The sequence below is a fragment of the Schistocerca cancellata genome, chromosome 4 (genome assembly GCF_023864275.1).
Source record: "Schistocerca cancellata isolate TAMUIC-IGC-003103 chromosome 4, iqSchCanc2.1, whole genome shotgun sequence".
In the NCBI taxonomy this organism is placed as follows: domain Eukaryota; kingdom Metazoa; phylum Arthropoda; class Insecta; order Orthoptera; family Acrididae; genus Schistocerca; species Schistocerca cancellata.
Genome location: NC_064629.1, coordinates 690,186,532 through 690,474,889, shown reverse-complemented (window position 1 = coordinate 690,474,889; position 288,358 = coordinate 690,186,532). Strand labels below are relative to the sequence as shown.

General features: G+C 41.9%; 1 protein-coding gene across 2 annotated transcripts; it reads right to left on the bottom strand.

The window, feature by feature from the left end:
* Positions 1-72,577: 72,577 nt before the first annotated feature.
* LOC126183707 (PDZ domain-containing protein 8) lies at positions 72,578-287,625 on the bottom strand. 2 transcript variants are annotated; one of them, XM_049925893.1, is made up of 14 exons: positions 287,170-287,625; positions 206,737-206,934; positions 196,481-196,673; positions 182,398-182,555; positions 178,614-178,812; positions 169,469-169,791; positions 156,109-156,220; positions 153,444-153,586; positions 135,071-135,276; positions 125,784-126,012; positions 111,762-111,974; positions 79,749-79,940; positions 75,592-75,804; positions 72,578-75,144 (listed from the first exon to the last, which is right to left on the bottom strand). In XM_049925893.1, the coding sequence occupies exons 1-14, from the start codon at positions 287,326-287,328 to the stop codon at positions 75,136-75,138; spliced, it is 2,547 nt and encodes an 848-aa protein (XP_049781850.1). In that variant the 5' UTR covers positions 287,329-287,625; the 3' UTR covers positions 72,578-75,135. The 2 variants fall into 2 exon arrangements, with proteins under 2 accessions (XP_049781850.1, XP_049781851.1); XM_049925894.1 differs by lacking the exons at positions 72,578-75,144; positions 75,592-75,804; positions 79,749-79,940 and adding an exon at positions 95,410-95,460.
* Positions 287,626-288,358: the final 733 nt, after the last annotated feature.

The window sequence follows — 288,358 nt, the reverse complement described above, 5'->3', positions numbered from 1 at the left end:
ATGAAAATAATGACACTCTGGAAATAATTTCAGATGAGATGTATAAAACCATTCAGGATATCAAGAACGGAAAGGTGCCTGGAGATGACGTGTTTCGATAGGAATTACATAAAACGGAGGTTAAGTAATACATTAGGAACTTGAAAATATCTGCAAAATACGAAAATTCCCCAAAACTTTAACAAAACTGTAATTTTTTTTCGAAAGCTAGTGCTTCTCAGCTGCAACGTTTCATGAAAGAAGTATTTATATAACTACGCCAACAGCTGCTGATGGTGTAGGAAATACGTATGTTTTTCGTGAATCTGACATTAATTAATCATAGACATATTAGAAAAATGTGTCATTTGTAAGACATGAACGAAATTATATGAAGCAGCAAGGAGTCTGCAATATCACTTTGTCTGGAATACATACGTTATGAAAAAGGCTTTCACTAAATTTCAACAAACTCTGTGATAACAGCTCTTTAGATAAAGGCATTATTTCCCACACATTAGCATACTGAAGAACACACTTCTCAATGTTATAGCTTGCACGAGAGTACATTATGATAGTGAAAAATATAGAAATGAAAGAGAACTCAGGCAAGGACATTCCATAACTCCAAAACTTTGCTCAGAAGTCCCAGTGATAGTTTCCATGTTTCTATATTTAAAAAATGAAGAAAGAATACGTGTCAATGGAATATGTCCTGAAACGTTTCTTCTCATCCTGTTCGCCGAGCTTCTGTAGCGTCGGAGAAGTCCACGCACTCTTAATAAAATCGTACCGCATGATTGTCTGGGAGACCGTGAATGGCATGTTGAGCTGCCTGAAATGGAAACATATTTTCGATCCTTCGCACCCGAAGATATCTATCTTCGCGAAGTGTGAGTGTTGTGTGTTGTTGAAGTGTAACTGTTAAGTTTAGGTGACTGCAATGAATGTGTGTGTAGTGTAGTGTCGTGTAGGTGTTGGATGATGGTGAGCAAAGGGAGAGAGTGAAACCTGGTGCCAGCACATAACCTACTCCTCTCCAATAGCACCGAGGGGGCCACCGAGCTCAGAGTCCCCATCCGACGGACGGATCACCCTTCATCAGATCAACAGTGTCTCCTGCCCTCACTTCAGGAGACACCGTGGAGACGTTTGGAATGTGATCTACGAAATTGACGCGTAGACTGGTTATCAGGTGCTTTACCCCACCACTCCTCCTGTCCACCTGCTATAAAAGCAAAGGGAAAATTTTCCACAGCATGCCGTGCACGCAGATGGTCACCCACCCAAGTACTGCCCACGCCCGACGGAGCTTAACTTCGTTGACCTGACGGGAAGCGGTAGTTAGAGAGTTAGCTACTTCTTCCATACATCAAATCCACGACAAACGTTATGATGCGGGCAGTTCAGCGCGCAAGACAAATCAATTGAAGTACAGCTCCGTAGACATCCTCCGAAACGTTCGTTGGCGAACCCGTATTATTTCTATGCACTGCCGCACACATACTATCATGCTAAATAAGGGTCGCCATCCTCGGTATGACCCACGAGACAGGGCTAAAGTAGTCACTTCTAGTATACCATTAATACCCTGTTCCAATAGCAAAACTTGTGGACGAAATTAACTTTCGTATGATGTGTCACTGGCATGTAACATAGCTTGACGAAACTTGGACCTCACACAGAAGGAACTGCTACAGTAAAGCTTGGAAGTTTACTGAAAGAAACACGCAATGAGACTAACAGAAATGAGACTTTTATTCAAAGACAGTAGTTAAAAGGTGTACAACTTTTCTTCCGCCGTTTACCGATAGGTGGCAACAACGGCAAGTAGCTGTCGAAAGAAACAGATCGCAGACGTCAGGCAGTTAACTTGGACCACGGTCAACATAACCCCATTCAAACATTAGTCGATTTTTGTCTGCATCATAAAGTTGTTCTTGATTGAAAATGTCAGTTTACGAGCCTAATTCTCGTCATTTGCGGGAGGTGTTACTGTTTTGTTTCAATATGAAGAAAACAGCGGCTGAGTCTCATCGAATGCTCTCAAGTACGTATGGTAAGGACGCTATTAGTGAAAGAATGTGTCGTGAGTGGTTTAAACGCTTCAAGAACGGTGATTTTAACGTCGCAGACCGGCATAGTGGTGGAAGAGAGAATATTTTCGAGGATGCAGAATTGTAGACATTGCTGAGTGAAGACTCGCGTCAAGAAGAATTGGCACGATTAGTGCGAGTGGCACAGCAAGCCATTTCAAATCGTCTCAAGGCTATGGGCATGATTCAGAAAGAAGGAACTTGGGTCCCGTGTGAGCTGAAACCAAGAAACGTTCAACGGCGTTTGTGTATTTGTGTGCCGGGTTCTAGGCGCTACGGTCTGGAACGGCGCGACCGCTACGGTCGCAAGTTCGAATCCTGCCTCGGGCATGGATGTGTGTGATGTCCTTAGGTTAGTTAGGTTTAAGTAGTTCTAAGTTCTAGGGGACTGATGACCTCAAAAGTAAAGCCCCATAGTGCTCAGAGCCATTTGAACTATTTTTTGTATTTGTGTATTTGTGAATAGTTGCTTCAGAGGCAAAAAAAAAGGCTCTGAGCAATATGGGACTTAACATCTGAGGTCATCAGTCCCGTATAACTTAGAGCTACTTAAACCTAACTAACCTCAGGACATCACACACATCCATGCCTGAAGCAGGATTCGAACCTGCGACCGTAGCGGTCACGCGGTTCCAGACTGAAGCGCCTAGAACCGTTCGGCCACAACGGCCAGCCAGAGGCAAAAACAGAAGAGATTTCTGAATCGCATTGCGACCAGGGACGAAAAATGGGTTCATTACGATAACCCTAAACGCAAAAATCATGGGGATGTCCCGGCCATGCTTCCACGTCATCGACCAAACCGAATATTCACGGCTCCAAGATCATGCTCTGCATTTGGTGGGACCAGCTCGACATCGTGTACTGTGAGGTATTAAAACCAAGTGAAACAATCACGGTCGCTCGTTATCGAACGCAATTATTGCGTTTGAGCAGAGCATTAAAAGACAAACGGCCGCAATACAGCGAGAGGCACAATAAATTGATTTTTCAGCACTACAACTCTCGATCCCACGTTGCAAAAGAGGTCAAAACGTACTTGGAAACGTTAAAATGGGAAGTCCTACCCCACCTGCCGTATTCGCCAGACATCGCTCCCTCTATCACCTGTTTAGATCAATGGCGCATGGCCTGGCTGACCAACACTTCCGATCTCATGAGGAAGTCACAAATTACACTCCTGGAAATTGAAATAAGAACACCGTGAATTCATTGTCCCAGGAAGGGGAAACTTTATTGACACATTCCTGGGGTCAGATACATCACATGATCACACTGACAGAACCACAGGCACATAGTCACAGGCAACAGAGCATGCACAATGTCGGCACTAGTACAGTGTATATCCACCTTTCGCAGCAATGCAGGCTGCTATTCTCCCATGGAGACGATCGTAGAGCTGCTGGATGTAGTCCTGTGGAACGGCTTGCCATGCCATTTCCACCTGGCGCCTCAGTTGGACCAGCGTTCGTGCTGGACGTGCAGACCGCGTGAGACGACGCTTCATCCAGTCCCAAACATGCTCAATGGGGGACAGATCCGGAGATCTTGCTGGCCAGGGTAGTTGACTTACACCTTCTAGAGCACGTTGGGTGGCACGGGATACATGCGGACGTGCATTGTCCTGTTGGAACAGCAAGTTCCCTTGCCGGTCTAGGAATGGTAGAACGATGGGTTCGATGACGGTTTGGATGTACCGTGCACTATTCAGTGTCCCCTCGACGATCACCAGTGGTGTACGGCCAGTGTAGGAGATCGCTCCCCACACCATGATGCCGGGTGTTGGCCCTGTGTGCCTCGGTCGTATGCAGTCCTGATTGTGGCGCTCACCTGCACGGCGCCAAACACGCATACGACCATCATTGGCACCAAGGCAGAAGCGACTCTCGTCGCTGAAGACGACACGTCTCCATTCGTCCCTCCATTCACGCCTGTCGCGACACCACTGGAGGCGGGCTGCACGATGTTGGGGCGTGAGCGGAAGACGGCCTAACGGTGTGCGGGACCGTAGCCCAGCTTCATGGAGACGGTTGCGAATGGTCCTCGCCGATACCCCAGGAGCAACAGTGTCCCTAATTTGCTGGGAAGTGGCGGTGCGGTCCCCTACGGCACTGCGTAGGATCCTACGGTCTTGGCGTGCATCCGTGCGTCGCTGCGGTCCGGTCCCAGGTCGACGGGCACGTGCACCTTCCGCCGACCACTGGCGACAACATCGATGTACTGTGGAGACCTCACGCCCCACGTGTTGAGCAATTCGGCGGTACTTCCACCCGGCCTCCCGCATGCCCACTATACGCCCTCACTCAAAGTCCGTCAACTGCACATACGGTTCACGTCCACGCTGTCGCGGCATGCTACCAGTGTTAAAGACTGCGATGGAGCTCCGTATGCCACGGCAAACTGGCTGACACTGACGGCGGCGGTGCACAAATGCTGCGCAGCTAGCGCCATTCGACGGCCAACACCGCGGTTTCTGGTGTGTCCGCTGTGCCGTGCGTGTGATCATTGCTTGTACAGCCCTCTCGCAGAGTCCGGAGCAAGTATGGTGGGTCTGACACACCGGTGTCAATGTGTTCTTTTTTCCATTTCCAGGAGTGTAGATCGATTCGTGGATCGCTTCAAAAGATGAAAAATTTTTTCGACGCGGGATTCGTACACTGCCCAAAAGATGGGAGAAAGTAGTGGCCAGCGATGGAAAATACTTTGAATGATACATGTGTAACCAATTTTTTTCATTGAAGCCTCAAATGTTGGGGAAAAAGCGACGGAAGCAAAGCTGTACACCATGTACATTGAAGTCATAGTGACTCATGACGGTTCCCTGGACATTACGAAAGTCAAGAGATGGTGATCACCACGGAGGGCAATGCATGCTCTGCAACGTGCTACCATTTTGGCCACAAGGTTGGTAAGGAGTTCTTGTGAAAGTGCATTCTGTTAATCCGCCAGCGCGGTTGTTAACTGCTGGATGGTCATTGGTGCTTATGAACGTTCCGCAAGACGCTTCCCCACCGCACCCCATACGTGCTCGATGTGATTAAGGTGAGCGAACGGGCAGGCCAGTCCAGTTGCCGAATACCCTCTCGTTTCAAGACTTCCTCCATCGGCGCTGTTCGATGTGGTCGCTCACTGTCACCGATACAAATGAAGTCGTGTCTGATGCACACCTGAAAAGACGCGCACAATGAAAGAGTACAGTGTCACAACAAAGTTGACGGGTGACTGTTGCGTGTTCAAAGATTTGTGGGTTAGTACGCCTTTGCAACATTATTCCTTCCCCCAACGCAACACTTGGACCACCAAAGCGATCATGTTCGACAGTAATGTACTTACCTTCAATTGGCGAGAGATGGGAACACGTAATTCACCCAGGAACATTGTCGAACAATATCGTTTTGGTGGTCCAGGTGTTATGGTACAGGGAGGCATAGTATTGCGTAGGCCCACTGACCTCCAAATCTTTGAACATGTTTCGCTCATCGTTCAACATTAATGTGAAACTGTACTCCTTCTCTATGGGCGACCGGCCGTTGTGGCCGAACGGTTCAATGTGCTTCAATCTGGAACAGTGCGACCGCTAAGGTCGCAGGTTCGAATCCTGCCTCGGGCATGGATGTGTGTGATGTCCTTAGGTTAGTTAGGTTTAAGTAGTTCTAAGTTCTAGGGGACTGATGACCTCAGATGTTAAGCCCCATAGTGCTCAGAGCCATTTGATCCCTATGGGCGTCTTTTTAGGGGTACATTCGCCCCTGATTTCTTTCTCGACTTTTGTAATGTCCTGAGAGCATCACGAATCACTGCGTATTTCATTGTTACCTTCTGTACTATAATGCAGCAGTTCATTCTATGCATGATTCAAGTATCATCAAGTTACATTTCTTGGCAGTGACACATCATGTGAAATATACTTTCGTCCTTAAATTTTGCACACCAATGTACTTTCAAAAGACTCTCAGATCCTACCACAGGATTGAAAAAGGGCACCTCAGTCACTTTATCATCATCAACTGGTACCTACCATCTCTTCTATAAACAACACAGAATCAGTCTAAAGTCAAGAAATACACTACTGGCCATTAAAATTGCTACACCAAGGAGAAATGCAGATGATGAACGGGTATTCATTGGACAAATATATTATACTAGAACTGACATGTGATTACATTTTCACGCAATTTGGGTGCATAGATCCTGATAGATCAGTAGCCAGAACATCCACCTCTGGCCTTAATAACGGCCTTGGTACGGCTGGGCATAGAGTCAAACAGAGCTTGGATGGCGTGTACAGGTACAGCTGCCCATGGAGCTTCAACACGATACCACAGTTCATCAAGAGTAGTGACTGGTGTATTCTGAAGAGCCAGTTGCTCGGCCACCATTGACCAGACGTTTTCAGTTGGTGAGAAATCTGGGGAATGTGCTGGCCAGGGCAGCAGTCGAACATTTTCTGTATCCAGAAAGGCCCGTACACGACCAGCAACATGCGGCCGTGCATTATCCAGCTGAAATTTAGGGTTTCGCAGGGATCGAATGAAGGGTACAGCCACGGTTCATAACACATCTGAAATGTATCGTCCACTGTTCAAAGTGCCGTCAATGCGAACAAGAGGTGACCGAGACGTGTAACCAATGGCATCCCATACCATCACTTCGGGTGATAACGCCAGTATGGCGATGGCGATGACGAATACACGCTTCCAATGTGCGTTCACTGCGATGTCGCCAAACACGGATGCGAGCATCATGATGCTGTAAACAGGACCTTGATTCATCCGAAAAAATGACGTTTTGCCATTCGTGCACCCAGGTTCGTCGTTGAGTACACCATCACAGGCGCTCCTGTCTGTGATGCAGCGTCAAGGGTAACCGCAGCCATGGTCTCCGAGCTGATAGTCCATGCTGCTACAAATGCCGTAGAACTGTTCGTGCAGATGGTTGTTGTCTTGCAAATGTCCCCATCTGTTGACTCAGGGATCGAGACGTGGCTGCACGATCCGTTACAGCCACGCGGATAAGATGCCTGTCATCTCGACTGATAGTGATACGAGGCCGTTGGGATCCAGCACGGCGTTCCGTATTACCCTCCTGAACCCACCGATTCCATCTTCTGCTAACAGTCATTGGATCTCGACCAACGCGAGCAGCAATGCCGCGATACGATAAACCGCAATCGCGATAGGCTACAATCCGACCTGTATCAAAGTCGGAAACGTGATGGTACGCATTTCCCCCCCTTTCACGATACATCACAACAACGTTTTACCAGGCAACGCCGGTCAACTGCTGTTTGTCTATGAGAAATCGGTTGGAAACTTTCCTCATGTCAGCACTTTGTTTTGTTGCCACCGGCGCCAACCTTGTGTAAATGCTCTGAAAAAGTAATCATTTGCATATAACAGCATCTTCTTCGTGTCGGTTAAATTTCGCGTCTGTAGCACGTCATCTTCGTGGTGTAGCAATTTTAATGGCCAGTAGTGTATAAGGAGATACACAGGAAATCCACATGTCAAATTCCCATTGGAAACAAACGGAATTTATGATCAACTAGGAAACTTCTCCAAGTCCGCCTTGTTGTTACTAAACACTACCTACAGTAAGCTACTTGCTCCGGAGTCTGCTAGGCGGCTTCTTCCTAGAGTCTGGACACGCTCCCTGAACAGTAAGATCTGCCTTGAAAACGTATAATTGACTAAGCCGGTTCCCACAACTGCATTTAAAATCGCACTTCCCAACACTTTAGAAACTTTCGGAGAGGACAACTTTATCGATCACTGATTACTGACTTCCCAAATACACACCGCGGCACCTCTTATGCCCAAGAAAGCTCAAAACATACCTCCTGCAAGCCCACGAGTAGTTATTTTAACAAGCAGGAATTTGAAACAATTAGCCACCAGAGCAGAATATAGGCACTTCGATCGGGCATTTACTGTTAATGCTCATACATGGTCTAGTCACATTAATGTGACCACCACCTATATTTGTTGTCGTCGTTCAATAGTCACTCACAGACGGCAGGTGGCAGCAATAGCAATGAAGGGTATATATAGCTTGTCCAGGGGATGCAGGAAACAGTGCAGTTGCTGTCGTAATGTGGAAACAGTGATTTGACTCACATCCGAAGGCTCATGATTATTTCCTTTCGGGTCATGGATGGATTCATTTCCAAAACGACTAAGTTTGCGAACTGTTTGACTGTCGCCGTGGTTAGAGTATACTGTGGAGCTATCCAAAACAGATGCAGAAGCAGCTGAGGTGCACCACAGCCGTAAATGACAGGGGTGAACGACAGCTGCGGAGATGTTTACGGGCGAATAGACGTGGAACTGTTGAGCAACTGTCAGCCCAGATAAACCAAAGGGCTACCAACAGTGTCTCCTCAGCGATCGTTCAGCGAATGTTACTGCGAATGGGCCGCTGCAGCAGGTGCTTGGTTCATGCATCCAAGATGATTGCTGTTCACTGGCGACGAAAGTTGGAATTTGCACTCCGGTACCGCAACCGGGCGTCCACTGTGTGGCGACAGGTGGCATTTACAGATCAGTCAGGTTTTATACTCCATCGGACTGAATATCGTCTGAAAGCAAAAACCTTACAACAAACGTCGGAAGCGTCCAGACCAGAGGAGGGAGCGTTGTGGTCTGGGGAATGTTTTCGCGGCTTTCCCTGGGTAATCTCCTCATCCTTGAAGGCGCAACTGATCAACGCAAGTGCGCATCTACAGGGTGAAAAGTATATAAACCGACAAACTCTGGGAGGTTGTATGGGACATCAAAACAAATATTTTTCCCTAATGTCATTTTCTCCTATGAGGAGTATTTAAACCGGTAGAGGAAGATTTCTCTGGCGGCATATTAATTAAACCTACAAACACTTTTCCATATTTTTATGACCAAGACACAACACATTAACACAACCCAATTTCTATTACAATAGATTTTCAAAAATGCCTCCACTGACACGCAAACAAAGGTTACACCGTCGGATCATGTTCTGTCTGACACGGGCAAAAGCCCCAGGAGTATCCTGAATTGTTCCTGCTGCTGCTACTATCAGGTAAACCAGATCCTCTTCCGAAGCAACAGGAGTTACGTAAACAATGTTGCGCGTCTCTCCCCACACAAAAAAGGCCAGAGGGGACATATCTGGGGATCGAGCAGGCCATGATACAGGACCACCTCTGCCAATCCACTTTTCTGGGATCCGTCGGTCCAGGAATCGACGCACACGACGACTAAAATGTGCCGGGGCCCCGTCATGTTGGAACCATATGCGTTGTCTTGGAGGGAGCGTAACGTCTTCCAGCAATTCTGGCAATGCTCTGACGAGAAAATTGTAATATTGCCTGCCATTTAATGGCCTAGGTAGCAGATACGGCCCAATTAAACAGTCCCCAAACAACACCGACCCACGCATTAACGAAGAACCGCTCTTCATGAGCGCTAGTAACATGCGAATTGTGCATGTTAAAGACCCTATCACGCCCGAACGTTGCTCCATCGGTAAACAATACAGAGGATGGAAATGTAGGATGCATTTCACACTGTTCCAGGTACCACTGCGAAAACTGTGCTCTGGGTGGATAATCAATTGGTTCCAGGAGTGGACACGCTGTAAGTGAAATGGACGTAACAATTGCTCTCGAAGGACTGTTCTTACATTCGTCTGATTCGTCCCCATGTTACGTGCAATTGCACGAATGCTGATTGAAGGATCCCGCTCCACATGCTGCGAGACATCTTCCTCAAATTGCAGCGTTCTTACCGTGCGACGGCGTCCCTGTCCAGGTAATCTGCTAAATGACCCGGTCTCATGCAGACGTTGGTACACAGCAGCAAAGGTCGTATGATGCGGGATACGGCGATTAGGATATTGTTGTTGATAAACCCACTGAGCTACGTAGTACGCACCAACCATATCAGTGTACTCACTCCATGTGTATCGCTCCATTAGTAAACAGAGACAATGCACTACTATACTGGTGGACAGCAGTTGCCTACAACTGAAGAGCGTAATACGCCCTCTAACAACTGAAGATCGTAATTCGACCTACACCACTTTAAATAATCCTCATATGAAAAAATGACATAAGGAAAAAATATTTGTTTTGATGTCCCCTACAACCTCCCAGAGCTTGTCGGTTTACATACTTTTCACCCTGTATACTTGGGGACCATGTCCACCCCAACATGCAGTTTGTTATTCCTCGGCGTGTTGGCATCACCATCAACTCAATGCAACGTGCCACACAGCTCGCAGTGTACTTGCGTGGTTCGAAGAGGAGGATGAATTTACCGCACTCCCCTGGCGACCAAACTCTCCATATTTAAACCAAGTCGAGAATCTGTGGGAACATGGATCCTCAACCATGAAACATAGTACTGCTGGCCCTGTCGGTACCTTCCAGAACCTCAATGACTCTCTTGCTGCACGTCTCGCAGTAGTCCGTGCTGCAAAAAGTTATCCAGGCCTTGAACAGCTGATCACATTACGAGGTGCATTCAAGTTCTAAGACCACCGATTTTTTTTTCCGGACTGGAAAGAGATAGAAACATGCGCATTGTTTTAAAATGAGGCCGCGTTCATTGTCAATACGTCCCAGAGATGGCAGCACTGTACGGGAGATGCAATTTTACCGCCAGCGGTGAGAATGAGAACTGTTTTAAATACTTAAAATGGCGACGTTTTCCTTACTTGAACAGCGTGCAATCATTCGTTTTCTGAATTTGCGTGGTGTGAAACCAATTGAAATTCATCGACAGTTGAAGGAGACATGTGGTGATGGAGTTATGGATGTGTCGAAAGTGCGTTCGTGGGTGCGACAGTTTAATGAAGGCAGAACATCGTGTGACAATAAACTGAAACAACCTCGGGCTCGCACAAGCCGGTCTGACGACATGATCGAGAAAGTGGAGAGAATTGTTTTGGGGGATCGCCGAATGACTGTTGAACAGATCGCCTCCAGAGTTGGCATTTCTGTGGGTTCTGTGCACACAACCCTGCATGACGACCTGAAAATACGAAGTGTCATCCAGGTGGGTGCCACGAATGCTGACGGACGACCACATGGCTGCCCGTGTGGCATGTTGCCAAGCAATGTTGACGCGCAACGACAGCATGAATGGGACTTTCTTTTCGTCGGTTGTGACAATGGATGAGACGTGGATGCCATTTTTCAATCCAGAAACAAAGCGCCAGTCAGCTCAATGGAAGCACACAGATTCACCGCCACCAAAAAAATTTCAGGTAAGCGCCAGTGCTGAAAAAATGATGGTGTCCATGTTCTGGGACAGCGAGGGCGTAATCCTTACCCATTGCGTTCCAAAGGGCACTACAGTAACAGGTGCATCCTACGAAAATGTTTTGAAGAACAAATTCCTTCCTGCACTGCAACAAAAACGTCCGGGAAGGGCTGCGCGTGTGCTGTTTCACCAAGACAACGCACCCGCACATCGAGCTAACATTACGCAACAGTTTCTTCGTGATAACAACTTTAAAGTGATTCCTCATGCTCCCTACTCACCTGACCTGGCTCCTAGTGACTTTTGGCTTTTTCCAACAATGAAAGACACTCTCCATGGCCGCACATCCACCAGCCGTGCTGCTATTGCCTCAGCGATTTTCCAGTGGTCAAAACAGACTCCTAAAGATGCCTTCGCCGCTGCCATGGAATCATGGCGTCAGCGTTGTGAAAAATGTGTACGTCTGCAGGGCAATTACGTCGAGAAGTAACGCCAGTTTCATCGATTTCGGGTGAGTAGTTAACAGGAAAAAAATCGGAGGCCTTAGAACTTGAATGCACCTCGTAATGTGACAGGGCAGTGTAGTACCACTCTAACGTGCTGCTTCCTGCCTACAATTTCAGAAATTTGTTTCCCAAAGGCTATTAGGAAATTCTGTGGAAAACAGCCGATTCGGGCCAGACCATTACCGTTTAGCAGGATTGAGGGAAGACAAACCCACTACCCCCAGGATGAAGGGTATCCCGCGTCCCCAGAAAACCTGCACTGGCTGTCACAATAGCGACGAGCACTAGCTAACGGCGCGCGAGCTGGAAATGATATGTTACAATCTGATGGTTCGAATGGCTCTGAGCACTATGGGACTACTTAACACCTGAGGTCATAAGTCCCCTATAACTTAGAACTACTTAAACCTACCTAACCTAAGGACATCATACACACCCATGCCCGAGGCAGGATTCGAATCTGCGACCATAGAGGTCGCGCGGTTCCAGACTGAAGCGCCTGGAACCGCTCGGCCACAACGTGTTACAATCTGAACCACCTTTATTTTGTGGAGGGCACAGTACTGTTTATCCCTAGTGCAGATACATTTCTACACCTGCTGGAACAACTTTTCTAAGCAACATTTTTTTTTAAAAAAGGACTGAAAATCAACAACGTCAAGCTTAAATCACTAATTCAGATAAAAAGTGAACAAATTAACAAAGAACTTGATGCATTTAAATGTATATTGCAGCTGAAGACAGTGACTGAACGGACAGCAAGAGCACTAAACACATGAATAAATGTCACCTTGATGCTTTTGATAAACTGGAGTTTTTAAAACCATGATTCCAGTTGACTGAAATAGCAAGTTTACAATCAGATTTTATTACCAATTTTGCAGTAAGGCAGAGAGACATGTACATTCAGTGTGAAAAGTTTCAGAAAATCAGGTTTTCCCAGTCGGCAATGGCAAGGTGAGGAACGAGATTTACTGGGAGATACACAAAGAAAAGCAGTTGGGTCAGGGGACAAAGTGCAATTGAAGAGGAAATGATACTACATTTATTTTGTCAGGAAATTAAGTTATAAATTAAAATAGGAAACCTTGACTCCAGATTTTCTGTGTGTCCTTAAGGCGAGAGTGAGACGGAAATTAGTCTGTACAAGAGGAACTTTGGGTCAGGTTAATTTTAATGCAATGCCTTTCAAACTGAAATTCTTGGTTATTAGCAAGATGGCTGTGACCATTACTTAGACTCCTTGGTCTCAAGAAGGAAGCACGAAGCGAAGGGATACGTTCCTGGGAGGTAGTTAGGGGTTTGGTTAGGTTAGGTTATGACAGTCTAACAGATCTTAAGAGTTCTCTCAGAAGTCGGTAGTAGGATTGACATAGCTTTTTGTAGGACGCTGACACTTTCTGACGGCCCAGCATTGAAATCTGCAGCAATTTGCGGAAGGGTTGCTCTTCTGTCACGGTGAAGGATTCTCTTCAGTCGACGTTGGTCCCGTTCTTGCAGGATCTTTTTCCGGCCGCAGCAATGTCGGAGATTTCATGTTTTAGCGGGTTCCTAATTTTCACGGTACACTCGTCAGATGGTCTTACGGGAAAATCCTCACTTCATCGCTACCGCGGATGTGCTGTGTCCCGTGGCTAGCGCACCGACTATCACACCACGTTCAAACTCACTTAAATATTGATAACCTGCCATGGTAGCAGCAGTAACCGATCTGACAACTGCGCACTGCACTGCAGTGCACTAACGAACGGACTGGCATATAGTCCGAATATGTCGGAGGGTAAATAGCATGGCTGTTGTTCCTCCTTATCAACTGCGCCAGACACTTGTCTTATATAGGAGTTGCCGACGGCAGCGCCGAATTCTGCCCGTTTAAATATCCCTGTATTTGAATAAGCATGCCTATACCAGGTTCTTTCGCGCTTCAGTATATCTCTTAGCCGTACTTAATACATCTAAAAGACCCACTATGTTCATTGAACACTTTTCAAATGCTGTTTCAGCTGTGTCATTAATTTCTCTTGCTTGTACTTATTTCTTTGACAGGACTACAGTTCCGTACGTACTCGTCAACATCACGCTCCATTCGGCGCCACTGCTTATACGACTATATTCACTCGAAAGTCATATGCATTTCGCTGTGTTCCCAGTGGATTATCATGCATCTGTCTTAATATATTCTCCGTCCATTGTAGACTAATTACCAATCCGTTGTCTGTTTCCCGTTCTACTTCTGGAGTTACTTGGGCTTGTCGCACACTCACCACACTACTTCCCCCATTTGCTTCTGCTACAGAGCCCTCCTCTGTCTCTGCCTTGGTATTTTCGCTAGCCATCGACTTTGTCGTCTATTTCTTCGTGTTCTCTGGATCTTACTCTACTCAGAGCAACCGCAGTACTGCTTAACCTGCCTAGTTTGCAGATTGCCTCGTAACCGTACTGTTCAAGCTTCAGTCTATACATCTGGAGTCTCTAACTCGGATCCTTGCCACAAAAGATCCATGTTAACGGGTTTTTGGTCTGTTACTACTGTAAACTTTCGCTCGTATACATGTGTTCGGATCTGTCTGACTGCATATGCCATAGCCAGCAATTCTTGTTATATGGTCTGCAGTTTAATTCTGCCTTATTAAATGACCTGGATGCGTATACTGTGACAAGTCTTCGGTAACTTGCTTGACCTGTAACAAAACCGTGCCCATTGCTGCACTGCTGAAGTCTGTCGTCACTATGAATGACTTCTCAGAGTCTGGATACTGAATCAGTGGTGGATTAAACAGTTTCTCCTTCAGTTCCTCGAAAGCATTATTTTGTCTTTCGCCCCATTCATATTTTATTCCTTTCCTTAGTAGTTCGTGAAGTGGCTTCGCGATTTTGCGAAATTTGCGAATAAACCGGTGGTTGTATCTGATTAAGCTTAGAAACCGTTTTGGTTCTTTTCTTGTTCTTGGCTGAGGGAAGAACTTTACCTTTTCTGCTTCCACCATGACTGGTGAGATTCCCCTTGCCCGTAATACAATGGCCGAAGAAGGTCACTTCTTTCCTTAGGAAAGACACACTTATTCTGCTGCAGCTTTAAATTATGCTCTCACAACCTATCAAGGATTTCATGGAGCTCCCCATTACGCTCCTACAGGTTTCTTCCATAGTCCACTAAATCTTCTAGATAAAAAAAATATTTTATTCCTTGCAGACATGCCAAAACAGTGTTTATCAGCCGCTGAAAATACCCTGAGGCTTCTTTCAGTAATGTTGGCATTTGCTAATACTCATAATTCTGGTAGCTCGAACTGAACACAATTTTCTCTCTGTCCTTCTCATCCGTCAATACTTGATTGTATCCGCCTGTAAGATCAAATATAGAGAAGTTCTTTGTTTCTCCTAGTTGATCCAGGGTATCATAGACAATCGGTAGTGAAAATACATCGCCTACAACTGCTTATAGTTCACTACGACTCTCCACTTCTGTTTACCAATTGCATCTATCATTTTCGGACCCGACAATAACGGTGATATTCAGGAAACTTTGCATTCGACAATTTTGTCACCTATCAGTATTTTCTCACGTTGTTCTTTCTGCGCTTCTGGAATCCGGTATGGACTAGCATTCATAACTTCCCTCATGTCCCAGTGCTATCGGTATCCATGCTTTATTGCGGATGTGTATGACAATTTGTCACTTGGTAAGTGGAATATATATAACGTGCAAACCTCCACTAATGCACTCTTCTTTTCCGCAGGAGAGATGATCAGCTCTCATTTGTTCCCGTAAGGTTCTAACAAGACTTCCTGTGTTCTCTATAGCTTCCTTTCTGCCTTTTACTTCTCTTCTTCCGTCACCAATCTGACGTTCTTCAACTGAACTTGGTCCTCTGGCAAATTTATTACACTTACTATGCACCAGCCGTTTCGCACTCTCACTAATTCCTCTAGTACGTACATCCCGTGTCTAGTCTCCTGTTTCACGATAACCATTTCCCTTTCCCTAACTTGTGGTACATCATTGTCCACCTTCAATAACATTATCTTTTCCTCGCACGATCCTATTTCCTCGTCAGACTCCTGATCAGCCTCTAAAGCGTAATCTTTCTGTTCCTCTTCTGCTGGAATCTCACGCCCTTGTAGTCTTAACACTTTTCCCGCATAATCTAACTTAACCTTAGGCTGTGTAAGAAAATCTATAGCGATCGAGCCGTGATATGGAATATCTAACACTGACCTATATGTATGAAACTTCTCCCGAACCTTCCACTTAGATGTATTTACACATGACCTATCGTACTTACCGCTACGTAGGTGACACCTTTCGGCCGAAGCCTTTCTGCTTAATTTTTTCTAACAACGCTATTACCGGTAATAGTCATTTTCTTTAACTGGTACAACTGTGCTCTTGTGTCTATCAGTAGCTACACTACTGGCCATTAAAATTGCTACACCACGAAGATGACGTGCTACAGACGCGAAATTTAACCGACAGGAAGAAGATGCTGTGATATGCAAATGATTACCTTTTCAGAGCATTCACACAAGGTTGGCGCCGGTGGCGGCACCTACAACGTACTGACATGAGGAAAGTTTCCAACCGATTTCTCATACACAAACAGCAGTTGACCGGCGTTGCCTGATGAAACGTTATGATGCCTCGTGTAAGGAGGAGAAATGCGGACCATCACGTTTCCGACTTCGATAAAGGTCGGATTGTAGCCTATCGCGATTGCGGTTTATCGTATCGCGGCATTGCTGCTCGCGTTGGTCGAGATCCAATGACTCTTAGCACAATATGGAATCGGTGGGTTCAGGAGGGTAATGCGGAACGCTGTACTGGATCCCAACGGCCTCGTATCACTAGCAGTCAAGATGACAGGCATCTTATCCACATGGTTGTAACGGAACGTGCAGCCACGTCTCGATCCCTGAGTCAACAGATGGGGACATTTGCAAGACAACAACCATCTGCACGAACAGTTCTACGACATTTGCAGCAGCATGGACTATCAGCTCGGAGACCATGGCTGCGGTTACCCTTGACGCTGCATCACAGGTAGGAGCGCCTGTGATGGTGTACTCAACGACGAACCTGGGTGCACGAATGGCAAAACGTCATTTTTTCGGATGAATCAAGGTCCTGTTTACAGCATCATGATGGTCGCATCCGTGTTTGGCGACATCGCGGTGTACGCACATTGGAAGCGCGTATTCGTCATCGCCATACTGTCGTATCACCCGGCGTGATGGTATGGGGTGCCATTGGTTACACGTCTCGGTCACCTCTTGTTCGCATTGACGGCACTTTGAACAGTGGACGTTACATTTCAGATGTGTTATGACCCGTGGCTGTACCCTTCATTCGATCCCTGCGAAACCCTAAATTTCAGCAGGATAATGCACGGTCGCATGTTGCAGGTCCTGTACGGGCCTTTCTGGATACAGAAAATGTTCGACTGCTACCCTGGCCAGCACATTCTCCAGATCTCTCACCAATTGAAAACGTCTGGCTCGTCACAACCCGCCAGTCACTACTCTTGATGAACTTGGTATCGTGTTGAAGCTGCATGGGCAGCTGTACCTGTACACGCCATCCAAGCTCTGTTTGACTCAATGCCCAGGCGTATGAAGGCCGTTATTACTACCAGAGATGGTTGTTCTGGGTACTGATTTCTGAGGATCTATGCACCCAAATTGCTTGAAAATGTAATCACATGTCAGTTCTAGTATAATATATTTGTCCAATGAATACCCGTTTATCATCTGCATTTCTTCTTGGTGTAGCAATTTTAATGGCCAGTGGTGTATTTAAGAAGAAAACTGAAAAAACGTCTCATCAGTGTTTTAGTGTTACAGCGTGCTGGCGTTCAGAGAACAGTTTAATCACGAAGGGAAGAGCAGATACTGCAGCCTCTTCTGTTTTGCCCAAAGTTAGTAGCGCAACCCTTTCTCACGTGGTGTTAATCAGTCGAAGTGGGGCAAAACATCAAACAGTGATAAATGCTTCAGACTTGGAGAATCTTCCGCTGCAGCCTTCGGGCCAGATAGCAGAGTAAATGTGTTTCTTTTTAAACCAATTGACATGTCTCATATCATAAAATGCTATGGCCCGTGTTATCAGTGGGAAAAAAGTGCCAAGGCAAGAGCCAAGGGAAAAAAAATAACCTCTGCGATAGTTAGGTCGGGTGGTAAGAGCAGTAGCGGATGTCTTGCTGCCTGCGATAGGTCGTGCAATGGTAGGCTTTGTTAGCAGTGGGTATCATGCATGTCGATACCTTTGACGTTGGGCGGTGGTGTTGCTCGGCGGTTGCTGCTGGGTGCCGGTGTAGAGCTCTCGTTCAGCGTCAGCATCCTGCAACAGTTAGGTTTACTATCGTTTTTGTGTCAGATAGGTCATATATCGGATGCACAGTGTAGGGTGATGTTGGCGAATTGTTTGTGAATCAGTGGGCGAGCTCGTCGGTGTCCCTGCTGTGGCCTGATGGTCGGCTCTAATAGCAGCTGGTAGTTACCAGTCAGTGTTGCTGATATGCAGGGACTTGCCGACGTTTGTCGCTTGTTGGTGTATGCTAGTTTACCATAGGTGGCTATGCCCTAGCTAGTAGTGTCTTTGGCCGCTTGTGCTTCCACCTGTGGTTGTGATCGTAGTTTCCCAGAGTGAGGATGAAGGGATTGTTAGAGTGTCTCGAGTTCCTGTATAGTCGTGTGGCGTGTTTTTTGAATACTTCCTTGAGGGTTTCAAGTCGCATGTGGAAAGGTGAGGTAAATAAGGCCACGGTCATTCCTTCTCCCATCTTTTCCCAGCAGAGCTCCACCTTTTATGATCACAATATCGGCACAGTGTAAACTGTAACTTCCCTTTCCACTTTCCGCGATTATCAACAACTGCTGAAGCACTATACAGGCGCTCGGATAGCTTTTGTTATGCTGTACACTATGCCGCTTGTTGCCTCATTAGTATTCGCAGCACGTGCGACGTTCTCTTATCGGTACTCTGTATCCATTTAAACTGCATGTGTTTGCTCATAACATCGATTTTTGATGGAGCGTTGGTAGGTTTTTTCTAAATAAACTAATTATGAGGTCGTTCCCCTAGCAAGTAATTCACTCGATTAACTTAGATTATCACACATTTAGTGTACCGCTGCGTGATCTTCATTTGCTGTTTACAATACGCTTTTACACACACACACACACACACACACACACACACACTCACACTACATAGTGTACCACCTCCCTCGCCTATCCCCCAATCAGGGCCTTGTATTTTAGTCATAATTAAAATGAGAGATCCCATTTTGACTGTGCGCGAGAGTGTCCGAATGACCGGAATTATTTATCTAAAAATGCGTCACACTCCTGCAAAAATACGCTTGTAACACAAAAAGTGCAATGTTTACACCAAGTATCACAATGTTATTTTCCACATACGTCATAAGCCTCCAATCAGAGCCTAAAACATGACTGTCAGTTCTAATGTAAGTAGCCCACTACTATTTCCTTGCCTAATAGTTACAAATAACATGATGAACTAACAGCTGAATTTTTATAAATTAGACCTAAGCAGCATCATCATGCAGGAACAAACGTTGTACCACTGGATGGGCCTGATCAGCCAAAATTGTAACATAATCCTTGGCAGTAATGCGATATTGTAGAGTAACCATGGGGTCCGTGGGATACCACAATATGGTTGCCTAAATCTTCACTCGGCCAGAAGTTGGAAACAGTGTGAAATAAGACTCGTCCGAACAAATGACTTTTTCCATCCCTCCATAGTACAGGTTTTATGGCTGCGGCACCACGTCTTCCTGTTAAGATAATTTGCATCCCTGATGAGTGGTTTTGGAATTCCAGCTCATCCTAAAATTCCATGCTTATGAGGCTCCCTCCGTGTTGTTTTGGTGCTGGCAGGGTTCTCGAGTGTGACAGCCAGTTCTGCAGTTACTTTCGCACCCGTCGTCCTCTTATTTTTCGTCACATTCCACTTCAATGACCGTCTGTCACGATCAATCAAGACACACCTCTGTCCGCGTTGTGACCTAGCGGATGGTGTTTTTCTGCTTTTGCTGTATGCGGTATAAATCTTCAACACCGGGCGTCTTGAAACACCAAACATTTCGGCTAACTTGGTTGCTGAAGCACCCACCATACGAGTACCAACAATTTGCCCATTTTCGCCTTCACTTAGCCCCGACTTAATGCACTCACAACTACACAGAATACTATTCTGCCTACGAGTGACACTTGTGACATAATGAGAACATTGCACTGGTGCTGTTCGTTATCAGATACAACAGCTCCACCTACAAGCTTAGCTAGCATCCGCGTTTGCGTCAAGCATGCATTTCTTGCGGTGTTTCCATATATTTCCCCGTAGAACTAACACTGCCAGGAAGACATGCCTGGGAGGAGGAGGAGGAGGAGGCTATTAGTGTTTAACGTCCCGTCGACAACGAGGTCATTAGAGACGGAGCGCAAGCTCGGGTGAGGGAAGGATGGGGAAGGAAATTGGCCGTGCCCTTTCAAAGGAACCATCCCGGCATTTGCCTGAAGCGATTTAGGGAAATCACGGAAAACCTAAATCAGGATGGCCGGAGACGGGATTGAACCGTCGTCCTCCCGAAGGCGAGTCCAGTGTGCTAACCACTACGCCACCTCGCTCGGTGGACATGCCTGGGACGAACCGAGAAGTACTGAACGCAAGCTTAACTGCGAAGAATGCAGTGGGCATTACTGTTGTCAACAGCAAGTACTGAGAGAATAAATCGTACAAGTTTGTTTCAAAACAACCAACACTACACACAGCGTCGACGTTTGCACTGTTGTGCATATACACTGAAGAGCCAAAGAAACTGCTACACCTGCCTAATATCGAACAGGGCTCTCGCGAGCGTACAGAAGTGCCGCAACACGACGTGGCATGGTCGACTAATGTCTGAAGTAATGCTGGAGCCACTATGTAGCAATTCTGGACGTGTTGGGTGTCGCATTGTCTTGCTGGAATTGCCCAAGTTCGTCAGAATGCACAATGGACATGAATGGACGCAGGTGATCAGACAGAATGTTTATGTACGTGTCACCTGTCAGAATCGTATCTAGACGTATCAGGGGTCACATATCATTCCAACCATGGGCGGTTGCAAGGGGGGGGGGGGAGGCTGTGGGGGCTACAGCCCCCCCCACCCAATGGAGTATCATATTACACTGGATAAAATGACTTCGGAAATAAGCAAATATATTACTTCAACAGAGTCAATCATTTTTTTATAATTATGTAGCAATATAGCTTGCAATGTATTTCAAACACATTTTAACAAAAGAATAAGAGCGGAAAATAGCTTTCTATCTAAACCAATAAATATCATTTAACTTAAAATGGGCGTCTCATTATTTATTAATATACACTGGATGTGTATTAATGTACGAGTACCACTTACAATAATCAAGAAAGCTAAATATGCCGGGTATGCCTACCAACACTCAAATTGCTGACCCCAGACAAAAACTCGGAAATCGCCGGACATATGGGTCAAATCTTATTATTTTCCCGGGCACACACATTCTGTAGACACTTTTTTACTCTGAATTCCAAGACAGTTACCAAAAACTACTTTAAACAACACCAAATTTTACCAATTTGTCGGTGGAGGACCCCATCTCTCCTTTTGTTAAGCGACATTCCATTACCCCAAATCCCCTGCACTCCTCCCCCCCCCCTCCCCCGCCATTTGCCCTAGCCCCTTGACCGGCTTCTAGAATCGCCCCTGATTCCAACTGAACACGACCCACACCATTACAGAGCCTCCACCAGCTTGAACAGTCTCCTGCTGACATGCAGGGTCCATGGATTCATGACATTGTCTCCATACCTGTACACATCCACCCGCTTGATACAATTTGAAGCGAGACTCGTCCGACCAGGCAACATGTTTCCAGTCATCAACAGTCCAATATTGGTGTTGACGGGCCCAGGCGTGGCGTAAAGCCTTGTGTCGTGCAGTCATCAAGGATACACGAGTGGGTCCTCGGCTCCGAAAGCGCATATGGATGATATTTCGTTGACTGGTTCGCACGCTGACACTTGTTGATGGCCCAGCATTGAAATCTGCAGCAAATTGCGGAAGGGTTGCACTTCGGTCACTCTGAAAGATCGTCGTTGGTCCCGTTCTTGCAGGATCATTTTCCGGCCGCAGCGATGTTGGAGATGTGATGTTTTGCCGGATTCCTGATATTCACGGCACACTCGTGAAATGGTCGTACGGGAAAATCCCTACTACTTCATCGCTACCTCGGAGATGCTGTGTCCCATCGCTCGTGCGCCGACTGTAACACCACGTTCAAACTCACTTGATAAACTGCCATTGTTGCAGCAGTAACCGATCTAACAGCTGCGCCAGACACGTGTTGTCTTATATAGCCGTTGCCGACGGCAGTGCCATATTCTGCCTGTTTACATATCTCTGTATTTTAATATGCACCTCTGTACCAGTTTCTTTGGCGCTTCAGTGTATTTTGAGTGCGGTTCAGATGCGACTAAAAATAGATTAAACATTAAACAGATGTATGAAATCAGGCGACATACAGTTACTTACAGGGGAAACTCTCCATCGCCCCCCCCCCCCACCCCCACCCCCTCAGATTTAGTGTTAGTGGTAAGATGCCCCAACGGATAGCCCGTCAAAAACTAAAGATAGATCAAGCATGTAAACAGGAAGACGGCATACTGAACTGTGAAAAAAGAAGCAAAATACAAGCAGTGAACGGTCCAAGGTCAAGATATGCATATAAACATCCACACTGTTGTGGTTGTGTGTTCATGGTGTTGGACTGCAAAGGGGGAGATCCGTGTTCAAGTCTCACTGGTGCCCTTTTTTTTTCCACAAAATTATTTACTGTCCATCTGGTCATTGACGTGTCTGTTCGCTGTATGCAGATTTGTGTCTGTCAACTGGTGCAACGTCCGTTAGCAACCGTGAGGTGTAAGGATGGGACCTCCAGACGTAAGTACCTCCTAATTGTTCTACACAAATATCACATGTCATGACTCTTGAGTTCCGTTTTGGAAGGTTTGACTCTTGAATTCTTTTGTTGTAACATAGTTCACGACCGTTTATTTGTTGTTTTAATTTCTGTGAGATGTCTGTGCTGCATCTCGCCTGCTTTCACTCTTTTACTATTCACCACATTTACTTGCAACGGTAATTATGTAATTATTCTTACCACATGACTCATATGCTCTAAACAATGTATAGCACGACAATTGCCAAGACTACGGAAGGAGAACAGTCACATCAAAGACCAGACAGACAGTTCATAATTTTCTGAAAAAAAAAGGGAGATGACAGAGATTTGAACACGAATCTGCCGCTTTGCAGTCCAACACAGTGGGCAAACAATCACGAGGGGATGGTTCTTCCAAAGCGCTCGATGTTACACATCTTCACCTTAGACCGTTCACTGTTTCTATTTCGCTTCTTTTTCCACAGTTAAGTACAGCTTCTTCCTGTTTTTACGCTTGGTCTGTATTCTGTTGTTGGCAGGCCATCCACTGGGCCATTTTACCACTAAATCTGGGGGTGGTGGTGGGATGGGGAGTTTCCCTTGTTACTAACGAGCCACCTGAGACGACGGGCCTCTTATACCAAAATAGGCAGAAAATTTCCCTAAACAACCCACGAAGTTTCCTCAGTGGAATTCGGTTTCATCCTGTATACATTTACATTTTGGTGGGTCCTGTGACATTTCAATTTTGAATCGCAGCAGTGCAATCCCCATCCTCGAGCGGCTTAACAGTAACGTGTACTAAGATTACACAGCGTTTCTACATCGTTTCCTGGTTTAGCCTGCTAAGTATTACACAAGACAAAGTGCATGGTGTGTCTCAGACATAGTTAGAACGATTAAAGGTTAATCAGTCCACGAATCATGTAAACTCTGTTAGGCGTGAGTGCACGACCTGTGCGTCTATTGAGTTTACAAGACGTTCCAGACCAACGCTCATGAACGGAGCGCTCAGGTTTAATCCGTATCTAACTCTTCTCCGCAGCGCGAATGCTAGCGCTCGACACCTTCCATTAAACGAGCAGTTCACATCATGACAACATTGTATCAAATGAGAAATAACTGAAATAATTAAATATTAACCCCCTGCTCAACTGTGAATAACGTGTATAGACTCGACAACCCATTATAAGGGAGCACTTTTTGCAAAACTAGAAATTAACAATAGATCTGAAGGTTCTAGAGGAGAGTTTCTTACAATCAAAATTTAGTATTAAAATAAGGTAAATGATGATAAGGTTTTGTGGGTGCACAATATCAAGGTCCTTAGCGCCCGAAATAAGGTAGATGGTACATAAATATTAGTTTAGATTCTTAACGTAAATGTCTTGCAATTTCAGGTACACACTAATAATACGGAGGAATTTATCACTCTTCTGATGACAAGAACTTCTGTACGATTACATCCTTATCTAGATTATGTCCTTGTCAGCTCAAATCACATAGTTAAAAGTCGCTTTCATCTAAACAGCCGCACACCGGTATCGCAATTGATTCCTCGATAGTGATAATTTTAAAGTAATCAATGTCATTTTTTCATATAGTAAAACGTGTTCATCATGGAATCGTATCATATCAGATAGTATCTGATTTTTATGTACTTAAGTACTTTCCTCAAAAGCTTTGATATTTTGCTAGTTATATCATAAGAGCATGCTCTTCAGACATTGAAGACTCAGATATTGTGAGCCATTTCACTTAGCTCATAACGGTCATTGTGTAAACTATTACTGTACTGGCAAACCTGAAACGGATAGGTTGCGTGAGTACAGTTTTTCGTATCGCTCAGAAGCTGAAAATATCGACTTCAAATATTTCGGGTGATCAGCTCATTATTCATTAAGCCTTTTGCAAGTACTCTATGTATCGATAGCTACGACGCCATGGCGTTGGTGCAAGTTCTTAGGTTGGCACTACGAGACACCGACGATAGCGCCCTCTAGCCGGCGCTGTGGAGCTGTAAGAGCTTCGCTCCGGATTCAGCCCATTTCATGAAGAGCAGACGGCCTGGAAACATCGCTTCAACCTCAGAGGGTGTTGGCTTGCTATTGAGACTTTGTACTACTTACGACGGGAATACGGTTTCGCACCTACGTGCTGCTCATTGCAAAGTTATGTAACCATTTATTAGCTTGTTTTTGCCTATAGTAAATGGTTCAAATGGCTCTGAGCACTATGGGACTTAACATCTGAGGTCGGCAGTACCCTAGGACTTAGAACTACTTAAGCTTAACTAACCCAAGGACATCACACACGTCCATGCCCGAGGCAGGACTCGAACCTGCGACCGTAGCGGTCGTGCAGTTCCAGACTGTAGCGCCTAGAACCGCTCGGCCACCCCGGCCAGCTTTGCCTATAGTAAACATCTATCATTCACACTGCAGTACCGAGAGATTTTCACCTTTTCCTGCTCTTACTCGCTTTCGTCATTCGGCCAACCTTTTAGTTTTCAGGAGCAGACCCACGCGCCGCCTTCCAGGCGGAATACGAAACTCTATGGAAGTACCCACTTTGAGTTTCACGTCCTTCATTCTGCGAAATTTACTGCAGACAATCATTCTCGACCTCCTATCCGAGTACTCTTATGCACATTAGTGAGGAGTCGCAAGACTCTAAGTTGGTCCTGGTTCACAGTCACTCTTAAAACCATTCACGCGCTTTGTTGGTGCTCGAAGATTTCCATTATTTTGATTGTAATAAACCAGCGCAGCAGTGTTCGTCTGTGGCACTCTAGTGAAGAAAGTGTCACAAATTCAGCTATTTCAGGGGTGCTCAGCAAGTAATGCAAAACGTTTCTTTTTTTTTCAGGCTAGTGTAGAAAGTGTCACGAATTCAGCTTAGTACTAGGGGCGCTCAGTAAGTAATGCAAAACTTTTCTTTTTTTCAGAAGTAAGTTGATTTTATCCAGGATTCCAATACACGATATTATTTCCCACTCTTTGGGCTACAAAACTCTACTTTCCAACACAATATCCGTTCAATGTGATGGCCTTACGCCACCTTACTGGAAGAGCTTGTATGCCCGCCTGGTACCACTCCAGTGGTCATCGGAGCCAACGCCTTGCTGCATCAGTACCCTTCCCATCATCCACGCACTGTTTCCCGCGGGGTGCATCATTCATTGGGCCAAACACATACAAGTTGGAAGATGCGAGATCCGGATTGTAGGGCGGATGATGCGGAACAGTCGAATGAAATTTTGTGAGCTTCAAAAATGGTTCAAATGGCTCTGAGCACTATGGGACTTAACATCGGAGGTCATCAGTCCCCTAGAAATTAGAACTACTTTAAACCTAATTAACCTAAGGACATCACACACATCCATGCCCGAGGCAGGATTCGAACCTGCGACCGCAGCGGTTGCACGGTTCCAGACTGTAGCGCCTAGAACCGCTCGACCACTTCGGCCGGATTTTGTGAAATCCTCTCGGGTGCGAAGACTTGTGTGAAGTCTTGCATTATTGTGGAGAAGGAGCAGTTCGTTTGGACTATTGTGGCGACGAACACGCTGAGGTTGTTTCTTCAGTTTCCTGAGGGTAGCACAGCTGTGTGCGGCCGGCTGGCACGTGGACCTTGTTGCGATGATGACCGACACCTCGCCCAATGACTCACCGTGTTTTTGTTCACTGCCTGTTCTCCGTATACATTCCGCAAGAGCCTATGAATATCTGAGATGTTCACGTTTTCCACCAAAAGAAACTTAACGACAGCTTATTACCTGCATTTTTTCATCCGATATTAGTAGAGGAAAATAATGTATTTCATTACTTACTGAACGCCCCTTGTAAAAAATCCGTGCATTTTTCACATTTATCTTCATTTTATAACCGTAATATCGTGTTCCATTTAGTTCCCCACCTCAAAAGCAGTTACTGTTGTAGATATTTGGCATACATTAACACTGTGTTCGACATTGTTGCAGAAGTTTGTTAGCATAATCACGACAAAATTCGAGAAACAAAGCTATTTTCGAGAAATCTGTAAATTTTATCTGATTTTTCTTTCGTTGTTTACACAAGTCTCTTTCTTGCGTATTGTAGCTTCAGATCTTAAAGGAAACTTGCACTACTTTTAGAATAACATATTCCGAAATTAAAACAATACCAGGGAGTTAAATATCTTCAACATTTCGTGGACCTGTCAGCAACTGTATAAATATTAATTTTAATTTTAATAATGAACAGCCTCAGTTGCACCGTTTACCTAGAAATTTACCTAGGTTTCAGTCGGGATAACCCAACCTGTGTGAATGCCTGGAAACCCACAACTAGTGGGGTACAGCACTCGTGGCTGCCGCATCGCGGCCGTGAAGTGGGGCCGAGGCAGTGCGAGATAAGTTTTACATTCTGACGATAATTTATGGATTTGTAGTTTTAGCTTGACGATGTCCACTATGGACAAACGATAGATACTGTTATTCTGAAGAAGGTTGGGTTATCCCGACTGAAACCTAGGTAAATTTCTAAGTAAACGGTGCAACTGAGGCTGTTCATTATTAAAATTAAAATTAATACCAGGGAGGCTAATTTTAAGTTAATTGTTCAGTGTTCAGACATACATTGTACCAGTCGGAGTGCATCCCCCCTATAAATGTTGTTCTCGAGATGGAATGAGTTAGTTGTTCGTAAGCAGCTGGAAACTCCTCTGACTGATATCAACCGAGTGAAATCCGCTTCGAATGGGTGTGTTGGGCGAGTCATAAACCAGAGATACCTCAACCAGTTTTCTTTCCAATGGAAACTGTTTCTTCTGCAGCAGTTACCGCTTGTCCACTTGACTGTCAGTGGTAAGTCTAGGGGAGCTGTGCAGGAGAGGCAGGGGGGAAGGAGAACTCAGGGTATTACACCTACCTGTTCCCCTAACCAACAAATTCGACATGTGAGCCAATGAGACAATCTTAACCTTTTGAGAAACCCACTGTGTGCTCTCTCAAGAGGAGACAAATAGCAAAGGATAGGGTCTGTTAATCACTGGCAGTTCAAACGTACGGCCAATAATGGTACCCCTTAGGTAAATGGCAGCAAGGGTTGGGAGGTATCACATTGTGCGCTCTTTGTGAATGCCTGAAAACCCGCAAGTAGTGGGGTATAGTCAAAGAAATGGTGCACAGAGATGAAACGGTTAAACTCCGAATGATCATCTGCCGAATCATTCGTTAAAAAGTACCAGGATTTGAAGCAGTCCTAAAAAGCAGTGGAGCTCAAACAATCATAGGCACAGAAATTTGCCTAAAACCTGAAACTGAGTGCAGTGAGGTTTTTGGGGTAAATCTAAGTGTATACAGTGAGGATAGGCTAATGAAAAATGTGGGTGGTGTATTAGTCGCAGTAGACAAGAAACTCAAACCCACCAAGATATAAACTGAAGGTGTGTGTGAGACTGTATACATAAGACTCAGTATTATGGTTGGGCAGATAGTTGTATTAGGATACTTTTGTCGACCACCACTCTTATCCCCAGATATAGCCAAACACTTTAGAGAAAACCTCACTTCATAATACAAATGTAACCCAATCATACTATCCTCATATCTTCGTATATACATGACTGCTGGCAGTAGCGGTCACTAGGATGTACTGGCACAAGATAACTGATCTGCAGACGGCCACATGACACTACCGAGAGGGTATACCATCGTATTCGGCGTACGACTCTGGCGCATTGTACTGCATCAGCAGCAGCAATTTGAGCAGCAGTGTCAAAACGAACTGTTACAAACCGGTTGCTTTAAGGATAGCTCCGAACCAGACGCCCTGAAGTGCGCATTTCACTGACCTCAAACCACCGATATTTGCGACTTCAGTGGTGTCAAGTGAGAGCTATTTGAAGGGAATAGTGGAGGTCTGTTGTGTGTTCTGATGGAAGCTGGTTCTGTCTCGATACCAGTGATGGCCGTGTGTTGGTTAGTAGGAGGCCAGTTGAGGGCCTGCAGGCAATCTGTATGCGTACTAGACACACTGGGCCTTACCGGGAGTTGTGGTCTGGGGTGCGATTTCGTATGACAGCAGGAGCACTCTCGTGGTTATCCCACGCACCCTGGCTGACTGGTTATTCTACATGTTGTGCTGTCATTCAAGAGCAGTATTCCAGGGGGTATATTCCAACAGGATAACATTCGTCCACATACCGCTGTTGTAACCCAATGTGCTCTGCAGAGTGTCGACATACCGCCTTGGCCTGCTCGATAACATGAGTCTACAATCGAGCACATATGGGACATCATCGTACGACTGTGCGACATAATCCATGCAAGTTTGCATGCTTGCACTCAACAATCTGGCGGTTACAGTGATTATTAATGTACCAGCATTTCACATTTGCAATGGCTTATCTCAAACTTACATTAATATGTTACCTAGACAAATAAATTCCCGAAATTTCATTGCTCTACATTAATTACTCTCTGGTTTAGCGATTTTTTTTCTGTCAGTGTATTCTGTATATACACTACTGGCCATTAAAATTGCTACACCAAGAAGAAATGGAGGTGATAAACGGGTATTCATTGGACAAATACATTATACTAGAGCTGACATGTGATTACATTTTCACGCAATTTGGGTGCATAGATCCTGAGAAATCAGTACCCAGAACAACCACCTCTGGCCGTAATAACGGCCTTGATACGCCTGGGCATTGAGTCAAACATTTCCTGTATCCAGAAAGGCCCGTACAGGACCTGCAACATGCGGTCGTGCATTATCCTGCTGAAATTTAGGGTTTCGCAGGGATCGAATGAACGGTAGAGCCACGGGTCGTAACATATCGGAAATGTAACGTCCACTGTTCAAAGTGCCGTCAATGCGAACAAGAGGTGACCGAGACGTGCAACCAGTGGCACCCCATACCATCACGCTGGGTGATACGCCAGTACGGCGATGACGAATACACGCTTCCAATGTGCGTTCACCGCGATGTCGCCAAACACGGATGCGACCATCATGATGCTGTAAACAGAACCTGGATTCATCCGAAAAAATGACGTTTTGCCATTCGTGCACCCAGGTTCGTCGTTGAGTACATCATCGCAGGCGCTCCTGTCTGTGATGCAGCGTCAGGGGTAACCGCAGCCATGGTCTCCGAGCTGATAGTCCATGCTGCTGCAAACGTCGTCGAACTGTTCGTGCAGATGGTTGTTGTCTTGCAAACGTCCCGATCTCTTGACTCAGGGATCGAGACGTGGCTGCACGATCCGTTACGGCCATGCGGATAAGATGCCTGTCATCTCGACTGCTAGTGATACGAGACCGTTGGGATCCAGCACGGCGTTCCGTATTACCCTCCTGAACCCACCGACTCCATATTCTGCTAGCAGTCATTGTTTGTGTATGAGAAATCGGTTGGAAACTTTCCTCACGTCAGCACGTTGTAGGTGTCGGCACCGGCGCCAACCTTGTGTTAATGCTTTGAAAAGCTAATCATTTGCATATCACAGCATCTTCTTCCTGTCGGTTAAATTTTGCGTCTGTAGCACGTCATCATCGTGGTGTAGCAATTTTAATGGCCAATAGTGTATGTACAAATGAAAATTTGTACCAAGGCCGGGATTCAAACCCGCGTCTTCTGTTCATTAGGCAGATGCGCTAACCTGGCAAAGTGGCTTTGTATAATTGCATGAATTATCCTAACACCCCTCGCTCCTCATTCAAAATTCCCATTCATGCCTCTGGCATAGATTGAGGAGAGACGCATGCTAGAGTGGTCTCTCCAGTTGCGCAGTCACTGTGCCCGGATGACGTAGTGGGTAGCACATCTGCCTAGAGAGCAGGAGACATGAATTCGAATCCTGACCTTGGTACAAATTTCCATTTGTCGTTTCAGTCTGCATATATACATCATAGATGTTTGAGACTTGAAAAGGTCTCTGGAGCGATATAGTTTCATTTGTAAACATAGTAGACATGATGATAACAAACAGATATGACCTGTTTAAACATGTCCATACTGAAATTGGTATCAGTGACGGTGAGGCAGTTGTAGCAATAACGCTTACTAAAGTGAAAGGAAAGCTAAAACACGTAGTCAGATTTACATATTTAGCAAGTTAGATAGTGAGGTAGTCTTGTCATATAGAATAACTAAAAACATTTACTTCTGGCCAAGAGCATTCGTAGAAGAAATGTAGATCAAGTTAAAAAGAAAAGTAGACCATACATTAGACAGATATATGCCTAATAGAACTGATCACGGTGGGAAGGATGCTCCATTGTAGACACTCACTGTAAAGAAACTTCTGAAAAACAGCATCTTCTGCATAATAAGCTTAAAAAAGTATATGGCCTGCAGCGGCCTACACGTCAGCCGCCAAGCGCCAACGCGAAGTTCAGTGTTGGTAGTGCACGCAGTGTTCTTAGGCAAGTGAAATTACGGCTCTCTCAACAGTTCCGCAGCCAGCCGCAAGGGTCACTGTGTTTTTATACTTTGATACGTATCTATGTGTTATGTGTAATCTTTGTTGTTCATGAATTTGTTGGTAACGTACGCTCCTTGCCAACGTTCTGTTATCTGGTGTTACTTAGTTGTCGCCTGTAATCAACTCCTTTTCATGTCATCAATTAGAGTTCTGAATTATGGCATTTCTGTCCTGTCCATTTATAAGAGAGACGTCAGGCATACATTCCTAATAAAGTTTCAAAGATTCAGTCGTAGTGTCGTTCACGTAGTCGCTACGAACACGCCAAGCGAATATCTATTAGCCAAAAGTAGAGCTGAACCCGACAAGAGGTGATCCGGACATGATCGGCGGAATCTCACTCGAATTGAACGATGGACCAAGAACCATCAGTATCGAGAACAGCACTTTGCCTGACATTTTTCTGGCGGGATAATCCTGTCCTTTGGTTTGCGCAAACAGAAGCGAGTTGGTTTTTTTTTTTTCCCACACAGGGATAACAGCTGACGTGACTAAGTTCACAGTCACAGTAAGCCAGCTCTACAATGGATTTACAGCTGGGATGCAAGACACAATTACAGTGCCTCCAGAAATGCAAATGGTCTAGTGCTCAAAGTTTAAGTCAGAATTGATACGACCAGTGGCCACATTCCAAAAGAATCGCACACGGTAAGTTCCTACTCAACATGAGCTGGGTGATACAATGCCACCCCAGTACCTGCGACACCCATGTAGTAAGGTTCACATAGTCACTGTACCAGATAACTTGTTAGTCGTGATAAGGAGGAGTCGTTTGCTGCTGCAGTTTACTCGCAGGTTGACATGCCGCTGGATGCCATGGCGCAACTGGTCGATTTAATACAAGACACAATCACACCTGTACAGGTCAGTGCAGGACAACAGTGCAATCGCTGCAGCAGCAGTAACACAGGATGACCACGGCTTAGTTGCAGCGAAGGTCGAACTATTGTGAGACCAGGTCAGTGTGCTGTTGTCGCGGGACAGAACCAGCAATGGCAGAGGTTAATACAGGCAAAGTTCAAAGAGTAGATCTTCCATCAGTGTCACGAATCCGCAAGGCGACGCGCATATTTTCTGGTGCCATCACCGGTTCGGTGATCACGCGAAGAAGTGTTCATCACTGTGCTCTCACCCAAATGCAGCCGCTAGTCGGTAGTAGACATAACCGACTGCCAGACGTCCTCCAACCACCTGTTTTTCACCGACAGAGGTTCCGGCATGAAATTATTGGTAGAACCGGGTCGGGTCTGAGCATCCTGCCTCGATCTTCCGTGCTTCGTTGTCAGTTATCGTCTGCCTTCCGTCTGATGGCCAATAACAACTCCTCAATCACGGCGTACGGTAATTAACGGATGGAGTAATTGACGGATGGAGCTCAACCTTGGAATGTGCCGTCCATACTGAGATGATCGTCGGAGCGGACCTCCTGGCGCACTGCTGACTGCTTCTGGACGCTGCGAACGCAAACAACGGGTGGCAGGGACAAAGAATCCAGTGAAATTTTTTAAAGTGCTTTATCTGAAAACTACCTTGAGCAGTTAAACAAAGAACCGACTCGTGGCGATAACATATTAGACCTTCTGGTGACAAACAGACCCGAACTATTTGAAACAGTTAACGCAGAACAGGGAATCAGTGACCATAAAGCGGTTACTGCATCGATGATTTCAGCCGTAAATAGAAATATTAAAAAAGGTAGGAAGATTTTTCTGTTTAGCAAAAGTGACAAAAAGCAGATTACAAAGTACCTGACGGCTCAACACAAAATTTTTGTCTCAAGTACAGATAGTGTTGAGGATCAGTGGACAAAGTTCAAAACCATCGTACAATATGCGTTAGATGAGTATGTGCCAAGCAAGATTGTAAGAGATGGAAAAGAGCCACCTTGGTACAACAACCGAGTTAGAAAACTGCTGCGGAAGCAAAGGGAACCTCACAGTAAACATAAACATAGCCAAAGCCTTGCAGATAAACAAAAATTACGCGAAGCGAAATGTAGTGTGAGGAGGGCTATGCGAGAGGCGTTCAATGAATTCGAAAGTAAAGTTCTATGTACTGACTTGGCAGAAAATCCTAATAAATTTTGGTCTTATGTCAAAGCGGTAGGTGGATCAAAACAAAATGTCCAGACACTCTGTGACCAAAATGGTACTGAAACAGAGGATGACAGACTAAAGGCCTAAATACTAAATGTCTTTTTCCAAAGCTGTTTCACAGAGGAAGACTGCACTGTAGTTCCTCCTCTAGATTATCGCACAGATGACAAAATGGTAGATATCGAAATAGACGACAGAGGGATAGAGAAACAATTAAAATCGCTCAAAAGAGGAAAGGCCGCTGGACCTGATGGGATACCAGTTCGATTTTACACAGAGTACGCGAAGGAACTTGCCCCCCTTCTTGCAGCGGTGTGCCGTAGGTCGCTAGAAGAGCGTAGCGTTCCAAAGGATTGGAAAAGGGCATAGGTCACCCCCGGTTTCAAGAAGGGACGTCGAACAGATGTGCAGAACTATAGACCTATATCTCTAACGTCGATCAGTTGTAGAATTTTGGAACACGTATTGTGTTCGAGTATAATGACTTTTCTGGAGACTAGAAATCTACTCTGTAGGAATCAGCATGGGTTTCGAAAAAGACGGTCGTGTGAAACCCAGCTCGCGCTATTCGTCCACGAGACTCAGAGGGCCATAGACACGGGTTCACAGGTAGATGCCGTGTTTCTTGACTTCCGCAAGGCGTTCGATAAAGTTCCCCACAGTCGTTTAATGAACAAAGTAAGAGCATATGGACTATCAGACAAATTGTGTGATTGGATTGAAGAGTTCCTCGATAACAGAACGCAGCATGTCATTCTCAATGGAGAGAAGTCTTCCGAAGTAAGAGTGATTTCAGGTGTGCCGCAGGGGAGTGTCGTAGGACCGATGCTATTCACAATATACATAAATGACCCTGTGGATGACATCGGAAGTTCACTGAGGCATTTTTCGGATGATGCTGTGGTATATCGAGAGGTTGTAACAATGGAAAATTGTACTGAAATGCAGGAGGATCTGAAGCGAATTGACGCATGGTGCAGGGAATGGCAATTGAATCTCAATGTAGACAAGTGTAATGTTCTGCGAATACATAGAAAGATAGATCCCTTATCATTTAGCTACAAAATAGCAGGTCAGCAACTGAAAGCAGTTAATTCCATAAATTATCTGGGAGTACGCATTAGGATTGATTTAAAATGGAATGATCATATAAAGTTGGTCGTCGGTAAAGCAGATGCCACACTGAAATTAATTGGAAGAATCCTAAGGAAATGCAATCCGAAAACAAAGGAAGTTTAGATTAGATTAGATTAGATTAGATTTACTTTCATTCCAATTGATCCGTAGTGAGGAGGTCCTCCAGGATGTGGAACATGTCAGAAAAACAACAATACATGACAAATATTTACAACTAAAACAAATAAGCTAATGTACCATTCCACAAGTCCCAAGTGGAATGATCGTAATTTTTTAATGAACACCAAGAGTCATTCTACAAATACTAATGCACTGAATTTAAAATAAAAAAGTTTTTTATTTATTTATAAGGTAATAAACATGTAATACAACTACTCTAATACTTATTTACAATGAACACATTACTGCACTGAAATGGTGCAGAAGTTAGATTATACTTACACACACACACACACACACACACACACACACACACACACACAGACACACAAATTTTCAGTGAACACATTACTGCACTGAAATTGTGCAGAAGTTATGTTGTACTTATATGCAAATCAGTTGGTTTTACTAAGAAATTCATCAGTGGAGTAGAAGGAGTTGGCCACCAATAAATCCTTTAGGCTTCTCTTAAACTGAATTTCATTGGTTGTTAAGCTTTTTATGGCTGCTGGCAAGTTATTGAAAATGTGTGTTCCTGAATAATGCACACCTTTTTGTACAAGACTAAGTGACTTTAAATCCTTGTGAAGATTATTCTTATTTCTAAGTATTGATTCCATGAATTGAGCTGTTGGTTTGAAAAAGTGATATATTTTTAATGACAAATTTCATTAAGGAATAAATATATTGGGAAGCTGTAGTTAGTATCCCTAGTTCCCTAAACAGGCTTCTGCAGAATGTTCTTGAGTTCACACCACATATAATTCTTACTGCACGTTTTTGTGCCTGGAAAACTTTAGCTTGCCTTGATGAATTACCCCAAAAAATAATCCCATATGACATTATGGAATGAAAGTAAGCATAGTATGCCAGCTTTTTCATTTTTATATCCCCTATGTCTGACAAAATTCGCATTGCAAACAGAGATTTGTTAAGACGCTTCAGCAGTTCTGTGGTGTGCTCCTCCCAGTTGAATTTATTATCAAGCTGTAATCCCAAGAATTTAACACTGTCCACTTCTTCTATCTTCCTGTCATCGTATGTTAAACATATACTCTTGGGACACCCCTTACAAGTTCTGAACTGCATGTAGTGTGTTTTTCAAAGTTTAGTGACAAAGAATTGGCTAGGAACCAGTGATTAATGTCCACAAATATTTTATTGGCTGATCTTTCTAAGACCACACTTGATTTGCTATTTATTGCAATGTTTGTATCATCGGCAAACAAAACAAACTTGGCATCTGGTAATGTTACTGATGAAAGGTCATTGATATACACAAGGAAAAGTAAGGGCCCCAAAATGGAACCTTGTGGGACCCCACATGTAATTAGTTCCCAGTTGGATGATGCCTGATAGCTTGATACATGTCTCTTTCCTAATAACACCCTTTGTTTCCTGCCAGAGATATAAGATTTGAACCATTTTGCAGCATTTCCTGTTACACTATAATATTCTAGTTTACTTAAAAGGATATTGTGATTTACACAGTCAAATGCCTTTGACAGATCACAAAATATACCAGTTGCCTGCAATTTTTTGTCTAATGAATTAAGCACATTTTCACTGTAAGTGAAGATAGCCTTCTCAATATCAGAACCTTTTAGAAATCCAAACTGTGACTTTGACAGTATGTTATTTGAGATAAGATGGTTATAAAGACGACTGTACATTACTTTTTCGAAAATTTTTGAGAATGCTGGCAACAGTGAAATTGGACGGAAATTTGATGCTATTTCTTTATCTCCCTTCTTAAACAGTGGCTTAACTTCAGCATATTTCAGCCATTAAGGAAATATTCCACTGATAAACGACTGGTTACACAGATAGCTTAATATGTTACTTAGCTCAGAATCACATTCTTTAATTAACTTTGTTGATATTTCATCATACCCACTAGATGTTTTTGATTTTAAAGATTTTATGATGCACATTATTTCTGTTGGGGTAGTGAGGGTCAAATTCGTATTATGGAAGTTACTTGAAATGTCTGGTCTAAGGTAATCCATAGCAGCATCTACCGAACCTGACAACCCCATCTTTTCAGTAACTGTTATAAAATGTTTGTTAAAAAGTTCTGCAACACTATACACATCTGTCACCAATGTATCATTTACTCTTAATGCTATTTGTTCCTCTTCATGTCTGGTTCTACCGGTCTCCTCCTTTACTATATCCCATATTGTCTTTATTTTGTTATCTGATATGACTATCTTTTCCTTGTAATATATTTGCTTTGACATCCGTATTACAGTCTTTAATATTTTGCAGTATTTCTTATAATATGCTATAGCATCAACATTGGAAATGTTGCGGATTGACAGATACAGTTTTCTTTTTGTTTTACAAGATACCCCTATTCCTCGAGTAATCCATGGCTTCTTTGTAGACTTTGCTCTAACCTTGGTAAGTTTTGGGGGAAAGCAGTGTTCAAATAAGGTAAGCACTTTATTAGCAAAAATGTTATATTTTTCATTCATGCCATGAGCACTGTAAACATCAGTCCAGTGAATGTCTCTGAGGAGTGTCCTTAAATAATCAGTTTTTGGCTTACTGATTACCCTCTTGAGCTCAGATTTAACAGATTTTATATCCTGTTCAGTATTAACATTTAACAGAAGGAACTGCATGTCATGGTCTGAGAGGCCATTGACTATTGGTTTTGTAATATAATTTTGTTCATTGGACTTTTCTATAAAGATATTATCAATGGCTGTTTGTGAGCAAGTGGCTATCCTAGTGGGGAACTTTACTGTGGGAATTAAGTTGAATGATAGTGTTACTAACTCAAATAAGTTCTTATTGGGAGAGTCTTTAAGGAAATCTACATTGAAATCACCAGCAACCACTATTTCTTTGTTTTTGATTGTTAAATGGGCCAGTACAGCTTCAAGGTGGTTTACAAACAGATTAAAGTTACCTGCAGGTGTTCGATATACACTTAATATTATGAAAGATTTTTTGTGAAAATCTAATTCTGTTGCACATGCTTCCATATGCTGTTCTAGGCAAAATTTATGAATGTCTATGTTCTTAAATTTATGACAGTTCCTGGTGAATGTGGCAACTCCTCCTTTCTCCATTTCTGATCTACAAAAGTGAGATGCTAACCTAAACCCTGTAACACTTAAAAGTTCTATACCAGTGGTCACATGATGTTCAGAGAGGCAGATTATGTCAGCTGGGTTTGAAGACTCTAATTCATCTATGCAGATAGTTAATTCATTAATTTTATTTCTCAGTCCTCGAATATTTTGATGCAATAAAGATAGCTGACATTTCACATTGACTGAGTTAAAATTGGGTGGAATTAAAATATCTGCTGACAGTTGAAAATTCTTAACCAATTGCTGTTTATGATGATGTAATAAGCTGGAATTATGTTTTTTAATTTCTTTCTCAAACTGAAGGTTTGTCTCAGTTCTAACCTCTCTTAAAATTTGCTTTCTCTCTGTCCTCCCTACCCTAAAAAAGGGTCTTTTCTGAATCCTATAACCACTGGTATTTTACCACTCATGACAGTGCCTCCCCTCTTTAACTTTCCTGCTATTTCTCCAGCCAATTTACCCTTCCCCTTCCTGTTGAGGTGAAGGCCATGCCTAGTATAATCCCACCTACTGATAGAATTAGTTTACAGTAGGTTACAGTACGCTTGTTCGCCCGCTGCTTGAATACTGCTCAGCAGTGTGGGATCCGTAGGTTGGATATAGGGTTGATATAAGAGATAGAGAAGATCCAACGGAGAGCAGCGCGCTTCGTTACAGGATCATTTAGTAATCGCGAAAGCGTTACGGAGATGATAGATAAACTCCAGTGGAAGACTCTGTAGGAGAGACGCTCAGTAGCTCGGTACGGGCTTTTGTTGAAGTTTCGAGAACATACCTTCACCGAAGAGTCAAGCAGTATATTGCTCCCTCCTACGTATATCTCGCGAAGAGACCATGAGGATAAAATCAGAGAGATTAGAGCCCACACAGAAGCATACCGACAATGCTTCTTTCCATGAACAATACGAGACTGGAATAGAAGGGAGAACCGATAGAGCTACTCAAGGTACCCTCCGCCACACGCCGTCAGGAGGCTTGCGGAGTATGGATGTAGATGGAGAATGTGGACGGCATCATCAGCTTAGCAGATACCACTTTTCAGAACAGTGCAACAAATCACAGCACCAAGCTCATGCAGGCTTCTGGGGGAGGAGAGAGCGCAAAGTGGTTCACGGGCGACCTAAATTTGACCAAGCTGCCCGGTGTTCCTAAGTGGATACTGCATGACACAGTGCACCACATAAAGACGACAGATGGAATCCTCTGCGTGTCGGCCAAGACATTTGGCTCTGGACCACTTAGCAATATCGAAGGCCGAATTTGATTCTATGATATGGGAAGGCACAATGTGGCCCTCTAAAAGTTCATGGTCCTCAGCATTACAACTGATACCAAAGAAAGTTGGAGCCTGAAGCCCATGCGGCGACTCTCACACGCTTAACTCACGAACGTTACCTGAAAGACACCCTGTACCGCTTTTACACGCTACTTGGGCCATTGTATTCACTGTTCTGCACTGTGCGAGGGGCTATACTCAGATACTGGTAGTCATGAAAGACAGGCCCAAGACTGCCATAGTGACAACTTTTGGATTATTTGAAAGCATGTTCATGACTTTTGGGTTACTTATGATGATGAGGTCCCATACTCCGAGGAGCATAGGGGATGATGCGGGAGACCCAGACCGTCGACTAGACTCTGCTCTCCAAGGGCTACCATATTGATTTGCATACCTTGATGATGTCCTAGGGTTCTCTCCCAACCTGGGACAGCGTCGACAGCATCTGTGGGAGATATTTGAACGACTGTAACGATATGGAGTCGTCCTGAAAGTAGCGAAATTTGTATTTGGGCGGCCAGAGCTGTCGTTCGTCAGTCATAAGATCTCTGTTGCAGGCTCCCTTCCTTTGTCTGAGGAGGTGGACATGGTACTACAACTACCTTAGTTAACTACAGTGAAAGGGTTATGACGTTTCTTGGGTACGCTGTACTTCTAGAGACGACACCTTTCTCATGCTGTGGAGTTACAGGAACCTTAGACAGGGGCGTTATCGGACCCAAAAGTTAACGGCAAGTCTCTGGTGAAGTGAACAGATTATATGTGCCTTCTCGTTTGAGGTAGCAAAGAAGAACTTGGCTGAGGCGCACTTCTGGCACACCCGCAACTCGACGCACCACTATCCATAGTCGTTGATGCAAGCCAGAAGCCCATCGACGCAACGTTACAACTGTGGTTGTACAACACCTGGCAACCAATGGCGTACAACTCGCACAAACTGTCGCCTTCACACAAGAAGTGGAGTATATACGATCGGGTACCAGGCCATAAAATACTTTCTTCTACAAGTCGAAGCAAGAGCGTTCACAATTTATGTGGACCACAAGCTGTTGACATCTGCATTCAGGCAGAACAGCACCAAATGCACACCCAGACAGTTTAACCACTTGAAATTCGTGACCCAGTCACAATGGACATTAAGCACATATCTGGGATCAACAACGTCATCACAGATTGTCTATGGTGGGTCAACAGTGTCTCCAGTTCAATAGATTTTTTTGCAAAAGCGTAGCGAGGAAATGACGAACTCCTTATATATGTCACTGATGCCACTAATCATTGAAGCTACAGCTCACTGACGTTCCAGGATAACGAGCACGACTGTTCTGTGACGTCTCTCGCAGCCAGCCTCGTCCATTTTTTTCCGACAGCGTTCAGAAGACAAGCTTTTAACACTGTCTATGAGTTGTGTCATCCAGAGGGGTGTCCAACCTTCCATCTAGTGTCTCAGCATTTCGTGTGGACGGGTATGCAGAAAGGTTGTTGGGAATGGGTCAGATCGTGTCACCAGTGTCAATGCTGGCAGATAACTCGAGTTGTTCAAGCCCTGATTGGCAACTTCCCATATGCAACCATTCGCTTTGCCCATGTACAATTGGACACTGTTGGACCACTCCCCCATCAGACAGGCAGAGATACTTAATGACAATGACTGACCATCATACCCGTTGACCTGAAGCAGTAACAGTCGGTAATATCACAGCCAAGACATTAGCTTCTGCATTTGCTTCAATATGGTTAGCGAAATTTGGATGTCCTCTGCATATATCCACAGGCTGTGGACGTCAGTCTGAATCGGATCTGTTCGCTAACCTGGCCACGTTTTGTGGTTATATCCATCATAAGACCACTAGTTACTACCCAGTAAGCAACAGAATGATCGAATGCTGGCACCGTTGTTTGAAGGCAGCGCTAATGGGTCATGAAGGACCTGGTCATCGGCACTACCAGTGGTACTATTCTGCTTGTGAACAACAGTCCCACATGGGTTCGTCAGCAGCAGAATTTGTTTATTATGAGAAATTGCATCTGCCTGATGATTTTGTCAGTACAGACACAGTAGAGACAGCTGTGCAAGATCAGCCAAATTTTTTGCGTCATTTGAGAGAGCACGTTTCCAAGATCCTTCCTCCAAAAGTTTTGGAGCATAGTACACTGCCCTCCTTCGCGGACCGTGATCTCGAGCATTGTACGCATGTTATGCTTCACACGGTAGGCGTTAAACCACCACTGCAAGCCCCATATTCTGGACCATATAAAGTTCTCCGATGACATACACAAACAGGGGACATTCTGTTAAAATGCAAGGATACAACTGTCTCATTGAACTGCGTTAAGCCAGCGTATGTCTTCCATGACATACAACTGACAGCGACTCAACGGAAGCGTCCGCCATCCTCGGATTGAGATGCTATGTCACAAGTGCCGCCACTGCAGCATTCGCCTACCGACGCAGTTCCTTCTCCGAAGCAGACTACTCGCTCTACACATCCTGGTGTGATTCCTCGATGCTGATGCTCAGCTTCCACCTGGGGAGCTGATATTGTGGCCTACACATCAGCTGCTACACGTTAACATGAATTTCAGTGTTGATAGTATACGGTTCAGTGCAGTATTCTGGAAAGTGAATCGTGGTTATCTGAGCAATTCCGCGGTCAGCCACCAGAGGAACTGTGTTTTTATGCTTATATATGTTTTCCATATATTCTGTTTATTCTTTGTTTTTTATGAATTTGTTGGTAATGTTCGCTCCTTGTCAACGTTCTGTTATCTGGTGTTACTGACTTGTAGCCTGTAATCAACTCCTTTTTATATCAAGGATTATAGTTCCGAAGTACGACATTTCTGTTCTTTCCATTTATAAGAGAGACGTCAGACGTGCATTCCTAATAAAAGTTTCAAGGAGTCAGTACAAGTGTCGTTCACTTAGTCGCTACGAACACGTCAAGCAAAAGTTGGCTAGCCAAAAGTAGATCTGAACACGACAGGCCACAAATAGAGAGATGCCGAATGGTTGTCATAACAGCAACGCAGGAAGCTGCCTGTGACTACTGTAGTAGAATCGTCTCCAAATATCTCACACAAAACCCACAGAAATGATGGTTGCATGTAAAAGCTGTCAGTTGCACCAGAGTTAGTGTCCAAAGACTCGCGCATGACACAGGAACTAAATACTGAGGGTAGCAACGCAAAAGCTGAAAAAATATTGAACTCGTTTTTCAATTGTTCGTTTACTCGGGAAGATACAGATATAACGCCCCAGTTTACAGATGAGTGGTACAGATATTAGTGCCAGTAGTGTTGAGATACAACTAAAATCAATAAAATTAAATAAGGCTGTAGATCGCAGTAGGATCCCTGTCAGATTCTATATAAAATTTGCAACTGGTTCACCATCCATTTTAACCAGGATGTAGAGCAGATCCTTCGAACAAAATAAAACTTTGTCCAACGATTGGAATAAAGCACAGGTCATAATCGTCAACAAGAAGGGTAACAGACATGGAAATATATCATTTCCTGACCACATATGTGTGCTAGCCGTCGTTATTGTATTCGTATCAGCTGGTTTCCGATTGCAGGGAGAATGGGGTTTTTGCTAGGCCTGACGTTAATGGGCCAGACTCCCCTAATTCTCCTAAATGGGTGGTGCTCGAAGCTGACTAGGCTGATTTTAATGGTGAGTAATTTCCCCATAACAGTTGGTGTTTCCGACATCCGTTGCCGTAAAGGCTTTTAAAGTCAGAATGAAGAGACAGGAAAATGCCTGTGTTCTGCTCCTTATTCTGAACTGCTGAAAGGTAAATAATTTCATGGAGTGGTTTAGAGGTCGTGAAATTGAAGAATCAGCCATCAGCCCACATGGGGTTGAGGTGGCAAGTCGTAGGCAGTCTGAACTGGACATTGTGTTTTAAAGTGGTTATTACTCTGGAAATCTAAAGCAAGTTAGCCTTCGTAACCAACAAGGCTACCTATATTGTATGGAAAGTGTATTCTTGTGCAGAATGTGGACTTGCTCGGTGAAAAGATGCCTCAGAGCAGAGTGTGGAGTCATTAGCTAGCTGGAAAAAGTGTTGGATAAAAGTGATGGTCTCTGCTACAGTTAACTGACATCAAATAAATTTCATTTGTTTCCATGCAAATTTGAAAGTGATGTTTCAACGTGACTCTTTCCGTGTTTACTTATAACTGTATTACAGATATGTTGTATTGAGATTATTGATAGGAGCTGTTAGGGGTGACTTGGAGACAGTATATGACCTGTTAGTACTGAACTTATTATAGTCCAGTGATCAGACCACATAATCTTTCCTGAAAGTAGTAAGATAGCTACAGAGTGTTTTGTTGTTGGCTTTAGTATTCTTAATAACTGCACCCATTTTTCTCAGTTGCTAACTTCAAGCATTTTTTATCATGAAGATAGGAAAATTTCAGTCTTTTGCAACTGAAATTCATTCTTGAATACCAGACATGATTTACCTATTTATGTTAGGAATCTTCAGTGGTGATCATTTTTGTGTCCTGTTCATGTAGCCATTGGCTGTTCTATATGTGCTAAATGCATATAGTACAAGTTTCATGCAGCAAATATTTCTTTTCACATAACTTATACTGTAGCAAACCGCACATGCTTGCATTGCTCTCGGTCATGTGCTTTAAATCATGTGGCTTTCAACAGAGGCCGTGTACAATTTAAACATGTGCATGTGTCATGATATATTCTGTATTTTTGAAAATTTAGTGCAGTGAAAGCATAATTCATACTTTATCAGCAACTGTTTGTACCATTTGATTTGTGCTTTCAACAAATTCTGGCACTAGTGGCTTTGTTTAGACAATGATTCCCTCTAATTTCAGATTGTATCTATGTGAATAAAGGTATGTTTTCCAGGGCTTTGGGAGGTTTATGAGTGTTGTGCAAGACATATATCATAGTAAATCAATAGCTGCACATTCTACAAATTTGAGCAGTTGAAACTTATGGTGTACAATGGTACCTCTAAGGGAAGTAATACCAAGGGTTGGGAGGGAATACCAAATGCACTCAGTATGTTTGCCAGGGGGCCTCATTCAACATGTTCAAGAGGCTGTTCTGACAATCACCGATAGAGCAGGCTGCAACTAACTACAAACTGAGGCACATATTGGACAAAGTGATGCCTGTCCTACTGGGATTGTTCCATTGCCTGGCAGAGAATGGCGAAAACACCAGCCTTGCTCATGGGGTTTCAAATGGCTCTGAGCACTATGGGACTCAACATCTGAGGTCATCAGTCCCCTAGAACTTAGAACTACTTAAACCTAACTAACCTAAGGACATCACACACATCCATGCCCGAGGCAGGATTGGAACCTGTGACCATAGTGCTCCAAGGGGTTTCAACAAAGCTCATAATCTGATCATGTCCCTGGTGATGAGTGAAGCAGAAGGCTTGAACCAGAGACTTCATAGGTTCTGAGATAAGCTAGGCAGCAACTTCCTACACTTGCATTATAGGGCTGAGAAGTATAGGGTCACCCAAAATGGAACAGGTGTGCACTGCACATCAGAGACTGCTGCTCAAGTAAATAACTGTGCATGGGATGCACACAATGGTTTTTGTAATTTGGCAGCTTTCCATCAGGTAGAGATAATGATAGCATTAAGAAACACCTATGCATTAGTGTAAGATCCAAAGAACCACACACACACACACACACACACACACACACACACACACACACACACACACACACACATACACACACACACATCCATGTGTCTATTAAGATCCTACTGGTCAGTTGGCACATTCTCCACAAAGGCCCAGACTATGAAGCACTCCTAACACGCAATGGAATTCTCATAAGACTAGGTACGTAAAGTCAGATAAAAACCAAAATTCACAGCACTGGTTTTTTTTATGTAAACATAGTAGGCAAGATGGAAATTCTAGTTTTATATGACAGTGTTTGGGGAAGGCTCACTATCACGAGTGGGCACAGACTAATAATTAGGTCCTTCTATCAACATCCAGAGTCACAGAAGATGTAACTAATAACTGTAAAGAAAACCTCAGCTCACTAGTACATACACTGATAACCCAAAATCTTATGTTAATTCCCCTCCAAGATTTTGTATACTGTCTGATGGCATAGAAAGCGTGCAGAATGGTGAGGGAAGTATATACATAGAGTAGAGGTGACTGAGAAATCATTCAACTAATGATGTGGGTTCCAAATTCTAATTGGAGTGAATGGTTGACTTCAGTTTATTGGGAGAATTTTGGAAAAGTGTGGTTCCTGTATAAAGGAGACCACATACTGGATGCTAGTGAGACCTATTCTTGAGTACTGCTTGAATGTTTGGGATCCATACCAGGTTGAATTAAAGGAAGACATCAAAGCAATTTGGAGGTGAGCTTATAGATTTTTTACCAGCAGGTTCGAGCCACACACAAGTGTATGGAGATGCTTCGGGAACTCAATTGGGAATCCCTGGAAGGAAAGTGATGTTCTTTTTGAGGAACACTATTGAGAACTTTTAGAGAACCAGCAGTTAAAGCTTACGGTATATGCTTTTACTGCCATCAACATACATTTAATGTAAGGACCACTAACATGGGATACACGAAATTAAGCCTCATACAGAGGCATGTAGACAGTTGGTCTTTCCTTGCTCTGTTTGCAAGTGGAGCAGGAAAGGAAATGAGTAATATTGGTAATGGTACCCACCAACACACACCGTATGATGGCGTGCAGAGTACATATGTGGATGTAAACGTAGAAATAGAGAAATCCACTGTCATAAATGGGTTTGACAAAGTGCAGATTGTTATGGGAGTCTGAGAACAAGCATCTCAGAAATGGCAAAGATGGTCAGCTTTTTACAAGTTACTGTTGTGAGCATATATGGAAAGTGATTGAAGGACAGGGAAACCTTGTGTAGGCAACAAGGTGTTAGACGTACAGGTCTCATCATAGATGCTGGAGACTTGCCTGCTCTGTAAAGCTGGATAGGCAGCTGTCTGTGACAGATCTGATGACAGAGTACAGTGCTGGTGCAGGCACTAGTTATGTGGAGCACTATTTTCAGCACTAAACGTTGAACAGGGGGCTCTGTGTGTTCCAATGTTGAACTAATGACATCATCAATTAGTTGGACTAATGACATCATCAATTATGATTGCAATGGAAACACAATAATGAGATTCAACCATGGATCAAGGGAAACATGTTGCCTGGTCACACGAATCACATTCTTTGTTATACCAGTTGATGGTCTTGTCCATACATGGTATCAGGCAAATTGGTGCTCCAAATGTGCACCACACCATGGGTGCAAGCTGGTGGTGCGGGTATAATTCTATGGGAGACACTCACATAGTCTTCCATCGGACCTGTAGTAGTAATCAAAGGCACCACAACAGCTGTGGACTATATGAACGTTACCATGAACCAATGCATCCCTTCACAAACGCACCCATGATGGCAATGGCATCATCCTGCAGGATAAATGCCTGTGTCACAATGCCAGTCCCATGCTATAGTCCTCTGAGGAGTATGATAGCAAACTCACTTTGACATCTTGCCCTCCAATTCACCTGATCGGAACTCAACTGAACACATCTAGAACATAGTCAAGCACCAGCACTGCGCCCACAAACAACATGTGCATAATTTATGGAATTTCATCATCTATGCACAGGCATCTGGCGACCTACCAAGGACTTGTGAAATCCATGTCATGCGGAATTACTGCTGTATTACATTCCCAAAATGGACCAACATGCTTTTAAGCAGGTGATCATAATGTTTTGGCTCTCCAGTGTAAGTTTCTCAATCACCATTAGAGGTAATTTTATTCATCCAACAAACAACTGGAATACTTAAATTTTGTAAGTTGTGGGTTTGATGAGACATACAGCAAAACAATACTAAATGCTTTCTCTGACAAATTATTAGCACAGATAGTTCAGAAGCACATTTGTGACAGAAGTGTACTAGCTAACAAAAAAAAGTGAAGCACCTACAAGGGGAGGAGGAAATGAAATGAAAGTTCATGGGTTGAGAAGGTATGTGATGTTATTTCAGTGGTTACAAGGGGTACTCGGAAGGAGGCTTCCGAAGATTGCCTAACAGAACAAGAAAGAAATCAGGCATACCCTGGGTATAAGGCAGCCATGAATTGCCTGGTGGGCGATCCTTTCAAATGCACAGTCATCTGTAGTGATCAGGAAGTCAAATAAAATGAGTTACACCCACAGCATGGACATACTCCACCAAGACATAGGCTGAAGTCTAGAACGAGCTTTCTACTCGAAGCTTCTGCAGTAAACGCAGGGACCATGAACGCTAGAGAAACATTTTGGGCAACTAGAACAACTCATCTCCAAGCAGGGGTACAGCCAGCACAATGCTTAGCAGCACAACACAACTGAGACTGGACCACATGGAGATCATTGAACAGGTTATGAATGGGCACTGGCAAATCTAAAGACATCATAATAAAATGGGAATAAATACAAGGGCCAAAACTTTGTGATTGTTGAGAAGTTTTTAGGGAACAAAACATCTGTGGCAGTGTTCATGTTATCCTGATTCTTGCAATGAGGAGGAGTTGCTCAAGGCACAAGAAAATGCTGTAACAGTAGCTCATTTCTGGCTAAAGACAGTTTGATTTTAATTTTGTATGTATGTATATGTATAAATTCATTCTATTTTCTTTCCTGAAATTGTAAGTTTATAGAATACTACATATATGCATCTGACTCAAGTAAATAATAGTGCTTACAATATTGAGTCAAATTTACAAAGAACTTGGAAGTATGAGCTCACTTATTAGTATGACATTGTGGCTCCTATGGACTCCTATGTACTGACTCAGTCAGGAAGGCTGTCATAAAGCAGATGTATCCTCTCCTAAAGCATGCTGGCCCACAACTATTGCAGCTGGTGCTTTATATCCTGGATAATGGCACTAGGATGGAGTTGATGTCTGAGCTGGTCTGTCATATGTTCCATTTGGGAAAGATCTGAGGATCTTGCTATCCATAGGAGTATCTTAACATCATGCAGACAGTTCATAGAAACATATGTCATGTGTGAACGAGCAGAAAAATATTACAATACTGTCACACATGAGGTAATGCCTGAGGATGCAGGATGTCCATAAAATACTGTTGTGCCATTGGAGTTTCCTCATTCACTACCAGCTGTGACATGAAGTAATGTCCAATGGATCCCCACATCATGAGACCAGGAGTAACACTGGAAGAATGGGACTTCTCCCTAGGTCGCTGCCATACTTGCCAACAATGGTTATTGAGGGAAGTGCAGCGCTGAACACAATGCAAAGCCAAGTCCACACAAACCAGTCACAGCACCAGTACAAAAGTAGTCATTTGTGTTATGGTTTTTACGGCAGCTTAAGCATGGGACAGTAATTCCCTAGTCTGACTGTTGCTAGTCTCAGTGGTGCAAGATGATGCAGAATGTTAGACGAAATCCATTACTTGTTCTCAGATGGCAGGCACAAATGTGCTGTGGTTATGATGTGCTTGGTGCACAATGTGATGATCCGCCCTTGTGGTGTCGGACATGGTTGACCCTTGAGTAAACTGGATAAAGAGACAGTAGTCTTGTACCTGAAGCTGTAATCAAAATGTTTAGCTGAGGGCAGGAGCACGTAGAGGAATGGTGGATCCAGTATACAGCAATACATGACCAAGCACTGAACAGATACACTATCTGATCAAAAGTATCAGAACACCTATTAGTTAATATTAATATGGTGTGTATCTACACTTCATTTTTACAACAGCTTGAACTCTGGTGGGGACACTTTCAACGAAGTGTCTGTGGAGGAATGGCAGACCATTCTCCCTCAAGAGCCAAAACTAGAGAAGGTAGAAATACTCGACGTTGATGTCTGGAGTGAAGTCAGTGGTAAGACACATCCCAAAGGTGTTTCATTGGGTTCAGGTTGGGACTCTGGGCAGACCAGGCCATATCAGGAATGTTATTGTCCACAAACCATTGAATCACAGATGATGCTTTATGACAGGGTGCACTGTCATGCTGAAACAAACAATCATCGTCTTTGAACTGTTCCTCTACAGTCTGCAGCACACGATACTATAAAATGTATTCATATCCTCCTGCATTTGGTGCTTTCTTAAGTGCAATAAGGGAACCATACTCTAACCATGAAAAACGCTCCCATGCCATAACATCACTTACTCCATACTTCACTACAGGCACAACACATAATGGTAGGTAACATTCTCCAGGCATTCGCCAAACCCAAACCCTTCCATCAGATTGCCACAGTATATGATTCATCACTCCACATCACTTATTTCCAGTCATCCGCTGTTGAGTGGAGCTCCTCAGGTGTTGCTTAGCATTGACTACAGCAATGTGTGACTTATGTGGAACTGCTCAACCATAGTACCCCATTCTTTTTAAACAGTCACTGTGCTATCTGTAGAGCTGGGGAGACTGTACCGAGAGCATGGAAAGATAGGCCCCCACCGTAGATGCAGGCACAGTGGTGGTGCAAAATCTGACCAGTTAAAAATAATGTGGTTTAAAAATTAACAGGAGAAGCATGTGAGTTCTCCTACCCCTGGTGTTCCTACCTTATGCCTGCAAAAAGAGCCCTTCCCCTGAGCCTGTGACTGTAAATGCACCTTGTTGTCACAGTGTCATTTCTACTATGTAACTTTGTCCACACAGAAGGGTGAAGAGATGACTACTACCAAATAGGCATCTATTGGTAATGTGGTTTATGTGCCTACAGTACACTTGGCTCACGTAGATGCCACCTACACAACTCACTCATGTTCAGCAGCGGACCTCTCGCTGCAACTTCGATACAATAGTGTAGGATCTCAGATGTTGGTGAGCTAATACTGATGCAAATATACTATTTGACTGAAGGCATCTGATTTTTGTCAGTTGAGGAATGGAGTGAGACTGTTAAAGCTAGAGTGCTTTAAAGTATTTAACAGAACAATAAGTACAATGAAAAACATCTCACATATACCAAAAAATTTCATCTAACTTTAATTTCCTGTTAAGAAACATCTTAAATGAGAGCTCTGTGTCTTACCTTGAAAGATGTGCAGCTGACTTTGGTGTCAAATACAGCAATGATATTGATATGGCACAGCTAATTAAAATACCAGCTGATTTCAGGTTTTAACTGAAAGAGCAGATTACTGTGAGAGTATCAAAACGGATTTCAATAAGCATATTACGAAGGTTTTACAAAGTATGGGTTAAGAGACATTTATCCAAACCTTGAAATAGCTTTGCCAAGGACTGCAGTACCTTGGGTGTAAATAAACTTTGAATTCAATCATCTTGTTCATAAAATACAATACAGCTGCTAAACTTGACTTCAAATACTTAATCAATGAGCTTTCTGCATTTGAAACAAAGAAATGAAAAGTAAAATGATAACACAAACATAATTCTTGAAAGGGATATTGTCTCACTCTTAATTATACCCTTTTTCTTATAGTTATAATAAATAAGGTTTGAACTATTGACAATTTATTAAGACCAAATAAAATCTGCTATTTGTTATTGTTATTCTTATTATTTGTATCCCCCCCACCCATGAACCATGGACCTTGCCTTTGGTGGGGAGGCTTGCGTGCCTCAGCGATACAGATGGCCGTACCGTAGGTGCAACCACAACGGAGAGGTATCTGTTGAGAGGCCAGACAAACGTGTGGTTCCTGAAGAGGGGCAGCAGTCTTTTCAGTAGTTGCAGGGGCAACAGTCTGGATGATTGACTGATCTGGCCTTGTAACATTAACCAAAACGGCCTAGCTGTGCTGGTACTGCGAACGGCTGAAAGCAAGGGGAAACTACAGCCGTAATTTTTCCCTAGGGCATGCAGCTTTACTGTATGATTAAATGATGATGGCGTCCTCTTGGGTAAAATATTCCAGAGGTAAAATAGTCCCCCATTTGGATCTCCGGGCAGGGACTACTCAAGAGGACGTCGTTATCAGGAGAAAGAAAACTGGCGTTCTACGGTTCGGAGTGTGGAATGTCAGATCCCTTAATCGGGCAGGTAGGTTAGAAAATTTAAAAAGGGAAATGGATAGGTAAAAGTTAGATATAGTGGGAATTAGTGAAGTTCAGTGGAAGGAGGAACAAGACTTTTGGTCAGGTGAATACAGGGTTATAAATACAAAATCAAATAGGGGTAATGCAGGAGTAGGTTTAATAATGAATAAAAAAATAGGAGCACGGGTAAGCTACTACAAACAGCATAGTGTGGCCAAGATAGACACAAAGCCCATGCCTACTACAGTAGTACAAGTTCATATGCCAACTAGCTCTGCAGATAATGAAGAAATTGATGAAATGTATGATGAGATAAAAGAAATTATTCAGGTAGTGAAGGGAGACGAAAATTTAATAGTCATGGGTGACTGGAAGTGACAGTAGGAAAAGGAAGAGAAGGAAACATAGTAGGTGAATATGGATTGGGGCTAAGAAATGAAAGAGGAAGCCACCTGGTAGAATTTTGCACAGAGCATAACTTAATCATAGCTAACAGTTGGTTCAAGAATCAAGAAAGAAGGTTGTATACATGGAAGAGGCCTGGAGATACTGGAAGGTCTCAGACAGATTATATAATGGTAAGACGGAGATTCAGGAACCAGGTTTTAAATTGTAAGACATTTCCAGGGGCAGATGTGGACTCTGACCACAAGCTATTGGTTATGAATTGTAGATTAAAACTGAAGAAACTACAAAAAGGTGCTAATTTAAGGAGATGGGACCTGGATAAACTGACTAAACCAGAGGTTGTAGAGAGTTTCAGGGAGAGCATAAGGGAACAATTGACAGGAATGGGGGAAAGAAATACAGTAGAAGAAGAATGGGTAGCTTTGAGGGATGAAGTAGTGAAGGCAGGAGAGGATCAAGTAGGTAAAAAGACGAGGGCTAATAGAAATCCTTGGGTAACAGAAGAAATATTGAATTTAATTTATGAAAGGAGAAAATATAAAAATGCAGTAAATGAAGCAGGCAAAAAGGAATACAAACGTCTCAAAAATGAAATCGACAGGAAGTGCAAAATGGCTAAGCAGGGATGGCTAGAGGACAAATGTAAGGAAGTAGAAGCTTATCTCACTAGGGGTAAGATAGGTACAGCCTACAGGAAAATTAAAGAGACCTTTGAAGAGAAGAGAACCACTTGTATGAATATCAAAAGCTCAGATGGAAACCCAGTTCTAAGCAAAGAAGGGAAGGCAGAAAGGTGGAAGGAGTATATAGAGGGTTTATACAAGGGCAATGTACTTGAGGACAATATTATGGAAATGGAAGAGGATGTAGATGAAGACGAAATGGGAGATAAGATACTGCGTGAAGAGTTTGACAGAGCACTGAAAGACCTGAGTCGAAACAAGGCCCCGGGAGTAGACAACATTCCATTAGAACTACTGACGGCCTTGGGAGAGCCAGTCATGACAAAACTCTACCGTCTGGTGAGCAAGATGTATGAGACAGGCGAAATACCCTCAGACTTCAAGAAGAATATAATAATTCCAATCCCAAAGAAAGCAGGTGTTGACAGATGTGAAAATTACCGAACTATCAGTTTAATAAGTCACAGCTGCAAAATACTAGCACGAATTCTATACAGACGAATGGAAAAACTGGTAGAAGTGGACCTCGGGGAAGATCAGTGTTTGGATTCTGTAGAAATGTCGGAACACGTGAGACAGTACTAACCTTACAACTTATCTTAGAAGAAAGATTAAGAAAAGGCAAACCTATGTTTCTAGCATTTGTAGACTTAGAGAAAGCTTTTGACAATGTTGACTGGCATACTCTCTTTCAAACTCTGAAGGTGGCAGGAGTAAAATACAGGGAGTGAAAGGCTATTTACAATTTGTACAGAAACGAGATGGCAGTTATAAGAATCGAGGGGCATGAAAGGGAAGCAGTGGTTGGGAAGGGAGTGAGACAGGGTTGTAGCCTCTCCCCGATGTTATTCAATCTGTATATTGAGCAAGCAGTAAAGGAAACAAAAGAAAAATTCAAAGTAGGTATTAAAATCCACAGAGAAGAAATAAAAACTTTGAGGTTTGCCGATGACATTGTAATTCTGTCAGATACAGCAAAGGACTTGGAAGAGCAGCTGAACAGAATGGACAGTGTCTTGAAAGGAGGATATAAGATGAACATCAACAAAAGCAAAACGAGGATAATGCAATGTAGTCAAATTAAATCGGGTGATGCTGAGGGAATTAGATTAGGAAATGAGACACTTAAAGTAGTAAAGGAGTTTTGCTATTTGGGGAGCAAAATAAATGACGATGGTCGAAGTAGAGAGGATATAAAATGTAGACTGGCAATGGCAAGGAAAGCGTTTCTGAAGAAGAGAAATTTGTTAACATCGAGTATAGATTTAAGTGTCAGGAAGTCGTTTCTGAAAGTATTTGTATGGAGTGTAGCCATGTATGGAAGTGTGATGATGATGATGTTTGGTTTGTGGGGCGCTCAACTGCGTGGTTATCAGCGCCCGTACAATTATCCAATCTTTGCTCAGTCCAATTTCGCCACTTTCCTGGATGATGATGAAATGATGAGGACAACACAAACACCCAGTCATCTCGAGGCAGGTGAAAATCCCTGACCCCGCCGGGAATCGAACCCGGGACCCCGTGCTCGGGAAGCGAGAACGCTACCGCGAGACCACGAGCGGCGGACATATGTATGGAAGTGAAACATGGACGATAAATGGTTTGGACAAGAAGAGAATAGAAGCTTTCAAAATGTGGTGCTACAGAAGAATGCTGAAGATTAGATGGGTAGATCACATAACTAATGAGGAGGTATTAAATAGAATTGGGGAGAAGAGGAGTTTGTGGCACAACTTGACAAAAAGAAGGGACCAGTTGGTAGGACATGTTTTGAGGCATCAAGGGATCACAAATTTAGCATTGGAGGGCAGCGTGGAGGGTAAAAATCGTAGAGGGAGACCAAGAGATGAATACACTAAGCAGATTCAGAAGGATGTAGGTTGCAGTAGGTACTGGGAGATGAAGAAACTTGCACAGGATAGAGTAGCATGGAGAGCTGCATCAAACCAGTCTCAGGACTGAAGGCCACAACAACAATTATTTGTATGTGGGCCCTGTTGGATCACAGAGTGGTTTTAGATTCATTTTCCCAATCCTTCATATGGTTCTCATTCTTTCTTGATAGGCTACTTTTCTTTCTTCAGTTCACTTGGTTCCTGTTTTTTCTTTTCTTTCTTTCTTTTTTTTTCTTAAAAAAAAAAACGAAAAAGAAAAAAAAGAGAGAAAGCCTCATTCCACCTAACATTTATCTTTTGGCTGAACATATTCCTGTATACTACTTTCACTGCTTCTTTCTGGGCTTTTTACTCAAGGTCCTTTTTAACTTATTTGATCCATACTATATTCTTTAATTTTCCGACGTATGCCATAATCTGATGTGTACGGCTTGCCTTATTGTTGGCAGTCTTTGAACATGTCCAAAAAATTTAAATCCTTGTTTTTTAATGTCTGCTGCCAGGTTTGACCATTTCTCTATTGCTTTACAGGATTTCAGTCTCTACTGGCCATTTGTTTCGTCTAGATCACAAATTTTTCTTATAACTCTTCCTTCTTCCTTCAGATTGTTTCCTAGATCAACATTTCTGTTGAGAATTAATATTTTTTTTCATATACAGAGGAGCTTCAGGATTGATAACTCTGTTGTAATGTCTAATCTTTGTTTGTGTGTGTGTTTGCAGATGTCATGCACTCTCCCACAAGCTCTCTTGACATTTTTTAATCAAACTGTCAGTGCTTCCCTTACTAGCCCCATTTGTTCTACGATCTCACTGACATACTTAAAGTGTTTGACCCTTTTGATTTGCTCTACATTGTGTTTAATTTTTGAATGTTAAATTTGGTACAGATCAATACTTTAATCCTTTTTTAAACATGTTGTAGGTCAGTCTTTTCACCACATTCTTTGAGGGCTTCCGTCCTACTATTGTCTCCATTTTCCATTAGTAATGCTAAATCATCTGAAAAAGCTAAGCAGGGGATATTCTTATCTTTGTCCATCCAAGCAGGATATGTTTCCAGATATTTATTTATGGACTTTTATCTAATATGAGTCTGAAGTGAGTGGTTCTTATATTTTTCACATAAATTTTATTTTGAACATTGTGTCTGTGAGTGTATCTTTAAGGAGACTTACTGTCTTTTGGTCTAGTCCCTGCCCCTCTAGGATATCAAACAAAGACTGTCAGTCAGTGAAGTCATATCTTGTTGAAGTCGATGAAAGTGTAAATGATTGAGCTGTTTTAGTATTGTTTTTAAGCTGAAAATCTGTTCTACACAGGAGCACCCTACTAGAAATCTCTCTTGGTATTCACTGAACTTGTATTCACACTTTTCTTGTGTTCTTTGAAGTAAACATGCTGAGAATATCTCACATGTGGCTTTAAGGAAAGGGCTCCCTCTGTAGGTACTTACATCTGTCCTATCACTTTTTTTGTGGAAAGGGTGGACAACTGCATACTTCCATTCTTCTGGCAGTTCTTCTTTATGCCAAATATTCATGATGATTTGTGCAAAGTTCCTCAAGTGTGTATGTCCCTATGCACGTCAATAACTCTGCAATGATGTCATTATCTGCAGAAGTCCTGTTGTTTGTTAGTCTAAGGATATGATTGCAGAGGACCACAGAAGTATCGCAATTGCTCCCTGCAGTTGTCATGGTTTGTCAGAGTGAGTTTAGCATCCTGCTTTCTGAAACACAGATTCTGCATTGTCTATCCACAGACCTTCTCATGGAATGTACTGTAAAAAACGAGTCTGTTGTGTTCCTTAAAGTTATTTTCAACCTCTTCGTCTGTCTGATTAATGTTTCCAGCTGTCTTCTGATCTCAAAAATGTGTTCTTTAGTTTCAGGTGTTTTTTTTAATATAATTTTACATTTCTGGAAGGCTCTCTTTCATTTTTTCAAAGTGTTTTCACACATTTAGTCCCACCAAGATTGTTTTGTGTTCTTCTCTGGGTTAGCTTTATGGCTTTCTGTGTAGTCTTGGTTTGGAACTGTTCACAGGTAACTGCCTTTTCTTTCTCCCATACCTCTTGTTTATTAGTTTTTGTGTCAATTTACTGAGGGTGTACTCTTGCAGTGTGCTTTTTTGGAGTAAATTTATCTTTAATGTGGACAAGATAGTGATCTGAGTTCACATTTGCAACTATGCAGATTTTTACACTGTGAACTTTTTTCTGAGAATGGTATGTGATAGCAACATGATGGATACTCATCAAGCAGTTGTATGCGTTACCTCCAGGTCTTTTGGTTTTGGAAATTTTTCCTCCTTTCTCTGCCACACAGACTGAATGATGAATAGTCTAAATAAATTTTTCTTTTCAGTATTATATTTTTGACTGTTACTGTTATTTTAAAATTGCAACTGGTTACTGACAGCAAACTTCATAAGGTAGTAAATATTCTGTGAGGCTCCTGTGAGTAGGTTCTAGACTCTAGAGTGAACATCACACTATCCTTATCACACAGTTCTGTGCAGTAAACACTTTTTCTGAATGAAGGGTTTCCACAGAGTAACATCCTGTAAGACATTAGTGAATGAAAGTAGGATACGTAAGTCAACTTTTTGACATTTTCATCATCTCCAAAATATTATAGTATCCACAATGTAAAGGTTACAGAGCTTAGACTTTTGAGAAGACCTGTAACATATGACTTCCAGTTCAGTTCTTCTGAACATAAACACTTAAGAATTTTGAATACTGCTTTTAATTTATTTATTTATTCTCATGCATTGCAGAGCTACATGTACTGTGTTTTATCTAAGTTCAGTGACATTCCATTTGCAGAGAACCAGTTGTTACTTTTGTGGGTAAGCCTTGAACCTACCCAGCCATCAACCAACAACTAATCTGAGAGAGGTGATCACATAACTTCTTGGAGGCCAGCTTTCCTGAAGACAGACACAACTCGGCCAAGATCCGCCCGGCAACCAGGTGGCATCCCAGATGCCAATAGAGGTCACTGGTCCCACAGGCCTATTCTCCTCTGTGGGCCACGTGATTGAAAGTAGTGCCTACAGTAACCTGGTGCCTGGGCCATATTTAGGTCAGCACTCAAGCCACAATGAGCATTTTATTCCGCACGAGTTTCCTAGGCCAGATGCCGAATGTAGCTCACATTCCATCAGTCACGAACTCACTTTGGAGTTACCACAATGGCAGTGTTTAACTTCATGCCAGTGATCAGCTGGTAGACTTGTAAGATTTCTTGTCTTTCTTTGTACCCCAGACTTGACTGTTTTTCATCATACTTGAACTTTGAAAGTGAAGTGTTCTTCTGGGTCATTATCTCTTACCGTGACTAAGTATACAAAATTTTAATTTTGGACTGTCCCATCAAGACTTGCACTTTGGCTAGTGTAATGCACTGTGTATTTACTAGTTAGTGATATTTCTAGCAGTGTTCATTTTCTTCCTAAAAGCCTTTAGCATCCAGACAATGTTTATGTTTATTCTTTCTTCTGAGAAGTGACTGTTTTCATTCAGGCCTTTGGGCTCTGATTTTAACTATTAACTTTTAATAACAACTTTTCTTTCACTACTTGATAAGAGACTTTCTTTTAATACTTTTTATTCCTTGTTCAAGAAGTAACTGTCTTTGTCAAGTGATTAATTCTTACACTAATACAAACACATGTTGGATAGGACATGGTCTCTCTTTTTAAATAAAATTTGTTCTACCAAACTTAGTGAATACTTCTTGTCCATCAAATCAGATGGATGCAATAGGTACTTTTCAAAGAATTTCATTTACATTTTCAAGTGTTGCAGTTTCACCATTAGGCTTGCTTATAATATTAACATAGTCACCAAGGAGAATTATTTCTGCTTTTAGAACATACGACAGGTCATTTATATACACCATTGGCCATTAAAACTGAAACAGTAGGAAGGGTAGCAAATAATAAAATTTTACTTACTATACATACAAGCACAGTCAAAAGAAAATATGATATTTGTAACTAATTTTGAGGTATACATGGCGTGAAGTGTAGTATTCAGAGCTGCCTCCACTAGCAGCAACAGTAGCTCTAACTCTGGTGGGCACCAAGTCAAATTGAGCTCGCATGACAGATACGGGTACATAATTCCATGCTGTTTCAACTCTGTACCAGAGCTCAGAAATTGTAATGGCTTGTAAGAGGGAGTGCAACAGCCTCTCAGAAACCCATAACCAAGCGTTTTCAATGGGTGAGATATATGGAGAACATGTTTGCCTAGGCAACATTCACACACCCTCTTTATGAGGTAGGTAAGACAAGAAAGGGCAACACATGGTCTTATGTTATGTTGTTGAAATATCACTTCATGGAGACCTCAAAGATAGGGCACAGCCATTGACATGTCAGACGTGTAATGGTTGCTGTCCAAATTTCCAGCAATGCAAGCCAGAGGTGATCATGTTGTGCACCCAGTCTCACCTCATACTTCCATAGGAGGTGCTGGAGCTGTACACCAGTGACAAAAGCAATCTGGCAATATTCATTCTCCTTGGAGTCACCCCACATGAATTCTGGATACACAACTATTACTTGTGCAAACAGATGACTCAGTGCCACTCCTGTGACAAGGACTGTCATTGATGAACTTCTGTCAACATGCCTCTCTCTGCTGCTGCAACAACATATGCTGCAACAATGGTCAAGATGCTAACAGTATGTGATGCTCCAGATGCCATCACACCATCTGTTTGGATACTTATCTCACTGCAAACAAGCCCAGTTTATGACTGACAGTATGTAAATTGACTGTTTGATCCTGCACAGCTGAGTGAACAATATGTCTTTTTTTCTTGGACACTAGCTACATGGTGTCATTGAAATCCTGCATGGAACTGAGTATAGCCCTTGTAAATCCATGAATTCAATACACTGATGAGCCAAAATATTATGACCACCTGTTTAATAATGTGTCGTTCCACTTTTCAAACACAGTACAACAGAGTCTCTGCTTGGAATGGATTCTACAAGTCCTCGACAGGATTCCAGAATTATGTGGCATCAGATGTCTATGCAAAGGTTAAGCAATTCCCGAAAATTTCAGGATGGTGGTTTACGGGCACTCAGGTGGCACCTAATATGTGTTCCAATGGGTACAAATCAGGCACATTTACTGGCCAAAACATCAATTTGAGTTCACTATAATGCCTCTCAAACCACTGTAGCAGGATTCTAACCTTGCAAAATGGACAGTCATTTTGCTGGAATATGTCATTGCCATAGTGGGAGACTTCAAACATGAAGCGATGCAGGCAGTCAGCAATAATGTTTATGTTGTTCACTGCTGTCAGGATGCTTTTGATTACCATCATAGATCCCATGGAAACCAAACTCAATGTACCCCATAGCGTAAGCACAATTCTGTCCTCATTGGCCTGCATCTGTTGTGCAATGCTTGTTTTGTGGAGTCATTTGCCTGGATGACAGCATGTAAGAATCCAACCATCAACCAGGTGTACCAACAAAAGTGATTCATTTAATAGGTGACACATTTCTATTGATCCACAGTGAAAACTCAGGGACACGTAGGGGTCGTGTGATGTGGATCTCCAGGTTCAACAATGGCCTTTGAACGGTGTGCTCTGAAACAATTGTGCCTGCACGAGCGTAGTACTCCATCATCATATCTGCCACAGATTCCTATCTATCCTGGCTTACACAGTGGGGGATCCTCTGACCTCTACGTTTTGTGATCAGATGTGGTCATCCAATACCATATGGCCTACTCGTGGTTTCACTGTCCTTCAACTACTTTCCACAGGTGCTCACAACAGTAGTACACTAACAGGCGACTAGATTCACTGTTTCAGAGATTCTCATTTCCAGCTGTAGTGCCACATCAATGTGCCCTTTGTCAAAACTGCTTATATCAGTCGATTTCTGCATTTGTGGCCCTTCTCTTTGCTATAATGACTGTCCATTCGTCTCTGCCCACATACATTCTTTGCTTACTGCATCATGTGTCCACATCACCACCAGGAGGCATTCAACCTCACAGTGGGCAGTACTTGTGGTGTCACCGCCAGACACCACACTTGCTAGGTGGTAGCTTTTAAATCGGCCGCGGTCCGCTAGTATACGACGGACCCGCGTGTCGCCACTGTCAGTAATTGCAGACCGAGCGCCACCACACGGCAGGTCTAGTGAGACGTACTAGCACTCGCCCCAGTTGTACAGCCGACGTTGCTAGCCATGGTTCACTGATAATTACGCTCTCATCTGCTGAGACGATAGTTAGCATAGCCTTCAACTACTTTTGCTACAACCTAGCAAGGCGCCATTATCAATTGATATTGTGATTATAAAGTCTGTAAAGTAACAAGAGATGTTCTACAAATGTGGATTAAAGTTAAGTATTCCAGAAGCTACGTACTTTTCTTTATAGCATTCATTACGTATCCTGTTTCAGACCTCACACCAGCCTGCTTGAGTTTAACGTGTGCATTTCGGCCTTCTCTAGCTATACAACAAGTGGCGCCGAGGATTGGTGACGCGCTCACGTTGCATTCGTCTTGATATTGCTTTGCTCTGATTCATTTGTGTAATGGCTTCGCCACAATCTCCAGATGTACTGTCCGAATTTTATCGCTTGCAGAATCAGCAGACGCAGGCGTTATTGGATGCCCTTGGACAGCTCGTCCAGGGTCAACGTGCAATGCAAAACGATGCGGCGGCCGCCACTTCACCGCTACCGCCGCCACAACACGCAGTTGCACCACCATTCCGTAATTTTCAAGCAGAAGTGGAAACATGGACGGAGTGGTCACGCCAATTTGGATTCCATCTCGCCACCTACAGAATTCAAGGTAACGAGCGGCAGCCTCATCTCCTTTCTTGTATCGGTGTGTCCACCTACCGTGTGATAGTGAAATTGTTTCCCCGACGCGACGTAGCAACTCTGTCCTACGAAGAAATTTTGTCTGCTTTAGATGCCTATTTCAAAGAAACAGTCAATGTAGTTGCAAAAAGGTATACGTTCTTTCGTACAAAATGTACGGCCGGTCAGACTAATCGGGAGTGGGTTGCAACTTTGCAAGGCCTTACTAGGGATTGTGCTTTTGAGTGTGAATGTGGACTCCCTTATTCAGATACTATGGTGCGTGATGCAATTGCACAGAACGTTTCTGATGTTCGCATATGGGAACAGATTTTGAAACTCGTCAATCCCTCCCTTCAACAAGTGATAGGCATATTGGATCGGCAAGACACACTTGACTTTACTCAGGAATCATTTGAAACTTCACCAGCTGTGTGTCACATTAACGGGCCTGCCGGGCGAGCTGCACGGAACTGTAAACAGCCCTCGCGCCCTTCCGCGCAGCCACGTGTGCCGCGTAAGCAAGCAACTGCCGTGAAATCATGCCCGTGGTGTGCTACTAGACATTCGCGTGAGAATTGCCCGTCACGCCAAGCTATTTGTTTTTTCTGTAATAAGGAAGGTCACGTTCAAAGTGTTTGCCAGAAAAAGCTCCGAACGGACACTCACACCCATTCCAGGCCCTTTGCTTCACGCCGGAATCAAACCAAGGATACTCGGGCTCGTGAACCTTCACCCATGGAAATTCATGTAGTTAATGCCACTTCGTCCAGTGCCACTCTCTCAAACAGTGACTGTGTTCGTCCCACAAATAGTGTGCGTCGACGTCGCCGGAAATCGCGTCAAGTCGCGAGTGCTTCTGTACCAGAAACAGTTCCCATTGCACGAGACAGTCGCTCTTGTCGTCAGCAAGACAATAAACTTTTTGTAGACTTGGACATTAATGGCAACATGATCCCGTTCTAGCTCGATACCGGAGCTGCAGTTTCATTGCTCAATCACGACACGTACAAACAACTGGGCGCACCTCTGTTGCGTGCCGCAAATGTTAAGCTAACTACTTATTCAGGACAGCATATCCCTGTGTTCGGACAGTGCAGCCTTCTTGCAACATACAAGGGACAAACAAAACTTGTGTCATTTTACGTCCTTCGTTCTTCTTCTTCAGTGAACTTGTTTGGTTTAGATTTATTTCAGTTGTTTAACTTGTCTATAGTCAATCAGGGCCTATCAGTGAACCAGACTGTGCCTTCAGCCAGTGTTTCTCATCTATGTGAAGAATTTGCAGACATTTTTGTGCCGGGCCTTGGTTGCGCTAAGAACTATAAAGCACATTTGGAACTGAAAGTCAACGCGCAACCGAAATTTTTCAGAGCGCGCAATGTTCCCCACGCATTGCGTGATGAGGTCGCAAGAACATTAAACGATTTAGAATGACAAGGTGTAATTGAGCGTGTGCAGGCTTCTCTCTGGGCATCACCCTTGGTTATTTTGCAAAAACTTTCCGGAAAATTGAGACTTTGCGTGGACTTCAAGGCAACAGTGAATCCTCAACTAGTGACTGCAACTTTTCCTTTACCCCGCTCGGAAGATCATTTTGACAAACTGTGCCCGGATAAATATTTTTCGAAGTTGGACCTAGCAGATGCGTACTTGCAAATACCGGTGGACTCAGAATCCCAGCGCGTATTGGTGGTTAACACACATCTTGGTTTGCACAGATTCAAAAGACTGCCATTCGGGTGTGCATCTGCCCCTGCATTGTTTCAGCAATATTTACAAACTGTTTGTGCGTTGGTCCCTACTGCTGCAAACTATCTGGACGATATTGTGATCTCCGGAAAGACGGCCGACGAACATTTAGACAACCTCCGAACATTATTTCAGGTCTTGCGGCAAAATGGTCTTCGCTTGCGGAAGGACAAATGTGTGTTTTTTGCTCGTGACTTGCCATATCTGGGACATGTACTCAATGCGCAAGGCATACATCCCAGTCCCAAGCACCTCCGAGCCATACAAGACTTGCCTTTGCCGCAGAATTTGAAGCAGCTACAGAGTGTACTGGGTAAAATAAATTATTATCATCGCTACATCCCCCATGCCTCTTTCATTTCAGCTCCGCTTCATCGCTTACGCCGTAAAGGTGTTCCGTTCGTCCGGACGGCGGAATGCGAACGTGCCTTTCGCCAGCTGAAATCGGCGTTGCTTTCTAATTCTTGCCTTACGCCGTTCGATCCCCAGAAACCCCTTTTGTTGATGGTAGATGCATCAGATTTCGGGATTGGTGCTGTGCTTGCGCACAAAGATGGTTCGCATGATCGCCCTATTGCCTTTGCGTCCAAATTGCTGTCGTCTGCACAAAGAAATTATTCACAGATAGAGAAAGAAGCTTTGGCTCTCGTATTTGGTGTTACCAAGTTTCATGATTTCTTGTATGGTCGTCACTTTACCATCATCACAGACCACAAAACGTTGACATCGCTTTTTCATCCGAACAAGCCTGTACCTCCACGTACAGCGCAGAAATTCATTCGCTGGTCTATTTTCCTCTCGCAGTACCGCTACGATATCTTGTATCGGTCCACTGCTAAGCACGAAAACACCGATGCGTTGTCCCGTTTGCCTGTTGCTGTGGATAGAGCATTCGATTCTTCCGAACTTGCTTGCATGTTCATTGATGCGGAAACTGATGCCGTGGTCGAATCGTTTCCGATTGATTTTCGTCGTGTAGCTACAGCCACAGCTGCAGACCCTGTCCTTGCTACCGTTTTGCGTTTTGTTGCTATGCAATGGCCCTTGTCAAAGTCACGGATCGAGGATCCGTTGGTTCGCCAATTTTTTGCTCACAAGGAGAGACTTTTTGTTCGACGTGGTGTTTTGCTGTTGCGTTCTGATAATGATCAGTCTAGGGTCGTGGTCCCACGTTCGTTACAGTCCTCTGTCTTAACGCTTCTCCACCAAGGACATTGGGGTATAGTGCGTACGAAACAACTTGCCCGTCAGCACTGTACTTGGTTCGGAATCGATGCCGCGATTACGAATATGTGCTCTTCTTGCATGGCGTGTGCCGAACAACAATCCGCGCCACCGCAGAAATTCTTTGCATGACCGAAAGCCACTTCCCCTTGGCAACGCTTACACATCGATTTTGCTGGTCCATTCTGGAATGCTCGATGGTTGGTTGTGGTGGATTCCTTCAGTAATTTTCCTTTTGTTGTCCGGATGTCTTCCACGACGTCTTCTGCCACCATCCAAGCGTTGTCCGCTATCTTTTGCATTGAAGGTCTACCACAGACTATTGTTTCCGAAAATGGCCCACAATTCATGTCCGCAGAATTTCAGTCATTCTGCAAGGCCAATGGTATTCAACATCTGACATCCGCGCCGTTTTCGCCACAGTCAAACGGTGCCGCTGAAAGTTTGGCCCGGACTTTCAAGTCCCAGATGTTGAAATTGAAAGAGTCGCATTCTCGGGAGGGCGCGTTATTGCTCTTTTTGTCTTCGTATCGCTCTCAGCCCCGAGATGGTCGCTCACCGGCTGAGTTGCTCCACGGTCGCACTCATCGAACCTTGATGTCTTTGCTGCATCCGCCACATCAGGTTCCTGTGCAGCAGCAGACACCTGCTTTTGCTCCAGGCGACGTTGTCTATTATCGCCACTATCGCGGTTCACGGCGTTGGCTCGCAGGGCGCATTCTTCGCTGCCTCGGCCGCGCTATGTATCTGGTTTTGGGGGCTTCTGGTGAGGTGCGTTGGCATCTCAATCAGCTGCGCCTCTGTCGTCGCACGGGTTCTGCCGCTCCCCGTCTGCTTTCAGCGACGGTGCCATCCGGTCAGTGCCCTGGGGACCCATCTACTGGCTCGCCTCATCCCCAGGTGTTACCGACGATGCCTTCCATTTTGCCCCATGGCGTCGCGCCGCCACCGCAGCCAGCGCCACCCGCAGTGGACGCGTCGCTGCAACCGCCGGGCGCCTCCCTGGGTCATGCACCGCCGATCGCTTCCCGTGACCAGCTGTACTCCGCCATGGAACTCTTGCCCGCTCCGGACCAGCTGTCGTCTTCGCCAGTCGGGTGCTCCGACTCAATGGAGGTCGACCCTTCGGCCCCTCCTGGACTATCTACGGGCACATACACCTCATGTTGGCGTGCACCCTGGACTAGGTTTTTAGGCGTTTCCTAGCTCCCCTCGGACCGAATGGCCGGGTGCGGGTGGCACAGCCTCGCCTGTTGTTAGGCTCCCCACCTCGTCGCATACGTCAACATGGGGTCCTCCCCACGGCGGGCGGAAGCCTTATAACACTACCGTTCGCCGATTTGCGGGGGAGGAATGTGGTGTCACCGCCAGACACCACACTTGCTAGGTGGTAGCTTTTAAATCGGCCGCAGTCCGCTAGTATACGACGGACCCGCGTGTCGCCACTGTCAGTAATTGCAGACCGAGCGCCACCACACGGCAGGTCTAGTGAGACGTACTAGCACTCGCCCCAGTTGTACAGCCGACGTTGCTAGCCATGGTTCACTGATAATTACGCTCTCATCTGCCGAGACGATAGTTAGCATAGCCTTCAACTACTTTTGCTACAACCTAGCAAGGCGCCATTATCAATTGATATTGTGATTATAAAGTCTGTAAAGTAACAAGAGATGTTCTACAAATGTGGATTAAAGTTAAGTATTCCAGAAGCTACGTACTTTTCTTTATAGCATTCATTACGTATCCTGTTTCAGACCTCACGCCAGCCTGCTTGAGTTTAACGCGTGCATTTCGGCCTTCTCTAGCTATACAACAGTACTCATAATGTTTTGGTTCATAAGAGTATTCATCTAACTGCCATGAGATCCCGAGCATCGCAAGCAGCAACACTGTTGTATGATAAACTGCAGCCTCGATAGACCGCGATCCTGCTGTTGTCTTATTCTGACACATGCTGATAGATTGTTCCTCCTCCTTACACAGGACATAATATTATCATCTTAAAAATAATCAACATTCAAATGTGATTGCCGAATGAGAAACCCACCATGTAATCTTTCCTTATATACAGAATAGGGATGACATTAATCCTACCTACTCTCTGCATTTGCACTGAAATGCTATCATTTGCATTCCTAGCCAAGTAGTATACTTCATGCCAATTTGACATTTGTTGCACATCATCTTCACGGTGTTGCAATTGTAATGGCCTTTGGTGTACAACAAAAACAAGATTCGATCCAGTATCAGTCCTCATGGTATACCTGTAGGGTTTACTCCCTATTCTGAAGATGACTTCTGAATTTTGTAGGTTAATGGATGTGCTTAAAAACATCTTTTATATATTGTAGGGATGGAAAAATATTATCACTGTTCCAGTTGTAATTAAGCAGTGAGCAATGCTTTAGTGTTCTTCAACATAAACTGAAAAATTAAGTAAAAGATGTCTTGTTAGCAACATGGTAATTAATACATATGTATTTAATATCAAATTTTCCTCAAAGAAAAAATGTTTAGTTTTAATTTTGTTCTGTCTGAAAATCCGAAGTTAACTTTAAATATTCCAATGTTCCAGTTGCTTTCAGGTAACATATGGTTCCCTGTTCAGTTCATCATTGATGTAGCCCGAGACATATTTTTCTAAAAAAAAAAGAGAGAGAGAGAGCCTTTTCCATAGTTGCAGGGGCAACAGTCTGGATGATTGACTGGTCTTGCCCTGTAACATCAACCAACACAGCTTTGCTGTTCTGGTACTGTGAACGGCTGCAAGCAAGGGGAAACTACAGCCACAGTTTTTTCCGAGGGCATGCAGGTCTACTGTATGGTCAAATGAATGGAAGGCAGAAAGATGGAAGGAGTATATAGAGGGTCTATACAACAGAGGTGTACTCGAGGGCAATATGGAAATGGAAGAGGACATGAGATGAGAAGGGAGATGTGATACTGCATGACAAATATGACAAAGCATTGAAAGACTTATGTTGAAACAAGGCCCCGGGAGTAGACAATGTTCCGTTAGAGCTACTGATAGCCTTGGGAGAGACAGCCATGACAAAACTCTTCCATTGGGTGAGCAAGGTGTATGAGACAGGCAAAATACCCTCCGACTTCAAGAATATAGTAATTCCAATTCCAAAGAAAGCATGAGCTGACAGGTGTGAAAATTACTGAACTATAAGTTTAATAAGTCAGGGCTGTGAAATACTAACACAAATCCTTTACAGAAGAATGGAAAAACAGGCAGAAGCCAAACTTGGGGAAGTTCAGTTTGGATTCCAGAGAAATGTAGGAACATGCGAGGCAACACTGACCCTACAACTTCTCATAGAAGATAGGTTAAGGAAAGGCAAACCTATGTTTATAGCATTTGCAGACTTACGGAAAGCTTTTGATAGAGTTGACTGGAATACTCTCTTTCAAATTTTAAAGCTGGGGCAGGTGTAAAATACACAGAGAGGAAGGCTATTTACAATTTGCACAGAAACCAGATGGCAGTTATAAGAGTTGAGGGGCATGAAAGGGTGACAGTGATGGAGAAGGGAGTGAAACAGGGTTGTAGCCTATTCCTCATGTTATTCAATCTGTATATGGAGGAAGCAGTAAAGAAAACAAAAGAAAATTTGGAGTAGGAATTAAAGTCCAGGGAGAAGAAATAAAAGCATTGAGGTTTGCTGATGACATTGGAATTTTGTTAGACACACCAAAGGACTTGGAAGAGCAATAGAATGGAATGGACAGTGTCTTGAAAGGAGGATATAATATGAACATCAACAAGAGCAAAACAAGGATAATGGAATGTAGTTTAATTAAATCAGTTGTGTAGAGGGTGTTAGATTAGGAAATGTGACGCTGCAAGTAGTAGATGAGTTTTGCTATTTGGGAAGCAAAATAACTGATGGTTGAAGCAGAGAGAGGATATAAAATGTACACTGACAATGGCAAGAAAAGCATTTCTGAAGAAGATAAATTTATTAAATCAAGTGTAGAGTTACGTGTCAGGCAGTCCTTTCTGAAAGTATTTGTATGGAGTGTAGCCATATTTAGAAGTGAAACATGGAAGATAAACAGTTTAGACGAGAAGAGAGAATAGAAATTTGTGGCACAACCTGACTAGAATAAGGGGTCGGTTGGTAGGACACATTCTGAGGCATCAACGGATCACCAGTTTAGTACCAGAGGGAAGTGCGGGGGATGAAAATCATAGAGAAAGACCAAGACATGAATACAGTAAGCAGATTCAGAAGGATGTAGGTTGCAGTAATTACTAATGAAAGTAATGAAGCAGCTTGACAGGACAGAGTAGCATGGAGAGCTGCATCAAACCAGTCTTTGGACTGAAGACCACAAAAACAACATGACATTGATCTTTGGTTAGTAGTGGTCTAACAGTAAGAAAAGGAATAAAATAGTAAAGTTAGTTTCATAACAAAGTTCCAAATATTACATGAGCTCAAGAAAAGTCTTTTGGTTGAATGCTGTCAAATGTTACACTGGTTGCACTTCACTTCAGTAGATGCCTCCATGGAATATCTGGTCACAGAATAAAAAATCTGACTGTTAGAGCAACTGTCACACACAAATACAGTGATAAGGTTGTCTGTACAACTGTTGAGAAACTTTACTTCAGAAATGAATACAGCCTCGAACAACTAGGCTTGTAATGCAACAGATATTTCATCAGGACAACATAGCAAACATCAATATTCAGATAAAACTTTTATTTCTTTACATAGCAAATAGACAACTTAAAAAAAAGAGAATTAATGAAGTACAGGAAAACATCAAGAAAACTGACTTACTATATAGGAAACAGTAACATAATTTGGAAACAGCCAGTATTTTTGCGAGTACACTTTAAAAAAAAAAAAAAAAAAAAAAAAAAAAAAAAAAAAAAAATTAAGAATGTAACTGATGGATCCATCACAAAAACTGATTTACTATGTAGGAAACAGCAAGATAATTTGAAAACAATCAAATATTTTTGGGAGTGAACTTAAAAAAATGTCCAGAAGCTAAGAATGTAATTGACAGATATAGTAACCCCAGGGATAAGAAATCTTCAAAGTAGGATAAAACCACCTACACACAAGGTATATCTGGAAAGTAATTCCATTATTATTTTCAGATAATCGTATTGATTCCAACTTACTCAGAGAAATTGGTTTAGATAGGCGGGAGTCTTAGCTTTTCAACACTGTCTAGTTGTTCTTAACTTAATGAGCATTAGGACATCTTTTTCTGTGAGCCTCTTGATAATCCATTTGTTGTGACAATCAATGTGGTCCACACTTTAACAATGGTACTTCATCAAGTTCAGTGCTAAACTCAACAAATGTATTTCCAACACCTACCAAATGATTCAGCAGGCCTAAGAGGACTTTAATTTGTCATATTTAACATTTGTGAGTGACTCTTCATGGTCATCAAAGAGCAAAAGTGAAAAAGTATGTATTTTTTTATCATTATATTTTGAACATCAACCATTGAATTACTGGGAATGAAAGATAGAGATTCTGTACTATGAGTGTGTACTTGAGAGATTTTCAAGGGACTTCCAACCACAAAAGGAGATTGTTCAGACCTAGCACTTAGTGCTTCCAGCCACATCTGTTTCCACAACTAGGAGTTCTTGGCCAAACAGAAGTTGTCAACATTGGTCCAGTTGCCCTACCATCCCACATCTAGCTCCAAAAGACTTTTTCCTGTTACCAATAATCAAGATCAGTTTGAAAGTACTTCACTTCGGGGCCATCAAAGCAATCCAAAAAACAATGAAAAAGCCTCTAAATGTGATTCCCATCAATGGCTACCAGAATGAGTTTAGCACATAGCACATACACCTTTCCCTGGATATAACCGCATTATTTTTGGACACACCATATACAATACATTAATTTTGATTCCTGTTACCTCACCACAAAATTAGAAAAAAGCCTGGGCTTCAAAACTGACACAATTGCAAGTAATGATAGTTGTTGATTATGTTAAAGAAAATTTAATCTTGCATTGCTTTTCAAAAAGCCATCAGGAAGAGATGGCTCACTAGTGAGGTCATCTTCCTGAAAAAGAAATGTAAAGGGAATAAACAACAGACATTGACAATTTCAAACATGGTGACTAGTGGAAGTAGAACAAGCTACATCGAGTCACCCTTCTCCAACATTACCTTTTTTTAATACACCTAACCAATACTAGGTATACGATCGATTATTGCACAAGTTAAAATTATCTCAGCTGTTTCATTAAAAGAATTCATATGATTTTGTGTATAATGTATTATATTTCAGGCAAAAATGTATAAAAAAGAAATTAATGTTTTACAATCAATATATCAGTTAAAATTAATCTCTTTTTAAGGATAATTGAAATCACAAAATTTCTGGCATACTTAAAATTCATATTATTAATTAAACAATCTAATGCTAATTATTAAATTTGCTTCTGGATTTACTTATGAAATAATGATATAATTTGGTAAAGATTCTTCTCCTGTTGAGAAATTTTGTAATCTCTTTTGCTTTGTAAACTATTTGGAAAATGTGAGTAACACAGAATGTAAGATGTGGGCATGCCTCAGATGGAAATGCATGTATCTTGCTAAATTTTTCGACAACAATGTAAGTATTAAAGTCAGTGTGATTTAGAAGAAAGGGATAAAATAAAAAGATATTTATAGCAACAGGCAAATCTTCATCAGTTATTTAGTGCAACAAGAACCCGCAACATTAAATCAAATTTTCAGCTGCAAGATGGTTCCCCAGACAAGTCCTTGAACCACAGACAACACCAATGAGATAATGAAGATGAGTAAAAAGTTATTATCTTGCATATCTTACACCTCTTGAACCTTTTGAAAATAGTGAAGATAGATTTAATAGTGATGTGTGAGAGGGTACGATTACAAATCATAAATTCCTTACCTTCTTTGGTATTTCTGTGTTATTTCACCCTAATATCTCATCATTTCACTTTACTGAAGCTTTATTCTCCAACCTACCATCTGTCTTCACTCATCAGCTGTGGTGATTCGAATGATAACCACTGGAATGAATTATGAGGACCCGTGTTTCATTTCCATTACAGATATCCTACAATTATGTTGAGAAGTGCAACAGACTGAGGAGAATCAGATTGTGAACAGAGGAAAAGTAGGGTTTGAAAAAAAAAAAATGGCTCTGAGCACTATGCGACTTAACTTCTGAGGTCATCAGTCACCTAGAACTTAGAACTAATTAAACCTAAGGACATCACACACATCCATGCCCAAGGCAGGATTCGAACCTGCGACCATAGCGGTCGCTCGGTTCCAGACTGTAGCGCCTAGAACCGCACGGCCACTCCAGCCGGTAAAGTAGGGTTTGAAGACAGCATTAGCATGTACATAACAGGTTTGAAAGGAACCAGTATTGAGCTAGTGGTGTAACAGCACAGAGGGTGACAATGTGCTTAGCAGAATTCTGCTGTATTGCTGTGCATTCACTGCAAATTTTAGGAATGACAGAGTGCCACATTTATGCTAAGAATTCTCTGCACATCGTGTTTTCTCTGTGTACATGTGCAAACAGGTATTGCTTCCACAGGACCATTTTTGTTCTATTTTGGTCATATACAGTATATACACATGATTGTGATACCAGAAACTATGCTGATCTTGCTTCATTTTACACAATATAATTAAGATCCATTTTAGGACACTTGTATTTCTAGGTGTTCAATGTTTCTCTAAATAACTCAGATAGTTATTGGTTCAGTAGTGGCATTACATCCCACTTTTCCTGTCACAGTTGACACCTCTAATAATCTCCTTACCAAAGAAGTGTGAAATCTGAAGGTTATACTGCATCAGTCTTTGCAAAAATTCAGAAATCTACTTTTACAAATGACTTTTTAATTTATTGGGATCCCATGACATTTTATTTTAAATTGGACTTCAGGATAACTTCTCATCTGTTACTAATTTTATATGCTCCTGCATCCTGCATTTTCCCTTTCATTATCATTGGCTCCAGAATAATGAATTTCTAATTCTCAAATTTTCAAAATTTGGAAGCTTAATTTATAACTTGACACATGCCTAGTAGATTAATTTTTTAAGCTGTTTTACCTGTTATCCTGTTTCATCCTTGCTTAATAGAGATTAAAATAAATTTTAATAAAATAATGGAAGCTTCATCCTGTGTTTGGTAAAGACCATTCTATGTATAAACTTTCATAAATGTCAAATATGTCAGTAAAGTGCTTAAATAATTTACAAAATTTCTGCAATGTGTGCAGTGAAGGAATTTTAAAATCTGAGACGTACAGTTTTTTCACTTCTTGGAGAAATATAATTTCATTTATGGTACAACTGATGCCAGTACATAACTTAGCACAACACACATAACATGCATATTGTCAACTGGACAGGAAAAAGTAGTTTGTAGGAAGTACTGTTTAGAATTCCTGTAAATTTGAGGGACCTGAAAAACTGCTGTGATTTGACATTCCTCTTCAAATAATTTCACAGTACTAACATAGTTGCATTAAATTTTGGAAGTGGAATATTTTCAAGAAACCTCAGGTATATCTTACAAATTTTCACTATACAAAAAAGAAAATATCAAAGAAGGATATACACAAGATTTTTATGAAAGTGATTATGTTTATTGCGCACTCATTTCTTGGTGTTGTGTTAAAGTGTTGAGGTCACACGTTTACATTTTCCAAAATGAAATTACATGGAAAATTAATAATTAGCATGCTAATATTGACAACATGCCTTTCAGATGGATATAGAGAAAGACATTACTGCTACCTCTGCTGGTTCATTAAGTAACTACCAGTAAACATGTAATATATTTCTTTTCTAAATACATAAAGCAAAATATTGAAAGCATTAGAGAGATGTTCAGATGTAAATACACACAAATAAATAAAATGACAATTTGCTACATGAAATATTACCAGATCGAGATTTAGCAGAGTTTCTTGAAAAATTCATGACTGGTACCATCTATCTACAGAGTAATACTGAGTTCCCTTAGAGTAACTATGGAGGGAATTGTTTTACTAAAACTGACAGAATTTGACTAGCACCCTTAACTAAATACTAACACAGTATTATCTCTATTTATACTGCATTAGAAAGCAATACCTAAAACCTACATATGACCCCCATGGAAGACATCATATGCTTACATTTATGCCATACTATAAACAGTTGCAAGAACCATTTACCCCTTTCAGTGCACAAAAATTTGTTAATGAAGCCACATTACAAACTACAGAATTAACATTAAAAGCAGTTTTACTTCACAGTTGTAGTTAACCTTTAAAGATGAGGAACTTAAACTACTACAGCAAGTGTGTAGCGAGAGTAATCACTAACTATGGAAAACTAATGAGCATCCAGAACAATTGGTGTTTCTTGCTACATAACTGAGTGACTGTTGTGTTCTAATCCTGACTTTATTAATTTGTGTAGTAAATAAATATCCGGTGAAAAGAAACTCAAATTAATGCAGTTCCTTCTGTATATAAAAATCCTGAATATTCAGAAGTCTTTATGAACACCAAGTACTGGTTGATATCCAAAACATGCAGATTACACAAAGCACCTGATGCTACCTACTAGAATGGCTAATGAGATACTGACATTTCTTTCCCATTACCATGCATTGGATCTTACAAAAGCACAAACTTGTCTCCTATGGTAAATAAGTAATTTCCAAACAAAAAGACTATCAGCACCATACATAATAAATAATAAATAAGTACCTATACCACTGAATTTTAAAGTATAACTGTTCAAGAATGTATCAACTGGAAGATTAATTATATCTAACGAACTAATTTACACTTGCACTGTCACATCATGAAAAGTTAAATATCAATAATTTCTTAAGCTTTCTTGTACATTTTTCCCTTCATAAAGTATTCGCAAAAAGAAAGGATTTTTGAAAACTAAACAAAGAGAACAAAGTCATCACAAAAAAGAAATAACATGTCACTTTATAATCAAACATAGAAAACTAAACATCTTTCATTTCAGTACAAAAAGTGGCAGTACTTAAAAGAATACAAATTTATAGTTAAGCACAGAAGACCAATTTTCGAACATATTTTCATGAAAATTATCTAAAACTTCATTTTTAGGAATTTTAATGCTACAATTCTAAGATGAAATGGATCAATAAAGCAAAACTATCAAATAATTTACAAGTTGTCAAATTTTTGCAGTTCACAAATGGATAGGATGGCAATGGGTATTCTTTTAAATGTAAGCCTGTAGCAGGCAATCATTGCTTATATTTGTTTTATCTGTCAACTTAGTTGACTCACAGATTAAAAAACTGCTACACCCCATACAACAAGTGGTAAAAAAGCAAGTAATTACTGCCATGTGTAAATCTCATTCAGAATATTAAAATTACTAATATTATTTCTGACACTATTTCTCATTTCAATATCAGGAAATTTTACAGTTCTGGCACACAATACAAAATTATTGCTGGCATATGCAATGTTTATGGTTTTTTATACAAAGTCGGTTCCATATGAAAATAAATTACTTTATAGCAGCTTATACTCTTAATTAAGTTTAAATAAATAAAATATACTTAAATATTCATGAACATTTCATACATATGGACTGAAAATTTCTTCTATCTAAAATACTTCCACGCATTATATATGTGCAATAACAATGAAACTCCAAGTAGCCCAATAATCAACATTCCCACATTTTCACAAAAAAGTATGAAAAACAGTCAAGGCTACAAAAGTATGCTGAATGCTTTCCATTTACTCACACATACACATGTGAACAGTAAATTCTATCAATAATTACTCCATCATTATAAAATGGAATTAGTACAAAACTGGTGTGTAATAACATCAGAGCTACTTTTCTGGTTCAGCACAAATATTTTCAGTACAGTGGGAAGGAAGGAAGGTTGCTAGACATCTTATATATCTTCACAAACTGCAGAAGCTTTCCACAGTTCTTTCTGCTGAACAAAATTTAAAATCTGTTTACAAGTTTACTTGAGAATTCTGTGTCCCATGTCCTTCCCCACACACAAGAACATCTCTTCGTGCAAGTAAAACACACACACACACACACACACACACACACACACACACACACACAAACTGAAGTAATTCTGATCAGATGATAACCAGTAGTAATGATGTTAAACTAGCTGCTCTGTAAAAGAAAAAAAAGACCATGTTACCAATGCAATTTTAGTTCAAAAGGTGAAAACACTGTGTTTCAAATAAATACTGTATTGGAATATAAGTATTAGAGATAATAATAAATTTGAAAAACTGCAATAACTATCAAATTAAGACTATTAGGTACAGAAGAGGAGCCCTTGCTGAGTCAAAAATGAGCTGAGGAGGATATACATATATGAAATAAACAGATAATCAATAGTCCATGTTCCTACAGACAGGAGGAACAAATTTAAAGTTAGCCAGTTCTACATATAGCATTTGCTTGACAAATTCTATATCATCATTGTATTTTTCAAAAACACAGAAAGAAAATTTTGTAACACAATTTTCCCTGTAAATTCATTTCTTTACAGCATCAACCCATTACACTAACAAATATTTATTATTTTGATAATGGTTGCAAGAAACATCTCACCTTGGATGCTAAATCTTCCTGATCCTGTACATGCTGGAGGCCAGCACAACAGTGTAACATCAGGACTGCTAATTCTTGTACTTTTTCATCTGATTTGCTTATTAGGTATTCAGCTCTGGCTTGAGAGACAGGATCTTTAGATTCATTACTCTCCTTAGTCAGCAGTATACGCGATTGTGTTTCAGCATCTATCGCAGCTTTCAGCTTCCCAATCTTGAAAAGAATGAATTTAGAAAGATAAATACAAACATATATCCTACATAACTACACACTAGGTTGTGTGTTTTTATAGTTATTTGGTTAGGTGGTGATCTTTTCATTAATAAACGAACAAAGAAATTAGTTTTTTTGTTTGTTAGCATATGATCAAGTAACACTCGAGTTCTGTAGAACTCATCTGAGGCTATATTTTAAAGAAAACGCTATAAATAAGACAATAACTGTTTACAAAAAGAACTATAATTGTTGAGTGACAACCACAACAACAAACACAGTTTTTGTAATGATAAACAGAAGGCTGAAAGTTTAAATTAAGTACAAATGTGACAATACCCGATTGTAATAATATGTTATTGACATTTGTAACGGAGGAATTTAAAATATGCACTGAAAGTACGGTGTGTGCCTAAACCTGATTTGAATAATACTTTAATTTTTGACATACTATATTCTCTTCATGGATTTAACCAAAATGTTTTCACACATCAGATATGCCAGTGCTGATGCATCTTTGCCAATTACACCTCACGTGGTTGAAATGTACTCATTTCGATACATCTGTTCTCTTCCTGGAATCCACAGCCAGAAATAAAAATTATTTTGTGTTCCCTTCAGATTTAACCTCTTTCATGATTTGTTCTTTGATAGACCTGGATTCCATGGTATTTTGTGGTAACCACACTGTAATTGAAGAAATTAATGGCTGAAGATCAAAATGTAGTTACAGTAGTAGATGGTAAGTAGAGCATCCTCTTTGTATAATGCATAGTGAAACACTGTTGGCAGATCTAGTGTGATCTATATCTGAATTCTATTACTGTGCTAAAATATAGATCCCAGTGGCTGTTATATGGTCACTGTGCAACAGCTATGCCTAAACTTGCATGCAGTCATACTGTTTGCAAAACTGCCAATCTAGCTGACCCTAAACTTGCCGCTGGCATCATGTCCACGTGGCTCCTCTAACACCTCAGCCTCTGTATGTGACAATGTGGTGGCAGCTAGTTCATTATATCTTTGCCATGAGACATGAAGTAACTGAAGAACAAATCTTCCAGTTCTGCTGTTTGTGTATTCATTGGGGTGGGGGGTGGGGGGGGGGGGGGGGAAGGTCAAAATTACCTAAAACTTTATAGATGTCAATCTAAGTACATAACACTAATGGCACAATAAATAAATCAACAAATGCAGAAAATTCACACACTTTATGGCAGACTCTACTGCTCTATTTAGTCGATTCTGACAAATCTTCAACTAGATCTCTAAATTCTGTACACTAAGAGGCTACAGCAAATGGCATTTCAGGTGGATAAATTTATGCTCCATTGATTAGATGTTCATTAATCTGGTTGGACCAGTAAGTGTGATCATGTGTTGCAAACATTCCCATGACACACACATAGCGTGCAGTCCTACATTAATCTATTGGAGTAGGCCTTCAGCAGGCCTGTCATGAGCCCAACACATGTGGTCACAGAATGACCTTCATACAGTGGTGTGCTATCACAATTCCTAGTACCACCAACTGGGTGGTTGGGTATAATATACAATTGACGCCCTGATCATCATAGCAGTAGTGGGGGATTGGGTGCCATTCCATAGCAAATGCTGAAGTGAGGTGCTAATCCTTTAGATATACACACCGCTGTCATCAGTGCACATATGAAACCTGGATTTATTACTAAATACAATGTGGTGCGCAAATGCTGGATCCCAAAATATACCTTTTACCAGCCACTGGTGAGAAAATGCTGGATCACAAAATATCCCTTTTACCAATCACTTGGCTTGATTAATCAAGTGGATGTGTGTCTAGCAGTCTCATCTGAATTATTTGAGTCATAAGCAATACAGTAATATTCCCAGAATAAAATAAAAAAAATTATCCCCTCTCAAATTACATTTGTTCACTGATTACAACAAAATTCACATAATTGGTAAAAAATGAAACTAAATACATATCATACCACTTACAGAGGCTTAGCTGTTAGAAGAGCCATGTGGACATGAAGCCAGTGGCACGTTAAGAGTCAGCTAGGGTGACAGTTTTGTTGCAAAGGGTATGGCTGCATGTGAGTTTAGGCATCTCTCTCACACAGTCATCATATACAACCACTGCGGTCTCTATTTTATCACAGCAATAGAAGTCAGATAGCAGCACATTCATAACCTCAAACGAGACTGGGTAACTCCACATGGCAATGCACAAGACATGTGGCAACCTTCCTAGTAACTTGGCTGCAAACCAACTACTTGTCCTTGGGGCTTGTGTAATGTTACTGCCCCCCCCCCCCCCCCTTTTTTTTTTTTTTTTTTTTGCCACAAATTGATATTTACACATGATAGTTTACAGATTGCTGCTGCACAGACAGCTAAGCAGTGATGCTGTCAAGGTAATAATATGGAAATCACAGTAAATCAAATCTCTAACACTGATTTTATGTTGAAAATCCCATTCTTCCATATGCTGCAATATTCACAGATATCAATGTAGATAAACAGGCCAGCACAGGAATTAGGAAATTGAAATCATAATTAAAACCTCCAAATACATGTTCAGTAGGGATATTACACACAACTTGTTCCCAAGGTAAAAATTATATAGAAGCTCAATTAGATTTAAATGGAAAAGTCAAGTGATGCAACCAAAGTAATGGGTAGATATAAACATAGTGATATTGAGGCACAAAGAGGATGGGAAGATCAGAAGAAGAGACTGGAAGGATTATGGTAGGAACAGCAGAGGAAAGTTATAGAAAAGAAAAAGAAAACAAATGACTCCATGGATGAGCAAGTGACACTAGAGATAGCTATCAATAAGAGTTGTTGTTGGGTTGTTTTTGAGGAAGAAGACCAGACAGCGAGGTCATCGGTCTCATCGGATTAGGGAAGGACGGGGAAGGAAGTCGGCTGTGCCCTTTCAAAGGAACCATCCTGGCATTTGCCTGCGATTTAGGGAAATCATGGAAAACCTAAATCAAGATGGCCGGACACGGGATTGAACTGTCATCCTCCCGAATGCAAGTCCAGTGTCTAACCACTGTGCCACCTCGCTCAGTATCAATAAGAGAAGAAGTCACAGTAAAATGCTGGTGGGAATTAATTACACAGCAGGGCTAGAGAGGACTGAGAGGGAAGATACTACGAGTGTGACCTGTTCGAGTATTTTACAGCCTAGTAAAAAGGGAAGAATAACTTTCCTACAGGCTTTTATTTCAGTTTGTCATTGATAGTTTTACCTGATAGAGGTTACAACCATTCCACACTATAGCATCGTGTCCTAACTGCAGCTAAATTCAATGTTTCTCTAAAAAGTTAGTAGCAAATAGGGTTACAGCATATACATTTAACATAGGCTAATTCACCCTGTAAGGTTTGTTATGATATGATACGGTATATATCATTGTCTCATCTGCTGGATGTAGTTGACTCGTGTCCAAACAACTCGGAACTTATGGTGATCAGGAATGCTACAGTCTTACCGGCATAACCTATAATTACAATGTGGCCATTCTTTAGCTGTTCATGTTTTAGCAATGACATTTCCACTAATACATCTTACTGATTAACAGATTAACCAACAATATCAAGGAACAATTTTTGCAGATTTTCTAGAAGGGATGTTGACGGAATGTTTCATTTTTTTGAAGAACTGGCAACTTCAACCCATTGTTTGTTTCAATTTCATGTGATAAAAACTTCATTTTAATTTTTCTGAAGCACTGAGTAAAATCTGCTGGTTTTTTAAACAAATGGGGAGAACAGCAAATACACATTCTGAACTGTACAACATTCATCCAATAAGAAGAGCAATTCTGGAATTCAAAAATATATCTGCTTATTATTTACGAAATTAGACAGTCTATGAAAAGACTGACAAGAATGAAACAAGAAGTTTAGTAAATGGCAGCTGTTGTAAAAATATTAGATACTCTTACCAACTTGTTAATTTTTTCTTTGCGTTCTGCTATTGGTAAATCTGAGTACAAGTCTTTCCCGGTAGATTTTGCCACAGCCATAGGATCCTGATGACTAGGCTGCTGCAGGAGGTGACTGAATGTGGAGGAAACTTCATCACCACCATCCAGTAAAAGTTGTGGAAGACCAGATAAGCTGTCAGTCATGGAAACCTGTAGAAATAAGTTACACTGTAATAGTTTTATGTTGTGTAAAGTACAAACAAAACATGCAAATTATTCACATTTTTTATAGCAAAAATACGCCCCCAGATTATTGAACAATAACTTTCCTTTATGTAATGATTATGTTCACTATTAACATCCTAAAAGACAATTAAAATGACCTTAAATATTTGTATGGTTAATTTTTAATGAGTTATTTTCAAGCAATCTGTTTTAAGCCTGGTGGAAAAACAGAACAGACATAGTACTTTTCTGACTCACATCTTTCTTGTGTGATGGCCATTTTCGGCCTTTCAATTATACTAATATACAATGGAAATTGAGCAGAAACTGGTTCATTACAAAATTTTGTTTATTTAACATTTAGATATGTCCATTCTTTTTTACAAAACATTCATGTAGAGGTAACAGAAAATCATATCAGTCCAAGTGTAATAAAAAACTATTAGCTTATGCTCATTAATTGTTTTTCCAAATCTGTAGCAGCAGAAGGGATTTTCCATGTATATTATTAATTGAACTAGTCACTATCATACATAAATCTGATTTTCCACAAAGATAAAATTCCATTTAGCATGCATATCAAAACATTTAACACTTTCACATCATGCTAATCTCATTTAACAGCTGCGGCAAATTTTGTGTGTTTCTATAACTGGGTACAGGAGGCAAAGCCATGCCCACAATAATCTAGAAAAGGAAACCACAACAATGTTCCACAGGTCTACATAGCTGAGACAACACCACATTTAGCTAGGACAGGGTAACACATTTTACACAGTACAGTACACAAAATAACAAATAGTACAGAAAATAACACACATAATGGTAGTTGAAGATGGTGGGTATTTTATTATAGTATCCACTATGAGAGATGGACCTGTAATTTAGTCTAGCATGTGATATGTAGTACATATTCTCACCTGTTCAAGAAACATTATTTAATGACTGAACCCGGATGTGACAAGGTGGTGACTTAACTGTTAACTGAAGCTCAAAAATGGATGCTTGATGTCCAAAACCATTTACTTAATACATTGTACAGTGAAAGGGATACTGGAAGCTATATAGTATGTCCTGACCACTTGCTGTCACTGCATGCCACCATGTCAAATATTACCTATATCCTGACTGTTTAGTGCACAGATATATAATGCTTAAAGTCAGTGACATGGACTTCATTCTAAGTATAGAGCCACATTTCAATTGTGGTAAGTGTACAAAGTAATTCAATATATTTTAACAAAGTTTGGTTGTGTAACTGCATCTGATGTCTATAAAAATACCTTTTGCAGTGCAATTTATTATAAAAATTGTTAAAAATTGGAAAATGAATATACGTCATACACAGACATACTTAACAGATTTGGGTAAAGAAAATCTTATTGAGCTGTTAAATATGTCTAATCATTACTCATTTATTTTCCAGCTAAGTAGTGGCCTCCATATTACATAAATTTATGCTCCATTTTTCTAAATTTCCACTGTCGTATTTTCCTACATTTGCTTAACATCAATTAAAACACCTGTTTGAAGCTCCAATCATGATCGGTATCTTTGTTAAATTATAACGCAACCTATGATGGTAAGCATCATCCACTCAGTACAGAGTTGTCAATCCTGATATTTCACTTTTAATTGGCTTAATACAAAATGAGCAGCTCTGTTTTGACAAGGCTGAGACAGGAAATGTATATGACCTTGTTTAGGTATGATTTTCATATTCACTTGGAACCATTAATGGGAACTACAGCAAACATAAGCAGTGATGTTCGAAGACAAAGAGCAAGACAACTATTTCTTATTGAATGTTCAGCCTTTTACAGCTCTGAGTCCCAGCTCTGGACTTCACTGTTCACATTTATTTTGTCAGAAAAATATACAGTTAAAGTCCTCAGCTGTAAACAGTGGTAAGGGACACTTGATGAGAAACAGAGTTATTGCATGTAAAACATGGTACATTATGTGTTTTATTCACATTAGTTGATAGCTCCACAATAAACTGAGAAATGGCAGTTATTTCAGATTCTCACTAATGGAGACTTTGTCAGGATTTGTGGATGTAAACATGGCTGCTGGTAGTAGTAATGAGTGCAGTGTTTGTTTCTGAAAAATGATTTTCAGTGACAATCTATACAAATCTGATGATGATGATGATGATGATGATGATGATGATGATGATGTGGATAATAACAAATCAGATAAAGATCCTCAATATTTTCCTGAATGCAAGTGTTCTTCAAAATCTGTTGCTGATCAGAAAAATGTGAATAATCATTTAAGCACTCAAACAATGTTACCACTGTTTACCATTGTTTACATGAGTTTACATGGCAGTGTGTTGGCAAAAATGTTAAGGTGCTTAATCACAGATTAATTTTTAAGGCTGTTATACATCATTATTTAAAAAATTGGTAATGCAGATATTAGTATCATAAACTGTAACCAAACAGATCTTTATATTTTTGAGAGGTTTTCATTAATCCACCCAGCACATAAACAGTGATAAGTCAATACTAACTGATGTTAAGTGCACTCATTTTCCAAGTAAACAATGTAAAGTACCCATTGTCATATTTTTAAGCATAAAATTTGGGATAGAATTTACAATTTTAAAAATATGTTGTTACTCTATAAATGATTGAAAACAATGATTTATCTGTATAAAAAAATCACAACGGATGTACTTGAAGTATCTTAGTTATGAGAATTCCTCAAAACAACCAACTTGTCCCTTACCATTGTTTGCAGCCCACAACTTCATTTATTATCAATAAAGATCTTTATCATCAGACTGACAGTGAACATGAGCAAAACATGTTTAAATGTATTCAGATACTCAACACTTATATTCTATGACCATTGCTGCCAAAGCTTCTCTCTTTTGCAACAATGCGGTAGTGGCAGTATTTCTGGCAAATGGGACTCAAAAGTGAGGTCATCAATTCACCATTGCTTATGTCATAGGACAAATTTAATTAAATTGTTGAAAATTAACCATATGCACACAGAAAATTAACAAAAAATTCCATTCACACACAAATAGCACATACAAATTCACATGCTTACATACTTAAAATCTCAAAATGGTTACATTCAAAACAAATTAAAAGTTGGAATCTAAAAGACATTTAAGATAATAAGGCTGGTTGGTCACACAAACAATACAATGAACCAGTCACCATGAAATACATTAAAATCATCATCCAAGGGATTAAAATACTGAAACTAGATTTCATTCATACCACCGCCATTTAAAATACAGTGCACATTTTCTCAAAAGCCTACCCCCCCCCCCCCCCCCCCCCTTCCCCAACTCACTTCTTGTTCCATACAAAATACAGGATGTTAAAATGTTATATATTGAGAGTGGTAAAGAAATGTCCCATATTATTGGGTTTCCTTGTTGGCAGAGAAGCAAAGCACATGTCAGAAGCTGATGCCCAATTCAGAACTGGGTGAGGGCTATTATATTCCTCCTGTGCAGTTGGAAGAAAATGTGCCATTGTTGGCCTGCACACTTCAGTGGATGCAGTTGCTTCTTCTTCACTTTCAGATAACTATGACTCCATCTCACTGACAATTCCTGTCTCACTTAAAGGGTAATTACTGGAACAGGGTGTTACAGTACACTATAAGTTGTTCTTGACCAGCTGCTCTAACTGTTATATCAGATAAATCTTTTCCATCTACTCCCACATGCCATATCAAACAGAATATCACCTCTTTCTGATATTTCTGTTGGATGGACAAAGTTTTCTGAAATGTCTACACCAGTTTATCTATGGAGTCCACACGTTCAAGTGAAAGGAATATTAAACAATAAGATCTCAATTCCTGCTATGCCTTTAACATCATCCATAACTCTGCATTATACACTGAGCATTTGGTAGGTAGGTCAAAGATTATAAAGGGAAGACAACGGAGAATTCTTTGTTACCTTCTTTCTTAAACACATGTCAGTAATAGAAAGAAATATATGTATAAAATGATGTCAAATGCTTTCTTTAGCGAAAAACTCTAGGTAGTGTGTCAGCTTCCTGGACTCCTTACATCCAAAATTAGTCTCAGCCTTATAAACATTCACAGGTACTAGTTACAGCCCTAGTTCAGGATATTAATACTTGTCAAACTAAGCCCTTCTGAATGCACATTTGTTCAAACACAGGTGTTCTTGTTTTTCAAGAACAATGGTGGTACACATGATTTACACTTCAATGAACAGTAGTGGTAACAGTAGGTTGAGGAACAAACTTGATTCTGTGCACTTCTTGCACCATTAGAAGTTGCCATCATGTGACAAGCATTGGGTTCATCAGCCTCAACACACAGGTTAAATATAATAGCATTTCTATATGGTCCTGTGGCCATTTTTATATCTTAAAGGTGGACAGAATTAAGAAGCTATAAGTATGAATGGTGCATCAATCTGTACACAGGGCACCCATGTTCAGGACATAATCAGAAGAAGATGATAGTGCAGGAAGCAAGAACAATCTGTGTATATGTTCCTGCCATTAAGCCACATAAAAATATTTAGGGTCTTTGAGACACAGTATTCAGAATTTGGATGTATAGCAGCCATGTAGCCTTTTCTTTTCCAATGTGAGTCTCAGGAATTTCATGCTATGTTTAAAATTAAGGATAGTGTATTTCAGTCATATTTAGCAAACTGTACACATACAGTTTCGTCTACACAGAAAGAGCAACCTGATGTCTCTTCCCATTATTCAACCCTCCTTATCATTGAATGCAGTATACTGAATTTACAGTGTGATTATAATTAAAGTTTCAGTTTCAAAACACTGTAAAGAAAGAACTACTGCTCGGAATGACATAAAATTTGAACAGACTATTACGAAGAAGGGGGAACATTACAGGGAAATAATAATAATAATAATAATAATAATAATAATAATAATAATGCTATGTCTGGAATGGTAAGGAAAGAAGATAATAATAATGTACATTTTACCACTTGATGGCACTGAGCAGCAAAATATGCAAAATAAAAGATGTTTAGTACACAGCTGTTCCTCAGTTTGCATCTAAGACACCTGGCATGACTCTCTCAATGCAGGATCATGTGCTGCTTGTAAAGCTCTTTTACAATGGCGACTGTGCACCAGTAGCTCTGCAGAAGTTCCAGATACTTAAGGGTATGAAAAAGGGCTTTGGCCCTATTTCTGTCATGCATCTGGATAAAATATTATGAAATTCGAAAAGACAGGCTCTTTTGAAGTACAGTGTAGCAGAGGAAGGAAAACAATTGAATCAACATCAGTAGATGATGTGGCCACAGCATTGCAGGAAGGGTCGAGCAGTAGTGTGAAAACACACAGTGCATGGGGAATTGCCCACCTCTAGACATGCCTCTGAGCAAGGTGCATAAAATTCTATGAAACATCCTGCGTTGCTATCCATACAAAATTACCCATCTTCAGGAGTTGCTTCATGCTGACCTGCCAGTAAGACAAACACTGCTGTAGAATTTCTTGCACCCATGGGAGTGGACAGTCAGTGGCATGGAACATTCTATGGACAGAAAAAAGCCCATTTCTGTCTCCAAGGACATGCCAATACACAGAAATGCAGAATATGGGCAATGGAAAATCTGCTCGCACGTTAACTGGTACTGCTTGATTCTGAAAGGTAACTGTGTGGTGTGGGCTGACAGCACCATTTATCACAGGTCCATATGTTTTTGAGGAAATAGGTGCTGCGAGTCCTTTCACATGTACCATCAGTGGTAAATGCTATGAGAACCTTTCGCATACCAATGTCATTCCAAATCTTCAACAACATGGATGTGTGGGCAGAATCATTTTTATGCACGATGGCACTCCTCTGCATATTGCACAGCCAGTGAAGCAACTGCAGCAGAGGCATCTTGTAAATGCTAGAATTGTAAGTCATCGTTTCCCTACAGCCTGACCATCCAGATCACCTGATCTTAATCTTCTGTATGTGGGGTTATCTGAAAGATGCAGTGTTCAGTGCTCTGATTACAAACATAGCTGAACTGAAGACACACATTGTGTAACACACTCTGAACATGACCCAAGACACTCCAATCTGCTGTGGAACATGTTGATTCTCAATTTCAAATTGTGGCAGAAAATGGTGGGCACCATACTGAACATGTCTTGCGCTAATCTCAAGACATTTAAAAACCGTTTTTTCCCATCGAATGTGATATGACCTTGCACTGGCAGACGGGCTTGCCTAACTAACAATGCCAAAACTGCTGCATGCCGAACTTGTGTGGTCTTTGACACTGCACAGTACAGTTGGTTTAATGTGCAACTCACACCATAGCCATCATATTGTGATTCATCTGTCATTTGTAGCTGAACCCATTTACGTCAGTGGTAAAACTTTTGTTAATTTTTTTTATTTCCATAGTGTTTGCCTCTCATCTGATAATATTCCATTCAAATTTAATGTCATTCTCAGCAGTGATTCTTTTTTTACAGTATTTTGAAATGGGAATTTTAATTATAATCATCTTGCACATAAACTGAAAAACCACTGATAAATACAGAACACACGCAAGGTACTTTTGATACGGACATCAAGAGCTAGTAACAACAATGTGATGCTTAAAATATTTTGCTCTGGGCCACCATTTGCCTGAGCTATCAATGACCATATTCAACTATGTATCAACAGTATCACTCAGTTAAGGAGAATTGGACAAGACCTTGGAGGCATCCTCAAAAATCCTCACTGGTGTAGCTGTTGCTTGATATTGCACCAAATGGTATTGTATGTACCTCAAAGATAAACTATGTCCTTATATTAGGGTCAAGAGAAAATTTCTCTGCCTGGCACAGAGACTGTGTTGAGAAGAATGAACTTTTGTTTTTGTTACACTGATACAGGTTGTGCACTGATACAAGTCCTACATCAACTTTTCTGGCAGGCAGTTCATTTATTTATTTTAAAGTTATGTTACATGTGATCTGTTCACATGGTGGATAAACTATTGTGAACTTCTGCTTTGGCAGAGGTACATCTAACATCTAGCACTCAAGACACAATTACCTTCAAAGGTCCTTAATTGTGTGGTTTAATCTCTCACTATATAGATTACTGTGTGGATAGATTGACTGCACTGCCACCATCATAACTCTACCAATATGTTGCCCAGATGCAGTCTTCATAGCAGCTCAAGTGAAAGGGTTACTTCTAAAGGTGACCTGACAGTCTGGAAATGCCAGCCTCACCAGTGCATTGAATCACCATAGTGGTGTGCTGCACTCAGTCCTGGATGCTCTCCCTGTTCAAATATTGATCACAAGCAACATCATGTCTAGTCTTCCCTGCTGATTATACATGTTAGTGGCATTCTCCTCAAGACCACTGCACAATGAACTGTACGTCAGGACAGCACACAGAGTTCAGTAGTAGAAAGTGCATTAAAATGAATCATTCTATGTTGAGGAAGTATATATGCTTACATTACAATACCTGTTTCTAAGGCCATGAACAGTGGAGTTAAGCCTCTAGTGTGTTATTGGTTTTTTGGTGAACGAGGAAATCAAAAAAAGTGCAGTGCACTATCTATCGCTACTTCCATTGTAAACCTACTGTGGTCATGAATGCTGTTCAGGTGTTCAGGCTGCAGTCACAGCTGTGAAAGCAGCAGCAAATTTGGCAGTACAACTGCCACCTCGTGACATTGTTCTTGTTATTAAATGACACAGAGGAAGACTGGGACACATGCCTTCACCATTTTTATCAACAATGAAGGTAACGGACACTGAGCTCCATCTGTCTTAATCAACAACTAAAGGCAATGATGTGTAAGTTCCTTTGAAATTTCATCAGTAACAGAAGCTCTCAGTTCAGTCATATGTAGCACTCATTGCTTATCATCAAAGTCTTCGCCAAAAATGTAAATTTGCTAGTGATAATCCAATGTGCAAGAAATCATACATAGAATTATTTTTTGAGGACACAGAAATTTACTTCTTGCCAGAAGACCAGGTCCATTGTGAGGCTTAAATAGGTATGGAGACCTTATTGACATAAGTTGTCTATATTGCATAATCATTTAAAATCTCATACACTCAAAGCTACACACATGCTGGCTTCCTCATAAGGTCATCAGGTCAAATCATGGTAAGGACATTATTTTCCCCTTCAAATCATTTTCCTAACTAACAAATGGCAAGGCATCTGAACTCCAATGTTATTTGCTTGTATTTTGTAAAAACCAATTTCAATTACATTAGTCATTTAACTGTGCTCACTGTTATGTAATATCCCCTCAACAATGATGTCACTAGGCATGGAGCAAAGGTAGTGAAGTGAATTGGCCATGCCATTTCAAAGGACTCATGCTGGCATTTGCCTTATGCAATTTAGGGAAACCACTAAAAATCTAAATCTGGATGGCCGGGGATGGATTGGAACCACTGTTCTCCCAAATTCAAGTCCAGTGTCTTACCACAGCACTATCTTGTTTGGTAGGAATGTATTGATGTCAATAGCATTACACACTGCAAACAAAGTCAAATTTAAAGTGAACCCAGACACCAGTACCAAAATTTCAAAGGTCATTCAGGGTAAGTTACTGAGTATTTTGGTACAAGGGACCCACAATCTCCAGCAACTCATTACAGAATAATATGTTTTGTTCAGTTTTTACTCCAATTACCTTTTCTCCTGTGCAAGTACCTTCACAAGAGTGGAAAAACCTGCAATATGCAATCACCAACATATACAACAGAAAACACTTCCGTTGCATTCAGTCAACCCATACAAGAGACGAATAAGAACCACCTCTTCATGAATAAACCTATCTATACTGCTGTGTATCACTGTTAACAAACAACCAACAGCACTTTACAACAACAAAAAAAAAAACTGAGTCAGAACTGAGCAGTTCTGAGAGGAAGCTTGAGGGTGACAAGTAAAGTGGGTATTACTGTTGGGGACAGTAATTACTATGAGTGAATGGCACACGTTCGTTTCCAAACAAGACACACAGCACACACCCTCAGCAATTGTACTGCTGTGCTGATATAGTCAGTGTAATACACTTATAAACATAAATAGAGGTAAGAAATAAAGCTAGATGCAATTACCCTGTAATGAGCCAGTGGCAACCACAGGTCCCATATACCAAAATACTCATACTGTCAATGGAGTTAGGTTCAAATGGCTCTGAGCACTATGGGACTCAACATCTGAGGTCATCAGTCCCCTAATGGAGTTAGGGTTTACCCTGTAGCACCTTTCAACAACTGCTTCCAAATCTCCCCAACATTGTAGCAGTCCTTGTGGGATTAATTAAGGATAGAGAAATCACCAAATTTCCACAAATGGCTTAGCCACAGCCTAGGGGATTGTTTGCACAGTGAATTCTCATACAGACTGAAATGAGTTTCGCATAGACATTTGCCGCTATAGATGACCCACATAACAAACTTTTTTAAAGCATATTGGTCCCAAAAGGACACTGATGAAGAAATCTGAGCACACATATGGTTGCTGCATGGCCAACCTCTGTACAGCTTACAGAAGCAGGGACAACAATGTCAAGACCAATTCCTGTCACAACTCCAAAAGTACCTTTACAGTGACTGCTTCTTGGAGCAGCCACAACATCTATGACATCACAGAAGCAACAGTTCAATAATTTTGTTGTCTATACTTCATTAAGGTACATCACCATTGAACTAGCCGCTATAGCCTTTATGTCCCAGCCTCAGGGAAGAGATTTAGCAACCAGGTTGGAAGAACAGGATGTTTAGATTAGATTAGATTTACTTTCATTCCAATTGATCCGTAGTGAGGAGGTCCTCCAGGATGTGGAACATGTCAGACAAATAGATAGTATCTTAGCTGAGTGACCACAACAGAGATGCAATTGTAGAGATCATGGATTCTCCCTGGGTATGATGGCTTCACATGCCACAGTACTGTGTGAAATGGGCAGAACCCATTGCTCAAAACTTCACGTAACATGGCCTGGTGCGGTAACACCACAATTGGTCTTTGATTTGTTAAATCAACTTAGTAAACAAAGTATGCATTTTACTCTTGGCAGGATATGGAATTGGTGTATAGATGTGTATTGGAGTTCCTAGTTTACTTCTGTGGTTTACAGGGTTGACATTTCTTTCTGGTTACTCAAGGTTTTTTCTTGTTACTGTCAAATATCAAGCTTATTACTGCTGACTAAATGAAGGACTCCAAAGTGAATTCATTGTGATCATATCCTGTATTACTACTCTGAAGTCTAAATAGAAATGCTAGCTCAATTAGGAAAGGAGGAATCTTGTAGTGAGGTCTTTTCCTTACAACAATCTAGTTGCAAGGTATTTCCTTAACCCCCCCGCCCTCCCCATATCTCTCTCTCTCTCTCTCTCTCTCTCTCTCTCTCTCTCACTCACTCACTCACTCTCCGCTGTGATGAGCAGCCAAGGAAAGCTGGCAGTGAGCTGGAGGGACTTAATGTTTTCTTTGTACATATTTCACTTTTCATTTGTTGAGTCATTCCTGTCAGAACTCACATTTCTAGCGAGTTAACAAATCTTTGAGATACACGAAATACTGTACAGTAATGCATGAACTGAAAAGTAGCATAACACATGACACACAGATATCAAATAAAAGGCAGAGGGAAAATTATTCATGGTCTAAGGTTGGCACTCATTATCCATGGGCTCTCTTTACTGGTTGCATAAAGAAAATGCCAACACAAGGTGCAAGGACCTTGTATGATAATGCAGAACACAAGGATTATACACGGCTTATAATAACACCTGTCTTTGCTGGACAAGTGTCAACTTGACATCAGCAATTGCCTGTGGTGACAGTTAAGGTATTGCAATCTCTTGGCCTCAAGTGCCCTTGTAATTTCAAATGGGTTTAATTCTGTGGAGTAATATGATCACTCTAAAGACATGATGTACTTGTGTTGCATGCATTCATCCTCTAGTCAAGGCCTGTGTGGTCAAGCATTATTATCTATCAGATGGAATCCAGGACCATATGCACAATGATAATGACACAAATACTGTTGCTAGATATCATTCTTGTATACTAAAGCTATTACAGTAGCCCTAGGAAACATGTGTAGTGTACATGCTCCACATGAGTTACTGTCCCAGAATACTCTGGTGCTGCCAAGTCATTTTTTCCACAATATTGGGAGGGTTGTAATACATCCTAAAGGCACACCAGAAAAAACAGACAGTGAGAATCAAGGGTAGTGTGTTACTTATTCATTAAAAGGACACTAATACACAATTCCAAGCTACAATTATAGTGCACCACAAACATATTCACAAAGACATTAACACATATTCACAAAGACATGTGGCACCTTAGTCAAAGTGAATGCATCTGGTAGGTCACTAAGCTTACAAAACAACCTCTTGAAGCCAATAATGCAGTTTGATGGGAGATGTGTGAGCCAGAGGCCACTGCAATGTCTCGTCATGGCAGATGATCTGCTTGGACATCTCTGGGCACTTAACACTAGATAACAGTCCACTTGTTGGACTGTAGCGTGTACTCAATCTTTCCTGTATTGTTTGTGAATGTTCCCTCAGTCTTCTATGTAGCTTTGATGCTTTGGTCAATATTCAACTCCTGGAAACACTGCACTGACTGACTGGTCTCTAATCTCAATAATTATGCCATGAATAATGTCATCCAAAAGTGTTCACTGTGTTGTTCTGCTTTCCTAGGACTTAAATACTGTGTCTGAAACACACAGCTCACACAGTCAGAAGCACTAAATCGCAGACCTCTGCATACAGCTGATGCACAGTCACAGCCTCCTTGTAAGTAACACTTTTGTGGCCATACTTTTGATAGTTTAAACATCGTATTGGATTAGATATGGAGGTCTTACTTTTAGATCTACAAAACATGATCTGAGAAAGATGGATGTGTTGAAGTATGAAGACAGTTGTTTTTTCCAAGTTGTTGCTTATCTTTGTAATATCTGTATCTCAATAAGATCCTTGACTTGATTCAGATTAGAGTTCCTTATCGACAGCGACATCAAGACATCTTGAATTTTGGTTGTTTTGCACTTCTGCACTTTTAAATGGCTTGCAGCTTCGTGATCTTGGAGTTTACAATAAAGAGACAGCCATTACAGGGACAGAGTATTTTTTCCCTTCTTCTTGAAGTCAGTGTCTTTGTTGTCACACCAGAAGATAGGTAAGGGTCATCCACTCAGCTGCAGACCCATACATCCAGGTAAGCCTAATACAACTTGAGTGTGGCAGGCTGCATGCTAATGAGTGTTTCAGTTCAACACTCACTCACCTCCTTGTTTTGTTGTTCACCTTCAGGCTGAAGGCACCTTCCATGTGATCCACAATCCCTGTTCTCTGTAACACAGAATGTTCCACTGTCATGCACAACAGTGGTCATGAAGCACGCAAACAGCTTATGATTGTAGATGATTGATGCCGCAGCCCCTACATAGGGACACGGGTTTGCCAAAAACAAATCTAGTCAGGATGCCCCTTAAGTGCTTGCCACAGGGCATAAGAAATTTCTGGAATATAATATGTTATATGCATTACTCTCATAGTCATCAACGATTAGATGAAAAACCATGGCTGTGCTGTTAAGCATTCACCTACAGTAATTTTGCACAGTTTACCACATAAAACAAATTTACGATTAGATGAAAAAGCATGGCTGTGCTGTTAAGCATTCACCTACAGTAATTTTGCATAGTTTACCAGATAAAACAAATTTACCAAAGGTAGTTAAATTTGGCAGACAACTTTTTTGTAGGTGGTTGTTGCTTATAGCACTAACATTACAATTACTGACCACGTTCTATCAAGATTGTTATAGTGCTATATAACATTTGATGTCAGATACTGGAAAACACTCCATAATTCAGTGTGCTAGGAGACTGACTTGAGCAAGCACACAACATGTTGCAAACTTGAGAATATCAAACAACCAGGAGGTTTTTAAATGTATCACATCACAAGAGTCAAAGTGGTTCACTGCTTATTTTGACACACTGTCTGCAAATTAAGTCATTCTATTTACATTTTGAAACAGTAATAAGAATCTGATGGAATGCATAAACATAATTAATGCTTTGGAATACCTTGGCACATTGCAATAGGACAATATGAAAGGAACATATACACTATGTGATCAAAAGTATCCGGACACCCCCAAAAACATATGTTTTTCATATTAGGTGCACTGTGCTGCGACCTCCAGCCAGGTATTGCATAACAGCGACGGCAGTAGTCATTAGACACCATAAGAGAGCAGAATGGGGTGCTTCGTGGAACTCACGGACTTCGAACATGGTCAGGTGATTGGGTGTCACTTGTCATACGTCAGTACGCAATATTTCCACACTCCTCAATATCCCTAGGTCCACTGTTCCTGATATGACAGTGAAGTGGAAAAATGTGAAGGGACACATACAGCACAAAAGTGTACAGGCTGACCTTGTCTGTTGACTGACAGAGATCGGAAACAGCTGAACAGTGTCGTAATGTGTAACAGGCAGATATCTATCCAGACCATCACACAGGAATTCCAAACTGCAACAGGATCCACTGCAAGTACTGTGACAGTTAGGCAGGAGGTGAGAAAACTTGGATTTCATGGTCAAGTGGCTGCTCACAAGCCACACATCATGCTGGTAAATGCCAAATGAAGCCTGGCTTGATGTAAGGAGTGTAAACATTGGATGATTGAACAATGGAAAAACATTGTGTGGAGTGACTGATCACAGTACACAATGTGGCGATCCAATGGCAGGGTGTGGGTACAGCAAATGCCCAGTGAACGTCATCTGCTAGCGTGTGTAGTGCCAACAGTAAAATTCAGAGGTGGTGGTGTTGTGGTGTGCTATTGTTTTTCATGGAGCGGACTTGAACCCCTTGTTGTTTTGTGTGGCACTATCACAGCACATGCCTGCACTGATGTTTTCAGTACCCTCTTGCTTCCCACTGTTGAAGAACAATTCGGGGATGGTGATTGCATCTTTCAACAAAACTGAGCACCTGTTCATAATGCACGGCCAGTGGTGGAGTGGTTACATGACAATAACATCCCTGTGATGGACTGGCCTGCACAGAGTCCTGACCTGAATCCTACAGAACACCTTTGGGATGTTTTGGAACGGCGACTTCATGCCAGGCCTCACCAACCAACATCGATACCTCTCCTCAATGCAGCACTCCATAAGGAACGGGCTGCCATTCCCCAAGAAACCTTCCAGAAATTGATTGAACATATGCCTGTGAGAGTGGAAGCTGTCATCAAGGCTAAGGGTAGGCCAACACCATACTGAATTCCAGCGTTACAGATGGAGGTCACCACAAACTTGTAAGTCATTTTCAGCCAGGTGTCTCAATACTTTTGATCACATAATGTATAATTATTTCAGTACAAACTTATCCCACACCATTGCCGTGCTCCATTTGGAAGCAGGCTGCACGATTAAGAGTCTAGTCTTGTGTTGAACAATACAGGAAACATTCTTGCAGATTACAAAAAGTTTTCAAATCATATATTTCATGCCTTTAAAGATAACCACGGTGTTTTTTGTTGGCTATGTAAATAGTCTAATGGCGACTGATAATGACTATGCTGGTAGCATCTGTTTCTCCTTCTTTTCTTTGTTACTGCATGTTTAAGAGCTTATGCTCCACCAAAAAGTGAATAAGCTACAGGTGTTTTATGGCTCACCTGATTCTACTTCCACCAACATACCATAATTCCTGAGTTTTGCTTCAAATTAACAACTCAATAGTGTTAGAAATGTTGGAACTTCCGTGAATGGATGATACAAAAACTTGTATCACACTCTCAAAACAGGCAGTGTCTTGATCTGGTATGCTAACAAACATGATTGTTGATGCCCTGTAGTTAACACACTGAAAACACTAATGGTCGAAAAATATATCCAGGGCATTATATACCTATGAATCCATCTCTTAGTAAAAACAGTTCATGAACCTCTTATTTGAGCCAGCTGACATCTGCCTCCAAACAGTATTACTAAATCCTCCAGATGTCAACATGTCATCTTGTCTTGAGAGGTTCCAAGACTCAACAGCAATAAATCTTATTCAGGACCAGATGAGAACAATATTTCTCTCATCGTTTGATACGATTTAACTCTATGAGCAGATGCAGTAACTACAACAGGAATACATATGGTGTATATTTAATTCTGTAATCACCCATTTCTATTTTATACAAAACTGAGCTAGGAACAGGATTATAACGCATTAATCATATCTCAATTCTGTCAGATTTCCCAGAAACAGTATTGTTGCTGAAGTATGATACTGAACTGGCACCTTTATACTGCAGTATCCTGTCTGCTTTCGTAACATAATGACTGATTCATGGTACTCAAAAGTTCTCTTTTATCAGAAAATGATGCAGAACAGGCTATTAGACAGTCCACACGACACGACAGTTACTTTACAAACCTTTTTTATGGCTAGATCCTTGTCACCAACTGAGCACAGGAACGTCTCTGTAACAACATGTTGCAATGTTTTACAAGAGAAAACATTTGTACTTTTCCCATACAGACAGAATCCCACATACATACACAAACTTACAGTTTGTGAGTTAGCAATATCTAATGATAGTGTCCCTGAATAACATCATTTATAATTTCAATAATAATTTAATTCTGCACACTGCAAATATATTTTTATACAACAAAGGTATTATTGGGCGGAATGGAAATAGCATCAGAGTCTAATTTTCTGCTTGTTAATTTTTGTCAGCAACAAATGTACAACAGTACAATGGAGGTAGAAAATTTGGCAAATAATGTGCATAGGCTTCCATGGCTAAACTCAGTTTCCGTTACAGTCTGTATACATGGACAACGAAAAAAAATTCCTGGATTTTTCCTGTATTTCTGAGTTACAAATACACCTTTCCCATGTTAAGTGACAGTATACTTTCCCTCAAAACCATAAAAATTATCAATATTTTGAATGGTTAAGATTTTATATACTGGCATAAAGCTTCTCTGCACTTTAGAAAATGAACCCCTGGAGAGAAAAAAAAAATCGCATTTTGGAAAGACCTTTGATGTGCAGCAACATACATGCTGCATATTTTCATATTATGAAAAAATATATTCGAATTCCACCAAACACTGCACACAAGTTTCTGAAGCATTGAAATCAAGATTGCAATGCACTTTAGTAAGCCAATTGTAGATCATGTCACATGATCACACCAGCTGACAGTAGCAGATATTCAGAGCATGGGACACATGATGTAGTCAGCCAATACCAACATCACTGTTAAGGAGATTGAACACATAAATGTGTAAAGTTAATGGTTTAAATTAATATATATAGTGCAGCTACAAGAAAATGTAAGCTTTCACATGTAATGTTGGTCTTCTTTTTACGTGTGTTACACTTTAAGACAAATAACACAAATGTGCGAGTAACATTTTAAATAATGACATAAATGACTGGTCTTCTGGGCTTGAAATGCTTCTAAGTGGCTGGCCCTCAAAGTGTTAAGCTTTAAATGAGAATCAAATGCTCTATGGTAAGAAATTCAAAGCACATTTACACATGTAAGATAATTCATCTTGCATAAAATGAAATGTACTTCAAAAGTAATGCTTTTCAAACCATTATTCACAATACTTTCCCATGACCTGTTAGAATTCATTTCAGCTATTGCCAAAGAGCTCCAGAAAATGATGTTGCTGTGCATGCGTGCAGCTACAATGGTGTAGAAAGCCCATATATTTGTACCTGTATACAATTAAGAGTTCTTACATTACGTCATAACTGAAAAAGGGCATCAGAGGGAGCAATAGCATTGCAATTTTGTAAACCACACTAAAATGCATAATTCAGCTTAAAGTACACACTCTATGTCCAGATTCACAAAGAAGTAGGCCCCAGCCTGATATTAAGCTTTTCAGTGTGGTTTTCAGGATGTAAATTTTCTTGGAGTACCAGTACTGTATTAACTCACGTTTTGGTTCTTTATCATGGCATGATGGCATATGTGCCAGAAGTTCATTTCAAATAAATGACCACCTCTGTGGAAAAGATTAATGAAAGGCAAATTTCTTTATCAAATTGACAAAAATAACTTCATTGTTTTGTAAGACAATTAATGCTTGATTGCCAAAAACCTGGAAGTATAATAAAATCAGAAAACTTAAACTATCAATATATTTTAACCTTCTGTAATTATGTGAACGTATTTTAATTCACTTGATAGCTCCCAGCCACAAAAATCTGTTTTGTTTTCATGTGAGGGGAGAGCTATAAACAAAGAGGAAACAGCAAAATCCCTAAACATAAACATTGGACATGTGGAAACTATCTCCATCCCCACTACAACTCAGACAGCTCTGTGTATGCGCCAATCTGGCAGCTTGGGCACACCAGAAAAATTTTTCTGGGTAGCATTTGGATACTTGTTACTACTGCTGATGCAACTACCAGCCACACTTCATGCAGCCCCAAAACGGGAAAAGGTACTGTCCATACGCAACTGAACTGCACATGCACAAGAGTCTGCTTACAGTTGCTCAAATGAACCTAATGTACACTGTTGTGATGTCACACTCATTGGAACAAGGCCTACGAGAAAGACAGGCCACGACACATATGTCACGAGGGTACGCCTGAGCTAGCTAGCTCGCTCGCTCAGCTTAGCAGACAAAATGCGTTTCTAATCATGTTAACTCATAACTGGGTGTTTACACACTAACAAGCATAGCATATTCTACTGAAATCTGCTTTTATAAGGTGTTACTGATTACTAGTACTACAACAAAATACAAAACTGTGTGGTAGCTGTAGTTTAAGATCTATGCTCTGCATAAATTGTATAATAGCTCATTTATAGTATTTAGTCTCTAATATCACAGTCCTCATTTGATACAATATTTAGTGCCTCATCCAACCATTAAAATTTTATTGTACCCAGTACAACCATAAAAAATTATTAGTAGGCATGTGGACTTTTTATCATTGTAGGACTAATAAACAATAAGACTCCATAATAGCAGATTCCATAGAAGATGCAATTCTCATTTGTATGTCAACACGCAATTACAAGTTAACAGGTGCAGAAGCATAGTTTGTCTGCTGAGCTGAGCGAGTGAGTCAGTCAGGCCTACCTTCATGACAGATAAGCCGCGGCCTGTCTTTCTTGTGTGCTTTACATTGGAAGCAGTTTGTTGTTATGAAAGATTGCATAGTCTTTGTTCTTAAGCCTTTGACACACTTTGCTGTTGCCAGATGCTTGTGTGTGCACTGTGTTTTGTTGTTGTAAATGGTGCATTTCCTTTGCAATTTAAGTTTTATTTTTTCATTTTTTTTCACTCATTTATGTTTTATTGCTGCCATATTATTCTGCAGTATGAGACTAAAATAAAATTCTTTGTTAGAGTGTCAGTTCTTACTAGTCAAAATTACAAAAATTTAACTGCAAACTAAATCAATGAAAAATTCCTGGAATTCTAAAAAATTCCTCAGTTTTTCCCAGATGAAACAATTCTAGGGTTTTTCCTGGATTTCCTGGTTCTCCTGGGGTGTATACACCCTGTGTTAATTCTCCTGGGTTTAAGATCCTGTTGTGTTTCAAAACGCTTCAACATTTTATCCATTGTCACAAGCAGCCATCAGTTTTACAGTGTAGACTATTGACCAAAAATGTACAACTCTGTATTCATTACTGGACTGCTGTCCCTGTTATCATGTGTAAGGAAATAATTAAATATGTGTTGTGATTGGATGATGAATGGGAGAGAGAAGAGGGGTGAGATGCTTTTATTGAAGATAATTTTAGTTTGATTGAGCAATGTTGTTGAATCAGGTTGGAAAAATAGTTGTTCTGTAATACTGCTCCCATAATATCAAATGGTGACAGAGATATGTCAGAGTGCCTTTTGCGTACTTCTGCAGTGTTTACTGCCATGCCTGATGAGGCAGCCTTATAGGCACTCTCTGCCTCTAGAGCAGCATAACAATAATTTGCCTGTGTTATGAAAGTTCATATCACTTAGCCATTTAACTTTTTCCGTCACCTCTCACATCTTACTCTGTTAACTGATTGCTTGAGAAATATGAATTATTTTTTGTTGCTATACAGGCCTACGAAAATCATTTTGAATTTTGGTGTTTCGCAATTGCCAATTTATTGTGCTGTTCAACTGTATCTGACACAAAGGCACCTTTAAGTGTATGTTAATAGGGTGTTCCCTTTAAGCGGTGCATAATACTACTACTACTACTACTACTACTACTACCCCCCCCTCCTCCTCTCTCTCTGACTGACACACACACACACACACACACACACACACACACACACACACACACATTGTTGCTACTGCAATAGTTTGGCTCGATGCCCACTTAACATAACAATTCCCCCATGAAGTCAGAAATATCCTCCACATACCGTGTAAGGGCAGTGCACCATTCCACTTTGTCCTCTTGGGTGGCTTGTTTCATGTTTTCAAAACATTGTCAGCAGCTCCCACTCTATAACAATTGGCTCCAAAGTTGTAATGTATCTTTTATGGCTCTGTGTTCAAGTTCTCATTAAAATCATTCTATGTGTACTTCCACATAATCTTATTTCTCTTTTCAGATATGTTGTAACAGTCTTCGTGAAGCAACAGCCAAATTTAGCTGGGGAATGAATGTTTCAAATATTCTGTTTTGCTATCAGTGTTGTAAGACAATCTACGAAAAATCAGTGGCAAGGTGTGAGGAAAGTGTTTTCCTGCTTCATGTGCTGTTTGTTTAGCCAGTTGTTGCATTATCTAGTGAGGTAGCTGCCCTACAATGAAACATAGTCTATTGTACCAGGTTTTCTGGCAACTGGGAAGTTGAGAGCCTGTAGCCGTCATCTCTACTGATATTGTTAACCACTTCAGGATATCAATCGTCTTTCTTATTTTGTGTGTGCACCTCCCATGTACCTATGAAAGTTCATGGGCTGCCCACAATCACATTGGTGCTTCACTGGTGCCCATCTGTGCTTCCCTGAAGCATTATAACACTCATACTCTGCCATGCACATACTAACATGCTTTCCAGTTTCCCCAATGTAGGCAGCACCACACTCACAATGTTTCTTGTAGGCATTTGCACTACTGAGGACTCTTATTGCTTTCTCAATGGAGCCTACCAAATTCTGGAACCTGAGGCCACTCTGTAAAACTGATGCAATACCTCTTTGGCAAAGCACTTTGCCTACTTGTCGCTGACACCCTTGACATAAGGTAAGTGCACCACCGCAAACCTCACCTTTATTTCACTTTCAACGTGTAACTCCCAGTTGAGCTTTGTAGCTCTTATTATTATTATTATTATTATTATTATTATTATTATTATTTGGCTGTCATACTTGTTGGCTCAGAATGTGTTACGTAACTATTAGATCTTGCTTGTATTGCTACTGTGGTGGATTCATGATGTCAGCTTGTGTATGATGGAACATTTCTGACCTATATGAAGGTAGGATTTGGGATGCATGCAGCACTTGGTGTGTTTTAGTTTCTGGTAAACCTTGTGTCCCAGTTTGTCATGGGAGTCCTGTATATCTCTATGTCCAGGAACAGAACTGCAATGTTACTTTCTTGCTCTGCCATAAACTGAATGCTGTTTTGCAAACTGTTAATATGCTGATGGAACTACCGCAGTTCTGCTTCTACATGCAGCCAAATGACTAAAAGAGTCTTCCGTGTACTGCAGCCAACAGCCTGGGTAGAAATGTGTGAAGCTTAAAGCAGTTTGCTGAAAAATTTGTGTCCTGGTAACTGCTGCTATTCGAGAGAGGGAGGAACCTTCTACCACTCTACCTGTTTTTAATAACATTTACCACACCAGATGAAATAGGTTGATGTCAATCATAACTGCACCGAGTCATATACATCAGATGACATTCATTCCTGACAGATGCTAATAATCTATTCTGTTGACATGTTGCTGAAGAGAGGTTTCATGTCAATGCTGATCGTTATATCAGGCTCCTGTCTGTGCTCCTCCCATATAAGATGCATGATGCGAGTTGAATCCTTCACAAACAATTCTGCCTGTCCCACAAAGATACGATGTTTCTAGACAGATACTTCTTCATGTTATACGTGGGTGAGTGTTGGGGGGGGGGGGGGGGAGGAGGGTCCTTATGAATCTTAAGTCTCTGATAAATTGTATCACAAGACTTTGGTAAAGAGTCCCTTAATGTCATAATCAATTCTGAAGTCTTAAAAGGCTCAAGTCTTCACAATAATCTTAATTGTAGACCACTCCCAAGTTCTTCATAGATGTGATCACTCAATAAATGATTATTTTCCATTCATATTGCAACTGTGGCACTCCCTTTATCTTCATGGAAAATCAAAATGTTCTCATTTGCCGTAAGTTGTTCTACAATTCTTTCTTCCTGAGCGATGTTATGTTTGAGATGTCTTTAAGACTCCTGACGCTTTCCTGTCTTAACTTTTCAGTTTTGACTTGTGGGACCTGCGTGAGTGCCATTTCAACTTACTGAATAATTTTGTTCATAGATATCCCTGAAAGTGTTGCTGCCATGTTTAGCCCCTTAACAGTACTGTCTTACTGCTCCATGGATGAACAGTGATGATTGCTTGATGCTGGTTCAAGATACATCCATCTTATGCATATGCTGTGTGTCTGCTTTAGTAGTTCCTTCAATTTCTTCTTCTGGTGACTGCATGTCTACAACAGCCACATGTTATTGGTGAAATAATTACCAGCATCTATAACAACATGATATAAATGGTAAGAAACAGAGAAGAATGGCTACATCAACAACGCATTGGCTTTGGTATCCGATGATGATGGTACTTGTAGAACAATTCTTTATCCATGCAATCATATCTGTACATTACTCTTTTGATTTTGTTCTATTCTTTGGTGAGTGGGGCAACCACAGCTTAAAAAATCCATTTGAATAATATATAACTGCAACAGCTGCCGTGAGAAGATATATTGATCTCCTATTGATTCACAGCTAGTTTTGTGACTATAAAGTAACATCGTCAAATGCCAAACAATTGACTTTCTTAGGCATGAAAGCCATCCTACAATACAACATAGATGTTCCCTATCCCCATGCTGATCACAGCACAAAAACACAACCACCAAAAACTTGACAGTGAACTACACACACTATCTAACACAAATAACAATGAGAGGACTTTCATGGAGGAGCCTGGTCCACTGTATAGCATGTACTCATATTAGTACATGCCATGCTGTGGATGGGGCCATTATGCAAGTCCTCTCACTGTTGCTGATGTTAAATCCTACATGCAGTTTTTGGCAGTTGTGTTTCTATGCTATGATCAGCATGAGCATAGGGGACATCTACAAACATCAAAAAAAGGTTTTGCATCACCTCCGTTTCGAGAGTTCCAGAATTTGCAGAGAAAATTGGAATTGAGATCAACATAAACATCACTTCCGCCCTTTTTATTACTCATGAAAACCACACATTGCATGTTGTACCACCATATAGTGAGACCTTCAGAGGCGGTGGTCCAGATTGCTGTACACACCGGTACCTCTAATACCCAGTAGCACATGCTCTTGCATTGATGCATGCCTGTAATCATCATGGCATACTATCCACAAGTTGATCAAGGCATTGTTGGTCCAGATTGTCCCACTACTCAATGGCAATTTGGCGTAGAACCCTCAGAGTGGTTGATGGGTCACATGGTCCATAAACAGCCCTTTTCAATTTATCCCAGGCATGTTCGATAGGGTTCATGTCTGGAGAACATGCTGGCCACTCTAGTCGAGCGATGTTGTTATCCTGAAGGAAGTCATTCACAAGATGTGCATGATGAGGGTGCGAATTTTCATCCAGGAAAACGAATGCCTTGCCAATATGCTGCCGATATGGTTGCACTATTGGTCGGAGGACAGCATTCACATATCGTACAGCCATTACTTAGCCTTCCATGACCACCATCGGTGTACATCGGCCCCACATAATATCACCCCAAAACAGCAGGGAAACTCCACCTTGCTGCACTCACTGGACAGTGTGTCTAAGGCGTTCAGCCTGACCGGGTCGCCTCCAAACATGTCTCCAATGATTGTCTGGTTGAAGGCATACCGCGACACTTTTCAGTGAAGAGAACATGATGCCAATTCTGAGTAGTCCATTCGATATGTTGTTGGGCCCATCTGTACCGTGCTGCATGGTGTAGTGGTTCCAAAGATCAACCTCGTCATAGATGTCAAAAGTGAAGTTGCGCATCATGCAGCATATTGCGCACAGTTTGAGTCGTAACATGACATCCTGTGGCTGCACAAAAAGTATTATTCAACATGGTGGCATATCTGTCAGGGTTCCTTCAAGCCATTATCTGTAGGTATCAGTCATCCACTGCAGAAGTAGCCCTTGGGCGGCCTGAGCTAGGCATGTCATCGACAGTTCCTGTCTCTCTTTATCTCCTCCATGTCTGAACAACATCGCTTTCGTTCACTCCAAGACACCATGTTGAGAGCCCTTCCTGGCACAAAGTAATAATGTGAATGCAATCGAACTGTGGTATTGACCATCTGGGCATGGTTGAACTACAGACAATGACTGGAACTGATCGGCTGTCAGACCCCATCTGTCTAATAGGTGCTGCTCATGCATGGTTGTTTACATCTTTGGGCAGGTTTAGTGACATCTCTGAACATTCAAAGGGACTGTGTCTGTGATACAATATCCACAGTCAACGTTTATCTTCAGGAGTTATGGGAACCGGGGTGATGCAAAACTTATTTTGATGCATGTGTTGTACTGAGAGATGACCTTCATGTCTAAAAAGGTCAACTGGTCGCCATCTGAGGATGTGACTTTATAGTCACGAAACTAGTTGTGAATCAATAGGAGACCAATGTATCTTCTAATGATAGCTGTTCCAATTATTCATTATTCAAACTGTTCCATCCAATCACTGATAATTTAACAGTCTACAAAAGTAGCCACTCTCATTTTGCCGACCTCCTTGTCAAAGAGGGCGGAGGACCAGACAGGCTCAGAGCAGTATCTTGCCCTTGGGATGGGAAAGTGCCCCTAAAGGTGGAAGAATCAGCACTGATCAATGGCATGAGGATGCAGAAGGCAATGGAAACACTGCATTAAAGGCATATAACGTGGATCCACAGGACATGTAGCCTGTAACTGAAGTAGTGTTACGATAATCTCTCCATTGGCAAAAGATTTCAGAACAGACCTTCATTCGGATCTCTGGGAGAGGGCTGCCAAGGGGGAGGTGACCATGAGAAAAAGATTGAATAACCAAAGAAAGGGATAATATTCTATGAGTTGGGACATGGAGTATCAGAAGTCTGAACATGGTAGGGAAGCTAGAAAATCTGAAAAGGAAAATCTAAAGGCCCGATCTAGATATAGTTGGGGTCAGTGAAGTGAAATGGAAAGAAGACAAATATCTAGTCAGATGAGTATAGGGTAATATTGACAGCAGCAGAGAATGGTATAACGAAGTACGATTCATTATAAATAGGAAGGTAGAACAGGGAATGTGTTACTGTGAACAGTTCAGTGATAGGGTTGTTGTCATCAGAATTGACAGCAAACCAGCACCAACAGTAATAGTTCAGGTACACACACCAACATCGCAAGCTGAAGATGAAGAGAGAGAGAAAATACATGAGGATATCGAATGGGTAATTCAATATGTAAAGGGAGATGAAAATCTAATAGTCATGGGAGATTGGAATGCAGTTGTAGGGGAAGGAGTAGAAGAAAGTGTAATAGGAAAATATGGCCTTGGTGTTAGGAATGAGAGAAGAGAAAGACTAATTAAGTACTGCAATAAATATCAGCTAGTAATAGCGAATACTCTGTTCAAGGATCACAAGAGGTGGAGGCATACTTTGAAAAGGCTAGGAGATACAGGAAGATTTCAAATAGATTACATCATGGTCAGGCAGAGATTATGAAATCAGATACTTGATTGTATGGCGTACCTAGGAGCAGATATAGACTCAGTTGACAATTTAGTAGTGATGAAGAGTAAGCTGAAGTTTAAAAGACTAGTCAGGAAGAATCAATACATAAAGAAGTGGAATACAGAAGTATTAAGGAATGAAGAAGTATGCTTGAGGTTCTCTAAGGCTATAGATACTGTGATAAGGAATAGGGCAGTAAGCAGTTCAGCTGAAGAGCAGCAAACATCTCTAGAAAGCATAATCACAGAAGCTAGAAAGGAAAACATAGGTACAGAGAAGGTAACTGGGAAGAAACCAAAGGTAACAGAAGAAATACTTCAGTTGATCGATGAAAGAAGGAAGTACAAAAATGTTACGGAAATTCAGGAATACAGAAATAAAAGTCATTTAGGAATAAAATAAACAGGAAGTGCAAGGAAGCTAAGGCTATCTAGTGGATAGATGGAAAGAGCACACTGAAGGCCTGTGTGAGGTGGAACACTTGTCTGATGTGACTGAAGAAAAAATAGGAGTCAATAGGGAAGAGATAGGGGATCTTGTATTAGATTCAGAATTTAGAAGAGCATTGGAAGACTTGAGATCATATAAGGCAGAAGGGATAGATAAAATTCCACCAGAATTTATAAAATCACTGGGGTAAGCGGCAACAAAACAACTACTCACGTTTGTGTGTAGAATGTATGAGTCTGGCGATATACCATATGACTTTCGGAAAAATATCATCCACACAATTCTGAAGACTACAAGAGCTGACAAGTGCAAGAATTATCACACAATCAGCTTAACAGCTCAAGCATACAAGTTGCTGACAAGAACAATATACAGATGAATGGAAAAGAAAATTAATGATCTGTTAGATAACGATCAGTTTGGCTTTAGGAAAAATATAGACACCAGAGGGGCAGTTCTGACATTATGGCTGATAATGGAAGCAAGACTAAAGAAAAAGCAAGACATGTTCATAGAATTCGTCAACCTGGAAAAAGTGTTCGACAATATCAACTGGTGCAAGACAAAATTCTAAGGAAAATAGGGGTAAGCTACAGGGAGAGATGGGTAATAAACAACATGTACAAGAGCCAAGAGGGAATAATGGAGTGGAAGATCAAGAATGAAGTGCTTGGATTAAAATGGGTTTAAGACTTTCTTTTGCCTCTACTGTTCAATCTATACATCAAAGAATCAATTATGGAAATAAAAGAAATGTTCAAGAGTGGGGAACTAAAATTCAAGATGAAGAGATATCAATGATAAGATTTGCTGATGACATTGCAATCCTCAGTGAAAGTGAAGAAGAATTACAAAGTCTGCTGAATGGAATGAGTCTGCTGAGTACAGAATACAGATAGAGAGTAAATCGAAGAAAGACAGAAGTAATGAGATGTAACAGAAATGAGAACAGTGAGAAAATTAACATTAGGATTGATAGTCACAAAGAAGATATAGTTGAGGAATTCTGCCACCTAGGCAGTAAAATAACCCATGATGGATGGCGAAAACATTGGCAAAAACGGCATTCCTGGCCAAGAGAAGTCTACTAGTATCAAATATAGATCATAATTTTATAAAGAAATTTCTGAGAATGTACATTTGGAGCACAGCATTGCATGGTAGTGAAACATGGACTGTGGGAAAACCAGAAAAGAAGAGAATCGGAGCATTTGAGATGTGGTGCTACAGATGAATCTTGAATATTGGGTGGACTGATAAGGTAGGGAATGAGGAGGTTCTGCGCAGAATTGGAGAGGAAAGGAATATATGGAAAACACTGACAAGATGAAGGGACAGAAAGGCAGGACATCTGTTAAGACATCAGGGAATAACTTCCACGGTATTAGGGGGAACTGTAGAGGGTAAAAACTTTGTAGAAGACAGAGATTGGAATACATCCAGAAAATAATGGCTGACATGGGGTGTAGGTGCTATTCTGAGATGAAGAAGTTGACACAGGAGAGGAGGTCATGGTGGGCCACATCAAATCAGTCAGGAGACTGATGAATTGATGACAAAAAAGCTTCTGTATGAGCTCTAGTTTCTCTCTTCTTAGCTTTGTGGTCTTATGCAAGATGCACATTGGTGGCAGTAGAACTTTTCTGCAGTAAGCTTCAAATGCCATTTCTCTGAATGTTCTCAACAGTGCTCCTCGAAAGAATGTCCCATTCCTTCCTTGAGCTGCTGAAGCATTTCTGTACTTCTTGCATGTTTATCATACCTACTGGTAATAAATCTAGCAGCCTGTCTCTGAACTGCTTCAATGTCTTCCTTTAATCCAACCTTGAGGGGATCCCAAACACGTAAGCTGTACTCAAGGATGGGTCACTATAGTGTTCTATACATGGTCTCCTTTACAGATGAAACACGCTTTCCTAAAATTGTCCCAATAAACTGATGTCGACCATTAGCCTTCCATACTGCAATCCCTACATCCCCATTCCATTTAATATCACTTTGCAGCATTATGCCTACATACTTAATCAACGTGATTGTGTCAAGCAGCAAGCTACTAATGCTGTATTCGATCATTATGGTTCTGTTTTTCCTACTCATTTGCATTAACTTACATTGTTCTATATTTAGAGTTAGCTGCCATTCATTACACCAAAATAGAATTTTTTTTCCAAGTCGTCCTGTATCTTCCTGCAGTCATTCAATGCCAACACCTTCCATTACACCACAACATCATCAGCAAACAGCCACAGATTGCTGCTCACCCTCTTCATCAGATCATTTATGTATACAGACAATAACAACAGTCTTATCTCATTTTCCTGGTACACTCCTAATGATACTCTTGACACTGATGAACACTTGCCATTAGGACAACATATTGGATTCTTTTACCTAAGACGTCTTTAAGCCACTGATATACCTGGGAACTTGTTCTGTATGCTCATACCTTCATAAACATCTGCAGTCGCACATCGTGTCAAACACTTTTTGGAAATCTAGGAATATGGAATCTGCCTTTTGCCCTTTATCCATAGTTTACAGAATACCATATGAGAAAAGGACAAGGTGAGTTTTGCAAGAATGATGCTTTCTAAAACCATGCCGATGTGTGGACAGAAGCTTTTCTGTCTCATGGAAATTTATTGTGTTCAAACTGAGAATATACTGAAAAATTCTGAAGCAAATCAGTGTTAAGGATATTGGTCTGTAATTTTGTGGGTCTGTTCTTTTATCCTTCTTATATACAGGAGTCACCTGCACTTATTTTTAGTCACTTGGGACTTTGCACTGTGCGAGAGATTCACGATAAATGCAAGCTAAGTAAGGGGCCAATGCCGTAGAGTATTCTTCATAAAACCAAACTGGATGTCCAGCTGAACCTGGTGAGTTATTTGTTTTCAACTCTTTCTGTTGCTTCTTTATGTCAGAGATGTCTATTAGTAAGTTCTCCATAAAGGAGTCTGTATTATGGACGAATGATAGTATGTTTGTTTGATCCTCCTGCATTAATGATTTCTAAAATGTGAAATTTTGAAACTTCAGCTATCGTTTTGCTATCTTCTATTGTCACACCAGACTGGCCAACAAGCGACTGGACAGAAGTGTTCAACCTGCTTAGCAATTTTATGTAGGACTAGAATGCTCTCTGGTTCTTGATAAGATCTTTTGCTAAAAGTATGATGGTTTTAGTTGTTGTATGCTTCACACATTGATCGTTTTACAGACATAAGAATCTCTATTAACTTTTGCCAGTCATTAATTGCACATTCTCTTTTCAACAGACAGTGTAACAGTCTTTGCTTCCTCAGCATTTTCAGAATTTTGTTATTAAACCATAGCAGGTCTTTGCCATCCTTAATCCACTTACTCAGCACATACTTCTCCAGAGCGTGATTTACAATCCATTTAAACTTTGTTCACAAGTCCTCTATGCCCATCATATTGAAACTACACGATATTCATTCATTGTCTAAGTGGGATGCTAACAACTGCTTATCAGCTCTTTGTAACAAAAATATTCTTCTAACCTTCTTGATGGATTTATTAACTTTGGTAACCATCATGATCACTAATCCCTGTCCCTACACTGGCACAAGGTCTAAAATATTTCCATTGTGTGTAGGCTGTCAAACTAGCGGCTCAAGACAGTTTTCGGAAGACATGTTCAAAAGCACTTCACAAGACTGCCTGTCCATGCCCCCTGCAGTGAATCCATAAATGCCCCAGTCTATACTCATTAGGGTAAAGTCAACTGATTTGCATGATCTAGGTATTTGCATGCTACTGAGTGTAAACTTTATTTGAATGACTCTAAAAATGTCACAGCTGAATCAGGTGGCTGGCATAAGCTCCAACAATTAACTTGATTTCATCTACACTAGTTATATGCACCCAGAAAACTTCACAGTCACACTCAAATTTAACCTCAATACATACAATATTTTGTTGACTGCAATGAACACACTGATTCCAATGATTCTAACCTGTCTTTCTGATATGCTCACTAAATATATCGGAGCTTTCTACTATAGGTTTCAGCCAGCTCTTGGTCCCAAGAATAACATGAATGCAACAAATTTCCTGGAGGGCATCCGGAAGCAAGCTTGACCAATAGGGCAGCATTGGAATAGCTTACTATGAGCTCTGAGGAGAAATGATGAAAATCTGGTGCCCTAAACAATACCGAGATACGACAGCATATAGTGGTTTGTATTTTTTGCCCACTCTAAACTGCAGATTACCGACTGCTGTGCTGTTCACTGAGGTAATGGCAGCATTTGCATATCATCACATATGGCTTATACAGCACAACAAACTGGTAATGGTACAACACCAGACTATGGGAGGCCCACAGAGGTCTGAAAAGCATGTCTACTTGCCAAGCAATGACTTATTTTAAAGACAAGGCAACTGAAATAATTAAACAACATGTTAACCAGAACTTCAAGAAAAAAAGGTACTGTCTGCTTGTAACAGGTTATCTTCAGCCTGAAAGTTATAGTGAGACAGTCCCACTAAGTGTTGCTCTAATCAGTTCAGCAGTAGGCAAATGGCACATTGACAGAACTCTACTGCTACTCCAGATCACAGGAGCCATGACATACTTTTACTGTGGATATCATTCGAATTTCCAAATTTATCCAAAATGTATCAGTTTAAAACTGAGTGAGTATAAGCTGAAAGAAAATTTTAATTATTATATTTTCTTTATATAGTGTCTCATTACTTGTTCCAAGTGCATATGGCATGTAGAAATCTCTAGCAATAGGGGAATGCATAAATACACTTGCAAATTTTGCATACAGTCAAACAGTTAGTGAAGAAAGTACAAAAACTAATATTACTGTGAGCCATGGATGAAAACTGTGCTATTGAGATGGCTCTGGATGTGTCTTTCATGGTGCAACTTTGTAATGAAATGTATGGCTGTAGCCACACAACATACTAGGTCATGAAGGCAGAAGATATTTTTTGTCTGCACCTCACTGTATGACACATTTTTAAAAAGCAAGTAAAATTTTTGTTGTGTTTCCCTTTCTTTAAATCAACTGTAGGGAAACTAATTATTGTCTACAAAAGGTAGAAACTGGGGAGAATCTTACAATTCCATTGGCCATATTCCTTTGAAACAAAGAACTCTGAACTGAACAATTTCTTCATTGGAACACATTTTTTAATTCTGTTGCCAGGAAATTAATTCAGCATCATATTTATGTATTTCAAGGAAGATATATTTTCTGTACTTCAAGTACGCAGTTTGTTGTCTGATGGACTATCCTCCTATCTGAACAAATATCTAATCTTCAAATTTTGACCGAATGCAACCACAGCTTCGCATTTCAATGCTATCCCAGTCATGTGTATATTGTTATGTGATGTAGCCTAATTAGTCTTTCTTTCCCTCACACTTTCAGCACTGGCATCTTGTAAATTTCATTAACATATGTTCTTGAAATCATCTGTACTGATGCTAAGGAAATATACTATCATTTACAGTTTAATGTGTAGCCTGAAGTTGGTAATTAATATAATTCTACCCAAATTATAAACCAAAAAGCAATGTCCTGACAATATCTGAGTGGAAAGAATAAATTACCATAGCATATATATCAGGTCATATTAATGATGAAACTAATACAAAAGAGAACACACTAAAAGTTTCTTGGCAGTGTATTTACTGTTTCTCTTATCAATCGGGATTAATCTCCAAGGGGGATATGAACTTTAGTTTGGGGAATGTTGGTCTTACTGATGAACAGTTTTTTTCTCTTTTCTTGTGAACTGATTTCTGTGTGTTATTTTTTGATTCTCCCACATACATTAACTCTAACTCGCAGCAGCTGTACTAATGGAAACATGAGTATAATTCATTAGATACAAGTTAGTTGGATGCAAAATTCTTACACAAGTGCTTAAGTTGTAGACTGATGACTGAACAGGCACTTGCTAAGAGTAAAAATCTAAAGGTTTTATGGGCACTTGACTTTTTAATTTTCTTATTTTTTCCTGGTAGTTAATGTAGTCTGCACCTCCAAACCTCCATCAAACCTTTGCACATATAAAACAAACTGTGAAGCTGCAGTCTTTTATCAGCTACACTTTAAAATGGGTGACTCCAACTAAGTCACCAATAGTGTCATATGTCCAATATTCAAATCAGGTTTCAGGTTGACTACTGAATTACATTTCCTGAAACTGCTTTAAATAAAACAAAGAATTCCTCCCAACAACAATGACATCATAACAATAGATGCACTTTAAAGGTCTATATTAATCAGTATTTGACTCTACAGATAACAGAACTTTTAATCATTGTGAAGATAAATGAGAACAAAGCTTTCATTATAATAAAAAAGATGAAAATTAAAGGTACCTCACTGTTGTCACCATCAGCAACACTGGTAATGATCTCAGGCAGAACAGATGCTCGTCGTGGAGTTGGTGATGGGCTTCTTTGCAGGGATGTGTTCCCTGTAGGTGTTTTCTGAGAACCTTCACACAGAGTGCTCACCTGACATTTGACCACACATTTCTTGTGACACGTCATATCACAGCTACGACACTGAACTGCATCTTTCAACCATATCTGTAACAATAACAAACATATAGCTGCTGGATGATTATATAGCAACTGAATTAGAAATATGAAAATTCTGTAATTTAACAACTAGCAGTTTTTATTTTAGTTACTAGACCTAATGATCTAAAAGAACATATCAATTGAAATTTATGGTTGGAAAGAAGGTTGCATTTTGTTTACATTAAACAACAGTTCTGGTAAGAAAATGAGTAGAAAACACCTTTTTACACACACCTGCAAAGATGATTTTAGAAAATGAGGAAAAACAAAATAGAAAAGAATGTGAGATATTTTCTCCATAGTTTTAAAGAACTCGACAAATGTTGTAAGAAAATCACCAAAATGCTGCAGTATGAATAATACTCTTTACAGACAACTAATTTCAATCAAGTGATTATGTTCCAGTTGACCAGAAGGTAACTGCTTGACTTTAACTAGCTGCCAGTAAAGAAAATTATCCATACAACAGCATTTTGGTGGTTTCATGGGGCCATTTTCAAAGTGAGAGATATTCAGCTAAGAAAATGACGGCATCAGTTATTGGCCATGAAATTCACTATTAAATGATTTAAGATCCATGTTAAAGGTACCACTTGATGTACAGTGCACTAATGTTAATTCACATGGGCCAGTGTGCCACAGTTAATAAGCTTCTTTAGCTATGGGACACTAACTGAATGAGCATTATACCTCCAGAATGGCATATTTCTTCAAAGGTGGAGGCTTAACAGTACCGACACCTTGTCAGACTGACACAACACTTATTCACAGCACAACATAATATCAGAGTTGTGATATTGCATGCATTCAGTGTTGATTGTCAGGAATGCCATGTGATAAACATTTTTAACCACATGGGTTCTGAATATGTGATTTAATATAAAATAGTTTTGATCTTTAGTATAAAGAAAAAACAAAAAGTAACACAATGTTATAACAGAATTTTTAAATATTAGTTATAACTTAAAGAGAAAGCCTAGATTAAATTTAAGTTTCATAATTGGAGAAATGTTGTATTTACTCATAGATGCTTATTGTGTAGCAGCTGGCTCTTTAGATGTGGAATTTCACTCCGTCTATGAAAATTACACCAGGTGTGATGAGGCGAGACAAGTGCAGACTTTTGCATGTGCACCACAGCTGTGTGTAAGTCACTGCTGGTGTTAAGCAGTTGAGGAGGGTTACACTGTATACTTAACTTTTAAAAATATATGTTACATAACAATTTTTTATTGCACAGTTTGACTGACAGTATTTTGAAAGTAATTTAAATAAAATTTCATGGCACTTGGTTTACAATAACTAAAACTGATGATTTATCTTTTTTTTTTTTTTTTAGACACACTCAGTTTAAAGTTAATAATGTCACATTTTGCAGTTACAGTACCTTTTCTTAGAAAACTCTGCTATGGAAGCTAAATTCATCTGAAGTCAAATTCAAAGAAGTTATTACAAGTTCTATATGTTTTGAAGTGAAGATAGTAAATTAAATAGTAATGGTAACTGAGCTACCAATATATGTAGTACCATTATAGGTTAAGATTTGTAACAGATGCCTAATTTGTATTGCAAAGCTGAAACTATTACCACAGCAAATTATTTATGCATCCTTTCTGAACAGCCACCATTGTGGAAAAACAGTTTTTTTAAATATTTAGCTGTAGTTTTAAAGTCAGATTGATACATTTGGTCAACCTCACTGATGGGTGATCACCGCTTAAGAAATAATTATGACATGTTAGCAAATACTTACAATGGGTTTCTATGAGCAATGTAGTGTGTTCTGGAGAGGAATTTCAGTATTGCACCAAATGGGAAGAAAGAGAGTGAATTTAAAATTAATTATGTTGTAAAAGGACTGAGACAGAACCCATACTACCTGTGGAGTGGCTGCTTTTTTTTTTTTTTTTTTTTAAAAAAAAAAAAAAAGGGCATGGGAACGGGTAGGTAGGAGATCTCTGCTCACTTGTTCTTACCAATGCGTCACAGTGTCACATCTTCATTGTAAGGACCAGAGTGTGGGGACTCAACTTCACACTCAGCAAACTGGACATTTCACTCCAAGTGCTCCCCAAAAGATTGACAAATAAATTGTTACTGTTACTGGTGAGTTAAGGTACATTTTTGGGCACATCATCACGCTACTAATGACACTTGGTATGTCATTAGGTGATTGCTGCTCCACTCAAGGTAATACTTAACATTTTTTTGGCAGCCTTATAACTACTGCCTGCACTTTTCAGTAATTGGATAAGGGAGAGAGGAGTATCGCTTACTTGGGAGCACTTTCCAGTAGCTAACTTCAATGTCACCAGGAATAATCATTCATCAGAGAGCAATCCTTTGCAGAATATGCTCCTCCTGGAGGTCTACTCATTCTTGACATCTGCCCAGCAGAATAACTTGTTGCAGAATATAGAAAAACAAGAGAGATGAACGGCATATAAACAAGAATTATCAGACCCGTCCAAGGAACTAGGCCCAACTAAACAAATACCGAAGCATGAAATCACTCCCTTCGAAGGAAAGGGTAGACAACAAAGCTTAAGACATAAGTAAGTTCTAATGCTCCAGAAAGCCAACAGCTGGAACCAGTGCATTTTACAGCCATCAAAAAGACATTCCCACATAAGAATGAACATTCTTCAGGCTCTCAACAGCTGCAAATATATCCCTGAAAGTGATCTTCAGGAACTTTCAGCTCAAAATGGATGTAGACAACTTCAAGGCTATTTTGTTGGGCTAGGTTTCAAAATCAGTGCCTTAGTGGAAGTGCAGTGGTTAGGCAAAACCCAGACATTTATCTGGCAGTTTTGTGAAATACATCAAAAACAGAAAAATTTTGGATGTCAAAAAGATGCTATATTGGCAAGGTAACTAAGACAAAATGGAATGCCATATCACTGCTACAACTAAGGTCTGTCTCATGTTGCCGAGAACTGCACGCCCACCAGGTGCATTTGATGTTCTGGAGAACATGAATTAGCTGAATGCCCCTCCCCACCCCCCACCCCCACATCCACAAAAAAAACTGCACAAAGAGGACCTTACAAGACTGTGCAGAAAATATAAAACTTCAGCCCCCAACAGTAAAACTAAAACTAGGGACAAGTGGATGAACATCAGAAGCAGGATAGAGACAGGAAAGGGGAAACAAGAAATAAGTTACTACAAATGGTGGTAAAAAAAGGTTAGATAAATATGACAATTACATGCTAACCACATAAGCACCTATGGACAGGTTACTGGCTCTCCAATGCCACAACACACCACAGCATGCAATGGGCAAGAACAGCATTCGAAACCAAAGAATGCACAAGGTAAACAAACCTTTGAAATAAGAGCACAACAGAAGGCGGACCAGCTTGTGAAAGGTGAGCTTAGGGCATATTTTGATTTGGAACAAGATCTGCAGGCTGATTATCATCAAAATGGAGGTACAGTTTGAGAAATGATCTGCAATTATTAAATTACTCCCTGTGGTGACATACAGGTCCTAAACAATGTGCATTTTAACATAATCTGGATTCACAGCTACCACAATGGTTGACTGACACAGCAGATGTGATAGCTATCTCCATTAAATGAGCAATAACTCACCACCATGTACCTACACTGCCACCAAGACATTCCATTAAGGATGCATGAGATACCCCCCTCTGCATAGTAAGCACAGCCTTTTATTCATCATGATTTAAAAAAGTACCTTTGCAGACACCTTTGAAAGATAAGTCCAGTCTGTAAAGACCAATGACAGGGGCCACAAAACACATTACGTGGCAGCAGATGTCAATGAAAAGACACACTAATGCTCCAGACATCGTAAGATGTATCAAAAACAATGAAACTGCTAAAAGGAATACACTCCTTTAGACAGTACAGTCTAGCCACTGAGCACTTGGAAAACTCCCTGTCAATCATTTATATCATGAGAATATTCACTCATATTACTTCAGTACACTGCTTTCCTAAGTTACGGAAACATTCCAGTGAGGTCATGATAGTGAAACTTGATGAAGACCCTACCCTTTCTCAAACTTACGGTCTGGTACCAAGTATGACTAAACTTTATGAATGGCTCACACCCAAAGCCATCCAGCATCTCATCAAGAATGAGTAAATTCAGCTGATCTTTTAGTTGTGTTTCCAATAAGACCACTCTTCCATCTAAAAGTTAATGGGGGTTGCTGAAGCAGTGTTCAACCACAAAGAGTTCTGTGGACTTGCATTACCCAATGGGCCATAAATTTTTGACATAGCTCTTATACTCATCTGCTGTACTAACTGTACACACAGCAATTTCCAGGGCAAACAGTAAAACTCAAAAAAAGCCATCAATTGAGGAGATCATTTAAAGTGAAGGTAAGCACTAAAAGTCAACAAATCGGCACACTGGTCAGAACTAGGTCCAGTTCTGTTCAACTCCTACATGGCTATCACACCCTCTAAACAACACATCTGCACAGTCCAATAAATTTTTCTTGCAATACTGATTGAATCACCACTAACACACACCATCAGAACATGCTAAACAAAGCTAAAAGTCTGGCAAAAACATGAAAGATAATATTATTCCCTGGTATGACCCAAGCGATAATGTTGGCTAAATGCATAGAAAAGCATTCCTGATACAGAAGACTCAAGTTAACGCTATGCTTGAGAGGCAAAGAAATTCAGTTGTATATCATTTTCAAACAATTGGGGGTGACGCTAGATCAGTGTCTCACCTAGACAGATCACACTGAAAGCACAAAAGTAAAGCACTGATAGAAATAGTAGTCTTTCTGCAACTTCATCTGGAAGAATTCATTGTATTTCCATCAGATATCTTCTCTCTCTCTCTCTCTCTCTCTCTCTCTCTCTCTCTCTTTCTAACATAGGACTTTGTCCCAAGCCTAAGCACTTTCCACCTTTTTTTATGCACCTCTGTATAACTCAGTATCCTCTCTAACTCGTGAGTTTAGGTCTATCATATAACACACTCTATTTATGTAATTCCTATTCAAGATGATCTTAAATGCACACAAGATAAACAGCCCAGACCTCTAGTTATAGACTAGATGCTTAGAATAGTATCCTAGCTACAGACTAGTAGTATAGAATACAACTAATCTCGCTGAAATGTAAGACCACCAACAAGGAGTGCAAAATTACTCAAAATATTCATGTTCAAGTAAATGTTACAAGACAGTACCCTTCTCCAAACTAGTATCTTCCAGGTAATTATGTTCTAGTATGAGAAACTGTGATGACCATACAGCCTGCACCAGTAGTGTAATGCTCTAGATATTATAGTTAAATGTTTTATAAATTATCTAAGAGTCATGTGGATGCCCAGAAAGCACTTCTACAGTGCTCTGAGGTCAAGTATGCCCCACACCAAAGACAAACATCACAAAGTGTTAGCAAGTGTGGGACTGACTATTTTCACTTTGTGCAGTGGAGATGCGATACATCACTACAAAATTTTTGAAGAATCAAGAGTCCAAACACAGTATTTCGAAGTGTGTGTTGCATTCCTTGCAGTACTTGAGCATTCACAGAGTAACAGATAACTTGAGCTCAAATGGTCCCACAGAACCTTATGAGTTAAAATTAAATGATAAACTCTAAATTTTTCTGTAAGAAATGCATATTTTGATTTTGAACATTGAATTGTGAACTTGGAGCTTAAGCTTTTACACAAGTTTATGCTGTCACTCTGAACTTTAAATATGTTTGAAGCTGTACTGTGTTGCCTATGAAATTTTCTCATTAGCAAAACTATTTTATAACCTATATTTTACCCATAAATCTTTATCTAAATTCTTTAGTTTTTTGCCCATCATTCAACATTGTTAACACATTTTAGATATGCTTACACAGAATCCAACGAACTTTTTAATGGAGTTCGCTCCTGTGGATGTCATGATTTAGTGACTGTCTGGCCTTTTCTGAATTAGTGTTAGATATCTGAAAAGGATTCAGTAAATGAGTGTGTGTGTGTGTGTGTGTGTGTGTGTGTGTGTGTGTGTGTGTGTGTGACCTGAAAAATATACAGAACTTATGAAAATTGGTTTTTATATAACATAGCTAGCAAAGCTCAATGATATTTTATGACTTTCAGAGAAGCATGCACAAATAGCTTTTTGTGCCTCATTTTCCCATATAGTCCCTTCTGAATGGCAGAATTAAACAGCATTGCTAAAATAAATCTGTCAATGTATTTCTGCTTATCTTTGCCAGTATACATTCACTTATCAGAAGGATGTAGGCCATTAAGTAAAAATATTTCACTTCATAGAAAATTTGCTTTTGTATATGTATAAAACCTTAGACTAGTGAAACAGGTAACAACAAAACAGAAGGGGATTTCTAATTGTTTCTGTTCAAGAATTTTATTACAACCACAAATTCTACAAAATCAGCCTCTTTATGGTGTTTGACTACATAGTGTGTTAAATTGACACAAAGTGTTTATTTTACTTTAATACACGGTCCATTTGGAACAGCATTCCCTGTTATCTATAAAGCTGTTTCTTTGTCTGACAGTGTGCTATGAAGTGGTTTCAGTGAGCATCTCATTGAAGTAGCTAGCATTTCTGTTTTTAACAAGTTTGATAGGGCAAATCAGTGTATACATCAGGTCTTATTTTTTCAAATTGTTTTTATTCTTTGTAGCTCGTAGTTTTTGTAGTGCACCTTAGCTTCACCTGCAGCACCACAACCACTTACTTCCGAAAATAGTAATGTAACCACCTACACTAGCAGTTCCTTTTCTGACAGTGTGCAGTGAAGTAGTGTCAGTGACAGTCTGCGGTAGTACTTGCATTTGTGTTTTTAACAAGTTTGGTAGTGCAAATCTGTGCCCAAAAGACAACAGGGCTTTTTCTTTTGTACTCATGTTTGCATCAGAATTTTAGTAGTAGGATGGATAGGGAGTGTGCATGCTGTGTGTGGAAACAGGAGGAGCTGCCCACAGTTTGTGAGCAGCTGGTAAGCCACCTGCATGCTGCTGCCTAAGGGAGCAGCGGCAGTGGGGAAACTGTTGCATCTCATAGGTCACCTCAAGAAGTGTTGCATGTTTCATTCAAGGGATCTGCTGCCAAGTCTGCATCTTCTGAAGGGCCCAAGAAGGCACACATGGGGGTAAGGGTATGCCAGTTGTCATCAGCTCCAATGTCAGATGCATAATGTGCATCTCAGTATGTCTGCCGAGGGGTCTCGCAGGAGATGTGGAGGAGGCACTGTCTGTGGCAATCGAGGGTGTAGAGTGCAGTTATCTGCAGGTCATGGCTTATGATGATACCGATGAGGCCTGTAGCTTGGGTTCTGAGGCTATGTTCAGTTCACACAGACAGATTGCAGAAGTAGTGCAAGTAAAGGTTATAATTTGCAGGATCATACACAGAATTGATCAGGGTTGCTTGGTTTCGAGCACAGTGGAGGGTCTCAACCAGAAGCTCTGCTGATTCTGTGATACTCTTGGCTACATTAAGGGTTGAAGAATTGTAAGATTCCCCTTAACATGTTCACCTCACAGAGGAAGTAGCTACTCGGGTAACAGAATACTTGTGGGGTGCACTTTTTTTTTAAGACTAGGTCATCTGATGAATGCTCACCAGTCGATGTGTAGAGTACAATCAGATCCCATAAATATCAAAGACGTTTGAATGGCACAACTTCAACAGTAAATTGCCAAAGTTTTTATAATAAAGCCCCTGAATTTACCACTTTCCATGAAAGCTATTACACTCAAATTACAGTGAGAACTGAGAGCTGGTTTAAACCTAGAGTAAAAAGCTCCAAAATATTTAGCAAGGCATGGAGTGTATGTTACAAAGACAGATTAGACATCACAGGAGGGGGAGTGTTGATTGTAAGCAACAAAAATAATATGTCTATTGAGGTCAAAATTGAGTCTGCAAAGTTATCTGGATGCAAGTAACAAAACTAAATGAACGCAAGTTAATTGTCTGGTATTTTACAACTGATTCTGCTGAACAGTTGAAGAATCATTTGAAGTAAGTACACCTATAATGTAGTATTATGTATATATCCCAAATGAAGTGACAAATGAAAATTTGTACCAAGGCCAGGATTAGAATCCATGTCACAGATCCCAGAAGATCTGGGTTAAAATCCCAGCCTCGGTACGAATTTTCATTCATCACTTCAGTCTGAATATACACATCATACATGTTTGAGACTTGAAAAAGTCTCTAGAGCCACATAATTTCATTTGATTAATGCAGTATTAGTTGGAGATGACTTTAACCTACTCAGCATAGACTGTGACATCAATGAATTCATTGCAGGTGGTACAATGAGATCTAGTAAAGTAGTTCTGAACACATTCTTCGAAATCTGTATTGAGCAGCTAATTTGACAACATACACCCAATAGAAATATTTTAGAGCTTGTAGATACGGACCTGGCCCTACCAACAGAGTCAGCACAGACACATGGATCAGTAATAAATGAAAAGCACTAGTTCGGCTCACAAGGCCATCTTCAGACATTTACTGAGTAAGGATTAGTGTCCATGACATCATCATAGTAATGATGGTTAGTAAAGTTAAAAAATCCATCAGGGTGGTCAGGGGAGTTTTTAAGCTGAAAAGAACAGATAAGCAGTTGTTAGCATCCCACTTAAACAATCAATGCACGTCATTTAGTTCCAACATGACAGATGTAGAGGAATTATGGGTGAAGTTTAAACTGATTGTGAATCTTGCTCTTGAGAATTACATGCAAAATAAGTGGATTAAGGACAGAAAAGACCCACCACAGTTTAATAACAAAACTCAGTAAATTCTGAGGAAACAGCAACTGATACACTCTCAACTGAAAAAAGAATGCAGAAATGTTGGCATGCAGAAGTTGCAGAGATTTGTGCAGCTAAGGAAAGGTCAAAGCACAAAACATGTAACTTGCACTGTCATATATTATTGAAAGACCTTGCCGAGGATTCAAGAATATTGTGGTCCTACATAAAACTGTTAAGCAGGTCAGAGGGTTCTATTGAGACATACGACAACCAGCCAGGTGCTGCAATAGAAGATAGCAAAAGGAAAGATTAAATTTTGAATGTTGCATTAAAAAAATCATGCATATAGGAGTATCATACCAACATCTTTGACTATCACACAGACTCCTGTATGGACAGTACAGAAATATGCATCCCTGGTTTTGTAAGCAGCTGCAAGAGTTGAAAACAGATAAGGTGCCAGATGAAATCCCAATTCAGTTTTACAGAGAGTACTCTTTGGCACTGTCCTCTTATTTAGATTTCATTTCTCAGAGATCTCTCACCCAGCAAAAATCACAAGCAACTGGAAAAAACAGGTGACTCTCATACATATGATGAGTAAAAAAAGTGGACGGGAAAAATTACAAACTGATGACCTTAATGTTGGTTTACTGCACAATTCCTGAGCATATTTTACATTCAAATATAATTAATTTCCTTGAGGCAGGAAAGCTCCTCTCCACAAATCCGCATTGAATTAGAAAGCATCACCCGTGGAAAATTCTACTTGCCCTTTTCTCGTACAATGACTTGTGAAACATTGATGAAGAGCGACAGGCACATTCTGTATGTCCTGGATGGTGAGTGTTCTTCAGAGACAAGTGTATCATCAGGAGTGGCCCATGGAAGTGTTATAGGATTACTCTTGCTTACTATACACATAAATGTCATCCCATACTATGACCGTTGCACAACATGAATGGCACACACGAGTGTGCATGTTTCAGGTTCCCTGCAGACAGAATAACAGATGCATGAGTGAAATTGCGTGACAACTGGCAGTGCACTCCAAAGTTAAATTGTGTTGGAGAGTACGATTCTTGTGGGCACAACATTTAAAATGCACACAGATTCACCATGCAATTCTGCCTGTGTATGGACCAAATGTAATGTGGCATACAGATAAAGTGAAATAGTGCCAACAATTTAACCAAGGCTATATGTATGTGAGTGATTCTGATCAGGAAGTCCAGATTCTGCACAACATGATTTACATCTTTTCGGCAGACTGAAAGAACATCTGGATGCGAAAGAGATTTTTCAGTGATGAGGACATTCACCAGCAATTCTCAAATGACTCTGTGATAAATTAGCAGATTTCTATCATCAAGGAAGTAGAGGTAGCAGATGGTAAAATGGTGAGTGAACCCCAGGAAATAATGAGAAGATGGGAAGAATATATAGAATGGCTATACGCTGCAGACAGCCAACTAAGTGAAGAAGAGTTTGGGATAGAAGAAGAAGATAAAGTTGCAGATGATGACAAAGGAAATGCAATTCTAACTAGTGAGATTGAAGCATCTATAAGGAGACGAAAAATTGAAAGGAGATGGGAATTGATGAGATTCCTGCAGAACTGTTAAAGTCATTGAAGAAAGAAGGGAAAAGGGAGTTGACTGAATTGTGTAATCAAATATTCGTGACAGGAAAATGGACAAAGGACTTTACAGAAAGTATCATAATACCTACAGAAAAGAAAAAGAACAGCAACAAGTGTGAGGAACACAGGACAGTGAGCCTGACATCGCATGCAGCCAAAGGAAGGTGTATGTTGTGTTCATTGATCTTGAGAAGGCTTTTGACTGTGTCAGATGGGACAAACTGAGGGAAATCCTAAGGAAACATGGAGTTGACTGGAGGGATAGATGGATAATTAGAAATTTATATTTGAACCAGAGAGCAAGAGTAAGAATAGATGTGATGAGTGGACAAACTGAACTGGGAATAGGTGTAAGACAAGGTGGTTGTTTATCACCAACACTGTTCAGTATCTATCTGGAGGAAATTATTAATGAATGTTTCGATTGAAGGAGAGGAGTTTGTATAGGGGGTCGGAGAGTGGAGTGTATAAGATTTTCAGATGACATGGTTGTGATGGCAGAGAGTGCAAGAGAGATGGAACAAATGTTAGATGATCTAAACACAAAATTAGAAGAATATGGAATGAAGATTAACAAGAAGAAAATGAAAAGCATGGTAATAGGAGGAAAGGGGAGAAAATGCTGTATGAAAATAGGGGGAGAGGAAATAGAGCAAGTGAATAGCTTCAATTACTTTGGAAGTGTTATAATGGATGATATGTATTGTTCAACAGAAATTAGGAAAAGAACTGCAATGGCAAAAGAAGGATTCAAGAGGAAACAGAAATTACTTCGCGGACTGCTAAACAAAGATCTGAGGAAAAGACTTGCCAAATGTTACATCTGGAGCGTTGCACTGTATGGTGCAGAGACCTGGACATTGAGGAAGGAAGATGATAGAAGACTGGAGGCACTAAAGATGTGGATCTGGAGAAGAATGGAAAAAGTGAAATGGGAAGACTGCATAAGGAATGAAGAAGTGTTAAGAAGAGTTGGAAAAGAAAGAAACATGCTGAAAGTCATCAGAAAGAGAAAACGGAACTGGATTGGACATTGGATGAGGAGGGACTGTTTATTGAAGGAGGTAATAGAAGGAATGGTGGAGGGGAAAAGGGGAAGATGTAAGAGAAGATATCAAATGCTGGACAATGTCAAAGGAGACAAATATTCAGAAATGAAAAGACTGGCTATGGACAGACAAGAGTGGAAGAGGCTTAACCCATGACAAGACCTGCCGTAAGGCAGAATACCATACTACTACTACTACTACTACTACTACTATCATCAAGGAATTGAATGACTGGGAGAATGGGACAACTGTTAAAGAGACTTCCTGACTGTTAAGAAACAGTGTCATGTGTCTGTGTCTGTGTCACTTTGAAGTATAGCGCAGCATTGCATAAACATTACCTGGTCTGCCATAATAAAGTGTAACTTACTTTTCGAAGCCCACTCGTATTTGCTAACAAAACTGCAGTATACAGGAAAGTGTCATCATTGAATGACTATAGGTGGATACGGGATGACTGAGACAGAATTGCCATTTGGTGTGATGAATAGCAGCTTGCTCTAAATGTATTAAAATGTAAGATAACGCAAATGAATAGGTAAAACAAACCTGTAACATTAGAGCCAGTACTGGTGGAGCTCTGCCTGACAGTCACGTTGATAAATATCTAGGCATAACACTGCAAAAGTGAAATGAAATGGAACAAGAATATAAGGGGAAAAGTTGACTTTGTTTTATTGGGCGAATTCTTGTAAAGTGTAGGTCACTTATAAAGGAGTCCCATATAGAACACTTGTACGACCCACTCTTGAGCACAGCTCAGGTGTTTGGGATCCTCACCAGGCAGTTTAAAGGAAGACATCAAAGCAACTAAGAGGCATACTGCTAGACTTGTTACCAGCATGTTTGATCAACACTCAAGTACTACAGAAATGCTCTGTGAGCTCCAATGGGGAGCCCCAGAGGGAAGATGACGTTCTTTTCGTGAAATACCATTGGGAAAGTTTAGAGAACCAGCATGTGAGACCGACTGCTGAATTATTCTACTACCACCAATGTACCTCTCATGTACAGACCATGAAGACACTAGGAGATAAATTAGGGTTCATAGAGAGGCACATACATTTTTGTTTTTCCCTCACTCCATTTTCAACTGAAACAAGAAAGGGGATGACTAGCTGTGTTACAAGGTACCCTCTGCCATGCAACATATGGTGGATTGCAGAGTATGTATGTAGATGCAAATGCAGATCCTTATTATGTGCTAGTAATATGTTGTCTACCTTTATTGGTGATTAATTCAGAGTACTAGTTCATTGCTCCTGACATATAGTGTACCCTGCTGTGTCGTTCCAGGAATCATCTATTGACTTCAATGCTCAAGTTTTTGATGCAGTTGTCATTTTAACGCAAACAACTGCAAGTTCATTGGGTAATGTGCCATGAAAGAGAGAAGTTTATGACAAAATTTACCACTGTACAGCAGATGTCTTCCAACAGAACAACAAGAATAATTACTGTATGAAGAAACACTTCTGATGACTACCGCAAATACGTGAAAAAAAAATTATGGGAAATAACAAATGAGCATTCATGAGAAATTATTGGAGAAACAATTATACATTAACAATCATGCATCAAAAATAGACTACCACAAATATAATCAAACTGTTAACTCCTATTTAATATTCAGACAACTGCACACACTTTACTTCCAGAGACTTAATATGATAACCTTCACCATAATGTATTGATCATATGTCAGTATAACAATTTTCTGCAATAGATCTGACACAAGTATTTCTTATTATTCCATATTATTACAGAAACATGAAACAAGAGCACTATGATAACATAAGCTAACAAGGAAGCCCTGAAACAAAATCCACCCTATTAGATACACCTTCACACAAAAGCTGGTTTTAGAACTGTACAGAAACTGTGTTAGAAGGAAAAAGTGGAAGTTATAGTTAAAATAAAGTTTTCTAAATGAAGCTATGCCTCAGTTGTCTAGGCAATAATGCTTCTTGGGAACTGTACTAAGTAGCAAGTAGGGCAACAAGCTATCTTGTTCAAAATGTTATAAAATTGACTACTGATTGCATGTGATTTCATTACAGGGCGTGATGCTTGAAAAAATGTAAACATTTTTTATGGCACTTAAGATTTAAATTAAATACCCCTGTGCAGGCTCCCAAACAACTGTATAATGCTTCAAAGAAACATGCCTATTAAAGAGTTTAAACGAAGTTAAAGCAACACATGCAAAAGGCAAAGAAAGCCTTGTACTTTAGTTAGCACAAACACTGTTGATTTCAAGCAACAATGAAAAAGTGTAAAAACTTTGTGCAAATAATGTAAGCATAAGCTTCAGCACACAATATACCACATCAAAAAAAGGTGAAAATTTTTTATTTCAGTGTCTCAAACAGCACCTTCTTGCCACAAAACTCGCACTGTGTGGTGCGGTGGAACTGTGTCCTCACAAAGTCATGCTGTTTGTGGCCCTCCTCTGCAGGTAATGAACGTGTGGCACTTTGCTGCAACTTGACGGTGGTAGACATGGGCGCTTCTCCACCACTTGTAAATTTAAATGACAGCAATATATCCCCAAAGCAGAGGCAGGGCTCAAAACCAGAGTGAGATGACAGCTTGTGACTTCGGCTAAGCACATCAGAAACACACAGCTTACACAAAATGAAGAAAACAATTATTTTAAACTTAAAACACAGTGATTATAAAGTTCACAATCTTGATTAATTAAAACAACAAAAAGAAAAAATCATTTCTGTCATAATATTCAAAAGTTCACAAAGATGTTGATAAGTCATAAAACAAGAATTCAAACTGCCTGAAGTCTCACTTTTGTCAGATATTACACCAAAGAAATTTGATAAGTACCCTACAAAAGAGGAAAATAACAAGGTATTGACCTCTAGTGTACAAAAGCAGATGGCTCAATAATACTATATGATGAATCCTTATTTGTGTTCTTCTGTTTGTTGCACCATAACCTGTTGTATTATTGTGAATACAAAATTATAAGAAACATCAAGTACTCATGAGAAATAGGTATAGATACAGGAAGAATGAGAGGTAGTATGCAAGAATACTACATTTAGGCTAAGAAGCTATCCTACTTATAAACTTCAAGATAAACAAAACTAATTGCAAAGCTATTTTGTTCATGCAATTTAAGCTCTTCTTGGTTTTGGTCGCAGCTAGATAATCATAACAACTTGCCTAATTACAAATTATGTTTTGCAGAAGGTAAAATTATCAGAAAATGTTACTTAGGATCTATAATAACTAATAACTCATGTGTAACTGGTATGGTTTCATCCCAAGATGAGCTAATCAGTCTCTGAAAATGTCTTGACACTTTTCATAAAATCATTTTTAAATTACAGTAATTGTGCGCACGTCTGCACACACACACACACACACACACACACACACACACACACACACACACACACACTAAAGGTGATGATCTCATGTGACTCATTGCTTGGTAAAAGCCGTTCATAGCTGATGCCACGTGGGAGGCTTACATGTCATACGTACTACGATTGTCTGTCTAATATTGGTGATTGTAATAATTGTGCTTATGGTATAGTGTTGTGTTTTTTCCGCTGATGATGAGAGAAGGGAGAAGACGAACCTGGGCCCGCATCTCGTGGTCGTGCGGTAGCGTTCTCGCTTCCCACGCCCGGGTTCCCGGGTTCGATTCCCTGCGGGGTCAGGGATTTTCTCTGCCTCGTGATGGCTGGGTGTTGTGTGCTGTCCTTAGGTTAGTTAGGTTTAAGTAGTTCTAAGTTCTAGGGGACTGATGACCATAGATGTTAAGTCCCATAGTGCTCAGAGCCATTTGAAACATTTTTTTTTTGACGAACCTGGTGCAGCCACATTTCCTGCTCATTACAAACAGCACTGATGTGATCATCAAATGTACCATTCCCATGCGGACGGACACAGACAGATCATTATCAATACTGTAACATGCCGTTGCTGTATAAGAGACTGGAGAAGTTTGGAAGTTAACTCCAGACACTGGGATAAAGTAAGCCATCCCAGCACTGCTCCACAGGACACGGGCACTGAGGGGTGTCCATCATTTCACTTGCGGTCAGGTGCTGGTTGTGTAGGCTACCCGATATGCAACCCTAACGCAGGCATTGTGTGCATGCTCCAACCACCAACAATTGGCCTTGCTTCGACAATAATTCACACCTCAAAGAGGGTCAGCACCAACAACAGTTTGTAATGTTGGTAGTTACAACCTTGGCAACAATGACAACATTATTTCAGAATGGCACTGAAGTCTGGGAAATATACTTGCATTAACTACAAAATCACTTTACCACTTTCAAGGTAAATGATCCTGATCTTCAGAAATTGTTCCTTTTGTCTCAGGAGGTAGCATGTTGTCTTAGAAAAGTAAACCATCTCTATGATACCAATTAGTTGTCACTTTTCAGGATCTGTCAAGTGCTTTCAGAGTATTATTGTTGCAAATCACATAAAGTGCTTACCAGATCAGAATTCTACCATCAGGCAGGATAAGGTGCTGCTGTTGGCAACACTATATAAAACAACAAGTGTCTGGTTCAGTTGTTAGATCAGTTACTGCTGCTACAGTGGCAGGTTATCAAGATTTAAATGACTTTGAATGTGGTGTAATAGTTGGCGCATGAGTGAAGGGCACGCATCTCTGAGGCAGCAATGAAGTGGGGACTTTCCCGTACAACCATTTCACAAGTGCACCACGAATATCATGAATCTGGTAAAACATCAAATCTCCAACATCACTGCAGCTGGAAAAAGAACCTGCAAGAACAGGACCAACAATGACTGAAAAAGAATCATTCAACGTGACAGAAGTGCATTCTTTCCACAGACTGCTACAGATTTCAATCTTGGGCCATCAACAAGTGTCAGCGTGCAAACCGTTCTACGAAACATCATCGATACGGGCTTTCAGAACTCACGGCCCACTCATGTATCCTTGATGATTGCACAACACAAAGCTTTACTCCTTGCCTGGAACCGTCAACACTGACATTGGACTGTTGATGACTGGAAACATGTTGCCTGGTCAAATGAGTCTCATTTCATATCGAGTGGATGGACGTGTACGGGTATGGAGACAACCTCTTGAACCCATGGACCCTGCATGTCAGCAGGGGACTGTTCAAGCTGATGGAGGCTCTGTAATGGTGTGGGGTGTGTGCAGTTGGTGTGATACGGGACCCCTGATATGTTTAGATATGACTCGGACAGTTGACACTTAAATAAGCATCCTGTCTGATCACCTGCATCCATTCGTGTCCATGGATGGGCAATTCCAACAGGACATTGCAACAGAATGGCTCCAGGAACACTCTTCTGAGTTGAAACACTTCTGCTGGCCACCAAACTCCCCAGACATGAACATTATTGAGCATATCTGGGGTGCCTTTCAATGTGCTGTTCAGAAGACATCTCCACCCCTTTGTACACTTATGGATTCATGGATATCCCTGCAGGATTCATGGTGTCAATTCCCTCCAGCACAAGTTCAGACATTAGTGAGCTCCCCATGGCACATTGCGTTGTGGCACTTCTGCGTGCTTGCAGGGGCCCTACACGATATTAGGCATGTGTACCAGTTTCTTCGGCTCTGCAGTGTATGTGTGGTGCCTGTTATTTTGGACATTTCTGAAAGAACAGGCACCACACATCTATATATATGCACCTGATGACAAATAATGATACCTTCAGTACAGGTGCACATTACATCTAAAGTGTTGTGGGAATCAGGTGAAGCTGCGAGTAACAAGGATAATGGACAGTGGGCACTACATGTGTAGTGTGCAACAAGTTGAGGATCTGGGCTGGACAGAAAGTGTACTTGGATAGCTGAAGCAGATAAGGTGACAGCCTGCGTAAAGCAAGAAATCCAGGTTAGAGTCCCAGTCTGGCACAAATTTTCATTTGCAGCCATTGGATTTATTACAATGCCTGATTGCAGCTGAGGTCTGAAATTCTCTTACCTTCTCCAGTGCTTTGTTTGGATTCAGAATCTTCCCTCTAGTGATTCTAATCACAGTATAGCATTTCGTGCTCACCAAGTTCGACTACTGTCTTATTTCAAGCATTTCATATGGTATCCATGCCATTGGCATCCTAAGCATTTCAAAATGTTTTTATATTGTGAGAAATGTGGCCATTTAACAGTATTTGCAATTCTTGTGCGTCTCTCAAGGCCAAGAAGCCACACAACAGTAGATTAGTGTCTAAAATTCTATCTTTAGTAAACTCCCATATGGGAAATCCACAAAAATTGTTTACAGATTTACAAATCTTAGACAATACTATAGTATTTCAGGTGGACACAGAAGTTTCTGCATTTTTTATCAATTTAAATATACACTGCCTTACAAACACCTGGAAGAGACAGTCAGATATCACAATTAACTTCATACGCATACACTCCATCGGTGAGTATGTAAATAGTTAGAGCTGCTGTACTCTGTAACAGGTAGAATGTCTACCAAAATTCATTAGTATTGGTAGAACTATGTGTTGTTACAATGCCTGGTACAGTATATAAGCAGTAAAAATGGTCTCAGAAACTCAGTGATCACTGTGAAGGATACAGAGAGGCTATATACTTGTGTGAGACAGCATTATCAGCATCTGATGAGAGTTTGAAAATAGCCTCCTTGTTGGTCCCCATTTGGCCAGCTGGTAAAATCCAGATTTGTGGGGCATTCGGATGTGGCAGTGGCCCCATGTTAGACTGCATGGGAACATGAGGGCAATTATTGCTGTAATCTCCACCAAGCATATCTTAACCTCTTCACATCTGGGCCTGCCACCTGAGAACAAGTAATGGACTCCTTGCCAAATACTGTGTCACCTCACACCACTTATAGAAGACTATCAGTAGCTGGAATAGGGAATTAATGTCCTATGCATATGCTGCAGTTAACACAACACAAATGGTTGCATTTGGAGTAGTACTATGTGCTGGGAAGCATGGACTGCTGATGGGTGGTGTCGCACTGTGTTCCATAACGAATCACAGTTCTGCACTATGCTGCATGATCATTTTTGGTGAATATGGGGGCGATCTGGGGAGCATTCCCATTCTTATAATGTTTTGGACAGGAACAGCAATGTTACTCCTGGCACCATGGTGTGGGTAGCCAATGGATATGACTTCAGGTCATGGCCAGGAGTGACTGAGGGAACTCTGATGGCACAGTGGCACGTCATGGACATCCTGTTTCCTCATGTGTTCTCTCTCATGTGGCAGCATCATGGTGCCATTTTTCAACAGGACAATGCTTGTCTGCACATTGCAAGTATTTCTATGAACTGTCTGTGTCATGTTGAGGTACTCCCATGCCCAGCAAGCTCCCCAAATTTTCCCTGATGGAACACATGTGGGGCCAGCTCACATGTTAACTCCATCTCCATGCCAGTATCCAGGATATCAAGGAACAGTTACAACAATTGTGGGCGAAATGCCTCAGGGGGGATGCAACGTCTTTATGGCACCATTCCCAACTGAATCAATGCACACATCTATGCCAGAGAGGGTGCAATGCCCTACTGACAAATGGGCTCATACTGCCAAGTTCTTTGTGGTGCGGGCTGGATGTCATGTGTAGTATCATTTGATGTCCCCCTTTGAGCTTACAAAGCTGTCTTACCCAATATTTTTACTCGATGTACAGTTTTCGAGATAATCTCATCTGAAACTTCAGATAGACCAATCTGTATATCAGAAACTTCCATAGATACTGCAACTTACTAACATGAGTTGAGAGCTTTTTGTGTGTTTTAGCTAATTATATGCTCCATAGATTATAATTGATATCTCTTGTTATGAGATGGAGTGAGCGCGTTTGCAATTATAAGGCATTTTCTAAGGAAAAAGTACTGTAACACGAAGTTAAATTAAATTAATTATCAATTATAGCCTTTACATATCTGGGTGAGAGGTCAAATATTTTTATAGCTGAGTTCCTCACTCCTTTCTGTGTCACACTAATGCTGGATGATAGATAGTGCAAGACATTTCTCCTTGCTATTATTTTATTTATGAATGATAATGCTGTTTTCAAACTGTGATCAACTGTTGACAACAAACTTCATACTGGCGAAAATATATTGTGAAGCTGTTATCAACATGCCCAACTGTTTAAAGAGATGTCTTACAGAAATTCTGCAGAGGACATTACATCTTACATTTACTACATACTTCAGTCCAACAAAATGATGAATTACCACAGAATATGATGTCTTCATCAAACAATAAATGAAAACAGGGAAAATAAGTCGATTTTTTGACATTTTCCTATCAAAGAAGTTGTAGAACTTGGATATTTATAAAGATCTGTGATATGTGATTTCCAGTTGAGGTTCTTATCAATAATTCAGAACATTCTATTTCATTTATTGAATTACCCTCTGCATTATTTAAATCACTGCATTCCACTTGCAGCTGTCAATTTTGCTTCATTTGTTGTACTAATGTACAAATTCGTGTACAAATATGGCCGTAAGACATTTTCAAGCATCTTGATAAAAAGAAGTGATGTGAATTCAGTGCATCAAAAATCATATAACATGCTAATCCTGCACATTAAGAGAACAAGAGTGGGTCAAGTATTGATCCTTGTGGTAATACACACACCAAAAAAAAGTTTTGCATCACCCCAATTCCCAGAACTCCTGAAGATACATGTTGACTGTGGATACTGTATAACAGACACAGTCGCTTTGACTGTTCAGAGACATCACTAAACCTGCCAGAGGTGTAAACAACCTTGCATGAGCAGCGCCTATTAGGCGGAGGGGATCTGACAGCCTATCAGTTCCAGTCATTACACCAGGAAGGAGGTACACAGCTCATGTTGTCTGTAGTTCAACCATGCCTAGACGGTCAATACTGCAGTTTGATCGCGACAGCATTGCTACTTTGTGGCAGGAAGTGCTCTCAACAAGGGAAGTGTCCAGGCATCTTGGAGTGAACGAAGTGATGTTGTTCGTACATGGTGGACATACAGGGAGACAGGAACTGTCAATGACATGCCTTGCTCAGGCAGCCCATAGGCTACTACTTCAGTGGATAACCGATACCTACGAATTATGGCTCGGAGGAACCCTGACAGCAATGCTACCATGTTGAATAATGCTTTTTGTGCAGCCACAGGACGTCTTGTTATGACTCAAACTGTGCGCAATAGGCTGCATGATGCACAACTTCACTCCCGATGTCCATGTCAAGGTCCAGCTTTGCAACTATGACACCATGCAGCGCGGTACAGACGGGCCCAACAACATGTCGAATGTACTGCTCAGGATTGGCATCATGTTCTCTTCACCGATGAGTGTTGCATATGCCTTCAACCAGACAATCATCAGAGACATATTTGGAGGCTACCCGGTCAGGTTGAACACCTCAGACACAGTCCAGTGAGGGCAGTGAGGTGGAGGTTCCCTGCTGTTTTGGGGTGGCATTATGTGGGGCCAACGTACGCCACTCGTGGTCATGGAAGGCACTGTAACGGCTGTACGATACGTGAATGCCGTCCTCCAACCGATAGTGCAATCATATCGGCAGCATATTGACGAGGCATTCATCTTCATGAATGACGATTCGCACCCCCATCATGCACATCTTGCGAATGATTTCCTTCAGGATAATGACATCACTCGGCTAGATTGGCCAGCATGTTCTCCAGACATGAACCCCATGGAACACGCCTGGGATAGACTGAAAAGGGCTGTTTATGGACAACGTGACCCATCGACCACTCTGAGGGATCTACGTCGAATTTCCATTGAAGAGTGGGACAATCTAGACCAACAGTGCCTTGATGAACTTGTGGATAGTATGCCTCGATGAATACAGGCATGCATCAATGCAAGAGGATGTGCTATTGGGTATTAGAGGTACCAATGTGTACAGCAATCTGTACAGATTCCGGAACTCTCAGAACCGAGGTGATGCAAAACTTTTTTTGATGTGTGTAGTAATTATCCCCCATTCCGAAGATACTGTCTTGTTGTGTACGCTCTGCATCCTTTTAGTTAGACAGTATAAGAACCAGTTATCAGTAATATCACTGATACCAGAACACTTGATCTTCTCAGCACATTCAAATGCTTCAGACAAATGTTTGTTTTATTTTAAAAGCTTTAAGAGTTTTCACTCAAAAAATTTTGAGGCATTATTTTTCTGCGTGACCTCTTAGTATTTTCCTGCTTAATACGATATTTAGCAGCTAACGTCCCAACCTCTTGTGTACAGGTTCTGTAACTATGAAAGCAACAATATGCTCTGTTATTCTCCTTTCAGAGGGTGGTCATCATTTTTCTCTTTACAAACTGTGCTTTATACATAAATGTCAGCTATTTTTTTGTTTAAGCTTTGGATACACAGAACTATAAGTGCAACATTATATTAGTAAAACCATATTTGTCACCTTGTTGTTTCAGTTACAATGAAATCTTCAATTTTTGGAAATTTTAGTTAAGACAGAGGATTATCCAAAAGAAACACTTTTTAAATGAGACTCTAGGGACAGAATGTACTCTTGATATGAACTCCATCATTACTTCAACCCTGGGACATTCACTTGAAAACAATATTTCATAAGAACTGAACACTTCTGGGAGAATAAACCATTTGAAACTCATTTTACACACTCACGCAGACTCAGTGCAGGGTGCATACAGAATTTCAGTACATATGCTTATCACAAAGTACAAAAATTGACACATGTGTTTTTGATCTCTAATACATTGGCCAAACCACCAAAAATGTTATTTCATCTCAGAATCCTACATTGATAAACTTATAACAGATAGTCTAATCAGAAATTGTATGTTTTGTGAGGCTTCTTAGCGGGGTACATGTGGATGCAGGTATAACAAATGGACAACTGCAAATTAAACAGATCGCATAATTGCAGTATCTCATGACATTTTATCAAGAAAGCGCTGTTTCCTTTTGGCTCAGGCCTTAATACTCAACTGGCTGCAAATCCATTTGTGTTGAACAAATGGTCAGATTTTAGTAAGAATGTAAATGAATCTGCCACAGTTTTGATGAGAGGAATCATCCTAGCACTTACAGTGATTACAAGTATGATATGTATCTAAAACCAAAATCAAGATTTTAAATCAACCACTAAACCAGACCAATTTGTGTTACAAGAGTACCCTGAGTCTTACATAAAATAAATATTAAACTCTAAAATAATGAAATAAATTAATTCCATTTAAAGAACTAACCTAGTGAACAGTATCAGCAATCTTCTCGCACAATAATGGCATTCTGAGAATATGCCCTTTTTTCTGTTTTCTGTGGTATAAGGGATAATTCCATGCAAACAGTCAGCAGTACAGCAAACAGACAATATTTTGCAAGCATGCAGCATAATAGAAAGATGCATACTTATATTTTACAGTAATTACAAATTTTGTAGTAATTACAACCCTATCACAATAAAAAGATCTCTCAACATAAAAAATATTTTCAGTGGTAATAAGGCTAGTTTCATCCAACTGTTAAATTATCACTGCTGCAACAGCCACCAGCACAACTCCAACTCCTCCTCCTCTTACTACTATTACTACTACTACTACTACTGCTAACAGTAATAATACTAATAATCATAATCATAAATATGAATTCATACATTAGGCAGTTTACACATACCTCATAGCAGTATGTGGATCAGGTGGAAGCAAGGCACACATCCTAGAATGGTGACGTTGTTTTGAAGCTGTAATCACAGATTCAAGTGGAACACTTACATGGCCCAATAGTGCTGTCTGACTGATTCCCTTCCCCCAAACACTAATGTTCAGATACTGATGTCTTTCAGTGATAGTGAATTCAACTGTTTCACTAAATGCAAGGACCTGAAATATTTACAAAATATCTGCAAGTCAGAAAAAATAAGTTATTTGGAAGATGGTTATTTATATTCATAATATGATTATTTCAAAGAACAAAATCTAAGATAGATAAATTTTATTCATAATTACTTTGAGAATATGGTCATTATTTGTATAAATCACACACACACACACACACACACACACACACACACACACACAATGAATCTCCTCGAAAGCAAAGGTATGGGAAGATACAGAATGACTGATGTGAAAGTTAAAAAATTCTTTTTAAGTACTGCAAAAATTGTTGTTGATATACAGAGTAAATACCTAAAAAGCACACCAAAAAGTTTTTGAAGTATGTGTCTTCTAATTATGGACTACTACTGATACATGTCTAAAAGTGAATCAATATTGCAAGTATTAAACTTTGAGGAACAGCATAGGAAATGTTGACAGTACCAGCTGTATGTGTACATCACCTGGGAATAAAATCAATATGAACACATCACATGTTAAGATATAAAGGCTAAGATTCTCACAACTGATTTGTGATAAGCTATTACACGTAAAATACAATGTGGCATCAGAAAAGAAAGGCAATGATAATAACACCACAAAAAATCCTGACAACAAGTGACTAGAATTATATGATATATATGACTGATGTAAAAACAAAATAAAAGCAACGATTCTTATTAATTTAAGCAGTCACACAATCAGCAATAGTTACTTATCCAAACACAAAGTCCAATATACAAATTCCATACCTTTGCACTTCTATAAGACACTACCAACAGGAACAGCTTCCATCAAAAGCCAAAGTAAATTTTCTACTAATAAACCTACATTGCATTGGGTATCTAGCACCACTGTCAGATCTTAACACAAATTCCTGTAGAGAGAGAGAGAGAGAGAGAGAGAGAGAGAGAGAGAGAGAGAGAGAGAGAGAGACAGATGGAATCAAATTAAAAATATTTGGAGACAGTCATTTATGCAATCTTTCTATCAAAATCTGCTAAAGAGATCAGGAGTGTGTCAGCTGTTGTTAAGCCTGGAGTGAAGTTTGAAAATGTGAGCACCAGAAAAGAACATGCCAGTTCTGCCTTGTTTACTACAATTAAGGGAATGCATTTATAAAAAAATTTTGGTCATCATTACCTTGCAGTTGCTATCTACTACAAATATGATACTGAAGAATCTACTGGTGAAATTTGGTCTGGTGGACTGGTCTTGTGTGAATAGTAAAATTTGATAAAAGCATCAAAAATTAAAACACTTCTGTTCAGAGTTTGAAAACATTCTTGATATCAACAAATATGCAAAAGCTAGTTTTACAAAGCATGGATGACACCTAAATTGATCTGGTAACAAGAGACTTGCATCAGTGATAACAAAGCTGTTGACAAAAAAAGTGCAAAATTAGCTCTAACAGCAAACAAGCCATCACCCTTAACGGTCATATGCAGGGAAATAAGGAGCCAATTTCAACAGGATCTGGTGCCACATTTGCAGTCCAGGACAAATATTCCACACACAGGTGGAAGTTCCTTTTTCTTGTAGTCAAACTACTTTTAATGATGCTTTACCTGATAATATGCAGAGAAGTAGCAATTTCATTATGCATTTGAACACTGGATGTCTCTTTGAAGAAACAATCACCAAGCTTTAGGATATACAAATTCTGTTAGAAAGTATGAAACAGACAGTAAATATAATATGACTAAATGAACATTGGGTTAAAATTGAAATTATTATTCCCCTCAATAAACTTAGAGGCTACAAACTGGCTACCAATTTTTGTGGAGCTAATGAATATAGATGCTCTTGCATCTTAGTTAACTCCTCAGTAAACTATGAAGTCAGACAGTATTTTAGCCATCTAAATAAACAACTTGCATTTGAAAGTATAAGGGGCAATCAAAAATTTTCCATATAAAGGGTACACAGTCTAGAATTAGTATACCAATCAGGCAAAACCACTGTGAGTATTGAGGCAATCATCCAACTGATGCATCATGTTGAAGTTATCTGTTTGGTGAAACACTGTGTCCTGCTATGTGGAGAAGTCCATAACTGCCTGCTGCACGGCCTCATCGGACAGGAATCACTGACCCTTCAAGCCCCCTTTTTAAGGGGCTGAAGATAATTGCATACGGTAAGGTCAGGATTATAGGGTGGGTGCTCAAGTGTCTCCCTCTTGAGTTGGTGTAATTTCTGTGTTATGATATTTGTGATATGGGGACATGTGACATCATAAAGTACCAGCACCCCTTGTTGCAGTTTTCCTTGACATTTCACCTTAACTGCTGCCCCATACACATTCTTCATTCTATAATGATGTCTACTCGTATTTGTCCTTTGGCAGCCAAAAAACAAACAATAGTATGTCTGTCCAGTTTGGACACTTACAATAGTTCACATTTTCGCATTTACCACATGCACATTGGGAAGACACAAATGCCACACTAATCCCTTGCCTATATGTTGGTGCTTACATACCCACACTAGAGTTGCAATACACTGCATATATGCTGCAGTAACACTCCCAAACAGAAACTTTTTGATTGCCCCTTATTGTTGTATAAAACTTAAACCATATAACAGGTTAATAATCAGTATATATCACATCCCTGTGTACCATATAATGTATTCCTAGGTTCATTTGAAACACTGACACATAAATTAAAAAGCAAAAAACTGCATAAGAAACTAGTTATATGAGCCCACTCAGTGGGTTCAGATGAAGTTCCCACCAGAATAATAAAAATAGTCTCCAGACTGACTAAAATATGCTGAACTTCAGTCAGTTCATAAAAAGAGAAAAAAGGTAAAATGGGGAGCTATAGATCTAGCTCACTGTTAGTTTTCTAAAAAATATGTGATAGAGCAGAATATAATCAGACAGAAAATTATAATTTATCCCACAGCATTATTTTATTCAATCAGTGTAGTTTCAGGAAAGGCTGCAACAAAACCACACAATAAATGAATTGGTCACAGAAGTTAGCAGATGTCTCGATAATAGAATTTGTATATCAGGCACCTTTTGTGACCTCACGAAAGCTTTTGGTACTGCTTCTCTGCACATTAATGAGGTATGGTTTTCAATGAAGATCTCTTATTTGGATATCATTGTACTTAGCTAACAGAAAACAAAGAATACTTCATCATAACAGCAGCAACAAATTCCCCTCTGGCTGGAAACACACACAATTAAGTGTTCCACAATATCTGGGCCACTACTATTTTTGTATTATATCAGTGATATGCCATACCATGTTCAGTTCGATACCATCCTTTATGCAGACAACCCAACAGTAATAGTGTGCCATAAAACTGATACTTAGTTAATCTGCCATATTGAGCAGACACTTGGGGGGAAGTAGAAACATGGGTCAAAATAATTATCTGAAATTAAACTTTGCAAAAACAGAAATTGTTCATTTCACCACAAAACAATCTGTGCTACGTGTAGGTGAAATACACTATATGGATAAAAAACAGGACATAGTATGCTGTGTCAAATTCCTTGGTGTACTAGTAAATAAGAATATGCCATGGAGTATCATGTGGACAGCATACTGAATTGACTGAACAGTCTCATTTATGTCATGAATGTATTATAAAATATCACTAATTTAGTTGTAAAAAGTGTATATCACACATATTTTGTTTCAGTCATTCGGTATAGTATATTTTTCTGGGGATCTGAGGAAATTAGCTTACTTAATGTAACTTTAAGAAAAAGTATGAAAGTATCATTTTTCACAAAGAGAAACCCACAACTTTTTGAGGACAAGTGCTTCTTGTATTGGTATGAGATAAGGCATACAAGAAGTTACAAGTTATCTAGCCATAAACTAAAATTACGTGAAAAAACTCCATATTATATGGGCATGAAATTTAGGAATAAAATCTGGGGTGTGTGGAGTGTGACCCAAATCTAAAAAATACTGAAGGAGACCTGGAAACATATCTGAAAAGTAATGCTACTATAGTGTAGAAGATTTCTTGGATGACAAAAATGTGTGTGTGAATGTATGTATGTATGTATGTATTTATGCATGTGTGTGTGTGTGTGTGTGTGTGTGTGTGTGTGTGTGTGTGTGTGTGTGTGAATTCTGCTGAGGTCATTGGTCCCTAGACTTACACACTACTTAAACTAACTTAAGCTAAGAACAACACACACATCCATGCCCGAGGGAGGACTCTAACCTCCGACAGGAGGGGCTCACAATCCGTGATATGGTGCCTCAAACCGCGTGCCCACTTTGCACGGCGCTTGGATGATGACCATGTAAAATAGTATGTATCTAAAGAAGTAACACCGTATGTATTATAATCATAGATTATTATTTTTTAATGATAATCCTGTAAAACAGTACCTGTCTGAAGAAGTAACAACATATTTGTTGTATTTGTAACCTTAGATTAACTTTATTGGTCTGCATATAGTGTTGGGGGGGGGGGGAGGGGGGGAGGGTAATTTGTGTCTGAAGCACAAAGTACTACTGTGACGTGAAAATCTACCGGCAATAAGTAACAACAGTCATGGCATCTTAGTACACAATTATTTTGGTCTACAAATGTGTCCTCAAGCTGTGGCCAGTTTCATAAAAAATATGTTCTTGGGTTTCACCAGACAATATCATGTACAGCAACCAACACATAAAGGATAAGACTGATGGAATGAATTTGTTTAGCTTGCCACGTATCTTAAATTACAGGTGATTCCCTACTAAGTGAAGTACATTTCAATCCAGATATATCTGCATTTATTCCTTTCACTGCTCAAAAGATACATGTGTGTCATTTTCCATGTCGCTGTTTAGTAGTGGAAGAACATGTCTGCAGTAAATTGCTAGTTTACTGCTACTGAGTTTATCAAATCTGATGAACTTTGTCACAGCATGAAAATAAATTCAACTGTGAAAAACACCCTGATGACAGCAGACACATATCACAGTGTGGACTACAAAAGACACTGAAAGTGTTGGAGAGCCATCCTGATCTACAAGGGTGAATCAAATATAAATAGGATTTTATTTATTTATTTTTTAAATTAATTTATTGAAACACAAAATGCAGTTACTATGTATTCTTCCACATAGTTTCCCAACTTAGAAATACATTTTTTCCAGTGAGAAGGAAGGTTTTTTATTGCAGCATCACAGAATGAAGCTTGATGTGTCAGGAGCCAGTTGCACACAAATTCCACCATGCCCTCAACTTCTTCAAATTGGTGCCCTCCTAGAGTCTCTTTAAGGAATCAAAACAAATGGGAACCACAGGGCAATAGGTCTGGACTGTAAGAAGGATGATCAAATTGAGTCCAGTGTATTTCCTGTAGATTGGAGACTGCTAGAGCAGCAGTATGAGGCCTAGCATTGTCAGGATGACCTATCGAATTGGTTGGTCTTGTCTTTTGTGGCAACATGCAACCCTCATCTTCTTCAACAGCTCACAGTAGTATTCAGCATTGTGTGTTGCTCATGTAAAAACTCAATGAGTAAAATGCCTCACTGGTCAAAAAACATGGTTGAAAGAGCCTTGCCAAGTGACAGTCATGTCTTGGCTTTCATTGAGGCTCCCTCCCCTTTCCTCCATCACTCGTTACTGGCTTGTTTGAATTCAGGACTGGAGTGGTGGACCCACATTTCATTGCAGATGATGAGCCAATTGAAAAATGCATCACCTTCATTTGCAAACCTTGCTGTAAGCCTCTGATAGACCTCCAAATGCCTGAACTTCTGATTTTCGGTCAAAAGGCGAGGGACCCATCTAGACCACCCTTTATGGAACTGTAGGTCATTTGTGATGATTGTTTGACACCACCCATAACTTATTATGATATGTTCTGTAATTTCTGATACTCTTGCCCCAACTATCACCTTCAAGAACATCTCGAACCACATGAATGTTTTTGTTTCTAATGCCGGTCCGAGGACATCGACTGTGTTGCTAATTGTCCACATGTTCTTGTCCTTTCTTGAACTCTTTATACGCAAACACACACACATCCTTGACAATGTTTGCTCACCGAGCTGTGCAATCAGTCTCTGGAAGATTTCAATTGTTTGAACTCCTTCGTGAGCAAGAAATTTTATAATTGTGTGCTGTGCAAGAGAGGAGTGCACCTGTTACCCAACACTGTGAGTATGAAGCTGTTGGGAATATGTAACACCCAGCTCTCCACTCCTAACAGTCACATTCAACAATACTACAAGTGTGGGTCCAGTCCTATAAACTGTTGATGCTCAGGAACAAAAATCCAATTTTTTATTTGATTCACCTTCATATCACCATTAACTACTCCCCACAAATCACAGTGTTTGGTCACAGCTATGTCTACATTATGCACATCTAACCTCCCAAACACAGTCAATAACAATGAGTTCAGGTAACCTGAGGGGCTAAACAACCTACATGTCCACATTGTGTTTCTCAAAAAATTCTGGCACAAATGTGACAGACTTACCAGGAACCTCATTACATTTCATGCAAATATCTTCCACATGAGGACACATCCACCACCTGTCTGACAGACCCTTTTGGGAAAGAAGGAGGCATCGCCGCATGTGGTTAGCAAGGTTCTTGTACTGTTCCATTGGGGTTGGATCAATGTATACAGTAGCTCATTAGTCCAGACATCCTTTATCCAGGTATCGATCATTCATTCAGTGGTGGTGTACCTGCACTGATGTTAATCTCTGTGCCCTGTGGTGGGTGGTGAGCACAGATACACAAGTGGGGCAGTGGCTTCCATACATCATAGTGAAGTGGTTGTTCTGCACGATATAGTATGTACAAACTTACAAGGTGGCATTCTGAGATGGAGTGCCCCATGCTTCAGACACCTATAATCTGGCCATGATGAAATGCACTGATAGTCCAGATCTTGGTGATTTTGTGCTCAATTGTCACATCAACAGTCAATACAGAGTCTGGTGCAATAAATGTCTCATGTCACAATAAACTATTCAGTTTCCTGGTTCATGATGAGTGTTCACTCTCCAACACAGTAGTTATCTCAAATTCAATTTTTTATGAATGTATTTTTTATTTTAGCTGTGGAACTTCTACATTGAAGAAACAATGTATTAGCTATGGATTCACAAAAAAAATTCTCTTTTGAAAACTATGGAGAAGTTATGCATTTTTATCTATGAACTATTACAGCTGTCAGTTTCTTGGTTAAGGGCAGAGGTCTGTATTTACAAGAAAATTGTCTACACATTCATCACCATAAAACTGGTTTTTCTTTTCTAACATGACATGTTAGTCTCCTCTAATTATGCCAATACAAATTAAAACTAATAAAATGAAATTTGCCATATAAAATACGGGGAGTGATAGGATATTTACAACTTGTACAGAAACCAGATGGTAGTTATAAAGAGTCAAGGGGAATGAAAGGCAAGCAGAGGTGAGAAGGGAATGACACAGCATTCTGGCCTATCCCTGAGGTTATTCAATCTGTACATTGAGTAAGCAGTAAAGGAAACCAAAGAAAAATTTGGGGTAGGGATTAAAATTCAGGGAGATGAAATAAAACTGTGAAATTTGCTGATGATACTGCAATTCTGTCAGAGACAGCAAAGGACTTGGAACAGCAATTAAAACAGAATGGATGGTGTCTTGAAAGGAGAATATAAGATGAACATAAAATAAAGTAAGACTAGGATGATGGAATGTATTTTAATTAAATCAGGCACTGATGAGGGAATTAGATTAGGAAATGAGATTCCAAATGTAGTAGATGAGTTTTGCTATTTGGGCAGCAAGATAACTGATGATGGGTCAAGTAGAGAGGCTATAAAATTTAGACCGGCAATGGCACAAAGAATTTTTCTGAAGAAGAGAAATTTGTCGACATTAAATATAGATTTAAGTGTTAGGAAGTCTTTTCTGAAGGTATTTGTATGGAGTGTAACCATGTATGAAAGTGAAATGTCAGCAATAAACTGTTTAGACAAGAAGAAAACAGAAGCTTTTGAAATGGGGTGCTACAGAAGAATGCTTAAGATTAGATAGGTAGACCATGTAACTAATGCAGAGGTACTGAATAGAATCACTGAGAAAAGAGATTTGTGGCAAAACCTGACTAGAAGACGGGATCAGTTGATAGGACACATTCTGAGACATCAAGAAATTATGAATTTAATATCAGAGGAAAGTGTTGGGGGTAAAAATCATAGAGGGAGACCAAGAGGTGAATACAGGAAGCAGATTCAGGATGCAGGTTGCACTAGGACTGTTAATATTTTTAAAAATATCAGGAATCCGATATATTGATATTTTGTCTGCACATTGTATATACACTGCCAGTTTTAGAGCTGTATATTTAACTATTGATGTATTACTAAATATTATGTACATCAACAAGCCAGCAGCCTGCTTATCCCCCCTTAGAGCAAGAACTGAAAGGAAAGCAATGCCCACTCACACCTTGCAGTAACCACATTGCTAACAATGGTAACTGTAGGTAAGTGGCACAACAAAAGGTGTCCAATGGGTTTGTCATTCAGTTTCGCCACATACTGGATTTGTCTGGAATACTTCACATTGACTTCCCTGTTTTTTCATTTCTGCAAATGCCAGTGAGCTAGCAGTTATTGTGTAAAAATTGCATGGTGGAGTTAAACACTGCAGTTTCTGTTGATAGCACTGAGCACTGATTACATCATTATTTCCCTCACACATCTCTGTCCACCACATGGAACATTCTTGTCATTTAGATTTTTGTTCATGAGTTTCATTTTCAGAGAGGTTTTCGAGAGGTTGTAACAATGGAAAATTGTACTGAAATGCAGGAGGATCTGCAGCGAATTGACGCATGGTGCAGGGAATGGCAACTGAATCTCAATGTAGACAAGTGTAATGTGCTGCGAATACACAGAAAGATAGATCCTTTATCATTTAGCTACAAAATAGCAGGTCAGCAACTGGAAGCAGTTAATACCATAAATTATCTGGGAGTACGCATTAGGAGTGATTTAAAATGGAATGATCATATAATGTTGATTGTCGGTAAAGCAGATGGCAGACTGAGATTCATTGGAAGAATCCTAAGGAAATGCAATCCGAAAACAAAGGAAGTAGGTTACAGTACGCTTGTTCGCCCACTGCTTGAATACTGCTCAGCAGTGTGGGATCCGTACCAGATAGGGTTGATACAAGACATAGAGAAGATCCAACGGAGAGCAGCGCGCTTCGTTACAGGATCATTTAGTAATCGCGAAAGCGTTACGGAGATGATAGATAAACTCCAGTGGAAGACTCTGCAGGAGAGACGCTCAGTAGCTCGGTACGGGCTTTTGTCAAAGTTTCGAGAACATACCTTCACCGAAGAGTCAAGCAGTATATTGCTCCCTCCTACGTATATCTCGCGAAGAGACCATGAGGATAAAATCAGAGAGATTAGAGCCCACACAGAGGCATACCGACAATCCTTCTTTCCACGAACAATACGAGACTGGAATAGAAGGGAGAACCGATAGAGGTACTGAAGTTACCCTCCGCCACACACCGTCAGGTGGCTTGCGGAGTATGGATGTAGATGTAGATGTAGATGTAGATGTAGAGAACAACTGTTTTTGAAGAATACCGCAGATATGAAGAAATAGCACACTAGTTGCATTAAAAAGTAGTAAGACTCCTTCACACAGTGAAAGTAAAATTTATGTTCTACTACAATTTCAAAAGAACAGACAAATGTTTATTGAAAATTACAAAAAAATATAACATAAAATAAAAATATTGGCACTCAATAGTGCCATTTTGGTATTGATATATCAGTGAAAAAAATATCATCAATACATATTGATACTTTTGTGATGATGATAATGATGATGATGATGATGTTTGGTTTGTGGGGCGCTCAACTGCGTGGTTATCAGCGCCCGTACAATTATCCAATCTTTGCTCAGTCCAATTTCGCCACTTTCCTGGATGATGATGAAATGATGAGAACAACACAAACACCCAGTCATCTCGAGGCAGGTGAAAATCCCTGTCCCCGCCGGGAATCGAACCCGGGACCCCGTGCTCGGGAAGCGAGAACGCTACCGCGAGACCACGAGCGGCGGACATATTGATACTTTTGTGAAAAATATTCATGTATTGATAATCAATATTTTTGTGAAAAATATTGTTGTATCAATATATCAATACAGTAGTGTGTGTGTGTGTGTGTGTGTGTGTGTGTGTGTGTGTGTGTTTTTTAAGATAAAGAGGCTTGCACATGATAGAGTAGCATGGAGAGCTGCATCAAACAGTCTTTGGTCTGAAGACAACAACATCAACACATGAACATGTAAAATGTCACTGAGTTACCGTGTGACAGTACTACACAGTACACTATCATCAAAGGCCTTGTCCAATCTTGATATGGATATATGACATATGTTGCATCTGAAGGTACCAATGACAGCTGCTAACCCTTCCACCTCGGGCATCTGTTAGCACTTGGCATGCATGTATAACAACATCACAGAGGTGGAGGCCGACATCAGAGATGTGGCATGTTGAGCAGTTGAGCAGCAGACAAGTAAGTGAAATGATTTTCTAGGAAGTTGTTAAGGCTCTGGTGGGAAGTAAAAAGAATCTGTTCACCTTGGATCCATATCATGAGGACACCATTAATTAAACTACACCACAGGACTGGTTTATCAATCTGGTAAGTTCACTAAGATTAAAGAATTCTGATGCTTGTCCACGATTCCTGCTTCACTGTTATCTAGAATGCTGCTCTTTAATCAAGACAGTATCATCTTGTGCACAAGGCTCTCTCATGCCTGTAACATTGTTGCAAATGACATATCAACATTAAACATATTGGCAACTCAAAACTATATACTGCATTATAATCAATATTCATTACAGCACTGAGTACAGTAGTACTAAAAATAAGCCATGGCAAAGCAATAAGCACTCATGTGGTATCCTCTCAACATGAACCTGTTCATGGCCCACTAGCATCCTTACAGCTGACTTGTAATGACCTTTAGATTTCACCAACACATTTAAAATAAGAAGAATCTGCTATATCCGCATGTAGGCACTGATCAGCACATGTGTCAGGACCCAGGAGAGAAATGGGCGAAGCCGAAGGGGGAAGAGCCACCTTCAGAAGAGAACACAATAGCAAGTGGTAGTCAAGCTAAACATGGTTGACTGATGTCAGAAAAAACACAGACCAGGACAAGCCCAAAACAACCTATGCAACAACCAAGTGCAAAGCAAGAACCTTTGCCACAACAATGTCAATTGGCCAAGAACAAAGAGAGAGACTATCCAAAATTTGACCAGGATTGTTATTTAATAGTCCGTAGTACAGTAATGATAGTAACCAACAATAAGAGACATGAGTACAGAACTGACTGACTGTTTGCTAGGTGGCCATATTTATACCGGCCATGAGGAAACTACTGCCTAGTATACTCACATAGTGAGATGGATGACGTGCTCACTATGCAAGTGCAGTGTTGCAGTGATCCTACATCCTCCAATGGCCATCAAGGTCCATTTCCTGCACCAGCATACAACATCTGCAGAGCCCAATATCTGACCACTCCCCTATGAAATAAGTACATACAAGTGGAAATGCTCTGTACAGTGCTGTGGGGGGCTGGAATGGAGGTACAGCAAAGACCCAAGCCCTTTGACTACTGGCTGCAGGAAGGTCGCATACGCGAACTGTAACTTTTACTGTGCTCCAATCACATGACTGTGGGAACATATTTGCCCTTGATTCATTTGATTTGTGGCTTTAATATTCAGGACAATGTGTTGTCAGTGTCTGCATTCAATGCAAAATACAGTATAGCTAGCTTGCTGAAAGAATTCCCTGAACTCTTTTCTGAAGGTTTAGGCAAGGCTAACAATTTTGTTGCACATTTTACTATGAAATGCAATGCTCAGCCAAAATTTTGCCAAGCCAGAACTGTTCCCATTGCATTACGGGACAAAGTGGCTATGGAACTTAAAGAATTGCAAGATAGCGGAGCTATTGTGCCCATACAATCTAGTCAATTTGCAACTCCACTGGTTTTGCTACCCAAACCTTCAGGTCACATTTGCCTCTGTGTTGAAATTAAGTCTACAGTCAACCCACAAACTGTGACTGATACTTATCCATTGAAACGCCCAGAGGATCTCGTGGACAGACTAGGCACTGGTTGTTACTTTTCAAAAATTGATTTACGAGACGCACATCTTCAAATACCACTAGATGAAAAATCTCAAAAAGCGTGTGTATTGTGAACACTCATTTGGGCTTCTTTAAATATTTGCATTTGCCTTAGGCAATGCTCCCAAACCCACAATTTTCCAATGGTATTTGGAACAGCTAACTGGTCAAGTACCAAACTCTTCAAACTATTTGGACGATATTGTCGTAGCAGGTAATACACCTGAAGAACACAGTGAAAATTTGTGTGCTTTGTTTCATGTGTTGTCTGATACAGGACAAAAGTGCAGACTGTACAAGTGTGATTTTTTAAGCCTGAGTTACAGTATCATGGCCTTGTCATCAACAGTCAAGGTGTAGATCCTCTTCAGTCATATTTGTTAGTCATCTGTGACTTGCCAGTTCCTCGTAATGTCACAGAATTGCAGTCAGTCTTAGGCAAAATGACCTACTCTATTCAGTTCATACAGAAAGCTGCACAAACTGCGGCACCATTGCATTGCTTGCATCGCAAAAAAGTCCCCTTGGTGAAGACAGGTGAGTGCCAAGAAGCTTTTCAAAAACTTAAAGGTGCATTGCTCAGGGATTGATGCTTGGTTCACTTTGATCCTAACAAACCAATTGTACTGCACATTGAAGCTTCCTCTTATGGAATCGGTGCAGTGCTTTCACACAGAACTGGTGATAAAGACAGGCCTATTGCTTTCTCATCAAAAGTGTTATCCAAAACTCAGTGTAACTATTCACAAATAGAGAAAGAGGTGTCAACTAGGGTGTATGGTGTCACCAAATTCTACCAATATTTGCATGGCAGAAAATTCTACTTAGTAACAGATCACAAGCGACTGCAGTTCTTGTTTCATCTGATGAAGCCGCTTCCTGTACAAACTGCCCAAAAATTGCAAAGATGGGCTTTATTGTTGTCTCAGTACCAGTACAAAATTCTGTATAATCTGACAACTCAACTTGGTAATGCAGACACACTTTCATGTCTTCCGACTGGCCTTGATACGGACTTTCAGGCTTCTCCTCCATCTTGCTGTCACATCAATGCTCAGGATTCTGAATTGTTTCAGTCCTCTCCTCTGACCTATAGGAAAATTGCACAGGCCACAGAAGCTAATTCTGATTTGAACATTTTGCCAAAATACATTCGCACATCTTGGCCTCACTTGTTGCATAGCATAAAGAACTCTATAGTGTGCTGACACTTTGCACGTTGGCATAGCCTTGCTATACAGAAAGGTGTGATTCTTGTTCAAAATGACAGTGGACAATCACATGTGTTGATCCCCACAGCTTTGTAAAAAGAAGTGTTGCAGATACTTCACCAAGGACACTGGAGATTGTTCGTATGAAACAGTTAGCGCATCGACACTGTACTTGGCAGGGTATGGACATGCAAATAGAACAGATGATGTAACAGTGTCATGCATGTGCGGAAAATCAGTCCGCTCCACCACAAAAATTCTCTGCTTGGCCTAAGTTGCAATCACCATGGCGATGTGTGCACATAGACTTTGCGGGACCTTTTGGGAACATTTGTTGGTTGATTGTGGTAGACTCTTACAGAAAGTTTCTTTTTGCTGTGCCAATGAACTCAACGTCATGTAGCACAGTTCAGGTACTGTCATCTATTTTTTGCCTCGAAGGTTTGCCTGAAGTCATAGTGTCAGACAATGGCCCTCAGTTCATGTCAAATGAATCTGAAACATTCTGCGAACACAATGGCATACAGCATCTAACTAGTGCACCATTCAATCCACAGTCAAACGGCAAAGTAGAATGTTTTGTCAGAACCTTCAAGCAGCAGATGGGCAAACTTCAAACTGCACACACCAGGGATCAAGCAAGCATTGCACCTGTTTCTCACCTCCTATCGTTCACACCCAAGAGATGGACCATCGCCTGCGGAATTGCTTCACGGCCGTCACCATTGGACATTGCTCCACACTCCTCAGAATACGGCACCAAAGTAAGGCCACAAGTATCGCTTCATGCTGCATGATGATATGTTTTTCAGGGTTTTTAGTAGCAGCAGCAGCAGACGGAGTGCACATGGCAAGATCCTTCATCGACTTTGCACATGCATGTACCTCATTTCAGGCCCCGACAGACTGCAGTGCTGACATCACAATCAAATTTGCCACTGTCATGTCTACGCTGATCCTTCTGTATCTCTTCCCCCAGAGTCACGGATCCCATGGACAGTGTGGCCGCAGCAGCCACCAGAAGATGTCAGCACAAAACCACACGATGACCCCATGGAGACGGAGCCTTCGTCTTCTCCGCCTCCTCTCGTCCTACCGATGGAGCTGGAGCCATCCACACTGCAGCAGACAATGCCTACTACATCTTGCTGTGGGCCTCAGGAGGTGGATGCGTACCCTTCTGGTTGTTTTCCAGGGGATGTTTCCACCACAGCGAAGGCCGGATGGTGGAGTACGGCCAGATGCCTGATGTCTCCTGCAGCTACAGCTTCCTCCAGTCCAGCACAGCATCCACAATCCTGCCTTGCCTCCCCTCCCATTGTCGAGCTCCTTATACGATGATGGTCTGTCACTTTGGAGGTGAAGGATGTTCTGGTGTAAAGCCAAGTGCCGACACACCAGGAGGGAACATTAGAGCAGAGAGGTTTCTGAGATGATGTCAGCTAATTGCACGCGGACCAGCCCCTCTGCAGGACAACAAAACAACGGCATTGCCCTCTATATGAAGAGGACATAACTGCTGTGTCACCTGGCCTTGGCCCAGTTTGCCGAGTCCCACAGCAGCAAGTTTAAGAATAGCATCAAGACTAGTCATTTCGCTTCTACTATGTAACAGCATCTATACTGAAGAGATTTCTTAATTTGTCTGTCACCCTTTGCTTGCAACACATCTGTATTTCTCAAAGTTATTTTCTGTAATAAAAACTCCATTAATACTATTTGCTTGAATTGTTGTCTAGTGATCCAAGAATGCAGGTTTCCTAGGCCCTTATATTTGACGAGTAGGCAGGATAAAACAACTATCAACACATCACTGAGTTTGAGCGAGGTCAGGTAGTAGGGCAATGAGAAGCTGGATGTTCCTTCTGCATTACTGCAGAAAAACTTGGCAGCAATGTAGCACCTGAACATGATTGCTGGCAGCAGTAGTCACAAGAATGTATGGTCACAAGAAGACCAGTTTCTGGACAGCCACATTGCACTACCAAGAGGGAAGACCATTACGTTCGGCGTATGGCTCTGGCACATTGTACAGCATCTGCAGCAACAATCTGAGCAGCAGTTGGCACCACAGTGACACAATGAACTGTCACAAAGTCCTATAGCATGCATTCCACTAACCCCAAACCACTGCCAATTCAGACTTCACTGGTCTCAAGCAAGAGCTCACTCGAGGGCAGGGTCGAGGTCTGTAATGTTTTCTCATGAAAGCTGGTTCTGTCTTGGTACCAGTGATGGCCATGTGTTGAAGAAAGCCAGCTGAGGGTCTGCAACCAAGCAGTCTGCATGCTAGACACATTGGACCTGCATGGTCTGAGGTGCATTTATGCATGACAGGAGGGGCACTCTCATGGTTATCCCACACACCCTGACTGCAAATATGTACATCAGTCTGCTAATTCGACCTGCTGTGCTGCCATTGATGAACAGCATTTAGGGGGTTTTCCAACAGGTTAATGCTCACCCACACACCGCTGTTGAAACCCAATATGCTCTAAGAGTTTCGACGTGTTGCCTTGGCCTGCTCAATCACCAGACCTGTCTCCAATTGAAACTCATGGGACATCAAATGACAGCTCCAGCATCATCCACAAACAATATTAATTGTTCCTGTATTGACAATGACAGCTCCAGCATAATCCACAAACAATATTAATCGTTCCTGTACTGACAGACCAAGTGCACTAGGCATGGAACTACACTGCAGTGATAATCACTTAAGTATGTTACATGGACAAATGTATTCCCAAAATTTCATTACTCTTCATTAATTGTTTTTTGGTGTTGTGATTTTTTTTTTCTGTCAGTGTAGATGCAAATGCAGTACAGACATTATCCAGCTCCTGGAAAGGGACTGCAAGTGATATAACATTGACTTCATCAGGGAGGGACTTGCACAGCTTTGATAAAATGAGTAGAGATGCCCCTCTTTGCCACTGCATGTAAAGGATCCAAAGCATTCTGGACATTAGGCTTGGAGTGAGCAGAAAATCACTGTGGCCACGAAGGGAGCAGCCCCATGGCCATCTACGAGATATTGGACAATGATAAATCAAAGTGCTGCCGCAACCTGGAGTTTGTCTGCAACCTGCGACACGGGGTGGAATGCGTAGTGGCACATTAACTGCTGCAGAAGAAGAGAAGAGATTAGTGTTTAACGTCCCGTCGACAACGAGGTCATTAGAGACGGAGCGCAAGCTCGGGTGAGGGAAGGATGGGGAAGGAAATCGGCCGTGCCCTTTCAAAGGAACCATCCCAGCATTTGCCTGAAGCGATTTAGGGAAATCACGGAAAACCTAAATTGGGACGGCCGGAGACGGGATCGAACCGTCGTCCTCCCGAATGCGAGTCCAGTGTGCTAACCATTGCGCCACCTCGCTCGGTGGTTAACTGCTGCAACTTGGGGGCTTCACCCTTCATTGTTCATTACAACGTGGGCAATTTTGAATGAGTGTGCGATGCGGATGATGTCCTCCAACAATGGGTTATCCAATTTGACTGCCATTGTACAGACCTCTTGATCAGGTGCAAACTGAACTATGACATCACAAATCATGGAGTCCATGTACAAAACCTTGCAAGCCTTTATAGGTGCAAGTGAAATTGCATTTGCAGATGGGACCTTGCACGTCTTTGACCCAAGAGCAGTATGATTGTCTCAACTCTTTATGGTACTGGGGAAACTCAAGCATGTGGACAACTACATGATATCTCTAGGAATAATAATTAGCCAACAGACTGCATATGTCCTGAAAGAAGAGTGTGAAGGGATCAGACAGAGGTGCTAATTTTTGAAGCAGAACAAATGCGTCTGGGGATGCCCACTATAGAAATAATGATCACTGTAATAAATCATCCGTGAGTCGAATCACCATGAAATGTTGCATCAGTTGATGCAAATAAGTGTCCCATTCATCCGTAGCATCACTAGAAGGCAGGTAACGGTGGAGGACATATGGTATGGTGGGGGCATCAACTGTGAGGGAGACTGAGGCCTGGGGCAAAGTGACTCAGCCTCTCAGTTTGTCCATCTGAAGCTGAGGTGACTTTTGTAAACAAATCTATCAGTAGCTGCTGCAACAGAAAACAACTTCCTTTGTCCTCATCACCAATGGTATATCCAGTTGTAGCTGCATATCAGAGGACATGTCAGAACCCACAAGAGAAAACAGGTGAAGCCGCAAGGCACAAGGCCTACCTGTGAAGAGAACATGATACCAAATAGCAGTCAAGCCAAACATTGCTGTTCGACAGCTGACAAGACACAGACCACGACACACCCAAAACCACCAATTCAATAATATGGTGCAAAGTGAGAACCTTTGACACAATGATTTCAAGCGGTCAAGAACAAAGAGAAACACAAACTAATATGCGGCCACAGAGAAGAAACAAGTCACAAGTGAGGTTGTTATCAAAAAGTTCGTATTACAGCAATGACAATAACAAGAATATCAGATGTGAGTACAGAACTAACAGAACTACTTGCTGGGCTGACATTTTTATACTGCCCATGAGGAACACTATTGACCAGCATATTCATGTGGCAAAATGGGTGGAGCGTTCACTGTGCGATCACAGCACTGCAGCAATACTATGTCCTCTACCAGCCATCTGGGTCCATTCTTCAGATGGACATTCAACTTCCATGGAGCCCAATACTGGAGAATCCTTTCCAAATATTCCACAAATAAATTTTCCATGCAATATCATTTCATCCTCAAGAAATTTTCTGCACTGCCATAACTGAGTACTTTCCTTGTAAGCACCATCCATGTATTTACCTTGCTGAAGGGTAGTTCTCTTGTCTTATGTATCTGCAACGAATCAACAGATGTTCCTCCATCCATAATAGAATCCAGAAGTAACTTCTGACCGTGTACAGGACTTGGCTGTCGGGAATAATCTGTTGTCTTTGCAGGCGAACCTGCAAATTATAAAATAATAAGAATAATATTTTTTCTCAAATAATAGTTATGAAAATTATACAATGTTCAAAAAATCTCCTTCACAATAATAGATTTTTAAAATTTTATTTTATAAGGAGCTTGTCATTATTTCCAGTGTCCAAGGAAATTCTCCACATGTTTCTTTGTCTCAGACTTATTTTGTACATAGTGATGTGTTTGAAAGTATTCACACTAAACACTCTTCAAAGCACATGTTTTTCCAAACAGCAGTTTCTAACATAAGTGACAGTGATAGCTGTACATTCTGCTAGTTTACTGATGTAGTTAGAAATATAATTACCCTGTTCAAAATTATATCTGAACATTTCTATCAAACTTTTTCAAAGTGCTGTAACCTCTGCAATAAATCTCTTTTGGTTTGGGTGTTACTTCTCTTTTAATAAATCTCTTTATTTTGCATAAAATGTCAGCACCACTTGCACTTTTTTTTAAAGCATAACCAGTTTAGCCCATCAAGAGACTCCACATGCTGGACAAGAAAACAAATCTTTCTCTCTCAGTTTATACTGTCTTTTAATATGCTGCATTTTGTTTAATCTGATTTCAGTCCTGCATTCTGTTTAGATTGGTATCAATGAAGTGCATCTAACAATGTACCAAAGCTACAGAATATGCAAAATTATTGCAAGTAATATATGAGTTATTCTGTCTTTTATGACTATTATAAAGTCTTATTAGGAACAGACATGTTTTGCTATTATATAAACCATATTCAGTGATGAGTTGTTTTAGCTCCTACAGTATTTCCACATGTTGTTCTACACATAAGCATTGGATTATTAGTAGACTGCATTGCACTAACAACAATATTTTCTTGTCTTCATGTTATTATCCGGATGGGTGACCATCCGGGCTGCCATGCACTGTTGCCATCTTTTGGGGTTCACTCAGCCTTGTGATGCCAACTGAGGCGCTACTCGACTGAATAGTAGCAGCTCCGGTCACGGAAAACTATCATAACAATTGGGAGAGCGGTGTGCTGACCACACGCCCCTCCTATCGGCATCCTCAGCTGAGGATGACACGGCAACTGGATGGTCCCGATGGGCCACTTGTGGCCTGTAGATGGAGTGCTTTCATGTTATTATCTATCCACGTTCAACTCATGTACTTTTGAGGACACGAGGTAAATGTGGATAGAAAATAACATGAAAATGAAAAAAAAAAATTGTGTGTCAATGCAATGCACTCCAGTGCCTGGGAACAGAACAATGCACAGAAATAATGTAGGAGCCAAAAAACTGGCCACTGAAGATGTTTTGGATAAAGGCAAAATGCATCCAGTCCAAATAAGATTTTGTAAGTCTGGTATCTCAGCCCTGCATCTGAGAGAGGCTACCAGAGAGCATGGAACTGGACCTCATCAGCTAAACCCATGACTGCTAGTGTAGCTGGCCATGGTTCAACATATCATTCTGCTGGCCACTGTATAAGTTCTGTATGCAGCAAGACTGGACTCAATGGTGTATTTGCTACACTATCATCTAGCTGCCATGATGCACCATTGGTTCTAACTTTGCTACGTCCCAGGTTCTCTCTCTCTCTCTCTCTCTCTCTCTCTCTCTCTGGGTTACTAAATGGACATAATTTATCTATAGTGCTGTCTCCATTTGTCCATTTTATCACTGTTTTATCTTTCTCTTCACACTGATTGACCCATTGTTAACGGTCCCATGCTAATCTGTCCAGCCATAGTGGGTTTCTTTAGACTTGTTCCTGACATTTGGTCAAATCCCAGTTACAGTATTTACTGTCACAAAAGATGGAATAACTCTCATACTACTTACAACTGCAGAATAGATGTGTCTAAAACAAAAACAACGTGTCATTATTGGCTGGCAGATCTCTAGATTATTGAAGATTATTTATTGAGCACACACACACACACACACACACACACACACACACAAACATACACTACTCCACCATCTCTTTCACTCTACCAAGGGCACCTCTTTTGCATGATTTGGGTAGTTGTTGCCATTGTTAGGCTCATCGGTATTTCAGATGTGTAAATTTTCTGTCCAAGACATCCTTTGTTGACACCACTTGTGAGGCATGACAGAGTTTTTCTTATTTCTTCCTCCTCATCCCTACTTTCACGTCTTACATTATACCTTTCTTTTTCTACCAACTTTTTACCAACATTGACCCTCGTTTTTCTTTTTTGAAATTTATACTTCCTTTTTTCACTTCACTTATGTCCCTGTAATAAACAATATTCCTTTCCTTTCAATTTCTCGTCGAGGAGCAGATGCTGCATGTTAGTTTGGTATGTAGCCAATTTATACATCTTTAAATGATTTTATTTTCGGCTGTTATTTCACGAAGCGTACTGTAACATATACCACAGAAGAAAGATTTTAACTCCTTTGTATTCAAAAGTGGGAATTTGGCAGAAGGGAACATCTGAATCATGTTACATACAGAAATGTGCAGGTGTTTAAAAAAATAAGTTAGTAGTACACAGATAGCAAACCTGGTACCGAAGCAGGATTTGACACACTGCTATCACTCTGCTCAGACAGCTTCCGATGACGCAGACCTTCACTGTTCTTGCGCTGGTCTGGAAGTTTTAATGTATCCAGTTCCTGCAGAGTAAAACCTTTTTCAAGGCCAAAATCATCTTTCAGGGCAGAGTACATCACACAATTTTGTAATATCAAGGATGGAATGCAACAATATAATGAAAAGGATAGTTGCTACTCACCATGTAATGGAGACACTGAGTCAAAGGCCCAACAAAAAGACTGTCACACAGTTAGCTTTTGGCCAACAAGGTCTTTCTCAAAATTACACACACACACACACACACACACACACACACACACACACACACACACACACACACAAAAGGAGGAGGCTGGGGCAGGGAGAGGGAGGGACAGCAGGGTGAGGGTGGGGGACTGTAAGGTGCTGCTGGGGGTGTGCAGGGATGCGGTGGAGAGTGGGGCAGATAGGTGCCGTTGGGAGGTTGGACAGTGGGTGGGGGAGAAAGGGGGGCGGGTTAGTGGAAAATAAGAGAAGTAAAAAGACTGGGGAGGGGGGGGGTTAGTGGAAAAGGAGGGAAGTAAAAAGACTGGGTGAGTTGGTGGATTAGAGGGCTGTGTAGTGCTGGGATGGGAACAGGGAAGGGGCTTGACGGGTAAGGACATGACTCATGAAGGTCGAGACCAGGAGGGTTACAGAAACATAGGATATATTGCAGGGCGAGTCCTCACCTGCGTAATTCAGGAAAGCTGGTATTGGCTGGAAGGATCCAGATGGCACTGGCTGTGAAGCACTGATTGAAATGAAGGACATCGTTTTGGGTGGTGCACTCAGCAACAGGGGGTCCAGTTGTTTCTTAGCCACAGTTTGTCAGTGGTCATTCATGCGGACGGACAAGTTGTTGGTTGCCATACCCCATACCCACGTAGAATGCAGCACGATGGTTGCAGCTTTGAATGTAGATCATATTACTGGTTTCACAGGTAGCTCTGCCTTTGATGGGATAGGTGATGTTTGTGACTATACTGCAGTAGGTGGTGGAGGGAGGATGTACAGGACATGTCTTCCATACAGCCTCGCAATCTGTAGAGTTGAGTGGTCTCTCTCAAAATATACCGAGGATCTCGCTGAAGCCTTTACAGATCGTAATTACCCTCCCAACCTTGCACAAAAACTGATCTCTCATGCCTTATCTTTTCAGTCACCCAACACATCTCAAACCCCACCAACCAGCCACAGAGGAGCATTTCCCTCATGACTCAGTGCCACCCAGGACTGGAACAACTGAATTACATTCTCCACCATGGTTTCAACTACCTCTTGTCACGCCATGAAATGAGAAATATCATGCCCACTATCCTTAGTACTCCTGCCACACTGGTGTTCTGCTGCCCACCAAACCTACACAATATCCTCATCCATCCCTACACAACCCCTGCTCCCAACCCTTTGCCACATGGCTCATATCCCTGTAATAGACCTTGTCCTGTACATCCTCCCACCACCACTTACTCCAGTACTGTCACAAACACCACACCGTCACTCTCTGTCTAAGCCTGTGGTCGTGTGTGTGTGTGTGTGTGTGTGTGTGTGTGTGTGTGTGTGTGTCTAATTTGTCTTTTTGTTGTGCCTTTCTGCAACAGCATCTCTGCTATATGAGGAGTAGCAACCACCCTTTTCATTATATTGTTACAATTACAATTTTGTAATATTCACTCAATATGTGCTGTGTGTAGCATATGTAGCAAGCTATACAAGGACCACATTAAAATTTTTTGAGAAAGTACTGCATATTTCATGTTTTACATAAAACTATCTTCACATCTTCTCAAAAATCTCTTCCTTGAGCTGAATGACCTAATGTATACACCATCCACAGAGTAAATGCTCCAGAATATGTTTAGGAATACTTTCTGGGCAGGTACACACACTTTTCCAATTAAAGCCAAAGCTGGCAGATGGTTTTACCCCCACCCTCAATGAAAAGCAAAATACACCATATTGAATCATGTCTTGGTATAATGATTCATACAAAATTGTCTCCATTTGAGACTTAGTGTTTTAGCCACCCAGTAAGTAGTCAAATATTCAAGTTGCTAGAACATCAGTTGACAACAATTTGCATTTGGTAAGCTACAGGATCTTCTGGGAAGTATAGGAAGGCATAGAGAGAGGTGGTGGGTTGGTTTGAAAGAGGGGGGAGGGACCAAATTGCTAGGTCATCAGTCCCTCATTCCACTTCAATTAATTCTACAAGGGTGGGAGTAAAACAATCGGGAGATACAAACCACAACTGGAAAAAGCAAAAAACCACAGGAATAACAGAAGGGCAACAAACACTAAAATGAACAAAATTGGACAAGAAAACCACAGAGAGACGCAAGAAAGAGGTAGAAGAGATTAAAGCAAGAAAGCAGATTACCATGGCTGCCTGACCATGAGAAAAAAAGGAGAAGCCAGCCATTCTGCAACACATTAAAACGTCTATCCTAAAAGCACTAGGGTGGAGGGCACAGGGGGACAAAGGACATGTGCTAAAATTTAGATCAAATGATAAAACCCACAATCATGAATAAAACATAAAACTAAAGCTGCTGTTGAGGCATTGCTGCCCAACACCAAAGGAAGGGTGCTGGGAAAGTTAAAAGTCCACCGCAGAGTGGCTAAAAGTGGGCAGTCCAGCAAGAGGTGGACAACTGTCATTTGTGAGCCATAGTGACACTGAGATGGATCATCACGACGGAGGAGGTAGCCATGTGTTAGCCACATATGGCCAACGTGGAGCCAACAAAAGACAACTGATTCGCTGCGAAAAGCCTGCAGGGAAGACTTCCACACATTCGAAGTCTCCTTGATGACATGCATTTTGTTGTGCGTACTGTTATGCCATTCCATCTCCCAAAGCCGAAAAACCTTGTGGCATAACACAGAATGCAGGTCAGTTTCAGAGATGTCCATCTCCAGAAGTGGTTTCTGGGTAGCCTCTCTGGCCAGCCTGTCAGCAAGTTCGTTGCCTGGGATTCTGACATGTCCTGGAATCCACACAAACACCACTGAACTCCAGGGCAGAGATGAACTCCTGGATGGTAACTACCAAAGGATGGTGAGGGTAGCACTTGTCAATAGGTTGTAAGCTGCTCACGGGGTCAGAACAGAGAAGAAATGACTCACCAGAACAGGAATGGGTGTACTGAAGTGCACAAGATATGGCCACAAGCTCTGCAATGAATACACTGTAGCCAGCAGGAAAGGAATGCTGTTCAATATGGTCTCTGCAGACATAGGCGAAGGCAACATTACCATCAGCCATCGAGCCATTGGTGTAAACAACTTCAGAGCCCCGGAAAACGTCAAGGATAGAGGGGAAGTGACAGCAGAGAGCCGTTTGGTTAACAGAGTCCTTAGGTCCATGCAAAAGGTCCAGATGAAGCTTCAGGCGAGGTTTACACCATGGAGGTGTACATAAATGGACCTCAAGTAGAAGTGGTAAAGGGAAGGACTCCAGTTCAGATAGAAGGGATCGCATGCAAGCTGCAATCGTTAGCCCTGACCTGGGGCACCAATGCGGGAGATGGGACTGCCGGGGCTGGGGAAAAGGAGACGGTAATTCGGATGCTCAGGAGAACTACGAATGTGTGCAACATAATTGGCAAGCAGTTGTGCACGTCGTATCTGCAATGGAAGCACTCTGGCCTCCACCAGGACACTGGTCACCGGACTATTTCTAAAAAGGTCGTCGCTAGGCGAACGCCGCAGTGGTGCAATGGGTCGAGTAAATGCAACACTGAGGGTGCCACCAATCCGTAAACCAGCCTGTCATAGTCAAGGTGGTATTGAACAAGGGCTCTGTAGAGTTGCAGCAGCGTAGAGCGATCTACACACCCGTTGGTGTTGCTGCCAGCACTTCCGCTTAAGTTGATGAAGATGAGGTAACCAAGTCAATCGGGCATTGAAAACTGGTCCTAAGAATCAATATATCTCCACTACAGTGAGTGGATCATCATTAAGGTAAAGTTCTGGTTCCAGATGAATGGTACGATGCCGACAGAAGTGCATGACATACGACTTCACAGCTGAAAACCGGAAGCCGTGGGCTAGCCTTGTGAATGGCTCCCTGTAGGCACCGCTCAGCGAAACCAGTATTGGAGGAGCAGTACGAAATGCAGAAGTCATCCCCATACAGAGAAGGTGAGACCGACAGCCCTACAGCTGCTGCTACACCATTAATAGCCATTAAAAATAGACACACGCTCAATACAGAGCCCTGTGGAACACAATTCTCCTGGATATTGGGGGGGGGGCTATAATTGGACACAGAAGATACATAGAGGCAGAAAGTTGTGGATAAATATCGGGAGTGGGCCCCGGAGACCCAACTCATACAATGTGGTGAGGATATGATGTCGCCAGGTCATGTCGTATGCTTTACGTAAGTCAAAAAAAGATGACAACCAGCTGTAGGCGTCCGGAATAGACTATTTGGATGGCAGACTTGAGAGACACAAGATTATTTATCAGTGGTAGAGCGACCTTGGTGGAAGCTGCCCTGACATTGAGCCAGTAGACCGCGTGACTCCAGGACCTAACCCAACTGCTGACATACCATATGTTCCAGCAGCTTACAAAGAACATTGGTGAGGCTGATGGGCCGATAGTTATCCACATCCAGCAGGTTTTTACTGGGTTTCAGCACCAGAATGATGGTGCTCTCCCACAACTGTGATGGAAAGACGCCATTGTACCAGATCTGATTGAAGATGACAAGGAGATGTCGCTTGTAGTCGGACAAAAGATGTTTAATCATCTGACTGTGCATCTGATACAGCCCAGGAGCTGTGTTGGGGCAATGTGCAAGGGCGCTGAGGAGCTCCCACTCTGTAAATGGGGCATTATAGGGTTCACTGTGGCATGCAGTGAACGAGAGGACTTTCTGTTCCATCCACAATTTGTGGGTGCAAAAGCCCAGGGGGTAATTCTCTGACACAGAGGCTCAAGCATAGTGTTCTGCAAAGTGCTCGCAAGCGCGTTTGCATAGGTGGATAAGGCATCATTGATGTTGACACCAGGGACACCTGTTGGGGTCTGGTATCCAAAAACACGTCTGAATTTCGTCCAGACATGGGAAGGTGACGTATGGCACCCAATGGTCGCCACGTGCCTCTCCTAACACTCCCATTTCCGTCAATTTATAATCTGGTGAGCACTGGCATGGTGCCGCTTAAAAGCTAGTAAATGCTCTAGGGAAGAGTGCCACTTATGTCGCTGTAGAGCTCGGCGATGCTCTGTAATTGCCTCAGCGAGTTCTGGCGACCACCAAGGGACTGTTTTTCACCGGGGGATCCCTAAAGAATGAGGGATTGCGTTGGTCGCTGCAGAAACAATTGTTATAGTGACCTGCTCAACCACAACATCGATGGCACCATGTGGGGGAGATTCAACAGCGACTGCAGAGGTGAAGGCTACCCAGTCCATCTTGTTTAAAGCCCATCTGAGTAGGCGTCCATGGGCATGATGGCAGGGGAGTGACAGGAAGATGGGGATGTGGTCACTACCACACAGGTCGTCATGAGCTCTCCTGTGGATAGATGGACAAGGCCAGGACTGCAGATCGAGAGATCAATGGCTGAATATGTGCCATGTGCCACACTGACGTGTGTGTGGGGGGGGGGGGGAGGGGGGGGGGCAGTATTTAAGAGGCAGAGGGTAATGTTTCAACATCTCTGCCTCAGCCAGAAAGCACAGTGCCACCCCACAAGGGGTTATGAATGTTAAAATCTCCCAAAAGCAGGAAAGGTGTAGGGAATTGATCAATCAGTGCAGCCAAAGCATTCAGGGATACTGCACCATCTGGAGGAAGATAAACATTGCAGACAGTTATTTCCTGTGTTGTCCTTATCCTGACAGCCACAGCTTCAAGAGAGGTATGAAAGGGCACAGGTTCACTGCATACTGAGTTCAGAACATGGGTGCAAACTCTACCTGACACTCTATTACAGTCACTGTGGTTCTTGTAATATCCCCTATAGCTGCGAAGGCAGGGGTCTGCATTGCCAGGAACCAGGTTTCCTGGAGGACAATGCAGAAAGCAGGTGTGAGGTTTAAGAGTTGCCGGAGCTCAGCCAGGTGGTGAAAAAAACCGCTGCAATTCCACTGGATGGTGACGTTCTCATGGGATTGGGAAGGCACGAAACACTAAATGAGTCTCTCTCTGCCTCAGGGTCACCTGCTGCCACCAGATGAGTACCTGTGCGATCAACATCCATTGCATCTGAGGGTCCAGAGAGATCTAGGGTCTCAGCTGATGCCAGAATCTCCACTTCATCCTCAGACGCAGAGCTTGTAGGTAGCAGTGGTATGGGTGCCACTGCAATGTCTGGGTTTTTGGGGGTCTTCCTCTTTTTGGTTTTCTCTCGCTGCACCTTTGGTTGTTCTGGCTGGGAGGACTTCACTGAGTCAGTCTCAGAGACTGAGGAGGACCATGAAGCCCTACGAACAGCTACCTGTGGCTGCTTCAGCCACTGGCAGGTGTCCACTGGTAGGATCATTGGGAGAGAGTGATCCAAAGGACCCTTTCCTAGCGAGAGGAACCGAAGAAGATGTACGCTTCTCTGGCTGAGAAGTGGGGACTGATGTCCCTAATGGTTGGGGGGGGGGGGGGGGGCTGTTGCTCCCAAAGTAAGTGGTGCAGGAGCAACAGAGAGGGAAATGACCCCACCATTAAAGGGACAGGTGGAGACTGACGGCTCTGAGAGCCAAATGCACGTGGTGGAACGGAAGGTGCTAGAACTGTTGTCATAGTGGCAGTGTAAGTGGATGTAGCCTCTCATATTTTCGCTTAGCCTCAGTGTAGGTCAGTTGGTCCAGGATCTTATATTCCATGATTTTCCTCTCTTTCTGTAAGATCCTGCAGTCTGGCAAGCAAAGTGAATGATGCTCTCTGCAGATGGCACAGACGGAAGGTGGGGCACATGGAGTACTGGGATGTGATGAACGTCCACAATCTCAACATGTGATGGTGGAAGTACAGCAGGAAGACACATAGCTGAACTTCCAGTTCTTAAAGTATCACATTAGGGGAGTGATATATGGCTTGACATCACAATGGCAGACTATCACCTTGACCTTCTCGGGTAATGTGTCGCCCTCAAAGGCCAAGATAAAGGCACCAGTGGCAACCTGATCATCCCTCAGATCCCGATGGAAGCTCTGGACAAAATGAACTCCTCACCACTCTAAATAGGCGCACAGCTCATCATCAGACTTCAAAAGAAGATCCCTGTGGAATATAATATCCTGGACCATATTTAAGCTCTTATGGGGTGTGATGGTAACAGGTACATCCCCCAACTTGTCACAAGGGAGTAATGCCCGTGACTGGGCAGAGGATGATGTTTTATCAAGACTGACCTTGACCGCATTTTGGACAAGCCCTCTACCTCCCCAAACTTGGCCTTTAAATGCTCCACAAAAAACTGAAGCTTCACTGACATGAAAGATTCCCCATTAACTCTCATACATACGAGGTACTGGGGCGAATAAGCTTTGTTGCCATCCTTACCCTGGCATTTCTCACATGGTGTGGCCATGGAGGGAAATGATTTGGGGTCGTATTTCTTAGCATTGAAGTTAGACTTTGACCGCTTAGCTACTGCTGGTGGTGGACCACCAGCAAGAGATGACGCACTATTCTTCATGGCATGTCATCTGCCCTGATACCACCCACTCCGACACAGAGGCCCTCCCCATGGGTGCCACCCAGCCTCAGCAAGGGCCACCTGGCAGGCTGGCCATTGCCAGGGGTCCCGATGCCCCAGGGAGATGGGCATCTACTACCTGGCATACATAGGGAGTTAACAGCGCAAGTTTCATATCAGCACACACTCCGCTGCAGAGTGAAAATCTCATTCTGGAAACATCCCCCAGGCTGTGGCTAAGCCATGTCTCCGCAATATCCTTTCTTTCAGGAGTGCTAGTTCTGCAAGGTTCGCAGGAGAGCTTCTGTAAAGTTTGGAAGGTAGGAGATGAGATACTGGCAGAAGTAAAGCTTTGAGTACCGGGTGTGAGTCGTGCGTCGGTAGCTCAGATGGTAGAGCACTTGCCCGCGAAAGGCAGAGGTCCCGAGTTCGAGTCTCAATCGGGCACACAGTTTTAATCTGCCAGGAAGTTTCATATCAGCGCACACTCTGCTGCAGATTGAAAATCTCATTCTGGAAACATCCCCCAGTCTGTGGCTAAGCCATGTCTCCGCATATCCTTTCTTTCAGGAGTGCTAGTTCTGCAAGGTTTGCAGGAGAGCTTCTGTTAAGTTTGGAAGGTAGGAGACGAGATACTGGCAGAAGTAAAGCTGTGAGTACCGGGCGTGAGTCATGTGTCGGTAGCTCAGATGGTAGAGCACTTGCCCGCGAAAGGCAAAGGTCCCGAGTTCGAGTCTCAGTCGGGCACACAGTTTTAATCTGTCAGGAAGTTTCATATCAGCGCACACTCCGCTGCAGAGTGAAAATCTCATTCTGGCATCAGTAGAGCGATCCCTGTGTAGCTGTGTAGTCAGGGGGCTACAAACAGCAGGGTACATGGTGGCCTCACCATAATGGACTGGCTACCATGCTGGATATGAGGTGCAAAGAAGTCCACGGACATCATCAGCACAGAAAATGACACTGCATAGTGGAGGGAGGAAAACGCACCCAGGAAGGTGTCCTCCCCCCAAGAGATGGAGAATGAGCATGACTGCAATGCCACAATGAGAAAGTGGTCTAAAGATCTATATGCATGTGGACATGATACACCATGTAAGGCGCCCTTCCCCAATTAGCTCACTATTCAGGAAAATTTTGAAAAATGGAGGTTAAACCCTACAGGGGACCATCAGATGAAGGCCAGAACATGTGAGACTTCTTTTAGTTGCCTCTTACGACAGGCAGGAATACCTCGGGCATACTGTAACCCCTCGACCCACAGGGGGGGATGTAGAAGGATGGAGGGAGAGGGGGGAGTGGAGTAAGAGGGAGAGAGGGAGGGGGAGGAGAGGGAGATATATATATATATATATATATATATATATATATATATATATATATATATATATATATATATATATAGAGAGAGAGAGAGAGAGAGAGAGAGAGAGAGAGAGAGAGAGAGGGGAGGGGGGGGGGGGGGGGGCGGGGGGAGGAGTTATTACTGACTTATTTTCTGCAAAAATGATTGAGACACAGGGTCCATTTGTAAACAAAGAAATTGCCCATCACGTTGTTGCCAACATTCCCAGGTCTCGTCACTTTTGTTTGGTAGACCCACAGTCTGTTGTCAACTGTGTTTTGATCTTCCTGACATGGAGACTCAGTGGAAGATCTTAAAAATAAATATCAAATCAATTATAAGAGTACACTGAAAGTGTAATAAGTGCACAGGATGTCTATCAATCATTTACCACATTTAAAGTGTTTTCTCAGACTAAGACTATTCCTAGCAGCCTGAAAAGGTTGTATTCTTCAGAAGAATTTCTTTTGTGGCTGGCTTAATTCCACAAATAAAATACCACGGCCATCACAAGAGAATAATTTAAAAGGTGAAATGTAATTGATAAAGGCTCACAATCACATGATTTTTAAGGGCAAATGTAATTCCAGTTTATCAATTTTGCTGAAACAAACTGAACATGAATATTTCAAAATCTGCATACATGAAACTATTCCACAGACCAAATTGACACTTGGGCTTATACTGTACAACACAAACCAGTTCTAGAAAAATAAACTTACCGATATCAATAACAATTTTCCCTCATTCTCCTGTGCTAATGTAAGAAAGATTACAAAAAAAATCAATGACAATTTTCCAACAAAATGTGGAACAGTTATGTAGTAAAACCAATCATAAACGTACCTATTATATGATATACAAGGAATAAAACATGCAGATACTTTGGCTTCATAGGCCACCTAGTCAGTACCACAACCAGCTTTCTCCATGTTGCTATCTACTGTTTTGTATTGTATAAATAAAACTGTGTGATACAGGAAGAGAAGTGTTAGTAAGAAATAGTGTTTAACATTGCAATTGAGGAGGAAACATCCAATCCAATACTGAGAAAAAGTAGCAGTCACATGTCTGAGGCACGTATTCAATTATGTTTACCCAAGAGAAGTGAAGGAGGGGGGGGAGGAATTTCCATAAAAAGGAAGCACATATTTTAAGCTCTAAACATTTAGGAATAGTTGCTAGAACAGCATTTGGTAGTGTTCTGTGCACAACATGGTTACAGCCACTTCCTTCACCAAAGCAAGTTGGGAGAGGTTTTCTGCATTCAGGTCACGTTTTATTATTCTGTACCTCCAGCCACATTTTTTCTAGTCACACATAATCTCACACGAAAGAAATAAATTCTGCCAGGGTTAAATTTATGTAAAATCTTTGTCACCTATACTAGGCAATAATGAAACCACAGAAGGCTGAAGTAGACAGTAGTTTGAAAATAAAGAGTTAGTTTATGCAGTCTACTTTATCCATGTTCTTTTTCATTGTTATCTCTTACACAAAACTCATACATTTTTTTTTCTATTTTTAAGTGGTAAGACACTTACTATGTTTCATGCGTGTCATGTACAATGACAAACATTTAAAGCACCCTTTTTATATCTCTTAATTTAATAACCTCTAAATCGATTTTTTTCACAACAAACAGTTTCTGGTGTACAAATTCCATTCCAACAAAATTATTTTCTTTCATGACATGGACACTTGTTTTAAACTTTTGAGAATATTCTCATTGATGTGTGTAATACGGCAAGTCATATTACATGATTATCTGTTTTTGTCCTTTTGGGCCATACTCTCTTCCTTACCTCATAGCAATATGCACCAGTGACTTAATATTCTTAAAGCATGTGTACAATGTAACATTCTTAAGAATTATAATACATTGGAAATACTGTTGCACAACACTGCAAATATGGTCATATGGCTGTATGAGGTTTTTCCTGGTATATTCACTCTGTAACATCAGTAAGCAGCTGTTTCAAGTCATCACCTGATGATCACACAACCTCTGCAGATTTCTGCTAGCAGCTGCTTCAGCATTACACCGTCAGGGGCCTGCATTTCAGTGGAACCATAATTCAACAACCACGACTGTTACAGAAACCTGAGATGTCACTTCAGCATTATGAAGGAGTGACTACATGACATCTGGGCCGTCCACATGACAACATGCTGGGTCAAGGTGTGTACAAACAGCATCCATCCAGCTGGCAAGAGCACTGAGTCAGTGAGCACTGTAGGGCGGGCTACCACCGTGGGACCTAAGATAGCATCACTGCCCAATCACCATTTGCCAGTGCAGTCATCAGCATTAGTCAATATCATCCAACATGGCCACCTGCCATACAGTCCTGTACCTAATACAATGAGCCTGAGTGGCTAATTGAAACCCTACTCACCGCCACCTGCTTAGCAACTACTGTTGCTGGATGCTGCTAGACAGACATCAGAAGATAAAGTTTGCACCCAAGATGACACCACATTCACTGCAATATTGTGATGGGCCAGCTAGTGACACCACCAACCCACCAACAATGTGGCTATGAAGCACTGCTGCACTGCCAACACTGACTCAGTGATCAGCTGACATTGGGCTGTCTGCCTAGCATGAAAGCTCCACTCTGAGCCACACTACAGTGTTTACACCGATGGCCATGGATCTGGAGGATTGCTGTGCAGTGTTCAAATCTAATAAATGTATATGGTTTACACCATGAACATAGCTGAATTGGCTCCTGCTCCCCACCAGTGAAATTGTATGTACCAGAAGAGGAGGTCAGAATGGCCACTCTGACAATCCTACTCCTGCTCCCCCAACCTCCAATGGGAGTACTCTACCTGACACTGCCAACTTGGTTACAGTTTGGTGTCAGAAGAAAAATGGTTCAAATGGCTCTGAGCACTATGGGACTTAACATCTGTGGTCATCAGTCCCCTAGAACTTAGAACTACTTAAACCTAACTAACCTAAGGACATCACACACATCCATGCCCGAGGTAGGATTCGAACCTGCGACCGTAGCAGTCCCCCGGTTCCGGACGGAGCGCCTAGAACCGCTAGACCACTGCGGCCGGCGTGTCAGAAGAGCTAATGGGGGTACACTGATGACAGTGACACTGATGCAGCTTAGCTTCTGGCTAAATTTAACCTCAAATCACTATTTAATTTCTTCTTAACTACCCTGATTACTTCCAAGCAGTTAAAACCCTTTGTTGCATAAGTGGACCCCATGCAGGGCAATTTGATACCCCATTTGCCAATTTCCCATTCTTTGTTTGGCTATGAAAAGTCAGATGAAAACCATTTGTGCATTTTATAAGGAGCCACATTTTCATTACACTCAAACATTCAGCCAAAAACATGAGCCACTGCTACACTGGTTAGTGATACTGTGCACTTGCCATGTGACCATGAAGCACAGTTGCAGTGTCAGCATTGTCTCAGTGGTCAGCTATTGCCAGGCTGCCTGTCTAGCAATAACACTCCATTCCAAGCTATGCTGCACTCTTTACAACCATGGCTGGGACTCTGACAGAGCACCAGTGTCAAGGACTGCAGGTTTCACACCCATCCTGCCCACTGGCCCTGTAGTATTTCTGTGCCCTGTGCAAATCTCATAGATATATATGGTTGCAACTTGAGCTCTGCTAAATGTGCTTACTCCTTCGCACTGGTGGAACTGCATCATCAGAGTGAGGAGGTCGGAAAGGGCACCTTGACAAATCTACATCTGCTTCCCCCTCATCCAATGGCAGCAACACTGCTTAATACTGTCAACTCCATTAAAACACACAATAATACACACTACTTACCAAACTACAGTCAATCTTCAGATTACTGATAACTAAATGTTAATTTTCTTAGGCATTATAGTGCATTACTCCTCACAATTTTCTGTTTATATGAAACTCTGTCAGGAGGACCTGCCACCCATACACTCCTGTTGGCCAGCTCATGGGCCTTGTGTTTAGCTTGACTACTCTGAGATGATAATTTTTGTCTACTTGTGATGGGGTTATGCACAAAAATCTCTATGATAGTACTATTCTATGTGGGCTTGTGTGGTTTTTGGGCAGGCTATTGAAATATGCTACTGACGTGCTACTGCTACACTGTGAAAATAAAAAATATCTAGCCATCTGACAATGTCTGAGAAGAACTCAGCTTTAAGCCCAGGAACATTCAACCACGGAACATGACTGGAGCCTTTGGAACACACTACTGATTTATATTGCTATAAGACTTTGTATTAATACAGCAGAAAACAGTGAGTTCTTTCCTCCATCACATTTAGGATTCTATAGCTTACCTGATCTTGCAGCCAAACTCTGCGTTCCACTCTCAGGGTTATTTTCTCACCAGCTGCTTTCAGCAGGCGAGCTACTTGAGAGAGAGAAGTTACTTTTTTTCCCTCAATAGCAACAAGCACATCACCAGGCTTAACATCTGCAGCAGCAGCTGGTGACATGGATGTTACTGTATCCACCACGATACATGCTTGATAACGGTCAGCAACAAATTCTTGTCGAAATATTAATCCTAATGGTTGTGTACCACGATGTTCAATACTCAGCTCCAAAGATACATAGTGTGAATTTTGAGTTCGTACCATCTCCACCCAAGCGAATGCATCTGTCAAAGAGAGAGACCAATATGAGAAAAAAAGTCAGTAATTTCAACAGGGAAAAATTAGTTCATAAGTGAAATAATAAACAACATTTTGAAACTCAGTACTCTAGAGCAGTGCAGATAATAGTAGTTCACTCTATTAATAATAATCCATCACACACACTCCTTAATCCAGTACACACCCAACAGTCTCATCCTATTTCAGAACTGTAAAATCCACAACAAATTATAGGTATGCAAGGCATCATCACATCAGGTAAAAACTTAGCATGATAAGTTTTATCCATCTGTTGCCACTGAAGGGCATTAAATGCGAATAATAAGCATCTGGATATAACATTTGGTCATCAAGAGTCTTATCAAATATGTAAAGGACCTTACATGTACTAGAGCAGGCTCAGCATGATGTATACAGCACAGAGCCATGTGTACAACATATGGATGTAGAGCAGAAAACCATTTGTTAAGTAGGTCTGCCCAGCACAAGAACAGAACTAACTAGTTCATTACTCGATGCTAACTAGTTGGTTCTGTTCTTGCGCTGGGCAGACCTGCTTAGCCAGTTATTTTCTGCTCTACATCCACATGTTGGACATGTGGCTCTGTATTATGTACACCAAACTTGAGGTCCTTTACATATTTGATAAGACCTTTGAAGACCAGATGTTATATCCAGATGCTTCTCATTCTTATTTAATGCTCTTCAGTGGTGACTGATCAATGAAGTTTTTCTTACTACATTTTTACATAATCTGATGATGCCTTACAAAGGTGAAACACGTAACTGTTATTAATAAATAGAATTTTGCAGCTGAGACTGTTTTCATTTGCAAAAAAACCGCATTACTGCATATAATTAAACTAAACTTTCAAAACATAGCTATATAATTTGCTTATTGTTACAGAGATCACACCTTGGATTGTGATGCAATGTAACTGCTACTCAAATTTCAAATTATTAAACCCTCTCTGATAATGATATTAATGAGGATAAAAGGGGTTTCAGGGCTACTATAATATGATTCTAGAGTGGTTAATTTTACTTCTACTCTGACATTTATCTCAAAATGAAAAACAAATACCTGAAATAGTATGAGTATGCTAAAATAGTGCAAATGTGCAGAAATAGCATAACTTTGTAAGTTTGTTGGTTGGTGTGTGTGTGTGTGTGTGTGTGTGTGTGTGTGTGTGTGTGTGTGTGTGTGTGTGAGAGAGAGAGAGAGAGAGAGAGAGAGAGAGAGAGAGAAGAAAAATCTGTACTGGATTATGGACTTTGACTAAAATCAACCACATAATAAAGAACAAGCTGAACAGCAGCTTAAGGTGTTGTATGATGTAATTTTTAATGGAATCTTTCTGTTTACACAAGTCACAGGTCTGACACTGTTAATCTGGTGAAGACATGGCTTACCAACTAGTTGGGAATAGGTTATACTATGTTTACAAATTGATATTACACCAGTTCAGTCCTTGCTTCAGAACTGGAAACTGCAATAGCTGTTCTTTTGTGGGTTACAAGAAAATCAAGATTGGGGTTACCTTACACAATAAAAAATTCCAGATTTCAGTGGGATGAATAAATTTTTGGTGCAAATGGAATGTTTTAATGCTGTGTCAGATGGACAAGTGAACGTACATATGATAATCACAAGACACACTGCATGCACAACAGTGGTGCACTGTCAGAAGAAAGTACATATTCTGAGGTTTCAGCAGACACAGTTCTGCTGTGTAGAGACAACAGGTACGTCACAGTGGGTGAGCAAAATGGCATGGCACTGGAAAAATATTCCAAAGCTGAAGTATGCAGGACAGTATGATTCTTGTGGGCAAAATGTCTAAACTGCACACAGATTCAGCATGAAATTCTGGTGGTATATGAACCAAATGCCATGTCACATGCATCCATAGTGAAATGGTGCCAACAATTTAACGAAAACCCAACGGATTAGGGTGATACCAATCAGGTAGGAGGCCATCAACATTGATCACTGACGATAATGTCCAGGCAATAGGCAAGCTGAAAGGACATTTGGTGGAAAAGAGATTTTCCAATAATGAGGGCATTCACACAGCAGTTATTGAATGGCTCCATGACCAAGGAGCAAATATCTATCACCGAGGAATTAAACAACTGGTAGAACCCTCTGATTATTGTTTACAATGACTTGCTGACTATGTTGAAAAAGAGTGTCCTGTATCTGTGCATATTTGAGGTGTAGTGAAGCAGTCACCTGCCATAATAATGTGTGATTGATCTTACTTTTTGAAGTCCCCTCATATATAACAAGGGTAGCCACAATGTGGTTGATGAGTCACACAAGGCTCTTGCCTTGATCTAGTATGGCTGCTGTTAATTTGTTTATGCTAAGCAAGCACAGCCTTCTTGTCACCTTGATACACTCCACATGGCATATATTTTCAGTGTCTACGTGTTATGTATGTAGTCGTAAAAATGTCAACTACATCCACTCAAACAACAAATCACACCAACAGTCCTAATCCTTCATAAAAAAAATGAAAATTGTTGAGCTTCCTGACACTGTATCTCAAGATTTCTTAGTGAGATGGTTATCAGTAGGTGGTGTTCCAGGCTGATTTTTCCGGTTACTAGATCTAATTGAAAAATTTATGCAAATTTATCCCTTAGCTTCATGACCCACAGTGGTTGCTAGATATAGCTTTTATTACTGAAGCTGATCAGCATTTACAAATGTTAAACATATCATTACAGAGGAACAGAAAAACTTATTTCTGATTAAGAACAGATTATCTTCAGCTTTCATAACAAATCACACAACCATTCTGGAAAGACCTTGAGATTAAAACTTTTGCTTATTTCAAATGTATGAAGAAAATAATTGAAATCCTTGCTGAAGTTCAGATGGAAAGAAAATTATTAATGTGAAATGTCTTGCCTTGATTGCAAAATAAATGGCACATTTAATTATTATAAGACATTTAGGTCTTTATTTTCATTCCTGGAAAGTCTGATTTGCTGTTGTGGGGGATGGCTGTCATGTTTAATCACCAATTATAAAAGATTCAGCTGCTGCAGAGCTGGAACTTCTGGAACTGCAAAACAGCAAAGTACTAAAAGGACTTAAAAATTTGGTGTTCTAATACTGAATTCCACAAGAAAAATACCCACTAATAAAGGAGTTTGCAAGGGACTTCAGTTCTCGGGAACACTAGTGTGTGAATCACTGTACTCAAAATTAAATTTCATGAAATCTAAATAGCAATCTGAAATAATAGCAATCTGAAATAACTGATGAACATTTACTAGACTTGTATGAACTGTGATCAGCAGTTGTCAGTCAGATTTCAAGCAGCTCACAGTAAAAATGAACAACTGAAAAAGGAAATCACGAAAGTGACTTCTTTTTTTTCTTGTTGACTCAATTTCACAAATTTGGAACTCCTAAAGGTATGATTAACAGCTACCCCTTCTTTGTAACAAATTAACAAGAAAATCGCTCACACATTCCCAGTTATGACAACCATCAGTGCAGATCTTGCCAAGAGAAAACATTTTAAATCATAGCCTGGTGTGTCAGGACTCTCCAGACTATAGACTATGTATGGAACAGAATGGACACAAATACTAGTTGCAGTGTGCTGTTGGAGAAGTGAGAAGCTGACCTGAAAAGCATGGCATGACACAAGTTACTGGTGCAGTGGAATGCAAAGTATTCAAACTACAGCGTTTCTAAATCAATCATACAAAGCACAAAATTGTTTTCTAAAAGACCCTTGAAGAAAGTTATAGCAACTATGACATGCTGTAGGCTTCCTTATTTAACATTTTTGTGTAGAAGACTGAAGTTTGCTTTCTGGAAAATTCTGTACAGGTACTATTGTCTAATTCATTTATTTACTTATTTCCTTTTGCAAAATCAAAGTTGTAAATAAATCACTTCATCAAATTAAAATGACAGCCTAATCAATGTAGTTAATATCTTCAGTTCAGAGATAGAATAATTGAGGTGTGAAGAGTGGAATGGGTGGCACCTCAGAGCTAAATTGATGGTTAGAGGCCCATCCTCCCACCTCCACCCCATGAGCCAACAGATAATGGTGTTGTCTTTAAATATTGTTGTAATATCCACTCCTCCACAGGATGTGGTGAACCATTAAGTTCTACTCAGAAAGGCAGAGCTCCACAGTTTAATTGTAAAAGTACAGATGTGGCTTGAATTAAACATGAATCATAGAAAAAAAATAGTTCTAAACTATTCAGAAAAGAAAACAGGGTCATCTGTCTAGACATCATGGCCTGTAGGGGTTCTACAAGTTTACATCCTGGACCTTCTGATAGCCATTACATTTATAAATGATCTTTTTGTGTGCACAAACCTAAAGATAAAATTGACTTTGAAAGTGATTGAAAAAATAAATATCAGCAGCACAGCAAGCTTAATAAACTCAGTATATGGAGAGGTCCTGCAATGGATTACTGCAGACTACCTTGAAGGCTTAATATTAACAACATATAATTCACACAGTTCCACAGCAAAACAAAAACAGAATGTGATAAAAAGGAATTAATGGCAGTCAATACTCTTTAACTCCAGGGCCTACATGTGACCATATTTTCCAGCAATCAATCTCGTGTAAAAAAAAAAAAAAAAAAAAAATAGTTTGCCATACAAAACAGAGGGATGAGAATTACGTCTGGAGTCCATCCAAGGATTTCACACAGAAACTTATTTCAACAGTTTAGCATCTGCAACATCCCAGTACATTCCTGCCCTCTTGTACAATGTTATAAAAATTTTACACTGTACAAAATGAAGTAACTTGCTGGCCATTTACACAACATAATTTTCTGTATACAGGGTGTGTAGAGCACAAAAAGTTGTACCACTATACCCAGAAGCAAGAGTCTAGCTCTTTTACATTAGGAACAGTGGAGTGCCAAACTTGACGATTTCTTCGCAATTTTTTGGTCTCGGTAAAAGTGGTCTTCACAAAAGTGGCTCTAGCACCTCAATCAAGTTACAGTTGAGACTGAAACTTTGCATATGTTCACGTAGGGCCCTCAGGTACGTACTGTACAAATTTCATCAAAATTGAAGATGGTCGAGCTGGGAGCATCTTCTACACTGGGACACTTCACATGGGATGACCCTATTGTGAATTGTGCTTTATTTGTCTCATAAACGTACATAATCTAAATCATTTTATTCAAGTACAGGAGACACATCAAAATTGCGGTAAAATTTCACCATAAACAGAGAACAGCTGATGTTAACAAACAGTATCATAATAATAACAGTTTTGTTATATATATATATACAATAATGTCTAACACTTAATTACCTCTTGTACAAATTGTCATTTCATTCTCTATGAATTCTTCTACTGAATAGTAGCATTCCTCCCGCAGAATCTGCTGTAGCCTCGTTTTTAAAATTTCTGGCTTCATATTAAATATATTTTTGCCCATTAACTTGTTACATATTATCATCCCTATAAAATTATTTTTATTTCTTTTGTTATATGTGTGTTTAAGACGATCCTCCTTAAATAATTTTTGTCTGCTGTGTAACAAGATTATAATTTCATAAATGTAAATGGAGGGAACAGTTAGGACTTGTAGTTCCCGAAATAATAGGCAACAATGGTCTGTTTGCTGTGCAGTACACACGTATCAGACAATTTTCTTTTGTAGTTTCAGTATTCGAGATACACTACTTCCCCAGAAGATTATCCCATATCGAAAGACAGATTCAAAATAGCTGTGATAAGCAATTTTTCATGTATTCAAGTCAGTGAGATTTGCTAGTATTTGCATTGCAAATGCAAAACTGCTTAGTTTATTTGAGAGTAAGTCAGTATGTGTATTCCAGCTTAAGTTCTTGTCCACATTTAGTCCCAGGAATTTGACCATGCTAAATTCTTTCATAAGTTGACTGTTATGTTGTATTTTAAGTTCCACACATTTTAAATGTTTTGCTCTGAAATGTACCATATGGGTTTTTGCAATGTTCAGTTTCAAGTCATTTAACTGGGACCAGTTTTCTAAAGTATCTAGTGTTCTTACAATGGAGCTCAAAATTTTTTCTGCATCATCATCTTCAATTAAAACAGAAGTATTGTCTGAAAACATAACAGATGGGGAATTTATGTTTATGGGTAAGTCATTTACATAGAATAGGAACAGAATTGGCTCCAAAATGGAGCCTTAGGGCACACCTTGTGATAGCGTACTCCATTTAGAATAAAATTCATTGCATATGAGTTGATAGTTACCCTTTGTTTTGTGTTGTGTAAGTATGACGTTAACTAATTTAGAGCATTGTCCATAATCCCATATTTGTCTAATTTGTAGATAAGCAAGTCATGGTTCACAGAGTCAAATGCTTTTATGAGACCACAGAAGATAACTGAAATTTTACTCCTCTCATCCAATGATTTGCCTATCTTTTCAAAAAAGTTATTCACTGCATCCACAGTGTTTTTTCATCATTGAAATCCTAATTGGTTACTTACAAAAAATATTTTTTACAATAAAGTTTTTGATCTGGTTTTCAGCTACTTTCTCTAACGCTTTTGACAGGATTGGAAGAATAGAAATAGGTTGATAGTTTGCCATAACTGCCCTCGACCCTTTCTGGAACAGATGTCTGGCTTCGGCATACTTCAAAACATCAGGAAAGCCTGCCTGTTCAAAAGACCGGTTGAATATTTTAGGTAGATGAGGTGCTTTTATGCCACACACTGTTTTAATCACTTATTGGGTATCCCATCCCACCCATCAGAGTTTTTATTTTTTAATGATAATATAACATTTTCCACATCCTTTACTGTGACTTTTTTAAAATCAGTAAGATACTCAGCTTCTTGGTGGATTCCAAAGGGATTTACTTTACTCTGATACTCTGCTACATCAACACATTTCCAAACATGGGTTCCTATTCTAAATATTATGTACTCACTCCTCTCTACAAGTCCTAGAAGTTTGTAACAGGAATTTCCAAACACCCCATAAAATTGTCTACTGACCCAACTATTAAATATCATTTTTTATTTATAATGAAACTGTTTTATGTAAGGACCAAAACATTATAATATCAAGTACAGAACTATTTACACACTGGAAAATCCTGAATGGAATTACACTATGAATTGGGGCAGATTGCTATTAGCCACATTGGGGCGCCATTCAACAGCAGACAAGCAATCAACACCACCTCTAAGTGATGAGTAGCAGTCCATCCTAATTCATATTGGTACTTCATTACTCATTTTCCATTGTCTGAATTCACTAGGGGTTTCTGTTACATTGTATAACTCAGTGCTGTTTTCCTTGTCACTGGTCTCTATCCCATCACATTAATCAGCATCTGTCCGTTTCTTTCTCTATTTTCTTTGTTTCCTTGTTGCCTCCATAACCATACATTCTTTCCACCCGCTTATCACACACCATGTGATACAATGACTTATATGCCACCCTACAGAAATGGTCTTGCCCATTTACAGTACACAGCAACATGCTTGCATGGATCATAGGTGCAGTGACCTGTATTCTATATTCTCTCTACCATTATAATTATCTCTGGACCTTAAAATGATCACACCACTTCCCATCACCTATGCATATTATCAGTATATACTCATACCCTAATAGCACAATCCTCCCACATATTCATGTGTGTAACATACTGATCTTGTTGCTCTTTCTCTCCACTCATATCTACCCACCCATCTACACCCCACACAATTACTATCTTTTATTTCTATTTTGACTTTGATCTCTCCCCATTTTCACATTGATCTTATTTCATTTTTGTCTCATTTTCTTTTTGCTATGCTTCATGTTGTTCATCTTTTATGAGTTCTTAAAAAAAAAGCTACTCCCATAAATTTTACATTATTTTTTTATTCTTCGCTATGAATCCTCACGCCTTTCCCTAGCCAGAATCCAGTCCTCCATACTACTTCTATGTTGTTACATAGCACAAGGGATCCCCCAAGTTCTGTCAGTTCATAGTTCTCATCAAAAATTAAATATGTTTGCCTGCCACAAAACACCTCCTTTATGTTATGAGTAACTTTCTATCCTAATTCATATAACAAGACAAATTTATTGTTTGACATGTTCTACATTCTTGTGGTTTAGTTCACTTATGGATGTATGGAACATAAAGTAAATAAATGGATAAATCAATAAAAAATAAAAATCACCACAGAATACCAACAAAACACTGATTAAACTTAACATGACTGCTGAATTACAAGCTTTCTGGGCCCAGTGAATTACCGTGTGAAATTCATTACCAAGGTGGTTGATGTGTATCCACTAAACAGACCCCACAATAAACGCATTCCTTATTACTTGTGTGACTTGCTCAACTTCCTCAGGTGCTTGCATTAGCATCAGCTATACAGCATGAGTTGCTACACAAACAGTACTCTTTTCTTTATCAGATGATGTTCTCATTCCAAGTAAAGTTCAGTAATCGGATATAAGAATTATATTTCTACTGACAAAGTTTGTTGTACATACTGTAATCATTCACGCAATCATATTTTCAACATATACTTGCTTCAGTATTGGCTGCTATTTTGATCCTCCAATTTTACTTCATTTCATGTAGGAACCACGAAGATAAGGTATGAGAAATTAGGGCTCATACAGAGGCATATAGACAATTGTTCTTCCCTTGCTCTATCTGCGAGTGGAACAGGAAGAAAATGACTAGTTGTGGTGCAGGCTACCCTCCACCATGCACCGTATGGTGGCTTGCAGAGTATCTATGTAGATGTAGATGTAGATGTTACTAGAACTGCACAGTGCAGAAAAGCTACTGGCTTACCTACAGCCACTGAACAATAAACACTGTCACAAGGTGGTGTCTGCGTTAATCTTGTGATTTCCTGAACTGTGACCCGTAATTTTCCAGGAAGTACATTTGGAGTCCCTCCATCTTCTTCTGGAACTAATTTTACAAAAAAAGGTTTGTGTCGTATCTTGTAATGAGGAAGTGTATGTTTCTTCCTGACAGCCTTGCGTATCTGTGAGAGAAGGAAAACATTTCAGTTTCATTCACAGTTCACAGTTGACCAACAACAGAAAAATAAATTTCTTAAAACAAGTAGTTTTTCATGTGTTTTCAATTAATAAAAGTTGTATAAATACATCTTGTATGTCTTTCAGTTGGTTTCATCATAATTTCACTTATGTTTCACTTCGGAATACACATATTAATATTTTTACTGGCCTATTAAGACAGCTCAATATGCTATGCAGACAAGTAGTTGAGCCAGAAGCATGAGCTTGACTATAGTGAATAATATTACATTTCAGTCAACCTAGGCATAGATTTTATGAGAATTTTCACACACATTACAATTCATAACAAATTAGTTCTACATTTCTACCAAGTAGGCATAATACAAAAATACTATGGCATGTAAACACAGAAAAATACAGCTTACATGATTAATAGTGCTTTCAACATAGGACAAATTTACTGTGGATGGGACACCTACATCACATTTTTTTTTTTTTTTTTTTTTTTTTTTAAATACAGTAGCTGAAGAAGCTAGTATATGTATCAATACCTTGCTAACAGATTCAGAATGGGGGAGGAAAGAAAAATGAGAAATCTTTATCTTCGGCAATACTGGTGGAGCTTAAAACTTCTATTACTTACAGAAAATCAGAAGCAATTATACAACATGGCCCTCCAACATTATGTTATGCACATCTGATATAATGTGACAATAATAGCTGCAGAAGAAAACTCAAACCAGTGGCAACTTTTGCATGCTGTGTAATGAATGCTTAAAATGTTGCAAGTCAATGGTGAAACAAACAGCTAATTTAAACGTAGAGATAATTAACTAAAGGACTCCAATCCACTGGGAAAACACAGGAAAACAATACAAATGGAGGAGGTTGTATCTTTCACTTTAGCTCTTCTTGGAACATATCTAAAAGAGTGGGGTTCTTGACAGATCCAAATAGCAGAACAGACTGAAAGATTCCTGAGACAATCTTCAACATTTATTTCATAGTGATTTTATTTAGTCAATATGGGTATATTACAATTAAAGTCAACAAACTTGGATGAGAGACTCTGCAAAAAAGGCACCATGTTTCCTGCAAAAACTAGTTTTACTATAGCAGTACATTAAACAAATTCTTCCACAGTCACTGTTCAGACATTTTTGTTTCTTTATAGATATGATCAGTTTCAAGACATTCAATCTCACAATCAAATTTTACCATTAATGAAATTCCAACACATTGGAACAAACTGCAGTACTTTCTTGAAAGACACATATGAAGCAAACAAACATCAGTTCATTTTAATATATGGATTTTTGTTAATGATAATATTTCTTAATAATCCTAAATGTCTCAAACCAGTCACATGTATAAATAAAAAAGTCCTAACTGCCACAGCTGCAGACACCCAGAAACATAACCAAAATGAGCAGAAACCTCTCTTCTAACAGCATTGTCTGCTGTTACGTGCCCCAGCTTTTATTAGAAATGAACATGACGATGGTGGAGTGGTGAAACAGGGAAGCTACATATATGTTTAAAGTATTGGTTTCAATGAACAACCCACTTGATGGCCAGGCAGCTGGTAACTAGTATCACAGAAATAAAAAGGTTTGTTGAATTTACATATGAGGCTGTGGATTAAGAGATATTTATTACAGATAAATAACAGTGCAACTCCTACTAACTTACATACACCTCTTTCAAGAATGTTTACACCAGAAACTCTTTCATCTTGTACAGCATGATATGTGTCAACTGGGAGCACAAGTGACATCAAAAATGAAGAAAGTGCAATTGCTTTGGAGCAAATGATTTGTTACATATTATTTCAAATGTGTGTCCACAACACATAATAAATATGTATCCATCAATACTTTTAGTAATAATTGCAGTGGATTTGGGAATATTTTATCAACAACTTGTGATATTGAAAACAAGTTTCCAGACTAAGTTACTCACACTTCTTGTTTCAAAACATCAGTGATCATGGTAAGATAATGCTTGCCCAACACATTCACTCCATGACATACATATGTTGAGAGTTGTAGGGAACACTCACCTGTACCTTCATGGGAGTTATGCCTTTACAGATGGCATTGTGAAATCTATAGAATGCCAATGTTATAGCCTACTACAAGGATCCCTTCACAGCTTATGTTTCCCTCATCACCTTCTTGTAAGACAACTGCCCATGGCTCAAGTACAGAATAGTGCTAAAGGAGTTTCAAGAGCAGCATCATGAATTCTAATGTATGTCATGGCCATCTACCCTACCAGATATCTCTCTAATCAAACAGGTCAGGCTTGTTTTCAAGCACCAGATCAAAGCCCATACAGCACCAACTTATTATTTATGGGAATTGTGTGACCTGTGTATGAAAAATCTGGTGCCACCATCCTCCACACAAATACTAGATGCTTATCAATTCCATAAATGAATAATTAACATTTTTGCTTGGAAAAGCAAAGGAGCATGCTATTAGAGGTTTGGTCATTATGTTCTGGTTGATTAGTGTACCTTGTGAAAGTATCAAAGCATATTTCTTTTTCCCTCTTTCCATAATGTACACGGATTGTAATAATAAAACAGGGGTTGAATGCATCTATTGAAATAGATACAACCATTCTTTCCAAGTTATAGCCATGAATGGAATGTGAATGTAGCCAAATGACCTTACTGCTTTGTATCCATTACCATGGTAAGTTCTATAGAATAAATATAGAAACAGAAAACAGCATAACAACTGCTCTATAAAATAGTTTTGCTTAGCATTTGTGGTGCAATTACAATATGAAAGTATTTTTATGCAGTAAGTCGTCCACTAATAACTGAAAGTAGCTAAAAACAACTTCTCTCTTTGTGCTGTAACAGTTATCATGCAAAATATTGGCTTTTACTACTTAGGCTCAGTGAAGACAAATTCTGTAGCACGTACATACAGAAAAACAACTTTCATTCATGTACCTTGACTAGTTTCTCTCTTTTTTCTTTTGTCACCAATAATTGTTAAGCCTAAAATTTTCTTTTGACTCAACATGCATGTTAGGCTAAAGCATTATGATGTAGCTGCTTTGCACAGAGCTTAGTTTTGCTCATTTGTTAAAATTTTAAACTGGTGTAAAGCTCCAAAAGCAGGTTAGAAATAAACAAAAATACAAATTTTACCTCCATGAATGAGATGATCCATATGAGTATTTGAGAGAATACATACTATCATTTAGGTCTCCAAAAATGATCAGTATTATAACCTGACAAAACATAAAATTGTCTCAACTGATATTGCAAACATCTTATAAGAAACTGCAATAAGTTCTGATTATAGCAAAATGTTAACAGACCAACAGTAGCAACTGGTAAAAATAGTAAAGCATTTCCTTAAAAGTAAACTACTCTGATTCAGAATTTCTTATGACACCAAATATCAGTACAAGATATCTTACAGAATAAAAATATCTGTATCAGATAAAATCCAGAAATTAAAAATATTTCCTATGAGGCAACAATATGTCTTTAAAGTTTACAGTACACTTAAACTATACAATAATACAATAATCTGAAAGAAGCAACATATGTAAAACATTACCTGGTTAATGATAATTGAACTTATGTGAGGCAAGGGACGACCCTGCAGCTGTGATTCCACCTGAAGTTCTAGGAGAGGTTCACTGTAGAAACTGAAAGACCAATGTGTATAGGGCAAACGTGTGAACTGCAGCTGTGCTTGTCCAATGAGACGATTTACTGAAAAATCAAGAATTACAGTGCACAAAATTCAAGAAATGTGAACTTCTACACAAGTAGTTTAGGTACAAATCCACAGACAGAGAACAGTCAAAAATTGGGAGAGGAAATGAGGAACAGGGAGGGGCTGGGGGATAAGCAGGAACACAAAGGGGAAAAACAGATTTAACAGTGGATAACACAAAAGTAAAAAAGGAACAGTAGCGGTAGTGACAGAGAGGGGGAGGGGAACAAATAATACATACTAGCATACATAAGCAAACAAAGAATTGAAAGATTTGAAACTGTTGACAGTAATAATTATCTTCCTTTATTATTGTGCCTCACGTTCTGGTGCAAGCATTTCCTGTCAATGCAAACCTTGCAGATTGAGTGTAAAGGGCTAGAGGCAACCACTCACAGTGCAGTGGATGTGTCATGTGGTTGACACGGCCCCACAATTGACAACACTGATGAACTTTCAGACAAGAAGCAATTTACGGAAATCACAGAAAACCCAAATCAGGATTGACGGATGCAGGTTTGAACCATCGTCCTCCCGAATGCGAGTCCAGTGTGCTAACCACTGTGCCACCTTGCTTTGAGAGAATTTTGTCTGAGAGCTCAGTTATATTTGCAATCTTGTTTGTGTGTACTATTCAATGTGGAATGTGGGGTGGGGAGGGGGGAGCAGTGTCAAGTTTTTGTTATTGGTGGTGATAAGACACAGGTTGGAAGCCACTGCCAGTTCCTTACTGAGACACTACAAGAAATTTCTAATTTAATCGAGGACTCTGACAAAGTCTAATGAAGAACATTTTTTTCAACACCAGGTTTTGAACCATTTCGCTATGAGTAAAGTACCGCCATGCAACACTGGTTATTGAATCAGGGAATAGTAATAATGTAATAACGACGACGATGATGATGATGAGAATAGTATGATACAAATTTCAGATTGATACAGTTCCTTCAGTTCTTAAGAAACTCCAAAGGACTTTTCAACTGTTACTATTATTACATCAAATTTACCAGCAATGATGCATGTTGTTCACATTATCTCATGACTCAAAAGAAATCAAATGTAGTAACATCACATCCCCATACAGAAAGTTGGGCTACCCATTATTTCACTTTAACAGATGCAACTGCTGGTACAGATGATAAAAATACACAAAATAACACAAGCCTGACCTATTTTTTGGAAGCAAGAACAAGTAAGGACAGGGGAGGTAATAAAGATGAAACATATCATTCAGGCTGCATGTTAAGTGGAATTTATGAAATGAATGAAGGAAGGGAGGTCAGGAGATATTGCTTGGTCAAACTGATACCACGGCCCAACTAGATTATGAGGGTAATGTTTCTGGACTGTTTAGATGTCCAAAAGGAAGGAACTAAAGAAGCAAGCTTGGGGGATTTACATACCACCAGCACAAAGGCCAACAGAGATGGAGCACAAGCTTGGAATGGGCATGGATGAAGAAGGAAATTGGGCATGATTATTCCAAAGGAACCATCCTGCTATTCAGCTGATTGGTTGGTTGGTTTAAAAAAGGGTGGGGAAGGGACCAAACTGCGAGGTCATCGGTCCCTTGTTCCTGGTAAAATAATTACACAAGGGAAAGAAGAAAAGAAAGGAGACGTACGAGAAAGGAAGAACCAGAAGAACGACAGAAGGACAACCAACACTACTATGGACAAAACAGGAAAAGAAAACCACAGAGACAAGCAAGAAACATGCAGAAGGGTTAAAAACAAGAGAGCAGATGACCATGGCTGGCCGACCATGAGAATAAAAAGGAAAAGCCAGCCACTCTGTGACACATTAAAACATCCACCCTGAAAGCATTAGAGTGGAGAACACAAAGGAGCAAAGGACATGCGCTAAAACTTACATAGAATTATAAAAGCCACCATCACATACAAAATGTAAAACTAAATTTGCTAATGAGGCGTTGTCAGCTAAAATTAATGGCAACGAGTCCAGTAACTGAAGAGTTCATTGCAGGGCAGCCAAAGGAGGACAGCTCACCAAGATATGGACCACTGTCAGCCAGGCGCCACACCGACACTGAGGTGGGTCATCATAGCACAGGAGGTAGCTGTGTGTCACCCACACGTGGCCAATGCAGAGCCAGCAGAGAACCACAGAGTCCCTGCGAGAGTCCCACATGGAGGACTGCCACACATTCGTAGTCGCCTTAATGGCACACAGTTTGTTGTGCATGCTGAAGTTATGCCATTTCATCTCCTAAAGATGCAAAACCTTGCCGCATAGTACTGAATGCAGCTCAGTTGCAGAGAAGCCGATCTCCATAAGCGGTTTCCACGTAGCCTGTTTGACCAGCCTGTCAGCAAGTTCATTGCCTGGGATTCCGACGTGACCTGGGATCCAGACAAACACCACTGAATGGCTGGACCATTCCAGGGCATAGATGGACTCCTGGATGGTCACTACCAAAGGATGATGAGGGTAGCACTGGTCAATAGCTTGTAGGCTGCTCAAGGAGTCAGTACACAGAAGAAACGACTCCCCAGGGCATGAATGGATGTGCTCTAGAGCACGAGACATAGCCACTAGCTCGGCAGTGAAAACAATGCAGCCACTGGGCAAGGAATGCTGTTCAATATGTCCTCCATGGACATATGCAAAGCCAACGTGAGCATCAGCAATCAGGCTGTTGGTGTAAACCGCTTCATCGCCTCGGCACACGTCAAGAATCAAGAGGAAGTGGCAGCGGAGAGCCGCAGTGTTAACTGAGTCCTTAGGGCCATGTGAAATGGCCAGGCAAAGCCACAGCCTAGGTGTACACCATGGAGGTGTACGTGAATGGACCTCAAATATAGGTGTTAAAGGCAAGGACTCCAGTTCAGAAAGAATGGATCGGACACGAACTGCAATTGGAAGCCCTGACCTGACTTGCCGATGCGGGAAATGAACTGCCATGGGTGGGAAAAGCAGACAGAAATTCGGGTGCACAGAACTACAAACATGTGCAACATAATTGGGCAGAAGTTATGCATACCTAACCTGCAATGGATGGACTCCAGCCTCCACAAGGATGCTGGTCACCGGGCTCATCCTAAAAGCTCCTATTGCTAGGCAAACACCACAGTGAGTCGAGTAAACACAAAGCTGAGGATGCCGCCGAGCCATAAACCAGACTCCCATAGTCAAGGTGGGATTGAACAAGGGCTCTCTAGAGCTGCAGCAGCGTAGAGTGATTTGCACCCCATTTTGTGTTGCTCAGGCAGCGGAGGGCATTGAGGTGCTACCAGTACTTCTGCTTAAGCTTATGAAGGTGAGGTAGTCAAGTCAATTGGGCATTGAAAACCAGTCCTAAGAACTGATATGTCTCCACTACAGTGAGTGGATCATCATTAAGGTAAAGTTCTGGTTCTGGATGAACGGTACGATGCCGAGAGAAGTGTATAACACATGACTTTGCGGGAGAAAACTGGAAACCGTTGGCTACAGCCCATGACTGCGCCTTGTGGATGGCTCCCTGTAGGTGCTGGTGAGCAACACCAGTACTGGTGGAGCAGTACGAAATGCAGAAATCGTCTGCATACAGAGAAGGTGTGACGGATGGTCCTACAGCTGATGCTAGATCATTAATGGCCACTAAAAATAGAGAGACACTCAATACAGAGCCCTTCAGGATGCCATTCTCCTGGATATGGGGGGAACTATGGGAGGCATCAACTTGGACATGTAAAGTACAAAGTGACAGGAAATTTTGGATAAAAATCAGGAGCAGGACTCAGACACCCCACTCATATAATGTGGCAAGGATATAATGTCCCCAGGTCATGTCATACGCTTTTCGTAAATAAAAAAAGATGGCAACCAGATGTTGGCACCTGAAAAAGGCTGTTCGGATGGCAGACTAGAAGGACACAAGATTATCAGTGGTAGAGCACCCCTGGCGGAAGCCACCCTGACATGGAGCCAGTAGGCCACGTGACTCCAAGACCCAACCCAACCGCCGACACACCATATGTTCCAGCAGCATACAAAGAAAGTTGGTGAGGCTGATGGGCCACTAGCTATCCAAATCAAGCAGGTTTTGACCGGGTTTGAGTACCGAAATGATGGTGCTCTCCCACCACTGCGATGGAAAGACCCCATCGCACCAGATCCAATTGAAGATGACGAGGAGATGTCGCTTGTAGTCAGATGAGAGATGTTTAATCATCTGACTTTGGATTCGATCTGGCCCAGGAGCAGTGTCGGGACAATGTGCAAGGGCACTGAGGAGCTCCCACTCTGTAAATAGGACGTTATAGGATTCACTACAGCATGTAGTGAACGAGAGGACTTTTCCTTCCATCAGCCGTTTGAGAGTGTGAAAGGCTGGGGGTTAATTCTCTGACATAGAGGCTTGAGCATAGTCTCAGAAAAGCGGTCGGCAATCGAATTTGCATCAGTAGATAACACACCATTTATGTTAACACCGGGAACACCTGTTGAGGTCTGGTGCCCAAAAACAAGTTTGATCTTTGCTCACACTTGGGAAGGTGATGTATGGCACCCAATGGTCGAGACATCTCTATCTCAACACTCCTGCTTCTGTCGTTTGGTAAGTTGGGATTTTACACACCGTGATCATGGGTATGTCCAATGTTCAGGCAATTCTCTGTGCACTACACATTTGCACACCACCACTTGTCTCCTCTCGCATTGCTGTGGCCACTGCTTCCACTGACGTCGAATCAGTTTGTTTCCTCTCACTACCAGGTTGCACACCAAAAGAACACGTCTTTTCAAACTTCCTAATCATTTTCTCCAGACCCATGGCAGTCATCGGACCAATGCCAGTGTCTAGAACTTCTGCAGAACAATGTGTGCACAGTCATCATTCTTGTAATACAGCTTTACAAGCAACACACGATCCTGCCTTGAGACAGACATGGCAAACGAGGAGGAAAAGCCATGTACCTGGTGTGTTTATACCAACATCAATGGGTCATGCGCATGGCAGGTGTTTTCATTTACGTATTCTGACACATACAGCACCATCTATTGATCAATTTTCTCACTATTTTTTTTTCTTCTGCAAATGTTTTCCCCCTTCTCCAATTATATTATGCTGCAATTTGATGTCATTCTGACAAGTGGTGTTATTTCTACATTGTTTTGAAAATTTAACTTTGATTATAATCACTCTGTACACAAGCTATACCCGCAGATCGCTTTATATGAACTGTCTCAGCAAGTGTTTGTCATTAAGAAGCACATGGACTTCTTCACTTTTCTCTGTTTGCCTTTTTGTAGTGCATCCACACCAACAATTTTCCAGCACTATTTGGAACAATTAACTGCATCTGTGCCTTCGTGTACAAATTATGTAGGTGATATAATGGTACCAGATCACACAGCAGATGAGTACCTTATTAATTTCTGCAGCCTGTTGCAAGGGTTATCAGAGGCATTAAATGCAACAGAGACAAATGTGTGTTCATTCAAACTGAGATTGAGTATTAGGGGCATGTGATTAATTCTCAGGATGTTCATCCAATGCAGTTGCACTTGCAGTACATTCGTGACCTCACACTTCCAAGGAATGCTACTTAATTACAGTCAATGCTAGGGAAGCTGACGTACTACATCCACTTCAATCTGAATGCAGCTCAGACTGCAGCACCACTGCACTGCCTTCACCCTCAGTGATTGTTGCATAGTTCATTTAGATCCTTCAAAACCTGTAGTCTTGGCTTTGGATGCCTCTTTTTATGGCACTGGTACTGTACTCTCATACATGATTGGTTCTGATGACAGACCAATAGCCTCCAAATTGCTTATCAAAGCTCAGAGCATCTATTTGTAAATGGAGATGGCTGGTTGGTTGGTTTGCGGGATGAAAGGGACCAGACTGCTACAGTCATCGGTCCCTTTTTCCAAAACTTAAAAACTTAAAAACACCCACACAGAATAAAAGCGAACAAGGAAAAGATCACAGACGACACAGGACAAGAGAAACTTAGACAAAGACCAGACGAAATGAATTAAAATCACACAGAGTGTGATGGTGGTTGGCCGACCAGAGAGAAAAAAAAAGGAAAAGCCAACCACTGAGAAATGCATTAAAAACTCAGTCTAAAATCGTAGGCTAAATGCCAGACTCAACACAAAAAAGGACAAACACTTGGATTAAGTGATAAAAGCCCCCTGCTCGAATAAAACGCAAAACTAAGCCTTTCATGGCAGTGTCATCTGTTAAAAGGGCAGGGAGCATCTCAGGCAGCACAAATGTCTGCCTGACCATAGCTAAAAGGGGACAGGCCAACAAAATGTGGGCCACTGTCAAAGCCGCCCCGCAGCGACATAGAGGAGGGTACTCCCGATGCAGTAAATAACTGTGTGTCAGCCGGGTGTGGCCAATGCGGAGCCGACAAAGAACAACTGAGTCTCTGCGATTGGCTCACATGGATGACCACCACACAGTCATCGTCTCCTTGCTAGCATGGAGTTTATTGGGTGCGGTCAGATTGCGCCATTCAGCAGCCCATAGCGCAAAAACTTTGCGGCATAAGAAGGCTTGCAAATCAGTCTCCGGGAGGTCAATGTCCAGAGATGGTTTACTGGTGGCCTCTTTCGCCAGGCGGTCAACATTTTCATTGGTGGGTATCCCAACTTGGCCTGGGGTCCACACAAAGACCACAGAGCGGCCGTAATGGGCAAGAGCATGGAGGGACTCCTGGACAGCCATCACCAGACGAGATCGAGGGAAACACTGGTCGATAGCTCGCAAACTGCTCAGGAAGTCGCTACAGATAATGAAGGACTCACCTGAGCAGGAGCGGATATACGCTAGGGCACGGAAGATGGCAACCAGCTCAGCAGTGAAAACACTGCAGCCAGTCGGCAAGGATCGATGTTCGTAATGGTCCCCTAGAGTTAGAGCAAAACTGACACGACCAGCAACCATCGAACCGTCAGTGTGAAACACGCCAGAGCCCTGATACGTGGCTAGGATGGAATAAAAGCAGCGGCGGAAGGCCTCCGGAGGGACTGAGTCCTTTGGGCCCTGTGCCAATTCGAGCCGAAAGCAAGGGTGAGGCACACACCACAGGGGTGTACGCAGAGGGGCCCGGAAAGGAGGTGGATGAAGGAAAACCCCAAGCCCGGAGAGAAGCTCTCTGATGCGGACAGCGATCATACAACCCGACCGAGGCCAGCGTTCTGGGAGATGGACGACTGACTGCAGTAACAGGAGACGATAATTAGGATGCCCGGGCAAGCTACAAACATGTGCAGCATAAGCGGCCAGTAAATGTTGGCGCCGTAACCGCAGTGGAGGGACACCTGCCTCCACAAGTATGCTGCCCACAGGGCTGGTCCAGAAAGCACCAGTGGCAAGTCGGATCCCACTGTGAAGGATTGGGTCCAGCACCCGCAATGCAGATGGGGATGCTGAACCATAAGCCAGGCTCCCATAATCCAGACAGGACTGGATTAACGCCTGGTAGAGCCGTAAGAGGGTATATCGGTCGGCACCCAAGCTGGTGTGGCTCAAGCATCGCAGAGCATTAAGATGCCGCCAACACATCTGTTTAAGGTGCTGAATATGAGGCAGCCAAGTCAACTGGGTATCAAAAACCACACCCAAAAACCAATATGTCTCCACCACAGCAAGACGTTCGCCGGCAAGATAAAGCTGAGGCTCAGGGTGAACTAAGCGTCACCGGCAAAAATGCACAACGCAGGTCTTGGTAGCCGAAAACTGGAAGCCATGCGCTACAGCCCAAGACTGCGCCTTGCAGATAGTGCCCTGCAGCTGACGTTCAGCAGCTGCAATGCCAACGGAGCTGTAGTAGAGGTAGCAGTTGTCAGCATACAAGGATGCTGAAACAGACGTTCCCACCGCCACAGCAAGCCCGTTAATTGCAATTAAAAACAGGCAGACACTTAAAACAGACCCCTGAACTCGGGAGGAACTATGGGAGGCCACAACTTGCACGCGGAAGGAACGATGCGCCAGAAAATTTCATAGGAAAATCGGGAGTGGACTCCAAAGACCCCAATCATGAAGCGTAGAGAGGATGTGGTGGCGCCATGTCGTATCGTATGCCTTCCGCATATCAAAAAAGACAGCGACGAGGTGCTGACGGCGAGCAAAGGCCATACAGATGGCTGACTCCAGGCTCACCAGATTGTCGGCAGCAGAGCGGCCTTTACGGAACCCACCCTGAGATGGAGCTAGAAGGCCTCGAGACTCGAGTACCCAACTCAACCGCCGGATCACCATGCGTTTGAGCAACTTGCACAGAACGTTGGTGAGGCTAATGGGGTGGTAGCTGCCCACCTCCAATGGGTTCTTACCAGGTTTCAAAATGGGGACAACAATACTTTCCCGCCATTGCGACAGAAACTCCCCCTCAACCCAAATGCGGTTGTAAAGGTCGAGGAGGCATCGCTGGCAGTCCACTGAGAGGTGTTTCAGCATCTGGCAGTGGATGCGATCTGGCCCAGGAGCTGTATTAGGGCAAGCGGCTAGGGCACTGTGGAATTACCACTCAGTGAATGGGACATTGTAGGATTTAGGATGGCGCGTGTGAAATGAAAGGCTCCGAAGTTCCAACCGCTCTTTAATGGAGCGGAAAGCCAGTGGGTAATTCACAGATGCGGAACTGAGAGCAAAATAGTCCGCTAAGCGGTTGGCAATTATGTCGGATTCAGTACAAATTGCCCCATTCAGTGAGAGCGCAGGGATGCTGACAGGGGTCCGATAGCCATAGAGGCGTCTAATCTTTGCCCAGACCTGTGATGGAGAGACATGGACGCCAATGGTGGAAACATACCATTCCCAGCACTCCTGCTTGTGTTGGCGAATGATGCGGCAGGCCCACGCACAGAGCCGTCTAAAGGAGACGAGGTTTTCGAAAGATGGATGCCGCTTGTGACGCTGGAGTGCCCGCCTGTGATCTTTAATCGCCTCGGTGATCGCTGGCGACCATCAAGGTACAGTCCTCCGCCGAGGGGACCCAGAAGAACTGGGAATGGCAGATTTTGTGGCAGTAACAATGCCGGTGATGACTGAGTGAACCACCGCGTCAATGGCTTCATGAGAAACAGGTTCAGTAGCGGCAGTGGAGGAGAACAAGTCCCAATCAGCATTATTCATAGCCCACCTGCAAGGGCGCCCAGAAGACTGACGCTGTGGCAGTGACAGAAAGATCTGAAAGTGGTCACTACCACACAGGTCATCATGCACTCTCCATTGGACAGACGGTAAGAGGCTAGGGCTGCAGATCGAAAGGTCGATGGCGGAGTATGTGCCATGTGCCACACTGAAATGCATGAAGGCACCATCATTTAAAATGGAAAGATCGAGCTGTGCCAATACATGCTCAATGGTGGGGCCTCGACCTGTTTCCACTGACCTACCCCACAGAGGGTTATGGGCATTTAAGTCTCCCAGTAACAAGAAAGGTGGCGGCAATTGGGCTATCAGCACAGCCAGGACATGCTGCACGACACCACCATCCGGTGGAAGGTAAAGACTGCAGACGGTAACAGCCTGTGGCATCCACACCTGAACAGCAACAGCCTCTAAAGGTGTTTGTAGAGGGACAGATTCGCTGTGAAGTGAGTGAAGGACATAGATGCAGACGCCACCGGACACCCTTTCATAAGCTACCCGGTTCTTATAATAACCCTCATAGCCACGGAGGGTGGGGGTTCGCATTGCTGGAATCGTTTCCTGAAGAGCAATGCAGGCTGATAAGTTGTCGGAGCTCAGCTAGATGGTGGAAGAAACCGCTGCAATTCCACTGGAGGATGATATTGTTCATGGCTCAGAAAGGTGTGAAGGGACTGGAGAGGCAGGTTATGCCACTGGGTCACTTGCTGCCACCGATTCAGTACCCGCGCGAGTGACATCCATTGCATCCGAGGGTCCGGTGAGATCCAGGTCTTCAGCAGACGCCAGAATCTCGACCTCATCCTCAGACGCGGAGCTTGTAGGAAGCAGTGGGATGAGTGCCACTGCAGTGTTGTGGTTCTTGGGAACCTTCTTCTTTTTCTGCTTCTCACTCTGTGCCCTCGGTGGTTCAGGCTGGGAGGGCTTCACTGGGTCAGTCTCAGGGACGGACGCTGACCGTGAGGCCCTACGACCAGCGACTGGTGGTTGTTTCAGCCACTTGTGGGTGTCCGCTTTTCCGCTGGTCGGAACTTGCAAAGGGAGGTCCCTAAGGGACCCCTTCCTGGGGAGAGTAGCCGAAGAAGTCTTACTCTTCTCGGCTGGGAAGTGGGAACTGATGTCCCCAATTTTTGGGGGGGTGTTGCTCCTGAAGTAGATGGAGCAGGAGCAACAGGGAGTGAAGTGCCCCCCACAATCAAGGGGGCCGGTGGATTCTGACCGATCATAGAGCCAACCGTACATGATGATGGGAGAACTGTTGTTGCAGCAGCGGCGTAGGTCGACATAATTGGCACAGGATGGAGCCCCTCATATTTCCTCTTAGCCTCGGTGTAGGACAGGCAGTCCAGGGAGCAGGGGGAATGGTGTTCTCCACAGTTAACACAGATGGGAGGCAAGGCTCATGGAGTATTGGGATGCGAAGGATGTCCACAATCTCGACACGTGATGCTGGAAGTACATCGGGATGACATATGCCCAAACTTCCAGCATTCAAAACACCGCATCGGAAGAGGGATATAAGGATTCACATCACAGCGGTAAACCATCACCTTGACCTTTTCGGGTAAGACATCACCCTCGAAGGCCAAGATGAAGGCACCGGTGGCTACCTGATTATCCCTCGGGCCCCGATGGACACGCCGGGCGAAGTGAACACATCGTCATTCCAGGTTGGCGCACAGTTCATCATCGGACTGCAGAAGAAGATCCCTGTGGAATATAAATACCCTGGACCATGTTTAAACTCTTATGGGGCGTGATAGTGATGGAAACATCCCCCAACTTGTCACAAGTGAGCAACCTCCGTGACTGGGCAGAGGATGCTGTTTTGATGAGAACTGACCCAGAGTGCATTTTGGACAAGCCCTCCACCTCTCCGAACTTGTCCTCTAAATGCTCCACAAAAAACTGGGGCTTGGTCAACATAAATGATTCTCCATCAACTTGCGTACACACGAGGTACTGGTGTGAATAATCTCCACTGCCTTCTTTAGCCATATGTTCCTCCCATGGAGTGGCCTGGGAGGGAAATGATCTTGGGTCGTATTTCTTACCGTTGAGCTTAGACCTCGATCGCTTAGAAACTGCTGGTGGAGGCCCACCAGTGAAAGATGGTGTACCATGCTTGATTGTGTGTCATCCGCCCTGATGCCACCGACTCCAACCAGGGGTTCTCCCCATGGGCGCCACCCAGGAACAGCAAAGACCACCTGGCAGGATGGCCTTTGCCGGGAGTCCTGATGCCCCAGAGGGATAGGCATCTACTCCTCGGCATACATGGGGAGGTAGCAGCTCAGGCATCAGCAGTGCGATCCCTGTGTAGTCAGCAGGCTACCACCAAGAGGGTACATGACGACCCCACCACAATGAACTGGCTACTGTGCTGGTTGTCAGGTGTCGAATATCCATGTATATAGGGAGCAAAGATGGAAGTGCACAATGGAGGGAAGGCATGCTACCCGGAACACACTGCAGCCGATGTGGCCAGAAGCTCAGCATAAGTCCAACTCCATGACATAACGAATGTGCCAGATCTTAAGGCAAGATGGATATAGAATGCACCACGTAAGGTGTCCTTCCCCAAATGATACGCACTAATGGAAAATTTTGAAATGGGGTGGTCAAACCCCTTAGGGGACCATCACATTAAAGGCAGAAACAACCGAGACTCCTTTTAGTCACCTCTTATGACAGGCAGGAATACCGCAGGCCTATTCTTACCCCTGAACCCGCAGGGGGGCAAATGGAGATGGTGGCTCTTGTCATTACCTATGGAGTGACTGGGAGCACTTGTATTTGGATTTTACTGGAACCTACTGGTACACTCGTTAGATGATTGTCATCAATGCCAATGCCAAGATTCCTTAAGTGGTTCCCATGCACTCTGCAATGGCATGTTGAACCCTTCAAGCTTTTGAGTCCATCTTTTGCCTTGAGGGTCTACCCGAGTTGCTTGTGACTGTTAATGGACCTCAATTTGTGTCTGCAGAATTCAAGGACATATGTACAGCTAACTGGATTCATCACATCACCAGCACGCTTTTTCATCCATAGTCCAATCGAGGAGTGGAATGCTTCATTCACACTTTTAAGCAGCAAATGGATAAACTACACACCCACAACATGTGGGACCAAGCTTTGCTGCTCTTCTTCTTGTCCTACAACTCCCAGACTTGCCATGGTGCATTGTCAATGAAGTTGCTTCATGGATGGCACCACTGCACCTTGTTCCAGTTGCTGCACCCACCGGGGCAGGCGGCGACTACTCCACCCACTCAAGCAATGTATAAACCTAGTGACAGTCCCCCCTTTTCTTCCACATCATACAGCAGTCTGAAGCACAGGGAATGGGAACATCACCATAAAGATTGTAGTATCACAGTTTATCAATATTGTCAGAGCCAGGGCCTCGAAGACTCCTGTGGCCACCACAAGCAGCACTTGGAACATCAGAAAAGCCTCCAGACCACTGCGACGAATGAAGACTGCCTGGATGGTGTTATAAGCAGTGAGCACTATGGCACCAGTCTTCTAGTTCAAGATTACTTCTAGTTGCAAGTTGCTAGCTGCTGCTGAACGTTACACTGAGTTGTTGATGGTTAGCTCTACTGGTGAACATTCAGTGTACTTAGACACATGCCCATGTCATGCCTCTGCTTATAGCTAGCCATGTCTGCCACAAGTGTAGCAGTTCTTCACCCACAAGTTGAGTACAATATATTTATTTTAAGTGCACTTGTGCCAACTAATCTTTTGCTTGCCTATCCATATTCTTACGGTGACTGATCCCGTTGGCCACTACAGTCACACTCTCTCTCTCTCTCTCTCTCTCTCTCTCTCTCTCTCTCTCTCTCTCACACACACACACACACACACACACAAACTGGAACAACTATTGTTATTTTAGTTATAGTACCCACCCATTTATCACTAGTAGCTAGGAATTAACATTTGGTTCCTTCAAATGTAACAGTTATCAATTTGCATCATAACAAGTGGAAAGGAAAACTGAATCAAACTGGGGATGAACCACAGACATCTGGATCTGAAGCCTGGCAGCTGACCACAGTGAAAGGTTTGTGTGGATGGAGTCACCTGCAAGTGCAACAAAAGCTGCCACTTTAAGTAAATGGATCAAGATTTTTTAATTCAATCATGGGAGACGGTAGATGGATCAATGTTATTTATAACAGAGTCACACATTCGATACATTAATAAACATTGAGCCACGCATCTTCTCCCACGATATAATCAAAAAACTTTGATCCACTTACTTAGTGCATTCGTACATATCAATTTCATAACAACACAGAGCACAGAAATATTTCACTGCTTTTACAAATATATCGTGGGTTGCAACACTGTCCTTAATTTGCAGATGCTAGCACAGTTTACATAGCTGTGACTCAAATAAGGAGCAACTGAATTTAAAATCCTTGTTTACAGCAATATTTAAGCATTTTTCCTCAATCTGTTACTTCAAAACACATTTTTTTGTCTGCTGCTCTCTGACTGGCTGTGTAACACAAACATCTCATATACGCTCTTTTGTTCCCATCATATCTCATGGCAAACACTGACAACATTCCTGCATGAAACACATAAGTACACCACTGGCTTAATTCTAGACTTTTACTGACAATTCAATAATTAATACCAGCATGTGTTGATCTTCAAAAAATGCAGATTTATTGATATTAGAAAACTACATGAACTCTTAGCATAATATTAATGCTATTTCCCAAAATGAAATAATGTTAATTAGTTCATGAAAGCACTATAATCATAACAACATACCTTTAACTGACACATAAGCTGCTTTGCCAAGCACCATATTGGCATCAATAGATAACTGAAATCCACCAGAATATTCAAGATCTAAGCACAATTCCAATGTGTCAAGGTACTTATTGACTTCATCAAGCACAACATCCTTTACCAAAATACTCTTCACTTCTGGAAAATGTGTGCCAAGATGGATATCTCTAATCTAGAAACAAAAAATTATGTGTTCTTTTACAACAAAGATATAGTTACAAAACTATTGAAATTATGAGTGCTATGAGACAGTCATGGCAACAGAGTGTCATCAGATTTATATACAGTGCAGTCGTTTAGGAATGCACAAAAACACACACAATCTGATTATAACTATCCACACACCTATTAGCGGACTTTAATATGGTATGTGTCAACCCTCTGCAGTCATGATGACTTGAACCCTGTTGCGGACACTTTCAATGAGGATTCTGAATGTCTGCGGAAGAATAGCAGTCCATTCTTGCTCACAAGCCGAAGCCAGGGAAAGTAATAATTTACGGCACCAGGGTCTAGAACAAGGTCAACATTCTAGCTCATCCCAGAGGTGTTCCATTGGGTTCAGGTCAGGACTCTGCGTAGGCCATCCATTTCAGGTATGTTATTGTCCAAACCATTGCCTCAAAGACATTGCTTTATCAATGTCTCCACACTGTTTCTCTACTGTACACGGTATACAATCCTGTAAATGTGTTCACATCCTTCCACATTTAGTGTTTTCTTAAGCACAATAAAAGACCATGCCCTAACCAGAAAAAATATCCCCATACTGTAACACTATCTCCTTCATGCTTCACTTTTGGCAATATATGATGGAAAGTAATATTCTCTAGGCATTCACCCAACATGAACATTTCCCTCAGTTTGCTACAGGGCACAGTGTGATTCATCACTCCATATCATTTGTTTTCAGTGATCCATTGTCCACTGGTGTCACTCTTTCATCACCTCAAGCAGCACTTAGAACTGACAACAGAAATGTGTGGCTTATGAGGAGCTGTTCAACCACTGAACCTCATATTTTTAACTTCCTACACACAGTCACTGTGTAAGCTCAACTGCTAGTATCACCTCGGAGTCATGAGTAATTCCTTCCTTTGACTTCATGCGATTCTTTTTACAGCCCCCCCCCCTCCCCCCAATCTAAATGTTCAAATGTGTGTGAATTCCTTAGGGACCAAACTCCTTAGGTCATTGGCCCCTAGACTTACACACTACTTAAACTAACTTACGCTAATAACAACACACACACCCGTGCTGAGGGAGGACTCAAACCTCCAGCGGGAGTGGCCACGCACTCTGTGACATGACGCCTCCACAGTCTCTGACAGTTCCTGACCATCAGTACATGAGGTCTGCCTTGTCTTGATTTAGCTATGGTTGTTCCTTCACATTTCCGCTTTGCAATCACAATGTCAGCAGTCAACATTCAAGTTTTAGAAGGGTTGAAATATCCCTGATGGATATGTTTCGCAGGTGATATCCAATGAGTATCTACATCTGAAGTCACTTAGCTCTGGTTACCACCCCTTTCTGCTGTTACTCTATTCGACTGACAAGACATTACTCCCCACCTCCTTTTATAGTGGTGAGTCTGTCTCGCAATATCTAGTGGTCAAATCCGCAGTCCATAAATGTGTCTGGATGGTTTTTATCTGATAGTGTACCTCTTACAAAGCTGCTTATGGCAAAATGGAACATATGTACAGTTCTTAACTGGGGCATACCTACTAAAAGGCTGAGTCATTATGTTTAAAACTGCGTGGACATTCATTCAATTTATCAGTCCACAGTGAGAATCTGTGCTGCATAATGATTATTCTTTTAACACACAAGACCATGTAGTTCCTTCATACTCATGATACAGTTCATAATGACAGTGACAAACAAGAAAAATAATGCCTATTTTCCATATCAAAGGTCTAGTTGCTGTCACATTTTAACATCAGAGGGCAAATGATTAAGAGGATAAGCAGTATGTCTGGGTATTTAAAATACTAACATGATGCAAGTAATGTGCATTTGTGGATTCTAAATGATCAGAAGGGAGTTATGTTTGAGAGTGTCCATGCAGAAGTGAGCCCATCTGCGAAGATGATATTGTAAGATAAGGCATATTTTCTACGCTCACCCTAAAATACATCAGCAGGAAGTGTTTAATAATTGACAGCAACAATGTGGGCAAGAAGCATCTGGTTCGATTCCTAAAGGGCTGCATTGAGGGCACTGGCAGGAATTTACTTTGGTCAAAGATAACTTTAGCTGCCCAACAGTGGTCTTTTCTGTTGGTAAAAATGAGAAAAACTTGAGGTGACTAAAATAGGTTAACAGACTAAACTACTGAAAGCACATATTAGGAATTTCAGCACAGGCAGAAGCACTGGCTGGAGGCTCCTCCAGGCTGGTATTGCAGGGATAGTCCCTGATTCACACCCACTCTAACACTGCCATGGAATTGAAAAGGCTATTACAGTCTATGATAAAATCTGCTTTCCCTCATAAAACACAACATTCATCTAGCAGCTGTCTCATTATCTGCAAGTACAAACAGTATTGTAGTGTTCAACATTATTTCCCACCTCAGTAAGGCCAAGGTGGCAACACTATGAATGTGCTGACTACAGTTATGAGAGCACCACCTCATATCAGCATGGTTCATAACAAAATAAAATCACAACAGTGCCTAGTGCCACCAATTCATAGTCTTATCTACACACATACTCTACGAGCCACAATATGGTGCTTGGTGGAGGGTACCTTGCACCACTACAAGACATTTGCAAATGGTACGGCAGAAAAACAACTTTCTACATTCCTCCATAGGTGCCCTAATTTCTCTTATCCTGTCATTGCAGTTCTTACACAAAATGTACATTAGCAACAGAAGAAGTGTTCTGCTGTCAGCTGCAAATGATAGTTCTCTAAATTTTTTCAGAAGTGTTCCATGAAAATAGTGTCATCTTTCCCTCCAGAGATTCTCACTGGAATTCATGAAGCACCTCCACAGCACTCCCATGTTGATAGAACCTACCAGCAAAAAATCTAGTAACATCACTCTAAATTGCTTCTATGTCTTCCTATAATCTGACATGATGGAGATACCCAGCACTCGAGCAGTACTCAAGAATAAGTTTAAGTAGTGTCCTATATGTTTCCATCTTTGTAGATGAGCTACACTTTCCAAAAATTCTCCCAATAAACTGAAGTCAACGGTTCACCTCCCCTACTACCATCCTCATGTGCTAATTCCATCTCACACCACTTTACAATGTTACGCCTAGATATTTTATTGATGTGTCTGTGTCAGGCAACACACTACTAATATTGTATTTAAACATTACACAATTGTTTTTCCAGCTCATCTACACTAACTTACATTTTTCTACATTTAAAGCAAGCTGTCATTCATCACACCAAATAGAAATTGTATCCAAGTGATCCTGCATCCTTCTACAGTCACTCAATGATTATACTAAAGCAGACTTACTAAATATAGTTTTCAGTAAATCCTTCACAAAAGAAAATGAAGTAAATATTCCAGAATTCGAAACCAGAACAGCTGTTAGCATGAGTGACATAAAAGTAGATATCTTAGGTGTTGCGAAACAACTAAAATCACTTAAGAAAGGCAAGTCTTCTGGTCCAGATGGTATACCAATCAGGTTCCTTTCAGAGTATGCAGACTAAATAGCACATATCTTAGCAAATATATACAACCACACACTTGATGAAAGGTCTGTTCCTAAAGACTGGAAAGTAGCACAGGTCACACCAATATTCAAGAAAGGAAATAGGAATAACCCATTGAATTACAGATCCATATCACTGACCTCAATTCACAGTAGGATTTTAGAGCATATATTGTACTTGAACATTATGAATCACCTTGAAGAAAATGACTTAGTGACACATAACCAACACGGATTCAGAAAATATCGTTCTTGTGCAACACAGTTAGCTCATTATTCCCATGAAGTCATGAGTGCTGTTGATAAGGGATCTCAGATCGATTCCATATTCCTAGATTTCCAGAAGGCTTTTGACACCGTTCCTCACAAGTGACTATTAATCAAATTGCATGCATATGGAATATCGTCTCAGTTGTGTGACTGGATTCATGATTTCCTCTCAGAGAGGTCACAGTTCATAGTGATAGACGGTAAATCATCGAGTAGAACAGAAGTGATATCTGGTGTTCCACAAGGTGGTGTCATAGGCCCTCTGCTGTTCCTGATTTACATAAATGATCTATGTGATAATCTGAGCAGCCCACTTAGATTGTTTGCAGATGACACTGTAATTTACCATCTAGTGAAATCATCAGATGATCAATTCCAATTACAAAATAATCTAGAGAGAATTTCTGTATGGTGTGAAATGTGGCAATTGGCACTAAACAAAGAAAACTGCGAGGTCATCCACATGCGTACTAAAAGAAATCTGATAAATTTTGAGTGTACAATAATTCGCACAAATCTAAGGGCTGTCAATTCACGAAAGGAATTATAATTATGAGCAACTTAAATTGGAAAGACAACATAGGTAATACTGTGGGGCAGGCGAAACAAATATTGTGCTTTGTTGGTAGAACACTTAGAAGATGAGACAAACCCACTAAAGAGACATCCTCTGCTGGAATATTGCTGTGCGGTATGGGATCCTTATGAGGTAGGATTGACGTAGGACATCAAAAGAGTGCAAAGAGGGGCAGCTCATTTCATGTAATTGCGCAATAGGCATAAGAGTGTCACTGATATGATACGTGAGTTGGGGTGGCAGTCACTGACACAAAGGTGGTTTTGTTTTCAGCGAGATCTATTTATGAAATTTCAATCACCAACTTTCTCTTCCGAATGTGAAAATATTTTGTTGACACCCACCTACATCAGGAGAAATGAACGTTGTAATAAAATAAGAGAAATCACAGCTTGAATGGAAATATTTAGGTTTTCCTTTTTTCCCACGCACCATTCGAGAGTGGAATGGTAGAGTAGTAGTATGAAAATGGTTCTATGAACCCTCTGCCAGGCACATAAGTGTGAATTGCAGAGTAACCATGTAGGTACTTTAGGAATATACTATAGCGTCATCACTCTAACATTGCCTCTACAGACACCCATACACATAGTTTTGAAGCTGGGATATTAATGGAGTATGGAGATGAACAAACATTTGACAGCAGTAGGGTCTCTATTCTCCTTTAGTCTACACATATCTCAGGGTGAACTGCATATCAAGGTGATACTTGACAAGTGATCCATGTGTACAGTTTAGTGAAGGAAGCTGGGGAGTAATTTTTTAAAAATTTTCCCATATTACACTCCAGTTGGCCTACTGACATTGGGACAGTTCATAAAAAGCCTATATCACTTGTTATGAAAGGTAACAGGATGACATGGAATGTTTGACACCAGACAGCTCATTATTTCATCATTCAGGAGCAGCTGATAGCTTCAGACTTGTGGCAACAAGATATCTACTTCTGCTAGAATGTTGTTGACTGATCTCGTGCAATGCACTGTAGTCATCTGCTACACATTACTATGGCAAATGGGAGTAAGCAAGCCAAACACCGACACATTTATAGCTCAGCCAGAGTTAAATTCAAGACTTGCAATCAGGTCACTGAGGAACCAGAGTGTTAGTGTTAACTACACAGTTGGTTTTCAGTTGGCATACATGTGGACAGCCATGCATAACAAAAGATGCAGCCTCTTACAACAATTTATCACCTAAGCAGAACTTGGGACAGGGGTGTAGTCCCACAGCATGCAAAAATCCATTACACAGGTTTTGAAATGAGATAACTGAAAACAAAGCTTCATGGTCAAGTGTTGTGCCTTACACATGGCTCACTGGAGATGAAGTTCAGTAGCATCCATTGTGTGTCACTGTATGGTAGGTAGCAATCAGCCACATACAGTGATAATGAAAAATATAGAATACAATGAACATGATTCCACTGATCAGAGTATTGAAAACGGCGGTAAACAGACCAAATTACTCGGTACTTCACTCTCACACATGTGTCAACTTGAGAGCATCACTCTAATATGAATGTTAAACAGCCAAGAGGAAATAATGGAAAGCACATCCAGAAGTCCCAATCCTGGGGCACAGAGAGGGTGTGTGTGTGCGCCAAGTGGTAGTGTCCAGTTAAGAAAAATCAAAGTGTGCAGTAATTAAGTGGCAGCAAGACTTTAAGAGCTTTTGGACTGCAAAGATCAAGCACAATGGGTGGTCGGTGGTATATCGAAAGTCCCAAAAACCACTTTGGTACTAGAACAGGCACCATAAGGATTCAAAGCATCAAACTGTTGCATGTTCACCACCCTTCCAAATAGTTTGCACAGCCTCGTCATCATTCATATTGGTCCAGAACTGTCCAGAAAGCTAAGGTCCTCTCCAGCTTTCAAAACAGGAATGATAGTTCCCTGTCAATGGGAAGGAAATTCTATTTCTTGCCATATATGTTTGAAAATTTGAAGAATTTATGTTTTATCCTCATTGATGAGATATTTCAGCAACTGGTTATGAATTCTGAGAGGTTCGCAAGACATATCTGATCACAGTGCTAGTGCACTGTAAGGTACTCATTCACAGAAAAGAACATTACGTGGCTTCAGGCACTGTAGGCCACATAACAGGCTGACAGACTCTGCTATGTATTTTTAGGTCAGGGTGCCATGGTTGGATGAAGACACTTCACTAGAATGCAAAGCAAAGTGCTCAGCAATAACATGTGGGTTGGTAACAGCTTCATCTTTAACAGAGATTTCTGATGCTGTTGTAGACAGCTACAGGTATCAACAAACCCTAGTCCATACTTGAGAAGATAGAGTATGTTTTCCTATGACTGGCAGACCACTGGCTCATGTCTGACAGTGCCAGTTTTGTTCCAGAAAGAGGCTACCATAATTGATATCTTCATCCATAAGGATACCCGAGGAGAATGAATTCTATCTACCTACAGCAGTAACCCAGTTTTCCATGGTGTGGAAGGTTTTGGAGCTGTGGAATAATATGTCTTCTCTCTTGGTGGGAGATCTGTCTAGTTATGATACTAAAGTTGGAGCATAAAGTGGCAATGATATTTGAGTAGTTGCTTCAGATGAAAATTTTGTCACAGTACTAATCAAGTTCAATGACAGAATGATGCTTTGAGTGTTTCACATTTTTTCCTGGCATCTGAGTATGACAAGCTGTAAAGTGTATTACACTTGAGGATCTTTATCTCCTTAAACAAATGGCATATTGATGATTGAGGAGATTGGTGTATTACGAAGTTTATGCATTGACCTTCCACAGCCTGCACAATAGTATCACAAGTACTATATCCAAACTGCAAGACATTTGAAGCCTCTCATAGGTGGGGGATTTGGGGGGAGGGGGGGGATGGGATGGGTGTCAGGCCTTACATCATATCATTAGAGGACCTGGGACTGCTCAAATAAGACACTCCCTTCACCTGCAAGGATGATTCTCTTCAACTTTGGTCCTCTCCAACTCAAACTGAACATCTCAGCACTCTGCATTGGCAAGCACTACATTTCATCAGTATGAAGCATAAGGTCACAATGAAAATCCATATTCTATATTCTTTCATTTGTGGGGAGCAATCCTAACAGCTTGTACCAATCCAAAATGACATCTGAATGAGCAAGTATTCAACATCTTAATCAACAGGGATGTGTTCCTCTTTTTTTTCTTCAGTAGCTCCAGTTTCAACAAACTTGTCTGCAATTTGTTCAATGAAAAATAATGGTTCTTTCCTCCTACTAAACAATTTGCTGTTGCTCCTAAGGAACATTAGATACTGACCAAACTGTTTTGCACCAATTCTTCTCACCTGACCTTTCCATGAAATGGTATAGGATGTTAGTGCAATGGGGTTTAAACGCTATTTATTGTACATCACACCACTCTACTACCATTCACTCCAAATTGAGGCTCTCTTCATGGGTGACACCCCATCACGCCAACAGCTCCCTCACATGATAGCCACAGCTCAGAGTCCCAGTGCCTATAACCATAAGATTATACGACAACTGCCATCACTTCCCATTCCATCCTTCAGCAGGCTGGTAAACTTCCTGGACAATGGGTGCTTGGGGCTATAACACACAGAGGATGGAATTTGTGACCTGTATCTGGCTTCGCCCCAAATTGCCCACACGTAAGTAAATTTGGAGAAAAAGTACTTGCATCTTAATCTGGAGACCAAACATGTTAGAAGTCAAAAGAGTAGGGATGGTATTTTAGTGTAATAGAATACAGATGGCTGCCCTAGCCATGGCTGTGCCGCTAGCTTTGGAAATTCACCTTGGATGAGACAATCATCACATTGTTTTCCTTCTAATCATCTTTTGTGACAGACAGGGGCTACCATGATCCTATTCTAACCCTTAGCTCCAGAGAGAGCAAGCTGCATCAGAAATACTGCAATGAAGACATACAGTCAACAGTGGACAGTTAAGTAACTAATTATGACTACTTCATAAATTAACACCAACAAGTGTAAAGATATTTCTAATAAAGATGATAAGATACAATGGCTATTGATATGTAGTAATTTAAGAACCAAAAGAAGAATGAGATGTTCATTAGCTTTCAAGAGCTGTCCAGCAGCATAATGCCCTCACATAAAAGGCATTATGTGGTTTGATGAATGTTGCTGTGTATTTCAAACAATGGTCTAGTAATCATGTTTGTCCAATTTAAGTTGATTCAAACACAAACAACATCCAGTGCAGATATTCTTTTGAGTTCATGACCTTCCATGTGTAAATACTAAGGAGCTGTGTGCAACAGAGCAGTAAAGTAGGAGTAGTCACAAAGAGGATAGATCATGTGAGAGGAGAGAAATAAAATAGGAAGGAAAAATCTTGATTTACCTCATTTTGATATCTGCAGATCTAAATTAACAAAATTAAGTTTGAAATGTATTTTAGAATTACACTAATTAGCTTTCAGATATCACGGAGAACAACAGTGTGTCAGTTCTGCAGTACCACCCCATATTCAGTGGCTAATTATGCATTAGCTGTGGATTTATTGTAGTATATGGCTATGGTTCACTAACATTACACTCATAAAGTGTAAAACAAAACTGTCTGTCTGCTTCACAGTGTATCCCCTACTGAGCAATTCTGAAAATCAAACAATCTTATACCCACAAAAAACCTACAGATAAACTGTAAATTTACTGTTGGTAAGGGTGTGTTAAACTCATGATCAATTTTTGAACAAATGCAGGAAAAAATCTGAAAACTCATCAGAAATCGTAAAAGTTACTTACCAAATCTACTGATACAAGCACGAACAATTACCTGCAACTAGCCTACATAGCTCAAGGCTCCATGATCAGGAAGTAAATATGAGAGAAAACTGTGCACAAAAAGCAGAAGATTATTGCAAGAAGTCCATTCCAGAATGATGTCAGAAGAGAAACAGGAATGAAGCAGAGTTGCAGGTCTAGGTCACCTTGGATACAGCCCTGTGCAGATGGAAATCATCTAAAGTGTATGAAGGTGGAAGGGGATGGTTGTAGGAAAACATAGCCATCTTTAGATTTCACAAATAATGCTGCATTACTGCACTGTGTTCATTCAAAACAAAGTTAAAGTTTAATATAAAATTTGAATGACAGTGGAACCTCTTGTTTCTTTCACATCCAAACAAATGTAACATAAGCAAAACTGAGGTTGCAGTAGAAAGACATTCTTAAATTAACTGGGTAAAGGACCTTTGGATCTAGCACTTAGACAATCAGCCTAACGAACAGCAAAACAGAAGGTGGCTGTCTATAAGAATAATGAAATTGATGACAGTGAAAACTTACAACCTACACAAGGAGGTACCATATAAATTTAACAAAACAAAGTAAAGCTGTCCTCAAACTGATTTTTTATTTGAATACTGCAGTGCTATACTATGTATGGTCCTGCTGAAGGTGGTATGACCTTTCCCTCCTCCAAAATTCAACTAACTTGTCCTGCCACTCATAAGGGGACTAATAATTTAATATGTGATTTGACCACTGTGCAACTTGGAATTTTTCAAATTAACAAATCATTGCCAAAGGCTAAGGATGTAAGAACTGTTAGAAAATATCTAAAACTAGTGACTGAATCCCAGACCTCTAGATTTAAAGTCTGGCACTTACCCAGTGAGCCCCACCAGGTAAGTATAACATTTTCCATTAAACTAACTAAATCACACAGAATTCAACATACTGTTATACTGTCAAAAAGTTTTCCAGTTGTTGTCCTTGTTAACAACTCTTCAAACTCAAGGCTCAGCTTCCGCAGAAACCATTTTTGAACCTCCTTTGTGTGCCTAAGCTCTTTGAATAGGAACTGGAATAGCAAATTAAGAGCAGCACAGTTTTCTTTCTTGAATGTGTCATCTTGTTTCAGTAGTTCCTCCAAATCCTGTGAACATAATACAGATAAATATTATTGAAAAATGAAACTGGCAACCAAAGGCAAACAATTCCTTGGACACAAAGAACATACTGCATTACACAGAAAACATCTGGAAAAGGGTTTGGTTATGAACGTAAGCACAAGTAACAAACATTTGCTATACTCCAACAGAACTGGAAGTCAAGGGCATAATGGAATTTCTGAAGCACCAGTTTATACACATTGCAACTTGAAATCAAAAGCTCAGAATGAAAACACCACACTCCCTCTGTGTAATCTATGTTGTTAATTTCCATAGTTCGTGTAATCATTTGCACGTGTCTGGGAGTAAGGGGGCGGAGGATTAGACAGTTTACAGACGTTATGTTACTATATGTGAGGTATTTGTAAAATATGTGAGGTACTAGCAGAAAAATGCTCCTATTAGAGCATAAGAAAGGCAAATATGCTCCTGTTTAAAAGACTCTGACTGAAAAGTGGGGTACCAGCTGCCGCATCCTACCTTCTTCAACACCTTGAAAAATTTTCCCAAAAATTTTGACATACAAACATATTCAAGCTCTTTTGAACATGCAACTCACCTCTCACTACCCCAAGCTCCCCTAACTATAACTTCCTCACATCACTGGTCCATTACTGTCAGCCACTCAAATCCATCCACTCCCACTTTCCCAATCTCACTCACTCATTCAGCCCAACTTGAGGACATTATCTCTTTGTGTCTCTCTGGCACTGTCTCCTGTCTCACAGCTACAGGATCCTTTGTTCTCTCCTACTACTACTACTACTACTACTACTGCCTCCCCTCACTGTCACTGTCTGCCTCTTCTTCTCTATTGCTGCTACTATCTCATTCATTCCTTCCCACTGCTGCTGTCTCTTCTCATTGTCACAACATCCCTCTCTCCCTCACTGTCACTGTCACACACTCTGTCTCTTATTACCACTGGCTGTCACCCACTTCCACCTCCTCCTCTTTGTTCCTCTCCCACTGGCACTGTCCCATTCACTCTTTTCTTAGCACTGTTCTGTCACAGTCCACTATGTTCCACAGCCATCATGTTCCTCTCTTTCTCTCACACTTCCATTGTCTCCTCCATTCTTTCTACACCAATGCCACAACCACTGTCTACTATCTTACAGTATTTATCACTTTACCATCTCTTTCCCACTTCCACTGTCTCCTCCTCTCCCATTGACAAAAAAGTGCAATTATGTTTGTAGGGCAAAATTTTTAGGAAAAGTTTTGAAGGTGCTGAGGAAGGCAGGATGAGGTAGGTGGTACCCCACTTTTCAGTGAGAATCTTTTAAACAGGAGCAGATTTGCCCTTTCTGTGCTCTGACAGGAGCATTTTTCTGCTGGTTCCCTTCTTTTCCCTTCCACAGAATAGTATGTCACTCATATGAAAGGAACTTCATCGTTTAGTAAACTTCTGATAGTTTTTACTTATGTGAAATTGAAATAATGTAGAACAAATTTTACACCTCAGACTGGATTTTATGAAACACATCTAGAAAGTAGGTTTCCCGATGTTTATTCCTTTAAAGTAGACGTATTTATCCAGGAAATTTGTTCATGCACAACAGATCTCTGATGTGAGAATCAAATGCCAGCCAGGCAGGTCCCACCTAGAGCCAGTAACACAGCAGCAATGCCCCGAAATAGCATCTCTTATTCGTCCCCCTGCTGCCTTAATGCATAAAACATAGCATTCATTGAAATTCATTGTCAGCTCTGCCAGCACTATGGAATATCATGAGCAAACAGATGGTCCAACGGTGGTGTAGACTTTTTTCTGAAAGTCGTCAAATTGTCCATGAGGAAGAGGCAATGCTCATCCCTCATCAATGATCACCTGGTTGAGCTGGCACAGCAGCAAACTCTGGAGAACTGTCACTTCAAGTTTATGGAGCTCAGTAGCCATTTTCTGCAAATATTGTGATGCTTGTTGTGGGAAATTGTCACTATGCACCTGCTGTTCACGAAATTGTGTGTCAGGTGGGTGCTGAAAAACTTGACACCCAACCACAAAACGAAACATTTTGGAGCAGCACTGGCATTTCTGCAGCAGTATCATGGTGACAGTGATGAGTTCCTCAACATGATCGTCATGGGCGATGAGACATGGATTTCTCACTTGACCCCAGAAACCTAGCAGCAATCAATGCATTGGCATCACAGTGGATCTCCAGTCAAAATGAAATTCAAACAGACTGTATCAGTGCAGAAAGTGATGTGCACAATGTTCTGGGCCGGGAAGAGCATTCTGCTCAATTGACTTCCTGCCGATCATTACTGTGACACAATGTGGAAACTGTGACATGCCATTTGGAACAAGAGGCATGGAATGCTTACTGCAGGTGTTGTGCTGCTCCATGACAATGCTCATCGTCATACAGCTCAGCAGTTAGCAACTGTTTTGCATAAATTCTGCTGGGAGCTGTTTGATTATCCAGAATACAGTCCAGATTTCGCTCCCAGCGATTTCCATCTTTTCTTGCACCTCAAGAAATTCCTGTCCTTCAGTCAGTATTCTGACAATGATGAAGAGCTGAAGAAGACTGTCACATGCTGGTTCCATTCACAGGTGGCAGACTTCTATGACACAGGAATACAAAAGTTGATCCCATGATATGATGAGTGTCTCAGTTCTTTTGGTGACTATGTCAAAAAATGGCCCAAAAATTTCTTTACCTGTTACCAATAGAAATTTTCATGTAACTATGTTGTCTCTGTTTTTAAAAAATAGGATAATTTACTTTCTGGATGCATCTTGTACATGCACAAAAATTTTGTATGTGCTTCAGTGCTACAACATGGGATTCCCAGAACCCTTTAGATGATAATGAGGACACTTTCCAGCATATTTCTCCACATTACTTTACTTTATAAACTACTTTTGCACCTCAAAACAGATTTTACGTGTGTATTTTTTGCGTGCAAATAGGGTAACGAACCTCTGTATTTCGGGGACGGTTAGAAATATTGAGAATAATTTCAAGGTTGTTCAAGATAGGGATCTTAGGAAATATCAAATGTTTCAGCCATTTACAGTGCACAGCTGTCTTTAAATCCATGGCTCAGTTTTGGTACCCAAAAACCATGTTTTAGGTGTGTTTCTCGATAACAGAAAAAGATCTTTGAAAACGGGATGACGACACTTCTACACTCATGCTCATAAATTAAGGATAACTGCAGAATGTGGTGCCACACATCATGGTACTACACAAACTGGTGCTAATAGCAAAGGCACATAGGGAACACACACGACACAGATCTGTAAGTCCACGGTATTGGCAATGTGTTGAGAAAACCGCCCGAAACACACGTGCTGCAAAACGCCACTGTTTCCTGCACATGTACCCCGACATCAGTATGGGATATGATCACCATGCACACATACACAGGTCGCAAAACGGGTTGGCATACTCTGGATCAGGTTGTCAAGCAGCTGCTGGGGTATAGCCTCCCATTCCAGCACCAGTGCCTGTCGGAGCTCCTGAAGTGTTGTAGGGGTTTGAAGATGTGCAGCGATACATCGAGCATGAGCATACCAGACGTGCTTGATGGGGTTTAGGTCTGGAGAACAGGCATGTCACTCCATTTGCCTGATATCTTCTGTTTCAAGGTACTCCTCCACGATGGCAGCTCAGTGGGGCCATGCGTTATCATCCATCAGGAGGTAGGTGGGACCCACTGCACCTCTGAAAAGGCGGACATAATCATGCAAAACGATGTCCCGATACACCTGACATGTTACAGTTCCTCTGTCAAAGACGTGCAGGAGTGCATGTGCACCAGTCATAATCCCACCCCACACCAACAAACCACAACCTCCATACAGGTCCCTTTCAAGGACATTAAGGGTTTGGTATCTGATTCCTCGTTCACGCCAGGTGAAAACCCAGCGAGAATCACTGTTCAGACTATACCTGAACTCGTCCGTGAACCTGGGACCACTGTTCCAATGACCATGTACTGTGTTCTTGACGCCAGGCTTTACGGGCTCTCCTGTGACCAGGGGTCAATGAAATGCACCTTGCAGGTCTCCGGGTGAATTAACCATGTCTGTTCAGTCGTCTGTAGACTGTGTGTCTGGAGACTACTGATCCAGGGGCTGTGGTAAGGTCCCGAGCAAGGCTACCTGCAATGCTCCGTGGCCTTCTGTGGGCACTGATGGTGAGATAGCGGTCTTCTTGTGGTGTTGTACACTGTGGACGTCCCGTACTGTAGAGTGTGGGCACATTTCCTGTCTGCTGGAATTGTTGCCATAATCTTGAGATCACACTTTGTGGGCCACGGAGGGCCCAGACTAAGACCTTCTGTGTTTGGCCAGCCTCCAGTCGCCTAGCATTGTACCCCTCACAACGTCATCAATATGTGTTCTTAGAGCCATTTTCAACACACAGTCACTATTAGCACGTCTGGAAATGTCTGCACACTTACTCGCTGCAACATACTCTGACATGCACCAACACACCTCTGCATATGTGGACTGCCTCCAGCGCCACCATGTGACGACTGCAGGTCAAATGCACCACAAGGCCATACCCTGAGGTGATTTAAACCCACAAACTGCACACCAAAGCATTGTTTCACCATGTATCAGCATTATCCTTAATTTATGAGCATGAGTGTAGATCAATGCCTAGAGAATATACCATTAAAATTTGTGCAAGCTGCTGAGGTTACTTATTTAGATATCCACTGCGGATGGCAAAAAAATGGTGAAAAACACTTTTTTCTTAAGGAATCGTCCATGAACTAAATGGTGCCTCCATAAGACCCTTAATGTGCATTGTACACCCTATCTAACGTGAAAAGAACCTACCTATTTGCTCCATTTGGCTCAGCTGGAGGGAGTGTGTAATATTCAAAAATTGACCCTGTACTACAGAATAGTTACAGTAAGGCAATCCTTCGGTTGTGTAAACAAATGGTCCTTAGCCCAAGGGCTATCCTCAACACTTTACTCGACTTTTCTGTCACCAACATAACCCAAGATATGATCCCCACAAAAATCCGTTTTTATGTGTGGCGTTTTGGTACATATTGATGGTGCTTGCAATGATTTCCTGAGTGTGGAATGCATATACTGCATCATACAAAACTGTACCATGTCTGGTCCTTGTATTTTACTTGAAAGTTGTAAGTAAATCATATTCTAATTCCCACATGGAGAAGCAACAGTTTTAATCTTTTCTGATTATAGAAATAAAGTCTGAACAACCCACCTCAGAAATTAAATTATTTCTATAAATTAAATTATTTCTGTAAATGTATTTGAGATCAAATTTGGCATGAACTTTGATGATTTCATGAAAAATTTTACAGATAGAGCAATCATCACATTAACACTATTCACAACAGTAACCAACTGCACTTTTACGTGAAATAACTGCTTACAAAACCTGTATTTTCCTCTCTTCCAGAAAACACTTTCAGTAAGTCATTTCCATTCTGGATTGCCCAAACAGATGAATTTAATAACACATATATGGCATGGGAAGCAACTAACAAAAAGAAAAAAAAAGAAAAAATTGAAAAGAAAAAGCGTGCCTTTCGCAAGCTAATATTTGATGGTGATTCTGGAAACATTTTATGAATTACAGGTAATACACACTACACTTATAATGAAAAAGTATGCTAAAGATATGAATGATAGGGTTCCCCCTCACTCCTCTGACCCTTAAATTGAACTTAAAGAAAAACAACAAATGCTATATCGCCTCATTCCACGTCATAATTATAGGTCACAATTATGATCCAAGGAACATACAAATACCTAAACTAAACCATACTTTCACATACCATCAAAAATATGATAGGTGATAAATAAGATACTACATGAAGATGTATTCCTCTATGCCATCTTCCATCTTTAAAAAAAATTGACTCACTTCCATTGGTGGGAAGAAAATTCACTGCTTGATGTATCTATAGCCATACTATGCAAATATGAATGTCAGAGCATAATTTCCAACATGTCAGATATTCTATGTTTACGTCCAGGTCAAAGATAAAGTACCTTTCTGCATGTTCTGTATATATCTGCATGATCACTACGGGAGCAATATTTAAGACTTTCAATATATTTCTAGATTTCTTACTAATCAGTGATTGAAATTCTATAAAACGTGGTGCCTTCATCTAAGTGTCCACCAATTTAAACTGTTTCACACAGTCGTGAGTAAAAAACCTGTTACTTTCCTTGCTCCTTCCCTTTATAGACTTCTGTTATCATTTACAACATCCTGATATGGATCTCTCACACTCTAAAAATATTCTAGTACACATTGCTCATGCCTTTCTGTAAACAATCTTTTTTGTATATGACCTGCTTCCTCATTACCCTATAAACAAACAGGAGGCTAATCACTTTTATCTTGCAGTAACTATTTGACCCCTCCTTTTTGTATGCACATGCACTGCCAGTTTCATCACATGTGGCTCCTAAAAAAATGTGGTGAAGGGCCCTAGTCTTCAGATTTTTCTACATGTAAAACCAAATGTTAATACTTGCACCATGCTAAATCTCTAAAAGATGTGAGTAGATATTTGTGCATGATTTTTTGCTGGGTAACATTTCAAGCGCATTTCCCTCAGTATCACATTCGTTAGTCTAAAAAAGATTCAAAATGAGAGAATTTTACAAAATGCTAAAAACAAAATCAGATCATGTAACCAAATGCCACAAACCACAATAAAACTAAGCATGTAAAGATATAAATTTAGCACAACACACGATCCAAATAAACTTGCAAATTTTGTAAATAAATGTTTCAACAAAGCAGCTACTAAGTAACAATACAGGTACAAAAAAACAGCCCACAGCAACAATGAACCCCATATATGACTTAATGTTATTGCAACCCACCATGGAAGAACTCAACAATGTTCTCCATAACCTAAAAATAAAACCTCAGCAGGTTTCAATGAGGTGCTTGTGCACTTGTTAAAGAATTGTAAAATAAGGTGACAAAAGTCATGGGATACCTCCTAATATAGTGTCACACCTCCTTTTGCCCAGTGCAGTGCAGCAATTTGATGTGCCATGGACTCAACAAGTTGTTGGAAGTTCCCTGCGAAAGTCTGGCCGCTGAAGTATGTTGTGCCTGAACTGACCTTTTGATTATGTCCCATAAATTTCCGAAGGGATTCACGTCATATGATTTGGGTGGCAAATCATTCGCTTAAACTGTCTAAAATGTTCTTCAAATCAATAGCGAACAGTTGTGGCCCCGTCACATGACATCGTTGTTATGGAATGTGAAGTCCATGAATGACTGCAAATGGTCTCCAATTAGCTGAACATAACTATTTCCAGTCAATGATCGGTTCACTTGGACTGGAGGACCCAGTCCATTCCTTGTAAACACAGCTCACACCACTATGGAGCCACCACCCTCTTGCACAGTGCCTCATTGACAACTTGGCCCCAAGGCTTTGTGGGGTCAGCACTACACTTGAACCCTACCATCAGCTGTTACCAACTGAAATTGGGACTCATCTGACCAGGCCACAGCTTTCCAGTCACCTAGAGTCCAACCAGTATGGTCACAAGCCAAGGAGAGGTGCTGCAGGCTGTGTCGGACTGTTAGCAAAGACACCCATTTTGGTCGTCTGCTCCCATAGCCCATAGATGCCAAATTTCACAACACTATCCTGATGGATATGTTCATCGTACAACCCACACTGATTTCTGATGTTGCATGCATGTTAGCACTGACAACTCTACACAAATGCCGTTGTTCTTGGTCATTAAGTGAACGCCGTCAGCCACTGCATTGTCTGTGGTGAGTGGTAACATCTGAAATTTTGTGTTCTTGTCGCACTCTTGACACTGTGGATCTCATAGTATTGAATTCCCTAATGATTTCCAAAACAAAATGTCCTATGGTTCTAGCTCCAACAACCATTCTGCGTTCAAAGTCTGTTAATTCCTGTCGTGCTGCTATAATCACATTGGAAACCCTTTTCGTATGAATCACCTGAGTATATTCAACACACAACACATAATAAATGGCTAAGCATTTCAGTATCCAATGTCTATTAGTCAATAACACAAAATCATTGTTATTGAAGATCAAAACAGGCAACTTTTCCACAGATTGCAGGAAACATTTATGGAATTTCATATACATATTATAAACACTGTTAATTCATTGGTCTGCACGTGGATGGCAATCTTTGAGGAAAAAACCATGTTAACTTGTATGCAGGAAAATAAGCAGTGTACTGTATGTTCTTATCCAGTTATGCAAAATAGCATGTAATACAATGCTGAAAACACAATGCTATGGTATAATTTTCCCATATATATTTTATGGAGTAGAACTGTGAGGTTGTGCTGCCGATGAGCACTTGAACAAAATATTGGTTCTACAAAAGACATGGAACTTTTTTAACATGAAAGTAATAACTGGTGCCTCTATTTTCCATCTGCGAGTAGTTCCACTGGACAGTGAAAATTGTCTTCAAAACCGTATGCAATGGGCTGTTTATTGCCATCAGTGCTCCGATGGGACAGGATGGCACCAATGCTAATTGGGATCCATCACAGGCCAGAGTCAAAGACTTAACTGGTGCCCAAGAAACCAGATAGGGAGCACAGCACAAATGCTGGTTGAGTGACTGATACTTCCAGTGGCAATCCACAGACCAAACAAACTTATCGCACTTCTGGTAAAGCCAATTAAGAGGCTGGCTGACGCGTGCAACCTGGGGAATGGACTGAGCACAATACGAAATTTTACGCAAAAACGTCTGGAACTACTTCAGGTTACTGGATGCTGGTAGGTTAACAGTGGCCTTGTTGTGGCTGCCCGTGGGGACGAGACCATACTTACTAAGCATATGACCCAAGAAATGCACCTTCAGAGAGAAAAACTGCACTTTTCCCGCTTGCAACGAAGGCCATTCTCCTGGAAGCGTTGTAAAACCGACTGAAGGTTCAGTAAATGCTGCTCCCATATGACCCAAGAAATGCACCTTCAGAGAGAAAAACTGCACTTTTCCCGCTTGCAACGAAGGCCATTCTCCTGGAAGCGTTGTAAAACCGACTGAAGGTTCAGTAAATGCTGCTCCCGAGTATGGTCCATTACCGTGTTGTCATCAAGGTAACTGACACAACAGGAAATGTCCTGCATCAACTGTTCCCAATATCGTTGGTAAATTCCCAGCGCAGACGAGATTCAAAAGACAAGCGATTAAATTACTAAAGCCCAAATTGGGTGCGACCAGAAAGTCCGAGAAACTGCGTCCAACAGCAAATGCAGGTAAGCATCGCTCAAGTCGATGCGGGAAAAAAAGTGGACCCCCGAAAACTTCGCACACAATTCCACCTGCTGTGAAATGGAATACGAATCCATGGCTCACTGCACATTGACCGTCTGCTTGAAATCGTCGCAAAGATGAACGGCACCGTCGAGCTTTTGGATTACCACCATAGGGGTGGCCCACTCAACCAAATATGAAAAACGACACCCTGTTCTTGCCAACGTTGCCACTCAGTCTTGTTTTGTCACGCATGGCAAAGAGAATGGGGTGGGAGAGAGAAAATTTCGGAACCGCTGACAGCTTAAAAGAAATATGTGCTTCGAAATTTTCTGTCCGGCCCAAGCTATTCTCACACAGCGGGCTACAGGACTGCAGTAAGGAGTACAAATCGTGAAAAGGAATGGACTGAGACACTAAACGCACTTCGTCCGCGATCTGAAATCCGAAAACAGAAAAGGCGTCGAGCCCAAGGATATTTTGCGCCAGAGGTGATTTGACCACTAACAATGTAAATTACCGTTCAGCATTCTTGTAACGAAGACAGAGAATTGCCCTCGTAAGGGACTGCGCTGTTTGCAGTAAGACAGAACCCGACGGAGCGGCTGTTCAACTCGAGGCACCGCAAGATCCTGTACGTATACAAATTAATTAGGCTGATTGACGCAGCCGGCTGGAGTGGCCGTGCGGTTCTAGGCGCTAAAGTCTGGAACCGAGCGACCGCTACGGTCGCAGGTTCGAATCCTGCCTCGGGCATGGATGTGTGTGATGTCCTTAGGTTACTTAGGTTTAAGTAGTTCTAAGTTCTAGGCGACTGATGACCTCAGAAGTTAAGTCGCATAGTGCTCACAGCCATTTGATTGACGCATCCGTATCTATTTGAAATCCGATCAACGTCAGAAAAATCCGCTTGACACGCGCGGGGCGCCGGAGACAGTGAAAACACCGGGGCGTCCTATGACTGACTCACGGCCCGTCGACTGTCAAAAACAGTTGCCAAATGGCTTATCCACCGCCATACCCCCACATATACTAGTACGTACGAACAATCGCGGTGACCATGCAACAATGGCTACCGGGGCAGAACCGCTGGCTCGCCCTGCGAGTGGAGAGGGAACGAAGTCGAGGACCCGGAAAACGCCGGTGGCAGGAGCGAGGCTGGGTCGCGGTGCGACGCCTCTGCAATGGCACCATCAATGGCGGCAGCACAAGGCGACTCGTCGGGAGGTGAGGCCACCTGTGATACCACGTGGGGCACAGCTGCCAGTTACCAGAAGGGACGTTCTTTGCCACCGCCGCAAGGTCATGCGATCCCAAATTTTGAGCACCGTTGCCTAAAGAAGGGTCGGACAAGTTCAACGCCCTATTCTGAAACTCGTGATCGGGAGTTAAATTGACAATCACGCCCCGAATTAGCGAGTCTGCATAAGATGTAGCACATTTGGAACATTCAAATTGACACTTGCGCGAGGGGCCTTGCAAATCTGCGATCCAGGCCACATTCGTGTGCTCGTGGTGCTGGTTAAACTGCAGTCGCATCCCTACGACGTGGGGCTGATGGCCGAAATACTCCGTAAGCAGCCTACAAAGCTCATCAAAGGAAAGCTTCTCGGGCTCAGTGGAGGACTTCAAATTTTGAACACTTTCATATAAATTCACACTGCTGGACAACAAACAGTGAGGTGGCCTTATTAACCGGATCGACAATACGCCTTACCTGACAGTGAGTACGAACCGGCACAGGTAATTCTCCCACCTTTCCGTAGACACATCAAAAACGGAAAATGGCGTCGGGCTGGCGGGGGCGGAGAAGAAAACTGCTCCACGGATGAGTCGACTGCCCCCCCCCCCCCTCCAGCCACCCACAATGTTTCGTTTTTAGGCAATATCTTGACAATATAAGCGCTTTTTTTCAGAATCATCCGAGGTTCAGGAAAAATTTCCGAAAACACAACTCGCTTAAGTTTTGAAAAAAACAGACGCAGTGAAACAGGTAGGTCTCGTCTTCCTAGATTTCTTAAAGGCGTTCGACACTATACCAAACTGTCGATTGATACAGATTATCATCGCACAATCACCTTAACAGTTCATCCAAGTTGCTGACAAGATTAATATACAGAAGAATGGAACTGAAAATCGAGGATGCTTTAGATGACGATCAGTTTGGATTTAGGAAAGGTTAAGGCAACAGAGAGGCAGTTCTGACGTTGCGGTTGATAATGGGAGCGAGACTAAATAAAAATCAAGACCCGTTCATAGGATTTGTCGACCTGGAAAAATCATTCGACAGTATCGCATGGTGCAAGATGTTTGAAATTCTGAGAAAAATAGGAGTCAGCTATAAGATTCAAAATGGCTCTGAGCACTATGGGACTCAACATCTTAGGTCATAAGTCCCCTAGAACTTAGAACTACTTAAACCTAACTAACCTAAGGACATCACACACACCCATGCCCGAGGCAGGATTCGAACCTGCGACCATAGCAGTCTCGCGGTTCCGGACTGCTGCGCCAGAACCGCTAGACCACCGCGGCCGGCCCAGCTATAAGGAATGATAGGTAAAATGCAATATGTACAAGAACCATGTGGGAACAATAACACTGGAACACCAAAAACGAAGTACTCATATTAAAAAGCGTGTAAGACAGAAAAAAATGGTTCAAATGCCTCTGAGCACCATGGGACTTAACATCTGAGGTCATCAGTCGGCTAGAACTTAGAACTACTTAAACCTAGCTAACCTAAGGACGTCACACACATCCATGCCCGAGGCAGGATTCGAACCTGCGACCGTAACGGTCGCGCGGTTCCAGACTGAAGCGCCTAGAACCGCTTGGCCACACCGGCCGGCCGTGTAAGACAGAGATGTAGTCTTGTTCAATCATCTATACATAGAAGAAGCAATGACGGAATAAAAAAATTTAGAATTATATTAATACCTTCAGCTGCTGACGGGCGTTGATATATATCAACGGGGACAGGTGAAAATGTGTGTCCCGACCGGGACTCGAACCCGGAATCTCCTGCTTACATGGCAGACGCTCAATCCATCTGTCCGAAAGAACAGACACCATATCCATATAGTATATAGTTCTGGCAATACCGGCCATGATCTTCCTACGGGACTTGGTAAGAATGTCTTCCACGAGTAATGAGTGTGTTGGGTAGGGACACTACGAATGTAGTGTGTGGAGAAATAAGGTAAGAACGTGGGTCTCGCGGGAGGGGTGCGCGAGATAGTCCCTGCAGTCGCACTATCCTCTGTGCCCTCGGTGGATCAGATGGGTAGAGCGTCTGTCATGTAAGCAGGAGATCCCGGGTTCGAGTCCCGGTCGGGACACACATTTTCACCTGTCCCCGTTGATATATATCAACGCCCGTCAGCAGATGAAGGTATTAATATAATTCTAATTTCGTTCCAGCCGGCTGCAGGTCATCAATGGTGTCTATATCCATATAGAATAAAAGAAAGGCTCAAGAGTGGAATTAAAATTCAAGGTGGAAGGATATCAATGTTATGATTCGCTGATGACATTTCAATCGCTGTCCTCAGTGAAAGTAAGAAGAATTACAGGATCTGATAAATGGAATGATCAGTCTAAAAAGAACAGAATATGGACCGAGAGTAAATTCGAAGAAAGACGAAGGTAATGAGGAGTAGCAGAATGAGAACAGAGACAATCTTAACATCAAGATTTATGGTCACGAAGTAGATGAAGCTAAGGAATTCTGTTATCTAGGCAGCAAAATAACCCATGACGGACGGAGCAAGGAGGATGCAAGAACCAGATAAGCACTGGGAAATAGGGAATTCCAGGCCAAGAGAAGTCTACTGGTATCAAGTATAGGCCGTAATTTGAGGATGATATTTCTGTGAATGTACGTTTGGAGCACGGCATTGTATGATAGTGAAACATGGACTGTGGGGTCCGCCTGCTTACCCGGATGGTAACGTGCTTGCCTCCCATGCAGTGGGCCCGGGTTCGATTCCGCACCGGGTTGGAGATTTTCTCCGCTCGTGGATTGGGTGTTGTGTTGTCCTCATCATCATCACCGGTACACGAGTCGCCAAATGTGGCGTCGACTGAAATAAGACTCGCACTCGGCTGCCGAACTTCCCCAGATGGGGCCTCCCGGCCAGCAATGGCATACGATCATTTCATTTCATGGACTGTGGGAAAACCGGAAGAGAAGAGAATCGAAGCATTTGAGGTGTAGTGCTATAGAAGAAAGTTGAAAATTAGGTGGACTTATAAGGTAAGCAACGAGAAGGTTCTCCGCAGAATCGGCGAGGAAACGAATATATGGTTCAAAATGGTTCAAATGGCTCTGAGCACTATGGGACTTAAATTCTGAGGTCATCAGTCCCCTAAAACTTAGAACTACTTAAACCTAACTAACCCATGGACATCACACACATCCATGCCCGAGACAGGATTTGAACCTGCGACCGCAGCGGTCGCGCGGTTCCATACTGTAGCACCTAGAGCCGCTCGGCCACTCTGGTCGGCCCGAATATATGGAAAACACTAATGAGGAGAAGGGAAAGAATGGTAGGATCCCTGTTAAGACATCACGAAATAACTTCCGTCGTGATAGAAGGAGCGGTAGAGAGCAAAAACTGTAGAGGAAGACAGACATTGGAATACATACAGCAAATAATTGAGGACGTAGGTTGCAAGTGCTACTCTGAGATGAAGAGGTTGGAACAGGATAGAAAATTCGTGGCGGACCGCACAAAACCATTCAGAAGACTAATGACAAAAGAAGATTCATTATGCATAAAATTTGTTAATTTTCTCTCTATTTGTTAAGGAACACGCCATATGGGAACAACACGCTAATTTCAATTCCACCTCTTCTTTACTCCAGAAAAAAAAAACGACGCACCACGAAGGTATTATCCGAATGGGACGACGTAGGGTTTGATAAGCACGAAGACAAACAGCAGATACCCTTTTTCTTTCCTTAGAGTGTATTTCAGCTTTCCACTGTATCTCATTTTCTTTCTTTCATCAGACTACGTCTTATTTGTTCTCTTACCGCTACTACCTAGGAATTCTAATTTTACACTTCCTTCTGGAAATATTTATTTCTATTGCTTTTCCTTCTCCTTTCATTTCGTATACCTACACATTTTTTTTAACTTCTCCGGTCAAGGTTGTTTCAATACCTTGTCTCGGAGATATTTGATCCGGTTTTGTTACCCTACTGACGTGTATTCTCCACAACTGCCCAAAAAATATCAGTCTTCTTTGGTTCATTGTTTGTTAGTTTTCACACATTTCATGCTATTTTACTTATTGAACCCAACATTTTCTTTCTCACACTTCTCCTTTCTCTTACTCTTCGTTGGTCTTATTTATTCTCGCTTCCCGAGCACGGGGTCTCGGGTTCGATTCCCGGCGAGGTCATAGATTTTCACTTGCCTCGAGATGACTGGGTGTTTGTGTTGTCCACTTCATTTCATCATCATACCTGAAAGAGGCAAGAGTGGACTGAGCAAAGGTTGGGAATTTGTACGGGCGCTGATAACCGCGCAGTTGAGCCCCCCCCAAAAAACCAATCATCATCATCATCATCTTATTTATGACTCAGTGCATGACACTTAAGCGAATACAAGCATTTTGGTTTCACTTCAATATTTTAATGCGTTATTTTTACATTTTTCAACGTTATTTATACATGTTTCAGGTTTTCCATGTCATAAATGTCGGAACAAGCCAGGGTCGTTCAAGATACTAGACAAATTTTGTTACGGATTTGTGTCATTTCATGTTAGATGACCGAGGTGTCCACATGTTATCCTATGTTTCTGAATACTATTACAGCTACATCAAACAATAGTCCTCGAGATTTATTTTCATGTCTCTTTTACTTTCCGAACAGTGGTGGGTTGAAGCTTGCAGTATTTGTATGGAGTGTAGCCATGTATGGAAGTGAAACATGGGCGATAAATAGTTTGGACAAGAAGAGAATAGAAGCTTTCGAAATGTGGTGCTACAGAAGAATGCTGAAGGTTAGATGGGAAGATCACATAACTAATGAGGAGGTATTGAATAGAATTGGGGAGAAGAAGAGTTTGTGGCACAAGTTGACTAGAAGAAGGGATCGGTTGGTAGGACATGTTCTGAGGCATCAAGGGATCACCAATTTAGTAATGGAGGGCAGTGTGGAGGGTAAAAATTGTAGAGGGAGACCAAGAGATGAATGCACTAAGCAGATTCAGAAGGATGTACACTCCTGGAAATTGAAATAAGAACACCGTGAATTCATTGTCCCAGGAAGGGGAAACTTTATTGACACATTCCTGGGGTCAGATACATCACATGATCACACTGACAGAACCACAGGCACATAGACACAGGCAACAGAGCATGCACAATGTCGGCACTAGTACAGTGTATATCCACCTTTCGCAGCAATGCAGGCTGCTATTCTCCCATGGAGACGATCGTAGAGATGCTGGATGTAGTCCTGTGGAACGGCTTGCCATGCCATTTCCACCTGGCGCCTCAGTTGGACCAGCGTTCGTGCTGGACGTGCAGACCGCGTGAGACGACGCTTCATCCAGTCCCAAACATGCTCAATGGGGGACAGATCCGGAGATCTTGCTGGCCAGGGTAGTTGACTTACACCTTCTAGAGCACGTTGGGTGGCACGGGATACATGCGGACGTGCATTGTCCTGTTGGAACAGCAAGTTCCCTTGCCGGTCTAGGAATGGTAGAACGATGGGTTCGATGACGGCTTGGATGTACCGTGCACTATTCAGTGTCCCCTCGACGATCACCAGTGGTGTACGGCCAGTGTAGGAGATCGCTCCCCACACCATGATGCCGGGTGTTGGCCCTGTGTGCCTCGGTCGTAGGCAGTCCTGATTGTGGCGCTCACCTGCACGGCGCCAAACACGCATACGACCATCATTGGCACCAAGGCAGAAGCGACTCTCATCGCTGAAGACGACACGTCTCCATTCGTCCCTCCATTCACGCCTGTCGCGACACCACTGGAGGCGGGCTGCACGATGTTGGGGCGTGAGCGGAAGACGGCCTAACGGTGTGCGGGACCGTAGCCCAGCTTCATGGAGACGGTTGCGAATGGTCCTCGCCGATACCCCAGGAGCAACAGTGTCCCTAATTTGCTGGGAAGTGGCGGTGCGGTCCCCTGCGGTCCTGCGTAGGATCCTACGGTCTTGGCGTGCATCCGTGCGTCGCTGCGGTCCGGTCCCAGGTCGACGGGCACGTGCACCTTCCGCCGACCACTGGCGACAACATCGATGTACTGTGGAGACCTAACGCCCCACGTGTTGAGCAATTCGGCGGTACGTCCACCCGGCCTCCCGCATGCCCACTATACGCCCTCGCTCAAAGTCCGTCAACTGCACATACGGTTCACGTCCACGCTGTCGCGGCATGCTACCAGTGTTAAAGACTGCGATGGAGCTCCGTATGCCACGGCAAACTGGCTGACACTGACGGCGGCGGTGCACAAATGCTGCGCAGCTAGCGCCATTCGACGGCCAACACCGCGGTTCCTGGTGTGTCCGCTGTGCCGTGCGTGTGATCATTGCTTGTACAGCCCTCTCGCAGTGTCCGGAGCAAGTATGGTGGGTCTGACACACCGGTGTCAATGTGTTCTTTTTTCCATTTCCAGGAGTGTAGTTGCAGTAGGTACTGGGAGACGATGAAGCTTGCACAGGATAGAGTACCATGGAGAGTTGCATCAAACCAGTCTCAGGACTGAAGACCACAACAACAACAACAACAACAACAAATGTCGATATTTTAAATACATGTGTATATATGGCAAATCTGCGCAGCTGGACATGTGTTGGTAGTGCCGGTCACCTCAGCCTTCAGGTTTGCTCGTAGCTCGGCACCACTGTGAGTCGTACTCGCTGCCAGGAGGGGCAATGGGGCCGGGCGAGCCTGCAGCGGCTCGCCTGCTGCACGTTTCCACTACGCGACACTTGTGCCATTTCTTCCAGAGCTGTGACGACGAAAGCGAACGTTCTACGAATGTTAGCAGGAGGGGCGTACGTTCTTCTGGACAGACCCGGAACAAGCCAGGGTAGTTCAAGATACTATATAAATTTTGTTAGGAATTTGTGTCACTTCATGTTAGATGAACGAGGTGTCCACATGTTATCCTATGATTCTCAAGTTTACTATTACAGACACATCAAACAAGGGTCCTCGAGATTTATTTTCATGTCTCTTTTACTTTCCGAACAGTGGTGGGTTAAGGCTTGCAGTACTTATTACAGTGTTCAGGCCGTGGGATGTAGCCGCGTGGTCTGTGGCGCCTTGCCACTGTTTGCGCGCCTCCCCGTGTCGGAGGTTCGAGCCCTCCCTCGGACGTGTGTGTGTGTGTGTGTGTGTGTGTGTGTGTGTGTGTGTATTTGTGTTGTCCTTAGCATAAGTTAAAGTTAGATTAAGTAGTGTGTAAGCCTACGGACCGAGGACCGATGACCTCAGCAGTTTGGTCTCGCCGGCCGCGGTGGCCGTGCGGTTCTGGCGCTGCAGTCCGGAACCGCGGGACTGCTACGGTCGCAGGTTCGAATCCTGCCTCGGGCATGGGTGTGTGTGATGTCCTTAGGTTAGTTAGGTTTAAGTAGTTCTAAGTTCTAGGGGACTTATGACCTAAGATGTTGAGTCTCATAGTGCTCAGAGCCATTTGAACCATTTTTGGAGTTTGGTCTCATAGGAACTTACCACAGTGTTCAGTTTATTTGCGAATGTTATTACCAATGCGGACTTTGCTGGTTCGTAACATATATACTTTGGGAGTGAACCAAAGATGACATGCTGAGTTAAAACTCTTGTATTGCATGCTGATAATTGCTTCTCCTTGCTGATCGAGAAAGCTTATAAAACTAAATTTCATCTAAATTTCATCTCGCTCTTACTTCTAGTGTTTGCTTCGTCTGTTAAAGACTTCCTAGAAAAGGTACGATCTGTAATCAATAGTAAAAATAAATCAGTGTCTACCAGATATTTTAAATGCATGATTTAAATTATCACGTCAGCACGTAAGTTGAATTAATTAGTGACACATTTATTTCACTCAATAGTCTAATTTCATTTAACTCATTTCCACAAAGCTGGAAAGCTCAATGATCACACATGAAGGTCGCTGTTAAAAACTGGAAATAAAATAATATAAAGTGGACAATACTCTTTGTGAACGGAATTAGAAAATGTTATCCTGCGACTTAATGGAGATTCGAATGAGATTTATAATGTACTGAAGGGCTGTCCACAAGTTTTCAACTTGTGACATTGTAGGAAGAATAATATTTTCCGCTTTACTTTTTGTTTCCTTACAGTTTCCGAAAAAAAATGCTTCGTTATGTTAAAGAGATACAAGAAAAAAATAGAAGCTGTATGCGACGGGACAGATGTTTATTACTGCTTTTTAAAAAAAAAAAAAAAAAAAAAAAACAATCGAGATAGTGGTTCAAAGGGGTGCCTGTGATCCTGTGGGTTACGTTCAGTGCCAATGAGAGGGATGCAAAGCGTTACTCGTGTACAAGGGAAGCATCACGAGCATGAAAAGATCTTGCCGTCTACGAGAACTGTCTCTCGACATATACAAGATATTTCAGATCAAGTGAGACGTGAGATCTTGCCTCAAGTAAAGAAAGATATTGACCAGAAGAGTGTTCTACGACGTGCGATCTTCGGAGCGACAGTTATCGCAAAATACATTATCTGTCACATTTAGTATTACTGTAGACTCTGAGGACAGGTGTGAACTGAGAAACAATATGCTCCTCACAACGAAGTTTCCCGACGTTCCATAAACGAGTGAAAATATTCGTACAGAGTTACACCAAAAATTATGTCTCCTTTGGGAGTAAAGAAAGTGACGTTTGTGGCGGATCACAGAAAGCTCTTCAACACCATAACGTGCAGTGTATAAACACAGTGTTAAGGCTCATATTGCACGGGGGAGGGGGGGGGGGGGACACCATTACATCAAGATGTTGATACGAGATGGAATACCATCTACATGATGGATTTGTTTCATTCACAAAAAAAGAAAGAAATTCAGAATTTGCTGCTGGAAAGGAAAAAACAGGAAATGATATGTTCGTATAAGCCTGATTTAATGGAGGGCGTAATTAAATTCCTTGAAACTTTTAAAGAGGCCACAAACGATCTGAAGGGTGAAACAGAACCGACCCTGCCTTTTGTGGTGCCGTGAAATTTAATTTACTTGATACAAACCACAGTGAAGATAGCAGTGCAGTAGTTAAATTGCTGAAAAACCGTGCAGAAAGCTAGTTAAAAGAGAAAGTCGTTAACGAGCTACAAGATTCTCATTACATTACTACAGTTTTTCACCCTTATTTCAAGGAACTCTTAGTACTCAGTGAAGAGAAGAAAGAAATTATTTATCAAACTGTTCGTCAGAAGCTAAATAGTGTAGTTGTGGAAGAAGAGAAAGAAGATCCCATTCCCTCTCCCTTAAACAAGTTACGATGCTGGCGTTCATCAACTTCTAAACGTAAAGATGAACTTTAGAAATATTTGGGCATGGACGACCCAGGTGATAATGTCACGAACGCTTTGTCATGTGAAAGGCCAGTGCCTCTGCTTTCCCCAAGTTCTTTACAGTGGCGAAAGAAATCCTCTTCGTTCTCGCTAGTAACGCTGTAAGGGAAAGAAATTTTTGCTGAGCAGGCTTAATTGTATGCAAGAAGCGCTGCAGTATCGATTCAGAACGTGTCAATGACATTTTGTTAATTCATAACAATAGAGGGCCAAGGAAATTATTTTTATAAAGACAGTCATATCATACGAGATGATATACTAGTAATCTGCGTAAATAGCCTCCACTTGTATAATACAAATGTAATATACGGTTTGCAGTCAGAAGTTTGTTACCAATAGATTTTTGTATTCTAGACAGACACATTTCATGAACTGTGTTACGCTATCTTCAGCCTCTTCTTCATTAACTGATTCCATTTGCTCATTCATTACTGTAGTAGTTTAAACCTTATTTTTCATTTAAATTACTTCTTACATTAAACTGCCATGAAATGACTTGATAAATTGAGTCTGATTACAGTAGAGAAAAGTTTTACTACTAGGCACATGCTCAACGAACAAATAGTGTGACCACTTCCTGCTTCGATAGTATTTATAAACAGGAAAGCACGAAAATGCAAAGATCAAAATATTATAAAGATTAAATAATGAATTCACCAAAAATGTACACATCATACGTGCAGCTTTCATCGCAGGCGCCTCATTACCACACTTGGCCGATTTCCCTTCCGATAAGAGTCTCCGCCCCCATGAACCATGGACCTTGCCGACGGTGGGGAGGCTTGCGTGCCTCAGCGATACACATGGCCGTACCGTAGGTGCAACCACAACGGAGGGGTATCTGTTGAGAGGCCAGACAAACGTGCGGTTCCAGAAGAGGGGCAGCAGCCTTTTCAGTAGTTGCAGGGGCAACAGTCTGGATGATTGACTGATCTGGCATTGTAAAACTAACCAAAACGGCCTTGCTGTGCTGGTACTGCGAACGGCTGAAAGCAAGGGGAAACTACAGCCGTAATTTTTCCCGAGGGCATGCCGCTTTACTGTATGATTAAATGATGATGGCGTCCTCTTGGGTGAAATATTCCGGAGGTAAAATAGTCCCCCATTCGGATCTCTGGGCGGGGACTACTGAGGAGGATGTCGTTATCAAGAGAAAGAAAACTGGCGTTCTACGGATCGGACCGTGGAATATCAGATCCCTTAATCGGGCCGGTAGGTTAGAAAATTTAAAAAGGGAAATGGATATGTTAAAGTTGGATATAGTGGGAATTAGTGTAGTTCGGTGGCAGGAAGAACAAGACTTCTGGTCATGTGAATACAGGCTTATAAACACAAAATCAAATAGGAGTAATGCAGGAGTAGGTTTAATAATGAATAGGAATGCAGGTAAGCTGCTACAAACAGCATAGTGAACGCATTATTGTGGCCAAGATAGATACGAAGCCCACGCCTACCACAGTACTACAAGTTTATATGCCAACTAGCTCCGCAGATGACGAAGAGATTGATGAAATGTATGATGAGTTAAAAGAAATTATTCAGACAGTGAAGGGAGACGAAAATTTAATAGTCATGGGTGACTGAAATTCGGTAGTAGGAAAAGGAAGAGAAGGAAACGTAGTAGGTGAATATGGAATGGTGGTAAGGAATGAAAGAGGAAGCCGCCTGGTAGAATTTTGCACAGAGCATAACTTAATCATAGCTAACACTTGGTTCAAGAATCAAGAAAGAAGGTTGTACACATGGAAGAGGCCTGGAGATACTAGAAGGTTTCAGACAGATTATATAATGGTAAGACAGAGATTAAGGAACCAGGTCTTAAATTGTAAGGGGCAGATGTGGACTCTGACCACAATCTATTGGTAATGAACTGCAGATTAAAACTGAAGAAACTGCAAAAAGGTGGGAATTTAAGGCGATGGGACCTGGGTAAACTGACAGAACCAGAGGTTGTAGAGAGTTTCTGAGAGAGCATTAGGGAACGACTGACAAGAATGGGGGCAAGAAATACAGTAAAAGAAGAATGGGTAGCTTTGAGAGATGAAATAGTGAAGGCTGCAGAGGATCAAGTAGGTAAAAAAGACGAGGGCTAGTAGAAATCCATGGGCAACAGAAGATATATTGAATTTAAATGATGAAAGGAGAAAATATAAAAATGCAGTCAATGAAGCAGACAAAAAGGAATACAAACGTCTCAAAAATGAGATCGACAGGCTTCTGAAGGTGGCAGGGGTAAAATACAGGGAGCCAAAGGCTACTTACAATTTGTACAGAAACCAGATGGCAGTTATAAGAGTCGAGGGGCATGAAAGGGAAGCAGTGGTTGGAAAGGGAGTGAGACAGGGTTGTAGCCTATCCCCGATGTTATTCGATTTGAATATTGAGCAAGCAGCAAAGGAAACAAAAGAAAAATTTGGAGTAGGAATTGAAATCCATGGAGAAGAAATAAAAACTTTGAGGTTCGCCGATGAGATTGTAATTCAGTCACAGACAGCAAAGGACCTGGAAGAGCTGTTGAATGGAATGGACAGTGTCTTGAAAGGAGGATATAAGATGATCGTCAACAAAAGCAAAACGAGGATAATGGAATGTAGTCGAATTAAGTAGGGTGATGCTGAGAGAATCTGATTAGGAAAGGAGACACTTAAAGTAGTATATGAGTTTTGCTATTTGGGGAGCAAAATAACTAATGATGGTCGAAGTAGAGAGGATATAAAATGTAGACTGGTAATTGCAAAGAAAGCGTTTCTGAAGAAGAGAAATTTGTTAACATCGAGTATAGATTTAAATGTCAGGAAGTCGTTCCTGAAAGTATTTGTATGGAGTGTAGCCATGTATGGAAGTGAAACATGGACGATAAATAGTTTGGACAAGAAGAGAATAGAAGCTTTCGAAATGTGGCGCTACAGAAGAATGCTGAAGATTTGATGGGTAGATCACATAACAAATGAGGAGGTATTGAATAAAATTGGGGAGAGGAGAAATTTGTGGCACAACTTGACTTGAACTTGGTATATCTTTGTACCTAAACTGGTTTATTAGTATGTAAGATTTGTTTCCAGCTGATGTACCAACTTCAGCAACATCAATGCCATAGTCCTCATTTAAAAATCTTTTCGTCCTCTCCATAACTGCCTTGAAGTTCTTACTATAATCTTTCAGCACATTTTTGGTAATATCTTGTCGTTTCACAGGTAACTTAGTATGTGCCAATCCTAACAAGTATCTTAATGTTTCCGACGCTAAGGCATCCAGCCGTTCCTCAGATGCATCTTGCGAAAGGTTTCTCTGCGACATTTTCTTACTGATCAACACCATGTAGAGATTCGGTAAGGAGTATGGCATTTGAATCAGCCGAAAGGCTAAATATACAACATACTTTCAATAAAGAATTTAAAAAGGCTGGTTACGACTGGTTGGTAGGATAGTTTCTGAGGCATCAAGGGATCACCAATTTAGAATTGGAGGGCAGCGTGGAGGGTGCAAATTGTAGAGGGAGACCAAGAGATGAATACACTACGCAGATTCAGAAGGATGTAGGTTGCAGTAGGTACTGGGAGATGAAGAAGCTTGCACAGGATAGAGTAGCATGGAGAGCTGCATCAAACCAGTCTCTGGACTGAAGACCACCACAACAACAACAACAACAACAACAACAGCAAGAGTATGACCGAGTCGCCTCCCCTGTGAGTTTGAGTCGAGCCTCGAGTTACTCGCTGCCCAACTTCCGAGCAGCTGCCACGCTCGCGAGTAACGAGTGATCTTGATGAGCGTACTGACTGACTATTTAACCGTTTATGAACGTTAGTATGTACTTTACAATCCATGTTGCTCCTGCTTCAGGAACTGCAATGACGAAGCGCTTCACAGAAAACTTGGAGAATAAATCTAATTAGTTTCCCAATTATGCTACTGTAATAGGAGGATACTTCAATTTGCCAGCTATAAAATGGGGCGGTCATGCAATTAAAATTGGTAACCGGCGCAGGGATTTGTGACTGTTGGAATGTGGTACATTTATATTTATAATATCGACAGTGCTGAGGGGACTCTCAACAATATATATACATACAATCGTTGGTTAGTTCCGTACTCAGAATGTGTTCACGGTGGAAAGCGAGATGAAAATTGTATTTTAATTATTTGTTAATAAATATTCTTAACATGGTAGCACTTCGTGGTTCATCACTAAAACTAAGATTTTACTTGGAAAAGTAGTGATCGGCTGTGAATTAAAAAGAAGACTTATTCGAAAAGTGTGCTTTGTGAAACTGGTTCAAATGGCTCTGAGCACTATGGGACTTAACTTCTGAGGTCAAGAGTCCCCTAGAACTTAGAACTACTTAAACCTAACTAACCTAAGGACATCACACACATCCATGCCTGAGGCAGGATTCGAACCTGCGACCGTAGCGGTCACGCGGTTCCAGACTGAAGCGCCTAGAACCGCACGGCCACACATGCCGGCCTGTGAAACTGGATATGTCTGACATTTAAGATACCAGTGTTTGATGGAGAAGACTACGAGAACTGGAAACGGAGAAAAGGAGGCAAAAAAGTCAAACAGAGAGTTCCATAAGATCTGCAAAATGCACTCAAATGCGCATTTTCTTAGTGTGGATTTCCTCCTAAGGTGCAACTACATAAAACACGGAATGCATCTGAACAGAAGTGGGAAAAGACTATTCAGTGGAAAAACTGCTCAAACATTACAAAACCTCAACCCGCCAGGAAACAGTCTGTACACACCAGCCATCCCAGTGGGGTATACGGCAACAGCAGGGCAGCCTTCTACATCAGAGCAGGCATCAACAGTAACTACAAAAGCTACAGTAACTTTGATTCCACAAGGAACTGTTGTGCACAGCGGCTGTAAGGAAGGATAGGAACACAGCAATCCGTCGCAATTCCATAGCTTTTCTTAAATTATTCTTGCATACCCAGATTTCAGCTATAAATACACTGAAGATGGCTACTTGTAGCTGAGATGTGGATATGCAAGAATAATAAAAAAAGCTGATAGTATTGTTAGTGACTGCTGTGTTCCTATATTTCCTTATAAAAGCTACAGTTTCAGCATCACCTACAGCAGTACCAGCGGAAGGACAAAAGACGTTCAAAGTGGAAGAAACGGTGTCAAATACTGTGCACAAGAGGAAAATACTGCCGCCTTCCACCTTGAATAGTTTCTTTGTCGGAGGCAGTTGGATGTGAAAGTACACAAGATAAGTGGTATGTGTGAAAATAGTATATTAAGTAACAAATTTAATAAGTTAGACAACAGAGTAGGAGTGCCATCTCAGTGTCACAAAAGAATACAATGCAAACATCAGGTAGAGAGACATTCAATGTAGTTGACAAAATAATAGCTGATAAGGGTTATAAAATTAAAGTACTAGGCAGACTTACGAGAGAATTCACTTTTCTTGATAATAACTGGTGATTTTAATGTTAATACAGTGAGAGAAAATGTTTGTGCAAGAAGCTTCCTTGATATCTTAAGCTCATTTAACCTGCAGACACACACAAATATACCAGAAACATATACAGATACAGTAGGCACTATCATAGATCATGTAATCACTAACATATCTGAGAACAGATTGAATGTACAAACCATAAACACAGAAATTGCTGACTATTACGGCAAAGCAATTGAACTGCATGATAATGTCATGAGCAATGAAGATGCAGACAGATCAAAGTAGGAAACCTAAATTTCTGGGAAGTTTTACTGAAAATAGGAAACCAGGAGGAGTTGGGAGTGAAAAAATGTAGAAAGAGTTGGGGAAATTTTCTGTGAAACTATGAATTATTATATACATATATAAAGCAATAAAAGATGCATATAAAGATTATCAGGGGGACAAATGGTTAGCAAGGAGTGAATTCTGTACACACGTAAAGGCGGCTTGCAGTAGAATGATAAGGGAGACAAAATCCAGCTATCATAAACATAACTGTAGCTTTCTCAAATGTCTCCAAAATTGTATGGGCACACATATACTAGCATGAGAGAGACAAACGAGTTAACATCACACTTACGAAGGACAGAACTCTACTAAATGATTAATATGAATTATTTGAAATTATCAATTAGTACTACATAGATGTAGTGGATGAGACTGTCAAAAATCAGATCATCCAAGTAGTAAATAACATAAAAGGCTCCAGGACGGTGACAGATTGTTTATTTCCATCACCTGCAGATTAGTCAGAAATCATAAATATAACTACATCCTTGAAAAACAAACATTGTGTTGTATATGAATGTCATGACAAGCAGTATTGTATTCCAATCTCTCTGTTCGACATCACTGTAAATCGAGAGCATATCTGCCAACGTTTTATAAAATTGTCCTAAAGTGTTCTGTGAGGTGGTTCACCTGTGGACGGTAGCAATTGCCAGCTTGTGGGTGACGTAGCAATGTGAAATAATAATGACCTGTGATACTAGTCTCAGTTGGAAAACACTTCCACGATCAGGGAGCATCACACAGGGTTTTGCATGCTTCAAAATGATGTCTGCTACAAAGAACATTGCAATTTCCGGATTTTTGACAGTCGACACAGCTTTGGTGACAGCACAGTTCGTGAGGCAGTGAGCGCAGACAATAATCCATCGAGTCCTATTCGCCGACTTCGGGAACCTTCCGAATAGGTCGATTTTAATTCGGTGGAACGCTCCTGCTGCAGGCGGGATTGCTATCAGAAGCCCTACACGTAATTGCGGCGCGTTCTTCTGCTCGTTGCATTCCTTACAGTAGTTCACATACTGTTTAACAGATCAGTAAAGACCTGGCCAGTGATACCTGCCTCTGATTCTGTCTAGAATCTTCACGAATGCAAGGTGAGTAGATGTTGGAGCAGTGTGGAGAAACGTCAGGACAGCTAGCTGTAGATGAGCTAGGATTATAAGCACCAATTTTGATTCCACTGGATCATAGTTCCCCTGGTATAATGTTCCGTTTAATAACTGAAATCCTCGTTTGGTCCGTTTCTCCTCCTTAAGGGCTTTGATGGTTTTCAGCAGTGCTGGCTCTTCCCTCTGTTCTGCAACAATGACATTTAGCGCAGCGATGGCAGATTTCATTCAAGCTGCTGTGTTCCACCAAACGATTCCTTGAAAGGCAGTTGATGTCCTTGTGTTTGAATATGTTGTTTTATGCCACTGTGACATCGTACTCCTGATACCTCGGTGCTACTCTTGACAGTCGATCTGACGGATCCTTCAGGCTAGTCAGCCAACACAGAGAATGGTGAACCATCACAACAATAAATTTTCTGCCAAATTAATATGGCCGGTGCATGCTAATGACCCAAACAACTGCAAGGCACTCTTCCACGGTTGTAGAGTAGTTCCTCTCAGACTTCGAGAGTACTCTGGGAGCACCTTCCTGAATTTTTACTAGAATTGCACATATGCCAAACCGCTAACATCGCTGTGAAATTCTGTTTCGACATTCTTGTCATACAATGTTAGGACTAGATAAGGTGTTGGTGCCTCCTTAAGTGCAAGAAAAGATAATTCTTGCATTTCATTACAACAAAATTTCTTCTCGCAGTAGTTCTTGCAGCTTGTGCTATTCTGAAATAGATTTCTGCAGCGTCGCTCGGCAATTAGCTCTTTGCCGGACTGCAATTAAGAGGAAGAATTTATGCCAGCAGCGGCGAACACACACGCCGTGGCCCACCTTGGAGCATCTGTACTCTGTAAATAGGTCTTTGCTCCTGTCCGGCAACGTCAGCAACGGTGCCTTAGTGAATACATATTTCGAGAGGAATTTCTCAGGTGGCAAGTATGAAAGGAATGTTGCCAGCTCATGCATACGAGACCCAAACGGGCATCTGTGCATCACTTTGTGGGGGGTGTCGGTGCATCCCGACTTCTGGGAGCATGTACAGTAGCCTCCTGTGCGGTTCAATGGACAGGGGGTGGCGGGCAGTGTCTGCATACGTCGTTAGCATGTCTGTTGTATTATTTTGTGAGCAGGTCTGTAGGCTGCGCTATGCTTTATTTGGGCAGTTTACGAGTACTGAGTGTGTCTACACATCAGTATACTGCATTATTTAGGAGGAGTCAGTATGTCTGTAATGAAATTATTTCGGTAAATTAGGAGTTGTTTGGGTGACAGCAGAGCATTATTTAAGAGTAGTTTACAGGTATGTGGGCTGTGTGGTGTGAGCCCAAGAATGTCAGAGCGTGTGTTCTGTATCAGCGTGATAAATATACTCTATCCCTACATAAATTGTTCCAAAATAAATAAAGTACACTCCTTCCTAACTCTCTCCATCAACCTGGCACAGGCTAAGTCATTTTCGTACCATTTTCCCCCTCCAGACCACCCTCTTGGATTACATTACAGGAGGGATGACTGCACCCTATGGTGGCTGTACTGTGTACTAGGTCAGTTTGAGTCTAGATCTCGTGGTGGAGACACTGCCTGCAAAATAAAGACTTATGTCCAGCACAGGCAGAGTCATTTTCCCCACCCCAGACCGCTATCTTGGGTTACGTCACAGAACGGATGACAGCACTCTGTGGTGGCAGTACTGTGTACTAGGTTAGTTGGACTCCGGACCCCATGGCAACCACACTGTTTCCCGTCATTTCCCCCCACCATCTTGGATTACATCACAGAATGGACAACAGCACTCTCTGGTGGCAGTACTGCGTACTAGGTACAAACCTCATTGTGAACATATTGTTTGCCGCCATCTTGGATAATGGTACTTGTGTTGTCAGCTGACTTCATGGCTGCCATCTTGGATTATATCATGGAATGGACAACAGTGCCCTCTGGTGGTGGTACTGTGTACTAGGTCAGTTGGGCTCTGGACCTCATGGCGAACATTCTGGATGGCAGTAGTGCATCTAATTGTTTAAATAAAATAGTGCATGCAAAATAATAATGACTTATGTCAAGCACAGGCCAAGTACTCTCCCCACCAATCCCTAAGAAGAGGTGGCTATTGGGTGACACAGGTAGCCAGCTTCTTCGGTTAGTAGAGATAGCCCAAGTGACCTTTCTTTACTGTCAAATTCAAACTTGGCGCCAGTTCCTAGTAGGAGGTGGCAGTCAGGCGACTTAGGTTAGTGAAGGTACCTGCCATTTTCTTAGGTTAGTAGAGATAGCCCAACTGACCTTCCTTTACCACCAAAACTCAAACTTGGCACCAGTTCCTAGGAAGTGGTGGTGGTTGGGTGACTTAGGCTAATGGAGGTAACCCAAGTGACCTTTCTTTCCCACCATATTCTTAGGTTAGTAGAGATTGCATTGTCCTGATGGAATTTGAACTTCCCACCAATAGGGGCATGGCATGTTACCGCCATCTTGGCTAATGGTACTTGCGTCATCAGCTGACGTCACGGCCGCCATCTTGGATGACGTCATCAACTGACATCAGATGATATCATCGCCGCCATCTTGGATAACAGTACTTTGGGGCCGTACCCCATGGCCCCAATACTTGGGTGATGTGTAGTGTATGTTGTCAGTGCTGTGAGAGTTGTGTTGGGTGCATGGCATGTGGTTCCTGGGTGTCATCTGTGGTGTGTCATGTGGTGCGTTGCCTGTGGTGGCCTGTGCTGTTTGGTGATTGGTGTGTTGTGTGCGTATTGTGTGTGGTGTGACTTGTGGTGCATTGTCGTGGCTGTGTATGGTGTGACTTGTGACGCAGTGTGGTGTATGTCTGTGGTGTGGCTTGCGGTATATAGTTTTTGGTGTGTGGTGTATGCAATGATTTGTGATGTGTGTGGTGAGGTGTGATGGGTTGTTAATGAATTTGATGCTGCTTCTGCTGCACCACACACATTATAAAAGTAACTCTGTATTGTCTGCACGCCTTCATACATCGAACTGTGGTGTATAACTTAATCACTGTTATATATCCACTCATAAATGGAACAAAGGAAGAATGACGATGTGCCTCTGTACAAACTGCTCTCTGATATGTTGGAGCATAAAGTTACCATTCCTGACTTCTGGCCAGTGTAAAATACAGTTCTGAGATGTCACTGCATGAGCAAAATAAGGATTATCAATTAGGATTTATGATCAGATTGAAGAGAACACCAGTATTTGTCAAAATGTCTGTGGAACTCGCAGGTTACTTGCTGTTGTGATATTGGATCTGTCAGAGAAATGGGAACACCCTAACATGATAATTCAGTGACTAACATCACAATTCAATGGATAGTACTGCCACGTGTTATTCGAAATACATTCAAGGATTTTCTGTATGCATGTCAGCGGTCTCGATTTACAGATCCTATCAGGACGTGTGATGTCATGGAGATGCGACTGCATAACAGTGATCTGCAATGTGTCCACTAGGTTATAGGAAGACCACACTGTGGATCTCAAAATCAGGAAGCAGGTTGTGGATTAATTGCATTTTACAACAGTTTGTTTGCTATAAAGTTTAACTTACATGTAGACACTGTGGAACTCAATTACACAGACTCCAAGACTGTGACTATTGTCAACTTACCGAATTTATAAAGTGCCTGAAAGAGAGATGATAAATGGTCTACAAGTTCAAAAATTGCACATTTCAGTCCCTTTCAGCACACCAAGAGCTCATCAGATTCTTGTGACACAGAATCACTGCATTGTATTGGGTGTGAAAAGAGGTTGACCAACACACTAGTATGTAGGCACTCCCATTTTGAAGAGCTGTGATATGTTGATGCACATAACTAAAGGTCTATATAAGTACTGTTAGTAGACCATCCAATTCTGATGATGAATTTGGAATGAATAAATGTCGTAACCAACATTCTCATCTTGTGTAACACAGAACTGACGCTGCATTGTGTACCAAAATGTCATTCAACTGCCATTCCCATTTCTCAAGAACTGGCAGTAAATCTCATGTTTTCTCATTTCTCGTTATATTTCGACATCTGACTTAGAAGTCCAGCGTGTCTGCCATATCACCCCTTCAAAAACATATCCTGCCATTAAACAAGAGTCCTACCTCCCATCAAACGATTATGATCATGGGCACTTTAACGGTTACAGTGGCATAGTCCCTAGGTTTCGTAAAGTACAGCTCTTATCATACAGTAGTACACAATAAAGGATGGATGCTACATTTTGCGTGACAAATACGAAATGTGTCAATGCCATCAGGAACATTCTCTTCTTGTGTAACACAGAATCGATGCTGTAATGTATACCGATAGCCATTCCCACTCCTCAAGAACTGACTGTAAATCTCATGTGTTTCATGACCACTGTAGTAACGATGTCGCTTTGCTCGCGGTATTTCGACGTCTGATCTACAAATCCAGTGGAAACCTCTAATGGAAGCCTTAGGAAAGCGACTATGTATACTCTGCAAGCCTTTATGCGCTCCATTTACCAAAAATGGCTGGTGAATCACGTAAGGTGCTGCAGCACTCCGGGCAAGAGCACGTCACGTCGCATGAATCAAATAGCTGTGATGTATTTATAGATGGAAGAAGGTTTCTCTCCTGCACTGCTAGCCCGATGGAGTCATTACATGGTCTGTGCTGGAAGCTCTTGACTGCTTATTAGTAGATGGCGCGAGAATCGGCTGGTGATTGTGGTTCAGTTTTTCGTCGTGAAATGTGGTATTCAAGTGCAGTAATGACCAATATTCTCGTAGAAAATGTCACACTTTCCCATCATATGTATTTACTGCACTTTTTATGACTACGAGTAAACTTGTAAATAAGTATAAGCACATTTGAATCTCAGATGCTGTTGCTACCGGCCTGGTACATGTAAGTTCACACGTTTGACGGCTCTGTGATGTTGGTCATGTTACTGTCGATGAAACAGCCATGGTCCACTCCACACACAAACTTGATGATGTATTTTACAGGCAGAGTACCTCAAGCTATTTCAGTTCATCTTCAGAGCCACGATCAGGACGATGAACGTGCATCTCTTTGTTTTTTTGTTTTTTTTTTTCAATTTGGGCTATACGTCAATTTTCGTGCTTCCTGCATTTTTCAAAATGGTTCAAATGGCTCGGAGCACTATGGGACTTAACTTCTGAGGTCATCAGTCCCCTAGAACTTAGAACTATTTAAACCTAACTAACCTAAGGACATCACACACATCCATGCCCGAGGCAGGATTCGAACCTGCGACCGTAGCGGTCGCGCGGTTCCAGACTGAAGCGCCTAGAGCCGCTCGGCCACTCCAGTCGGCTGCATTTTTCATATTTTCTGTCATTTTGCCTCATGTCATAGGGACCGTGGTTGTAGTTATGCTACACACCATTTAACATTGGGTTACCAAATCGGTAGTACATGTGTGGTGAGTCTCTGCATGGTGCTGGACTGACTACCAGCTGCTGGACTTTTTATGTCTTTGCAGGATGTTGATATAGGTAGCTGATAGCCTTGCCTAACCTTCTGGAAATAGCATGGTGTGCAGTGACTCGGCCATGGAAAGTGATCTCTTCCTGAAAATGTATTGGTGTAAATAAAACAAGCAAGTGTTCCTATTATACAGGATACAGTTTGAACTGGGAATACGTTGGGGCTGGGGCCTGGAGGCATGTACACAAGGCCCTTTATCTCACAGACTTTGTTTGGATAAAAACGCTAGTGGAGAGATCTAAACTTAGAGTTAGGAGAAGCAATGACCATAAACTTCTGAGTGAGTAGTAGCTTGGGGAAACACGTCAAGCAACATATCCTTTGTCCACTAGAGAGGCCTGGACATGCACAAACACCCTTTGTCTCAGACGTCATAGAGCCAGGGCCAGTATTCTAGAACTTTGACTGACGTAACAGAGGCAGGGCCATGTTCGATCGCCTTGTTATATTCTACGTCAGCCATCTTGGGTTCTGACATCATAGAGCCAATGTCAGTATCCCAGGTGTTGGATTCCGACATCTAGGGTCAGGGCTGATATTCCAGATCAGACATCTTGCATCGCCATCTTGAATTCTGATGTCATAATGCCTGTGTCAGTGTTCCAGGTCACCTAGCATAACGATACGCCATCTTAGGATTTTGAATTTTCCGCCAATTTATACTCACGACAACAGTCCTACTTAGGCGGAAGTGGGGAAAAAAACTTGTGTAGCTGGGCTATTTTTTTTAATTTCTCCCCATTTTATTCATACGGCAATTGGTCTTTGTCAGACGTGGAGGAGGGTGGAGGTGGGGAAATCACATGACTCATCAGCAACATCATCAGTGACCGAAACCTACCCAGAATACCTGTGACATTAAAACATATTCAGGCTTTGTGCACGGAATGTGGTTTATAGGGATGGATTGCTAGGTGGTGGTAGCTGGGTGCAGTGACACAGTATAAGTGTGACACAGTATTTTTGGAATAAGAAGGGGAACTAATGCTAACACCATTAATGAATATTCCACAGATTGTTCCAGAAATCAGATAGCCACAGATAGGATGAAGCCTATCCCATAACAGTAATGATAGTATGGTGGTGCTGGTGGTGATGTGGGGTGCAAGCAGAGCTCACAATTTGCAACATTGTTCCCACATTTGATTAGGAATCTGTGGTTTGGAATGGAGTGGAGGGAGTCATTCAAAGGCTTCGTCGACTCTGTAATGGCCTTGGCTGCATATTTCTGACTGTGTTATCGGGTGGAATTGTAGGATTACCCTTAGTAAGTCAGGGGTGTACTACAAAAAAGGAAGCAGAGACTTTCGCTGTCAAAATGTTGTCAGTAAATTGGCGGAGTATTTATAACAAAGTTGCCGAATTTACTTCCCTCTAGGAAAGTTCTCGCGCTAAGATTACCCTTGGGACTGAGAGCGGCCTGAAAACTCAAAGCAGAAAGCTCTGAGGTATTTAGCAAGTCATGGAACGTTTATCGGAGAGAGAGATTAGACGCCATAGGATGGAAAGTGTTCACTGCAGTTCACAACAAAAGAAATCTTTCACGCAGGAGAATCGTACACACAGTCCGCGGTTTGGCCAGTGCTTTAATAAGCATCCATGGCGCAGAGAAACAGCTGAAAGAATTGAAAACAGATAAATCGCCAGTTCTCTCGCCTAGCGCAAAGTGCCAAACGACTGGAAAAAATCGCATGTGACTCCTGTTACGTAACAAGGATAAAAGAATGGGCCAACAAAACTGCAGACCAATATCCTTAACATCGGTTTGGTGCATAATTCTAGCACATATGCTGTGTTCGAATATAATAAAATTCCTAGAGACTGTAAAGCTTATGTCCACGAATCAGCACTGTTTCAGGTAGCATCACTCGTGCAAAACTCAGCTTGCCCTTTTCTCACATGATATACTGAGAACTATACATGAATGGCAACAGGTAGATTACATATTTCAAGATTTCCGAAAAGCATTTGACCCGGCGCTCCCAGAGCAAACTGTTAACGTAGGTACAAGAATATGGAAGAGGATCTGAGATATGTGAGTAGCTCGAAGACTTCTTATAGAACCAAGAGTGTTGTCCTCTATGGGGACATAGACAAGGGTATCATCAGAATCGCCCCATACATACATACATAATCTGGCGGACAAGGTGGACAGTAATCTGCAGTTATTTGTAGATGATAATGTTGTGTACAGTAAGGTGTTGAAATTGAATAACTATAGGAGGATGCAAGATGACTTAGACAAAATTTCTAGTCGGTATAATGAACGGCAGCTAGCTCTAAATGTAGAAAAATGTAAGTTAAAGCAGATGAGTAGTAATGTTCGGGTACAGCATTAGCAGGGTCCTACCTGACACAATCACATAGTTTAAATATCTGGGCGTAATGTTGCAAAGCCATATGAAATTGAACTAACATGTGGTAGCGAAGGTAAATGTTCGATTTTGGTTTATTAGGAGAATTTTAGGAAAATGAGGTTCATCTGTAAAGGAGACCGCATGTAGGGCACTAGTGCGACCTGTTCTTGAGTACTGCTCGAGTGTCCGGGATCTGCGTCAGGTCAGATTAAAGGAAGACACTGGAGGAATTCAAAGGCATGCTGCTAGATTTGATACCGGTAGGTCTGAACAACATGCAAGTATTATGGAGATGCTTCAGGAACTTAAATGGAAATCCTTGGTTGGAAAACGACTATCTTTTTGAGGAACGCTATTGAGAAAATTTAGAGTGTTGGCGTTTGAAGCTGGCTACTACTGCCGCCGACATACATTGAGCATAATGACCACGAAGATTAGTTATGAGGAATTAGGATTCATACGTTGACATACAGACAGTCGTTTTTTCCCTCGCTGTATTTGAGAGTGTAACAGAAAAAGGGTAATGGTACAGCGAATCTTCCTCCACGCACCTTACGGTGACTTCGGGAGTATGTATGTATATGTAGGTTTTCCCATTCATGACACATAAGATCCTCGGCACTCCTCCTTCCTCTGTGTTATTAGATAGGACACCATTCTCCAGTATTTTAAATGTGATCATGTGGAAGATTGAGAAATTGTGTCTGTATTACCGAAGAGCACATCGACGAACTCATAACTGTTGTTACTTCTTTAGATACGTTTTTCCAGCATGGATGACATAAAAATGCAGCGCTTATAACCAGTATAATTACAGCCCACTAATATCATCAGTTACAGTTTTTGGTAGACTTCATACACTGCTCTGTAGCTAAAAAAAGACTAATTTGCTTTTCGTAGTACCTGACACAGTGGATTCTCTACTGGTTTGCGGTTGAGAAGAAAGAAGAAAACTGGACAAATCGGGCACAATGATCATGGTTTAACGTCCCATGATCGATAACATCATTAAACAAGAAGCACAAGCTCGGAATGGACAACAAAACGGAACGAAATTGACCATGTCCTCAAAGGAACTATCAGGGCATTTACCATACGCAATCTGGGGAACCACACAGAACCTCAATCGGGATGGTTGGACACAGATCTGAACCCGCTCCAGCTGAATAAGAGACTAGCACCATAATCACAGAATCACCTGACTCGTCGACAAATGTGCAGCTCAGTAGTTAACTGCTATATCTATTGATCTCTTTTAGACGCTCTTATAATGATTGACAGCCAACCCCTCCCCCCCCCCCCCCCCCAGCGGTGTGCAATTTGAATCCCTCAACAATGGAAAAAGGAAAGGGAGCTGCTAGCTGCAACATTAGACCAGCCACAACTTGGTATGTAAATCTTCTTTCTGGCAAGACGTTCTACACTAGGCACTGAGCGGCATTTCACAAGAAACATCATCTGATAAAAAGTATCCAGTCACCTATTAGTGAACATTAATTAGGAGTGTCCAAGTTTCGGCTTTATGATGGCTTGAACTACGCTGTGGACACAATGAGGTCTCTCAATGCCTGTAGAGGAATTGCTCCCAATTATTTCTCAAGAGGCGAAACCAGAGAAAGTAGTGATATTGGACGCTTGAGTCTGGAGCGAAGTTGATGTTCTAACTTAGGAATGTTACTGTCCACAAACCATTGCCTCCAAGAAGCTGCTTTATGAGACGGTGCATTGTCATGCTGATATAATCGATCATTTTCTCTGAACTGTTCCTTCACTTTACGCAATAAAAAAAGTTATGAAATGTGTTCATATCCTTCCACATTTAGTGTTCACTTGAGTGTAACGACGGGACCACACCCTAACCACAAGAAACACCCCCATACTGAATCATCGACTCCGTACTTCACCGTTGGTAATACACATGGTGAGAGGTTACGTTCTCCAGGCATTCACCACACCCTAACACTTCCATCGGATTGCTGCAGGATACAATGTGATTCGTTACTCCGGATCACTCGTTTCCAGTCCTCCACTGTCCATTGGCGTCACTCAGCACTGACTAAAGAAATGTGTGGCTTATGAGTAGCTGCTCGACCATTTTACCCCATTATTTTTAACTCACTACATACAGTCATTGTGTTAGCTGGACTGCAAGTAGCACTTTGGAAATCATGAGTGATTCCTTCTGCTGATTTCATGATATTTTTTACAAACACCCACAGTAACGCTCGACAGTCGCTGTCCTTCAGTACATGACGTCTGCCTGGTCTCGGTTTAGCTGTGGTTGTTCCTTCGCATTCCCACTCCACGATTAACTTAATCAACGCTCGACTTTGTCAGCTTTAGACGGCCTGAAATGTTCCTGATGGGTTTCTTACTCAGGTAACATCTAGCGTCTTGTCCACATTCAAAGTCATCGGGCTCTACTGACCGACCCATTCTGCCATTACTGCGTCTCTACTGACAACAAAATACTCTCTGCCACCTTTTATTCACGAGGGTCCACCTCTCGTGACATCTAGTGGTTAATATCACATTACATATGGGTTTCCCGATATTTTTCATCAGACAGCGTATATAGGCTAGTGCTAATAATGAAGTGTAGGGTTATTAATGAGATACGCCTGTCGGGTGCGAAACACAACTTTCATACTTTTACCTTACCAGACACAACATGCAAACCGTTAATATTTCCATTTCGGTATCTATATGCATTCAATCACTAAAGAAATCTTAACAGGAAGTGTGCAGAACTATAATGATCTGTACTATTAACACAGTTTTTGCTGAATACCTCGTATTTATAATGGAGAAACAGAAATCTACTTGAAACCAAACTGAAAACCAGAACGCAATCAGTAGTCCAAATTTTCTGGGTGATTATGTTTTACACTAATTATAACAGTTTTTCTCTTTAACAGTAAACTATCTACGCTTGTCATAAATTACTGCTATTTTCGAGTTTGTTATGCGGGTGTGTTAGTGGGCATAAGCTAAAAAAGATCAAGACGCAAATTTAGCTTCCGAAAATCAATATTTTTTTCCATTAACATCAGCACTGTAGCTTTACTTCTCAAAGAGAAATTTGCATCAGCACTGTAGCTTTACTTCTCAAAGAGAAATTTGCAATCTCTGTAGCGTAACGGATCCTGAAATATGTGATCACTACAGACAGAAATGCATGCTCTGCAACGTGCTCCCATAATGGCCACAAGGATGGTAAGAAATTCTTGTGGTAAGGCGTTCCATTCCTCCATCAGTGCAGTTGACAATTGCTGGATGGTCGTTGGTGCATGTGGACATGCTGCAATACGTTTCCTCAATGCATCCCACACATGCTCAATGGGATTTTTAAGTCGAGGGAACGGGCAAGCCAGTCCATATCTTCTCGTTGCAAGAGCCCCTCCACCTGTGCTGCTTTTTGTGGTCACACACTGTCATTCGTAAATATGATTAGCGCCAAATTCACCGCTGAAAAGTCGCATATGGGGAGGGAGTCAGGGTCATAAAGATATGGAGGTCAGCATGTCCATGCGACATTATGCCTCCTCACATCGTAACCCCTGGACTACCAAAACGATCACGTTCGAAAATGTTCCTGGGTATAATACATGTTCCCACTTCTCGCCGTATAATTGTATGTACGGCCCTCCAGATCTCTGAATACAGCACATTCACCGATCAAAGTTATTGTGACAGTGGAATCCTTACCCACGTGCGTCTTTTCAGGGTTCATTCGGCTCTGATTCCATTTTTATGGATGAAAATGCGACAATGCGCGATCACATCGACCAGCACAGCTGGAAGAACGGAAACTGAGGGTAGAAAATCGTAGACAGAAATGCATTACTCCATTTTAAACTATTTCTTTCTAGAAAGGAAATTCGAGTATTGTCCCAGATTATTTCTTGCATTACTGCAAAAATGAGTGAAACTGAAACGGATATTAGTTTTTGAAAAAAAAAAAAAACATTTTGTCAATGGAGTGAGTGAGTGATTATTTTGTAAAATTTATTTGTTTATTTATAGTCGCAATCACATTCTTATGATATAGTCAGAACCGGTTTCGGCCATACAATGACCATCTTCAGATTCTACAACAAAAGAAAATTTATATTAAAACCTAAAAGTAAGTGCAATATTAATCAGGCGAAATACATATACTTCAAACCTAAAGGCGGCATACACTGAACACAGGTTCATGCGTTGTCAAACTTGCTATAAAATGTAAAACACCGGTCTTTTCTTTTGTTATAGAATCTGAAGATGGTCATTGTATGGCCGAAACCGGTTATGACTGTGTCATAACAATGTGATTGCGTCTATAAATAAACAAAAAATTTTTACGGATATTAGTGGCAGTGCATTCAGAGACATCTGAAATCACTAAAATTAAACACGGCCTCAGGGTCCAATAGAGTCTATGTCAGATTCTACACTAAATTTGTAGCTTCGCGGTTTCTGGGATGCTCGTTCCTTGCTGCTACTGCACGGTCCAGCATCACTCACATCCACCTGTTGTAGAATTTACACATATTATGAGTTTAAACGTAATGATTTATCTTGAACAGAATGACCTCCTCCATGACAGCCAGGATGGATTTCGAAAACGTGATGCAAAAATCAACTTGTGCTCTTCTCACCTGACATCCTAAAAGTTATGGATCAGAGGATTCAGGCAGATAGAGTATTTATTGACTTCCAAAAAACAGAACCACACTTATGACCCAAAGTACTATCATATGGGGTATCAAACGACATTTGTAACTGGACTGACAGTTTTTTGGCAAGGAAGGTGCAACATGTTATCATTGATGGAGTGTCAACAGATTTAATGGTAACTTCAGGTGTGCCTCAGGGAAGTGTGTTACTACTCTTACCTTTCATGGTGCATATTAATGAGCCGAAACACAACATTTATAGTAACTTCCGACTGTTTACAGATGGTGAAGTTACCTATACTGAAGTACCATCAAAAATAAGATGCACTGATATTCAGCCAGTGGCATGTTTATTCAAATGTTCAGAAACACAAAATTGTGCTATCAACAGACCTCAGTATTCTGTCATTACAATAGGAATAACACATGTCTACTCATACAAATACCTGGTTGTAAGTGTCTGTAGAGACATGAGATGAAATGATCATGTAGGCTCAATCATGTGTAAAGTACATAGATGTTACACACCAGTCCATTGGTAGCATACAGGAGAAGTGTAGTCAGTCTACAAAGAAGATGTCTCCCACCCAACAATATTGCTTAAGTGTGTACGACGCATGCCAAATAGGACGAACAGAGTATATCCAGTGTATACAACAAAGGATAGCCCAGGTGGTTACAGGTTTGCTTGATTCATGGGGACAGCGTCAGGGAAATATCAAATGTGAACTGGCAGACAGTTGAATATTGATATCAACTATGCAATGAAAGCCTACTGACAAAGTTTCAAGAACCGGAAATCTAGAAACATCCTACAGCCTCCTAGATACAGCTCCCTTAGGTGCTGCAGAAACGAGATCCATTTCAGTACACACTAAAGAGCATGTCTTCCCAAGCTCCAAACACGAATAGAATGGAAGAAACCCTAATATGTGATACAACGCGAAGTACTTTACAGCGTGTATGTTTTTGGATAGGGTCCGCCTTTAGCAAAACAGTTTTGTTTTTTAACCCAAACATGTTTCACTGCAGTTGCAACATCTTCAGTGGGCTTTTAACAATAAAGTGTGTTCTTTACAGTATACATGTAACTATTCGTTTTTAAATGGTAATTACAGATATTTGAAAAAACACATAAATTATGAATTCATACCTTTTTACCTCATGGTGTGGTTTTACTGATGTGTGTGTTTCTACAGTGACTATTTTGTTCCACAGTTTGTCATCTGCAACCATTTACACCTTAAAGTAGATCCATCGTTTAAGCCAAAATTATGATTAATGCCTGAAATTATTTAATTCTGTGTGTGTGTGTGTGTGTGTGTGTGTGTGTGTATTTACATTATGTTTCACTTACGTTTTCTTCTTCTCCATCTTCATTACTGTCAAACACTATATATTGAGTTGCCACTGTCACTGTTTCACTGCTTACCAGTTGTACAAACAAACATGGCGGGCAGTGGAACAGTTGAAGGTGTAAAAACAAGATGGCTGACAGTGGAACAGTTGAAGGATGTTCCTGGCCGTTGTTCTGAATCTTTCAGAAGTGTCTGTGATTTTTGTGTCACAACGTTTCAATGAGTTTCGTACGCATCATCTTCTGGCGAAGTGTCGGGATGCTGCTCCTGCTGCTCTCATCTGTTACTTTCCCCTCTTTGGGGAAGTGTTTTGGGGAGTTTGTAGCCTTGTGGCTTTTACTCCACTTGGTACTTGTGTGTGTGTGTGTGTGTGTGTGTGTGTGTGTGTGTGTGTGTGTGTGTGTGTGTATTTCTGTGATTTTGGTTGTCTGTGTGATGCGATGATTGTTCTGTGTGTCTCTGGTACTTGCCTGGGGTTGGGGAGATGATTGATATTGTGGGGGGTGGGAAGAGGATCAGGAATTGGGTGTGGGGATTTTGTCTTCGACTTAGTCGTCGAAGATCGTCATTGGGCGTTTGTGCTTGTCACGGGACATGTCATACCGACCTAGGGAGTGGATAAGGACGTTTCCTGACCTGGAAGAGCTTTCATAGAAGGTCGTTGCCAGATCTTGGAAGCGCTCTTTTAGGAGTGGGATTTCAGCAGTGGCGTTCAGATCGTCAACAGGGAATCCGAGGAGTAGGTGCAGTGCCCTCCTGAGAGCGCGGTTATGCAACCTCGGGAGTTTGTCCAGGTGCTGCTCCTCTGCGTATCCCCAGACAGGGCATGCATACTCCATTACTGGCCGCATCAGGGCCTGATATACGTGTCGGGATGCTGCTGCTGCTCTCATCTGTTACTTTCCCCTCTTTGGGGAAGTGTGAGGGGGAGTTTGTAGCTTTTCGGCTTTTACTCTCCTGTGTACGTGTGTGTGTGTGCTTATTTCTGTAGTTTTTTGGTGTTTGTGTCTGGTACTTGCCTGAGGTTGGCGAGATGATTGGTGTTGTATGGGAAGGAGCAGGATTAGGGACTGGATATTGGGATTTTCTCTTCGACTTAATCATCGAAGATCGTCATGGGGCGCTTCTGCTTGTCGCGGGACATGTCATACTGACCTAGAGAGTGGATGAGAGCGTTTCCTGATCTGGAAGAACCCTCATAGAAGGCCCTTGCCAGATCTTGGAAACTCTCTCTCAGGAGTGGGATTTCAGCTGCGGCGTGCGGAACTTCTATGGGGAATCCAAGAGGTAAATGCAATGCCCTCCTGAGGGCGCAGTTCTGCAGCCTCTGGAGTTTGTCCAGGTGTTGCTTTGCCGTGTATCCCCAGACAGGGCACGCATATTCCATTACTGGCCGGAATAGGGACTGGTACACATTTAATGCTACTGGGAAGGGAAGGGAGCTGGTTGAGTTCAGGATTGGGTATAGGGTGGACACTCTGGCGCAGACCTTCGTGTGGACCTCGTCTGTCTGGGGTTTCCACGTAAGACGAGAGTCCAAGGTTACGCCAAGGTACTTGGCGGTTCTGCGCCAGGGGAGTTGGGTTCCTTTTAGGTGAAGGTGGAGGGGGGGGGGGGGGGACGTTGAGGAGGTTCGCACCTTCCGAGCCTGCAGGTAATCAGCATAACCTGCGTCTTTTCGGAGTTGACGGTGATACGCCAGCGACGGGCCCAAGTTTCTGTGTCATCTAAAACCCTTTGTAGCCTACGGATGACCAGGTCCTTGTTCGCATTTCTCGTGTAGAAGGCTGTGTGGTCTGCGTACTGTGCAGTGTGCAGCAGGGGGGCCGTTGGTGTGTCTGCAGTGTACAGACTGTACAAAACGGGCCCCAGGACCGATCCCTGTGGCACCCCAGCACGAATACGCCTTTTGGTGGAGGTGGCAGTTTCTACTTTGACGGAGAAAGTTCTATTCGTGAGATAGCTTTTGATCAGCTTAACTATACTCCCGGGAAACCCTTGTGTGTACAACTTGTAGAGTAGCCCTCTATGCCATACTGAATCAAAGGATTTGGCTACGTCTAGTAGCACTATCCCACAGTAGCCTCTACGGTTGAAGCCCTCTGTGTCTGCTTCCACCACTCTCATGACCAATGTTGGGGCAGAGTGGTTCTGCTGGAACCCGAATCGGAAATCCAGCAGAAGTTGCTCTCTGGTAATATGTTCTTATATGGGTCTTAGCAGGAGGGGCTCATAGATCTTGCTGAGAGCTGGCAAGAGGCCAATCGGCCTGTAGTGCTGCGGGAACAGAGGGTCTTTCCATGGTTTGTGTATCACGACCACTTCCGCATGTTTCCAGCAAGCTGGGAACTCGCGGGATCCAGTAATCTCGTTGAGGACGTTCGCGAGGTGTGTTATCGCCGTGGGTGGGAGATTTTTTACTAACTGATTGGTGACATTGTCGTGTCCTGGCGCCCTTTTTGTGGGAAGGGACCTCATTACTTTTGCCACGTCCTCGGGGGCGAAAAGTGTGGGTTCATCCTCTGGGTCCTCCTCAGCTTTGAGGAAGACGGCCAGTTGACGACTAACTACCTCTTCATGCTCCTCTTCCTGGGGTTCTGCCGCTTGAAACTGCTTCTCAAAGGAGTCGGCGAGGGCGTTGGCCTTCTCAGCACGGCTGTAGACCAGACCCCGCTCGCCGTGCAGTGGCGGCATCCTAGCGCTTCTTTTTGTGAACTGTTTGGTTGCTTGCCATAGTGTATGATCGTCTACTTTGAGAGCTGTGAGGCGGTTTTGCCATTGCTGGTTTCTGTGCTCATTGAGCGCTACCTTCATTTCTCTCTGTAGACGATTGAGCAGCCTCCTGGTGGCCTGATTTCTGGTGATCTTCCACTCTTTTGCCACTCTGTTCTTATGTCGAATTTGAGCTAGCAAGTGTTCCGGGAGTTGTATTTGCGGCAGTGGGCCATCCCTTTGTGGAGAGGTGGCCTCTTCCGCTGCCTGCAAGATGGTGCCTGTTAGGTCTTGTAGCGCTTGTTCTACTGTTTCGGCATTAAGTGGCGGAGCGCGAGCGATATCAGAGGCGACAGTTTCTCGGTATCGCTCCCAGTCTGTACGTTTTTAAGACGTCTGGTACTGTGGGAGTGCTACCCATTCTCCCACATCGAACTCTAGGATCACTGGGTTGTGGTCGGAGGACATTCTGTTGATTGTCCTTGCGGACACAAACCCTGCGATCCTCCTAGTGAGAGCTATGTCTAACACGTCGGGCCTGCCTCTATTTTTTGGAAAATGTGTGGACTCGACCGTACCCCATGTTTCGAAGTGGTGGATGCGCGCTAGTTGTTGCAATTTGGCGCCTGCTCTGGGGGTTACTCTACAATTCCAATCAAGGTGTTTGGCATTGAAGTCGCCCCCTATTATGAGTTTGCCTTCAATTTGCCCTAGAGCAGCTATGTCTCCATCTATCTGGTCTTGTGGGGGTCGGTAAATTGCAACAATTGTTAGGGGTCCGGTGGCAGTGGTTACTTCCACCGCCACTGCTTCGATTTTGTTGGTAGCTGGTAAGAATACCTGTTGGTGGGGGATCCCTCTTTTTACGTATATGGCCACTCCTCCACCTTGGGTTGGCCAGTCTTTACGGTAGCTAACGTAGTTGGGAACTGTAGCTTTTATTCCCGGTTTTAGGTGGATTTCCCCCATCATGCATAAGTCGATAGAGAACTACTTCACGAGTTCTCTGAACTCGACCTCTTGATTGACAATGCCGTCTGTGTTAAAGATGCACATTGTCAAGCCTTGGATATTTGGTCGTCTATTCACGATGGGGTTTTGAAACTACTGAGGAGGTCGCAGAGAGGAGCGACTGCTGGACTGCTGCCTGCAGGGCAACGAGGATCTGTGTGTTCTGCTTCTGGGCTTCCTTGAATTCCTTCATCATTTCCATGACGAGGTTCATGGTCTGCACCATTACGCCTAACAACTGATCCACAGGGGGGGGGGGGGGGGGGCTGTGTGTGAGGTTCCCTAAAGCTTTCTCTGTCATGGTGGACCTGGTCGTTGTTGCTGTGTGTTTCCCGGTGTTGTTCTTGTGATGGTGTCTGGTGTTGTGGTGATTGGGCCACACTTTCATGGCTTCTCAGAGGAGAAACCACTTCCGTGTAAGTTGCCCTTGGTGTGTCCGATCTTGGTACACAATGTACCTGTTGGCTCAACACAAAAGTTTTGTCTCAAGTACAGATAGTGTTGAGGATCAGTGGACAAAGTTCAAAACCGTCGTACATTATGCGTTAGATGAGTATGTGCCAAGCAAGATCGTAAGAGATGGAAAAGAGCCACCGTGGTACAACAACCGAGTTAGAAAACTGCTGCGGAAGCAAAGGGAACTTCACAGCAAACATAAAAATAGCCAAAGCCTTGCAGACAACCAAAAATTACGCGAAGCGAAATGTAGTGTGAGGAGGGCTATGCGAGAGGCGTTCAATGAATTCGAAAGTAAAGTTCTATGTACTGACTTGGCAGAAAATCCTAAGAAATTTTGGTCTTATGTCAAAGCGGTAGGTGGATCAAAACAAAATGTCCAGACAGTCTGTGACCAAAATGGTACTGAAACAGAGGGTGACAGACAAAAGGCCGAAATACTAAATGTCTTTTTCCAAAGTTGTTTCACAGAGGAAGATTGCACTGTAGTTCCTTCTCTAGATTGTCGCACAGATGACAAAATGGTAGATATCGAAATAGACGACAGAGGGATAGAGAAACAATTAAAATCGCTCAAAAGAGGAAAGGCCTCTGGACCTGATGGGATACCAGTTCAATTTTACACAGAGTACGCGAAGGAACTTGCCCCCCTTCTTGCAGCGGTGTGCCGTAGGTCTCTAGAAGAGCGTAGCGTTCCAAAGCATTGGAAAAGGGCACAGGTCATCCCCGTTTTCAAGAAGGGACGTCGAACAGATGTGCAGAACTATAGACCTATATCTTTAACGTCGATCAGTTGCAGAATTTTGGAACACGTGTTGTGTTCGAGTATAATGACTTTTCTGGAGACTAGAAATCTACTCTGTAGGAATCAGCATGGGTTTCGAAAAAGACGGTCATGTGAAACCCAGCTCGCGCTATTCGTCCACGAGACTCAGAGGGCCATAGACACGGGTTCACAGGTAGATGCCGTGTTTGACTTCCGCAAGGCGTTCGATACAGTTCCCCACAGTCGTTTAATGAACAAAGTAAGAGCATATGGACTATCAGACCAATTGTGTGATTGGATTGAGGAGTTCCTAGATAACAGGACGCAGCATGTTATTCTCAATGGAGAGAAGTCTTCCGAAGTAAGGGTGATTTCAGGTGTGCCGCAGGGGAGTGTCATAGGACCGTTGCTATTCACAATATACATAAATGACCTGGTGGATGACATCGGAAGTTCACTGAGGCTTTTTGCAGATGATGCTGTGGTGTACCGAGAGGTTGTAACACTGGAAAATTGTACTGAAATGCAGGAGGATCTGCAGCGAATTGACGCATGGTGCAGGGAATGGCAATTGAATCTCAATATAGACAAGTGTAATGTGCTGCGAATATACAGAAAGATAGATCCTTTATCATTTAGCTACAAAATAGCAGGTCAGCAACTGGAAGCAGTTAATACCATAAATTATCTGGGAGTACGCATTAGGAGTGATTTAAAATGGAATGATCATATAATGTTGATCGTCGGTAAAGCAGATGCCAGGCTGAGATTCATTGGAAGAATCCTAAGGAAATGCAATCCGAAAACAAAGGAAGTAGGTTACATTACGCTTGTTCGCCCACTGCTTGAATACTGCTCAGCAGTGTGGGATCCGTACCAGATAGGGTTGATAGAAGAGAGAGAGAAGATCCAACGGAGAGCAGCGCGCTTCGTTACAGGATCATTTAGTAATCGCGAAAGCGTTACGGAGATGATAGATAAACTCCAGTGGAAGACTCTGCAGGAGAGACGCTCAGTAGCTCGGTACGGGCTTTTATTGAAGTTTCGAGAACATACCTTCACCGAAGAGTCAAGCAGTATATTGCTCCCTCCTACGTATATCTCGCGAAGAGACCATGAGGATAAAATCAGAGAGATTAGAGCCCACACAGAGGCATACCGACAATCCTTCTTTCCACGAACAATACGAGACTGGAATAGAAGGGAGAACCGATAGAGGTACTGAAGGTACCCTCCGTCACACACCGTCAGGTGGCTTGCGGAGTATGGACGTAGATGTAGATGTAGATGGTTTTACCCAGGCCTCGTCCGTGTGTGTTGTCGTGTTTTGTTTTCTTGTGTGGCTGGATGGGTTGGTGGTGTTTTGATTGTAGAATGAAGGCTTTCACGATCGGGTGACATGGCTGTTGATATACTTTCCAGGATGTGAGGTCGTGGTCCAAGAACTTTTCTGCTCCTTACGTTTCGTCCAGGACTGCGCTGGACTTCCTCAGAGGAGTGGTGTTTTGTTTGCGTTGTGGGAGGGACGGCCTTTGAGCCCTTTGCCTGCTGTGTGTGTCGTTTATGGACCTCACAACCTTGGTAACCAGCTGTGTGGTTTTTGCCACACAGCGCACACCTTATTTGTGGGTCCGTGTGTTGTAGTGTACATGTCCCTGTGTTGTGGGCCTCAGCGCACTTTCTGCATCTTATTGGCATGGTGTAGTAGGCAGCGATGTGGTTTAGGCCCTGACACCTGAAGCACTGCACTTGAGGTGTTCAATGCAGGGATGTCGCTTGTGACGCTGTAGCGCCCGCCGGCGATCTTTAATCGCTGCAGCGATCTCAGGCGACCACCAAGGCACAGTCCGCCGCCGAGGGGACCCAGAAGAACGGGGAATGGCAGATTCGGCGGCAGTAACAATGCCGGTGGTGACCGATTGAACCACCGCATCAATTTCATCATTAGAGAGAGGCTCAATAGCGGCAGTGGAGGAGAACAAGTCCCAGTTAGCCTTATTCATAGCCCATCTGCTAGGGCGCCCAGAAGAGTGACGCTGTGGTAGTGACAGAAAGATCGGAAAGTGTTCACTACCACACAGGTCGTCATGCACACTCCATTGGACAGACGGTAAGAGGATAGGGCTACAGATTGAAAGGTCAATGGCGGAGTATGTGCCATGAGCCACACTGAAGTGTGTGAAGGCACCATCATTTAACAGCGAGAGATCGAGCTGTGACAATAAATGCTCAACGGTGGCGCCTCGACCTGTTGCCACTGACCCACCCCACAGAGGGTTATGGGCGTTGAAGTCGCCCAATAGCAAGAAAGGTGGCGGCGTTGAAGTCGCCCAATAGCAAGAAAGGTGGCGGCAATTGGGCTATCAGTGCAGCCAGGACATGCTGCGAGACATCACCATCCGGTGGAAGGTAAAGACTGCAGATGGTAACAGCCTGTGGTGTCCACAACCGAACAGAGACAGCCTCTAAAGGTGTTTGGAGAGGGACAGACTCGCTGTGCAGAGTGTGAAGGACATAGAGGCAGACGCCACCAGACACCCTTTCATATGCTGCCCGGTTCTTATAACAACCCCGATAGCCACGGAGGGCAGGGGTTCACATTGCTGGAAATCAAGTTTCCTGAAGAGCAATGCAGAAGAAAGGGTGAAGGCTGATAAGTTGGCGGAGCTCAGCTAGATGGTGGAAGAAACCGCTGCAGTTCCACTGGAGGATGGTATTGTCCATGGCGGAGAAAGGCGTGACGGGACTGGGAAGGCAGATTACGCCGCTGGGTCACCTGCTGCCTCCGATGGAGCACCCGTGCAAGTGCTATCCGTTGCGTCTGAGGGACCGGCGAGATCGAGGTCCTCAGCGGACGCAAGGATCTCCACCTCATCGTCAGATGCAGAGCTTTTAGGTAGCGGTGGAGTAGGTGCCACCGCAGGTGTCTTGGTCTTACGGGTCTTCAAAGTCGTTTTCTCTCGCTGTTCCTTTGGTTGCCGTTGTTGAGAGGGCTTATTGGAGTCAGTCTCCGGGACCGAAGAGGATCGCGAAGCCCGTCGACCAGCGACCTGTGGCTTCTTCAGCCACTGGTTGGTGTCTGCTGTGCCGCTGGTAGGAACCTGGGAAGGGAGTGACCCAAGGGATCCCTTCCGAGCGAGAGAAGCCGAAGAAGACTTACGCTTCTCCGGCTTAGAAGTGGGGACTGGTGTCCCCAGTGGTTTAGTGGGTGCTGCTCCCGAGGTAGATGGTGTGGGAGCAACAGCGAGAGAAGGGGCCCCCATCGTCAAGGGGGCAGGTGAGGTCCTTTGACTCGGAGAGCTGACTGTATGTCTTGCAGCTGAAGGAGCTGGAGCAGGAGTGACAGTGGAGGCATAAGATATCATGCGCACGGGACGTAGCCGTTCAAATTTCCGCTTAGCCTCAGTGTAGGTCAGTCGGTCCAGGGTCTTATATTGCATGATTTTGCGTTCTTTCTGTAAGATACTGCAGTCCGGCGAGCAAGGGGAATGAGGCTCTCCACAGTTGACACAGACGGGAGGTGGAGCACATGGAGTATCGGGATGAGATGGGCGTCCACAATCTCGACATGTGAGGCTAGAAGTACAGCGAGAGGACATGTGACCGAACTTCCAGCACTTAAAGCACCGCATCGGGGGAGGGATATAGGGTTTGACGTCACATCGGTAGACCATCACCTTGACCTTCTCTGGTAATGTATCACCTTCGAAGGAAAAGGTGAAGGCACCGGTAGCTACCTAACAGAGTGTGGGTTGGCACTAATTCTTTATCAACCCTCTCCATGACGCAGTGAACTGCAGTCACTCACTGATCAGGGAGATGGGCTGTTATTTAAGCCTCGGTCAGCCAATCAAGCAGCCTAGTGTATATGGCACCATGGGAGGAATTCAGAGCTCGGTGGGCCTCTAATAGGACAGCTGCACAGAAGTTTTGCATTAAGTAGTCTCCAAAACCAAGGTCTCATTACGCAGCCAAGAGCATAACCAGCAGTGGCATCTACATCCTTCTAAATAACAAATGGATTAACTGTCGTTAAATTGTGACCATCATCTGTGCATGACACCATGAGGTATTGAGTGCAGCCAGGAGAGGGGCTAACTCTTTCGTCTCAACCTATTTACATTTTTGAGGTGAGGAACTCATCACAGAGAAACCCTCCATGACTGCCAGCGTCTCCGATGGTACGCACCTTCCTGCTGTGGGACCCCCTCGGGGGGGGGGGGGGGGGGCTCACCTGCCTTAGACAATTATCCACACCTCAGGTCACACCTCCCAGACTCCAGACAGAGTAATTAATCGGCATTTAGAAAGGTACTAGCTCAGGCAACCGCCTGCCCTTGGGTCTGACCTTTACCAGCCCTAATTGTTGAGCCAGGGCTGGGAATTATGCGTAACCCAGTCACATTTTAAAGTCAAATGCGTGGGCCAGCCTTCAGGAATGCAAGGGAAGAAGAAGAAAAGGAAAAAGAGAAACCACATACGACAAAGCAGAGGAATGGTAAGAAAAGGAAGGACAGGGAAAGAAAGATGGGTGGAGAGACACATACATACACAGTTTTACCAACAATTTCACTTTCCCAAAGAAGGCATACGACTCGATCCCCAAGGAGACATGCAGCACAGAATGGGAAGTGGCGCTGCAAAGGCTGGGGCCATGTGGTAGCTGAGCACATACTCACGAAGGAGTGGTGAGCCCTCTGAGGGAGTGGGAGGGGGGGGGGGGGGGGAGGAGTGAGGTTCTGAGCTAGATTGCGCCATCATAGAGCTGTGCCACAATGGCCTAGTCGCCATGTTCGATCGCCATCTTGTGTTCCAGGTCAGCGTCTTTGCTTCTGACATCATAGTCAGGCTAATGCTCGTATTCCAAGTCCTCGACTGTGACGTCATATAGCCAGGTCAGTATTCCAAGTCAGTCAGCATGACAATGCACCATTTTGAATTTCTCGCCAATTTATACATAGGACGATGCTCAGGACAGAACACTGAGGCACACAGTTTTCCTGGATAAAGGTGTCCAACAAGGCAGACCTACACATACCTTGAAAACTCGGTCTCTTAAAAATTCCTGAAGAAAACTGGGCACGCAGTCATGGAAGCCCCATTTGTAGACAGTACGGACGATACCAGTCCTCCAGCGGGTGCTGAAGGCTTTCCCCAAATCGAAAAACACGGCCACAGTCTGGGATTTCCGCAGAAAACCATTCATAACATGGTGGACAGAGTGACGAGATGGTCAACTGCAGAACGGCGTGCTCGAAATTCACACTGTGCAGTGGTTAGTAAATAGCGAGACTTAAGCCATCATACCAACTGGGCATGAATCATATGTTTCATCACCTTGCAGACACAGCTGGTGAGAAAATAGGGCTGTAGCTAGAAGGAAGGTGTTTCTACTTACCTGGCTTGGATATGGGTATGACTGTGACTTCATACCAGCGTCTGGAAAATGTGCCTTATGCCCAGATTCGGTTGTACGTATGAAGGATTGGTTGGTTGGTTTAAAAGATGGGGGAAGGGACCACACTACGAGGTCATAGGTCCGTTGTTCCTAATAAAACAATGCCACAAGTGAGAGAATAACACAGACGAGACATATAACACAAAAAGGAAAGAAATGAAAAATAACAAGAACGAAGGAAAGGCAACGAACACTAAAAGGAACAAAACGGGACAAGGAAACAACAGAGAGACGCTAGAAACAGAAGAGAGTAAAACAAGAAAGCAGATTGCAGTGGCTGGCCGACCACGAGAATAAAAAGGAAAAGCCAGCCACTCTGCAACACATTAAAACTCCCACCCTAACAGCACTAGGGTGGAGGACACAGAGGGACAAAGATCATGCGATAAAACCTACATAGAAGTATAAAACCCACTCTCACGGATAAAACGTAAAACTAAAGCTGCTGCTGAGGCATCGTCGCCCAACACCGAAGGTAGGGAGCTGGGAAATTTTAAAGTCCGCGAAAGAGCAGTTAAAAGTGGGCAGTCCAGCAAGAGGTGGACGACTGTCATTTGGGAGCCACAGCGACACAACGAGGTGGGTCCTCGCGAAAGAGTAGGTAACCGTGCGTTAGCCATGTATGGCCAATGCGGAGGCGGCAGAGGACAACTGATTCCTGTGAGAGGACCACATGGAAGTCTTCCACACATTCATTGTCTCCTTAATGACACGCAGCTTGTTGTGTGTACTGTTATGCCATTTCGTCTCCCAAAGCCTGAAAACCCTGCGGCGTAAGACAGAACGCACGTCAGCTTTGGAGATGCCCATCTCCAGAAACAGTTTCCGCGTAGCCTGTTTGGCCTGCCTGACGGTAAGTTCATTGCCTGGGACTCCGACATCTCCTGGGGTCCACACAAACACCACTGCACGACGGGACCGTTCCAGTGCATAAATGGACTCCTGGATAAACGCTACCAGAGGATGGCGAGAGTAGCACTGGTCGATAGCTTGTAGGCTGCTCAATGAGGCAGTACACAGGAGAAATGATGCGCCAGGACATGAGCAGATGTGCTCAAGAGCACGATATATGGCCGCCACCTCTGCAGTGAAAACACTGCTGCCATCTGACAAGGAGTGCTCTTCAATATGTCCTCCATGAACATATGCAAAGCCTACATGACCATCAGCCATCGAGCAGTCGTGTAAACCACGTCAGAGCCCCAGAACACGTCAAGAATCGAGACGAAGTGACAGCAGAGAGCGGCAGGGTTAACAGAGTCCTTAGTACCGTGCAAAAGGTCCAGACGAAGCTGCGGCCAAGGCGTACACCATGAAGGCGTATGGACTGCAAGTAGAGGTGGTAAAGTCCCTTCTTTCCAGTTCGGAAAGAAGGGACCGCACGCGAACCGCAATTGTTAGTCCCGACCTGGGCCGCCGATGTGGGAGATGGACCGCCGCAGGCGGGAAAATGAGACGGTAATTCGGAAGCTCAGGAGAACTATGACTGTGTGCAGCGTAACTGGCGAGCAGTTGTGCACGCTTGATCTGCAATGGAGGGACCCCGCCTACACTGGTCACTGGACTCAACCTAAGAGCTCCCGTCGCTAGTCGAATGCCACAGTGCTGCACTGGGTCGAGATGCTGAGGGTGCTGCCGAACCATAAACCACACTCCCATAGTCAATTCGTGATTGGACAAGGGCTCTGTAAAGCTGCAGCAGCGTAGAGCGATCTGCACCCCAATTGGTGTTGCTCAGGAAACGGAGGGCATTTAGGTGCTGCCAGGACTTCCGCTTAAGCTGACAAAGATGAGGAAGCCACGTAAATCGAGCGTCGAAAACCAGTCCTAAGAAACGGTATGTCTCCACTACCCTGAGTGGATCGTCATGAAGGTAAAATTCTGGGTCTGGATGAACGGTATGACGCCGACAGAAGTGCATGACACACGAATTTGCAGCTGAAAACTGGAAGCCGTGGGCTAGAGCCCATGACTGCGCCTTGTGAATGGCTCTCTGTAGGCATCACTCAGCAACACCAGTAATGGTGGAGCAGTACGAAATGCAGAGGTCGTCTGCATACACAGAAGGTGAGACGGAGGGCCCCACAGCTGCTGTTAGACCGTTAATGGTCACTAAAAATAGAGAGACACACAGTACAGAGCCCTGCAGGACCCCATTCTCCTGGCTATGGGTGAAACTATGGGAGGCACCAACTTGGACACAGAAAGCACAGATCGACGGGAAGTTTTGGATAAAAATTGGGAGCAGGGCCCAGAGACCCCACTTATACAATGTGCTAACGATATGATGTCGCCAGGTCGTGTCGTATGCTTTACATAAGTAAAAAAAGACTGCAACCAGGTGTTAGCGTCTGGAAAAGTCTGTTCCGATGGCAGTCTCGAGGGACACAAGATTATCAGTGGTACAGCTACCCTGGTGGAAGCAGCACTGACATGTAGCCAGTAGGGCACATGACTCCAGGACCTAACCCAACCGCCGACACACCACACATTAAAGCAGCTTACAAAGAACGTTGGTGAGGCTGATGGGCAGATAGCTATCCACATCAACTGGGTTTTTACCGGGTTTGAGACCGGAATGGTGGTGCTTCCAGCCACTGCGATAGAAAGGCGCCATTGCACCAGATCCAGTTCAAGATGACAAGGATATTTCGCTGGTAATCAGATGAGAGATGTTTAATCTCTCTGGCTGTGGATCTGATCTGGCCGAGGAGCGGTGTTGGGCCAATGTGCAAGAGCAATGAGGAGCTCCCACTCTGTAAATGGGACGTTATAGGATGCACTGAGGCATGTCGTGAATGAGAGGACTTTCCCATCCAGCTGCCGTTTGAGAGTGCGAAAGCCTGGGGAGTAATTCGCATATGCAGAGAATCGAGCGAAGTGCTCAGCAAAGTGCTGGGCAACTGCGTTTGCGTCGGTAGATAACACGCCATTTTCATCTTTGTCCAGACTTGGGAAGGTGACATATGGCATCCAATGGTCGAGACGTATCTCTCCCAGCACTCCTGCTTCCGTCGTTTGACAAGTTGGCGAAGGTGGGCTCAGAGCCATTTAAAGGCTATAAGGTGATCCTGGGAAGGGTTCCGCTTATGCCGCTGTAGAGCTTGCTGACGCTCCTTAATTGCCACAGCGACTTCCGGCGACCACCAAGGGACTGCCTTACGCCAGAGACACCCTAAAGAGAGAGGGATCGTGTTTTCTACTGCAGAAACAATTGTTGTAGTCACCTGCTCAACCATGACATCGATGTTACCGTGTGGGGGTGATTCAGTGGTGACAGCAGAGGTGAAAGTTTCCCACTCCACCTTGTTTAAAGCCCATCTGGGCAGGTGTCCATGGGCCTGACACCGGGGCAGTAACAGGTCACTACCACACAGGTGGATAGATGGGAGAAGTCCTTGGCTGCAAATTGATAAATCAATGGCCGAGTAACTACCATAAGCCACACTGAAATGTGTGGCGGCCCCAGTATTTAAGAGGCAGAGGTCGAAATGAGACAGTAAAGTTTCGACATATCTGCCTCAGCCAGTAAGCACAGTGCAACCCCACAAGGGGTTATGGGCGTTAAAATCTCCCAAAAGTAGGAAAGGTTTAGGGATTGATCAATCAGTGCAGTTAATACATTCAGGGGTACTGCACCATCTGGAGGAAGATATACATTGCAGACAGTTATTTCCTGCATCATCCTTATTCTGACAGCCACAGCTTCAAGAGGGGTTTGAAGGGGCACAGTGTCACTACAGACTGAGTTTAGAACATAAACGTAAACTCTACCTGACACTCGATTGTAGTCGCTATGGTTCTTGTAATATCCCTTATAGCCGCAGAGGGCAGGAGTACGCATTGCCGGGAACAAGGTTTCCTGGAGAGCAATGCAGACAGCAGGCGCAAAGCTTAACATTTGCCGCAGCTCAGCCAGGTGGTGGAAAAAACCACCGCAATTCCACTGGAGGATGACGTCATCGTGAGACTGGGAAGGCATGTAACATTCAATGCGGCCGTTTACGCCTCAGGGTCACCTGCTGCCACCGACTTTTTGCCTCAGCAGTCTATATCCATTGTGTCTGAGGGTCTGGCGAGATCTAGGTCCTCAGCAGACGCCAGAATCTCCACCCCATCCTCATATGCAGAACTTTTAGGTAGCGGTGTGTGGGTGCCACCGCAATTTCCGTGGTCTTGGGGGTCTTCTTTTTGGATTTTTCTCGCTGCTCCTTGGCTTTCCCTGGCTGGGAGGACTTCACTGGCTCAGTCTCCAGGACTGAGGATGAGAGTGAAGCCCTACGACCAGCTGCTTTTGAGCTCTTCAGCCACTGGTGGGTGTCAAGCAGAAACCTGGGAAGGGAGTGACCCAAGGGACCTCTTCCTAGGGAGAGAAGCTAAAGAAGCCTTACACTTCTCCGGCATAGAAATGGGGACAGACGTCCCTGGTGGTTGGGGATGTTGCTCCTGAAGTAGGTGGTGTGGGGGCAATAGGTAGGGAAATGCCCCCCAACATCAAGGGGCAGGTGTAGTCTTCTGACTCTGAGAGGTGACTGGGGTTGGTGGAAAAATGGTTCAAATGGTTCTGAGCACTATGGGACTTAACATCTGAGGTCATCAGTCCCCTAGAACGTAGAACTACTTAAACGTAACTAACCTAAGGACATCACACACATCCATGCCCAAGGCAGGATTCGAACCTGCGACCGTAGCGGTCGCGCGGTTCCAGACTGAAGCACCTAGAACCGCTTGGCCACACCGGCCGGTGGGTTGGTGGAGCTGATGGTGCTAGAACTGTTGTAGCAGTGGCGTAAGACGATGTCATACATACAGGATGCAGGCGTTCAAATTTTCTCTTTGCCTCAGTGTAGGTCACTAGTGTCTTGTACTCCATGATTTTCCTTTCTTTCTGGAGAATCATGCTGTCTGCCGAGCAAGGCGAATGGTGCTCTCCACAGTTGACACAGATGGGAGGCGGGGCAGATGGAGTATTGGGATGTGATGGGCATCCACAATCTCGACATGTGATGCTGGAAGTATAGCAGGAAGACATATGGCCGAACTTCCAGCACTTAATCCACTGCGTCAGGTGAGGGATATAGGGCTTTACATGACAGCAGTAGACCATCACCTTGACCTTCTTGGGCAATGTATCACCCTCGAAGGCCAAGATGAAGGCACCGGTGGAAACCTGATTATCCCTCAGACCCTGGTGGACACGCCGGACAAAATGTACACCTCGCCACTCTAAACTGCGTGCAGCTCACCGTCAGACTGCAACAGAAGGTCTCTGTCAAATATGATACCCCTAGACCATATTTAAGCTATTATGGGGCGTGATGGTTACAGAAACATCCCCCAGGTTCTCACAAGCGAGTACCCCCAGGTTGTCACAAGCGAGTAACGTCCGTGACTGGGCAGAGTACGCTGTTTTGTCAAGACTGACCCAGATCTCATTTTGGACAATCCCTCTAACTATCCAAACTTGTCCTCTAAATCCTCAACAAAAAACTGAGGCTTCATCATCACGAAAGATACCCCATCAGCTCCTGAACATACACGGTATTGGGGCGAATAAGATCCGCTGCCATTCTTAGCCTCACGTTCCTCCCATGGTGTGGCCAGGGAGGGGAACGATTTGGGGTCATACTTCTGTGTGTTGAATTGAGCTCGTGAATACTTAGAGACTGCTGGTGTTTCACTACCAGCAAGAGATGATGGACTACGCTTCATCGCATGTCATCCGCCCTGATGCCACCCACTCCAACCAGGGGCCCTCCCCACTGGCGCCATCCAGCTGCAGCAAAGGCTACCTGGCAGCGTGGCCATTGCCAGGAGTCCCGATGCTCTAAGGAGATGGGCATCTATCCCCTGGCATACATGGGGAGTTTACGGTACAGGCATCAGCAGAGCGATCCCTGTGTGGTCAGGCGGCTACAACCAACGGTGTACATGGCAGCCCCACCACAACAGACTGGGTACCGTGCTCGATATCAGGTGCAAAGAAGTCCATGGTCATCGTCGACGCAGAAAGCGACACTGCATAGTGCATGGTAGAAGGTGTCCTTGCCCAAGAGATGGAGAATGAGCGGGACTGAAATGCGACGACGAGAAAGTGGGCTAAAGATCACAATGCATGATGGACATGATGCACAATGTAAGGCGCCCTTCCCCAGTTGTCTCGCTCTTCAGGAAAATTTTGAAGAATGGAGGTCAAACCCTACAGGGGACCATCACATAAAGGCCAAAACGTGTGAAACTCCTTTTAGTCGCTTCTTATGAGAGGCAGGAATACCTCGGGCCTATTCTTGCCACCGAACCCACAGGGGGGTACGGATGAAGGAGAAAGTGCTTGCCTGCAAGAGGAAAGTGCTGCAACAGTTGAATGTGAACATCGTCTGGCTCTGGGGTGCAGGATTGGGATGAAGTGAGAGCATTATCTAGCTCCCTCATAGCACTCATTATTCTGAGAAGAGTATCGCTCGAGCCTTCTCTGCTCATTTCCGATGGAGGAAGGTAGGATGATAGTGGGAGGAGCTCGAAATTTCCGCAAAATGGCGGCCCCAGGTGTTGGTGGTAGTAATAGAGTCCACTATGACAGCGTCTGCTACTGTCAGGCCGGAAATTTGGGAATTGACGTTGGTCCCAGAGAGCCGTCAGAGGTTGGCTCACATAACAAAAGTGGGAGACGAACAGTTGAACAAACTAGTAAATGAAATCCAGCTAGCTAGTTTTGCTAGTCCAAAGAATGTGAAAACACTGTGCACACAATCGTTTATAATGAATGCAGTTTGCCATTGTAGGAAGACTGTTAAAAACGCAGAGAGCACGTCTCCACGCGCAAATGGCGTCGTGGCACACCTCAGTTCACTAAGGGACCAGGACATGGTGCGGTAAAGAAGTAGTGCGAGGAATGGAACGCTCTGTGGCAGTAAGGATAACGTTTGTAACATATTCTACCTGGTCATCGCAATTCGGGAAATGTTCATCGAATGTCGCCAGGGAAGAGTAGAGCCTCCAGTTAGAAAGCTTCCATTTCGGTGTACACACAGGTAGGGTATGAGACAGTAATTGGATGGCACACGAGAAATGGTCACTCCAGTGCACGTCAGAAAGAATGGACCACTCGAGATGATGGGCAGGCTGGGCAGTGTGGAAGGAGATGTCCAAATCGGAATAGGTGTGCGTGGTGTCTGAAAGAAACGTGGGTGCCCCTATGTTAAGGCAAATGAGGTTAAGGTAAATTAAGAACATCAGCCAAGAGGGCACCTCTCTGACAGGTTCTGAACGAGCCCCAAAGGGGAAGGTGTACATTAAAGTCACCGAGCAGCAGAAAATGGTGAGGGAGTTGCCCAATAAGCTGGAGGAAGTCTGCCCTGGTGACACCGAACGACAGAGGGATGTAAACAATACAAGGGGAAAAGGTGAAGTGAGGAAGGAAAATGAGGACTCCAACAGCTTGAAGCTGCGTAGTCAGGGAGCTGGGTTGACTATGATCATCATCCTGGATGAACAGCACGACTTCCCCATGAGACAGATAACCATCCTTGGGGGGGGGTGGGGGAGGTCGAAGCAGACCGGGACGAAATACGACAGCTCAAAACGGTTGTGGGAGGCAATTTTGTTTTCTAGAGGCAGAGTACAAGTGGACACTGCGATTCTAAGAACATCTGTATGTCCTGCTTGTTGGATCTAAGGCCACGACAGTTCCCTTAGAGAAGAGTCATGATGAGGAAAACATGAAGGGTGTGTCACGTCGCTGCTACAAGGCACAGAGGCAGAAGGATCCTGCTCCATGAGGTCGACAGAGGTGTCGGCATTCTCTTTCTGTCGGTCTGCAGAGTCCAGGGTAGAAAAACGGTTGGTGGTGCGCGCTGGTGACACGGAGGTCGGCCGGGCGATGGTATCACGTGGCGACACCATCGAAGAGGATCTCTGAGTCGGTGAAGGAGAAGATCGTTTCCCTTTGTTTGACTTCTTGGAGCCTTTCCAGTTGGTAGATGAAGACTCAGATGTTTGTTGGATGGAGGGACATAGGAAGTTTTCGTGGGACTATTCCTTCTGTCCTTTCCGGCTTGCCGGTTGTGTAGCAGGTGACATCTATATCTACGTGATTACACTGCTATTCACAATAAAGTGTCTGGCAGAGGGTTCAATGAATCACCTTCAAACTGTCTCTCTACCATTTCACTCTCGAACGGCGCGCGGGAAAAACGAGCACTTAAATTTTTCTGTGCAAGCACTGATTTCTCTTATTTTATCGTGATGATCATTTCTCCCTGTGTAGGTGGGTCCCAACAGAATGTCTGCGTAATCGGAGGAGAAAACTGGTGATTAAAATTTCATGAGAAGATCCTGTCGCAACGAAAAATGCCTTTGTTTTAACGATTGCCACTCCAATTCACGTCTGATGTCTGTGGCACTATCTCCCCTATTTCGCGATAATACAAAACGAGCGGCCCTTCTTTGTACTTTTTCGATGTCATCCGCCAGTCCCACCTGATGCACATCCCACACCGCACAGCAATACTCCAGGATAGGTTGGAAAAGCTTGGTGTAAGCTGTCTCTTTAGTAGACATATTGCACCTTCTAAGTGTTCTGCCAATGAATCGCAATCTTTGGTTTGCTCCACCCACAACATTATCTATGTGATCGTTCCAATTTAGGTTTTTTGTAATTGTAATCCCTAAGTATTTAGTTGAATTTACAGCCTTCAGATTTATGTGACTTATCGCGTAATCGAAATTTAGCTGATTTCTTTTAGTTCAAATGGCTCTGAGCACTATGGGACTTAACTTCTGAGGTCATCAGTCCCCTAGAACTTAGAACTAATTAAACCTAACTAACCTAAGGACAGCACACACATCCATGCCCGAGGCACAGATATATTATTAAAATCATTTTGCAATTCGTTTTGGTCATCTGATGACTTCACAAGACGGTAAATGGCAGCATCATCTGCAAACAATCTAAGACGGCTACTAAAATTGTCTCCTATGCCGTTAATACAGATCACGAACAACAGAAGTCCTAAACTCTTCCTTGGGGAACGCAGGATATTACTTCCGTTTTATTCGATGACTTACCGTCCAATATTAAGAACTGTGACCTTTCTGACAGGAAATCACGAATCCAGTCGCACAACAGAGGCGATATTCCATAGGCACGCAGTTTCATTAGAAGACGCTTGTGAGGAACGGTGTCGAAAGCCTTCTGGAAATCTAAAAATATGGAATCAATTTGGTATCCTCTGTCGATAGCGCTCATTACTTCATGAGTATAAGGAACTAGTTGATTTTCGCAAGAGCGATATTTTCTGAATCAGTGCTGTGTGTCAATAAATCGTTTTCTTCGAAGATACTTCATAATGTTCGAATACAGTATATGTTCCAAAACCCTACTGCAAATCGAGGTTAGTGATACGGGCCTGTAATTCAGCGGATTACTCCTACTTCCCTTTTTGGGTATTGGTGTGACTTGAGCAATTGCTAAATATGGAGCTATTATCAGCATACTCTGAGAGGAACCTGATTGGTATACAATCTGGACCGGAAGCCTTGCCTTTGTTAAGTGCTTTGCGACACCGAGGATATCTACTTCTATATTTCTCATCTTGGCAGTTGTTCTTGATTGGAATTCAGGAATATTTACATCGTCCCGTGAGGCGAAAGTTTGGTGGCTTGTTGCACAGCTGGAGGAGGAGAGGGGGACGCTACCATGACGCTGGGCGATTTTACAACTGCGGTGCTATATTTGAAGTTGCATGTCTGCTTGGCCATCTGCTCCGTGGAGCGAGATATAGCAAGAACAGTACTGTAGATTCCAGATGGCAGAACGCAGGGTTTCCGACTAGCCAACAACTTGCGAGCGACCAGGTAAGGCACTATTTCCTTCACCCGGATCTCCTGAACAGCCCGCTCATCGAGATACACGGGACAATCGCGAGAGGCGGCGGCATGGTCGCCATCGCAGTTGATACAGCGGGGAGAAGAAGGCGGACAATCGCCCTTCTGAGCATCCCTACCACGTTGCACATTTGGGTGGGTGTCGAAAGTACTCTCGAGTGTGATTGTAACGACGACAATGGTAGCAGCGCATTGGGTTCGGAATGTACAGTCGCACTGTGTTAACTTCATAGCCTGCTTTGTTCTTTGATGGAAGAACGACTCAAGTTTGTGTGGACACTAAAGACGAATCCACTTTTTTCGTCGCCTGATGGACAACAATGACACCCTAATCAGAGAGGTACGTTTGGATTTCTGCCTCAGTCAGACCATCGAGCAGCCTAGTGTAAATAACACCACTGGAAGAATTCAACGTTCGATGGGCCACGACACGAACACGATGGCCGTGGAGGAGCGAAGTGACAAGCAGTTGTGCTTTAGAATCTGAAGAAGTCTCCAAAAGCAAAGTGCCATTTCTTAAACGAAAGCAGGATTTCAAAGGGCCAGCAACTGCATCAACACCTTTCTTAATAATAAACTGATTTACCGTAACAAAGGACTGACCGTCTTCCATATGTGAAATCACGAGGAACCGTGGTACAGCTGGGAGGGTCTAGGAATCGTTAGCCTCATTCCGTATACGTTTAGTACACGTTGACTGAGATTATGATGTTTGACTCACTGCGAGAAAATCCCCATGACTGCCAGCATCTCCGATGGTGCGTTCCTTCCTACTGCCCCCCCCCCCCCCTTACAAAGGGCGTGCACCCGCCTAGGTGATTTTTCACACCTCAGGTCGCACCTCCCGAACATCTGACAGAGGGACCAGTCGGCAATTTAGGAAAGTAACAGCTCAGGCAGTCAATCCTTCCTGGGCTTGGCCTTTACCATGGGGTACATGCGAACCCTACCTGTCAACCCGGGGCTGGGAATTACGCGTTACCCAGTCACCTGTTACGCGGCAGACGTCTGAGCTGGCCTTCAGGAGCGCACAGGGAGGAAGAAGAAAAAGAGCAACGTTAAACGCCGAAGTGGAGGAGGGATAGACGGAGGGGAATGAAAGAATAAAGAAGGAATGAAAGGCAGTGGAGAGACTGAATATGCAGAACACATTTCCAACAACATCAAAATGGTTCAAATGGCTCTGAGCATTATGGGACTTAACATCTGAGGTCATCAGTCCCCTAGAACTTAGAACTACTTAAACCTAACTAACGTAAGGACAGCACACACATCCATGCCCGAGGCAGGATTCGAACCTGCGACCGTAGCGGTCGCGCAGTTCCAGACTGAAGCGCCTAGAACCGCTCGGCCACACCAGCTGGCCTCCAACAACATCCCAGACATGTTCCCCAAGGGACGGGAAGAAGAACAGCAAGAGGATAGACATGCGGCACGGAAGGGAAAAGATGCTGCAAAGGCAGGGGCCGGTGGTAGCCGAGCACGAACACGCCAAAGAGCGGCGAGCCCCCTGGGGACACAGTCGACAGTTAAGTAAACAGTATAACTATGTTTCGTTATGAAAATTAATGGGTGGATGAGATGTCATTCATTCTGAATAAAATGTTTAGTTTCTTCAATGTGTATTCCGTCCAATTACAGTTTCAAGTATTATCAATAGACACATATGTTTCACTGTGGGTGTTTTATCTCTCTCAATCATTCACGCGTCTCCAGGCAAAGACAAGTCAGGTATTTTTTTTAAAGTCTAACGAAATCAATAGGTATTTTATTTATCGAGAATAGGTCTGTTTATCATTATAAAGTGTAAAAGCCGGCGATTCTGTTTCGGCTTTGACAAGTGAACAGCAATGGGGAGGGTTTAAATGGAAAACTGCCTGACGAAACTGGAGTTGTTTTTAACAACAATCTGGAAACGAGGGTGGATTTAAATGGGGGAGCGGAGGGGGGCGGGGGGCACGAGGACAAGTGCCCGCAACTGCCCCACCCAGACAGAGAGAGAGAGAGAGAGAGAGAGAGAGAGAGAGAGAGAGAGAGAGAGAGAGAATCTCGGCACAATCAGAATTTTTACCTACGGGCAGCCCATGTAACTGAGCTTAAAAAATAAATAAATAGATAACAGAAAACATGGAATTAAAAAGTCCGACTTCTTACGTTATGCCCTAATTTCATTGTTTCTAGTTTCTTTTTTCAAGATTTACGATAAAAGTACAATAAAATACGACATAGTTTATTGTTTCGTGACTGCGTAGCAGATAAATGAGTTATTGAGTAGGTTTTACTCACTATGAAAGTAAACTTTAGATTTTTACTTTGTGAAAAATTTGTAAATTTTTAGGGCTGCGTTCTGGTTCACATATTCAGACATTTTCGGTAAATGCTGGATTCTTTTCCTAGTTAGTACGAAATAGTACTGCCGCCAGCTTTATTTGAAGCTACACGTTTCGATTTTCCATCACCGTCAGGCTACTTGCAAGCAATACTTTTGTTGTTCTATGCACCTTGACATTACGCCCAAGTTCTCTTGTTAGCAAATTGTACCTTGTGTCCTGCTTGGCGTTTTTATCAGGAACCAGCATATTTCAGTTATCATATAGCGCTTCTATCAGGAACCAACGTATTTCAGTTACCAGATAGCGCTTCACTTCATGCTGAAACCAGTAATCCGTAAGGTACCAATACTATGAATGTGAAAGTAACTCTGCCACCATTTCACGGTTGAATCACCAAATGAAATGCGGCTAGTTGAATACATTAACAGACATACACTATAACTAATCGATGGAGAACTTTCGGAAATGCTTTTAATTAGTGATATACAGCTATGCTTTGAACAGGCCCAGTCAGTAACACTACGAGAGGTTTGAAAAGTCCGTGCAAAGTCCGAGAGATGGTTCAAATGGCTCTGAGCACTATGGGACTTAACATCTATGGTAATCAGTCCCCTAGAACTTAGGACTACTTAAACCTAACTAACCAAAGGACATCACACAACACCCAGTCATCACGAGGCAGAGAAAATCCCTGACCCCGCCGGGAATCGAACCCGGGAACCCGGGCGTGGGAAGCGAGAACGCTACCGCACGACCACGAACTGCGGACCCGAGAGATGGCACCACCGGCGCGTATCGAGGTCATGTTTAGTTAGTAGCATCTTTGGAAAGAATGCACACCAAGTTTCAGCCATATTGGTCTATTTCTTTGTGTTTCGAATTCGTGTGAATCAAGGAAGTCGAGTGACTGTCAAAAAATGGACGAAGGAGGATTTCGTGTGGTGATTAAACATTATTTTATGAAAGGCAAAACGCCTCAGAAGACTAAAGAGAAGCTTGATAAACATTACAGTGACTCTGCACCTTCGATTAGAACAGTTGATAAGTGGTTTCAAAATTTCCAGAGGGGCCATATAGGCACAAGTGATGGTGAACGTTCTGCACGCCCTGTGGAGGTTACGACTCCAGGAATCATTGATGAAATCCATGATATGATGATGGATGACAGAAGAGTTAAGGTGTGTGAGATTTCTAGTGCTGTGGGCATCTCGAGTGAACGGGTACATAATATTTTGCATAAACATTTGGACTGAGAAAGCTATCCGCAAGATGGGTTCCGCGATTGCTCACGCTTGACCAAAAACGGAATCGTGTGAAGTGTTACAAGGATGGTTTCCAGCTGTTCACGAAGAATCTGCAGAACTTTAAGCATCGTTTCGTCACTGTGGATGAAACATTGCTACATTATTATACTCCTGAGACCAAATAACAACCTAAACAGTGGATTACCAAGGGAGAATCTGCACCAAAAAAGGTGAAGAACAGTCCTTCGGCCGGAAAGGTTATGCCGACTGTCTTTTGGGACTCCCAAGGGATAATCCGAGTCGAGGGACAAGAAAGGGAAGCAGTGGTTGGGAAGGGAGTGAGACAGGGATGTAGCCTCTCCCCGATGTTATTCAATCTGTATATTGAGCAAGCAGTAAAGGAAACAAAAGAAAAATTTGGAGTATGAATTAAATTCCACAGAGAAGAAATAAAAATTTTGAGGTTCGCCAATGACATTGTAATTCTGTCAGAGACAGCAAAGGACCTGGAAGAGCAGTTGAACGGAATGAACAGTGTCTTGAAAGGAGGATATAAGATGAACATCATCAAAAGCAAAACCAGAATAATGGAATGTAGTCGAATTAAATCGGGTGATGCTGCGGGAATTAGATTAGGAAATGAGACGCTTAAAGTAGTAAATGAGTATTGCTATTTGGGGAGCAAAATAACTGATGATGGTCGAAGTAGAGAGGATATAAAATGTAGACTGGCAATGGCAAGGAAAGCATTTCCGAAGAAGAGAAATTTGTTAACATCGAGTATAGATTTAAGTGTCAGGAAGTCGTTTCTGAAAGTATTTGTATGGAGTGTAGCCATTTATGGAAGTGAAACATGGACGATAAATAGTCTGGACAAGAAGAGAATAGAAGCTTTTGAAATGTGGTGCTACAGAAGAATGCTGAAGATTAGATGGGTAGATCACATAACAAATGAGGAGGTATTGAATAAAATTGGGGAGAAGAGAAATTTGTGGCACAACTTGACCAGAAGAAGGGATCGGTTGGTAGGACAGTTTCTGACGCATCAAGGGATCACCAATTTAGAATTGGAGGGCAGCGTGGAGGGTAAAAGTTGTAGAGGGAGACCAAGAGATGAATACACTAAGCAGATTCAGAAGGATGTAGGTTGCAGTAGGTACTGGGAGATGAAGAAGCTTGCACAGGATAGAGTAGCATGGAGAGCTGCATCAAACCAGTCTCTGGACAGAAGACCACAACACACAACACAATCCTCATTGACTATCTGGAAAGGGGTAAAAATATTACAGGTGCATATCATTCATCGTTATTGGACGGTTTGAAAACCGAGCTGCAAGATGAACGCCGGAGATTGTACCGCAAAAAAGTCCTTTTCCATCACGACAATGCACCAGCACACACCTCAGCAGTTGTGGTCGCAAAATTAATGGAAACAGGATACCAACTCGTTTCACATTCCCCCTATTCTCCAGACTTGGCTCCCTCGGGCTACTATTTGTTCCCCAATTTGAAGAAATGGCTGGAGGGACAAAGATTTTATTCAAATGAGGAGGTGATTGCAGCAACTAATAGCTATTTTGCAGGCTTGGACAATTCCTATTATTCGGAAGGGATCGACGAATTAGAGCATCGTTGGGCGAAGTGTATAAGTCTAAAACGAGACTTTGTCGAAAAATAAAAAAGGTTTACCCCAAACACGTAAGTAGTTTTTATTTTTGCACGGACTTTTCAAACGCCCCTCCTATCACTAATAGTTGGAGAACTTTCGAAAATGCTTACAGGTGGCATTCCGTTTAAGTAGCGATGTAGAGATATGCTTTTAACAGACCAACTGATCCAATTTTGAGATACAACCGGCAGAAGAGTATTCGTTTTGCGGCTTTGAACAGAGAACTATGAATTTGGCTACAAATGGGCGAAAATATGTCTCCAGTTGATGCCTATAAAAGAGAGACGGCGCTGCCAAATATTAGAATCTCTTGTCAGTAGTTGTGAATATTTTCTGTAGCAGTCAGCACTGCACAGATATCTTTCTCAACATTACGCCGTCTGGAGACCCATCTTCGCGGCAGGATGACATATCTTTTAAATGGACTGGCACTAATGCATATCCATCAAGATATTGCATCAATGATGACCGCTGAGGAAGTGTCAGATATCTCCTGCAGGAAACAAAAGAGGGAACTTCCATTGCATCATATGTAAGATAAAATTATAACTGTAACCAAATTTATATATATATATATATATATATATATATATATATATATATATGTGTGTGTGTGTGTGTGTGTGTGTGTGTGTGTGTGTGTGTGTTTTAAAATTAGTCTCACAAAGCCTATAGTGACATGTTCACCCTTCTGAACCTTGTGTCCCGTCCCCTCCCACCCAGAAAAAATCTGTATCCGCCCCTGCCTGGAAATGTGCACACACATGATGAAATCGTTTTCCTAAGCCCCATTTGATGTTCCAGCAGCTAGCATATGCTGTAGTTCCATACAAAAAATTATAGCTGAGCCTGTATCTATGTTGTAAAGGAAAAGAGGTTTCATCTTACAAGGGAAGGTCACGATGTGTTGTAGCGTATTATATTCATACATAGCGCAGTTAATAGAGCAACAAAATAGACATACACCATAAAAATTGTGTCTGATTTGGACCATTAGATCAGGAGATCTAGTCGTCACAGTTACGATGAGAATACTGTAAGTATGAGTGATTTATTACGCAAAAGGATTGTTTAAGACAAACAGTCAATAGTATGATATGAAACACTGTCACACAGAGTTTACTTACTGGAGTACACTACCGGAGGCAAAAAAGAATGCAAGCCAGCAATAACAGCAGAGTCAATGCATAGACAGTTCTCGCAGTGTGCACATATCATGAAAGCAGGTTGGTCACATTACTCACAGCAACACTCTACCGTTAACTGTTCTTCGAAGAAGTAATCTAAGTGTATCAAATACACCAGGGAAGTGTTTGGAGTAGCGACTGTAGCCGCGTGGAAAAAAGTTGATTAAGTTGGAGAATCGTGCCGCCGAGAACTGGATATACACAACGACTGAAGGCGTAAGAATTGGTCTCTACGCCGTATGTTAACGTCATTGTCAGAAGATACTGTAATTGTATCTGTGATAAACTTCAAAAAGTCTTGTATGGACCGAAAAAGAAAATGTGGGCAGCTTGCGCAGTGCCAGTGTACTTTGCTGCAGTCAACTTCTTGATTAATTCAGCCCCTCTAGGAACTGCAGAGTAGTACAGTTCGTCATATTTATTGGCTGCCCACGTGTCAACCAAAAGAAGGGCTTTAATTTTTATCTTGTATATCTGGCCACATACTTGTTATGGGAATACTTTTAAATCGCTCTTCGTCATATTAGCAGATTTGCTAGCAAACGCCTTGATGTTCGGTAAATTTATATTCATATTTGCAGGAAAAAGGCCGGTGGGCTCCGATACAAGGACACACACATGAGATAGCGGCGTACCATCCATCACAATCCCAGGTATTATAATAGAAGAGTGCGTGGTTGTCGATACGGATCCAACCACACCAAAGACATGTTCGTTTCCCTTCACTGCGAGAGTCCGTCTAGATCGTAGCTTGTTACCAAATCTTGATTGGTTGGTATTTTTATTTGATCTGGTGACAGATGTTTTTTTCTTGGTGAGAGACGTGATTTCTCTCATAGAATGATACGCTTTTTGTTGAATAATGGCATCCCCTTCAACCAACCGCTTGCTAACTGTGTGGGCTATTTTGCGAGAGACAATCTTATTCCTACTTTTAAATTTCTTTGCCCACGAGCTGGAAGCTTTGAACTGCACTGAACTGTGAGGATCATTTCTTTATTTTCAGTGCCCAAAGTCGCAATGTGCGGTCATCTGTTGTTGCGTTTTCCTGTCTCTTTGCTATAAAATGATCGCGTAATTCACGATTTATCACATCCTACAGATTTTTTTGGGTTTGACGAATGACGTCGTTTTAGCCTGTTTTCAAAGTTTTGTAACACAATCCTGGTCTTAATTTTCCTTTTCTGTGCCAACACTGTTTTAATATTCAGGCGCGGTGTCATACCAATTGCTAATCCAGGAAGACACAGACGGGGAAGATCAACATTTACAGCTTTATCCCTTGGTTGTTTTGTCCATATCTTGCACGCATAAGCCAGATTCCTTCTGGAAATTTCGTTCGTTTTCTTGGAGGTGATGGTAGATAAGATGGAGAGCTGCTTCCCGTGAAATCCGCCACTAGTTACATAGCTTCATCCCTCACTCACAAGGGGAGGCCACTACGTTGGGATCACGGAATTACTTCAAACTTTGTACATTTTTAGCTGGCCATTAAAACATCATGATGTCCAAGTGGTAACGTGCACTGCTCTGGAAATTGTGAGAAAATCGCAAGAGAAGTTTTACGCGTCTATTATGTAACTGACGTATCTGTGCGCAGGTACCGGACGTTAGAGCTCGTGGTGGTCAAGTGGTTAGCGTTCGAGTTTCGTAAGACAAACATGTATGAAGCGACGGTTCAAATTCCGCTGAAACCTTCATTTTTGTAGTACAAGTGTAAAATGTGTGATATTAAAAAAAACTGCACCTACGCTATCCGTTCTTGGTACATCAGCAACGTCTCACCGCTACGCAGGTTAACTGCCAAATAGGGCCTGCCTCTTGTCCACAGTTCGAAGCGTCGAGGTGCAAAACAGTTCACCTTATCAGATTGCATGTAGGTGTTTCTTAATTTAATTGTCTACAGGTATAAAAATGTCAGTTCTAATAATTAAATTTAATTAAAATAGTAAGTAGTCCAATACCATGCAAATACACGTGGTTTTATTAATTATATTACCTCTCAGATATCCTATAAATTTAATAATATGACCTGTGACGTAAAAATATAGATTAAAAATTAAGTTTGAGCGGGAGTCGAACCGTCGCTTCATAAACGGTCGTATTTCGTAGCTGGAACGCTAATCACTTCATCACCAAGAACTCTGTCCGCCCCCGGTAGCTGAGTGGTCAGCGTGACAGACTGTCAATCCAAAGGGCCCGGGTTAGATTCCCGGCTGGGTCGGAGATTTTCTCCGCTCAGGGACTGGGTGTTGTGTTGTCCTAATCATCATCATTTCATCCCCATCGACGCGCAGGTCGCCGAAGTGGCGTCAAATCGAAAGACCTGCACACGCGAACAGTCTACCCGACGGGAGGCCCTAGCCACACGACATTTCATTTCATACCAAGAACTCTCAACGCCCGGCAACTACGCACAGATAGATCAGTTACATAATACACGCGTAAAACTTCTCTTGCGGTTTTCTAGAAAGTGCCAAAGTACAGCACGTTACTGCTTGTACATTATGTTGTTTTAAAGTCCTACTGAAGGTGCACAAAGTTTGAAGGAAATCTGTGATCCCAACGTCGTAGCCTTCCTTTGTAACCTTCACTGTTACTGCGTGCCTCACTGGCCACACTTCTACACCACAAAACACAAACCCATCTGATGTATTGTGACCAATTTGAGAGCGATACGTAAATGGAGGGCTATAGCAGAAAGGGAAAACTCATTATCGCCCCACTTATTCCTCCCTCCACTGACAAAGAATTTTTCTTTCTAGTCAGTAATAAAACAAAAACAATTTTGTTCTATTGCTGACAACTACCGTGACGTTCCCATGTTAGCAGCATAGGCCTGTCTCGCTGCATATAGCGACGGAGTCTGGCTTGAGTGATTCGTTTGGCAGTGTTTACACGAAACAGCCGACTCTGACCACATTACTTTCCAATTTTTGGACATTTCTCGGTTTTTTCCCAAAAGGTTTCAACCTCAATATTAACAAGCGCTATATGAATTTATCTTTCCAAAAGCTATTGAATGCAGTTACGAAAACTATACGGTTCCACTAATAAGACTTAACACGCTCCTCCGCATATTATCACCTGCGATAAGCCTCGTTTCGATATCTGGAACCGTTCACGAAATAAAACGGGTGGTACGTCTTACGTGACACCCTGTATATACAGGGTGACAATTATTGAACTATATGAAATAAAATCACCATATCTTCTGGACGGTTTGTGTTACGACGTTCAAACTGCACGGTTGGCGGCGGGGCACGATGGGAATTAATATGCGCATGCCTGGTTTGGTTTAGCAACGAAGCCCACTTTCATTTGGATGGGTTCGTCAATAAGCAAAATTGGCGCATTTGGGGGACTGAGAATTCGCATTTCGCAATCGAGACGTCTCTTCCCCTCAACGAGTAACTCTGTGGTGTGCGATATCCAGACACGAAATAATCGGTGCGATATTCCTGGATGGCACTGTGACTACCGAACGGTACGTTAAATTTTTCGAAGACGATTTCGTCCCCATTATCCAAAGTGACCCTCATTTTCACAAGATGTGGTTCTTGCAAGACGGAGCTCGACCTCATCGAAGCAGGAGTGCTTGATGTCCTGCAAGAGCACTCTGGGGTACTGGGTGGCCACAGGCATGGGCCTCGATTGGCCGCCATATTCTCCGCCTCAGAACACATGCCACTCCTTTCTGTGGTTCTATATTAAAGACAAGGTATACAGCAATAACCCCAAAACCACTGCTGAGCTGACAACGGCCATATCATAATCTACATCCGAATATCTGTATTGACGCTTACAGTGTGTGCACAACGCAGTTTATGATTAATTTGCGTTTTTTTTATATGGTTTAGTAATTGTCACCTTGTACACAGAATCACACACTGAAACGTTCTAAGCACTGGTGTAATAGTGTGCTGGTCCCGCTTCGGAACGCAATACAGCTGCGATTTTGCGTGGCGTGGATAGGCAGGTTTCCAGGGGTATGTAGCACCAGATTTCTATGCCATAATAGCAGAAGAAAGGTTCCATTTTCGATGATTACAAGCAACAAGATCAAATGGAGTACCAAATTTCCCGAGGAATGGCACATCTAAACTTGAAATATAACGTTTTTTCTACCCTCCTATTTGACAGTCACCTCCCAATCGTTCCGAGAGACACAGGTCCACATTGATATGGATTTGTCCCACATAACTCGACAGTAAATCAGGTTTTCGATCTGAGACAAATCTAAGGAAAGAAACTGTATTTGTAATTGGAACACACCACTTATTCTACAATTTTAAAGCAGCTTATAAGGTGTGAATAGAAACGGAACTCCGTAGATGGAACGAATTTTGTGAGAAGTGGGTTGGTTGGTTAGTTACATGTTTCATAGATCATTTGAACGATTCTTTTATCGAAGTGCGGTGGAACGAGTCACTTTCACAGTACACACGATTAGTGTCAACATTAATGAAGACATTTTTTAGTCCTACTCATGCCACTGCAATACAGTAAAGGTTTCAGAAATATTGTCAGAGCCATTGGGTATTCACAATGATGTACACTTACTTGACTTCTTTTTAATGTAGCACTGGAATATGTAGTGACAAAGCTAGCTTGTCAAGCACAGGAACAAATTGGTATTATTAGTGCCACTTAAAGATTAGAGCATAGTTATAGGATCTCAAAAGGGTATTCGGGAAGAAAGTTGGATGTATGTACAGGTGTGTCGCAATAGTGTGTGGGAGGATGAGAGGTGTGTGAGATGAGACGTGTGATTGTGTGACTGTTGGTGAGAGACCAAGTGAGTGATGGAGAGAGTGAGACACAAGTGTTGTGGTGGGAGTGCAGTTATTCGGAGGTGGAGTGATAGACTGGTGTTTGATGGGGGGTGGGAGACATGAATGAGGGTCAGTGCGAGATATTTGTTTACTGGGAGAGGGGAAATGGGTGTGAGTTCATGACTATTGGCACACTCAGTAAATATGACTTCATCAATAACGACCATGCAACATACTTTGACACAAGATCGCCTCTTGTATGAATACTAATACCAGTTGACGCAGAAGGGATAAAGAAATATCTCAATAAACTGGTTCCGAGGAGATGAGAATCCAATGTAGGTTCTGTATTGAATACAGTCATCAGCTATGAACAATTTCAATGGACTTGTCCCTGTCGGGCACTGCAGGGGATGGTTGTAAAAACTCCATGAAGTCAGCAGTAGGAATCACTTGTGCATTCTAAATTTCTACCAGCTGCCCAGCTCTCAGAATGAATGTGTGTAGGGAGTTAAAATGATGGGGTAATATGGTTGAGCACCTCCTCATAAGTTACACATTTCTTTAGTCACTACTAGGGGAGGCTTGAGGTGGTGTATAGAGTGATGCCACTAGACAGAGAATGACTGGAAACGAATGATTTGAAGTGATGAATCATGCTACATCCTGTGGTAACCTGATGTAAGTGTTAGGTTTGGCGAATGCCTGAAGACCATTACCTGCCATCATGTGTGTTGCCAACAGTGAAGTACAGAATCAGTGATGTTAAGGTATGGCGGTGTTTTTCACAGTTAGGGTGTGGTCCCCTAATTGTACTTAATAAAACACTAACGCATAAGGAGGTGCACACATTTTACAACACTGTGTACTATGTAAAGTAGACAAACAGTTCGGAGATGATGATTGACTATGTCAGCATGACAGTGCACCCTGTCATAAAGCAGCACCTGTGAGGCACAATCAAATGCCTGAAGTGGACTGGCCTGCCCAGACTCCTGACCTGAACCCAATGGAACACCTTTTGCATAAGTCAGTACATGACTTCGCTCCAGACCAAAGTGTCCAACATCACTATCATTTCTAGTTTTGGCTCTTGTGGAAGAATGGTCTAACATTCCTCCACAGACATTCAGACACCTCATTTAAAGTGTCACCAGAAGAGTTCAAAGCTATTACAAAAGAGAAGAGTAGACACATCCCTTATTAAGTCCACTAATACTTTTGATGAGAGAGTGTATTTGTGGTCTGCGGCAGGATGACATTTTTGTTGCATACTTATCTCGGGGCAGAAAATGACATGTTCCAGATAGTTCTTTCTCAGCTTCTGTGTCCATAGCAGAATGAAACTGGCACTGAGAATTTATGGTTTCAGTAAAACTGTCAAGATTGTCACTTCACTGGTTGCCTACTCTTCTCACTATGCGACACTGGAAATAAGCCGACTCGATGCAGTTATTTACACCTTACAAATTATTCCTATTGAGAGAAATAACAATATAGGTTCACGAGAACACCAACTAGCATCAATGCTTTATAAGTAAAAATAAGGATAAATGTATGAAACAGTATTTACTAATATCATGGACAAAGTTAGACAATGTTTTTCACATTTAGATTACATGATGTAATGATGTTAAAATATAAGAAAATATCCACTGACATCTCTTCTGCTTCAACATAGTTAAGAGAAATAGCATTTTTCCCTTCACTACAAATGTATTACGACAAACAGCTCTTTTAGAAGCATTATTTACTAAACATTCAGGTAACCTAACATGGAGTAGAAGCATGTTGGGTTATGATGTTGGATGAATGAAATATAAGAAAATACATAGTAAAGGGCAGGATATTTTATGATTGGTATGTTTGGATTAAATGAGAGTACTGTATAAAGAATTATTGATGACTTACACTGGATAATTATGAAACAAGAACAGGAAGCTGACAAAATTCCCGTAATAAGCAAAAACAATGTACTAGGGTTCCCAGTTATCACCTTTATTTAAGGGTTATGATCAGATGATACTTTCTGTTGCACACATGTCTAAACTGTGAACTGAACATGCAGACCAAATGAAAAGACTGATTTCATTGGCTTACAGGACAGAGTGTTTAATGTCAGTTACATCAAATGACTGATAAGCACCTAAAGGACAGAATTATATTCTGTAAACCTTTTTTAAAAAATGTTATAGATATTTGAGAACATTACTTTGGCTAGAATGTCAATGAAAGAGAGAGATGGGCTAACATGTGGGAATTGCTATCTAATACGTGCAACAAGCAGCTCTTTGGCAGCATTTTTTGTATATGCAAATGATGATAGTGATGGAGTAATGAAGAGTTGTTGGTAAGGAAACTGGAACCCACCCTTATTTTCCACTGTTGTCTGAAACAACATCAGTCCTCAGTATTCGACATATAATGCAGTATACACTACACAAACAAAATGATTACAAACATCCAGTATCATTCAATAGTAATACAAAAGATTACAGTGATGGTTGTTTTTGTAGTTGTCTTTTTATTTGCTGCTGCTGCCACTGTTGTTTTTGTCATCATAATTGACATAACAGCAAACAATTTAGCCCTCCCAGGCAAAATGAGTGTTTACGACAATAGCATGTTCTGAAACTACTACACTACATGAGCTGCTGTATGCTCATTGCATTGTTGTTCCTTAACTTTTACATTCATTTCCAAGAAGGAGAGAGTACTATAACCAGTATAAGGTTGTACTTTGCATTGATTTTGTCATCTGTCCTATGTTCAAAGCAAAAGAAATAAGCCACAGACTTTTTTAAAGGAGCCAATTCAAGATTTGACAAAAATAAATTGGTAAATGCATAGAAAATTCAAATCTAAATAGTCATAGCAGCAGAGCAGCAGGAGCAGTAATAGAAGTAGTATGATTCTGTGTGTTAGTGAAGATGCCAACTACAGGAACTATGGTGGTACAATATATCTTAATAAGCAGTATCAAGTTATTAGAAAACAGTTATTCTAAAATGTTTCAGAATGACTGGGTTCTAGTCCACTGTTGCATTTTTTCAAGAAAGCAGCTTATGATTTAACCTCTTGCAACAAGATATAAGAAAAGAGTGTCAATGAAAAGTAGTCAAAGCTCTATCACCACAATTGACATAGTATTTGGTGAACACAAACTGTTTAAGTGTAATGAACACATTTCTGCATAATGATTTTTATGATCCCAAAGTGAGTGTGTATTCCTATCACTGGCTTATGCATTTGCAATTGGCAGTATTCTTCCTCCTTGAAATGGACTCTGGTTGATCAATGAATTCCAATAAGGGATTCTCTTGAAATCAGTCGTTATACCTGGCAAAAACTGCTAAAAAATCATGTTTGAAGAATGTGTGATGAGAATGTCCCATACAACTACAAGCACATTCATTATGCTCTTGTAATGCTCTAGCACGAGCCTCAACATCAGATTTGTATAAGGCTAAGAGTATGTAATCCCACCAATAAATACTTCACTGATTTAACTGAAGTAGGTGAAAACCTACATTTAATGTAGGAACTAGTATTATAACATGACTGTACGAATTTCACCTGAAAATAACTTTTAGTAATGCAGCTTGATCTTTCTCAATAACTTTTGTTAAAACTCAGATAACAGCTGGGGGTAAAGCTGATTCCTGCATGTGGTGCCTCTACATCAGTACCAGCTCTACAAATTCAGGTACTGAACTGAACATCAGCACTCTAGAAGCAATTCAGTGATCAACATTGTTTATAAAAAAACAGCTCTTTTCAGAGCCAAAACTGACCATCATCTAAATCAATACTGATGGACTGTCACCAAACACGGAAGAATTACTAAGTCAGGAGTGTCATGACCAGAATTGTGATTTAATATGCATCATGAAACTAATAGTGATTTGGCTCTTGTTGTTCCAAAATGAAAGTGATAAGCCTGGTGACTTAACATCACCATCGACAATATGGCAGTGCCACCTTCATCTAGCTTCATATTCAGTTTCTCACCATGAGAATATCAGTGGAGGGTGATATAGAAATTCTCACAGTAGAGGTGGGTAATTGTTCCATAATATCTGTTCATAAGTCCTCCCCCCATAGGCACTGAATTCAGATTTGTGGAACCAAGAAACTTCCAGCATCAATATATCAAGTTTGTGGTTGGCAACTTCAGTACCCATAATACTATATGGGGCTATTCAAATACTGACAAAAGTAGAGACACTGTAGCAGAATGAAAAGATCCATGTGATCTCAGCTGCTAAATGATAAACATCAAGCATCATTCAACAGTGCAAGATAGAGACGATGTCATTCTGATCTCATCTTTGTGAGTGAACAAATATCTGTTATTTATGAAATTAGTGGAAGAGGCAATTACCCACACACAACACCATCCTGTTGTATGCCAGATGTATTCTGCAATCCGACCACCAACAGTTCTTCTTTGAAAATGGTATAATTTTAAGAAAGCAGACTGGGAGAAGTTCACCTCTCCACTGGACAACAGCATCCTTAGTACTGAACTAGTTCCAGAATCATAAGACAACTCTGCAAACATTGTGAAGCATTGTTTCCATGTCTCAATCCCATCAGGCTGCAAATCACAATACAAAATAGGATCTAACTTCAGAAACTCATGAACATGAAAACTACCTTGATAATGATGCTTTTAGTGAAGTGACCTTATCAGTCAGAGAAGATCCATTAACAGTGATATCGAAGAAACAAGGATGATGCTTTGTGTAAATTGATGGGAGGAGATAAATCTGAGCACAAGCCGCCACGAAGTTTCGAGTCGTCTCAAGCACCTGAGTTGACCAATCAGAAAAGAATATACAAATGTAACACCAGACGAGAGTGCCTGTCAACTTGTAAATAAAGGTGAACTGGACCATCCTAAATCTAAGTCATATTACAAAATTGTACATGCAGAGGTAATGGAGACTAGTGAACTTTTACAGTATTTTCACATGGAAGAACCGAATGCAGCTATTAATATTTGTATGGCTGGCAAGGTAGCATGGCTAGATAACATCACAATGGAGTGGAGCACACACTTCGGTGATCAAGTACAAAAGTGGATTTTGGCACTTTTCATTAACTGCATAAAAGCCTGTTATATCCCCAAATATGAGTTAGTCCTAACTTAAAACCTGAAAAATCATCAGCTAAGCCAGAAATTAACAATATCCTTATTGCGCTGTCTGCTCAAAATCTTCAAGTGAATTTTGCTGAATTGCTTGATGAATTTCATGGAGCCAGTTCTAAAACAACAATAATGTTTCAGACCATGAAAAAGCTATACGTCTCTGGTCCTCAGTCACTCACAATTTATTGACAATGATTAGTAGCTGACCCAAAATGTATCTGGTGTAACACAACACGTGTAAGTGCCTGGAATATTCTCTTCACCGAGGTGTCAGTGAACAAATCAGAAGGTGACACACAAATATAACTGTTGCTGTTAAATAAGGCACAAAAATTAAAAACCAAACTACACTAAATGTATAGAACTCTTTGAAATCAATCATTCTGGTAATGCTGGAGACAAACAGAAAATTCTCAAGAGACATAATGTACACAGGTCAACTGAAGGTACCACTACCAGATGACAGCTTTGTTCTTCAACATAATGATGATGTGACAACACAGTGTGCAAACAGAAAGAGAAAAGAGTGCTGACAATATTTCTTTCATATCTGTATTAGTTTTTGGGACAGAGATTGCAAAGAATGGTAAGTAGGCCTAAAGTCTAGGTTGGAAGTTGACATTTGGTTGTAAGTTTACAAAGCCATGAAATGTGAATACAAAATCTTAAATGTGGTGACACGATGATCTGTAGCATATTCCAAGGTTGAGGCTACTTTGAAATGTGAGTGTGTGATTGAGTCAGTGATGTGGTATCAAACACTCCAATTAAGCCACATGATCCACGAACACCACTTCCAAATAATCTACTTTTCAGAACTTTTACAGTGCATTAAGAATCCATCCAGGATGAGTCAATGATGAAATTTGAATAGTCAAATACATCAGCCAGGGTAGCCAACAATTGAACTTTTCAGAAAATGTTAATATAAAACAATCAAAAATATATTGCTATAAAGAAAAACTACTAAGCTTGAGTGTGGCAGTATCTCCACCCTGTCTTCATTTACAAATTCAGGAGTGCTGTAATAGATCGATCTATATTCCTGATAAAGTAACGCTTACGGAAGAAAGTTTTAAGACAGTAAGGATCTGTGACCTGCTTTAAGTTCCAAAAGGTTTACTGCAGAGTTAAAATAAAATTGTGTAACACAAATCATCTAAGACAATATCTCCTCCCTTAACTTTCACTACAATTTGAGGACATGACAATCACTTGTTCACTCACCCACATATGTTTCTGCTGGTAATTTAGCTACAAAATAATTGGGCAGAATTTTTCTGGAGGGGTAAAATGAATAGGAGGAAGATGGTTGGAGAATACGAATACAAGTAAGCCCACATAGTATTGAAAATGTATCTAATACAACATAAGAATAACTCCTCTGGCCTTCTTACCAAAAATAAACAAGTGTAATAAGGAAGGACTGCTAAACAGAATGTGAAATAGGACAAGAAGAAGAGTATTCAGGGTTTTCATACCATATGTAAAATAGAGGGAGACAATTTTACTTGACTTTCTACAGTATTCTTTCAACCACTATGTGACATTCCCATTAAGAAAACAGAAACTACCAGTGGTTAACATACAATTTGGGAAACTTAATACATAAGAGTGAAAACCAAATACACTAAGGCAGAACACACTTTCTGAACTCCTCCTGCTGAGTCAGGATTATACCTGAAATGTGAAATATGCATGAGGCTCTTTTGCCAGCAGACCCCTTCTGGGAAGTTCAGCCACCTGATATAAGTCTTTTCATCTGATGCCACTTTGGTGACTTGGGCACCAATTAGGATTAAATAATGACCTCTCTCTCTCTCTCTCTCTCTCTCTCTCTCACACACACACACACACACACACACACACACACACACTCTCTGAGTTAGTTTGTAACTGAGCACAGGGCCCCATGAATAACAGTCAGTAATGCTAACAACAACACCACAAGCTGCTGACTATAGTACCAGAATAATTCAGTGTCTATCAAATTAATTATCTGAAGCATTGACTTCGGTACAAACCATTTTCAACTCAATCATAAACAAGATAAATCAGACAACTTACTGAAAGCAAACAGGAAGTCAAATGCTACTTTCACTCCATTGGAATTAAGAAAATAAAAGTTCATATTATGCCTCAGTGGTGCAAACTTTCATGCTGTAAGGTTTCAGAACAGAGAATTTACTACTCTTTCACATGAAATACTTACAAAAACAAGTAAACAAAATATATACTCATTTAAATCCAGTTCTGTGTATTCGGTGAGAGGGGGGGGGGGGGGGGTATGGCGAAAGAAAGAAAAGAGTCAAGGGGAAGTGCATTCACATCATCTGTATATACTGTTGTGCGAAAATTTAACTCAAAATTACTGAAATTACGACAATAGTTCTTATGTTCAGTGTAACTCCAGGAATACTTAGCAAAATAATGGAGGCTCTGCCAAGATCATTTTTCCCAAATTTCCAGCACAAATATATTACACAATAAGAAAATTATGAATCATGAAATGGAGAGGTCACACTAAATGCTTAGGCTTTAGCAAGCCACCACAAGATAAAATAAAATAGTATAAAGACAGAAAGGGCACGTGCTGCTACATTACTTAACCCTTAGACATAGTTCATCAAATGACAAAATTTACTGTTAGCTTCTACAAAGATAACAGAGATTAGAACCACGCCCATTTCTGCTCAGCTTATACACAACAAATTAAACTACTGCAGAGGCTTACGAAGAATTTGCCATAATTAGACAACTCAAAATCTTGCCCTGTGTTCCTAGAATAAATAAAAGTTTGCTGTTCAAATGATCAACGTTGTTTAAGCAGACACAGTTAAAAACTATCGCGAAAAATATTCAATAGGATACTGTAAAACTCGTCATGTTTACTGAATACATGCACAATCGAAGATCTACACATTCTGCCAATGCATAGGGTGTGCGCCTCCATATGATAAAATTGAACAAATTTCTATCAACGGCAATATAAATATATCAAAAGTACTTTCACACACCTGTGGAAGTCTAAAAGGATCTGCTTCTGTTGTCTCCGGAGGTCCGACGTAAGGAAGAGTTTGTAAATATCTACGAAAAATATACCACTGAACACTAAGGGTGATGCATATGCCGGCCACTAACGATATGAACCCTACGAACAACAACAATAACCACATGTTCCTGCAATTCTATTCTTTTGTAATCAAATCATCTCCCTCGTTTCTTTACTAGGATTGTAATCATCATCGAAATCTTCTTCTTTCCATGTCGTCGTCTGCTGTTGTCGGCACCGCACTGAATCAATTACAAGCCTTCGAAACAAATTATATGACGATGAGTGCTTATAGCGAACTCATTACTAGTATACAAAGAAGAAACATTACGCACAGGCTAAACATTAATTGCTAAACAAAACACCTTGTTTGACATTCTCACTACCACAATACACGGCGTTGACAATGCGTCGACCACGTTTTGTGTAACATCCTTGGATCCGAACTTCAAAGGTGTAGTGAGAACTACTCCATTGCTTACGAACCACAAAAAATAATTCAGCGCTCGAAGAACTCCTACGAAGAGCACCTACAATATAATTCGTAATTGAATGTTTAATAGTTATGTCTTGTTAATGCTTTGAACCAGGTACTTAGTTTATTGAGTTAAATACACAGCTACAGCATGACAGTTAATTGTAGGAGCGTCCATAGTCTGTAATTTCGTAGTTGAAAGCCAATTCACATGGTTTCGCGAAAACAAAGTTTCGACGGCTCGCGTCATCCGCCCCTTGTTTATCACGTGACCACCAAGCTCATTTCCTCCAGATACACAACATCCTCTGTACTTTGTTTCGTCGTGCTTCCATTAGGTCGTAGTTGATATTAGTAGTTATTCTACGTCTTTGTTGTTCGTTCTTTGTTATTTTTTGTTGGTGTTATAAATTATTTAGTTTAGTTAGGCCACAGTTATCAACATGATGATGCGAAAGTACTTCAAAATACTACCTTTCTGTATCCAATGACTATAGCAGAAATAATAAATACAATCAAGACACAAAAAACAAAACATCCTGTGGTCCACATGGTATCCCAGACAAGGTCATTGAAATTCTCAAGCTAAATAAATTCTCTGCTACCTACCATTGTCATTTATTACAGGAATGTTCACAACAAGCATAACAATCAGTATTGAGACTAAAGCTATTTCACA

Excerpts from the sequence above, each read along its gene's own strand:
- LOC126183707 (XM_049925893.1), bottom strand. The coding sequence starts at position 287,328 with ATGTGGTTATTGTTGTTGTTCGTAGGGTTCATATCGTTAGTGGCCGGC. Across the intron at positions 196,674-206,736 it reads AACTTTTTGACAGTATAACA|ATTAGAGATATCCATCTTGG; the intron begins GTATGTTGAATT and ends TTTTGTTTCTAG. Across the intron at positions 182,556-196,480 it reads AGCTTATGTGTCAGTTAAAG|TAAATCGTCTCATTGGACAA; the intron begins GTATGTTGTTAT and ends TTGATTTTTCAG.